This window comes from Chenopodium album, chromosome 9 (assembly GCF_948465745.1).
Source record: "Chenopodium album chromosome 9, dcCheAlbu1.1, whole genome shotgun sequence".
Lineage (NCBI taxonomy): Eukaryota > Viridiplantae > Streptophyta > Magnoliopsida > Caryophyllales > Amaranthaceae > Chenopodium > Chenopodium album.
Window position 1 is genome coordinate 71,984,135 of NC_137842.1, and position 273,333 is coordinate 72,257,467.

Consider the following 273,333-nt stretch of genomic DNA (forward strand, 5'->3'; position numbering starts at 1 on the left):
ATATTGTTAGGTCTTAATGGTTCCAAACAACTTTTATGCCCTTGGGAGACATCCCTCATCCAATTTAATTTAAAAATTTTCTCGAAATTTCCCAAAAAAACGTGGATAGGACAGGGTGCTTATCATGAAACCTATAAGACCCCAATAGGCCACTTGAGTAGTTAGAATCATCCACTTGCCTCTTAATGGTCAATTTATTCGGTTATAGATGCATGTTTTTCCATTGGGTTTAGGCCACCCATGGTCTTTTATGAAACAACCAAAATCAATAAAGGTTTGATAAACCGGTGAAAGATTCTTGACACATTAATTGATCTATGACTTACCCAGTCACCAATTAGAATCAGTTTTTATAGCTCTTTACAACAAAAATCCGAAATAGTCAAATCATTGAACCAAACCTTATGTTTAAGGTTTTAGAGACATATTTTTAGGTCTTTTATGATTCCAAACCAACTTTGATGACCTCAGGAGACATCCCTCTCATCCACCTTATTATGGAAAATTTTCCAAAATTTATCTAAAATCGTGGATTATAGCCTTTAATTTTTTTAAAAAATTTAAACTTCATAAAGATGAAGGACAAAGTGCTTAATATGGACCCTATGAAACCCTCACATGCCACTTGGGTAATAAATCATCTAGTTTGCCTCTTAATGGTCAATTTAATCGGTTACAAACATAGGTACGTTTGGTCATTGGGTTTAGGCCACCGCCTGGGTTTAATGAAATAACTAGCATCAATAAAGGTTTGATAAAGAAATAAAATGATCTTGACACCTTAATGGAACCTTGGAATGCCCAGTCACCACTTGGAACCATTTATTTTAGCTCTTGACTATCAATACAACAAAAATCTTATATTGTCACGACATTTTATCAAACCCTTTTTTGAGATTTTAGAGACATATTGTTTGGTCTTTCATGGTTCCACACAAATTTTTATGACCTCGGAAAACATCTCTCACGTCCACTTCAATTTTGGAAAAATTTCTCGAAATTTATCCAAAATCGTGGATTATAGCTTTTGATTTGCAAAAAAAATTTAACTTTTCTAAAATCGGAAAAGACAAAGGATGAGATATCTTCCATGGACCTTATGAGACCCCGGGAAGCCACTTGAGTAGTTAGAATCATCTACTTTGCCTTTTAAAGGTCAATTTAGTCCGTTATGTGCACTCGCATTAAGTCTTGGCCATCCTTGATCTCGTTGAGATCAAATGGTGGGCTTGTATGGCTTTAAACAATCTATTTTGATTTCGAGGTATATCTCCCACCCTTACTGTTTTTGGCACCGGATCTCGAAGATAATCCAATTTGGTGTGTTATAAACTTCCATTTAGCATCCAAAGATGGACTGGTTAGGCGTCAAGGTATTTTCCAAACTTCTCGAGAACTCCAAGAGCCGTATTTGGTGGTCGGAACTACCTAATTTATGCTTTGGCTCATGACTTTGTTTTTTGCTACTCTCATAATTATGTCTTAAGTTGCCTATGCTTTGATTTGTCTTTCCGAAAATGTCTCTCAAACATGTGAAGACAATACCCTCTATGGCCATATACAGATGAAGTGTTTGTATGCCTTCTCCTTGGTTCTCTTTTGCCTTAACTTGCTGCCCTTGCCTTCTGCCTTAGCTAGGCAAATTGTTTTATGGCAATTTATCTTGGGTGCTTATTGTGCATCCATTTAAGAAAGTTCATCTGTTTTTGTGAACAATATATCTCTTATAAAGTGCTGAGTTGAATTTTTTAACAATCTAAATTTCTAAATAATAATCACAAAACCCTTTTCAACTCAATGATGACCAATTACTTTTCCTAAAATCAATGCTGAGTTAGATTTGAAGGACCTTTTGGTAGAGTTTTGCTTGTTCAAATGTTCTAAGTGGTAAATGTATATATTAGCTTCCATATCAGTTTCAATTGGGATCTTCGCATTGTATTCATCATGCTTTATAGGTTTTGCTACTAGAGTGATCTGATCACCATAGATATATTAAAAGCTCATTCTAATCGACGATGGGATACAATAGTAGCTCATGTAACTCTTGACTAGCGCTATAACAAAATTCTAAAATAGTCACAAAATTAAACCAAAACTCGTTTTCTAGACTTCAAAGACATTGGTCGGTTTGTTATGGTTCCAAATCAACTACTATGATCCCTGTAGACGACTGCTACATTCACTTTAATTTTTTTTAAAAAATCCCAAAATCAAGCCAAAATCGTGGATTATAGCCTTTAATTTAAGAAATTTTTTATATTTTTCTGGACTCGAGAACGATATAGGTTGAGGTGTTTTCCATGGATTCCATGAAACTCCGGGAGGCCACTTCATCTACTTTGGGTTTTAACGATCAATTTAGCCTATTAGCTGTCACAGGAATGATCCGACATTGAGTTTAGGCCCTTGTGAGACCAATTAGTGGGTGTATATGGTTCTAAGCAAGCTTATATGATCCTAGGAAACATCCTTATAGCCTTCAATTTTTAGCATCTAAAGAACATTTTTGCACCCAACTAGATTAGGCATCAAGGGGTTTGGTATGCTTCTAAGGGACCTTGGCGGTGGGTTGAATCCTTTGCAGACTACTTAAATACGCGACGGGATATTGTAAGTGGCTTGCTACCACGATCCACTGATTTTAAGCCCTATATTGCTTTGATTTGTCCCTCCCTCCACCTTATTCCATAAAAACACCTGTATTTTGCTAAACAAGGTTAGCGATGCATATTTGTTAAACAATGCTAAATATGGGATATAGACAAGGCACAACACCTTTGTGTTGGGGTGTTGGGTGGTGCAAAAGAGAGTGTGGGCATGGGCACAAGGCATGTGCAATTAAGGTGAAAGAAAACAAACAACTATATTTGGCATTTGAGGGTATGTCATCTTTGCTTGCCTTAAGACATTATGATTAAGGATGGAAAAGGCATGAATAAGATGGTTTCAAGCACTAAGTAGGATTGTCAAGGCCTTTTGGGAACCCCTCGGAATTACCAATTTTATGATCTACAGAAGCCAAATTTAAAGGTTGATACACAAAAATCAACAATTTAGGCTTTGGACCATAGTGTCAAAAAGTCAAGGAATAATATAGTATGCACCCTGGGGTCATATAATGTTGTTTAGACCTATATACGATCATTAGTCGGATGCATAACAGCCTCGTAATAGCCTATACACGATACAAGAGGGTGTACGAAAACATCCATATTGGCAGTTAAGGAAAAGTGGATGGTTCCACCCACCCAAATGGAATCCGTGGTTTGAGTTAATGAAATAAGCTTAAGTTTTAAACGGGTAAATTGACATTTTAAAGGCAAATTGGATGGTTCTACCCTCCCAAATGTACTCTCGGGGTGTATTGGGGTCCATGGTAAGCATCTCGACATTTTTTTTTTGTGTCCAAAAAAGTCTAAAATTGTACAAAATTGAAGGTTATAATACACGATTTTGGTCCAATTTTGAATTTTTTTCCAAAAATGAACTGGATGTGTGGAGTGACTCTTGGGGTCATAAAAATTGGTTTGGAACCATACGACACCTATAAAGATGTCTATAAAGTCCCAAAAATGAGTTTTGTTTGATTCAGTTATGTTGCATTATTATTGGTAGTAAAAGACATGATTCCAACAATAACCAATATGGAGTCTTTTCATATTCTTTTGTATTGTTGGTTAGTCATGCTTTGGCTCATGATTTTTAGTTTCCACCTCTCACAAATATGTCGAAAGTTGCCTGCCTTGTTCATGCCTTGCCATGTCTTGGCTCATGCTCATGTCTTGTCTTTCTGAAAATGTCTCTCAGACAAGTCAAGAAAATACTCTCTATGGCCATGTATAGGTAGTTTTTAAGGATGAGGTGTTTTTATGCCTTGTCCTTGGCTTATGCCTTTGTGCCACAACCTGCTGGGCTGCAGCCCATACCATGTGCCTTGGCCTGCTGACTAGGCCTCGTGACTTTGCTAGGTAACAGCACCTTTTCCTAGGCCTTGTGTCTTGGCTGGGTAGTAGTCCCCGTGCCTTGACGTCTATGCCTTGCCATTGTGTTTGTTTTTTTTTGGGTGCAACGCCTATGCTTAGGGCCTTCGCAGTCAGCACCCAATGTAATTGATTTGCCATTTAGTTTTAGTCATATAGATTTGTAAGTAGTTTGTGATGGCTGCACCATCTTTTTTGTTGTGTGAATAGGCATGTGTTGTTTGTTGTTACAAACTTTTATTTTCGAAACTACATTCCTTTACTAGTTCCACCACAATCAATGCAGATCTTATATCTTGTTGAGCTGAATAAAATGCCTATTCATTGGAGAAGGGGGACAATATCCTTTACTCTAGATTTCAACGAATTTCTGTCCAGTACTCTTGTCTGCCAATTTGGCATTCAGAATTACCAAATTTATGATCTACTGAAGCCAAATTTAAAGGTTGATACAAAAAAATTGGGTAATTTAGGCTTTGGAACCAGGTGTCAAAAGGTTACGGAATAATATAGGATGCATCCTGGGGTCATATAATGTTGTCGAGACCCATATACAATCATTAGTCGGATACATAACGGCATCGTGAGAGTCTATACACAATACAAGAGGGTGTACGAAAATAGCCATATTGACAGTTTAAAGGCAAAGTGGATGGTTCCATCCACACAAAGGGACTCCCAGAGTGCATTGGGGTCTATGGGAAATGTCTCGGTAAATTTTTTCCCGGGGTCCAAAATTGAAGGCTATAATCTACGCTTTTGGACCAATTTTGAAGGTTTTGGGACCCGTTGTCGAAAAATCTCAAGATATTAGGGGATACATGTCGGGGTCATATAATGTCGTTTGGAACCATATATGATCATTTTATGTTGTCAAAAATGTCCGTGGTGGCTTTGAGTTAATGAAATAAGCGTAAGTTTTAAACGGGTAAATTGACATTTTAAAGGCAAATTGGATGGTTCTACCCACCCAAATGTACTCTCGGGGTGTATTGGGGTCCATGGTAAGCATCTCGGCACTTTTTTTTTCTGTGTCCAAAAAAGTTCAAAATTGTACAAAACTGAAGGTTATAATAAACGATTTTCGGCCAAATTGGAAATTTTTTCCAAAAATAAACTGGATGCGTGGGGTGAGCCTTTGGGTCATAAAAGTTGGTTTGGAACCACTAGACACTTATAAAGATGTCTATAAATTCCTAAAAATTAGTTTTGTTTGATTCTGTTACGTTGCTTTATTATTGGTAGTAAAAGACATGATTCCAACAATAACCAATATGGAGTCTTTCATCTTCTTTTGTATTATTGGTTATTTATGCTTTGTGATGCGAGAGCATCAACACTACTTTTGATCCATATTCAACTAGTGTTGACTTGACAAGATCGGAAAATATATGGGCTCGACTTAAATTTTTTTTGATGATTTTCGTTGTATGTGGGATGTTACTTAGGTTGTATTTAATTTAGTTATTATGTTGTAATTAATCCTAGCCTTTCATATTGTATGGTTTAGATTAAATGAGGTTTAAGGTTTTATTTCATGTAATAGTGCCTCGTTATATAAAGAGTTCTTTTATGATGTAAAAGATAAACTTGTTTTGATTATTGGAAAATATGAGAGTTTTTCTCTTCATTGAGCTCTTTGTGATCTGTCCTTTGTGGTAAAACCTCAAGCTTTATCAAACTTTGTGATTAATTAGATTGAAACCATTGTTTCATTAGACTTTGTGACTAGTGAATCAAGTTATTTTGCCAGATAATCTTACTTGGTGTTTGATTATTTTAGCTTGTTTTCTTAGATCTTGATCCAAGATCATATCTTTATTTTTCTTGCACTCAAAAACCCACAATAATTCCACAAAAATAGATCTTTGCTCTTCTGTTTCATACCACTTTGGCTCATGATTTTTTAGTTTCCACCTCTCACAATTATGTCTAAAGTTGCTTGCGTTGTTCTTGCCTTGCCATGCCTTGGCTCATGCTCATGTCTTGTCTTTCTAAGTCTCTCAGACAAGTCAAGACAATACCCTCTATGGCCATGTATAGGTAGTTTTTAAGGATGAGGTGTTTTTATGCCTTTTCCTTGGCTTATGGCTTGTGCCACAACCTGCTGGGCTGCTGCCCATACCTTGTGCCTTAGCCTGCTGACTATGCCTCGTGTCTTTGCTAAGTAACAGCACCTTTTCCTAGGCCTTGTGCCTTGTCTGGGTAGTAGTCCCTATGCCTTGACGTCTATGCCTTGGCATTGTGTCTTTTTTGGGCAGCAACGCCTATGCTTAGGGCCTTGGCCTGGGCGTAGGCAGTCAGCACCCAATGTAATTGATTTGCCATTTAGTTTTAGTCATATAGATTTGTAAGTAGTTTGTGATGGCTGCACCATCTTTTTTGCGGTACGTGCTACATAATTGAATATATTGTGGGAATAGGCATGTGTTGTTTGTTGTTACGAACTTTTATTTTTGGAACTACATTCCTTTGCTAGTTCCACCACAATCAATGTAGATCTTATATCTTGTTCAGCTGAATAAAATGCCTATTCATTGGGGAATGGAGACAATATCCTTTACTCTAGATTTCGACTACAGAAATCAACCGACTGTGAGGAGACCAAGGTTGAGAAGGTAGATTACAGGAAACTTTGGGTCAGTTTTCTTTCTTCATGCTATCTGCACGTGTCTGTGTCCTTTCACTGTCTAGTTATGTGTTGCTGCAATGTAGCCCTTTGACGTAGCATATGATGAGCAACATCCTAAGGGTCGAGGGATTTTCAATAAAGCTTCATCAACACTTAGCCCTCGAGGTATTGCATTCTTCAGTATCAGAAAATATCAGGTTTTTTGCAATTTAATGTTCAAAAGTTGAAAGGTCTCATTGTGGTTTATATTATCTGTCACTTAACTTAGATTGCTCTGCTTATTCATTCAGCTATTACAAGCATTTCTGTCTGAAAGAGAAGTAAGGGGTGGTGTGGTCTCATTGGTAATGACTATTCGTCTGAAAGAGAAGGCGAAGAAAAAAGTTAGACAAGAAGAACCAAGGATAAGATGGTGGACCCTAAGGGATGCAAAAGCTAAGGTTTTTACAGAAAAGGTAATTGAAGAAGCGGATTGGGATGGAGAGGTGGATCCGGACATGACCTGGTTACGAATGAAGAACTGTTTCCTAAGAGTGGCCAAAGAGGTCTTAGGGGAAGTAAGGGGAAGAACTTCGGTACAGAGAGATACTTCGTGGTGGAATGAAGAGGTGAAAGCAGTAATTAAGCAAAAAAGGGAATGCTATCAAGCCTTAGGAAAATGTAGGAGTGATGAAACCTTTGCAGCGTATAAGGAGGCTAAGAGTAAGGCAAAGGCAGCTGTTCGCCAAGCAAAAGAAAAGGCATATCAGGAGGTTTATGAAAAGCTTGATTCCAAGGAGGGAGAAAGGATCATTTATAAGATGGCAAAGAGAAGACAAGAGGCAAGGAAGGATATTGGCATGGTGAAGTGTGTCAAAGATAAGAACCAAATGGTCCTAGTGCAAGAGGAGGGCATCAAGGACAGGTGGAAGGGGTACTTCGATGAATTATTTAATGGAAGTAATGGAGTTGTGATAGGAGATACATCTATGAGTGATGAAGAAATCAACATGGAGTATGTGCGAAGGATTAGGAGAGTAGAGGTGGAGATTGCACTGAGGAAGATGAAACCTAAGAAGGCGGTTGGCCCTGATGGGGTACCGATAGAGGTGTGGAGGTGTTTGGGTAAGATTGGTATTGATTGGTTAACAAACCTTTTCAACAAGATATGGACGGCTACAAGGATCCCACAAGATTGGAGGAAGAGCACCTTGGTCCCGGTTTATAAAAACAAAGGAGACGCTCAAGATTGTTCTAACTATCGAGGAATTAAGCTTATGAGCCATACTATGAAGTTGTGGGAAAGGGTGATCGAACAAAGGTTGAGGGCATGCACAAGCATTTCAGATAACCAATTTGGTTTTATGCCTGGGAGATCTACTATGGAGGCAATCCATTTGATAAGACAAATGATGGAGTTTTATAGGGTAAAGAAGAAAGATCTTCATATGGTCTTTATTGATTTAGAGAAGGCATATGACAAGGTGCCAAGAGAGATACTTTGGTGGGCAATGTTGAAGAAAGGTATCTCACGAAGGTATGTAGACCTAGTTAAGGATATGTATCGGGATGTGTCAACAAATGTGAGGACATGCGGAGGGTTGACAAAAGATTTCCCTATTACAATCGGATTGCATCAAGGGTCTGCATTAAGCCCTTTTCTTTTTGCAACGGTTCTAGATGAATTAACTAGACCAATTCAAGATGAGGTTCCATGGTGTATGCTGTTCGCAGATGATATCGTTTTGGTGGATGAGACTAAGGATGGGGTTAATGTCAAGTTGGAGCAATGGAGGCAAAGGTTGGAATCTAGAGGGTTTAAGCTAAGTCGGAGTAAGACTGAATATTTGGTATGTCGTTTTGGCACTCAGAGGGGGACAAGCAATGAAGTGGTGAGTTTGGATGGAAAGGATCTGACCATGAGTGAATGTTTTAAGTACCTAGGGTCGATCATCCAGAAGAATGGTGACATTGATCAAGACGTGACCCACAGGATTAAGTCAGGGTGGCTTAAATGGAGAGCGGCCACGGGAGTGTTATGCGACCGCAGCATTCCCTTAAAGTTGAAGGGAAAATTCTACAGGACTGCCATAAGACCAGTGTTGCTCTATGGTACAGAATGTTGGGCTTCTAAGAAAGAGCATATTAAAAAGATGGAGGTTACGGAAATGCGCATGTTAAGGTGGATGTGTGGAAACACTTTAAGAGATAGAATCAGAAATGAGGTTATTCGCAAGAAAGTAGGTGTGGCGGGCATTGTAGATAAATTAAGGGAAAATCGTCTGCGTTGGTTTGGACATGTAAGACGGAGACCCGAGGGTGCACCGGTGCGAAGAGTGGAAGAGTGGGACCATGGAGGGATTAAACGAGGAAGAGGGAGACCAAAGATGACTTGGTTGGAAGGAGTGAGGAAGGATATGAAGTGCATGGATTTACGTGAGGATGAAGTTTTGGATCGTAAGGGATGGAGGAGAAAGATTTATGTTGATGACTACACGGAATAATCAAATTTGGTTCATGTTAGCCGACCCCACTTTTGGGATTAAGGCTTTGATTGATTGATTGATTGATTACAAGCATTTCTGTCCAGTCTGTTGATTTGGCATTCAGTATCACTGATTAGTCTAAGCCCTGCTAACTTTAACCCAAGGATTCAGCCATGTGGAAAGCAACATCGTCCAAGAACTCTTAGCAGCAGAAGCAAGAGAAGGCCATCAAATTCATCATTGTGAATGTGCTTTCTCTGGTGCTAAATCCATGGGAATTCATCGTATGACACCCAACAGAGATCGATGGTTTATCAACATAATTTAGTGCCTAACAGAGAGTTGGGCTCATAGTTACTTAATACGCGGGTATTATATCTCTGTAAACTATATGATTCAGGCCAAGAATGACTGTTTTTGTGTTATAATTCATCTTTTTAAATAATCAGTACATGGGGGATCAGAGTATTAGGTGGGCTTTTTAACTGTTAGAGTTGACTATGTGTGGTTGTTGCATAGCTTATGACTGTTCTGAGTTAGGAGTAAATTTATTGCCTGTTTAAGTTGAAAAAATTATAGAAAAGGTGAGGTTGTGAAAAACTCCAATTGATTCTCATTTCTGAATTCTGACTCAATTTTAGTTACTGTTATCCTTATATGAGTTTGGTTGACGTTTAGAGACGAGTTTTATTAGGAGTTTTATTAGGATAAGTGACTTTTAATATGATACGAATTGAGGAAAAAATAACTTATGTTACACTTGACATATCTTTATGGTGTGTATATGCACTAATTGATGCACCATACTACACCTCATGACTTAGCATATAACTAAATTAGGTGCTTCAATCATTGGATAAAACTCTTGAAAATTTTGCAGAGTTCTTTATTTCATATTTTTAAAGTCATATATACAGTTGATAGGAAGGTTAGAAGGAAGCAAGAAATATAGTGACAAAAAAAGTGGGTAGTTTAGAATTGAGTTGATGACAAAAGAGTGTTTTCCCATTATCATGTATGTGTTGGTTGATCTTTTTCATGTTTGAAGCCTTTTCTTCTCTCTTTCCTTTTGTGGCCCATGCTTATTTTTGCCCTTTTCACTTTCCATTTGTCTTTTTTATCTGGATTTTTCATAAAATATTAATAATTTTAACGACAAATGTTATCCACGCTATCTTTTATTGTCAAATTATTTAACAATGTAATCTATTTTGAGTTTGTTGTCCAAATTATCATTATTTAATAGTCTACACTTGTTTGACAATGAATGAATCAAACGCTCTCATAGTTGATTTTCATAACATGTTAGTATTACATCGAGAAAAAAAAAAAAGTGTTTGTGGTCCGAACTCACATTTTCATTGATGTGTGCGATTAGAATTATTAGATAATAAATTAATCAAATCACTCTCATAGTTAATTTTTATAACATGATAGTAATACATCGTACTTTATAGATTCACCTTTTTGGAACATATACGATGTATAAGAAGATTGACTAATTGATAAAAACTAATTCATCGTAATCAAGAAATCAAGGGTTCAAGCCTTAACGCCGTAATTCTAAACTTTCCCAAGTCCCCTCATTGCAAACAAGATTACATACATAAAATTGTTACAAATTGATTATAAAAGCAAGCACACATCATGACATCAAGAAGAAGTTTGAAAAGAGTTGTACAAAGAGACAAGTAAAGAATGCCATTTCTAACACGACTCTTATCACACTAAATGATCTCATAATCTATCATAGTACACTACTACTATCTGTAGGACAAATCACCAAATGTGGTCAATTATAATTTTATAACGACATTGACAACGATACAGCTTCAATTACATCATTACACCCTCTATCAAATTCCTATTGTTCAAACTCCATTAGAAAAAACTTGAATTTATAAAAATTTGGTACTTTTGATTAGGATAATTAATTGAAGTGACCTTTGGTGTTTATGTAGTGTTCTAGTACCCTTGCTTGCTTCACTAATCACAGTTACTTGTAAGACTTCCATTAAATCAAACTTCTTTCAATCATAAAAACCTAACATTTCACTATCCCATATAATTATAGCTCAAGTGATTAGAGCTTTCTTCCCGATAGAGGATCTTAAAATTGATTCTCATCATTAGCTTTTGGGGTTCTCTAAACAACAAATATAAGCGTAAAGCAGATAAACCTGCATCATGGTTATATTATAGAACTGAAATCTAAATTTCAATGAATCAATTTTTACATCTAGTTAACCCGTATAAATAAACTCATATCGTTGTAGTGTTACAATCCGATAAGTAATTATTATTTCTCTGTTCCTACAATGAGATAACTCCAAAAGTTAGAGAATAGTTGTAATTTCTAAAGCCAAAATCCACTCCAAAAGTTCACAACTTTCCTTTGTTTTTGGATTTCATGTTACACCAAATGGTTGTAACATAACATACTGCTCCACTAAACAAGCAAAATGGAGTAACAGTAGGATGAATGAGTCAACACCAAACCCATCTTCTACTTCATTCATTGGTAACACGCCTTCTTCTAAGCCTCTAACATGGCCCCACTTTCCATTACCAAGTTTACTTATATTTGTTATTTTCTTTGAGGGAAAATATCTTGTACGATGTCATTATTTTGTTACCTCATTGGTTTTGTCTACACTTCTTCGGTTGTAGAGTCAATTGGAAAAACAAATTAATTGGATGTTCATGATTTAATCTTAAATTAACATGATTTTTCTTTCATTGAATTTGATTTTATGTGAATTACTGTAAGAAATTTATTTAAGGTTTTTTTTTTACTTTTTTGTATGAAAGAAATAATTTAAATTCAAATTTGTTTAACTATAAAAAAAAAAGTTTTACTAAGCTCATATTAGTTTAATTCAAGTCTGATAAGTTTTGTTAACTAACAAGGGGTTTAAATAAGCAAAGATCGGGTGAGAAAAAAATACAAACTTTAAAAATAATAATAATAATAAATAGCTGAAAAAATTATTACAAACGGAGTTGAAATTTTAATGTCAAAAGTATATATAAGTTGATAATCCGTAGTAAAATATTAAGAAATGAACCCTCTCATGTAAAATCACTATCAATAGTATTGTAGAGAGCTAAATAAATTTTCGTTAACAAATAACTAAATTCATCACCAACTAATAATAGTACTAAACTAAACTACTAATGTACTTCTGATTGGTCAAAAACAAAATTTCAACTAATTAGGTAAGTGCTAATAATTGGAGTAAATTATTACTGACTATTATCCGTGACTAGTATTTACATTTTCAATTAAGGACCTATTTTTGATGAATGATAATTAGTAATTCAAATAATAAATTAAGGCATATATAGTAAATAAAATGTGATCTTAAGACAAAAACCACAATTATTTTGTCCTTGAACATTCCATCACAATAGCAATCACCATATGAAAAGTAGAAAAGTCTCTTTCTTATATATTGAAATCTCTACGGTTCTAGACTAACAAGGTCATATGAGTATATGACTCATATCTATTTTGACAATTACATGTAACCAACCTGTCTATAAAACAATTATTTCTTTACCACACTCCTTCACTTAATTATATAAATCACTCCTTGTTGATTTTATATCATATTACTTCATCACCATTCCAACAATATATATTTGAACAATAGATAAAACTTGTGTTTGAGTGATAGCCTTTGGATTCTTTGCTTTGATCTTTATAATAATTAACAAGGTTTGTCTGTTTGTCTCGAAAAAAAAGAAGAAAAAAAAGGGTTTGTCTAACTTGTTTGGCTATGTCAATGAGAAGACAAAAAGAGCTTAATCAAACTAGTGTAAATCAAGATATGGTGTCGAGATGTCTATTTGGAATTGAAACTATCTTAACAAATTTTGAAATATGCATGTCTTTAAACCAAAACCAATGTATGGACTCTAGAGACCTATTAATAGATGATCCAAGGTCAAGTAATGAGTGTTTATGGTCTCAAATGACCTTTATCGGCCCCTCACATTTCTTGACTTTTTAACCAGAGAGTCTGAAACTTTTTTAAATTAAACCAAAATCGTACTTTGTATATTAACCTTTATATTTTGTTAAAACATCAACTTTTTCAAACTCGCAAAGGATCACAAACAAGGTGGTTCCCTTGAAGTCCACAAGGCCCCGAGAGGCTACTTAGGTGGTAGAACCAAGTAACCATCAATTTAGTAAGTCTCTAGCACAATTTTGGCCGTTAATTAAAAGTCAGCTAGGTGCATTTATCTAACTGATTAGTGAATACAAGGTTTGATCAACCTTTTATGAGCTAAGGATTCTATTAGGAAAGATAATATTTGTGAATACTGTGTAGAGATATCTTAGGATATTTGGTGTTTATCTTGACAATATTTTGGCTTGCCCTCCAAGTTCCCTTCTCTATATTATTGTACATGGCTGTTCATATTGAATAGAATTACAGAGAATATTATTCATTATAATTTATCATGATATCAAGAGCCTAAGTGAGATCCGATTTTTTTCCTTTGATCATTGTTTTTCATAAACTTCGATCATTACTGTAATTTCGTGAGGGTGGACAAAATCATTTTTTTTTCCTTTGTGCCTGAGTTTGAGGGATGACAGGAGGAGATGGAAGAAAATCGAAGGTCGACTTGACCTTTCATCTTGGTTCCTAAAATCAATTTAATTCCCTACCATTCCATGAGTATTCGACGTTGGTTCTTAAAATCAATTTGGACTAATTCCCTTAAATTCTATGAGGTCTCGAGAGACCACTTAGGTGGTTGGAAGACTTGAAACCAATTATTGCTTATAAATTTTAATTACGAGTTCTAACTTAGGTGGTAACAACTAGAGCTGACAATTAGGGTAAACGGGTTGGGATTGGGTTGGGTAACAGTGGGTCGGGTATATATGGGTCAGGTCAATTCGGATTAATAACAAGTCGGGTTGAATTCGAGTCAGGTCAATAACTAGTCGGATTGAATTTGGGTCAGGTCAATAACAAGTCGGGTTGATTTTGGTCAGGTTTGTAACGCGTTGGGTTCAAATTCGGGTCGGGTTAGGAACGGGTCGGGCTGAAATCAGGTCAGGTTAGTAACAAGTCGGGTTAGATTCGAGTTTTGACGAGTTAAAACGGGTTAGGATCAATTTCAGTTCAAGTGGGTTTCGGTGCAAGTTAATCAAATTGGCCGTTGTAAACCGGTAAATCGGTGTAATGCAAGTTGTAAACCGGTAAATTGGTCGTTTAACAGCAAATTGGATGCTTCCACACACCCAATTGGACTCCCATAGGGTATAAAGGACCATGGTAAACATTTTGGCAATTTTTATTTCCAGGAAAAATAAGTCAAAAATTCCAAAATTGAAGACTTGAGAATATTCACGCTTTTGGCAATATTCACGCTTTTGGAAAAAATTTGGAGGTTTCAGGGCCCGATGTCGAAAAGTCTTGAGATTTTAGGGAATACATCTCGGGGTCATATAATGACGTTTGGAACTATATATGATCATTATATGTTGTCATAAATGTTCGTGGTAGGCTTGATTTAATGAAATCGGTGCAAGTTATATAAACCGATGAATAGCCGTTTAAAGGCAAATTGGATGGTTGCACCCACCCAATTGGACTCCTGGAATGTATTAGGGACCATGGTAAACATTTCGGCAATTTTTATTTCCGAGCGAAAAAAAAGTCAAAAATTTCCAAAATTGAAGGCTAATATCTACGTTTTTTGAAAAATTTTGGAGGTTTCGGGACCAGTGTAGAAAAGTCTTGATATTTTAGGGGATACATCTCGAGGTCATATAATGCCGTTTGGAACCATATATGATCATTAGATGTTGTCATAAATGTTCGTATTATGCTTGAGTTAATGAAATCCTTGCAAGCTGTAAACCAGTAAATTGGTCGTTTAAAGACAAATTGGATGATTCCACCAACCCAATTGGATTCCCGGAGGATATTAGGGACCATGGTAAATATTTCGGCAAATTTTATATCTGGGCGAAAAAAAATAAAAAAATTCCAAAATTGAAGACTAATATCCATGCTTTTTGAGAAATTTTGGAGGATTCAGGGCCCGGTGTCGAAAAGTCTTGAAATTTTAGGGGTTACATCTCGGGGTTATATAGTTCCGTTTGAAACCAAATCTGATCATTATTTGTAGTCATAAATGTTAGTGGTAGGCTTGGGTTAATGAAATCAGTGCAAGATGTAAACCGGTAAATTGGTCGTTTAAAGGCAAATTGGATGGTTCCACCCACCCAATGGGACTCCCGTACGGTATTAGAAATCATAGTAAACATTTCGTCAATTTTTATTTTCGGGCTAAAAAAAGTCAAAAATTACAAAATTGAAGGCTAATATCCACACTTTTGGGGAAATTTTAGAGGATTCAGGGCCCAGTGTCAAAAAGTCTTGAAATTTTAGGGGATACATCTCGGGGTCATAAAATACCATTTTAAGCCATTTATGATCATTATATGTTGTCATAAATGTTCGTGGTAAACTTGATTTAATGAAACCGGTGCAAGTTGTAAACTGGTAAATTGGACATTTAAAGGCAAATTGGATAGTTCAACCCACCCAATTGGACTCCCGGAGGGTATAAGGGACCATGGTAAAAATTTTGGCATTTTTTTTTCCGGGATAAAAAAAGTAAAAAAATTCCAAAATTGAACGTTTTTTTGAGAAATTTTGGAGGTTTAGAGACACGGTGTCGAAAAGCCTTAAGATTGTAGGGTATACATCTCGGGTTCATATAATGACGTTTGGAACCATAAATGATCTTTATATGTTGTCATAAATGTACGTGGTAGGCTTGATTTAATGAAATCGATGCAAGTTATAAACCGATAAATAGGTCGTTTAAAGGCAAATTGGATGGTTGCACCCACCCAATTGGATTCCCGAAGGGTAATAGGGATCATGGTAAACATTTCGCCAATTATTATTTCCAGTAAAAAAAAAAGTCGAAAAATTCCAAAATTGAAGGCTATTATCCACGCTTTTTGAGAAATTTTGGAGGTTTCGGGTAACGGTATCGAAAAGTTTTGAGATTTTAGGGAATACATCTCGAGTTCATATAATGATGTTCGGAACCATATATGATCATTATATGTTGTCATAAATGTTCGTGGTAGGCTGGAGTTAATGAAATCGGTGCAAGTTATAAATCGATAAATTGTCCGTTTAAATTAAAATTGGATGGTTCAAGCCAACCAATTGGACTTCTAGAGGGTATTAGTGACCATGGTAAACATTTCGCCAATTTTTATTTTCGGGCGAAAAAAAGTCGAAAAATTCAAAATATGAAGGCTAATATCCACGCTTTTTGAGAAATTTTGGAGATTTCGAGGCTCGGTGTCAAAAAGTCTCGAAAATTCAAGGGACGCATTTCGGGGTCATATAATGCCGTTTGAAATCATATATAATCATTATATGTTTTCATAAATGTTCGTGGTAGGCTTGAGTTAGTGAAATTAGTGCAAGTTGTATACCGATAAATTGGCCGTTTAAAGGCAAACTGGATGGTTCCACCCATCCAATTGGACTCCCTGAGGGTATTAGGGACCATGGTAAACATTTCGGGAATTTTATTTTCGAGCGAAAAAAAAGTCTAAAAAATTCCCAAATTGAAGGCTAATATCCACGTTTTTTAGAAATTTTGTAGGTTTCGAGGCCCGATGTCGAAAAGAATTTAAATTTAGGGGATACATATCGGGGTCATATAATGTCGTTTGGAACTATTTATGATCCTTATATGTTGTCATAAATATTCGTGGTAGGCTTGATTTAATGTAATTGGTATTAGTTGTAAACCGGTATGTAAATTGGTCGTTTAAAAGAAAATTGGATAGTTCAACCCACCCAATTGGACTCCCGGACGGTATTAGGAACCATGCTAAAAATTTCGGCAATTTTTATTTCCGAGCGAAAAAATGTCGAAAAATTCCAAAATTGAAGGCTATTATCCACGCTTTTTGAGAAATTTTGGAGGTTTCGGGTCACGGTGTCGAAAAGTTTTGAGATTTTAGGGAATACATCTCGGGTTCATATAATGATGTTCGGAACCATATATGATCATTATATGTTGTCATAAATGTTCGTGGTAGGCTTGAGTTAATGAAATCGGTGCAAGTTGTAAATCGATAAATTGGCCGTTTAAATTTAAATTGGATGGTTCCACCCAACCAATTGGACTTCCAGAGGGTATTAGTGACCATGGTAAACATTTCGGCAATTTTTATTTTCGGGCGAAATAAAGTCGAAAAATTCCAAAATTGAAGGCTTATATCCACGCTTTTTGAGAAATTTTGGAGATTTCGAGGCTCGGTGTCGAAAAGTCTCGAAATTTCAAGGGATGCATTTCGGGGTCATATAATGCCGTTTGAAATCATATATAATCATTATATGCTTTCATAAATAATGTTCGTGGTAGGCTTGAGTTAGTGAAATTAGTGCAAGTTGTATACCGATAAATTGGTCGTTTAAAGGCAAACTGAATGGTTCCACCCATTCAATTAGACTCCCTGAGGGTATTAGGGTCCATGGTAAACATTTCGGGAATTTTATTTTCGAGCAAAAAAAAGTCTACAAAATTCCCAAATTGAAGGCTAATATCCACGTTTTTGAGAAATTTTGAAGGTTTCGAGGCCTGATTTCGATAAGAATTTAAATTTAGGGGATACATATCGGGGTCATATAATGCCGTTTGGAATTATTTATGATCATTATATGTTGTCATAAATATTCGTGGTAGGCTTGATTTAACGTAATTGGTGTTAGTTGTAAACCGGTATGTAAATTGGTCGTTTAAAAGAAAATTGGATAGTTCAACCCACCCAATTGGACTCCCGGACGGTATTAGGAACCATGGTAAAAATTTCGGCAATTTTTATTTCCGAGCAAAAAAAAGTCGAAAAATTCCAAAATTGAAGGCTATTATCCACGCTTTTTGAGAAATTTTGGAGGTTTCGGATCACGGTGTCGAAAAGTTTTGAGATTTTAGGGAATATATCTCGGGTTCATATAATGATGTTCGGAACCATATATGATCATTATATGTTGTCATAAATGTTCGTGGTAGGCTTGAGTTAATGAAATCGGTGCAAGTTGTAAATTGATAAATTGGCCGTTTAAATTTAAATTGGATGGTTCCACCCAACCAATTGGACTTCCAGAGGGTATTAGTGACCATGGTAAACATTTCGGCAATTTTTATTTTCGGGAGAAATAAAGTCCAAAAATTCCAAAATTGAAGGCTATTATCCACGCTTTTTCAGAAATTTTGGAGATTTCGAGGCTCGGTGTCGAAAAGTCTCGAAATTTCAAGGGATGCATTTCGGGGTCATATAATGCCGTTTGAAATCATATATAATCATTATATGTTTTCATAAATAATGTTCGTGGTAGGCTTGAGTTAGTGAAATTAGTGCAAGTTGTATACCGATAAATTGGCCGTTTAAAGGCAAACTGGATGGTTCCACCCATCCAATTGGACTCCCTGAGGGTATTAGGGACCATGGTAAACATTTCGGGAATTTTATTTTCGAGCGAAAAAAAGTCTAAAAAATTCCCAAATTGAAGGCTAATATCCACGTTTTTTAGAAATTTTGTAGGTTTCGAGGCCCGATGTCGAAAAGAATTTAAATTTAGGGGATACATATCGGGGTCATATAATGTCGTTTGGAACCATTTATGATCCTTATATGTTGTCATAAATATTCGTGGTAGGCTTGATTTAATGTAATGGGTATTAGTTGTAAACTGGTATGTAATTTGGTCATTTAAAAGAAAATTGGATAGTTCAACCCACCCAATTGGACTCCCGGACGGTATTAGGAACCATGCTAAAAATTTCGGCAATTTTTTTTTCCGAGCGAAAAAATGTCGAAAAATTCCAAAATTGAAGGCTATTATCCACGCTTTTTGAGAAATTTTGGAGGTTTCGGGTCACGGTGTCGAAAAGTTTTGAGATTTTAGGGAATACATCTCGGGTTCATATAATGATGTTCGGAACCATATATGATCATTATATGTTGTCATAAATGTTCGTGGTAGGCTTGAGTTAATGAAATCGGTGCAAGTTGTAAATCGATAAATTGGCCGTTTAAATTTAAATTGGATGGTTCCACCCAACCAATTGGACTTCCAGAGGGTATTTGTGACCATGGTAAACATTTCGCCAATTTTTATTTTCGGACGAAAAAAAGTCGAAAAATTCCAAAATTGAAGGCTAATATCCACCCATTTTGAGAAATTTTGGAGATTTCGAGGCTCGATGTCGAAAAGTCTCAAAATTTCAAGGGATGCATTTCGGGGTCATATAATGTCATCTGAAATCATATATAATCATTATATGTTTTTATAAATGTTCGTGGTAGGCTTGAGTTAGTGAAATTAGTGCAAGTTGTATACCGATAAATTGGTCGTTTAAAGGCAAACTGGATGGTTCCACCCATCCGATTGGACTCCCTGAGGGTATTAGGGACCATGGTAAACATTTCGGGAATTTTATTTTCGAGCAATAAAAAGTCTAAAAAATTCCCAAATTGAAGGCTAATATCCACGTTTTTGAGAAATTTTGAAGGTTTCGAGGCCCGATGTCGAAAATAATTTAAATTTAGGGGATACATATCGGGGTTCATATAATGATGTTCGGAACCATATATGATCATTATATGTTGTCATAAATGTTCGTGGTAGGCTTGAGTTAATGAAATCGATGCAAGTTGTAAATCGATAAATTGGTCGTTTAAATTCAAATTGGATGGTTCCACCCAACCAATTGGACTTCCAGAGGTTATTAGTGACCATGGTAAACATTTTGGCAATTTTTATTTCCGGGGGAAAAAAAGTCGAAAAATTCCAAAATTGAAGGCTATTATCCACACTTTTTGAGAAATTTGGAGATTTAGAAGCCCGGTATCGGAGAGTCTCGAAAATTTAAGGGATGCATTTCGTGGTCATATAATGCCGTTTGAAATCATATATAATCATTATATGTTTCCATAAATGTTCGTGGTAGGCTCGAGTTAATGAAATAAGTGCAAGTTGTATACCGATAAATTGGTCGTTTAAAGGCAAGTTGGATGGTTTCATCCACTCAATTGGACTCCCGGAGGATATTAGGGACCATGCTAAACAATACGGCAATATTTATTTTCGGATGAAAAAAAAAGTCAAAATATTCCAAAATTATAGGCTAGTATCCACACTTTTTGAGAAATTTTTGAGGTTTCGGGGACCAGTGTCGAAATCTTTAAATTCTAGGGGATATATGTTCATATAATGCCGTTTGGAACAATATATGATCATTATTTGTTTTCATAAATGTTCGTGGTAGGTTTGAGTTAATTAAATCGGTGCAAGTTGTAAACAGCTAATTGGTCGTTTTAATGCAAATCAGATAGTTCCACCCACCCAATTGGTCTCTTGGAGGGTATTAGTTACCATGGTAAACATTTCGTCAATTTTTATTTTCGGGTGAAAAAAAGTTAAAAAAAAATTCTAAAATTGAAGTCTAATATCCATGCTTTTTGAGAAATTTTGGAGATTTCGAAACCCAATGTCGAAAAGTCTTGAAATTCTAATGGATACATCTCTGGGTCATACAATGCCGTTTGGAGCCATTTATGATCATTATATGCTGCCATAAAAGTTTGAGGTAGACTTGATTTAATGAAACCGGCGCAAGTTGTAAAGCGGTAAATTGGTTGTTTAAAGGCAAATTGGATGGTTTCACCCACCCAATTGGACTACTGGAGGGCATTAAGGACCGTGGTAAACATTTCGACAATTTTCATTTTGAGGAGAAAAAAATTCAAAAAATTCCAAAATTGAAGGTTAATGTCCATGATTTTGAGAAATTTTGGAGGTTTCGAGGCCCGGTGTCGAAAAGTTTTGAGATTTTGGGGAATAAATATGGGGTCATATAATGCCGATTGGAACCATATATGATCATTATATGTTGTCATTGATTTTCGTGGTAGACTTGAGTTAATGAAATCGGTGCAAGTGTTAAACCGATAAAAATTGGCCGTTTAAAGGCAAATTGGATGGTTCCACTCACCCAATTGGACTCCCGGAGGGTATTAGGGACCCTGGTAAACATTTCGGCAATTTTTATTTCCGGGTGAAAAAAAGTCAAAAAAATTCCAAAATTAAAGACTAATATCCACGCTTTTTGAGAAAATTTGTATATTTCTGGTGGAGCTGTCAATTCGGGTAAACGAGTGGGTTTGGGTCGATAAGAGTGGGTCGGGTCAACTCGGATCGGGTCAATTCGGGTTAATTCTATAACCTATGCGGGTCGGGTTTGGGTTGGGTAATGCTTTAGTCGGGTCATACTTCTTATCGGGTTTGGGTCGGGTTAATAACAGGTCTGGTTACATTCGGGTCGGGCTAAAAATAGGTTGAGTTTTCACGGGTTAAAACGGGCTAGGTTAATTCTCAGGTTCGAGTCAGGTTCGGTTCAAATCAGTAATTTGCGGGTTATAATCATGTCGGGTCATTCTCGGGTTTGAGTCGGGTTTGGTTCTAGTCAATAATTTGTAGGTAATAATCAGGTCGGGTCAGTTTCGGATTCAAGCCGGGTTCTGTTCAAGTCAATGATTTTTGGGTTATAATCAGGTTGGGTCATTTCCAAGTGAGGTCACATTCGAATTCAACTAACTATAAATAGATAATTATCATTTTTATCAAGCTAGTTATTTCCTTTGACTATGATATATATGGCAATATACTAGGGAACTATAGTTTATAAGTTAGGAAGATAATTATTTCCTTTGACCATACAATAAATATATACTATATTTAACTGTTAAATTTGAGGATGATGCTCCTTTCTTTTGCTGGCATGGACCGACTTGGTCTCCCTAGACAAAATGCTTTGATCAACAATAATAGGTGGTTTAAGTTGCATTTAAGGTGATTTGAAATCGGGTCAGGAACAATCTGGGTTGAATTTAGGTCGGGTCAATAACAAGTCGTGTTGATTACGAGTAGGGTTAGTAACAGATCGGGTTGAATTTTTAGGTCGGGTTAGTAATAGTTCCGGTAAAATTCGGGTCGGGTCAATAACAAGTCAGGTTGATTTCAGGTCGGGTTTGTAATAGGTTTGGTTAAATTCGGTTCGGGTTAGGAACTGGTCGGGTTGAATTCAGGTCTGGTTAGTAACAAGTCGGGTTAAATTCGGGTTTTGACAGGTTAAAACGGGTTTGAGTCAATTCGGTTCAAGTCGGGTTCGGTCCAGGTCAATAATTTACGGGTTACATTCGGGTCGGGTCATCTGCAGGCCAGTTCATGTTCGGGTTTACATACTCGGGTCAAATCGGGTCTAGGGTTGGTTTCAGGTCGGGTTTGTGTCACCATTTTTTCGGGTTCAGATGTGTCGGTTAATAATCGTGTTTGAGTCGGTATTTCGGATCGGGTCAACTTTTGACAGCTCTAGTAAAAACATCCCTCCCACAAGGCTATGGATCTTTATGTGGCCAAATAATAGGTATAAACTTCTATAGTTCTATGTCTCCAAATAACCATTTATGCCCCCAAGATATTTCTCACCAGTTTTCGACACTAGGTTCCAAGATCTCCAAAATTGATCATATCCAAGTTTACAACAGGATCCAAAATCTCTTAAATTGGATGAACTGAACTGATTGGAGTTGAACTAAACTGAACTGGTCCATTTTTGTGTAATACACTCATGACTCATACACAATTTATGCTTTTAATTTAACCTTCGAACATACATTTTCAAACAAGTCAAAAAGAGAAATGTAACAAGATATTGCATAATGTTTATTAATTTCTTATATAATTATAGTATAAATTCTTTGTCAAAAGTTTATAAGATCCATTTTGTAACGAATTTATGAATATCTTGATTTATTTTGGAACAGAAACAAACATCATAATGTTAAAAGCTCGTCCCTTTAATTTGAACATTCAATTTCCTTCAGAAAAGATACCACAAGTCTCACAATCACTAAATAAATACTCAAAAATTACAGTCAATAAACACAACACAGCAGTAAAATAACATTTGGTCATATATTCCATAAAATGCCTAAAATGAATAAAGAGTAATAAAAAGAAGTAATCAACAATAATCTAATATATATATATAAGGGAGTTTTTTCCCGAGTTTTTAGAGAGCCACATAGGATCCAATTTTCTTAGTGCGCCATGTAAGATTATAAATCTGTAGTAGCCAATTAAATAGGAGATTATTAATTTCTTTTAGAATTAAATAATTCAAATGTTATGTAAGCAAAATTGGCGAATGAGATTTTTAAGTTTAAATTAATTAAATATTATATATTATTTTTTAATATTAGGAATTTTATCTAAATATATAACAAATTTAAGGCTCATAAATACAAAAAAAAAAAAAAAAAAAAAAAAAATCAAACAAGCGTGCATCAGGCTTCATCTAGTTACTGCTAATATAGAGTATCAAATGTCACATTATTACTTGAACAAAAATAAAATAAAAAAACACCAAAAAAAAAAATAAAAAAAAAAATAATAATACATGATAATCTATTGGAGTAATATCTCCCATATTTTTTTTTCCATCATAATAATAATAATTATTTTCTTGAAAAATAAAAAATGAAACTAAAAATCACACATTAGAATTAGACACAACTTTCTGAATTCCCTTATTACCCTCAGCAGGAACATTGGTTAAACCCGGTGGACCAGCAGTTACCGGTCTCATTTCACCACTCCCATTTACCGGAACTCCCTGAAACGGCGTCGTTACGACTCCCGCACTTCCCGGCGGCGCAGCATAGTACACCTGTCTCCCACTTCCGTTATCGTACGCCACTTGCGTATACCCCTGATTTTCCGCACCCATACCTGCAACCGGTCTAGCCGGTAACCCCATCCCTTCTGAATACCCTCCTCCCATCTTCCCTGACCCCATGTTGTACACCTGCTGCTCCCGGTAAACCTGATCAGATGGCACTCTTTGCATCTGGTAGTACCCTTGACTGGGTTGTCCGGTTACCGGTCGCATCATCGGCGCGTGGTATACATTTCCTGGTGGTGGCGCGTGAACCATGTATACCGGCTGTTGTTGCTGTTGCTGGTGTTGTTGTGGATGTTGCTGTTGCTGTTGCTGAGGATGAAACTGCTGGTGTTGTTGGTGTTGTTGCTGCTGTTGTTGGTGATGGAATTGTTGTTGGTGGTGCTGAGGTGGCATAGGTTGTTGCTGTTGCGGTGGTTGTTGTTCGACGTTGACCTGTTGAGGAGGCGGCGGAGGTTGCCAGTAACCCGCCGGAATTTGAACAGACGCCGGAATATTCGCCGGAGCAGTTGTCGCATAGTTTGCTTCCTCGCTTTTCTGCCGATTCATCTCCTGAACCGAGATCTGCATCCTGTTCATCTCCTGAATCCTAGCTTCAATTTGTGGATCCGGTTCATGCCGTTGTTGAACCGGTACCGGAATCTGAACCGGAGCTTGAACCGGCGCCGGAATTTGCGCCGGACCTTTATCTAAACCGAATAAGAAATCCATATTACTGTTGACGGCCGCCGCAGGAGGCGGCGATGGACCGGAATTCAAAGCCTCGACGAACCGGTCGGATTCCCGGTCGATCTTCCCAGGATCCGACGAAGTAGATCCAAACGAACCAGATTTATGAATCGGAAAGAGAAAAATCCTTAATCGAGCCGGTTTAGTTGAACCGCGATAAAGTCGATCGTATTCATGCATCATATTCTCCAAATCATCGTCGTTTGTGACGGAAATCAAAGCGTCGAGTTCTTCACCAGGAAGCTGGTATTTGAAGATGAAACCACCGGAAACGGCGTCGTTGACGGCGGAATCCGATGCGAGAGTTGACGAAAGCTTAGAATACAACGACGCGAATTTAATCGATCGATCGACGGCGAGAATTTTGGTTTCACCGCCGACATAAGCGAGGAGATTATCGTGCGAACGAGGTTGAATTCTGCCGCCATAGCTAACCATGAATTTGACCTTGTGGTTGAGTGAAGATTGCGGCGGTTGCTGCTGCTGTTGCTGCTCCTCCCATGACGGCGGAGGATTCTCGAAGTCGATTTCACGGGAACGAGGAGAAGAATCGCCGGAATCTGGGTAAGAATACGAAGGAAAATTCTCCATTTTTAGGGGTTTGAAGGAGGAGAGAGAAGAATTTGGGGGTGGTTTTTGAGGAGAGAGAAAATAGGGGGAAAAGGGGGTTAAGGGAAAGGAAGCATGGTTGTGAATTGATTGGAAAAGTGGAGAGAGAAAGAGAGAGAGAGTGAAGAAAGTGAAGAAAGAGAGAGAGAGGGTTTGTTTTAATATATGTTGTGCGGCGAGGGGGAGTACAGTTGGATTTCCCTTTTTCTTTAGGTTTATTGTGGGTTTACTCACTCGTATTCTGCAAGGACTGCTTGCTCAGTTGGTCTAGTGGCTGGCTAGAGTTCCATTTTTCGAGGTTTGTTCTATTCAACTTATTTTGATTTCAAGTTACTCGCTTATAAAACGGACTACTGTTAATAAGAAATGGAGTATGAGGGATTAACGTATTTGATACGAGTAATTGTTGAATAGAGTGATTTTGAATGATTTTAGATGAAATGATTCAAATACTCGCTGAGGTTGAAAATGGGAAAGAATCTATTCTATTTACGTTTTTTATTTTCATAATACAGTATATTTTAGATACGAATTAAGTATGTAAAAGGTGATTCAGAATGACTTTAGATGAAATGATTAGAATATTGGAGGTCGCAAGTGAAAAAGATATATTGTATTTACGCTTTTCCCATAATAAAATTAGATGTGAAGTAAGTGATAATAAGATAAAATCAAGGGTCTTATGATAGTTGATAAAGATTATCCAAGTTCGTTGAAATGTAAATTATAATGAGTTGTGAAAAGGGTTGATAAGTTCAGAAAATTTTAGACATGATAACATTATTTTAAATAAGAAAATCAGGTGAATTAGACACACTATTAGGTTTAAATACATATAAGAGGCTCCATGCCAATGAATTCCGGCTAAAAAATGAGTAAAAATTTCTTACCCTTAGTCTTTGAAAATTCAATATGAATGTAATATCCATCTTCGCTTTTTATTTAGGATTTCCATTATCAATTTTATTTGTTTTAAATTTTAATTAATTACTTTTATGAGAAAAAAATGACATAAAAAATTGAGTTCTACATAGTAGGGATTACAATTTACTTAAATAACAACTCCTTTCCATCCTAAAATAAACATATACAAGTATCTAACATTATTCCTTAATAAACTTGTGTATATAGAGTGAAGGTAAAGGGTAAGACTTGGCTAGCCTCGTATAATCAAAATGATCATCCTTTGGAATATTAAAACGTAAAATTGCTCCCATTAATCTGAACTTTGCCTCATCCGCCGAAATTAATCTCAACTTCAGTTTATTATCTATCACTCCCAACTTTGGGAGGTATTAATTTTCGTTGCACCCAAATGACTTGCAACCGGTAAAGCAGGTAAACCTTTGTGATTTTTTATTTGCACACGTGTCAATATGTAATTGGTTGAGAAAAATAAAGAAAATTAAAATTAAAAAAAAAATAAAGTAAAGAAAATTAAAAAAAAAAGAAATTAGAACAACCCAGCAGCACCCACCACCACACGAACACCACCGCCGCACATCAAACCACCACCACCGTTGGCCAAAAATGGCCGATATTGGCCACAAATGGCCGAAAATGGCCGATGTTGGGGCTGAATAAGCGTCGCCGATTTCGTGGCTGGGTTCGCCAATTTCGAGGGTGGGGAGGGGTTATCGGTGGCTGGGGATAGGTTATCGGGGGCTGGGGATGGGTTTTCGGGGCTGGGGAGGGGTTATCGGGGCTGAGGAGGGGTGTTATTGGGGCTGGGGAGGGGTTATCGGGGGTGGGGGAAGGGAAGGGGTGGCTGGGCGGCGGTTTCCGGTAGCGGGGGAGGGGTTTTCGGGGAAGGGGTGGTTTTTCCGGCGGGGTAGGGGGTGGGGGTGTGGTGTTTTCCAGGATAGGGTGGGGGGCTGGGTATTTTTCCTTTTTTTTTTTAATTTTTGTTTTAATTTTTTTTTTGTTTTTTTTTTGGACCTATCACGTGTTGACACGTGTCTAGGTAACCTGCTACATCGGGTTAGATGACCTGTTGGGTGCAACAAAAATTAATACCCCTAAAGTTAGGAGTGATAGATAATAAACTGAAATTGGGATTATTTTCGGCGGACGAGACAAAGTTCAGATTAATGGGAGCAATTTTTCCATATTAAAATGTGATAGTAATTTCCCAAATACTTTGCATATTTCATAAGAGGGATTATACTAATACGAGTGATTGATTATTCGTAATTATTTAGTGCTAAAATATTTATTTAGTTAGTGTTGCACGGTGTTAACATCAAGTGATACAGATTAACTAAGACAGTTGTAATAAATTATTTTACTCAATAATTTTGACTTTTGTATGTATGATGGGGATGAGTTTGACTTTGAAACAAAAATACACTTTTATCTCTTAAGGCCTCTTCTTTTCGGTTTAATTTCATTTAAGTTCAATTTCTAATTTTCTTCTCTCATAATCTGTTCAGTTTAGCTCAGTAAATCAAAACAGACCCTTATACTTCCAACTAAAGTTTCTTAATACCTGTTAAAACTCCCCAAAATGGTCGTTCTTTTAGGGACCGAGGGAGTATAAGGAGTATACTTTTGGAATTTTAATCGGTATCTTGTTTAAAGATAACTTGAATTATGCATTTTTAGATGATAGTCCAAATTTTTATTTCAAAAAAAAAAAGAAGATGATAGTCCAAATTTAATAATTTGTGTACCTCGTACGAAGTATAAAAAGGATTCAGTATAACCTTTGGTTGCAAATTTTCCCTTTTTTCTGTCCTTGCACTATCAAATTTATCAATTTTTCAGTCTCAGCAATGATGGAATTTAATGTCTCATTTATTACACCAAATTACCAATAGACAAATACTCCGTATGGCATTTTTAGCTTATTTTTTGAAGAAATTTGATCAATCGAGTATGACACTCAATTATGACCGATGAGTGTGTGATAAATTGATTATGGAGGATAGATGTTCATGGTGATATGGTATACTTGACAACGAATTTATTCGATCTCTTTCTATTTTAAGATGATAGGTTTGATACTCCGTACCATTCATGTCACTAGAAAGCTCATATTCATCTCCGTATATAACATGGATACAAATGGTTTATTTTTATTTGAAAAAAAACCAAATAATTTAGGGATTTAAACTTTGTTACACAAAAAACCTTATGACTATAAAAGCACCACTTAATTCAAAGTGTATAAAACAATTGATATTGTGTTTAATATCAAAGAATGTATGTACTATGTAACAAGATACGAAGTATAATAACACAAAATAAAACATAAAAGTCGTACTAATTTATATTATTGAAATATCTGCTCATAACTTTATAGATCTTGGAAAATAAGGGGAAGATAAAATAATTAGAATGTAGGGTCAAGAAATTAGGCAGTGATAGTTGAGGTTGAAAGAGGATAAGAGAGCGATTGTATTGAATATTGACTAGAAATTGAAAATAAAGACTTAGACTTTAAAGAGAGAAAAAGGAAAAATGAGTAGGGTGTAATTAATTTTATTAAATTATGTAAACATGAATAATTAAGTTGGTGGACATAGTGGGCTAGCCTCTAATTTTAAGAACCAAGCAATATACTAAGTATCTCATCTAGTAATAAAATAAAATAAAATAAAATAAAAATGTTGCTAATAATCCATACTTAAGTTGTATCATCTATCATCTATTATCTATCCATCAATCCATGTGCCCTCACTTTTAAATGGGACGTTGTGACATCAAAACTATACTTGTATATTATACTATCAAAGGAAAATGATGTCCTACCCACATTTGGTTGGTTATTATGCTTCAAATTATTGACCCCAATACCCCATGTCTCTATGTATGGATGTTTCTTAGTGGGTGTGCTATCTCACTTCCACATTACTCTCTTTAAATAAGATATGGATCGAATGTCAAAAAGTCTTCTGCAATGTATCCGTGATCATAATAAATTATTTGTTATCTATGACTCTCCCTTTACTAGGGAAAAAAAAAGTTTGAAAATTGTTAATATGATTACGAAAGGGGAAAATCCGATATTTACTTAAACGCTCAATTAAAGATGATTAAAACAAAAGCCTATTCCCAAAAGCCTTCTCGTGGCTCCTCTCAATACAAAGGCTTGACTCTAATTGGCTTGAAATAACCCGATTTTGACATTTTCAATCAAGCTAATTTTCTCTTTGGTTCAAACCCCGACTTAGATTTAGGGGGAAAAAAGCCCTACAAAACCCGACTTGATAAAAATCTTGGCTCAATTTTGACTCGACCCGGCCGCCCCACCCCTTTGAACAACTCTCTTTATTTACAACATACTTAGAATAGTGGAAAAAACAGCAAATTTAAGGAAAATAAGGGGTTTATGGTTTCCGCGTAGAGTTGGTTGTCTGCCTTGCTTAAAAAATAATGCTTTGTTTGGAATAAAGAGAAAGGCCAACGTAAAAGTAGGGAACACAATATATCAAAGAAGTATGAACAAATTCATTCTTCCACAAGGTGTAGCCTACGGTCTTAGAATATAATCCAATCAAATGATGCCTTTTAAGATCAATTTGACAATAAAATCTTTAGGAAATTATGCCTTTCAAGTTTAATTAATTATTACAAGTATAATTGTGCTTGTGCTTTATCTATGTTCATATGCATACCTTTCTCTAGAAGGTTAAGGAAGAGTTCAAGTTTGATTATTGTACGGATTTAATAGTGTGAATTAAATCATCGGAGAATATATGCTCTTAGAATTTTCTAAATGATCAAGGGAAAAAAAGAAATTAAAATCACTAATAAAAAAAGGTAAATGGTATCTTCAATGATTATGAATATTGTAAAACATTTAAACTTTAAACATACTCGAGCATAACTCCAATTCCATTGCTTCAAGCTTGACGCGGGTGATGTTCTTTGATGCCTTTACATCTTTCCTTAATGCTCTTATAGTGACTCTTAATTTTACTTAGTACGAAGTAGGATGTTTTATAAGTCATCAGACTTAAAATCTATGCGTGTTTAAGAGCCTTATATATTATATATGACCATAACGCGTATTTTTTCCAGGTCATACAGTCTTAAACTATTACTATCTGATTAGGCTGAACCTTTCTTTAATGTGTCTGTAATATTGTTAACTTGAAGTATGATTTTGAGTTATATACTGTAATTAGTAATTAAATGTGTCAGATAATCTACACTAGCCAGCTTTAAATTTAGGTTTTCCAGTGTGCATCACCATTTCCAATGTCCAGCCCACAGATTATATTATACGGAGTATTCATAGAAGAGTCAAAGCACCTGAATACACTCATCTACCTTTAATTTTGTGTTTATTTACTTAAAAAAAAAAATTAAAAATATATATATATATATATATATATATATATAATAATAATAATAATAATAATAATAATAATAATAATAATAATAATAATAATAATAATAATAATAATAATAATAATAATAATAATAATGTGCTCATTTGCTGTAACTTCTTAAACTTTTAACAACTTTTTTTTTTGGGATAAATTTAACAGCAAATTTTTTTAATATCTTATACTCCGTATATACAAAAAATAAACAAATAAATAAAATATAAAATTTCATGTTATAAAGTTATTGGGAAGAGCCCTAAAGTGTAGTCCACATAGAATTATATATACTTGTATATATAATTCTTTTTTTACAACAAAGAAAGTTGGCATCATTTGGAATTATCAGTAAGACAACTAAGATTCCTAGTACTCCAATTGATGTTTAAGTTGAAATTATTACTTTAATCAAGCTTATTACTACGTTACTTTATTAGTTTAACAAAAACACTTCATTTGGTTATTTATAATTTAGTAACTTACTTTGGAATTGGAGGAAAAAGGTATATAGGTTTGACCAACCACCGTTGCAATTTTATAAGTTACAACCCTTCAAATAAGGTGCTTTGCTAACAAGGAAACGACCACAATAATTAATTTAGAGAACAATCACGATAATTACTACTACTTCGTCTATGTCATTAAAATACAAATTTTACTCATTTCATTATTTAAATAACTAACATAGTTTAAGTAGGTACACTCGTTATTCACAAATTTCAACACTAATGGATATCAATACTCGTACAGTCGTACTAGTTTATCAACATAATTACCTTTAAAAAAAGCAAAACTTGTACATTAAGGTCCTGGTCTCATACGTTTATTTTCAGTTCAATTCAGCTCCTAATTTCTTTCTCTTATAAAATATTCATTTCAGTTCAGTTTCAGCTGAGTTCAATCAATGAGAACAGGCCCTAAACTTAAGTCAGCGTCTCATCTACTCATATGTTACTGCACTTCATATAATTGACCAAAAAAAAAAAAAATACTAGTATATCAATTTGAATTCATGTCACCAAAAATCCAAAATATTGTGGCTAACAGAAGGGATGTCTTTCACATGGTATTTTAATTTTTTATAACCAACTACCGTTGCATAATGTGATTATGTGTATAAATTCCAACCATTTATCTTAATCAAGATTTTATAATTTGGTAGAAAAAATATGATATGCGTGGGATTAGATCTACAAGTCAAATATGTCAAATACTAGAAATTTGGAGTATTTATATTAACATGATTTTTACTAAGGGTTCCGATATGATTGATCTATAAGTGTACTAGACCTACTAGTATAATCTACTAGTAATTAAAATTTTTGAAGCAAATCAGGTACGAAGTACATATAGAGGTGCACTTTAATCACCGGGACCTCTCTTTATAAGAAGGTACTCCGTAACAAGATTTGTTTGAAATTATCGGACTTTATTTTTAATTTTAAATTGAGTATGTCTAATATTTGTTTAACCCGAACACAATCAATCTTAACTTTTTTTTTTTTTTTTTTTTTGACGGGAATCTTAACTTATTTCCCCTAAAAGAGGTAAAATTATAGAACGGAATAAAATTGAAGATTCTTAAACTTAGTTTAAGACTATAAAAAGGTGAGTAAAATAAATAATACTAACCAGGTGGCATGGTACTTTATATAGCTTAAAGTTAACAATTGTGTAAATAACCATCATTATAGTGGACTTAATTGATAATTGTATGTGCAAATGCTAATGATGCTTGCATGTTTGAGTAAAAAACAATCCTTCAAAAGTGCAAAATTTACCTTCTTTTTTCTTAAAAAAAGAAAAAGAAAAAAGAAATTTATCAAGTGGATTAGTAAAAATTAACACTTCGTACTATAATTAATTATACCAAAACCATATGCTTAAAATATAATTATATCTTGGATAATGTGCATTAATAACACTAGGTGGGAGCAAGTGTGACTAGGACCCAGCTAGCAAATATAAAAATAAAATAAAAAGGGAGGCCAACTGCATACAGTTAAATTAGTTCTGGGTCCTCCGTTACAATCACACAATTCCCGCCGATATTCTCTCTCCTCTTATTTTTGCATCACCCTGTTTCTAGCATCATGTGTTCTTCCTTTTTTAAAATTTATTGTACAACTTCCTAAATAATTATTACTATATTAGTACTATGCTTATTGTTACAATTAAAATCTTCAATCATATGCTTTTGAGCCTGTTGTTACAGTTAAATCTGTGTGCTCGGGTGATCGGATTGAATAACTTTGAGTTTGATATAAGTTAGATTCGGGTGTTTCGTGCCAAATCATTTTTCATATGATCAATGCCTTGTATTTTTGGATACACGCAGAATTTTGATTGAGATTTTGGATCAGGTAGAATTTTGACACCTCTAGTATCGAGTAAAATATCAGCAATGATTAGTTGTATGCAAAAGATAAAAAAAAAAAAAAAAAGCCTAGCATACTGCATGTCTACGCCTCCATTATCACACTAGACGCTATAGTCTGTTGCAAAATGATCAAGGCTATAAAATATACCAAAAAATTGCTACTTGTAGAAATCATAGATTTTAGCTAGGTTGCTGTTAGGAAATTATATTGTCTGTTCAAGTTGTTCGACCAATTTGTCAAGAGGAGATGTCAAAAATCTAGAATGAAATTTCAGACCTTATAATATACTCCCTCAATCATTGACTATTTGCAACACTTATTTCTTCATTCGTTTCCAAATACTTACAACACTTCCTCGGTTCCTATTTTAATATGAAACCGCTATTATCTAATGTTTTTCTCTCCCTAATTTTACGAGCCAAGAGTGAAAGTAGTTCCGCTCTTTATCTCAGGAATCTAGTCTTAAACATCATCTCGAATTATGTTTGACACTTTCTTCCACCCGTGTAACAGCATCCATAAGGACATCAATTCCCCAGTCTTTCACATCCTCCTACACAAGCAAAAAAATCCAATGAAAATAAGATAGTGGCCCATTCCCTCGTACATACCAGATCATAAGGACCTCAAATGTTCTCTATACTCTTCGTGGACTCCACATTTGAGGTCCATTAGGACTGCCAGTGACCGAACAGGCGGACACCATCATGGATCGGAGGTGAGTGGGTTGTTTCTTATGGAGTATCAGCTAAGGGCTACTTATCAGGCACCAACTCTTTCATATAAAAAAAGTTTCAGATACCATCACACCATTGTAACACCCCTAACACCCAAAACAGCCACCCACTTCATTAATGCCTAAGTACCGATTCCTAAATCTCCCGCCTTGCTTTGGCCCTCCCCACCTCAGATCAGGACAACACCCCCTCTCCCTAAACCACAATATAAGCCAATCCACCACTATCAGTCCTCTACCCCGAGAGAGTCTTAAACTTACTAGAGTTTGGTCGTAGGTGGTTAAATTCGACTATCAAGAAAGAAAATATGTCTTTAACCAACGAAGGTTGAAAATCCCCAAGAATTTTGTTCGTGAAGAGGTTGAATTTTGACTTTCAAAATTTGTGGGTAGAACTAGACTATCAATATCCAAGCTGGTTTTTTGTGCAATGTAGATGGTATTGTTATGGGTTCAAAAGTTGTTTCTTTATTTTTGGGGAGTAATAGGGCTCTAGGATCCCAATCTACACCATTCCATTATCACCAACAACTGAGACATGTGTCAAAAATATTAACAGGTCCAACCAGGCAGGCTACCTGAAAATATCCTCAACTGTGAGAGGAAAACAATTGGTAAATTCGCACAACATTCTCCCTTAAGACCTTAACCTCCTTTATCAAAATTTATAGCAGTAAGAGGAAATTATAAAAGACAAGCAGTAAAAGCATAGCATGAAATACCTTTTTAACTGCACCTCCTGTCCTTATTCGTGCATTAGGTCGAGCAAGCTTTGACTCAAAAGGTGTCCTAGGCCTCACTTCTCGAATTTCCTCCCACTCTTCACGGGTGAGCATCCTAACCGTCCCTTGTTCAGGAGGAGCATTCCTTATCTTGCGCTCAATCAATTCTTGAGATCTTGATTCATCATACTGACAGCCAACAGAAACATTTCCAATTCTCAAATCTTTTGAACACACTGACGTTAATAAAAAGGCAAAGAGGAAATAACATAAAAGCTGGAAAGTACAACACTCACATTGGAAATATGGCACAAAGTATGTTTAAGTACTATTGCAAAAGCTAGTGGCCACCAGCTAACAATTGAGGATAACTTAGTGATGGGGAAAGGATGAAGGGGAGGAGAAAGGAGGAACTCCATTTTCCCTCCAAATCCCTCCAATTTTGACAAGATAGTGTTTATCGAAGAAAGAGGAATAACGGATCCCTCCCTTTTCTTCCCCAAACCCCTTAACCAAACAACAGAATCTATTTTCCTCCCTACTTCTCAAATTTCATCCTCTCCCCATTTACTCTTATTCAAACAAAGAGCAAGGAAATTGTTATGGTTCAAACTTTACGTAATTCAAGTAAAAGATGAGCTAAAACGCATTTGGAAGCATATCAAGCAATACCAATGAAAGAGCAGAGAATTTCAGGTTAAGATTGCATGGGCTCACATGGCACAAACTAATTTATCTATTTGTGTTATGGCTTGTAGCTGTATATGAGGACATCCTATTATTTTTTAAAAAAGTTCCAGAGCAAAGATTTAGGAAACATGGAGTTTAAGGAAGAATTTGACCTACTTGAATGTGAGGTATGGCCTGTATGCAGAGGCTATTTTAGAATCTAGCATCTCAGTGGCAGCAATTTTAGACATTTGTATAATTGCCGGTTACAACAATTAACGAAAAGGAGAAAGATACCATTGACTGGCTTATGTCTATGAGCAGAATAATAATACAGATCACTATTACATAAATAGCATGAATTTTTGGATACAATCCCTCTAAAATTGATTTGTTTGTAGGCTATTTGGAGTTTGAGAGTACTGAGGATTGATGAGTCAGAGAGTCAGTTACTAATGCTTCGAAATTAGATTGTGCAGAAAAAATAATTTAAAAAGCATTCCCAATCTTCTCATGACATCATAAAACGAAGGCCATTGGTGCATTACTATTAGAAGGAAAATAGTTAAGCTTGCCAAGAGGAAAACAAAGAATTACCATCATTAGGAGTTTGGCAAAAAGTGCAACCCCAACAGCAGTAAGCATCATTGGCATGGTAGCTGTGTCGAGAAACGACCTGGACTCTGGAACTTCCACGAAAACCTCAGTTTTCTTCAAATTTCTTATCTTCCTCTTTTTCTCTAAATCAGCAACCTTTCTCTTAAGGCTTTCACTCACTGTTTCATGGGAAATTGTATGCAAGCTTCGGCTTCTCCGTAATAAGAAGAGAATTCCGCGGACATTATGCATAGTAGCCTACAAGTATAATCAGGCCTGCTAACCACAAACAAAACACACGCACACAAAGAGTCACCCACTGTAAGTTACAAAACAACCAAATCAGCATACTGCTAATTTACATCTGAATCAGCCAGTTTATAACAGGAAATATATAACATGATAATTCCTAAGATGGATTGATCAATTCATACTATATTTTCAAAAAAACACTGGAATCTTTAAGTTCTAACTAAACCCAAGACACAATTTTGAATTCTTTAAGGTAAAATCGAAGAAAGAAATCGAATGCTACAAAACAACAACGAAAATACAACAAAACTCGGGCTGTATTGGCCAAATATATACTTCTTACTCATGTAATACAGTCCTTAGAGAGCGAATTCGACTTTTAATACTCCATATTTCTAACCTAAAACAATTCTGATAATAAAACAAGAATAATCTGGAATACAAAATAAATCATCACAACAATCTCCTGATTTTGCATCAAATAACCTCAAATGCTCAATCAACAACCATGAATATTATTAATCAAATACACAAAGGAAAGCAAAATGCAGTTTAATTTAGTCTACTTCTAACAATTGCAATTGAATTAATCAATCTTCTAATATAAGCAAGCAAATTGAAATAATGAGAATTTTTTGATGAGTTAAATTAATCAATACCTAAAGTTTCTGCAGTGCAGCAGCTTCTGTTTTCTTCTTCTTCTTCAATTCATCGTTGTTCTTGTTAGAAACAGGAAAATTGAAATTAGGGCTTGAAAAATTAGGGGAAATTGAAGACTAATTGAGCAAGTAAAAATTACAAAATGGAAAGATTGTAAATTTCATGAGAAATTGGGAAATGTTGATAATGATCACAAATTCTAACCAGTGTTTTACTAATATTTATTTTATTTGAGATAAAGGGAATGAATTTTCTAATTTTTGAATCAAAATTGGTTGATTTATTAATTGTTTACTCCATTAAGGGGGTGTTTGGCAAGTGGGAATTGAGGATGGGATTGAGAATTTAAATCCCAATTGAAAAATTAAGTCTTGTTTGTTTGGTGGGAATGAGAATAAAAAAGGGTTTGAGAATGAGATTATTTAGGGGTGAACTCCCACCATTTTATTACCCAGGGAGGGTAGGTAATAAATGGATGGGAATGAAAAGTTGAAAAAATGACATTTTTGCCACTAATGAAATGAATGAAATAATTATCTTAGTAAGGGTATTTTGGTAAAATTGTTATTTATTCCCTATATATTCCCACCCACCATCCAAATAAGTTATTGGCATATTTTCATGTATTCCCATCAATTAATCCCCAATCCCATTCCCACCTTTTAATCCCCAAACTCCCATTCCCACAATCCAAACACCCCGTAAGTATTCAAGTCTTCTTCATTCTAAAGTTAATTATTGCACTATTCGTATATGCTACTTAAATGTTACAATCAATTACCAATGCTATCTTAATGACGGTTTATGTTTAAGTTTCTAGTATCAGTACATATTTCTAATAAGAAAAGACATGATATGATATAAGCCTACAAAATTTATTGCATAAGAAATACGGAGTACCTAATAAAAAAAAAAAAAAGACGACATTTCTTATCTTAAAGAGCATCAAATCATATTAAGTTCCAAACTTTAAGCAATTAGTATGATAGGGTGAGCCATTGAGAGAGAAGGTGCGATAACAATTAATTAAAATATTAGGTAAAATGACATCTAGTAGTAGACATGTAGCCAAAATCCAGCACTACTAAGGGTCTGTTCTCATTGACTGAACTGAACTGAACTTAACTTAACTTATTAGAGTTGAATTAAACTAAACTGAATATTTTATGAGAGAAGGAAATTAGGAGCTGAACTGAATTGAGCTGAAAATAAACATATGAGAACATGCCCTAAGTTCATTTTTGCTAGAACATTACAAAATACATTGAATTCACTTGATTTTTATTTAAATTTGAACTTATAAAAACTCATTAGACTAAGGGTCTGTTCACATTTACTGAACTGAACTGATTGAAGTTGAACTGAACTGAATTGAACTCAACTAAAATGAATATTTTATGAGAAAGAGAAATTAGGAACTAAACTGAATTGAACTGATTGGAGCTGAACTGAATTGAACTGAACTGAACTGAAATTAAGTATATGTGAACAGACCCTAAACTAAATTTTCATGAACATAACTTATTAGTTTCCCAAATTTTAGTTTTACTCAACATGATACCACTGTACGAGTATTTATTCAGTATGACATCTCGCTGAATGGAACATTAGTTTGGGGCGATTGTAGTTCTTTTTTCTAATTCCGAATGCAAATTTTGATTCTTTCAGTCATAATGACTCTCAAAACTTTAACTGAACATTTTTTTTTGTACGAAACAAAGCAAAATATACCAGTTGAGATAATTTTCTTGCACACAACCACGACATTTTTAAGCGTGTTTTTTTTCGACCTCAAACTTGAACCTTAAGGTCGCTAACGGCTAACATCCTCTTAAAACTTTAACCAATCAATTTTAATGACACCCAAATCGAAGAATACATAATATATTTGATAAAATGCTATAATAGAAATTGAATTTATTAAACTAAAAAAAAAAGTATAGTGGTATCATATGAAATAAAGCTAAAAATTGGATATCAAATGATAAAGTCCAAATTACAATAGCACTAAATACTACGTATTTTTTTTTCCTTCATTAAATACGTGAAAATAAAGTACTCCCTCCGTTTCTTCTAATAAAGCGACGGAGTTGTTAGGTGCCTAACGTGTTGTCCAAAAACCCCACAAAAATAAAATGAACCCCTCAAAATAAATGCAACTAGAAATAAATTAAGATTAGATGGAAAAAAAGATTGGACTATTTCGTCCAAAGATTGTCAAGTCCTACAAAAATGGGATGGACTCATGAAATGGGCAATTGCATAATTAAATATGAATTGATTACTTCACACTCTTAAATAAGAGGCAGATGGCAATTTCATAACTGCCCACCAATAAGATTACCAAAATGCATTTAAATTTGCGGAAAGCAACTCTATAAACTTGCATATATAACCTACAAATTCTGTTGAGCTGACACTTTCAGCGTCATCATAAACTTAATCTTTGATTCCTAAGATTTAATTGATTGAGGAATTAATTGAGGTAAATTTACAATTTTTTTTTTTGCTATTTTTTTTTTAAAAAATAAAAAATTGATCTTTGTTGGGTGAAAATTCTTATGTTTTGAGATAATTTGATTTGGGTTGAATTTTGAGGTACCCTTTTGAAAATTAGATGATTTGATGAAGTGGGTTTGTTTGTTGATTATTGATTTTAGGAAAAATGGTGAAGAAGAAAGTGATGACGCCTACAGATGAAGTTGATTTGACTGAAGTCAAGTATCAGTATGAGCAAATTGAAGGTTTAATTTTCTTCATTATTTATTTAGTTTTGAATTTGATTGGGAAATTGAAGTGGGTTATTTGTCTGTTAATTGTTGTTATTAGGGGTAATTGTAGTTTATTAGTAAAGTAATTGAATTTCTATAATCTGATGCTATCAAAGTGGTTTTATGAATAGTGATGAGGTTTTATGATATTTTGATGGAGGGTTTTAGGGAGTTCAATGAGAATTTACTGTATAAAGTCTTCTTGAATTCAAATGAGCAAGTTGGGGAAAGTAGTTTATGAACTGATATAATGTGCCTCTAAAAGTTATCTTTGGATCATAGATGAATCGATATCATAAAGTTGCAGTAATATTTCTTCGGAGTAGAATGTCATGAGCCATGTTGTGGCTGAGGCCATATATTCTTATATGCTCATGGGGGTGATCACGCGGCATCTCCCTATAAAATGTTTATTTGTTTTTCCTCGACTAGTGGGAAGAATTGTGATTATGGATAATTAAAATCTTTGATCAGCATAAAATTTTTGTTTTATGATACTAATTGAGAGGTTCTACATCTTTAAGTGACTGATATATGCGTCTAGAATTTTTGTAATCAATATTTATAACAATAGACAACTTAAATAACAGTTTGTGACAGCTAATGCAATAGCGTAATGGCCGATACTGGATCTTGTGGTGTGAGTTTAAGATACATGTCCAACATATTTTCATATATTGATAAAGTGGAAGCTCTTCAGTTGTTGCATTTAGTTTATTTTATTTTATTTATTTTATTTATTTATTTTTATGAAATGTTGCATTAAGATGATGGAATGATCTTTAATAGAATCCATTATCTAATGGCCACATAAACTGTAAGGCATGCATCCTCATGTTTTCTTGGCTGGCTAATAGCACCGAAGGATTCAAGGAAGAGTTTGTAGAGATTTAAGTTTAAAGAAGAATTTGAGCTTGGCAAATATGGTCACATTTCCTGTTGTAGATAATCCTAGACCTTGGAAATGCCCTATCTCATTCAAGATAGAACCAATTACAATATAATTTTGATGGTCCTTGATGTAGCATTTTTTATAAGCCTTCCTAGCCGGACAATGACAGTCTGATACTTTGATGAAACCTGACTTTTGATAACCTAGATGCTTACATGTTATATATTTTGGCTTACAGCTCCACATATCACGGGGTCAGCCTTTGGATTATTTGTTAACATTCTTGAAGCTCCGGTCATAGGTCCTCTTATTGTTTCTTACCTGAGAAAGAAGAATAATGCGGTTGAGGTATTTTCTTATTCCCGTAGATATAAGCATGTATAACTTGCTTTTTAATGCTGCTTTTGAAGCTAAGTGCGGTAACAGCATACATTTGATGACTAATAGCTGCTGAAGAATACTGTCATACCAGAAATTCCCATGCATAGACCTGAGTTCCCTCCCCAAGGTTGTAACTTCTGCTCCAAGATTTAATTTTATATATAAGGATACTGAACCATAGAATGCAGCCTTTTAACTAGTGAAATAGGGGTGCACATGTACCTATTTGAGTAAGTGAATGGTCTCAATATAACAAGTTTGAATTATGCCTTTCAGAACCAGAGCAAAATGTTTCTGTTATTGAAGAAACTGGTTGCCCTGAGGACCGTGTGGCAGAAGCCTTAAAGTGTCTCCCAGAATATGATCCTGCTAGCTGTTGGGATGGTAATTTAGCAACATCATTTCGTTATTGGAAAATCCGTGATTTTGCCTATGCTTATCGTGCCAAGCTTGTTACCCCATCCAAGGTTTGATACCTTATTAGTAATTATCTTTCCTTTTGCCTTCCACTGTTTTGTAATTTCATGACGTAAGATTAAATATGAGCTCAGGTTGCTGAGAAACTAATCTCAACCTTGGAAGAGTTTGATAATACAAATCCTACTTCCCCATTACTCATATCTTGTGATGTAGAGGACATAAGGAAGCAAGCAGCTGCATCTTCTCAAAGATTTGAAGAGGGTAAATTTGTCCTTGCATTATGTGTTTTTTTGACAAATTAGAATTTAACAATAATTATTGAGGTGAACTGAGGTGTTGACATATATTTTGCAGGAAATCCTATCTCAGTTCTAGATGGAATTTTCATGGCAATCAAGGATGATATAGATTGTTATCCATATCCGTCCAAGGGTATAGTCATAATGAGAATTAATTTACTTATGTTATATATCTTCAAGCATGAAACTAGCCTCAGATTTTTTTGGTACAGGTGCTACAACATGGTTTCATGAAGTTCGCCCTGTTAAGAAGGATGCAGTTTCTGTCTCTAAGTTGCGCAGTTGTGGTGCAATTTTGATTGGAAAGGCAAATATGCATGAATTCGGTCTTGGGACAACTGGAAACAATGCTAATTACGGGTGAGTTTTAATTTTCATACAAGTAATAAGTAAAATATTTGCACCACCAGATATGTCTACATTAGTTCAATCATTAGGACCTGCTACTAATTGATCAACTCAATTTATATCTGTTCAGCATCTTAACACTTTCAACAAAAAGATAGACTACCTTAGTTGCTGGAGGTGGAAGTTGCTTGGTCAAATGCATATCAGACTATAATGTTTTTCTGCTTCAATTCTTTATACCGAAAGTTCTTCTGTTTTCAGAATCGAAGTATCTACATCTCTATGCTTGCCAATCTAATATATTCTTTCTATTTGATACTAAGATGTGGTTTGTTCTTTTCAGAACAACAAGAAATCCACATGCACATGATAGGTACACTGGCGGATCTTCATCAGGCCCAGCTGCACTTGTAGCTTCGGGTCTATGTTCAGCTTCTATTGGGACAGATGGTGGAGGTTGCTATAAACATAATAATCTATCTCACTGAAATCTTCAGCAAGCAGCTCTCTTTTAGTAGGAAGATGTTACCTAGGAAACTGATTAGAACTTTGTGACCTCCAGGTTCAGTTCGCATCCCTTCATCCCTGTGTGGGGTCGTGGGCTTGAAAACAACGTATGGAAGAACTGACATGAGAGGGTAATCACTGCATCATTGAGTTCTACTCCCTCCATTTCCATGTACTTGTTTCCACTTTCCGAGTCAAACTTTGAATATGAATACGGCCTGTACGGGTATATTGATAAAAAATACAAATTATTAAGAAAGTACATTTAATCTATAGCAATATGTTTCTATTATTTTTATAACTCTGGATAAAGAGTATGGAGTAATTAATAGTCAAATTTGACTTCAAAAGTATGATAAGCATTTAAAAGGGAGTAGTTTTTAAGAATTGGATATATCTATCAATGATTTCCTCTATAAAATCTAATCTTCATTCTTGTTTCTAGGTCATTGTGTGGTTCAGGGACTGTGGAAGTAATTGGCCCGATTGCATCATCAGTTGAGGATGTGATGCTTGTGTAAGAAATTAATATAATCATATCATCCATGATTTTTCAATTTTTTTCCTGCATAATATGTTAGCATCTTATCGACTGAATTGGGTATTTATATGCCGCTGTTGTTTGTTTGACTATCTTTTAGGTATGTTTATTCTGTTGTAGGCTACTTCATACATATTTGAGTACTTTATTCCATAGTAAATGATTTTTTCTGCATCATTTTAGTAGGCTTGGTGGGTAAGATTTTACTAGTAGCATCCTAAGCTACAATATAAATTTTGGGTGTACAAGTAACTTAATTGAAGTTTGAACTTCAATTAAAGTGTTGTCAGTACTTTGTTGCATTTTTAACTATAATGTTTGATTGTTTGGGATGACCAAGATATAAGGTTGTTGCCAAAGCGAGATCTTTTAAGTGTTCTTTTTATAGGCTGCTCATGTCTTATACAAGTATGAAGTATGCAATTTGAATCCATGCTAGTTGAGATTGATATTTTTTTTTTTATATTTATGTATTTATAGTTTTATACTGTTCCCTTGAGATCACCATTATGTACACTTTTTTTTCCTAAAGTAATAATGTGACAGAGAGGCAAGCCCAGTGTCAAACTTCTATGGCCAAATCTTTTTTTGCCAATTGGATTTCAATTTTATGTCTTTTTAAGCTCCATTATACACATTCGTTAGGATGGCTTATCAAGGCAGCCTTTTATAAGTGGCATACTTTCTTCAAACTAAAATAAACTTAAATTATATGGAACAGCTTGCTAATTTCCCCCTTTTTTGATACTTGACCCATAACTTCTAGAATAATCTCACTGACTCACTTCATCAATTGTGTTTCTAAAGGTATGCAGCGATACTGGGTTCCTCTCCTGCAGATAGAATTGTCCTAAAACCTGTAAGTTAAATTGCTACCTATATTCTCCCTCCCTTTCTGATTTCTTCTGAATTATTGAGAGCTACTTGTATTTGTTATTGCCACACGTCAACTGATAGCTCTCTGGACTGTGTTCCAGTCTCCACCATGCTTACCCAATCTGTCATCTGAAGCCCAGCTCAGCACTGTAGGGTCATTGCGACTTGGAAAGTACACGGAGGTAATCTAGTTATTCCTTTCACGTTGGTATCTTTATATATTAGATATGATACATTTTGAGTTTGATTTTGTAGCTCTTGTGTTGCAGTGGTTCAATGATGTGTACTCTACTGAAATCTCTCAGAAGTGCGAGGATGTTCTGAATTGGCTTTCAGAAACTTATAATTGCCAAGTAAAGGGTTTCTTCCTCAAGTACCTATATACTGTTTGTAATATTTTGATATCCCGCCCTCTCCCAGTCCCCAAAGTATGTTTCCATTGTTAGCGTTGAGTATTCTGAGACTTTCTGTTTGTATACGTAAGACAGAGGAAATTACTATTCCTGAGCTGCATGAGATGCGCACTGCACATGTAGTTTCAATTGGATCAGAAGCTTTGTGCTCACTAAATCCATATTGCGAAGAAGGGTATGTTCTTCTTTTTAAGCTTTTTCCTGCCAAGTAGATTCTGTTCAAGAATCGCTAACTAATTTTGAAGTAAGAAATTTTTGAAGGCCATTTTCTAATAGAAGCACAATGATTTATCTCCTTAGGAATAATTCAAAGTTGACATATGATACCCGCACAAATCTGGCACTTTTCCGTTCCTTTTCAGCCACAGACTACATTGCAGCCCAACGGATTAGGTGAGGGAGCTTTACATGCTGAAAAAATCTTGCTTTTGTGTGTAATGAAAACTAACTTGCCTGGCATTATTTTGCGGTCTTCATTAGATAATTGGTATTTGAGATTAAGCTCAGTAGTTTCAGATGCGCAACTACTCCTATTGTGTGCTATGTCTAAAAAATATATGATATGTCTTCCGGTACTGGTTAGCTTGGTACAACATGAGTTTTCATCATAGCTTTATCTAACTTCCTTTTTAGTCTCATGTTCTCTCCTTTTTTAGGGGCAGGGGGGCCTCTCATGTTATTTCCCTTGTGGTTGCTAATGGATATCTTCCTGACATAATATAAAACTTGGAAATTGAGCTGTATATTCCTTCTATGGTTTGTTTTTATGCCGGTTACTGGCTTATGCAGGCGAAGGATGATGAACTACCACATGGAGGTCTTCAAGAAGGTGGACATCATAGTGACACCAACCACTGGGTATGCTTAAATTTTTTGACATATAACAATTGCACTGGCTAAAATGGGACCAATTTTACTCTTCAGCTTTTTTCTTTTCCAATGTTGGGAGAACTCATGTGAGGTTTTCCTCTTTCCAAGATATAATTTGCAGTTTTCCATAAGCTACTCTCGATGCCAACCAAAGCAGCTCTTAGCTATACATATTTTTTGCATGTTTAATAACTTTGTGGTTCTCACAGGTTTACACTAGTTATATTGTCTGCAATCATAGATGTATTGTCTTTTAAGTTTCTATAGCTTCAAATGCTGATAAACTTGCCTTTTGATGAACAGCATGACAGCTCCACTTATACCCACCAGCGCACTTAAATCTGGAGAGACAAACTTGCAGGTTTCAGGTGAGTTAGATTTCATCATATATTTATAGTTTTATGCTAGATTTCGAGGTTCGCTGACTGGGTACATAGAAAGCGGTAAAGGTCAGATACTAAGGATAAGGGTTGTGAGGCTTAACGATTTAGAATATTGCTGTTGAGGTGGCACCTGTTTCCTGGGGCAGGGTATATGTCTGGCATCTAGAAGAGTGGCACTTGCCTAAAAAACCCTACCTTCTCACAACTGCCCAAGATACTTATTCTTCTGTTCTGTATAGCCTTATGGATGCCTCAATTTGACTAATGACTTCCATGGCCTTAACCAAAAGGAAGGTTTTGGTTTGAGTACTGCTGGACTACATTTCTAAAAATCAACTTGAAATGGCTACTTCAATCCGTCTTCTTGTTTACGTTGATTTGGAGTCAATAGCTCAAGATACATATATACATGGCCAAAAACAGATTTTGTTTTTATAGATACTAGGCAGGGATAGTCATCGTCATATGCAATTACGTGGCTAAACGCAAGAGGAAGAAATTGTGTTTGTTTTATTTTAGTCATCCATAGATATTAGACGGAGATGGTGCAAGATTTTCATTGTACTTGGCAAATGTAGTGATACATATTCTTCCTGTACTTCCACTAATAGGTTATTTGATGCGTTTTATTGTGGCTGCAAATCTTCTTGGTTTCCCTGCCATTACTATCCCGGTGAGCCATTTATTTTGGTTCATTTTTCAATCATTTGTTCTAGTTATTGAAGGATAACTCTCTTCACCAACTTAAAATGATTCATCAATCATATGTTCCTTCAGATTGGTTATGATGAGCAGGGGCTACCGATTGGCTTACAGCTTATAGGCCGACCATGGAATGAAGCCACACTTTTGCGTTTGGCATCTGTTATCGAGGTAAATGACTTCCATGAATGAATAATGACAATTTCATTATTGTTATCATGCTATTCCTTTGATCACTAGCTTTTCTTTCAATCGTTTCTCTTATGGTTAGGTATCATATGGGATGACCAAGAAAAGACCAGCTTCGTACTATGATATCTTGAAGGGTGCATAGATGACAGCATCCTATTCTGGAGTTAAAGACTTCCTATTCATGTTGCTTCCTACACATAAGCATGTTCTAATTGACATTATTCTTCTTATCCATTGTTTAGAAGATTTCATGTACACTAAAATGCTAATCTATTTTGAAACCTATAACTTCTTATTCATGTGCTTTATATAAAGTATGTCTCATAAAAAGTTCAAGTTTATTTTGTAAACTAAAATTATGTAAAACGTTTGGTTTGTGATATTGCATGAATATATAGTTATAGATTTCAAAATCGATTAGCATAATGACTTGAAATTTAAGAACTAAATATTTGAAGTCTAAACATTTTTGATAAATTTGTACATTCTGAATTTACACCATGCCAATATAGTTCAAATTTGCAAATATATCAACATAGCACTATCAAGAGAAAGATAAATTCAATCTTCATAGAATTAATCTGCAGAATGCCTAAAACTCGCAACATCAGTTGAATATCCTTAAAACACGTTAATTTAATAGAGGTGTCTCAAAGAACATTTCGTCATCATCAAACAGGCCCTTAAACTTCTCGGTATGAATTCCATGGTTCAGTGTTAGCAACCTTGAGTCTGCTACCACTCACAAAATTATATCGCTCAAATATCATCATAATCCCAACTTGTTGGATGAGAAGAATTCATGAACATCCATCCAATAAATCTGAATAAAAAAAAAAGTTGAAATAGTAAGTTAGAAATGAAAACTATCTCAATCGAAATCAGCAAAGATTGAGATAGTTCTTACTCAGCAATGATTGTTCTCCTTTTCATCAGCAACATCACTAGGAAGATCGGGTCCGTCTGGTATCTTGCCAGGATAATTGGTGATTGGTGCATTAGAGTTAGACCCTATCATACTGAAAACCAAGCTATGTGGTTAGCTAAAGAACTAACCCTGAAATTGAAGAGTTGGAAATACCTAATAGTATTTCAAAGAACTCACTTCCTATCAGCGAGGACAATTGAACGAAGCTCACAGTTTTTAAATCTGCAATACATAAATAATGTAATTCAGGTCTATTATCAACAACACCTATATAATAAGAGATCAGTTAGAAAGTGGCGAGAACAGACAAAGCTATTTGGTGCTATGCATAGATGGGTAGATGTTTGAATGGACAATATCGAAAATGGATTCTCTCCCTTGTCCTTTCACGGTTATCATGTAACAAATTTAACTGATAACTTAGCTCATAAAGAAACTAAGATCAATTTCGAGCTAAATTGCACACCCCATAAGAATACAACTTGTGATGACAGTTGACAGCAAAAAGTTGGCCCAAGTGAGATTGTCACTGTCTATTATTGAAGCAAATCAGTATAGCCGATAATTGAAACATATTAGTGGTGCAATATAAGGGGTAGATGGAACACACCGTTTACTTATTTCATCCTTCATCAGAGGGTGACAGTCATTTCCAAATTGACTCAGAGTGTGCATTAAAAAACCACTGTGAGTTACAACAGCTATTTCCTTCTCTTTCCTTGTCAATAACCTGTGTATGGCAATTGGGAAAAAAAAATTGTGCATTTGTTATGCAAAGAGCATAATATCTGAAAATAGAATAAGTAACAATGATCTGAGATAAATAAAATCTGTTTGGTTTCAATCGATGCTAATCTGTCAAGATCTATGGCATGAAAAAGATGATAAGCATATATTGTCAAGGGCATAACAATATGCTAATGCTCATATGTATTCCTCAACTTATTATCGTGTTAGCTCATATAGTATGTATTCCTCGAGACCCAAACTAGCTCACATGTAAGCTCAAGTAACTCTTAAGTGCAGCAAACAGAATGCGAAGGAATCCAGAAGCCCAAACTATTCACATTATCTAGATGACAAATAAAATTCAAAATTGAATTCGAAAAAGACTGTACTGTAACTCTGTGAGGGTCATATATTTTCACAGATTTTGCTTTTTTTTTTTTTTTTTTTTTTTTTACCTTCATTGGATGATATAGACATCCAACCCATGACTGGATCCCTAGATGATAAATTTAGGATGCATGTTATTATCAAAGCAACATAATAAAACATATTACTACATGCACAAACCAATTCATGAAATTCATTCCCCTAGCTGCAACTTCTGCTTTGGTTTCCCGAACATCAGCCTTCCATAATGTATCTTCATTGGTTTCTATCTGCAAGTATAGAAACATATCTAAGATTCTTTAGAGTCTGCTCTCCATCATATATATTTGATTCTAAAGAGTGCTTGCCTGTGAAAAGTCAATAGCAGGGAAAAGACACTGATAATCATGAATATGTCTCCTCCTGTCACAAGGATGAACTCCCTGAAATTAGAATAATGAAATAGAGATGATCAGTGAATGCTCCTGTTTCTTGAGAGCAAGGAACATCTCTAAATAAAAGGCAACCATAGTAACCAAGCATATAAGGTTACAGAGTACAGTCAGTGTGGGTTGTGATATAAACAATGCAGAGAACATGAAATTTTTTAGAGTGTGAATAGTTTCAAAAGCGCAAATGGTGCATTATTTAGGGAGCAAAATAAGTAATATCTAAAGAAGATACCAGATGCTCACGACAAAGCTCAACAGCCATAATAGGTGGGCAATTTAGGCTTGAAATGGCAGAACGATCACTGTTTCCAGCATTTGCCACCATCATTGGCAGCACATCCATCCCATCAGTATAGCCCTCACCACCAAAAACACCAACTGTTGTTTGCAAAGTCCTGCATACAATAACAATCAGATTCTCACACAATCCATATGCATGATATGACTGTATACTGGCCCTTCTGTTTTTTTTTTTTTTTTTTTTTTTGGCTAACTTCTAAAATGTTATTAGAAAAATAGCCTTCATTCCTAGCAGACTTAAGGCTAAAATCAGGTCATTACGATAACAGAGCACAAGAGGTACAGGAATTATATAAGACAACTTAAGCTAAGACATACATAGACGAAATGCTTGTGTGACTCAGGCAACAAGATTGCAAGAACGGGCATTCATAAGATCATGACTATCCCTAAATTTTGGAACTACTTTACCCCCATCTTCTTCTTGTGCCTAATATTTAGGTTGTCCCCACAAGTAGAAATAAGGTAGCCAATTCAGACTAGATAAAGTGCCAGTTGAATAAAATTGAACTTTATTTACCTTGGGAGAATAGGCAGGAAAAGGAAAAGAATGCCACAAGTAAAATCTAAGTAAACCTTATGCATAGTTTGGTTAAAATGAGGGGGGGGAAGGGAGTATGCACTGTATATGATAGTAATTAAGCACATGGCATCTTAAACCAAAAAAGACACAAAAATATTACCTTAGCAAAGGAGAAGTTATGACTAATTCAACTTTATTGTAGAGGCCACAATCACGAACATGCCGGCGTAAATTATCAACCTGCATGAATAACAGAAGTTTCATTGGTGTTTAGAAACAATATAAAATATAAATTCTCAAAACTAACAATATTTTCTGTGTAACAAGTATACTCATTAATATAGGAGGCATACATGATACTGTTGTTACCTGCAGCCAACCTAATGGAGTCAAGGGGGCATCAAAATATTCAGGTTTCATATATGCCTTGTAATTCTTCTCGCCTTCTATATTGTGAAGTCCTTGTGCATGCCTCACCTAATTCATGGTGTACAAAACCACAAACAAAAAGCAAGAGAACATTCTTGACTTCACAAAGGCGAAAAAAATAGCATCCTTAAACCCATGATGGCATGATGAAGATTCGCATGTGTAAGAAAAATATAGGCACCAACCAGATGAATAACTTTGCAATGATGCAGTGGAAATAAACTTGGACTGCTCACATTGTCCATGGCTGGAGAAAAGGTAGATCATTGTTAAGTGAACAAACAAGAGTTAAATCCCATAATAATCAATCAAAAGAGAAATGGGAAGAATAAAATAATAACATCAAGAGAAAAGGAAATAATATCAACTGGCAGAACTGACAATTCTTATAGTTATACAAGTTGAACAAATTATTAAACAAAAGCCAGAATGTTACCACAAAGTAGAAGGCCTCAATCTCGTACTTTTACGATGTGTTTGAATTGAAGGAAATGGAGGGAAAGGAAATAGAGAGACGAGATATCTTTCATTGGATAACAAATGAGGAAGGAAGGGAATTGGAGGGGAGAGAAATTGAGAGATTAAATTGTAGGAAATTGATCCCTCCAACAATGGAGAGATTTGGAAGGAAAACTCACCATTCTTCCATCCCTTCCTTTTCCCTCCCCTCTTCTTCTCCCCCCCCCCCCCCCTCTTTTCCTTTCCCTTTCTTTATCCAAACAGACTGTTAGTGATCATTCATTACAGAGGAAGAGAGCTCAAGCTCACAGAACACGTGATCAATTTTGTTCTAAAATTCAGCCAAATTAAAGAGAGCAACCTGCTTTCGACTGGCATTTTTCTAATATATATCCAACAAAGTATTGATTGAATGAATATGCCAAGATAGCCAGTGGCCTAATATTTTGTTATATGTCCTACAGTCCTACACACACTACCAGCAAATCTAGCACCAACTTAGGGGGGAATGAAAGTGCCTTGTGGATTGGCTTCCCTACGTATTGTTGTTACATTAATTGAAATTTGAAAAAATATGCTCCTAGGTATGGACAGATGGTGCATCTAATAAGAGCTGTCTTTCTTTTGTTTGTTATAGTAGGCTAATCCAATCCATACAGACTATTGTCAAAAAAATTTACTTCGTATTTTACATCTTTTCGGTTTGAAAGAAAGGCACAAAGGTCAGATAAGAATTGAACCCTCAATCTCTTAATCGGGGGCACAATGGCCCCAACTGTTCGAGCATCTCTTGATTCTTAAATTTCAACAATTTGCTTGAAAAGAGTCCATACAAACTTTAAGTTGTCAAGTTAAGTCATGGAGCACTTTAGGAGTTAGTCTTGTGCATTAATTCACTTCCATTGTTTTCAAATCTTGCACATTTATCACACCAAAAATGAGAAAGCGACATCTTTACTATTACAATCATTTCTTCAAATCATACCTATTTCCAGCTCAAAAATACAAATAATTTGTAAAATAAACCTAATCAGCTTAATGCACATTGAATTAATCATCAAAATCCCAAAACAATCCATTAAAGAAGCCAAGAAATCAAACAACACCCAGTAATCAAATACCAAAAATACTAAAAACCCAACAGCAGAAACCATTTTTAATCACGAATCAGGGCAATTTACATATCTAAAACGAATGACCCAGAAACAAAGATTGGATTTTTATCAAACTTAAGGTTAAAAAGAAGAAAAAATAGCTCACCAAAAATAAAAAATCAAAAAAAGATAGGATTATTATCATGAAAACAAAGTTAGGAAGAAAAAGAAAAGCTCACCAGAAGATAAAGAGAAACAACGAATTGATGGAAGAGAGGAGAGAGAAAATCGTGGACGAAGAATAGCCGCCAAAGAAATGGAAGAAGAATGTGATGGTGTTGTTGTATGAAAGAAAGGTGGTGGAAGAGTGATGGCAACGGTGGTCATGTCAATAATAATAATAAGTGGATTCTTTAATATAATTCCAAATACATTGGAATTTTGGATATTTGGATGGGTGGCCAATGAATTTTTGCTTTGTCTTTGGGTGATTGATGATTGGAGTTTATTTGGGAAGAAAATTGAATTATTTGATTTGTGGCAATTAGCTAGTTGGAAATTATAGTTTTTTGTTTTTGATTAAGAAATGGACAAGAAAATGTCTTTTTTAAGTAAATGATTTATAAGGTGTTATTTTAGATATTTTCTAGATAGGTGTCACTATAAACAACAAATATCAATAATGGTGTAACGTGATAGCTCTAGGAGGTTAGATTTATTATCATTGTCTCGTAAGTATTTTCAATTGAAACTATTACATAAACACATCCTATCATAGATTTAATGTTTTCGCTTATGCATCCGGTTAAAGGATGTATATGGTCTCAGACAAGCTTTTCATGGCCTTGGGATGCCCCCCTTAACATTACTTGAGTTCCAACACCAAGTCTTGAATATACTACTATTGGAGTTGAAAAAAGCTTTGAAACCATGGATCTCTAAGACCTTGAGATGTAACTTGGGTAGTTTGAAGCCATCTACCTTGCCTTTTAACTATCAACTATCAGATACAAAAAATGTATTCTCATATTCTGTCATTGACTCAAAACCTTCCTGATCCTTTATATAGCCAATCAGTGGACTGTATATGATTTTATGAATCTAGAATACCCCCACCGCCAGTCCGCCACTGCTAATTGAGTTTTCAACATCGAGTTCTTCTACAAAAATGACTAAATTTCGTGTTATAAAATCTTTAATTTTTTCTTTTAAAAGCATTTCCGGACCTAACAAGGCTAGATTATCAAGCTAATGACCCGAGAGGCCGAGAGACCTATTTGGTGGTCAGAACAATGTAATCATAAGCCGAACCACCTCAATTTAGATCCTTAATGAATCACACTAGTTCTCACTAGGAAATCGCTTTCCAAACTCGTCACCTTTCCTTTTCCTCCGCCATAACAGTGGCTGATCTCCTCCACTTTCCGCCATTAATGAACGAACTTCAATGAAAATGCATCTAAAAAACTCCACAACTCTCTTCACATCTCTAATCTTCTCAACTCTCATCCTTCTTTACCTTTACTCTTCTCTCCTCTCTTTCTCCTCTCCCAAACAACTCCCAATTCCCCATTCTAAATCCGAATCCGAACAAAAAACCCACTTTTCTTCTCTAAATCAATGCAATTTCTTCAAGGGGAGATGGGTATCCGACCCGAATCGAAAACCCATGTATGATGAAACTTGCCCATTTCACAGAAACGCCTGGAATTGCTTGAGAAATAGGAGAGAGAAAATGGGTATGATTAATTCTTGGAAATGGGTGCCTGATAATTGCAGTTTGAATCAGATTGATCCATTAGGGTTTCTGGGTATGATGAGAAATAAGAATATTGGGTTTATTGGGGATTCTTTGAATGAGAATTTCTTGGTTGCTTTTTTGTGTATTTTGAGGGTTGCTGATAATGGTGCTAAGAAGTGGAAAAAGAAGGGTGCTTGGAGAGGTGCTTATTTCCCTATGTTTAATGTCACTGTTGCTTATCATCGTGCTGTTTTGCTTGCTAAATACCAGTAAGACACCACTTATTCATTTGAAATTATTATTACATTAATTTTTAATATGGATTTTAGAAGTTACATTCTTTACAATATGTTTGTTATTGTATATGACAATTTTGTGATGCAAGAGTGATGCTTTGATAAAATTTTATGATGTGTTGATGTCTTGTTAGAGTAGGAAGGTAACTATGAATTGTGACAATGTCTGGAGAGCAAGTATCATGAACTCTATATGAAAGTATGAAACCTCATTTTTATCAGAATGGTGGAACTGGCCGATATCATATTTAGGTCCGTTGTGATTTAGCAATTTGTTAGATGGATTTGACCGTGGTTGGTTCAAAGTTAATCTCTTGAGATGTGGAACAAAATTTACTTAGTGATAGTATTTGGAAGGTGATTAAATGATATGTCCTAGGATGGAAGCATAGTGTATGTCATACTGTCTTAGGCACGAGCTTGCAAAGATGATTTTTTAATGGGATGTGAAGCTTCATTGTAATTCAGGTGATTGGGAAGTATTATTAATTGATTGAAGAAACTGTATGATATAGCATTAGAAAAAAATATTAATGTTAGGGCTGATATTCTTAAAAAACTCTTAGATGTTCTAGAGTGGTTATAAAGAATTGACGGGGAAAAAGAATGCATGGCTTTTGTGGGCGGAAGTAGCCAGTAGATGGAATAATGTGATAGCCAAGATTTTCACATATGTATTAATTTTCATTCTATATTATAACAAGGCTTGCACTTATGTATTAATTGTGTGTACTAAACTACTAAAGTCTAGGATTCAATTGTAGCCTGCAGGAATTGGTTTATGGGATTGCTGATATAAGGTGAATATAAGGACTTATATACGACCTTGAGAGATAGGAGGATTCCTCTCTCATCAATTGTAGCTTTCAGCTAACTATAGGTTGCATAGGAAGCAGCTGGTGAAGTTTGTCAGCGATAAGCCTCTTAGTTCCTCTTAGTTCACAAGCTGTTTCAGTAGAGAGCTGCTCTATTAGACGTAGTCAAATTCACCCATCAATTATTGATATGAATGGGGAGCAACTCAAAGCTCAAACTACTCTCTAGGAAGTCTTGTATGTTATTGGTCTTTTGTAATGTTTTCCTTGCCTTTGGTGTTTGTTATTGCTCTACAAGCATTGCTAATTCAGCTCTTAAAGTTATCTATATATGATCTATGTGACATTGTGTTGGTAAAAGTTCTCTATTGATAGAAATAGGGCTGATATCTCATGATGTGGAGGATGTGGTAATTTGTACAGTAGTAGATATTTTTTATGCTTATTGTTATACCTGCTGATTATAAATCAAAACATCCTCCATACATATAACTGGTATAAGATTTTGGATATATTATGCACTCTGACAGTTTATTGAACAAGAAAGTGAATGAGACTTAGGTTGTTGAGTTGAAATTCAAACATGAAGGAAATGGTTCGGAGAACATCACAATCTTGAGACAGTTTGACTTGGATTATTCTAAGAGAAATTCCTAACACGGTTATGAATTACTTAAGATGTTGGACACTACTTGGACTTGAATTTCTCTGTTTCTTTTGATTGTCGCTTTTCTTATCTGAGCTTATTCAAATTTCTGCCTAATTTAACAGTTAAAGACACCATTTATTGGTTGTGTGGTTATTTGATGGTTTCTTATACTGACATTATTTGCAAAACGTAACCTGATTGTGTACATGTGGCTGAGTATAGGTGGCAGCCAAAAGAGTCTGACCAGGATGGAATAAAAGGCATATATAGAGTGGACATTGATGTTCCTGCTGATGAATGGGTTCAGATCACCAAATTTTATGATGTCCTCATCTTTAACACTGGCCATTGGTAATCTTATGTTTTCTTGCCCATTTACATTTCGTTTAGTTATATACCAAATGAATACGCACACTGATTTGGTGCTATCAAAGTTATTGTACATGCAGATAGTAGCTATTCTCAATACATACCTGTTTGGGAGATCAGTTTAGATCCTTGTTTTCCTATTGTAGCATCATAGAAATTGATGTGAGGCTGTTTTATAATTCAGCTTTGTTACATTAATTATTTGGTTTCCTTTTTGTTTCTTCATTTTTGTTAAGTCGCTTCTTAACATGGTTTATATTCAAACTATTTTTGTGCTGATTAGGTGGGGCCCTCATAAATTCCCAAAAGAGACGCCTCTTGTGTTCTATCAAAATGGAAAGCCTATTCTTCCCTCCCTTGATTTTCAGGATGGGCTTAAAGTTGTCTTGAAAAGTATGATATCGTACATAGAAAAGGAAGTTCCTAACACTAAGCTCAAACTTTGGCGGATGCAATCACCAAGGCACTTTTTTGGTGGAGAGTGGAATCAGAATGGCAGTTGCTTGTTTGATGAACCCCTTGAAGAACCTCAGGTTTGGACTTTAGGCTTTCTTTTTCCAGTTGTTCCTGTTGATTCATTTCCCTTCACCTTGAATTCAAAAGAACTAATTCCCATGTAGCTTGATTTGTGGTTTGATCCTGTCAACAATGGAGTCAACAAAGAAGCAAGGGAGCTTAATCAAGTGATTGATGAGGCATTACAAGGAAGCAACATCCAAAAGCTCGACTTGAGTCATCTGAGTGAGTACCGAGCAGATGCTCATCCAGCAATATGGCTTGGAAAGAAGGATGCTGTTGCAGTTTGGGGCCAAGATTGCATGCATTGGTGCCTTCCTGGTCTTCCAGATACTTGGGTTGATATATTATCAGAATTGATTCGCTACAATTTTGGGGACTGAGTAGTCAATTTGACTAGAATTTGAACCATATTTGCAAGATAAGATATCAGAAATCCCATTTTCTTCATTTTCTTATGATCTGAAAGGGGATTTGCTGTTCAAGACTAGTTAGACAACTTCCCATGAATTGTGTTGAACTCCGATGCTTACAATCTCAGGCAAGTTGGGTCACTGAACAGGTTTTGATTACGTTGTGGACCAGTTTCATCTGATTGTGAAAACTCAACAGTCGATTTCATCTGCTGAAGTTTAATATGTTGGGCTAAAAGGCTTCGTTATTCATTTCAGATTTCACATATTCACACAACTGTTCTACAGAAGATTAGGTTAAGTTTGCTGGACGACCTTGGCTATGCTGTTGCAAGAGACCTTATAGCTGTAAAACCTGTAAGGCTGTAATAGAACATAGGTCCTAGATGATTTATAGGCCTAATTCATTCATTTATACATATGTTAGTAATATTACCCTGAAAATGTAGAGGATTTCTTTTTCAGTTTGTTCCAATTTGTTTAAAGCTAAATTTCTGTAGGCAACAACAATACAATATTGTAATGAATTGGTGAGACTTCAGAAACTTCTAATGTTATCACAGATTCACAGTGATAAATTTTAATTTCTTTTCTTTTTCCTGAAGATTGGCAACAGCATCTTGGTCTATATTAAACACCTTCCTTTCCAATTTTCCGTTGATGTTTTGGTTTATGTCGATGATATAATAAAAACCTATGGCTATTAAGTTCAATTAGCAACAGTAAAACGAGTTTAAACAAATTAATAAGCTCTCATTGAAAATTTCCAACTGAGGGTTATAAGTAGAGTAAAATAACAAAGTCTAAAGTCGTCCCGAGTTAGATTTTATTAACTGAAACATGAGAATCAGCTTAATGACTTAATCCAATCCAAACTTTTTTTTTTTTTTTTTTTTAACCTAAAATTCAGCTTGAAACTAACTTAATTGACTCAGTAAAAAAAATTGTTGTCAATATGTCATTATCATATTTTGCCAATAGTAACACCACCATTTAAGCAAGTCACTCATTTATCATAATCCAAACTTCAGAAAAAACTCGAAACCTTCGAAAAAAAATCAGTAAAAATCATGTCTTTCTCCATTAGAACACCTTCCTTTCTTCTTCTCCCCAATTTCAGAAATCCTCTAAAACCCTCAACAAATCCTCTTTCTCTCTCCTTCTACCCTCAATCTCAAAATTTCCTCTGTTTCAGCAAAGGAGACAACAACCCAAATAAACTCAACAAAATCAGTGATTCAGACTTAGCTTCAGACTTTGCTGCAGAAGTCAATAAGCTAAATACCCAGTCAAAGGAGAGAGAAAATGCTATGAAGATAAGCAAACAGCTGCTTTTCTCTGACCTCTGCAACTACCTTGATATGAACCCAGATGATGTCATGAACAAATGGAGGAATTTGAGCCCAGATGATAAACTGGGTTTGGTTAAAGGGTTTGTTTCTGATTGGGGTTTGAATTTTCATCCATTATCACCTAAATCTGTTAAAGATTTGGTTGAAGAATTTGTGATGAATGATTCAAAGGAGAATGAAAGTTCAGATTTTTGTCAGAAAGATGAGTTTAAATCGAGTAATTCTGATGTATTTTTTCCTACTTTGAAGAAATTAATCATGGGGTTTTCCCCTTATAATTAGTGTTATTGGAGGAATTGTTTGATTTTTGGTTCTTTGAATTTTTGGGGATTATTTCTCTATTTGTTTAGTTTGATTATCCTCGACTTTATTGAATATGTTGATTAAGAACAATGCTTCCCTTCAATTGGAGCTGTTTTTGCAGATTTCTCTTGAATTTTAGATTTTTCTGTTTCATACAAATATTGTTACTGTACTATTTATAACATTCCATTAAATATGCTAATGTCAATCCATTAGGTCGAACTCAATTAATGGGATTATGTCCATTAAATACTTGGTGTGTTTTTAACACTGAAATCTCAACAACTTACTTCAACAAGTGCATTGATGAAAAAATTAAAGTTGTTTAACACCTTTAAGGGGGCGTTTGGTTCTTAAATTGATATGGGGTTGGAATCGGAATAAAACCATAGTGGTATAGGTCTGAAACTCGATTCTTTATACCATTTGTTTGGTATGATTATGGAATGCAATTTTATTTCTATTGTTTGATACTAAAAGTATGGGAATTAGTCAAACCTACCTCCCCCCAAATTTCTAAACCCCATACCTTGAGGGTTTGAGGTATGAGTTTAAAACTCTTAAAATCATAAAACAAACATAAAGTATGAGATTAAACCATTTTAAACCCATACCTTATACCTTAATTAAGTGAACCAAACATCCCCTCACAGTTCTGAATATATCAGACCCTTCTCATAAACTTAGAATTATACTTCGTACTTGTGTGGCCTGAAAAGGCTTTCACTGTGCATCAACTGAGTCCAACCATAGGGATATCACTTCCTTCACTATTTACACAAAAATATAAACATTGACAAAAATATACTGTACTCAGGAATATAACTTCAAAACATACCAACTGGGATGTGGATTGTTACTAGCTTTATATAATGAGAATTACTATTTGATAAATACAAATACTCTAATCCTGAGATAACTATTCTCTGAATCTCTACACACAAGATAACTTTAACTAAAAGGGACTATACAATCATCAAGGGAGATGCAGTTGCTTGCATTGTGCAACTGCTATATTATCACGGGGGCAACACGGGCATTTAAAGGTCCTGCTGTTATTCTGGGAGATACTCATGACTGATTGCCGACACAGGACATGTCCACAAGGCAGCAACATGGGGGGATTTTCTAGAGTTCCTTGATCCCTAGTCACTGGGCATATGAAGGTTGAATGGAATTGAAAACCCTTTCCAAGATCCACAGGAAATGAAAGCTCCTCCATCCCTTGCCAATCCTGTTTCACAGCCATCAGATTCACAAGCTTCAAGAGAATAGGCAATGCTTCAGACCCTGCTTCTACAGCCACCGCCAATGGTGGACGACAAGATCGGCCTAACAGCACGCAGAACTGCTGCAATAGTTCATCAGCCAACTCTTTCCAATTAGTCATAGCCAACTTTTCCCAATAAGGACATTTATCAAGCTTTCCTATCCATAAAAGACAGGCCATGAGTTTTTTAACCTCATCCATATGCAAAGTAGCCAAAGGAGCAAGGTTGCTTCTGGCATAATTCAGGGCATCAGTTTGGCTCCCCTGCTTCAGTAATTCCACATATCGCACCTGATGAAGTTTCAGCTCAAGACTTGAACCATTTTCTCTAAGCTTTTCATGGTTGGCAGAGACCCAGTTAAAGGCAGGTTGTAAATTCTCAATGTGAAGAGCCTCCAGAATCTGGGACATTTCAAAAAACTGAGATCGTAGCACATTAACTTCTGGGACAACTGCCTCTTTACTTAAACAATCTCCAATATCAAACAGGCCTTTGAAAAAGAGATGATCTATGATAATCTGATTAATTGTCTGAACATCAAAGTCAATCTTTCTGTTCCCCTTAGATATATCAGGATTCAGTACTTTCTCAAGGAGCTTCTGAGACTTGTTGAGATGTAAGTTAAGCTCTTTCTGTGAGTTTTCCAGCTCCTTTTCTGAGCCATAATCAGAAAGCTTGGACTTCAGATCCCTCAAAATGGATTTATGATCCTCTGGAACGGTAAGGTTTTGATCTAATTGCACTCTTGATAAAGCATGCTTAAGTTCATGGTCGATAGTATCAACCACTTCATGACACTTAGAAGATGATAATTTTCGCTTCTTTACCACGTGCTCAAAAGATCCTTTGATTTTATTCAGCTCCATAATGTACAAGCAAATGCACTAGCGCCTGCAACCAAAATAAAGTTCTGGGGAGTTGTAGCAATTACATATCACAAAGGTGTTGTTAAATCACTTTGCTTGCCAGGCAACCAGAGTGTTTGAAGAGAACTAAAGAAGGGATTAATTGTACATGTTAGTCTTTCAGCAATGCACATAGTCAGAAGCAAGCAAGTCCGGCTATCGTTACACATAATTAAATGAAACTAAATTGCATATATAAAGGAACTATCTACTGCACACACAGCCAATTAGTTCAGAGTTCAGAACTGAAATAAAGCATTCATGGGGATACATTACACTTAGATGCTCAATTTCTGCACATTTCCCTTTGTTCTTGAAGAGATTCGAAGATCACATACGACTTCGAGAACCTGAAGCACAATACTACAGGTGATGTGATGATCAGGAAATGGGATATCCAACAATCTATTAGTGTTTTCCACTAAATTTACTAAACAAATGCCAACAAAAAAACCCACCCAATTTAAGCTGGCAAGACGAATTATACGATCATCCAAATGAAGTAAAGCATCCTTTTTTATTACAATTTCTATGATGCAGTCAGAGCTTAAAAATCATCAGCAACATTAAAACTAGCATGATAATGATTAGAGATTTTCCATTAAAACGATACAAAATTAGGACTGGTTGTAAATAGGGGGATCGACTCAAAATACAAGAAATTAGGGTTTAAACAATGACTAAAAAGGGTTAATTTACCTGGAAATCATCCGTAAATAATAAGAATTTCCATGTTAAAATCGCATTTTATTACAATTGAACGACATAATTTGATCACCAAAAAATATCAACAACGAAAAGAATTAACAAACATGGTACAATTCTTCAACGTTACAAACAAAATAATTAACGAGACTCAAACAAAAAATGATAACAAAGAATAATCTGGAAAACCTATCATCAAATTCCCAGAATTTCCATGTTCAATATCACAGCAATTACAAAAAAAAATGAAAATGGAGAAATTACAAAGGATAACTAACACCATGGAATTGTGAAAATTAATCGAAGCAAAAGAATTGCAGAAATTAATCGAAAAAGCGAAAGAATTGAGGGAAAATTTACCCTAGAAGTGAATGAATTTCCGCCAATTTGGTGTTCAGTCTCTCTCCTCAGTCAGGAGCAAAGAGCGAATTGTTCGAAACGGAGTTGTTGTTAAACTTGTAAAATGGTTTTTATATTTTTATAAGTGGGTTTGGGTCAAGTATTCTCGACCCATTTACATAATTGCGTCGATACGAACCCGACACGAATTTAAACGGGTTAGGTGTATTTTTTTTCCTTTTATTTTATATTTTTTGTTTATGTGATAGATATTATTTCTAGCTATGTTAGTAATAAGTGTGATCTTCATTTAATGAGTTTCGGTGGTTAAACTTCACCTTTGACCTTTGTAATGTAGGTTTAATTAGTGATGTTTCGTTAAATAATCAAAATTAATTGAAGAGAACAAGGTCCGATGAAAATAAGAGAAGTAAATGATTCTTGACAGAAATCACATAATAATACATCAGGAGCAAATTCTCAGAACTGTTATACTGATACATACTGTCCTTTAAAAAATGAGAAAGATCCCAACATAATAATCAGCTCATTTTCATGCAAAACCAAGAACATTATTGGATTTTGGATACAAAGCGAAAACTATGTTAGTTCAACAGCATCGGCCTTCCACAGCAAAAGGCGTAGGATCAAGTTTCAAGGAATTTCCCAATACCATATCTGCAATCAGTTCAGCTGTACCAAGAGCCTGAACATAACATAAAAGTCAGTTTATCTACCAAAATTTACATAATCTGATGTATTTTTCAGTTTCTATAAGTCTTTTTTAAGAAAAACAGTAATTTACCATGCTGATTCCTCCACCTTCATGTCCGGTTGCAAGGTAGACATTCGGCATGGAAGGAATAGGCCCAATGACCGGCTTTCCATCAGGCACTTCATTCATATGTCATAGCAAAAATATGTTTTAGGCACTTGTTATATACGACGTATGAAACAGAAATTACTGATATTATATCAACTGTAACTCGTTCCATTCCTGTTTAATAGGCCACACGCTTCTATTGAGTAATTAGTTTCCTCTCATAATAACAAGGATATATAGTTATATTAAGCTAGCTAGGAACTCGTATATGTGGCCTATTATCTAGGTACAGAGTGAGTACGACTTTTTGTTCTTTACAGTTAGGAACTTACTGTAAGGGCGAAACCCTGTCCTAACTTTCATTTCTTGGTTTAAACTTTCAAGGGAGAAGCTTCTCAAAGCAGGGAAAAACTCTTGGCTGCGCTTCCATATCTGCTCAACAATGTGCATGTCCAGGTCTCCTTTAAATCCAACAAACTGTCTGCTACTCCCTAAAACATAAATATTAGCATAGGATATCAGATGACAGTAAGAAATCGAACATGTCTATTAACGATTACTTTTCATTGGTATGTACTTGCAACATTTCAGTAGCTAGTGTACACAATTCATAGAGGAAGTATTTATCATGGAGTACATATTGAGTAATTTTATACCGACAAGAAGATTTCCCTTTGCATCAATTATTGCTGCCATTGAAATATCAGTTGATTTGCTGCTATTTTCAGTTGATGATTTTTGATAATTAACATAGCTAGCTTCAATAGTTGCATGATTGAGTCTAAGGATAGACTTGAAATTCTCAAAAACAAGTAGATAACCCTGCAAAAACCAACAAGCAAAAAGGCGCTCATCACAAGGCTAAGCATTTCACTCGGTTAATAAGCTTGTAGTGATGTATTTACCTTCCTAGGCTGTACTGGAACGTTAATCGTGACATCAAGATCTCTAGTTAATTTGTGCATTAATGATCCAGTCCAAGAACCAGCTGCAACAACAACAGCTTCCTTGGCACGCAAAACGTTACTGTTTCTAGTCTTAACAGCATCAATCTTTCCATCCTTGCTAGATCTGCATAAAGATGATCAGTCTGACAGTATCATTCCATCTTTATAATGTAATTTGGAGAGGAAAAACTCTCACCTTATCAAACATACAGCTGGATCATTGTAAAACTCGGCATATCTATTATGTGGTATGAAGTGTCTGTTGTCCTAATGAAATCATACCAAATTAGTTGAAAGCTAGATTGAATTGCGAAGAAACATAAGTGTGTATTTTAAAAAAAGATGAACCTTTTCAATCAGAGCAACGGCGCTATGCACATCTATTTGGGCATCATCTGGCAGAAAGGCAGCACAACCTTCAGGACCAACAGCAAGTTCTGGTTCATTCAGCTGTAGGTTACTGCTACACCAGTATTCTGCTCTCAGTCCTGCATTAGATAGCTGCTGCACCCTTTTCTTCAGTTGTTCCGCTTCTTCTTTGGTTCTACCAACTAACACACTGCCTGATTAAAACAGAACAGCATAAAATCACTATATCTCCCTCAACTGATCATCTCAGACATGTTATGTTACTAATCACACCATTACACCAACTCTTTAACATTAGATCCATTTTTCCAATCATCTGAACTCGCTATCAGCTCAGCCTTGCAGTGTACATCATAACCATATGAGATAACATTATTCCAAATAGAACTAGTACAAATTCTGTACATGATGCTGAATCAATGCACTATAATTTTACCGCGAGTGAACTAATTTTCAGTAAATCAGAAATCTTTAACAATGACCTGTTTTCTTCCATCCAACTGACTGCAGAGGACTAATGCCTTGATCTTGTAAGTTGTCGACAAACATCTGCCACAATTGTTGGCTTCTTACAGCCAGATCCCACAGAGGAGTTCCCGGTGTTTTATGTATCATACATAAGTAGCCCTGCCCTACAATTAGTCAATATTAAGATTTTTGAATGAAGTATTGTCACATGAATATATACTTCAAGATTATAAAACTATCTAATAAGAAAAAACAGTAATCAAAGTTCGGTCTACAAGACCGTGCAAAGAGTACTAGTTAACACGTACCAGCACCGGTTGCACCAGAAGAGAGAGGAGTAGAAGCATCAACAATGGCAACAGACAGGTGAGAATGAAGTAGAAAGTGCCTGGCAATGCTCAAGCCTATTATCCCAGCTCCTACTATAACCACATCGTATGTATGGTTACACTCTGAAGCCGAAGCACCAATTTCTGGAGTATCATTGTTGGCTGCAGTTTCAGCCATTGATGTTAGAATGAAGCTGCTAAATTCCACAGGAATCATTCACAAATACATACTTTGCTAAATGTAAAATTGTTTATTACTAGTAGCATTACTTTAATATCGAAAAGAGGACTCTTGGATGCCATAACAGATGCTTTGGATGTAATAATAGTATTTATAACAATTAATTAAACAAAGATAATTGACCCTGAAAAAAAAAATCCAACTTATGCCTAGATCTTTTCACCAGAAATAATAAGATATGATACATAAAGTACATGAAGAACAATCTATAGTTGTTAGTTCTAACTTCTAACACAAGTTCATGTATTATGTACCTTAAGAGATGAAACTAATTGTTCCTTGAGAAAAAATAATAGCACAACACAATTACATCATAATATTTCAGAAGCAAATTCTCAGAAATCTTAGCATAATACTCGAAACATTAGGCTTGATTGTTATGTAGCAGATTAGTACATGAAGCTATATGAACCAAAACTGTTACATTTGGTAGAAACTTACTATAAGGACTGCCTTAAACCTATCTTTAACTTCCATTTCTTGAGTGACACTTTCAAGGGAAAATTTTCGCAATGCACGAAAATTCTTTAGTGCTCTCTTATACTAGCAAGTATAATCAACCTGCATTCCTCTAATCCTCTGTGATGCATGAGAGTACAGTAGGTTTTTTTCCCTTAATATTTCCTCTTTCTTTTAAATGCAACACTTTTTATTACACGCTTTAATCACTAATATCTTTTGTTTTGAATATGCAAATTTTATAAAAATTTGTTATTAATAAAGTGTGTCATAGACAGATCTAGTAAAATTCTGAGTAGCACGTGCCCCGTGCCCCACCTTTTTTTTTCAAAAGAATGTTACTAAACAAGTATAATTGACCATTAGTTGTCCCACCAATTTTCTAATTCTATGTCCGCCTCATAAGTTATTAATTAATTTCGTGTTTTTTTTTTCTTTTGTAAGGAAGTTTCGTTTATTAGTTTCGTGTTTTACCTATTGCGGATATACTGTTATATTTAACTCAACATCAAAATCTACAGTTAATTTGTGCATAAATGATCTAGTCCAACAAAAGGAAATGAACAAACTACTAGCTAAGTTCTGCTTCTTCAAGCAACAAGTTATTACTAAACAAGTATTCTGCCCCTAATTTGGCAGCAGATGATTGCGGCACCTAAAAAAACCCTGCTCGTCTAAAAATGTCTGGCCAAAATCAAACAAAATCGGAAAAAAATATAACTTGAAAATACAATCATAGTGATCTAAAAACAACCCAAAACCGATTTGTACCGTACCCAAATTTATCGATCATGTAAGGAATTAACTGATTGATTTCAATGTTATAGTGCAAGGATAAAACATTAAAATTGTTACCCTTAATTGAATAATGTCTGCTTGATTTTAATTGAAGTACTTGAATAAGAACAAGACAAACAATTACCAGTACATTGTACAAACATATTATTAAATGAAATGGAAGTTGTGAACTTTGTAATTAATGAGCTGTCTTTTTCCAACCCAATGCTTGAAAAGGATTAATGCCTTGATCGTGTAAACTTGTAAGTTGTCAACAAATTTTTGCCACAATTGTTAGGATGTTAGCTTCTAATTATCAAATTTCACAAAACCTTCCAAGTGTTCTATAGATCATCCATATAAAATCTGCTTACAATAACAACACAACGTAATTTTTTAAGGACGGGGTTAGTTACATGAATCAAGAATCTATCTCTTGTGGTCTTTTATGATGACCCCTCTTCTTCCATTTTTGCAAATTAAACCCTTTTTTTTTTCAAATCGTTTTAATTCCTTCAATCTAAGTCATGCATTATCGATGAGCTTGCCCTAGTTTCTCTTAGTAATAAAATTTAAAATTGTTTATCACATGGCATTTTCGTAAATAAATCAATAACTTAATCACATTAATTAAAAAAAAATGTTGATTTATTTATGAAAATGTCATATGATAAACAATTTTTGTTTATTACTAAGAGAAACTTGTATTTTCTGATAAGTGGCCTCCCTCGACTTAATGAAATTAAATTTCCCTTATCTTCTACCTTCTTATTAATTATTAATTTTTTTTTTTTGGTGAAATTATTAATTATTAATTAAAATCATGTTATTCATGCTCTTCAATTCTTTTTAAATGTCATGTTGGATTCGCTTACACGTACTATTATATTAATAGGTGTAATCGTGGAGACACTTTTTTTAAGACCAAAACACTTGAAAATTTAATTTTATTTGACATTTGAACACTTGCACATGTCTAACACGGTACTCACTCACATTACTCCGTTGTAGAAAAAATTGGTATGTGATTAGCACAATTGTTAAAGGCAAAACAACAAATGAATTGAATATGAATATGTATATACAAACAAAGAAGAAATTATTAGGGTTTAATTACTTGTTAAACTTTCTAATCTTTGAATATGGCTAATTTAAGCATTGAATTGAATATGATGGTGGTTGAGTTGTAGGAATAATAGAAAATACACACTAGAAAGGGAATGCAGAAAGAGAAAGGGAAAGAGACTGAAATTGAAATGCAATTAAAACAATCCAAGGCCAAATCAAGCAGCTATCAACCCAAAGAAATTGTTCTTTTAATTTCACTCTCACTATCTTAAGCCCTACAATCATACATCATAAAGGTTTTCTAGGCAAATATCGAATGGTCTTTAAACAACTAATAATTATTTTTTTGTTGCGAATGAGTTATAAAGGCAATATAAACTATAAATGAGGATGGAGAGATTTGATCTAATAACCATATTTTAATCGGCCTATATTTTAATAGATAAGTCAATACATCGTTAATGGCCTACATTTTAAATGTTGATTTGTAATTTAATTATTTTATATTATAATATTTTGATAAATCTAAAAGAATTGCTATTTTTTAATTTGGTATGTGATTTATTTATTATTATTTTTTGTTTTGAATAGTGTTATGTGATTGTTCAATTAATTTTTTTTTTTTTCATATCCCTCTTTTTAGAGATTTTTTGTGTTGCAAGATTAATATCAAGATGAAGGTCGGATTTCAATATCATAAATTAAATTAGTTGTATGTAGCTAATGTAGGGTTATATTGTCGCAATTTGAGATATCGAGTCGTTGATTATCAAACCGTTGATGGTTGGAGCATAATTACATCAATTATTTATATAGGAAAATAATATTAGATTTGATAAATATTTTGATGCTTTAAATTGTCTTTTTCCATGATTAATTTATTATTGTAGATGTTGTATGCCTTTTGTAATTGACCACAATAGTCACATTTATCCTTAAAAAAGCATTGCAAGCCATGGTTCCAACATAAAAGCAATATTACTTTTTAAAATAATAATGCATATATATAAAGATTAATATCAAGATGAAGGTCGGATTCCAATATCATAAATTAAATTAGTTGTATGTAGCTAATGTAGGGTTATATTGTCGTGAGAGATATCAAGTCGTTGATTATCAAATCGTTGATGGTTGGAACGAGCATAATTACATCAATTATTTATATATATATATATATATATATATATATATATATATATATATATATATATATATATATATATATATATAAATAAAAAAATAAAAAATAAAAAAAAAACACTTCTATTAGATTTGATGAATATTTATTTTGATGCTTTAAGTTGTCTTTTCCATGATTAATTTACTATTGTAGATGTTATATGCCTTTTTTAAATTAAACACCATATTCACATTTCTCGTTAAAAAGCAAAGAAATTCGATGGTTCCAACATAATAACAATTAACAACATTACTTTTTTAAAAAATAATGCATGTATAAACTATAATTGGCATGCATATATAGGTTACCTAGCTTAGCTTATGGTAAGCCAGGCCACATTAAATTTAAGTCTTTTGACATTATTTTAGTGATTACTAGATTAACCCCGTGCGAAGCACGATTTTAAAATAAAAATTGAATTATAGACTTTTAACAACACGTACTAAAAGAAAATAACTTTTTCATTTTTCCTAACTAATTTCTAATTAAATATGAATATGCAATTCCCGAAAGTGCATAATTTTCATTTTTAATTAAGAAATTTCAATTAAATTATATTATTAACAATTGTTAATAACTAAATAGCATAATATGGGTAGATTACTCAAAATTTAAAATTTTATATTTCAAATTAAGCTATGTTAAATAGGGTAGCTTAAAAAGGAAAAAAATATGACATCATCCTTCCATTTTGGAGGGAAAAATTAAATAAAAAAGTGACACGTAAGCAATGATGACATCAGCGGTTGTTATTTTAGTATATATAATATAATATAGATAGATTGGTTAGTGGTATAAGTTTGATTATTGACCCAATTCAAATTGAGTTAGAAAAGTAGACTTTTAAATCTTTACAATGATATATTACTTGTCTTAATCCAAGTTTGGAATCAATAATTATAATAAAAACAAAAAAAGCAAAATAATTAGAAAATTCTAGGGGAGAATGCCTAGGATTTTCGAATCTCCTATGAAATTTCAAAAATTATAGGCATTTCTCCCCCTTGATTGAATTTTGAAAAGATTAGGCGTTTGGCCTCCACCCAAATTTTTTTCTTAAAAAAACACGACTTAAACTCCGGTGATGAGTTCGATGACCTTACCCTCGGTCGGTAGTGGTCGATGGTAGTTTGTTGGGAGGTTTAGAATGTTAGATTGAGTTAGAGGGGAAGTAAAACATGGAATACACGTGAGGATATGTTTATCCATTTATATTTAAATATGGATGTTAGCTGGTAAATGAGGGCATCGTTTAACAATCGTACCCGTTTTTTTGTATGCAATTTATATATTATTATGTTTTTTGTTTTGAATAGTGTGATTTAATTATTTTATTGCTCAATAAATAATTTATTTTTTTGTATCCCTCTTTTAGAGATTTTTATTTTGTGTTGGATGATTGAAGATTAATATCAAGATGAAGATCGGATTCCAATATCATAAATTATATTAGTTGTATGTAGCTAATGTAGGGTTATATTGTCGCAATGAGAGATGTCAAGTCGTGATTATCAAATCGTTGATGGTTGGAGCAAATTAAATTACATCAATTATTTATATAGGAAAATACTACTGTATTAGATTTTTATGAATATTTTGATGCTTTAAATTGTCTTTTTCCATGATTAATTTATAATTGTATATATTGTATGTCTTTTGTAATTGACCACAATGGTCACATTTCTCATTAAAAAGCAAAGCAAGCCATGGTTCAATTCCAACATAATAACAATAACATTACTTTTTAAATAATAATGCATATACGTGTACATAAATTATAATTATTATAGCATGCATATGGTATAATAGATTAATAGGTTACCTTATATTGGTAAACCACGTCAAATATAAGTCTTTTGGCATTTTAGTGATTATTGGTCAGTGGTATAAATTTGAATACAATCTTTAAATACTTTGACCAATTAAACCAGTTTTTATTATCGACTACATAACTCTATTGTGTGTCGGTATATAGTAAAGGATCAAGGGCTACAGAATATGGGAACGTGAGGAAATGTACATGGCCAGCCTAACATAGGTATGGGCTAAGGCGCAATTTGGGCACTTGAATAATTTTTCATATTTTTATAAAATAAAAAAATTCTAGCTATACTATATGGTTGGATGTGCATATATACTTAATTTATGTCATCGAAAATTTGGGTGATCTATTTACATCAAACTTGATTATAAGATGTGACGTATTGCTTCCAACTAAGCCGATTTTAATGCTACTACTACTCTTACTACTTGTTTTTTTTGACTCAATCAACTTCTATTTTTCCTAGCACTGTCAAAACGGTTTGACAGTTCGGTTTCGGTTCGGTTTGAAATCGGTTCGGTAGTTAATCGGGTCGGTTTGGAATCGGTTTAATTGTCTCGCGGGTCGGTTTTGGTTCGGTTTAAATAGTTATCGGTTCGATTCGGTTTCGGTTTATTCTTAAGCGGTTTTAATTCGGTTCGGGTTGTAAACAGTCCGGGTAGTAAACGGTTCGGTGCAGGCGGGTTGCGGTTTGTTAACGGTGCGGTGTAAACGGTTTTTATCCCGGTTCAAACAGTTTCGGGTTGGAAACGGTTTCGGGTTAGAAACAGTTCGGTTCTTTTTTGGTTCGGTTTATAACTGGTTCGGATCTTTTTCGGTTCGGTTTTTTACTGGTTCGGTTCTTTTTCGGTTCAATTTATAATTGGTTCGGTTCTTCGATGGTTTAACCACTTTAACGTTATTCATATCGGTTCCATTTCAAGTTTACTAAATTACGGTTCGGGTCGGTTTTCGGTTTCAAAAAATAAATTGTTTATCGAGTTGTTTGGATTCGGGCAGTTAAATGGCTTTGGTTTGAAATTTGATAGTACTTGCTAACCTTTTGCGTTCACAAGTTTTAAATAAAGTCGGCAAGTCGCGAATCATTTCATATTTAGGCAACATATTATAAACAAATTCTCATTTATTTTATAAATACATATTATGTTCTGTTTCAAGTTTAGTCATACTGATTTTACTAGTTTATTACGAAGTAGATTATAAGAGTTAGTGTATTAATGTATTATTGTTATACAATTAGGTTATTATATGCTTCTTATTTAATCATTTATATACTATGCATACAATCATAATCATGACTTGATGAGTTATTGACTTCTTGTGAAATGGAAATTTACAATTTGGTAATTCAATACTTGATTAGTCAACAAGACTGATAATTATGACTCGTTTATCATTATATATTTTCATGAAATTATGAAGATATTACAAAGTGATTTGATTTGTATAATGAAAGAAGACACTAATGACTAATTAACAAGGTCATATTGATCAGTTCAATCGATCATATGTACTACACATTATTAACACGTGGTATCTAACCATCTCAATATCTCATAGATAAATATTCGTATCATCGTTATTCGTATGTATTAGTACAAACTACAAAGTTATACGAAGTAGCTCATTAGTGATCTTTTTAAATTAATCTATTTATACATTTTATTAATATAACGTTTTTATAATTTTTACGTGTATGAAAATAAAGATATACTAGTAGATATTTTAATACGTGTCTTGGACACTGATCCCGATCAAATGGGGCAAAAAAATACTAAAGAATTGAAGGAATAATATTTTTGTAGATGAATGTACAACACACAAACACACACGGATCACCACTCTCAACCGTAGATTAAAAAATCAATGGTTAGATTCTTTCTCCCACAACACACATGGATCACCATTCTCAACCATAAATTAAAAAAATCAATGGTTAGATTCTTTCTCCCACAACACACATGGATCACCAATCTGAACCATAGATTAAAAAAATCAATGGTTAGATTCTTTCTCCCACAACACACATGGATCACCAATCTGAACCATAGATTAAAAAAATCAATGGTTAGATTTACATGAAACCACTCTCACCCTTTTGAAACCCTTTCACTCTCACTCTCACTTTACCACTCTCACCTTACCACTCATCCTCAGTCCTCACGGCGCCTCTTCTTCTCACGGCTAAGCGCCTCTCCGTCATCCTCACGGCGCCTCTCCTTCTCATCCTCACGGCGCCTCTCATTCACGGAGTCATTGGTGTTTGCTGCCCTAATTGCTCCAAATTCAGGTATGAATTGGCGTTGTTTTTTTTAATTTGTTACTGTATATAGTTTAAATTGTTTTTTCTTGTATAATTATAACTCAATTATATATCTGAATACAAAAATTGAATCTTGTTTTGTCTGGATTATTGTTAACAATTTGATATAACTATTAATTATGCAAATTAGTGTTAGTGTGATTTTATTTGCTGCTATTTGTTTAATTGTTGAATTTGTTGTCGTTGGCATAGAATTCTGAAGAATATATTGATAATTTGATATATAATGAGCACTAGGACATTAATTACTTTGTAAAATAAGAAAATAAGGTAGAATACAGTGATTATTTACTTTGATAATTTGATCATCATTGTCCATGGGTGGGTCAGTGTATTGGACTAGTAAGTTAACACTTTAATATGGTATTGTCTGAAGTCTCTGCATCAAAAAAAGGTTTTATCAAGAAATTGTTATTTCATTTTCAGCATATAAATTTCCTATAAATTTTGAGAAATGATACTACTTATTCATCTTGCTTTCTTGTATTCTCTCTGTGTTTTGGTGGATCTGGGATAGTGGTAGCGTAGCTGCATAGGAGGACTTTCTGAGACCTAAGAGTATGTGTAGTTTTAATGAAATTGAGTTTCTGTTTTCTGAGTAATGGAGATGACGTAAACATAGATTGTGTTCCATTTATCTTGCATTATGTTTTACTTGTTCCAAATTGAATTGGATTATATTAGGCTTAGAACAGAGCATAAAAAAGAGTGCAGTTTAAAACTAATACAGATAAAGTTGGAATTTGATTCATTTTGTGTCAAATAAATAAAGCTATGATAACCATGTGGATTGACAATTCATTCTAAGCATCTTAGCATATTGATTATCATTATAGCGAGTAATCTTATTGTGGTAATCATCTGGATGAGCACACTATAGAGGATATATTCTATAGCGAGTAATCTTGCATTATGTCAATTGTTGTACATTTTTTCTGTGAATGCAGCTTGTTTTGCCCCCTATTTTGCTTATTGAATGTAAAGGATATATTCTACTGCTCACCTCATTCTAATTCGAGAAAAATCAAGTTTATATCAAGTTTGATACACAAAATATGTAAATCATGGGGTAGTATGGTCATTTTAGCTACTAAATAAGGGATAACTTAGTCATTTTACCTAAACTTATTAGTCTTTTTATTACTTTTTATTTCTTAAAAAATGGTGGCTGATTTACAGTTGTTATAAAAATAGGGTGGAAGTAACTATTCTAATTATTTACGTCGATAACAAAAAAAAAAAAATAATAAAAATTGTATGCTCCCCCTCGCAAGATAGGGTTTCCTCTTCGAAAGAAAGTTGATCTATAGGATATATTCTATAGCGAGTAATCTTATTGTGGTTTTGTTTCTATTTTTTTAGTAATGGAGCAAGAGTTTGGAAATTATGATGAGCACACTATAGATTCTCAAGACACTGTTCAGAATCAAGATTCTTCTCAACAACAAGTCACTAACACTAGTGGTAGTAAGCGTCAACGAACATCAGATGTGTGGAGGCATTACACCTTTTTTGATAAGTTGGTTGGTGTTGCTCTGATAAGATATGCCCGATGCAATGTTTGCGGTAATGAATATAAAGCACCAGGTACGGCTGGTACCTCCACTTGTAAAGTTCATACTACCTCATGCATGAAAAAACATCCACATCATCCTGGACATAAAGAAAGTGGTTAAGAATGTTGAGGCGTTGGTTACCACACAAAATTGGTTACGTGGTTATGATTGTGATATTGAAGAAGACGTCCTTGAAATTGGTAAAGAAGTGATAGATGAAAGTTTTGCATCTAATTCGGAAGGTATTGACGTTCTTTAATCTTTTTTTTTTTTTTTTTTTTTTTAAATAGCTTATTTTCCTCCTGCCTGCCTCCTGAATTCTGCTCACATATAGCTTTTCTTTTTCCTCAAGCCTAGGCGATGCTTTGGGGTGAATTCTGCCATGTCTGCTGCTATTCTGTTATGCTACTGCTGTTCTGCTTGTCTGCTGTTCTGCTGTTCTGCTTGTCTGCTGTTCTGCTGTTCTGCTGCTGCTGTTCTGCTTGTCTGCTGTTCTGCCATGTCTGCTGCTGGCTCTGCTGCTGTGTCTCTACTGTTCTGCTGATGCTGTTCTGCTGTTCTGCTTGTCTCTGCTGTTCTGCTGTTGCTGCTGTCTCTGCTGTGTCTACTGACTGTTCTGCTGTTCTGCTGCTGCTGTTCTGCTGACTTGCTGCTTGTCTCTGCTGTTCTGCTGTTGCTGTTGGTCAATGCACTTTGTGATTGTATTATTTGCTTGGGGTAAATTTGAGTACATTGTTACTGTGTTTCATGTAGATGAAAACTTGATGAATTTAGAAGTTGGAAGTATAAAACCTTGGTATTTTGAAGGTAGCTCTCCTCTTACATTTGAAGTTCATTCAAAACAATTGAGAAAAATATAGCAAGCCTTTGAATTGACTCTAAGGGATCCTAACCTTTATGATTTTTCAAACTATTCAGGATATGCAATTAACTGTGATATTCAATGGCCTATGGAGTTGGAATCTTCCTATTGATTTAATGAAAAGCTTTTTTTCCATTGAATCCATGTCTAACAGTTTGAGACACTTGAATTTGTCCTGTCCAAGTTCCAAAATTTCCATCTTTGACTGTTCTAGAGAATCCGGTAGTCTGTAGATTTAATGATAAGTTTGGAATATTGTGTGTGGCTCTTTAGAAAAATTGATAAATTTGGAATATATGCTAAATATATTCTAAGATTTCTAATATTCAATCCATTTAATTATATAAAAAAGTTTGTACTATTCAAAATAAAAAAAAAATAAATAAGTTTGTAAACGGTTCGATTTATAAGCGGTTTGGTTCATAGACGGTTCGGTTTATAACCAGTTCGGTTTACAATCAGTTCGGTTTTTAAATGGTTCGGTGCAAACGGGTAGCAGTTTGCTAACGGTTCGGTGTAAACGGTTTTTATGCCAGTTTAAACGGTTTCGGGTTGGAACTGGTTTCGGTTTAGATACGGTTCGGTTCTCTTTCGGTTCGGTTTATATTCGGTTCGGTTTGTTAACGGGTTCGGTTCTTAAACAGTTTACCATTACTCGGGTCGATTCGGTTTCGGGTTTACTAAAATACGGTTCGGGTCGGTTTTCGGTTCCAAAAAATTCGGTTTTTAATCGGTTCGGTTCTCATTTGGGTCGGTCGGTTTCGGACAGTTAAACGGTTTCGGTTTGAAATTTGACAGCACTAATTTTTCCACTTAAAGTTACATATCAAAATTATCGGCATCATAAGATAATCATGTACCATTTTCAAATTTAATTCAATTGGTCCGGCGACGTTTTATTTGGTAGAGACGTGATATCGTACATGTGTACTAGCTACACGCAATATAAACTAGTTCAACTTAAATTAACGAGATTAGAGTAGATATCATCTAACTTAATATAATTATAACGAATGATTAAATTTAGTACACGTTTGTTTATATCGAACAAATAACGTGAAATAGAAAGAAAGCTAGCTAAAACAAGTCTATTTAGCTAATTCAATTTATTGTAAACGTATATGGCGATTTAATTAATCAAGGAAAAAGACAATTTATTGTACACACATGCTTAAATTTAATAATGACATTTAGTATATGGCGACTTGATAATACCCACTCCTTTTCTTCTTTTTTTTTTTTTTTTTTTTTTTTTGAAATATTATGCACAAATTTAGAGAAGTGGCCTCATTCTATCACTTTGAATAATTGTATGAAAGAATTAACCTTTTTTTTTTTTTTTTTTTTTTCATATTTAGATAACATATGTAATTGTTAACATTTCATAGAAAGTTCCACTTACCTAGAAATTTAAATATACAACATCTTTATCTTATAAATTTTTTATATTTTGACCGACTGATCAACTTCTCATAATTTCATTTTTGTAAGTGTCAACTTCCCATATATATCCACGTCTAATTTAACAAACGGACATTAAATAATTCGATTATACGAGTACCAAAGTTGGGGATTGCCGATTGTAGAGATCATGGTGTGGTACGACATTAATAGTACATAATAACATAAATGCATCCATGAATATATTAATCGTGGACCGTTTGCAGCCTCAACTATAACACTTATACTCTAGCTAACTTGGCTACTTGCCCTAGCCCCTTAAATATAAAACCTTATAAATTCAACTATTCAATTCATAATCAACAATAACAAAAAAACAGGGTCACTTTCTTATATTTTCTCTCGAAAAATTATTCTACTAGTAGAGTGATTGAGTTTATGTTTGAAAAAAAAAAAAAAAACATGGAGTTCATACAAAACAATCGAATGATGAAAGTTGAAGCAATTTTGAGATTATTTGCTTTGTCAACACTTTTAATGGCTGCCATAATTATGATTACAGACGTCCAAACCAAGGTATACTTTGGTGTGTTAAAAATGAAAGTCAGCTACAAATTGACGGTTATTTTAAAGTAAGTTTTTATTGTTTAACCCTTTTTTCAATTGTCCTCTTCAATATCGTACCATCATAAGTTATTATTATAAGATGTCTATACATGCTTTTCGAGATAGGACTTACTGTCAGAGTTGAGAAAAGTTTTGAAACGAAGTAAATATTACCTCTTGTCCAAATTACCCGCAACTTTAAAAGTATATATTGTTGTGACCGTACATTGTTTGAATGATGGAATTTTTTGATATGTTAGAGTATCATTGTACACTTATTTCATTGGCGCCGGGTACAATTTACTTCAACTAGTTCGATGCTTGGCCTTCACTGATAATACTGCCGGAGATAAACTAAGCTTGTCCAACCATGTCCTAAAATGGTCTTATTTCTTGCTTGATCAGGTATGTTGCACTAATTTTTATTATACAAATTCCTGTGATTCATCTTTTTTACTTTGTTAAAGAAGATTACTTAGCTTTTAGTTTGTTATATACTTCGTTCTTATGAATAATATGATCAATTGATCATATATTATACGGAGTAATATTTAATGTATCTTATATGCAGTTTTTTTTTTTTTTAATAGGAAAAAGTATCATGTGTTTTGTTATCGGCTAGCTTGTACGTAGATTTTATTTGCATAACTAGTATCTTCATTATCTTTTCAGGCATTTTCAGCTTTCAAGTAATCATTTGTTTATAGCAAATTATAAGTATATTTTTTCAGCTTTAGCCACCAATTATATCTAATTTTCCAACTTTCGCTTGATTATAAAATGACCAAACAAAAATAATACTCTATAATTCAAATAAATAATCATGGGTTACAAGAAAATATATATATACATATATTTTTTTTTTCTAATGGAAAACTACTTTTAGTATTCATCAAGATTGTTTGAAAAATGTTCCAATAAAGCCATTAGCTATAGATTATGTAGGATATATGAATATATCCTTTGAAGGTTTTTTTTTGTTTTTTTTTTTTTTTTAATTATTATTATTATTATTATTATTATTATTATTATTATTATTATTATTTTAATGTATTTCACTCATATTTCATGGCTGGTATAACCTTAAAAGGCCAAGGCCGAAAATTCTTGCTCAATTGGAGTTAATTTCTTTTCTAGTGACTACGATTAGTGACGACTGAGACACCCTTCACAACGACTATTGACGACTGAGACACCCTTCATAACGACTAGTGACCGAGACACCCTTCACACATCCAAAAAAAAAAAAAAAGAAAAAAAAGAGTTATCTCCTAAAATAAAATAAAATTGTGGGGCACACACTTACCTAAAAATAGACATAAGCTTGTAAAGATGTAAGTAAATTAAATAAGGGTTAAGATTATGGTTTGAGCCCTTTAATTTTGTCAATCACCCTTTGAGTATACACAATGATGAATTCAATGTATTACATCCAAATAATATAAAGTGCTCCAACTCATATAATATAATTACATTTAACATAACATAGCTAATAAAAATGTAACAACCATATTATTATACTATTCTCATTAAAAGTTTGAAGCATTTTAACTAACCTAAGCTAGTTTCAACTAATTAAATCCGAAAAATATTGTGTAGAACGGATTCATGTGATGCTTATATTTTAACTAATCACATTCGATACTAACTAAATTTTCTTTCTTATCGTTGTGAAGGTGGTAGCGTACGTTGTTTTTGCTATAATGTGTGCCTCGACACAAATAGCATTCCTCGCGCTATTTGGCTCCCATGATCTTCAATGGATGAAACTATGTAGCAAATATGTAAGATTTTGCGTTCAAATTGGTGGATCCATTGCTTGTGGTGGTGTTGCATCGATCTTACTAGCTGCTATTTCGGGCATTTCAACCTTCAATTTGTTTAGATGGTATTCTCCAAACTTCTTGTGCTTAAAGCCTAAGAAGATTGGTATAGTAGCGCCGCCTTCTACTCGCTAATAAGCTAGCTACATACATGAATTATGTTGTTGGTATAAAGACATAATTCGATGTACAATAATTTATGTATACCTACAATATATAAATACATATGTATACGATGTATTGGTTTAGATATATGAGTACTATTAGTTTATAGACGTGATGTGACAATTTTCTCCACAAAAGAAGTGTACATAGAGTTAATATTGTACTACGTTACTACCTTGATACCTTGTGTTCGGACCGGAAGGAATGGGGTGGTTGGTTACTACAGTATTAATTACTAAGGATGTACATGATTTTATTCTTAGCTTGTTTATCGTGTTGTTAAAACTTAAAAGCTCGATAATCTTATTCTCCTTTTGACTTTCTTGTAAATATTCTTGTAAATATTCCTCATTTATATCATTATTATATGCCTATCTAGCTAGTACTCACTCTTTACTAATAATTTTAAATTAATCAATTTTTTAAAATGTGAATAAAAAAATATGAGACAATTTTAATGTGTATAATAGGAAGCGTGTCTGATTTCTTGCAGTATTTAAGCAATGCCAACTAACATCAATATTAAAAAAGATGCTTTGATCCAACCACTAATTTATGTCTATAGTTAGTTGTTTGATTTCTAACTGGTTACAACTTTCATCACTAATGTATCACAAAAACAACTCATGAACGATATAATCGGTTGTAAATTTTATTTGCTTAGATCATTTGGTTTTAAATGAACAAAATTTGTAATAGTTAGAAACATAAATTTTAATTTTGCATATTATTAATTGAATGGGTAAAAAATAATGTTTGTTTGGAAAGTGAAAAACTTTACCTTGGTTGAATTTATGGAATTAATGTTGTTGTTGGGTCATATAGAAGCTTTATTTGGTTGTTTATAGTTCGTAGTTTAAAAAGTAACACAAGAAGAAGAGCTTAATTTTTTTTGGGGGGAAAGAAGAGCTTAATTATATAAATAGAAAGTAAACAAGTGTATTAAAAAAGGATTATATTATATTTAGGGATGACAATGGGGCGGATCGGATGCGGATGATGGTACCTCCATACCCAATTACCCATATCCGCCTAAAAATCTTATACCCATCTCCACCCCACCACCCATGGCGGGTACAATATCCACATCCATACCCGCCCCACTGGGTACAAGATATGATTCATCCCCGCCCCATCACCCACTTGGATATTCATACTGACCTCATACCCGTCGCAGAATCGTCCCAAACGACCCTTTGCCATGATGCTTTATTGTATCATATTAATGACGATTATATCAAATTAGGTTAAGAAAATTAGAACTTTCACTATTCAAGCTTATTGGGTCTTAGGGGGTATCAAGTTTCATAAATTCTCAACTCTTCTAAAAGAAATATGGTGCGGGTATAAGGTGGGTACGAGGCGGAGTGAATATGGAGCGGGTCTACTTTAAAATCCATACCCGCCCCATCACCCATGACGGGTACACATTTTATACCCATCCCCGCCCCATCAACCGCCTAACCTCCCTCCATCCCCGCCCCACTTGGGTGGGGATGGGGCGGGTCTCCCATTTAACCCGACCCACTGCCATCCCTAATTATATCTAGACTTATATAGTCATAGTATTATATACAAGTAAATTGCTTTGAACAATTAGTTTGTAAAAGGATATTGATATAGGTACACGAGAGTCAGGGATGTTTTTTTCAAGGTAAGATGAAGAACTTTATTGAATTGACACCTCTCACAGCTTGAGAGTAGAGGGGGGAGGTAAGAAAATAGCCTTATTCCTAAGCATTTTGTAGTTAGTGGGGCTCGAAACTTGTGACCTCAAAGTTACAAGGTGAGTTTTCCACTAAATTTTGCTTGGGGCCTATTCTCATTGACTGAACCCAGCTGAATTGAATTGAACTGAAATGAATATTTTATAAGAGAAGGAAATTAGGACCTGAACTGAACTGAACTAAACTGAACTGAATTTCAACGTATGAGAACATGCCCTTGGTATATCCAATGCTTTATGCTTAAGTGCAATCTCAAGGGATACATACATTCCATATTTTGAATTGGATTAGATTTCTCGAAGGGTCCAACAACATTGTGTTGTACGGAGTAGAGGATAGCAAAATGGCCTCAAATGTATTTAGCATGGATGTTGGTACAAATTCAATGTAATGATGTGAGGTTATAGCCCAACCCAAAGATCTTGGAAACCACAGTATTATAGTACAAATATGGTAAAGTATAAATTTTTTATATTTATTTATCCCATAAAATAATTATCTTAGTTTGGAAAAGTCTAAGAAAATGGGGTTGAATATTATCAGAACAACCTCACATTTCTCTTCTTCATCCATTACAACCGCTACCACTAAAATACTGAATCCCAAATTTCCATCTAAAAATTATTCTTCTTACCTAAATTACCCCACTAATTATTCTATACCCATTTGTTTAAATACATCAAAGTTTAGATCTTTGGCATCAAAACCTAAAAATCACGCCATTTTTTCAACTGGATTTTCTGGGAATTTGCACCAAAAAAGCTTGAGATTTTTAACAATGGCGGCAGCTCCTGGTTCAGTTCAAAAACCAGAGGAGGAATGGCGTGCTATTCTCTCTCCTGAGCAGTTTCGTATTCTCAGGCAGAAAGGAACTGAGTATGCTATTATCCGTCTTATTTTTCGTTGTTATTCTATTTTTATATTCTTTTTTAATTTGTGATTATTTTGTTATTAATTGTTCATAATTAATGTATTAGCATGTAGGTGATGAATTATACCAAGAAATATGGGTATTGAATTATTAAGAATTTGAATATTGTCACTTTTAGGCAAAGATCATGCTGACTTTTATGAGAATTGGTTGAAATGGTTGAAGAAGTCATAATTAATCGTAATTAATGATGACTTATGAGTGAAATTACGACGGAATTTGTGTTGTTGGTGCCTTTTGTAATTTTATTCACTTTGTAGGTTATGGATTAAATGACTTGAACCTGATTGAGTGATTGCAAATATTGAATAAACCAAATGGATCTTTCTCGAAGTTTAGAGTAATGAATTTGATCTTGTTCAAATTAGAGTAGTGAATTTGATTAAGCTGGAAAACCCTTCAGTCAGTTCAGTGTGAGGGGTGAAAGAAGCATTGGTAGTAGTGGATTGTAAGTTGTAACAACTCTTTGAGCTTGGTGTGATTAGGCGGTCCTGACCTTGGCAATGTGCTCCTCCTATACACTTAACCAATGTGACTATGTGAGCGTGCCAGGGTGGTAACTAGTTCATGCCGTGCCTATGAAGCTTGTCTTTAGTTCAAATTGCAAAGCTTATCTTTGTGCTTCTAGGCCCTGCACTGCTAACTGCCCATGCATTCGAGTCCAAGTTCTATTGCTAGAATGCTAAGATGCCGATCACTCATAAGTCATAAGTATACCAATGTGACAGAGTAGTTGCAAGAGATGATCCTTCCATACGCCTATTTGCCACAGATGTGTATATGCCCTTTTTACCCCTTGGGTATAAGTTACAAGACAGCATCTACAGTACGTAGCCTAAAAATTAAGAACGTGTTCACACCATCACCTGTGAGTACCCATACTCGCTGTATCTGTGAGTACCCATCACCTGTGACTCTGTGAGTACCCATACTCTTTTTACTATTTGGGATGATTTGTCACATTTTTGGTGTGTGAAACAAATCCAACCAAAGAGTCCATCCTGGAATTAATAGACATACAATGGCGCAATGTTATTGTTGATACTAGATATGGCCCTCAAATAAGTTTCTGTCTTTCAATAATTTTCCATTTAATGCCCTTCCAGAAAAACTCAAATTAATGAAAATGGGTTTCAATCCTCAAATCAGCCATGTTCGAGTCCAATATGTATCTTTGTGGAACTTTGCAAGTTTATGCCCTGAATTGGTATGTTGATATAAAATATGGATGTGAAAGAGAATCTATGTCAGTGTGGTTAGTTGTAGAAATATGAAATGCTCTATTCTGCTGTCTGCTTCAGAATTGTCATGGTCCTTTGTAGACTGTTGTATTTACTCTCTCCCCATCTTGTTTTGGTCATATTTTCTTGAAATTCATGCTAGTCCAAGATTTCTATGTATATTTTATATTAAAAGAAGCTACAAGCTTCTGTTAGAAATTCTAAGCAGATGTTCTGGGTATAATTGAGCTAATCGGACAGAATACTAAAACTGATTATAGCGTTTGAGGTCATCCTTGGGAATACGTTTCAAAAGCAAATCAGAACATACCTGTCAGTCAGGTCTACCTTTAACACACTTAGTCATGATGCACCACCTGACATAACAAAATTAACTCCAAAGTCCAAGTATGTCCTGCTAAAGTTAAGTTCCCCAAGGTTTTTTTGTTCCCAGTTCAGGCAGCATAGTTGGATTGTTCTAATAGAAGAGGTTGAGTTATCTCCTGTACAATCTTGAACTGAAGATATAATTAAACAACAATTTTAACTTATCTTCCAGACTTCTAGCTCTTATGCTGACCAATTCTGTTGCATAATTTTTTTTTTTAAAAAAAAAACTCTTACATACCATGTTATTTGTTTAGCATCTTTATTATGTTCATGGTCGTCTTTGCTGCAGACTCCCAGGAACAGGAGAATACAACAAATTTAATGAGGAAGGAATCTACAAGTGTGCAGGATGTGAAACTCCTCTATACAGATCAACAACCAAATTCGACTCTGGTTGTGGTTGGCCAGCTTTCTATGAGGGACTTCCTGGAGCCATAAATCGTACTGTAAGTATCTTCACCATGGATTAGTTGTTTGCAACCACAACATGAGAATTGCAAATCTTTCCAACTTGTATTTAAAAGCCATGAGTTGAAATATTTGTCATGATTTACAGCCTGATCCCGATGGTAGGAGGGTTGAGATTACTTGTGCAGCATGTGGTGGACATCTTGGTCATGTCTTTAAAGGTGAAAGATTCCCGACTCCCACAGATGAGCGCCACTGTGTCAATAGCGTCTCTTTGAAGTTTGCTCCAGCAAATTCTGATTCTTCTGTGTGAGAGATTGTTAGTACTGCTGATTATATAAGCTCTGATATCTGGTGTTTAGGAAATGTAGTTTCTGGAGTCCTTAAATAAAGTCTTGAACAATTATACTCTTTCCTTGTTCTGCTATGATTTCATCATGTTTCTTTGTGTTGAGAAAGCTGGCTGACACTGTATATTGTGATTTCTCAACTTCACCTGACTGGTTAATGTCCTTAATTTGAGTATTAAGAGAGCGTTCTTAAATGGGAATGGCAACGAATTTATATGATGTATTAAAATTCTCATGCCATTATCTTTGATATTGTGGATCCATTCCCCATTACCTCATTTCTTCATAAATTTTCATTACCATATATAGGTGGGTGAGTCGTGAGTGGTTATGTAAATCTATGAAGAAAACCCCATGTTTGGGATGGAGTTTCATTACCATGATGATGAATGTAGATTTTCATTACAAATTTAGTGATTACACATGAATTCATTATTATTCCCGAAATTTTATAATTGCTTACCAAATTTCTTGGTAAATTTTCATTACCATGTAACTTTGTAAGAGGAGGTGAGTCATGAGTGGTAATGTAAATCTATGAAGAAAAACCATGTACGAGGTTGTAAATTTTATCCACTTTTACTAACTGTAAAGGATAATGGTATCATCAATATCAATATCCCTTGATTTACTCCTTGATTTATATAATTAGTTGATTGTCAAAGATTTCCCTTAATATTAGCTAATGTACCTAGTCATATAATGTATCTAGTCATAGTTTTGTAATGTTCAATACTCTAATCTTGTACTATATATACTCTTGTATATTCATCAATATAATTTAAGCTTTCCAACATTCTCATTCTTATAACTCTATCATGGTATCATGAGCTTTTGATCCATCATTTCTTGCTTCCGCTACAACCATGGCTACACTATCAAAACCCTTTGCCGATGCCGACAAATGATAGTGACCATACTCGTGCTCCCTTCCCTCCCGGAAAGCTTCAAACCCAAATCAAACTTAAGCTCAACTCTTTTAGCACCCCGTATTTCACATACCAAGAGATGCTAACTATTTTTTTTTCTCCAAACATCTTACGGAGAAACAATCTTGTTTTTTGGCACCCCGTAGTTAATCTACCAAGTGTTGCCAACCATTAAATTTTCTTTCTCCAAAACCATAATGGAGAAACATATAATTCCCTTCTAAAACAACACCATGAAATTTTTTCTATCTCACCTTCAATGGTGGTGAACTGGTGAAGGAACCTCTATATCCTTTTCATTTTACCAAAAAAAAATTTCCCAATACTCAACCCTCTCCAAACCATCTCGGAGAATTACAATGCAACCTTTTTCACATACACTCCAATTCCTACATTGAACAAGTGTTTGTGATATTATATTCAAGATCGGCCTCTTGTTCCGGACGTCCGTCTTGCGGGGGCGTGTAAAGGATAATGGTATCATCAATATCAATATCCCTTGATTTACTCCTTGATTTATATAATTAGTTGATTGTCAAAGATTTCCCTTAATATTAGCTAATGTACCTAGTCATATAATGTATCTAGTCATAGTTTTGTAATGTTCAATACTCTAATCTTGTACTATATATACTCTTGTATATTCATCAATATAATTTAAGCTTTCCAACATTCTCATTCTTATAACTCGATGATACCATTATCCTTTACACTAACCAATCATGAACTTTCATACAATATATCATCTTCTTTTGTTGTTTACAAGAAACTTGTGCAAAAATCATCTATCTTTTTAACTTTCATAAATATTTCTATTCAATCTTTGGTAATTTTGCAATATTATATTCAATTGAGTAACAATTGGGTTTAAATTTATGACGTTCTGCCATCTTATTTTAGAAACTTAAATTTATGTTCTAATAAAATCCTTATAGGTAAAAGAGAAAAACTTTTAAGTTTATCAACACCAATATGTTAGGAACTATATTCACAACAAATTATTACTAAAACAACTAATTTTGCCGAACAAACCATAACCGTAACGTAAATAGTCTCACATGTAATTGGTCAATTCTTAGCACAAGGAGAAGAATTTTAAACTTTCTTTGATGAAGAATTATCAGAATCTAAAAGGATAACAAGTTGTGAACAGAGCCACGTAGGCAAATAATTCAAGGAAAACAAAATCCAATCTTTGGTTGAAAATGAAAATGTACGCTTCTCCACATAATTTCTGGGCAATTCTGGCCACCGTGGATTCTCCATACACACTTTCTCTCTCCTCCTTACACCCCCACAAAAATATTCACAAATTACAGTTGCTTATTACTTCTAATCTCTTACTAATTTACTGCTAACTATTAAGAATATGAGTTAATCATATTGCATTTATGGTTAATGCTCATTATTTTTGTTAATTATGGCGGATTCTATGGTCTTTTCTCATTGCTTCAAGGTATTATTTGTTTCACTCTTATTCACAAGTTTTTGTCTTTATTTATTTTGGGTTGAATTGGGTTTGAGAATTGAGTTCAGTATATGATAATATGGGTTCTAATGATGATATTTCCTCCGTTTCTAAATAGTCGCAATATTTATTTTATACCCGTATGTAAATTTTGATCGTTAATATCTTTAATTATGCTATTACATATTGTAATTTGGTCTATATGTGACATATAACGGTATGTTTACTACTTGTACTAAGCTAAGACCTCATTTGCTATAGTTATTTGTGGATTTTACTTCAATTATTCTGGGAAAATTAGAACATTGCATGTTGAATTTGGTTTAATGAAGCAAGTTACTGTATCTTTTTATGGAACTTCTGCTTGTACTTAGCCAATTTTGGATAGTGGAACCCTCTTTGGACTACCTAAAGGGATGAAATTTACTTGAAGAGCCTGAATTTTGGGTTGGAATTAAAGATTTTGAATTTGTTAAAATGTAGATATTAGAGGAAAGATTATTGTTGCTATAGGATATTAGAGAATGGAGACTAAGATATGTGGTTTGACACTTATTGTCTTGGCTTTGGACACCCAATTAACCGAGGTATACCTTTGAACTAGAGGCTCGATGACCTGATAATTCGTTAATGGGGCGGATGTTATACATGTAGAAAGAGTTGTCCCCATTGATATGAAACATCCTGTTAGTGAACACAAGAGGTTAAACTTTCTGCCTGTCTTGGTTATACAATCATGTATTGTTGGAAATTTGATGGTCTATAATAGATGTGTAACAGAATAATAATAATGTACTGCACTTGCAAGATGATTCCGTGTTTGAATATAAACCAGTATTTCTGACTACTGTATTTTCTGGTATTCTTGCAGGGTTCTGAATTCACATACAAGAAGATTTTCAATAAAACCCCCTCTACTGAAAATTCAAGTTTTCGTAGATATTCTTTTCAGTTATTATCTTCCAGGGATCGTCTATTCCATCGGCCCTCATACAGCAGCTATCCAAGGTTACAAGAAAGTTGTACTACAAGCAGTGGATGGAAGAAATTGTCCACATCAGTTCCAACAAATTTTAGTCATAGAAAATTATTCTTTCCAGGCTCCAGAACTGGTGGCAGCAAAAGATTTCAGTTGCATGCTGTGGTTGATGTAGCCAGTGCTGTTGATGTCATTAATGACTTAGGGTTGGATACCTTGACATTCTTGGTGGTTACTGTCGTGATTGTCCCAGTATTCAGAACTATAAGGGCTAGCCCTGTAAGGCATTTTATTCCGTAACTTCGATGTTTGATGTGTCTATTATTGTTTCATACAAAATCTATGTGGCATGCTACCAAAAGAGTCATACTTTGTTTATAAGCTCTTCAGACATTGAAAATACCAGCATATAGATGTTTTCCCTAGTCATACAGAATATGTTTTTACTTTTGAAGCAAAATGTTTCAGGAGATAGATTCTAGGTCCACGCAGCTGAACCAAGGCTTTGGCATTGTTGTTGTCAAATTGACTAATAGTCCAATTTCATCTTCAAAGTCTCTCTGAATGCTGAGAGTTAATCCACCAAGGCTTAGCTTTATCTCATTTTTTTTGTTGGCAATCCTATTTCAGTAAACACTAAAGATGCCAATTTAACTTAACCTCACTGTTTGTTTTTTATAATTTTTTTTCCAATCAGGTCTAATGGAGATCTGCAACTTTGTGCCATGTTTTTATTTAGAGATTGCATTTATCACGTGTATCTGAAACATCTATATGTGGCTTTTGGTCGGCATGACTTGTAAATATGTAGAAAATCTGTAATAGATGTTTCTTTTACTTGCTTCTAAAATGCTCGAGTCTTGCTTTCTAAATGCAGATACTTGGATTCTTTTTTGCTGGCGTTATTCTAAATCAATTTGGCCTCATCAGAAATCTTACTGATGTTAAAGTTCTCTCAGAATGGGGTATCCTTTTCCTGGTAAGGTTTTTTCTGCTTATAGCCCTTGTGGTAGTTAGATGTTGCTTCAAATCTCTTCTTTAGCCTCAAAAAAAGCATGCGATTGGTATACTGCTTTCCCTAGATTACAATATTATGTGTTATTTCAAAATTTCATATGGCTCTGATATGTTTTATCATCATTTTCTTATGTCAGCTTTTTGAGATGGGTTTAGAGCTTTCACTTGCGCGGTTGAAGGCTCTGGCTATATTCGCTTTTGGTATTGGATTGCCTCAGGTACACTTTGTGTCAAGCTAGTGCCATTTTGATAAAGATCTGTTATTTTGCTCCTTTAATGGCCTTTATTAGTTGTCATTGGTTTATTTTATTGTGTGTTTGTGCATCCATTAGTCAATAGAGGGCCATTTTGTTTTTAAATAAGGGGTCGTATAGATTCCTCTTATTTGTGTGTATGATCTACGAGGCATGCCAATGTTATGTTTTTATTCTAACACCTTGTTTTGCTCTCTGCATCTCTTTTAGGTTCTGTTGTCCACACTTGCTTTCACGGCATTTGAGCTTCCTCCAAATGAGGCAATCGGGACGAGACTTTTGATGTTTTTGTTTCATTCACGGCCCGATTTGGTACATAATTTTAAGCTTTCCATTAGTTTACTTTGTATACCTTTTATTCATGTTGCTGAAGTTATTTGTGTTCTTTGAGTCAATTACAGGTTAACATCAGGAGTATTGATGAGGCCATAGTCATTGGTGCTGCCCTATCATTGTCATCGTCTGCCTTTGTTTTACAGGTTGGCAACTAAACTCTACTACTATCTTGGGTGAAGCTGGATCATTCCTTAGTTATTATTCCTTTGTCCATGCAATAAACATGATTTTATGTAGTTAAAGTTAGTTTTACAATGTAGGTAATAGTTTATACTTTATAGACTGTATAGTGTATACTGTTAGTCTCTTCTAGTTAAGTATTACAATATCATTCTTATATTATTATAAGTCACTGCCTTTTTATCCTCCTTTTCTTTCTATTACAACTATGGAGTCTGAACTTTTCAAAGTTCACTTGCTTACATAGTCTCTGCTACTAATCCTTTGTGTTATGGAACTCAAATCTGCATCCATTCACCTCCAATAGATTGATGTTTATTTGCTCCTATTCATTTACCAAGTACAGATTTCTATGAAGTCCTGACTTACATCATATACTTGTTTGCTAGCTTCTTGCTGAGAAGGGTGAGCTTCCAACAAGATTTGGCTCGGCTACTTTGGGCATTCTGCTGCTACAGGTTAATACTAATATGACCATGTTACTGATCCTCTTATAGATTGAGTTTAATATAATTACTTGTTATGAGATTTTTAATAGCAACAGCCTGTAATCTTCAATTTCTTGTGGATAATGAGTGGTATTTCATGAAAGCAGAATTTAAGTAACCCTGTTTCATGAATTTGTGACCTTACGCAGGATATAGCAGTCGTCCCTCTCTTGGTGATACTCCCAGTGTTAGAAGGCCAGGTATATTATACTCTTAATTATTCCACCGAATCCCCCCCCCCCCCAACACACACACACAAACAGAAATTATCATTAAAAATTGCGAGGCCATTGGGGGAGCCTCTTTATTCATGTATCTGAGAAGAAAGCATATGCTGTCCAATGTGTTTGATGGGTATCTGGCAGAGCAGTCTTGTGTGTATTTAAAACCTATAACATTCTTTTGGTTGGAAGAGCAATGGGGTGAGATGGGATGGGTGAGTGTGGCACTGTTTCTATAGTCTCTTCCTGTAGTTGAAGTTATGGAGGGAAGCCTTTCATGCTGGTGTTTGTTCATCTTTTTGTGTTCTTTTCTGTTCTTCTGTCCCCTTTCTCATGCTTTGGATGAGCTCTAACTTTACAACAAGTATTATATGAGTCTGTTCTTTACATTAAGTTTATTACTGCCAAACTGAGATCATATGTAACACATTGTTGTTGCTCTGAAGAATTTAGAGCAAAGCATATGGCCAATGCTTGTCAATGAAAGTCTGAAAGCTTTACTTGGGCTTGGGTTGCTCTCTCTTGGAGGGAAATTGATCCTGAGGCGAATCTTTGAGGTAGATTTGAAATAGTTTATCTACGCACCTTAAGTACTTTGTTATGTACTTCAATTTAAAAGTTGACATATTATTAGGTCGTTGCAGAAACAAGGAGCTCAGAGGCTTTCATTGCTCTTTGCTTACTTACAGTTGCTGGGACCTCACTTGTTACGCAAAAGCTTGGCTTCAGTGACACGGTTCTGATGCATTTTTGTTTATCATGGGAATTGTTGATACATCGATTATATTATTGTTTGACTCACAATTATTTATTTATCTTTGTTGCTTGCTTTTGAAACTCATCAGCTCGGAGCTTTTTTGGCTGGTGCCATACTGGCAGAAACAAATTTCAGGACACAAATTGAAGCTGATATAAGGCCATTTCGGGGTTTACTTCTAGGGTTGTTCTTTGTCACCACAGGAACTTCTATTGATATGCAGGTACTCATAAAGTCTTAGTGGTCTTGAATAGTACGGAGTAGGTCTTACAAAAAGTTCTAGTGGTCTTGAATAGTATGTTGATTTTATGTCACCATCTTGCTCTGCAGCTTCTTTCCCGAGAATGGCCAAATGTTCTCGCGCTCTTGGGTGGCCTGATTGCTATTAAGACTACGATAATAACATTCCTAGGTCCCCGGGTTGGACTAACCTTACGAGAAAGCGTAAGAATAGGATTCCTTTTGTCCCAAGGAGGTGAATTTGCATTTGTGGTTTTCTCTCTTGCAAATAGGCAAGTTATGCATATACTGCAACTTACTGTAATGGCTTTTCCAGCTTTACATTTATATTTTACTTTTTTTTTATATATTTTATTTTATTTTCTGATGAGACTTCATGTAATCAGGCTGGGAGTTTTACCTCTTGAGCTCAACAAACTTCTCATAATTGTTGTTGTGCTGTCAATGTCATTGACGCCTTTTCTAAATGAACTTGGACGGCAAGCTGCTGATTTTGTTGCTGAAAAATTTGAAGCGGACATTGTAAGTATTTGTTAGTTTGATATAAGTTGGTATTACCGAGAGAGTCAGAAGAGAGAATGGATCAAACTTAAAACAGTCTTGCTTTTAAAACTGCCTCTCGCCACAATAGAGCATCATTATTTTTAATAGGAAATTTTGTGAAAAACTACCTATTATAATCCAGAATTTGCGAGAAACTACCTATTAAAAAAAATGTTGTAATTGACTACCTAATTTTTTTAAAATGTTGTAATTTACTACCTTTATGCCGGATTATGAATGAGTTTGACCAAAATTCTCCGGCGTTGACTTGGTCACGTGACACTTGGTGAAAGAAAAGGGTCATTAAGTGTCACGTGATGATCACGAGACCAAGTCAACATCGGAGAACTTTGGTCAAACTCCTTCATAATCCGGCGTAAGGTAGTAAATTACAACATTTTTCGAAAATTAGGTAGTCAATTACAACATTTTTTCTAATAGGTAGTTTCTCGCAAATTCTGAACTATAATAGGTAGTTTTTCACAAAATTTCCTTTTTAATATTTTTTAAACAAGTTTGTAAGGGAAATCTTGTGAGCATTCTTGAATTTTATGGACAGATAGCTGCAGAGGGCTTGAACTATGACGTTAGTGAACCAGTGGTTATTCTTGGATTTGGACAAATGGGTCAGGTAAAGTTCCACCATATCATATAGAAGTTTGCAAGTTATAGCAATGCAATTAGCATTCTGATTGCTATGTGACTGCAACTTCAGGTCCTTGCAAACTTTTTGTCAGCACCATTGGCATCGGGTGCAGATGGTGAAGCTGCGGGTTGGCCATATGTTGCTTTTGATCTTAATCCTAATGTTGTCGAGGTTGGTTCTGATTTTTATAAAAATTATGCAATAATAAGGGGAAGAATGATGACCGATGAGTTCCTCGGTTCCTCCCCACCAGGGATCATTTGTAAGATGGATTTTCTTTTCTTTTTAACAGTCAGCAAAGAAGCTCGGGTTTCCAGTCTTATATGGCGATGGATCTAGACCGACAGTTTTGCAGTCCGCCGGCATATCTTCTCCTAAAGCTGTTTTAGTCATGTACCCGGATAAGAACAAGGCAATCAATGCAGTTGAAAGCATTCGACTCACATTTCCATCGGTAATTACTCAGTCATTGTCCTGGCATAATAATAATATATCACTTATTCACTTGTAAGATATCTTCTACATCCAAATGATGTGAAAATGGCTGTTTTTCCCCGACATAACGCTATCAATGTGATATTTAGTGGACTCTTCCGATAGGTTCATCTTTCTTGTTAAATGCGATAGATGGAGACAGTTATTTATCCTTGACCTGACAAAGTTTGTACAGAACAGGTCCCAATTTATGCTAGAGCCCAAGATCTTCAGCATCTGTTGGATTTGAAAAAATCAGGAGCAACTGAGGCAATTATTGAGAATGCAGAGGTAAACATCTGTGTAATGTGGTTATCAATTTTTCTAATTTGTTTTGCTCCGCTAGAGGGTAACATCGGACTTGTTAATTGTCTTTCTGTGAACAGACAAGTTTACAGCTCGGCTCCAAGCTTCTTAAAGGATTCGGTGTAATGTCTGATGATGTAGATTTCCTGAGTCAGCTTGTCCGAAATTCCATGGAGATTAATGCTCAAGACACAGTGAACAAAACTAAAGATCAAGAATGCAATGTAATGCAGCCTGTGCAGGTAATTTATAAACTGAGCTTTAAATTAGTTCTGCACAAATCTGTCCATTACAACAATTTTCTTCCATTATTTTTTCTGTTGAAATCAATCCTCAAGCAATTCTCTTTTTCTTGTCTCAAAAGGTTCGAGTTACAGATTTGATCACTCCAAAATCAACGGGAGCTGCTGATACTGATGATAGCTTCTCGGATTCAGTTCAGCTGAGTGAAGATGATGTTGAGGATGTTGAGAATGGTGGCGTCTCTTATTTGAAAATGGGCAGTGAGAACAATTCTGCCAGTAAAGCTGAAGGCATTGACGAGAGTGATACTCTTTCCCTCAAGTCCCCAAATGACAGGATATGAAAAATCAGAAATTTTTTGTACATGATGTTGTATTGTTTTGTGATTAATGTGCTTCGGTTATTATTCTTATACACTTGTAGAGTTTCATCACCAGAATGTATTTTTCATGATGATTTTATTCTTGTGATCAATGTAGGACAAAATACAATCATAATATTATTTTGATGTAAATAGCGAAAATCTTTTGAAATTTGTGTTTTGTTTGCCTAAAAACTTTGCTTAGGAAAGTTAAAAAGGCGGATGAGGGTAAACTGACAAAGGCCCTTCATGTTATAGCCAAGTATAATGAAAAATGCATGGCTTAACAAAATTAACATTGGATGAAAATCGATTGCTACACCAATTTAAAGCCATGGGTGCTTCCTACCATCTACAAGGCATAACCGAATAAAAAGTGAAAGACGAACCAGCAAACCATACAAATTTACATATACTCCGTAGATAGGTGCAACCAAAACGACAAATTTACTATTGTGTCTTCGTGTGTGGGCGTATTAGTCTGCACATATGGTTTATCTCATTTCCATCTACTTTCACTCCATTTGTTCCCCCAAAAAACTTGCCTACTAATCCAACCTACTCCCTAATGCATGAATGAACATCAAGAGAATATCTACTATAGAAAAGAGCCAATTCTTGAGAGTTGATTAGTAGTTACTCCTACTTCTTTATCCAGAGCTGATACACATACAATTATTGTATGTGGTCCCTACATACAATACCATTAGAATTTTGACACATCATCAAAAGGGGAGAAAACTAGGAGTTAAATATAAATTGAATTCAAATAAAACTTGGACCCATAATTTTAGCCAATAAAAACATGACAAATTAAGGTTGTATGTAGGGACCACATACAACAATTGTATGTGTAGCCTTTACCTCTTTATCCTAATAAATGTAGTACCTAAAATTGAGTATAAAAGGAATACTTTATATTCAGTTAAAAGCATTCTACCACTATCAAAAGTGGGATGAAATTTTTACCAAGAAATGTTGACCTTTTTCCTTAGATTCTACACTATAGTATTGCAGTTGTCAATTGTCATTGCAAAAAATGATACCAATATAATGTTGATAATGTATTCCTTGCCTTTTTCTTCCACTAGAATCCTAAATCATGCATTTATGCAACCACTTTACGGTGCATGCTAATGTCTTTTCAAATTTCAATATAGTTGCTCTTTTTACCCTAAGAATTTAGCCTTTTTAATACTGTAATTAATATGACTGGGAAAGTAGCAAAATTTTAGATCACTAATAGTATAATAAAAAGTTCTAGTAGTCTATGACTAGTAAATTTGGATTAAGAAGAATAAAAGAACAATTTTCCTTAAATAACGGGAAAAAAAGCTTAAATTTTTTAAATATGGTAGTTTTACAGACAAATTCCCTTTAAATTAGCTTATTTTTTAAACAAGTTGTCTCAACATGCACGTATTATTTACATTCGTTTGTTATAACACCTACTTCGAATTCGACAAAATAACCTTGTGAAAAGCGTAACATTGATTATTAAATTGGTCATGAATCACAACTTTTTTTTTTTGACGGGACGAATCACGATTTTATTTAAAGTTTCATTTATACATCTAAGTGGTCCAAAATAAAAAATTAAATGTAATTTTTACAATTGTACATAAATTGAGATAATTGGATGGAGGATTATAAACATGACAAAGAGTATATGATAGCTATAATAAATTTAACTTTCTTTTGTGATTTATACGTTATATTTTGTTAGTTAATATGAGTTTTTGCAAATATAGCGAATAATATTTAAAATCATGTATTAATAAACGCGTTTACTTGTGTGTCATTAGAGAGAAACAAGATAGGGGTGAAACTTAAGAGTGACTAAAGTTAGACGTGATGACGTGAATACAAAAACAGCAATCATAAACCCAAAAGACGAGGTTAGAGTATGATTCAGAAAACTGTAAAGAATCCAAAATTCATTTCACAACTCCCGCAATATCCTACGTTATCATTTCAACTTTTTTTTATTTTTTATTTTTTTAACACACCTCCAATTTTATTTACTATAGTTTTTCCAATAGATAATTGTGTTTTTTTTCAAAAGAAGGTTGTAAAATAATCAACTTTTCTGTTAAAAAAATAAAGTAAAATTATCACAAACAGCGATATCAGAGATGGGTGATTAAATTCTTTGATCTATTATAGGTAAAGAGATAAAATTTCCAATTTTTTTTCTACGTTTTTCGCATTAATTGCTCAAAAAAATAAGAGGGGTCGTTTTTTTAATTGCTTTTTCTGATTATTTCAACCTACCATTCACATCAGATTGCGTGATTCAGAAATTCAGTACCACTGAAGTCAATTCAATTAACCAGAAAAATTCAATTAAATTTTTTACCTTCTTTTGTTTTTATTTTTATTATTTTTTTTATTTAATTTTGGTGGGTGGGCTTATTAGATGGGAGAAGAAGAACAGACAAAACCAACAGAAGAAGATTCAAAGAATTCTTCAGTTGTTGTTGCTGTTACTGGTGTAGAACAACCAAAAACTCAAGAAGAAAAGATGGTAGTTTCAGATGTCAGAAATTCTGCTCTTCAGCCTTCTTGGTTTACACCTAAAAGGTATCTCCTTTATTTTGGGTGTTTGACTTTATAATTGTTTATGATTTTGGGGATGTAAAATTTTGCAATTTTCTTCAATCTTTTGGGTGTTTGATTTAAATTATGAGGAAGATTTATGATTTAGGTAATTGGCTTTTTTTTTTTTTTTTTTATCGTTTTGTTTGAGGTGTTAATTTTATGGGTTTGTGGTATTATGTCAGGTTTTTGTTAGTTGATCATAATGTTGATTTTAGAGAGGTTTTGGGTGAAACTTTGGTGTTAGTAGAAAATAAGCTTTGAGAAATTAGGGTAGGATTGGTGTAGAGTAGAAGGTCCGATCACCGCGAACTGCAAATCAAAATTAGGTTATAGTGTTTGAGGTGGTTGCATATTTCTCTAGAATTGGAATTATGCTATCTTCTTTGGTCTTTGATGATTGGGTATGCTGCAAATTTCGATGTGTGAGCTCATTGTGTGTTTTATGCAGGTTACTGGCATTATTTTGTGTGATTAACTTGATAAATTACTTGGATCGAGGAACAATTGCTAGCAATGGTGTGAATGGCGAACGCAAGACTTGTTCTGGTGGTAAATGCTCTGGTGGCAGTGGAATTCAGTAAGCTCTATACAATGACTGCATCTAGGTTTTAGTATTGCTTTGGAGTTGAGATATTAGGACTCATTGTTGTTATGATTCAACAATGTTGGAATATATAAAATGGTTAGGCAGTGTTAGTAGTTCTCTTTCTAATTTAGCTAACTGGTGGATCAGTCATTGGTAAACAACTATACAAGTCAACATTGACATTTATTTGTGACATTTCTTTTCGCATTTTTTGCTGAAACGTCCTTGTGATTCTTTGCCCCTGTGAGAAACGAAGTCGGGGACTATGGTGCTTAGTATTGGAACCAGATGATTTTGTAGATGGTATTTGGTACTAGTAGTCTTCTGAATGTAGTATTTGGAAGTCTGTTAGAGCCTTATTTTGCTGCCTGAATAGGTGCATAAACAATTAGCTTGCTTGTACTCCACATTGGTTCTTGATAGTGTAATTGACTGATGGGAAAAGAGTATACATATGAACTTGGGACAGGGTACATTCATGTTTAGCTGAGCTGCCTGCACTTGTACACACATGAATCCTGGAGTACAGAACAGTGTCTATTTTGGCATTTTTCTAATCAAGTATTATTTCAGTCCTACTGTCTGATGATTGTCTCTCACATGTTAGATTAGGAATGACATAAATGGACTACATTTGTCTTCTTGCTGGTATTAAATTCTTCGTTGTGCCCTTTTGGGGCATATCCTGTTTGTGAATGGATTTTTGTTAGCCATCAATACTGACCTTGTTTTTTTATGTGTCCTGATGATTTGATCTTGTTGTCTTGCCTAATGTGTCTAGGGGAGAATTCAACTTAAGCAATTTTGAAGATGGTGTGCTATCATCAGCTTTCATGGTTGGACTCTTGTTAGCTTCCCCTATTTTTGCTACATTAGCAAAGAGGTGGGTAGTTAATTAGTTTTGCATTCTGCTTATACTCCTTATCAGAATTGTGCTTTTTTTTTTTTCCTTTCTTGCAAAGACTCTTCTGGAATCTATACTGATTGAAGAAGCTGGATCACTTACCTCTACATTAGCAAAGAAATAATAATGCCTTGAATACACTTTTATAATTTGAGCTGGAAGATGTGACTTCACTGAACAAAAGAAAATCTGACCCCAAAACACATACAGCGAGCACACGCATGCATGCACAAGCACATACACACATAATAAATCCCAATTGCTCATAGTATGTCAAAAATGTTGCATTTTTTGTCTTATTACCTTCTCACCATGCCTTGACCTTTAGGGCCCGAGGCTGAACCAAATCCCAACTAACCTTGCCCGAATGCCACCCAACCTATTGGTTTCCACCCCAAAGTTGCTTTTTCTGCAATCCATTGGACAGAAATCTGCAAGTTAGCTTCTTCGTCAGTAAGGATAGCTGTACAAGGATAAATTTATGTACTGTTGATGTTCATAAAGCTGTATGATGAGACAGATGATATTGTATATGGTTCCTTTTTTTTTTTCCCTCTTGTCTTTGCAGTGTGAATCCATTTAGATTAATTGGAGTTGGATTGTTGGTCTGGACTATTGCTATTGTTGGCTGTGCGTGCTCATGGGATTTCTGGTCCATTTCCATTGCCCGGATGTAAGTCTAATCAGATTCTGTTTTTTGTTCAGCATATCTTTTTTATCTAACTCATAGGACTTTTTCTTTCTTAGGCTTGTTGGTGTAGGCGAGGCGTCATTTATCAGCCTTGCAGCCCCCTTCATCGATGATAATGCTCCTGATACTCAGGTACTTGTTTTCCCTCTTTCTCCCCTTAACTTAAATTATAGCATCTCGTATTTTGTATTCTGAAAATGCATGCATTAGCATGAATGAAGTGTAAGGCTAGTCTTTTATCTTCCATTATCACTCTCATGCTGCAAACTTTTATGTTCAGACTTCATAGAACATAAAATGGGCTGTTGTTTTTTTTACCTTTTTTTTGTTTTACCTCTAAGGAACTTCTTAAATGTTGTGAGTTCATAGCTGTCAATTCCAATGTTCTTCTACCCACTTGCCCAGGCATATAAAAGGGCTATCGTTTCTGTCCTTACCATGCAACATGATCAATCAGACTGCATATTTGATTACTTTGTATTTTGTTATGTCAGAGAACAGCATGGCTTGGATTTTTTTACATGTGTATACCAGTTGGATATGCAGTTGGCTATATTTTTGGCGGCCTGGTACGTTTGCTGAAATTAATTATCATAGATAATTATGCTTAGAGCTAACTTTTAAAAATCAAGAAAGTGGGGTTTGATTGATTAAAACTGATTTTTTTTTTCCCAAACAAAATAGACTAAGGTGAAATGGTACTTTTATTTGGGGCAGATAGAGTAATAACTTTAAATCATAATTTATTAATACTCGTATTATTTTTTAGCTTGAAAAGTGCAATTAGAAAGTGGAACTCATGCAACAAAATAATATATCAAATATAAATTTTTCTAACATAATCAAATCAATTACTTTAATTATGTGTGTAAACTACAGTTTATCAACAAATAACTTTTAAGATCATATTCAATATTTGACTGCAATCACCTTAGCATATTATTAGTAGTCAGTTAAAGATATAATTTACTTGCAATCAATTCAATCTAATCATGAGTCTATTTGTGAAAGCATGTATCAGTTTGTATCAGTTTCACTTTCGCCAGATGAATTAATATATCATTATCTGTGCTGCTTGTGCTTAATATAAGATAATTTATTGGGCTGATTGCTTTTACACCGTACTGTCTTGTTTCAATATTTTAGGTTGGAAGCCATCTTGCGTGGCGTTGGGCTTTTTGGCTTGAGGCAATTTTGATGGTTCCATTTGTTATATTAGGATTTGTTATGAAACCACTGCAGTTGAAAGGTTTGTTATTTATCCGTGCACTAGTTTTTAAGCTTATGCTGCTGCTTGTTTTCACTTATTTTCTTCCTTTTCTCCTTTGATTATCAGGATTTGCACCTGCTGGATCCAAAAAGGCGTCCTCTGTCGAGACAGTTGCTCCTGATGCACTAGGTTTGCAAAAATTAACGCCCCTTCAAATACTTTTATTTGTTACTTGTTATACCATATTTTCGAGCATTTATATATGTTAAAAATAAGTGAAGGTCAAAAGATTCCCCCCCCCCCCCCCCCCCCCCCGCCTCAGTCTATGTAGTGAGTTGGTGTGCATTGTCTTGCAGATTCAGAGATTTTAGTTACTGGTGACAGTGAGGAGAAAATTGATGATTTGGGTGAAGCTTCCAAGTAAGTTTAAACCTTCCTCTGGTTAGAATTATAGTTTGGCACTTGACTTGAGTATGTCTTACTCAGTAGAATTGAAATGCCATTATTAAATTGATAAGATAAAAGCAACCATAATACAGGAGGGTTATGAGAGTAACGACTCTTGATGCTAGATGCAGAAGAGATGCTAATATCTTCCTGGTTTCAGATGGACTGCATGAAAAGATGAATGGTTATGATTTACTCTAAAATTAGAGTCAAAAGCTGCAACGTTTTCATAAATAGATGTTGAATACTATTTGTAATGGAAGTATAGACTCTAAAATATCTGATGTTGAATACTACGTAGTACGTACTTTATACAAGAGTAATATAGTCAATTATTCATAACTTTTATTTGTAATGCAAGTCCTGGTTTATAATCACAATCTTACACACCCCATCTTTTAAAATGATATGGAGTATTTTTCTAATGATTCAAACTCATATAATTATCTCGCATTTTAATCCAATTTGTTATTTTTTTAATTATTATTTTCTTCAATTTTGAACATACAGATCAGGGAATGTATTTACAAGATTTTTAAGTGACATGAAGGTGCTTCTTTCTGAGAAGGTTTATGTTGTCAATGTTCTAGGTACTTCTATATCCTTCTGTAGTGATAATTGTATCATAACCCCATGTATTTTTTTATTTTATTTTTTGTTGATGGCATAATTCCATATTGTTTGCTGATCTTAGACCTGGTATTGCTTATGAAGAGTGATTTTTTCTCTCTCAGTACTCCGCTACGCCCTCTGTTTCAAAACAATGTACTGTATATTTTGATATGTGGTCAATCATTGTCAATGTTGGGCATTAATTGTATGTCATTATTGCAAAAATAACGTAACACAATACTCATAAAAGTTATAAAATCACTATGAAATCATTATATAACTCATCCTATCATATACCTACAAATTAGTGGGAAACATTAGAACAGGTTGACCACTGAAATCAAATGTTGTCTATTCTTGTAAAAGGTCCTTTTTATCCTAGTTATAAGGGATATGAATAAGGATTACATATAATATGGTGTTTAGCATGAAACTTATGACAATCATATGTCATCCAATGATAACAACTATTTAGTAATTTTACTTTGGGAGATATATTCATTGCCTGAACATAACCCTAGGGCTACTTTTGACATGTTCCTTTAGACATCAAATTGTCCCAGATGCTTAAACGTCTGTATTGTTTTCTCCAGGTTATATATCTTACAACTTTGTTTTGGGTGCGTACTCATACTGGGGACCAAAGGCTGGTTACAATATTTACAACATGGTAAGTTCTCACTTAGTTCATGATACCAAACTAAGTCCCTGAGCTATTAGCTCTGGAATCTGTTGTATACAATGAGATGTAACTTGTAGCAATGTGCTTGTTATAATAATGCATTTAGTCTAACTAACTCAACGATGTTGGTGACTTTGATAGGCTAATGCGGATATGGTCTTTGGTGGGATCACAGTTGGTTGTGGATTGGCTGGAACTATAGGTGGAGGTCTCGTTCTTGATTACATTAACTCCACACTTTCCAATGCTTTTAAGGTAGAAGAATTACTTGATGGGGTTTTTTTTTCTTCACAGCATAAATGCTAGCTCATTGTCAAGATCCTTTTTCATCATTTAATTATAAATTTTCTTTGGAAAACTTGCAGCTTCTCTCTGCTTCAACTTTTCTTGGAGCTGTGTTCTGCTTTAGTGCTTTCTGTTTCAAGAAAGAGATATATTTCCTCATTTTCTTTGCAATTGGTGAACTACTTGTCTTTGCAACTCAGGTACATTAAGAAATCATATTTATTCAGTGATATCCTGGTGGTTTATTTGCTATCATGGCATTCATATTATAGTAACTTGACAGAAAGAGAACAAATACATAACAGAATTATGAATTAATTATATTTGTGTAATATATTACCTTTCTTCCGCCTGCAGGCCCCTGTAAATTATGTATGCCTTCACTCTGTTAAGCCCAGTCTACGTCCACTTTCTATGGCCATGTCCACGGTTTCAATTCATGTGTTTGGAGATGTACCATCCTCACCTCTTGTTGGTGTTCTCCAGGTACGTTTGCACTTCATTCTTTCCCTTGTGCTCTATATGCTCCTTATTTTCCATCTGAAGGCTTCATATTATACTTTTATGTATTTATAGTCATGGCAGGTCAACTACTTGGTTCATATCTTTTATAAGAATTGTAGTATTCTAGGATGAAAGAGCATACATATTAGTATATTACAGATAATTTATACCATTTTCATGCCTCCACTGAATTGTTTCATACATGCTGCAGGATCATATTCATAATTGGAGGAAGACAGCTCTAAGTTTGACTTCTATTTTGTTTCTAGCAGCTGCAATATGGTTTATAGGTAAGAATATTGTCTGCATTCTTTTTCTTAACGACAATTTATTTCGGAGCTCAACCTTCTCTCCTGCCAGGGCTGCCACTCGTCACTCGTCCCTAAAGAGAAGGGAAAGACGATATTGTCTTTACGACCTTTAATTTCGGAGCTTAACCTTCCCTTTACTGCACAAAATGTGGAAAATCTTGGATCTTTTTTCCTAGTCTTACAACACTTTTGAATTGCTTCAATGAGGATCATGCATCTCCCTGCAGCTTTACTTGACAGCAAGTGTTATGTCTCTAGTAGGTTACCTGGAATTAAAACTCTCAAATCAGTCTGTGGGGTCGGTTTTAGGATGGAAATATTTTCAATTAGGTGTAGGAGGTTTTAAAGTGGCTTTTCGATAAAATCAATTTTCAGTTCAAACCCTATATTTTAATGCAGGTTTTGGGTTGGGTAAATTTTTCCTAGCCATCTACCCTAGAATTTTTATCTTTTAAAGAATGCACTGTAGACATCATAACGAATTGTAAGTTTGTAACCTGTAAGATGGTAAACCTTAGCTCTTATTCGCTTAGCTAGTTAAACTCTGCTATATTTAATGGTTGTATAAAACTAGTACACCACTTCATGCTATAAAAAACTTGCTTAGCTACACAAGTATGTGTTGCTTACTGTGAAATTTACGAATTTATGTTATTGTTGCAGGGATCTTTTTCCGCTGTCCAGACAAATTTAATGAAGAGAGTGAACTTAATATCAGTGAACTTAACAACACAAACAAAGCACCACTGCTAGATGAGGAGGCAAATACTGCATAGTTTGTTTGTTGCAGCCTATCTTGCTCGGGCTTTAAAATTTGTCTCAGTAACAAAGGTTCAAACTCTTGGCACTTCATTTGACACTTGGACGCATATACCTGTGTCCTACATCAGTACGCAAGTTCGAGTAACATCAGTTCCTGCTATGATTCTCATAGAAAGTGGCGTACACACGTTTCTGCAATTGTATATATTCTCTTTTGTGATTAATTGTTAGGAATATCTTTTTGTCTGCTTGTATCTCTCACGTCTAAGATTTTTGTAGGCGTTCGATTCGTTCATTTTCAGCAGTAGAGGATCCTTGTGTTAGCTTTTCTTGAACAGCTAGTTGCCTGTATAGATTGATCATACAGTAGGATTTAAGAATTACTATGGTTCAGGATACTAAAGTTACCCAGAATCGTGCTTATCCGAGATATCAAGCAATTGGAAATCTTTTTGGCTTTTATATACTGAATTTTCTATGTGACAGGAATCTATTGACTTTCTTCTGTGGTTTTGTTCTTTCTTTTTTTTAGAAGTAAAGAATGAAAATGTTACCCAAAATGATCAATTAGGTTTTGTGATTTGTGAGTTACCCAAAATGCAATTGGAAATTCCAAAATCTTTTATATCAATCCTTAAAAAGATGGCTCAATAATATTGTGGTAAAATTGGTATAAACCACCTTTTTTGTCCGATTTTTTTGAAAAAACCACCTTTTAAGTTTTTTTTTTAACTAAACCACCTTTTAAGTACCTAAATTTTTTATTGCACCACCCCTATTTCAAATCTAACATATTGTATCTCAACCATCCACTTCCAAATCATCAACCATAGCAAATCTTTCCCTTCCATCTCAACCATCCATTTCAATTACCTCAATTTAGGTTTTGAGGATAAACAAATACTACAATTTAATTTTTGTAGCAAAATTAAGTTTGGTTTTTTAGAGCTTTACTCAATTTAGTCATGCATATATATAAAGGGGAGGGTCAAATGTTTTTGGAGGTGAAAAAAATACATGATTTTGGAGCGAAAGTCACAAGTTGTGGGCCCCTTTGACGTTTTAGTTAATTTTTTCGTCATAATTTGAAATAGGGGTGGTGCAATTAAAAGTTTAGATACTTAAAAGGTGGTTTAATTAAAAAAAAAAAAACATAAAAGGTGGTTTTTTCAAAAAAGTTGAACATAAAAGGTGGTTTTTACCAATTTTACCTAATATTGTTGATTGTTAAAGTTAAAAATAAGTAAATAAATAAAAATTCACCATATGAATTTTTTTAGTCTTTCCGTTAATTTAACATGTCATGTAATCATGTTTGGTTGAAGCTCAAGGGTTGTTTGAGGAGCTTAAACCTTAAATGTGGGTCGAAAGACTCAAAACTGACCATTCTACAGGGTCTCAACTGATTTCCCCTTCCTTTAAAATGGCTAAACAAAATTGTTGTCAATTACTTGTCTCAGAATATACTGACATGAAAACATGTCGATGCACTTGACCGACATAAAATATTAATAAAGGTTATACAAAAAAAACTATAGTTTGACGTGTCAGTTATTCTGAAACAGATAAAATATTTAGTATCCAAGTGAGGCCGGGAATAGGAATCGGCAATTGGTAGGATAATTTTATCACCAATTCGGCCTCCCAACAAACCCAGAAAAACCAATAAATTAATACACGGAACAAAACTAAATCAATTGAATTCTCTGAATTGAACTAGGTTACCCAAAATGAATAGTTACATAAATCATGCATATAACCATGCATTCTTTTCAGTATAAGTACTGCATCTTTCTAATAATCCAGAAATTAGACATTTTTATATAGATATGACCTGCACAATTGCAAAAAGTTAAGGCAAAGCTAAACATGCTCATTTTATTGCATGCCATTTACATCTAATAAGGCATTGAGAAGAATCATATACTATCCTAACTCCTCGTGGACCTTACTGCACACGGTCCACCAAAACTTACACCGGATAAGTTAGAAGGTTTAGCATTCTTATGATCAAATTATATCCAGTAGTTGCTGAATTTCCATCGACAGTCTGAAATCAGCACGGGTTAGAATTACCAGAGCCGATAAAAAAGTGTCTGCTGGTCTCATTTCTGACTTCCAATGGCAATTACTACGTAGGAGGAAAGAATCTGTTGAGATTGAACGGCAATGTGTAGAATTCTTCGTTCCTGTTATCTCCCCTAAAACTTCTAAACTTCACCCACCACGGCATTCCTCTATCTTTCTTCGATCTTTCTACTTCTAGTGTGTTGTCCAGGAACACTGATATGATCAAGCTCACTGTCGGTGATGATATGAAAATGGTTGTCACAAATGCATTGAACTGCCAAAAAAACAGACTCCAACTTCAGAAAATGAAAGGAATTTACTAAACAAAATGTTATTGTGAAACTATAGTTCTAACTTTTGAAAGAGTATTTAAAATTACATAGGGTGATGTAAAGTACAGACTTTTTTAAGCAATGCTGTATAAGTGAACTCACCCATCCTGCATTAGTTCGAACAAGACCATGATCTAATCGATAATCATCGAAAAATTGAGGTATAGATATCCCGAGAAAAAGAGAGAGCCCGATAATAATAAGATTCCTCATAGAGTTCATATTTGTAAATTGTAGAAACGATAATCCAACTGAAGCTGCATACGAAAAGAGTTCACTTAGTTTAGTAGATTCATATAATATGAGGGCATGAAAAATTTACAGATGAAGTTGAGGAACATACCCACAAGGCCAAAGAGAACACAGTATAACGCAGAAAATATAGGGAATGGTATGGATGCGAAAACAGCTCCAAATTTTCCTGCCACAAATAAAAGTCATTATATTATGTAAAGTGGAGCAGGGTTGGCGATAGTATGTAAAACTAATAGTTACAGGTTATTACTAGCAATTAACAAAATATAGCAACCAACCTAAAGTAGAGAAAAATATCATAAAGCCAGCTGAGATTTGAACAACTCTCCGACTTCCTACTCGTGTGAGACCTAGCAATCCGACATTTTCCCTGAAATGATGCAGAATAGGTTCCTTTAGCACAAGGGAGAGTAAAACAAGTCAAGGTGACTAGACCATCAAGGTACATTGATACTACTTACACAGAGACAGAAGAGCCAGTGCCAGTTCCAAAGAGACCATCCAGCAAAACTCCGATCCCCTATAAGAAGATAAAAGAACAAATATTGTCATGTAAGAGAGACCACAAACAGGTGTACACGCGGGAGTTCTGACTCCCTGACCTAGCACCTAGTATTATTTCACATATTTCAAGTAATCCACATAACTGGCATTCACCTTGCTTTACGCAATTTGGCTACAACAAACAGCAAGTTTATATCTTATAAAGCCACAAGCATGATCCTCAAAGACAAAATAAAAAGTTCACAATGATATATCAAAGTAGTAACTCACCTGCCATCCTATGCCCCGACTCAAAACATAAGCTGGAGGAGGGGTAGCAATTGCAAGTCTAGATGCTGCCTTATAAGCAGCAGTTGACTGCAAAAAATACAAATACCAAACAAGAAAAAAAAAAAAGAATTGTATCACTGATTAGCCTAAAATCAAGGTACATACATGAAAAACAAATTAAACTGTTCTCTTCAAGAATTTTTAGTTCTTAAGACACATTTTCAAAGAATAGACGCAAATTTAGCTAATTATGGCAAGGAAAAAATGGGTAAGAGGGTCCAATGATACAAGGTCGGTTACCTCAATCATCGAAACTAAAACAGATGCCATCATAGCTATGGAATGGCCAGCTGCAAAAGTAGGAGGGCCCCATTGCAAAGGATATGGGAATTTGAACCTGCATGAAGTTTAATCGTACAGAGTGATAACATTTAGTTCAGCCAAAAAATTCCACCTCCTCAAGATGCACATAACTGCTTGAGCTTTGTTAGGGATAATTACCATGGGGCAGTTGATATAAGATTTGCCCTATCTGTACGACAACTGTTCTGCGTATGTCCTGGCTTATGTCTGTAAGCCCCAGCCGCTGTCAGAATAACAGCATAAAGCCATACAATCGAGACACAAATAATGACAGGAAATCTCTCGAATATTGGGACATCTTTAAATGGTCTGATATGCTTCAGATACTACAATGAACAAAACCAGAATACCAATTATTAAGATTTCTTAGAGAAAACCAGTACAAGTTCATTTAACAGGTTACTCACTTGAGACAATCCAATCACGAGCAACAGCATTGGTAGCCCAATTTCTACACAGTTCCCTAGCTGAAATGAAAAAGGAGCTTGAAATAGTTAGCTGTAATATCCAGTGAAAGAAAAGAAAATGTATGCTATTCAGACAATCCTACATAGGTATGGATGCTTGACACTTAAATTTGGACCAAATATAAGAAAGATTTGACATAAGCTAATATGATATTTGGTATCATGAGTCGTGTTGGACATATGAGTGCCTGAGTTTGAATAACATACTACATATAAAGTAAGAGAATAATTTTTAGAGAAGTTCAGTGCATCAGATTTCAGGTCCATTCACATGAAAAAAAAAAAAAAAAAAAAAAAAAAAAAAAAAAGGGTCAAAAATAATTTATTAGGGTCTAGATTAACCATAAGCTATGTGCAAATCATCTCCTCAGTCCATTGGTACCTACCGCAGGAAATCCTCGGTGAAACAACCCTAAGCCGACCAATCCAACAACTGGTGCCATGCCAAGAGGACTGAAGAATCTGTAAAAACATGTAAATGTACATATCAGCACAAAAATGCTAACTAATAAGAGAAGTACACCGCTTAGACACTAAGAGAAGAACCAATACATACCTTGAAAAGAGTCCCCAAAGTTGGCTGTAACCTAGAATAATCTGTATACTAGAGGAAACAATAAGAGCTCCTTGAATAGCCCTCATAGTTTGAATAAATCTCTGTAAAAAGGGTAAAATGTGACAATTTGACAGAACCTTTAACAACTAAAATGCTCAACATCATGCAATGGACATTAAATTACAGATAATCACTGTTAGGAAGAATACTTGTTGAGAAAGAGAGGGGGGGGGGGGGGGGGGTTGACGGAAAATTAGAATTTTTTTTTTTTGCGTAATCACTAGGCTTAAGTTTTACTGATCAATTTGCACTCCACTTCAATCATACTTCCAATCTTATTAACTATTGAAAATCAATGCAAATAACAAATGCATAAGTGCACCGATTCTATTCCACTTAGAAACCTTGCAAAACCAAAGGAAGGACAAAGCTAGGAAGCGCTATGGCCAAACAAAGTGAAGGATGAACTTACATCATGATTATCCGGAATGCGCTGCAGTGATGAGTCATTTATTATGTATGCTACAGGAGCAAGGTAAGCAAAGGATCCTCCAACTACAGCAGGTAGCCTGGTCCCAAACAATGCTTGTAAGAGGGTGTTAATCCCTGCCACAAATAGGAGAGTTTGTATGACCCGTGCCTTGTCACCCTGGTCATGTTAACAAGGTATCACAATGTGCAGAAGGCATAGTAGACTTATAATTACCGCAATCAAATAGCTCAAGAGACAAATAGAAATTCAGCATGGTCTAAGCTCTTGAAAAGACATTAATCTTGATATTCTCAAATAATATAAAATCCTACATACTTCGTATTATTATCTCTAGGAGATTGTAAACAATCTTTAAGGTGGTTTCCTATAGTTGTGTTATCTTTCTCCTTTGTCTTGAACATGAAAGCATGGTTTTCATTTCTCTTAACCCCATTGAAGATACTCCCTTCATGTTACAACACAAGAAAAAATGGAAAAGAACCGATAAGAGTAGCTTTTTAGTAGACCAGTGCATTAATTTTACAGAAAACATTTTGGGGTCATAAGGCCACATGAGAACATCACTAATCTTACAGCTTTTAATTGTTATTTTACCCAAAGATGTAACTTGTAAATCAATATTGGAGAAAACTAGGGATTTTTGGTAAAAAGGGCTTACATCTGATCCACCCATTGCAGGGACTATCAATGTAGGAATCATCACACTTGTACCAAGCATCAAAATGTAGTTCTGGAATGCTAGAAGTATGGTTTCGACTGCAAGATTGCTTCCAGTTATAATCAGATAGAGGAAGCTAAAAGATCTACCAACCATACATGTAATATGAACAAAACAAAAGATGAAGATATATAATTTATTTATGTATATAGATTTATATAATTGTTAAACTACCATCCTTGAAGTGTTTATTTCTACAGGGTGTAGTGGTCAATTTACTTATCAACCGAAAAAGAAGCTGTTTTACTATAATTGTTCCCAATCATGACCATAACCACATCATTTAGCTCTCACACTCTATTTCATATGAAGAAGTTCTTGTTTTGAGGACTCGGCTTTTAATCAAATTAACACCCTGATAGAATTTCCTTGACAATAAAATTTACAATTTCTTTCCATATTAGTGATGCTTCTTATTTTTAGAATCGCCTAAATGTCATAATTGAACTTGATCTTAAACTTCACTTATCAACCAAATTAATGAGCAACATTGTTTAATGTTTAATCCATTTTCATCCCTTTCTCATGACAAAACAAACTCCTTAATCTCAGTGGACGAAACTAATTCACTGAATCACACAACAATCATTCAAAGTTTCAAACTTCAATGCGATTTCTCTCATAATCTAAACAACCTACCATAGTAATTTAAAGAGCAATACAATTATACAATATAATGTATAACGGAAGCACATTGCCAATAATAAATCATATATCCTCACAGTCTCACACTATATGACTATAATAGAAAATCAACATTATTAACCTAATATGATAAGTAAGTCATAGATTGTTTATAATTCGATCAGAAAACTATATAAAATTACCTAAAGACCGCAAAATTAGGAAAATTCTTTTTTTACTAACAAACAAATTAACATAAAACAAATAGAGAATAATTGTTGCAAAAATTCAAACTACTTTGTACTTGATAATTTACAAATGTGGTTCTTAGAAAAGTGACACACCCTAATATTAATAGAAACAAACAGATAACTGAGAGCAAGACTATGACATTTTGACTAAAAACACCTATTAATACCAAAATTAACTTGAACTTTCAAAAACCTAATAAATACAATTAAATTTCATTCCATTTCCACAATATTTGGACCACCTGAAACAAACACTTTAACTTTCATAATAAATGTGGCAGATATTAAGATAAACAAATAATTAACTATAAAAAAAACAAAAATATAACCAAATTCAAATTACAATAAAACTCAAAAAATAAACAAATAAATTGAAAAAAATGAAAATTAAAATGAACCCTTTTCATTTTTTTTGAAAAACCCATGAAAAAAAATCAAAAAAGAATGAACCTTTTAGAAGATTTTCAATGGTGGTGGGACATTAATAATGAGCAAATAAGGATTATGTACAAAATTAATAAAGTAATTAAGTAATAATTACAAAATTTAATGACTAAAATTGAATTAAAAGTGAGTAATACAGTACCCCAAGGAGGATTAGAGTCTATGCAATATTCAAGGTCTTGAAGTTGTTCCATGGGAGGATGACTAATGTCCGCCATTGTTAAAGAGCTTCAAAAACAGCAGAACAGAGTTCCCCTGTTTTTTAGAGAGAGAAACAGCAAAAATGAAGAGAGAGAAAGTGGAGAAGTGTGAAAGAGAAGAGAGAATATAAATTTTTTTGATGAAGAAGAATTAAAGTGGAAAATTGTATTTAACAGATAGAAAGGTGGCTATACTATAGAAGAAGAAAGAATGAGAAAATAATAAAATTTTATTAAAATAAAATAAATAAAAGAAAGAAAATAAAAAATTAGAAAGTTAGAGAGAGAAAGAGAAAGAAAAGTGGAGAAAATTTATTCTTTGGATTTTGGGTTTGGTTGCTCTTTCTGCGCGAATTTCCAGTGATAAACTCAAAAAATTTAACTTCTTTTTTTCAATTTTTTGTCATGGAATTGGAATATTAAGTTTTGAACTTTGGGAACTATTTTGTGATTTTACAAAAATAGCCTCTATAGTATATATTTAACTCGATAGCGATTTGGTAATAGGTAGGAGTAGAGCTGTCAGTTTCTGACCCGAACCGTTAAACCCGACTGTTTCGAACCGATCCGAAAAGGAACTGAACTGTTTAAAACCCGTTTTTTGGAAACCGAAAACTGACCCGACCCAATTTTCTCCAAACCGAAACTGAACTAAACCGAATTTGTGCAAACCGTTACTAACCCGACCCGTTATCAAGCCAAACCGTTACAACCCGAAACTGAAAGCAACCCAAACCGATTACGTTTAAACCCGATAGTAACCCGACCCGTTTTAAACCGAAAACCATTAAAACCCGATAAAAATCCGATAAACCTAAATCGTTCCAACCCGTAACCCGTTGTGACCGAACCGGTTATAATCCGTAACCCGTTGTGACCGAACCGTTTACGACCCGTAGCCCGTTATGACCAAACCGTTTAAAACCCATAACCCGTTATGACTGAGTCATTTACAACCTGTTACCCAATATGTTTATGATCTAATCTGCTTCAACCCACTACTCGATAAACCCAACTTATTTATGACTTGACTTGATTATAACATGACTCGTTCCTACCCATTATCTGACTAATTCGACTCGATAATCATCCGACTCAATTTTAACCCGATATGATTTTGATTAGAAACCCGTTTCAAATTAGGTAAACTCGTTTTCAAACCAACCAAGTTCAATCTAAACCGATTATAACCGAAACAATAATGGTTGGACCCGATTTCACCCGATCTATTTTGAACCGAAACCCATTTTCGAACCGACCCAGTTAAACCCAAACTGATTATGACCTGAACCAATTACAACCCGTCCTGATTAAGACCCGAACTGTTTTTAACCGAAACCCACATTAAATGGGCTAAACCCGTTTTCAAACCGACCCAGTTCAACCCAAATTGATTATGACCCGAACCGACTAGAACCCGATCCGATAAGAACCCGATCCGAATAGAAACTGCAATTAAAAAAACCAAACCGAACTGACCCGATAGTTTTCAAAACCGACCCAAACCGACCCGCTTATTATTTCAATCCGTTATAAACCGACCCGTTATAACCCGAAACTGATAAATCCAACCCAAACCCGAACTGTTTAACCGAATTGACACCCCTAGGTAGGAGTGTTCGGTTATACCATGTACATGATATAAACTTCAATTATTGTTTCAATTAGTGTAATAGTGTTAGGGAAAAAAAAAATGAAAAATTAGCATGCTGCATTGGTTATACAACAAAAATTAGTGGAGGTCATGTGATGATACAAGTATAATGAGGCTCAAATGCTCAATGTACAATCCTTGATGTTGGTGAACAATTACAATTGACTAATGTAAAAATATTGTACTATTAGGAGCTTAAAAGCATGTAAAGGACTAAAAAGGTTATATCAAGTGTTTGTAAATATTAAAACATTTTTAAAATTATGAATTTTGAAGATGTCGGCTAACTTAGTTAGTTTAATATATTGATGTGCTATCTAAAACTAAAGATTGAAATTCATTGTTGTACTTCTCTCTCAATACCAACAAAAATTCATGTTATTTCATACAGTCATACATACGTAGTATATATTTATAATAAGTTGTTAAATTTGACTTGTTTAAATACAATATTGTACTAAATATAAAATACATATAAAGTTAAGCTTTCTTAATTTGAAAATATCTCGAAATAACATTCTAATTTCATCCATTTAGGTAACCATTGATGGAAATAATCTTGATGGATTTGTAATATGCTCACTAATTAATTTTTAAAATGTTTTGAATTAGTTAAGAAAATTAAAATTTTTGAATTTAAAATATAACGTAACTTAAAACTTGAAAAGGACATTCTCTTAACAGCAATATTATGAGCTTAACTCGGGTCAAAATTAACTAGAATTAGATAGACTATAAGTAGATTTTTAGTACAATAATACGAAGTACTTACATAAATTTGTCAGCATTTGGAAAAAGATTTATGATAATAAGCTCAAAAACAAAACTCATCATTTGTAGTATTAAGAAGTGGGGTCCAGAAAAGGTCAGGAAGTCAGGAGTATTATTCAAAAACGGTCAATAACATCATCAGAATTCACAGGCTTATGATGTGGAGTCAATATGATCTCATTTTTTTTATGTACGGTTGACTGTTTTTTTTATTTTTTTTTTGTAATTATCATTCATCAAATCTATGTTGTCGATCAACGCCTCTTGAATAATCATGATTTTGGGGAAATTCATCCTTTCTTGGTCATTCCATTTCAAGGTTTTACTAGTCGTCTAGAGCTACTGTACTTGTTGGGTCTTCTAGCTAGAATCTAAGGGCCTGTTACAATGATACACTGAAGTGAAGTAAGCTGAACTGAACTGTTTATAAGTGAAGAAAATTAAGAACTGAACTAAACTAAATTAAAGTTAAATTAAGCTGAAGAGAGCAAGTTCCTACTATGTTGTTTTAGGTGGTATATCACTATATCGTGTATGCTCTCCCTCATCTAGTGTTAATATTATGATCGGGTATTACATGATTATTTAGGGAAAACGATGGAAGAAAAGTTAAAAATTTATTGTGAGATGAACTTATATTGTTGTTGCATGATTTAAAGACGAGGAATTCTAGGACTCTAACAAGGGGTATAATCGTCCATTTACCTTTACCATACTTGAAAAAAATAATTTCATAACGCATGTTGATATTTCATTATACTTTTGATAGTATCACCATGATACCAACCACCTTATTCAATGATACCAACGAACATATAATTGTTTTGTTGGTATCCATATAATTTGTTGTTGGTATCATATGAAATACCAACGTGTGCTGTTAGAGTCATAAATGACTCTAATGGTTAGAGTCTAAGATTTCCTCTTTAAAGACGTTGAGACAATTTAAGAAAACAAGTGTGAACAACAATGTTCAACAAAGAAAATACCTTAAGTAACATCAGGGGTGTTTCAAAAAGAAAAAAAAAAATCGTACAAGAGTACAAGTAATAATTTTTACACCATAAAATTTTAGGTATTTGCCTTAAAGCCTCGTTTGAAAAAATGCATTTTTTTGTTGTTACCATAATCTTCTTTGGAGTAAGAGGGTAACAAAACTAAATACTCCATATCAGTTAATTATATTATATCTTTATAAGCAAATATCACCAAATTGTTATACACTTATACTGTAGCAATTTAGCACGATTTCGGTGTAGCCGGCTAACAGCCTAATACACATCAAAACACTAATCAAGTAACCCTCTGACTGAGTATCCTTTGATCGACTGAGTAACTAAATGACCAAGTAACCCCAACTGATGGGAAAAATGTGTTTTAATTGTTTGGGTGAGGGAAATAAATAAAGTACTTTGTACTTGGTATCACTCAATAACTAAACTAAAGGACAAGGCAACGAGTCTTTTAAAATTTGCACGATATTAATAGGCAAGAACCTAGTGAATTTAGTCTTTTAAAATAAACAGTAATTATTAATTAATCACACCTATGTACTGTAATGCCTTTTGGTTTAAGGTATATTTATGCGAACATAAACAATAAACAATTGCCAAAAATAAAATGAATAAAGAATTTAAAACATTAATTCTTGACAGTCGTAACGATGCTACTGACAGTATTTTTGTTCCTCACTGCTGTCTTCGAGGAATAATCGGTTAAGCCTATTTGATCTCCCTTTTTATTATTCTTATAAAAGAAGCCCATCGTTCTCGGCCCAGTTTTTATACCTACGAAAAGATGAATGGCCCATGGTTGCAAACTCGACCAAGTAGCCCAAGCCCAAACCATTTTTTTTTTTTTTTTGGTGGGAGGGGGTTGGGTATGAATCGTATGATTGATGGATAGATTCATAACTAATCAATTAATCATATATGATATTGAGGTGGATTCGAACACTCGTCATTTTTACTCCGTTCACCATTGTTGTATGGAGACGTAAAACGTAGTGGAATACTTGATACTAGGCAAAGTAGGGGTATCATCATGAAAATATACTCTGACCCTTGAATAATTTTGTGCCTTTCCTCTTCTTTATTATTCGAAAGGATACTTTTACTCAAGGCATCTCGATCAAAGGGGCTAATCTAGTTTTTACTCAGTAAAAAAAATAAAAATAAAAAACTAATTAGGTGTATTTTAAAAATATATATATACTCTCAACTTCCCATGTTCTAAGTGACTAAGTCCCTAAGTAATTACACTACACCTCCCTGCACATGATTTTATGCAAGTGAAAAAAGTGAGTGAGTGAGTGAATATATGACTCCTATAAGAGATCAATTTTGTTTGTAATAAGAATAAGGCAAGTAAATTAGAACATCACATAATATGAATTATTCATTTGTAAAATGAAGTTGGAAATTTACTTTAAAGTACATGTTTAAGAGAAAGTTCATAAGTCAATAATACTAGCAATGTGATGCATACTATATAGTAAGATATGATTAGTTTTTATACTTGCTCACATTATTTATGGTTGATTTATGAACGGATCTTAAAATGTAAAATAAAACCCTAACGTTAATTGTTTTTTAACACTCTTTTTATTGTAATGTACTTGTAAAAAGAATCAGAGAAGGTACACTTCCAAGTGATAACCAGAGAAATAAAAAAAAAAAATACATGTATTCACATAAAAACAGGTTTGTAGTAACTATTTTAGATTAAGATCAACTCACAAGATGTAATATTTTGTACAATAATGTCATTAATTTTGTTAAACATCTATTTTCAAATGTTGGATTTTCACACTCCTTTACAGTATATAATGCTAAAAATATTTAGCCAAAAATAAACGCAAACAAAATATAAGTTGAACCGAACAAAATTTACATTGACTTGCTTTTCATATATCACCCCCATTCAACCATATAATCATCTATTAATAACCGGAGTTGGTAGGACACTCACCTTGTGTCTTTGAGGACACAAATTCAACACCTACTAACTACAAAATGTTTGGGAGTAAGGGGATTCCCTACCTCTCTCCTCTACTCTCAAGGGCCGACTTATGGAGTTGGCTAAACCTGTAAAAGGCGCTAATTCAGCGAGGTCTTTCTTCACACCTTAAAAAAATAAAATTTTGTAAAAAACCACCTTTTATAAGCAATTTTTTACAAGAAACCACCTTATAATTTTATTTTTTTTTGCAATGAGGCACCTTAATCAAATTTTTTTTGCAAAAAAAATCAATACCTTTATGTCGGAAAATGAGGTTTGACCCTCATTTTCCGGCGTTGACTACCCCAATCTACCCACGAAACCACCTCTTTCTCCCCAGCCCAAGCACCTCCCTCCTAAGCCCCACACACTAAACCACCCTTTTATGGCGTTGACCACCATAAACACACCCCCTTTTACGGCGTTGACCACCCTAAACACACCCCTTTAACGACGTTGACCACCCTAAACCCTCCTCTAATAGCCCTAGCCACCCTTCTCCCCTCCACTGTCAGTTTCGTAGGTGGAAATGACGTAGTCAACGCCGGAAAATAGGGTTTGACTCTATTTTTCGACAAAAGGTATGGTTTTGCAAAAAAAAAAAATTGATTAAGGTGTGTCTTTGAAAAAAAATTGCTTATAAAAGATGTTTTTTTAAAAAAAAAAAAAAATTTCCAAAATTCAATCATCTTATTAATCTATGATCCATCACTTCACTAAACGGACAGGTACAGTATCACCAACTCCATCAGTTGGCTGCGCCATTTCTTTAATCCACCGACAATCCCCAATTTCGAATCTTCCAACTAATTTTAACCGAACCCCAATTCTAAACCCCACAAAATTCCCAAATCCCTAATTTCCATTTTCCCGATGAAATCATCCCTAATTTCAATGTGATTCTAAAGTCAAAATGGTTTCATCTTCATCAGAAATCGAAGTTGTTTCAGATTCAATCTCATCAAATCACATCAATCAACAACAACAACAACAACAACAACAACAGCAAGTGATCGTTATCACTGATGTTTTTACTGCTTCAGTTCATGGCGATTTGATTAAACTTCGTAAATTCGTCGAAGAAGATGGCGCTTCTCTTTCTCTTCCCGACGCTAATGGTTACTACGCTTTGCAATGGGCTGCTCTTAACAATTTCCCCAATATTGTTCAATATATTATTGAGGTATTTTTATTAAAGATTAAACCTGAAATTTTAAATTTGCCGCTCTTTTTTATGATGTTTGTATTAGAAATTTGCTTAATTATATTTAATTTTCATTCATTATACCTTTAACAGTACTATATTGTGAATATTTGTGATTTTTCTGTATTTTATACTACATGATATTATCTTGATTTGAATCAGGGTTATATAATGAGGTTGTTGAAATTGGGGATTATAAGTGTGAAATGAGATTGTTTTATTGAATGTGTTTGCAAATTAGGTGCTATATGTTGAACTTACTTCTGTTTTTTTGATGTGATTAAAGCATGGTGGAGATGTGAATGCCACCGACCTCAGTCAACAGACAGCATTGCATTGGGCTGCTGTTAGAGGCTCTATTGTGGTCGCAGACCTGTTGTTGCAGAATGGGGCACGCGTTGAGGCTTCGGATGCTAATGGGTATAGGGTAATTGCTTTGCTGAATTGTTTTACATGTTAGTACATCATTTGTTTGCGAGTAACATTTATATGAATATCGGTTTGTGTCAATCTTTTGGGTATAGGCTGAACTGCTTCCAGAACTAGGCAGTTCTTCGTTACAAAACATTTAAATTTGCAAGGCTAGGTGCTTGCAGTTAGGGTTTTATGCATGTCATAGTATGCTTTGCCGAATGTTGTTTGACTATTTCCATTTTCCGGCTTTAAGAGATTTCCTTGGTGTTTCCTTAGCGAAGCAGTGTCTATAAATTAGGACTCCTATTCCTATAAATATGAATAATATTTTCCCTTGTTTAAATTGAAATTCATACCTTTTGTGGTTAAGCCTTAATTTTGAAGCTTTTGACAATTCTACATTTCACAGGCAGTTCATGTTGCTGCTCAATACGGACAAACAGCCTTCTTGAATCACATTATTGCAAAATATAATGCTGATTTTGATGCACCAGATAACGATGGAAGGAGCCCACTGCATTGGTGAGTTTGAGCCTTGAGACATATATGTGGGAGTTTACTTGGCATGATTGATACAATATATCAATGTATGGTGGCTTTCCATATTATTTCTTCTTTCTTTACTCTATAAAGCATCATCAGCAGTGTATATTATGATCGAATCCTCTGCAAACCTGCAATTATTTGGCATATTAGGTGTGGTTTGGCTAAGGGCTGATGGCGTCACTGGTCTTTGTTCAGAATATGAACATAATCCTAGCTCTTGTATCGTCCTCCTGTGATTATTGTTCAACTTCCTGTATAGTTAGACAACAAAGCTACAACCTTGTGATTCTTGCTGAATTGGAGTTGGCAATAGTAAGATGTGCTTTTGCATAGGCACAGACGACCCAAGAAAAAGGGGTGGGAGAGAGAGTGTGGGGGAGTTTTATTAGACCTAGATACACCTTAAGTTTTCTTTCTTGATTTTATCATATAGGAAGATCTGCGCATCAGTTGCCCCCCCTGGTTTTTTTTGGGTTAGATTAATTAATGCATGGTTCATTAGCTTGAAGGCTTCCTAAGGTGTCCTTTTGCAAAATTCTATTTCGCTTAGGCTGTTGTCTGCTGAGCCAAGTGGGATCTGTGGCTTATATCTATTGCCAAGCTTTAGTTTAACTCCCGGCAAGCCTAATTATATCCTTAATCTTATTTTGCCACATTAAGGAAGCTTAAGTCGGCATTTGATTTGAGCTCGCTTGCTCTAGATTTTTCTTTGTTGCTATGATCTAATATTTGTTTATGATTGTAAAAAAATTATTGTCGCCTTTGATGAATAAAAATAAGTGTTTTAACAGTCTTTTAACCAGGGCTGATAACTTCCTTTGACCAGGGCTGCTTACAAGGGATTTGCAGATACAATCAGATTACTTCTGTTCAGAGATGCCAACCAAGGGAGGCAAGATAAAGAAGGTATGTCAATCATAACCTTTTCAGTTGTTATTTCATTTCTTGGTTTAAGGTCGCTCACTGATGCTACACATTAGACTAATCTTACTATCTGGACTTCTGGAGTATTAGCAATATCGGATTCCTAGTGGTATGTTTGTGCATTATGTGATTTAATTACTAACCTACTTCTAGAAAAAGAAACATGTGCCAGGTAACATATATCATATAGGTTAATACATATGTGAATTTGTAACTACGCATACACCAACACACGTATATCACCGTAAAAGTACTTTATAACTCCAACAAAGCACATTCACAGGGATAGTGGTAGACTGGTAGTTACACACGGATAGTGGTACAATAATACATTCACACGTATGTGATAGTGGTAGTTCGTATGTAGCATTGTTGTAGACGCAGTGGTACAATTTATATAAAAAAGTGTGTAGTTTGAGAGACATTTTATTTCCAAAAGTGCTTCATCCTCTCCATTTCTTTCCTGCTCCCCAACATGTTAATAAGCTTTTATGTTTATGGTGATATTGATCTTATTCGCATCTTTGCCTGCTTTTATGCATTATCGTGGACTTAGATTGTCTAATTTGATGACTTTCTTTGTGTTGTTAGGTTGCACTCCTTTGCATTGGGCTGTTTTAAGGGGACATGTTGAGGCATGCAGCATACTCGTGCATGCTGGCACAAAAGAAGAATTGTTGGTGAAAGATAAAGCTGGATTTACCCCTATCGAGCTAGCATATGATAAAGGTCATCGGCATGTCGCCCTTTTGCTTGTACGTGATAACAGCGATATAAATGAGACTGTGGCCCCTTTTTTTTAAGAGCTTAATCAGTTTTCATGATTGTTTTTCTCTGCTCTCTTTCTTTTTATCCTCTTAGTTTTCTAGAAAATAATTTATGTTCTAAATTTCTAGTTCATGTGGACATAGCATTTATCAAAATTCAAACCATACTGAGAGGGCTAAGAATGTCGTGTTGTTTATTTTCCCATCTCCTGACAACAAAATCTAACAAATGAAGACTCCCATCATAGCATCTCCTCCCCTCCCCCCCCCCCCCCCCTTTTTTTTTTTTCTTGTGTATATCTTGTGTTTGGGGGAAAGGGAATGGTGAATACAATTGCGTCATGCTTTGAGAAACTCTCCACTTGGGAAAAGATGACTTCAGTTTTGTAGAATATAAAGATTACTGTTTTGTTGATTTGGTGACATTTTGTTGTTCGTTTCAGTCTAAACTTCAGCGGGCTCATAATAAGAGTCTAAAAAGCACATTTTTTACTGGGAAGATTGTTGGAGCTGGCTATGCTCCGTTCTTGTTTTGCACCATCTTCTGTTGCATGATCCTTTTCATTAATTCTGTTCTCTTAGGTGAGTGAGATCCATTTTTCCCTCTTGCATCGGTTGAGTTTAAGATGATCTATTGCTTATCATAACTGATTTATCATAACTCAATCTAGCTCCAAGTCTTGCAAAGGTTACTGCTGCTGTTGCACTCTGGGGATGGACTGCTGTAACTCTATGTATTATTGCATTGCTAATGTTTTATCGTTGTAGCAGGTATCTTCTTGATCCATAGTTTTATTCTACTAGTATTTTATCATTGATATTAGGAAATGGAGTGAACATAGTTAAAATGAGAATCATTGTCATACATATGGAACCCCACTCTCCTCTCTGGGCTTTTTGCTGTACATACAAGGATAGATTTGATATGTAGTTACAAATACAATATCTGTTTTAAAAGTCAGATATAGTACATATTCATGTTGGCTTTCTTGTTATGCTCAATTTGTTAATTGTATATCTGATATATTGCAGTAAAGATCCAGGATACGTCAAAAGATCTGATAATTCTGGTGATCTTAGTAAAGCACAGGTACAATAGTTGTTTGTCGTGCAATTATTATACGAAGTATAATCATTTTTCTTCAAAATTTATACTTCGTAGATATTTTGATTCAAAAGACTCCCTTTAACTTTTTAAACTACACTTTATGTTTTATCCCCCGTACACCACAATATTTACACCATCCACTCACTCTGAGAGGGTTGAACAAAGCAGTCATAGGGTATGAGGATTAAATTCCTTGAAAAAAATCTGAAATAGTTGTTTGAATATGAACATGGAGGGAGCATGAAGACTGAATTTATTTTTCCTTTTTTCTGGGAATTTTCAGGATCCTTTATTGAATCTTGATATGATAGACTCCTCTGTTTGGACCGGAAATTGGTCTCAGCTTTGTCCAACATGCAAGGTAAATTTCATTGGAGTTTGCTTCTTTAGGTTTTGATTTGTTTGCTAACTTGTAAAGTTGCTATTGATATGTTTAGCATCTCATTTAATTTAACAGATTATTAGACCACCCCGTTCAAAGCACTGCCCTACATGTAAACACTGTATTGAACAATTTGATCATCATTGCCCTTGGATTTCCAATTGCGTGGGGAAGGTAAGTGCAGTCGTACAGATGCTGGCTTCTCTTATTTTAATTTGATCATTTGTGAGTCAATTTACCTGACCGTCTTTGTTTAGGTCTCCATTATCACTTGCTCTTATAAAAAAAAAAAAAAATTGCCAATTGTGGGTATGACAACATTAATGTTATGTTTATTATCTTTTAATGATTGGGTTCAAAAATCATTGAACAATTACTGTTAGGCTAATTTTAATACCTGGATGTTGCAGAATAGTGCAAATTTTCCATTTTTAACTTATGTAGTGGACCAATCTATCCTCTCTAAATTAAGCTTAGTAGATCTGAGATGGAAAAGTTGTCGTGGGATGTCATGCCATAGGTGTTATTTTTGATGCCTTAATGGTGGGTGGATTGGTGGAATATATCTATTCAAGATTTGGAATAAGTCAGAAGATAACTTAAGCTTAATGTCATGATTCATAATTGATTAAATGAGTGAACACATGGGCAAGAAAGAAAGGGTAACAACTTAGTTCATGCTGGAGAATCCTGATATTAGCTGAAAGGTGTTCCTCACTACTGTCATTTCGCCTCTGAGAGTATATCTTATTGTTGTTTATGATAGAAGTTTTATCATACTTCAATGTGCTGGCTTATTTTAACACCACTATCAGACTTAAAATAATATGGTTTACTTGCGGGTTGGCTCAGTGTAATTCCTGCTTGCTACGGCATAAAAAATTATGTGTGCAAATTCACTGCAAATTTGCAATAAGCGAATAGATAGTTGTTGATAAAGTGCTAATTTTTCTTTTTTTATACTATAAATTGGTGTTATTGGAATACATGGCTTAGTCTGATTGTGGGGAACTTGGATAGAAAATTAATAGTATTGTTTCAAAAGGGAGGATGATGCTTACATGCTTTAGTCATCATTTCAAGTACTTTTTTTTTTAAGGTTTTGGCTATCAGTGCTTAAAAATATATAACAAGTGCATATGTATGATAGAAATAGGATTCTTTTTCTTGCTTAATCTTCCGCATTTTGATTCTCTATGGTCTGCCTGTGTTGCAGAGGAACAAATGGGATTTCTTTGTTTTTCTGTGTCTTGGAACAGCAACATCGTCTATTAGCGGAGTGATAGCTATTTTAAGTATGTGAGTTTCAGTTACAATGAGCTTTGAACTTCTGCTGTACTACATTGTGATGCTACATCATTCTTGGATCACAGATGTATATTTATGTTACAGGAATTTGGACTGCTGTACCCGCAATTCCAACTAGTGAAACATGGACGCACTATGTGATAACTCATTATTACGGAGTTACGGTCTTCTTGGTGATAAATTTCTTAATATTCGTCTCTGCAACAACTCTGGCCGTTGCACAAACAAGCCAGGTATGGTGATGCATAAGTCTTACTTCTTGAAGCAGTCATAGCTGCTTAAACAATTTGTAATGTTTGTTAAGAAAAAAAAAAAAAATCTGTCGATTGCAAAAATGTTGATCCAATTAGTAATCTTTCCTCAATATATCACAAACATTTTTCCTTCTTAATGCAGATAGCTCGGAATATCACTACAAACGAATTGGCAAATGCCTCCCGCTACTCATATCTTCGCGGTCCGGATGGCAAATTTCGTAATCCTTACAACCACGGATGCAAAAAGAACTGTGGTGATTTTCTTATCCAGGGCTACACAGACGATAATGAGGTCCCGTGGCTTCCCTTACATGCAGTTGCCCGGTAAAACAATTCACTGTATCATATAAAGAGCTCTTGCTGGTTCACCAAGCACTCACCATTCATGCGTGCACAACATACTTCTATACACTTGCAAGATGTCGCCGCATATTCAAATCCTGTAAACTTTCTCATGATTCATTCAATTGCCTTTTTTTTAACAATTGATCCAGTGTACAGTTGATATTTATTTTCCTGTCATAAAAGGGAAGAGAATATGAGATGCCATGAAATTCGATTCTGCTACCTTTTTTTTTTCCCTTTTAGTTTTGTGGGGGAGAAGATTGTAACCTGTAAACTGTAAAGCAAGCTAAAAGAAAGTGATTTTTGACGTTTTTGCAATGATGCTGGTTGACTATGTTTACATAAATCGAGCTTTAATTCATTTGATGTTACTTTTTTTTTTTTCTTTTCTCAATTGTCAGACCAAGAGGATATATTCTTGATGTAAAAGTTTACAGCATGCTTTACCAACAGGAAAGTGTACATATATTCCAGCTCAAATAGAGGTAGATTCAGACCTCTTATTATCGTTCCATAATGACAAGAAACTTTTCGACAACCTTAACAACATAAAGATTAAAGAAAGGTTTAGCCCAGTAGATGGAGTCTATACGCGCTTTTTAAAACCTTACCTTAGTAGAAAATGTTTTCATTCATTCACAGTATACCAGTGATAATATCATGCAAAGTTCAAACCTTAATCACCAAGTTTAAGGTTTGTGTCTTCGGCTTCAAGGACAATAATCACGAAAGCAGATTGTCCTTTGAAAAAAAGGGACAAAAGCGAGTTTGAATCTTGAACTCCTTACAGCCTTTCATGGTGGGCAGGGTCCAAGCTTTATATTATGTATGATAATGGATCTATTATGGTCCCAAAGACCTGTGAGACTCTTTTGGCATCTAGGTGAAATTCAAATCATATACCAGGTGATAATTTCGGACAATTCGAACTTGGGTTGGGTAATTCTGTATTTCTAATCGAATACAAGTTTGTTTTTCCAGGTTTATCATGAAACTTTCAAATTATGGTAATTGACTAATTATTGTCAAAATTTAGTGGAAGATCAAAACTGTTGCGTATAGAAGCTAAAGTAAAGTAAAAGTTTATTGCTCCTGTAAAGGTCATAAATAACCTCTTGGAATTGTTGGGGTTTTACTACACCAAAAAAAATTCATACATTTTTCTGAGTCCAAACATGAACTTTTACATGAAACAATTTCTCCAAAGATTTACACAATGCCTTCATTATTTGATGGCAATAAAATGAAATTTCACAAGAAAACACATCTACTGCATGCAAAGTGCAAACAATCTCAAGTTTGTTGTATACCACTGGGCCAAGTTTGATTCTTTATAGGCTTCAGGATGTTCTCTATTTCTGCAAAAGTTTTCTCATCCTTTCCTTCAGCTTCGAGTTCTAAAGCGGCAGCAACATTTTCCTCTACCTGAAATGTCAACCACGAAAACAAGATTACAGTCCACCGGCATTTTCATGTAATGTTAACAATCCAAGAGAATGTCATTCAGTGAGAGATTTTTCAAATCTGACTAAAAACTTGTAGTGTATGTATATTTCAGGACGGCTAACAGAATGTAATATGAAATTCTAAGGGTATAGTGTTCTTGCAACAGACTCCATACTCAAGTCTCAAGCTAATCAAGTCTCAAAGCTAATCAGAAAGCTACAACTGGTGTTATACAGCATTTTTCCCTGAGACTACCTTGAAACATCAATCTCATAGTTGATTGTTGATAAATTAACTTGTGCTGTATATTGATATACTTCACAAGGTGACTATACAAGAGAACCGTTTTCTAAATAACTTCGCAATCTATAGTCTTGATTCGAGCAGTTCGGGAACAATGAGAAACATTAAGCTTCTCTACTTGAATATAAATAGGGTGATAAGGCAAATAGGAACACTGACCTGCCTAACAGAGTTCATGCCAACAAGGGTAGTAGAAATGTCTTTGTTTGACAAGCTGTACTGCAAAGCCAACTTTGAGATATTCTTTCCATTCTCCTTACAATATTCAGCAGCAGCTTTACATGCAGCCTGCAAACAAGAAATCACAAAGATAATATGAATAACGGAAATTTTTGAATGACAACGGTAAGTCCATTAAATATTGGACGGGCATAATATCTTGGTCCGATTACTGAATATTGATGAAATAGATATAAACCTTAATCTCTGTTGAAGCTGGATGCCACTCTGGAGGACCATTTTCGGTATGAAGCCCCATTGACAGTGGAGAAGCATTGATCACACCAACACCTTTGCTCTTCAAGTACGGTAGCAAATCTTCCAAGGTCGAGTCATTTACACAATAGTGGCAATATGACAGAACAACATCAATTGTCCCAGGTGGAACTCGGTCAAGAACATACGTATATACTTCCAATGGAAGTGCAGTTATACCAATGAACCTAGTCTTCCCAGACTCTTTAATTTTCTGAAGGGCAGGAATCGTCTCATTGACAATCTGCATAACAAAAAACAAATGACCACAAAGTGAATGTAGATAGCACTCGTAAACCAGGTAGACGGATGAAAGTGATAGATATAGCTATGATAATATTTGTCGCAGATTAGGATAGATATTATCATAACTATAATATCTATCAGAAAGAGTGACCCTGAATTCGAACCTGATCAAGAGAACCGAATTCAATATCATGACATTGTAATATATCAACATAATCAAGTTGCAACCTCTCTAGGCTTTCATCAATGCTCCTAGTAACCCTTTCAGCACTAAAATCAAAGCCTTCGGCATAACGGCCGCACTTAGTTGCAACAATGTAAGTATCTCTAGGTGCACCAAGTGCTTTCAAACACTTACCAAGCACCTTCTCCGACAATGTGGCACCATAGTACCTAAACATAATCAAATGAGCTCAATTGACAAGTCTCACAAAAAAGGATTCATCTTTACAACATATGATATCGACTTCGAAAAAATGAGGCTGGCAGCGCAATGCAGCACAGCATTGTCACTTAGGTTCCATCCTAAAACCAATTGGACGTGACATAAAGTGGGCAATAATCAGTCCACGTCTCCAATATAGATTAAATCAATGTTCACTAGATTTGTCAATGAATTATTGCATAGAATAGACACCTAAACTATCAATTGGATTACATAAAATCAAATACTGATTAATTCTGTCAAAACCATTTTAACCCCAGAACAAAATTTCAATTTTTTAAGACAAATATAAAGGATTATGAAAAAAATTGATGCCCCACATAAATATCACCAATTAAAATCCCAACAATTCCAAATAAATTAATAGGAAGATGAACTTACGGAGAAGTGTCAAAGAAATTGATACCCAAGTTAAAAGCTTGAGTAACAGTAGCAATGGATTCTTCCTCAGAAACATCACCAAAGACTTTGCCAAGAGGAGAAGCGCCGAAACCCACACAACTGAGATTGAGTCCAGTTTTCCCCAATTCTCGACGCTCTAATTTTTGGTGGGTATTCATTGCTATAATATGGATTTTTGGAAGGGATGTTTTTTTCGGATGATGAAAGATAGGTGAAATGGAAATTGTAAGCATGCCAAAAGTGAAACTCTCAGGTCGCCGGACTAGTTTTTACACGCGCGTTGCGTTTGGTATGACTCATGAGCAGTTGAGGTCCTATTTTTTTGAGCTCCTAAACAAGTAGAGTATTTCAGCGGATCAGCTTAAAAGAACGGGATCTTATCTAACACACGAACATATTCTTAATTATAGGTATTAATCATGTTATACATTTGGGTGTGTAATTAATAGTTATAGAATATAGTTACACCTAAATGTCAAATTAGCAATTCATTTCAAACAAATACATTAGGTAACTGAAAAATAGAATCCAAAGACCAAACGTCAAATTAGCAATGCAAATCATTCTTTTGTAGTATAATTGGTATATATTTTTTCTTTGCAAATTTATGTGTTGGTAAATGATATAGTAATGTATAAAACCACAACAATATAAGCGCCGTTAAAGTTGTGCATCTGTTTATAACTAAAGCACGTTAAAAGTTAAAACTAGCTAGACCCAAACACTGAAACTGTCATTTTTGGTGGACGGAAGATCAAATTGGAATTATTCCGATTGGATTTTGGACCGGATTGGACCGATTTATTCAATGTGCAGTGACATTTTTTGGTACAAACAAAAATGTCCATTATAGTTGAAGAGAAATAGTGGTTGTAGATAGTCCAGTACATATTGGGCCAAGTAGCTGCTTCAATTGCAAAGAGGTTTCATGGGATGGCCAAGCTCAGTAGGCCAACCCAACACACTTCGAACTTTGCTTTCCAAACTCTTTTTTCTTTCAATTTGAGACTAGACTTAAGCAGTGGGTTGCAAACATAAGTTACAACAATGAAGCTGATGTATCGAAGACAACTTAGACAAGGTGTCGATATTATGGTCATGAAATGTTAAAAACCATACTAGATTATTGGGTCGTTTCGGATAGTTTGAGGGTTTTGTAAGATTTTTGTAAAACTTGGATTATCCTTAGAATTGAGATAAAAATGTAATACGACTTATGTAAAGCAAAAAAACATGCATAGCACTATTAAGCGTTAATATAATTAAAGATTGTTTCCTTGGTTATGAGAGGTACATGTATGTGATAATGTAGAAGCTAATTTTGTATGTTAAGTTTAATTAAAGGTTACACTAAGCACAATTTCATGTATGAGAGACCAAGTCACTAACTTACCAAAGACGTAGACGAGTTTTGATTTTTATTCTTGAATACCACTCTCTAAATTTTACCAAGGTATTTGTTATCCACATTTTAATGTAGTTTTGTGCTACCCATAATTCATAAATTTGTAAATCAAAAACATTTATACCAATTAATTATGGAATAAATTTGCAAATCACACTAAATTAGAAAATAAATATCAAATCAGATCATACGATCTTAGGGAAGAAAATTAAGTCATATCAATCAATGAGTTAAACTAAAAAACATAGCCCTACTAAATTTGTCTATACAAAGTTCTGATCTACCTTTTTTTGTTGAGTAAGGCAAGATGTCTAACTATTAACTTTGAGAGTTTAAGGAGGAAGAGAACGAAGAGAGGAGAGAAAAGGCATCCATCGAACTATTTAAGTCAAACTGCATGTTGTAACAATAAAAAAAAAAAAAAAAACAAAAAACAAAAAAAAACAAAACGGAAGAAGTACTATTTATGCTACCAATTAACACTACTAGTACATTAGCTAAGGAAATTGAGTAACAAACTACTTCATAAACCAATGTGTAATCTCCAACAGAAATAAACACAGTTAAAAATATTACAAGCGTTTATAACAACCATTAGCATGCATGTTTGTTTTTTTACTCGTATAATTTTTTTTCGTGTTCTCTTTTAATTTGTTTTAAATAATTGTATAGTTTACAAATATAATTTGCATCGTCATGCTATCGAGTCTATGTTCTAAGCACTTTGGTAGACCTATCTATATTAGGGTTTTGATTCTTAAAATTAAACTTTCATATCATGATAATGACAACGTATATTATTTGTCACATTTATTATTTATTTTATTCCATCTAATCCTATTACAAGCAAGTTGCAAATATATATACATTTTTCATTAATTTTTTATATTTTTAATACTCTATGCAAATGAATTTATGGGGACCAATAATGTCCCTCAATAAAATAATGTTTGGATATTCTAATTAAAATGTGCCTATATATAATTAGTACGTGGTTGTGTAAATTGATTGATGAACAGGTGATAACGTGAGGGAAATACCCACTTTGGGATGTATGTCGTCATCTTATAGCGTGAGTTTGACTATTTGAGAGAACACTATCTCACAAAATCAGATGTAAATTAATTTTTAATAAACAACAAATTAAAAATCAATAAGAAGTAATACAATACATTTATAGAGGCAAGTTATCACCAAAAAGTGTTGATTATTTTTTGAGAGGAAAGGGATAAGTACCTTTTAATTTTTTGGCCATAATTTCCAAAAAAGACATGCATCAAATCAACAAATTTTATTCCATTCATTCCATATTATTTCTATTAGAGAGTGTACATATTTTTTAGTTAACATACATAAATAAACTTGCTTAATTTCAAATAAGTTTAGATGATTATTTCATATAAATTCTAATAGTTTAATTTTCTCTGATCTATTATACCTAATGTTGCATTACTTTAAATCTTTTCTTCTTCTTCTCCTAAAAATTAATGATAAAAAAAATAATACAGACGCTAAATACTGATTGAATAATAATTGATAAACGTGAAATACCAACCAAATATACTTGCTAGCTACTGAGTAAATTAGAATCATTGTTTGATTGTTGTTTAATTGTATGTAGAGTTCATTATTGCATGTAAAAGTTTTTGGTTGAGTTGGTCATTTAACATGTTATCAAAGTCAGCGTGACACAAAGATGCTAGGTTCGAATCTCATCCATCCCGACCCTTCTTTCAAAGTGGAATATTAAACGTTGGGTATGGTAGGGTCCATACTACATCCATACTTCAAGTTCGAGGCTCAACCACAAAAGAAAAAAAAAAAAAAAAAAAAAAAAAGTCAAGCAAATAGAAAGGAATGGCAACTCCTAATGTAAAGGAAATGGAACCAATGATACGGTTTGCATGAAGAAACTTCAACATCCGAATTCACACACGAGAGTCCAGATATTTCAATTCTGTTTGACCATTTCTCCACCAAATATGACTGACTTTTTTTTATCAACCTTATTATTATATAATACTCGTAGGATTATACTATATGATACAAGTATTTTCTAGCATTATTTTGTGTATATGCCGGCCAATTTATGGTAGATTTCGGCTAGCTGGATTTTAAATTCTAATTACTTCGTAGCTTCTAGAAAATTATATTAACAATTCACTTTCTTACTTTCAGACTATTTTTCTTCTGTTTTACTTTTTTTTGAATTAGATCATGTTCTCATAATCTCATGTACGTAAATTAAAGTACGGGTTATATTCAATAAAAAGGTGAACTTTATTTTCTTCCTCTTCCAAAAATTTAGGATTGGAACAAAAAAGGTGGTAAATAAAGGTTTTCCTACTTTGATTTGACAATTTGATAAACAGTTGAAAATTATTAAAAAGAGAGATTATAATTAAATTATTTCTTTTTTATTAAAATGTTTCTTCTAGTCAAAGAATGCATAATTTGTTGTCACTACCATACCTTATCATATTTTGATTCTAAGTATCAAAACAATTGCAAATTTATAGATTTGGGAAGATCATGAAAATTAAATCATTTTGTGTACTTGGGTTTATTTAATTTAAGGAAAAAAATTGTCTTAACAAAAAAAATTCACATTTGTTAGTTGTTGAAAAGTACATGTGATCTAAATTGAACTAATTAACTAACCTTTGTGCATGCTTCATATATTTACACACCGGTGTGATGTTATTCTAATTTAAGAGATACATATATATAAACTAATTATTATTCCAGTCTCATTTTACATGTTCGGATCCATTTGTAGTCAAATGAGACAAATAAACCGAGAGTGGGACCTACAAAAAGGTTATAGACAATTGTATCGTTTGTTGTCTATTATTGATTGACTTTTTTTATATATTTTTTTATAATGTGAAAGAGTACCTATTAACCAATCTATACTATTGTAAAATATTAATGGTATATATTAGTGCAACATAAGAAAGCTTAACCTAATAAGAACACAATTGAAGAGAAAGACAAATATATGGCGCGTGTCAACAAAGAGTAACTAGCCGCGTACGTAATGACTTACGACTTGTCAAACCCAATTAAAATAAATTACTTTAATTAGCAACTAATTCAACGTCTATCTGGAGTAATCATTATCTTACATTTATTTATATCACACACATTAATCATATGAACCCTCTCAATATACTATATTTTACTCCCTCCGTTCCACAATGATGTTCCTGTTTTGAATCTTTGACTTTTTTAAGAAAGAAGAATTTTCTAAATTTCTCTTAATCTATAAGAGCAAATATAGTCATGTGGGATCTAGTTTGATTCGTCTTGACGAGTAGATTATTAATATCTAACTTTTATAATTTTTGCTAGTGTGAGATTAAAGATATTTGCGGTCAAAGATGGGTAAAATTTTGCATCGATTTGCGAAACAGGAACATCATTATGAAACGGAGGGAGTACTTAGTATGGCCATCTAATAAAATTCAATTAATTAGATATAATCTCCATGATTCATGGTGTACCCGTCACTAATAATTGCGCAAATTATAACCCATGTTCACATTATTTCGATAACCCATTATATATAACAAGGTAGTGTATGCATTAATTTCTAATAAGCAAGATTATTATTAAGCATTATTAGCAGAATTTGGAGCTTATTCATCACTTAATTAAGATTGGAAATACAATTTGTGTCAAGAAACTTGAATATTATATATGGAGGCTCCCATGATTACAACAGGCTTCACTGATATGGTAATTACTAATTGGTTATAACTATAGCTATACAAGAAGTTAATTTAATTTATTCGTTTAGTTTTTTTTTTTTTTTTTAAAAAAAATTACGTCTCTATTATCTAGTTTAACCGTTGTATATCTAGATATTTTATAAGATGTAACTAGTTTGCATGTGTGCGTTTCTCAATCTTTAATTATGTTGCCTTGATTTTTTTTTTTTTTTTTTTTTTTTTTTTTTTTTTTTCAGGAATTGGATGATTTTAGCTTTATTGATCATTTGCTACAAGTCAACTCATCATCAATTGAGGAATTATTTGGACCACCATTGTTATCTTCTTGTGAAGATACATTTCAACAAGATACAAATTACAACCAAGTTATGAGATCTCCACAAATCGATCATCATATCAAACAACACAAAACAACTTGTTTCGGGTAAAAACAATGGGACCTTGCCGAAGGTCCAATGAGGTGGCGAAGACTGGGCTCAATCCAAGTGATGATGGACCGAGAGTTTCCTGCACAACAAACACACGTAAACTAGCCTCGGGGGTGTTACCGAGGGAGGCCCCTCCGATGCTAAAGTTAGTACAGTGTGTAGAGAGAGAAAGTTATGCAAGAGAATTAATTGCTTGAGGCTTTGTTGTGTCCCTGAAAAATGATACATTGATGGCTTTTATACCTTGGCATATATGAGAGATGTGGGCCTGGACCCAATTGACTTGCCTTTGAGAATTGGTCTTGACTTTAGCATGGGCTGGAGAGTTGAACCTTGACCTTGGGCTTTGGATTGGATCATTTAATGACTAGGCCCAATTGGACTAAATTGGACCCAAACAGAGATGAAAAGCTGACTCAACTGAGGGCTGAAGCTTCAGGGGTTCAGCAAGAGCTGAACAAGCAGAAGGGTACCTCTTCCGAGCTCGCTGAAGAGCTAAATCAATCCAAGAAAAGCTTGGAGGAGGTACAAAAGAAGCTGGCAGACGCTGAAACCCTGCTCAAGACCCGTATTTATACTCAAGAGGAGTACAACATGGGATTTAAGAACGGGTTCAGAGTATGTCGAAGACTTTGTCTCCATGCTGAGCCGAATCTGGACTGGTCCAAGTGTGCTGAATGGAGCCAGGATCCAAAAGATCCCCATATGCAGTTCCCTACTCAAGCCGAAGCTGAGATTCTTGCAGCTGAAGAAGCTGAGGAAGAAGAAGAGAGGAGGGAACTCGAAGCTCAGCAGGGTGCACAGCCTGCTTCATCTGCTGCCGGAGCCGAAGCCAGCATTGCTGATCAGTCTGATCCTCGGGCTGAAGCATAGGAACTCGGGCAGTCGTCTTCAGAATCTTGCGGTTCATCGTGCGCTCAACTTTAGACTTGCCGCTTCTGAAAAGTATTTTTGCCTTGTTTTTTTGCTTCAGCTTGCCTTGATGTACAAACTGCTTTATTTGTTTTTGTACTGTACTTCGGCAGCTGTATTTTTCCGCTTGTGGACGGCTGCCGATATTGCTTTCTTTGAATATTTGCACTTTGTAGCCCTTTTTATTTTATAATGAGCCTTATTAATCTGATGCATTTTCTTCAACTGCTTTGCCTCAGCTTGTATGCTTTACTGTTTCTGAGTTTTGAGGAATCTTCGTAAAGTTTGCTAAGTACTTCGTCTGAAGAATTATGCTGAAGATGAATTTGCATCGGCAGTGCTCCTTGCCCCCCCAGTAATCTGAAGATCCAAGTCTTTGGATTGCTGGGTTGGATTTGAGATCTTCAGCCAAAGCTGAACAAAAATGGATATCTAAGACACAGGGCCAACCGAAGGCAATGTCTCAGACAATGGCCCTCTGGGATACAAGGCTCAGTTAAGGCAGTATCCCAGATTTGTCCATAGAGTCTTTGAGGAACAAGTCTTACTGAAGTTGATCCTCAGCTGAAAGACCAGAATTCCTCAATAAGACAAATTTATCAGCAGTCTGGAACCCAATTACCCGAAGGTGAAAGTTCCAAGCTGGACTGAAATAAAAAACTTTAATGGTTGACGTTATGCTTGACTTTCTGTCTATCTATAAAAATGGATACCTGAAACACAAGGCCAACTGAAGGCAATGTCTCAGATAATGGCTTTCTGGGATACGGGGCTCAGTTAAGGCAATATCCCAGATTTGTCCATGGACTCAATGTCTTTGGAGAACAAGTCTTACTGAAGTTGAACTTCAGCTGAAAGACCAGGGTTCTTTAAAAAGACGAGCTTGTCAGCAATCTGAAACCCAGTTACCCGAAGGCGAAGGTCTCAGACAAGGCTGAATAAAAGCCCTTAAAGAGTAGATAGCCCAATGGAAGCATAAAATGTTGAAAATTATTGTTGAAATGGTGGCTCTGAGGCCTTCCATTAATAATTCAAAATGTACTTACAAAGATTTTTTGCCCCGAAGGGTTTACACATGGTATTTTTTAAGTACATCGGCGTTCCAATGATTTCTCAGCTCAGTTCCGTCCAACTGCCGAAGTCGGTATGTCCCTGGCTGAAGCTCATCATAAATTTCGTAAGGTCCCTCCCATGCAGCTGAGAGTTTCCCATGAATTCGGCTTTTTTGAACTGCAGCAGCATTCCGAAGAACAAGGTCTCCAATCCTGAGAGGCCTTGCGTGGACCCTTCGGTTGTAGAATTTGCTGATTCTCTGCTTATAAGCAGCCATTCTGTCTCGGGCTGAGTCTCTCACTTCGTCAAGGAAATCAAGGGATTCCTTCATGAGTTGCTCGTTCTCAGCCGAGAAGTGGTGCACTCTTAAACTTTCAGAACCGATTTCCACTGGAAGAACGGCTTCGGCACCATACACCAACTCAAAAGGTGAATAGCCCGTTGCCTCTTTTTCTGTTGTCCGAAGTGACCAGAGAGTTCCTGGAAGCTCCTCTATCCACTTAGACTTTTGATCTTCAACCCTTTTCTTCAAGGCGCTGAGGATTTGTTTATTTGCAGCTTCGGCTTGGCCATTACTTTGTGGATGACACACTGCTGAATATGCCAGTTTGATGCCGAACTGATCTGTGTACCGCCTCAGCGGAAGATTATCAAATTGCCTTCCATGATCAAAGACAAAAACCCTTGGAATACCAAAGCGAGTAATAATATTCTGCCAGATGAATTTCCTGACAGTTTGCTCTGTGATATTCGAGGCTGCTTCAGCCTCAATCCATTTGCTGAAATAGTCGATACCGACTATTAACCATCTTTTTTGGTATGGTGCATCTGGAAATGGCCCCAGAATGTCCAATCCCCATTGGGCGAATGGAAGCGGATTTAGGATCGGCTGAAGGTTTCTAGCTGGCTGATGGATGACTGGTGCGAATTTTTGACATTTCTCGCACTTCCTGACCAGCTCCTTGGCGTCAGAGACCATGGTGGGCCAGTAATATCCGGCCCTCAATGCCTTATGGGCTAGGGTCCTTCCCCCAATATGGTTCCCACAGATGCCAAGGTGAATCTCCCGAAGGATGTAATCTGCATCTGTTGGTCCCACGCATTTCAGCAATGGGGCTGAGAAAGATTTTTTCAAAAGCTCTCCTCTGAAGACGACGAACCTTGAGCTGGTTCTCTTCAGCTTGGAAGCCAGAATTTTGTCTTCGGGAATTTCTCCCCGAAGCTTGAAAGCTAGGATGGGGTCCATCCAGCTGAGCTCTGGGTCGGCGCAGCACACTTCGGGTGCTTCGTCGACACTTCTTTCTCGGCGCACCTCCACATATACAGATCTGTTCAGCTCGGTGAGAGTTGAACTGGCAAGTTTGGAGAGTGCATCGGCTTGAGCGTTCTGACCCCTTGGGATCAGCTGCACTTCAAAGGTTCTCAGCTTTGCAATAACTGATTTGATTTTGGCAAGATAATTTATCATGGAGGGCTCTTTGGCCTCATAACTGCCACCAATCTGATATGCAACTAGCTGAGAGTCTGTTTTCAGACAGACATGCTCGGCTTCCAAAGAGATGCACAATTCTAGGCCTGCAATTGCCGCCTCGTATTCAGCTTCGTTGTTCGAAGCCTTGAAAGAAAATTTTAGTGCATACTCGAAGGATTTGCCTTCTGGAGAGGTTATCACTACCCCTGCCCCCGAACCATTTACGGTGGAGGATCCATCCGTAAACGCGGTCCAGATTTTCTTTTTATCGTCCAACGTCTCCTGGTACGAGCATTCGGCCAGGAAGTCCGCTAGAGCCTGAGCCTTGATGGCTGCTCTTGGCTGGTAGCTGATGCTGAATTCAGTGAGCTCAAAGGCCCACTTGGCCAGCCTACCTGATTTTTCAACTCTGCCGAGAACTTTTTCCAGCGGCTGATCAGTGAGAACCACTATCTGATGGCAATCAAAATAGGGTCTCAACTTCCGAGCGGCTACCACTACTGCAAAGGCAATTTTTTCGAGTAGAGGGTAACGAGTCTCGGCATCCGTCAGAGTGTGACTGACGAAATAGATCGGCTGCTGAACTTTATTTTCTTCCCTCAGCAGCACTGCACTGATGGTGGCCGGGCTAACAGCCACGTACAGATATAAAGTTTCCCCCTCCACTGGACTAGCCAGAGTTGGGAGCTGAGCCAGGTGTTCCCGAAGCTGCTTGAGGGCCTCTTTTTGCTCTTCTTCCCAAATGAGCTCCTTTGTTTTTGGAAGTTTCAGGGCTTTGAAGAAGGGTAACCCTTTGTCCGAAGCTCTTGAAATGAACCTCGAGAGGGCTGCCATTCTTCCGGTGAGCCGCTGAACGTCCCTTTTTGTTTTCGGTTCAGGAAGATCTAGAGCCGCTTTGACTTTGGAGGGATTGGCATCAATCCCCCTCTTGCTGACCATGAATCCAAGGAATTTCCCTGACTTCACCCCGAAGACACACTTCTTCGGATTCAGCTTCATTTGATGTTTTCTTAAGGTGGCGAAGGTTTCAGCCAGGTCCTTGACATGGTCCTCAGATTTCTTGCTTTTGACAATTGAATCGTCAACGTAGACTTCCATGTTTCGGCCTTTTTGATCGGCAAAAACCTGATCCACCAGCCTTTGATATGTTGCCCCCGCATTTTTCAATCCGAAGGGCATCATTTTGTAATTGTACACCCCGGCGTTCGTGACGAATGCCGTCTTTGCTCGGTCGTCGGGGTGCATGAAGATCTGATGATACCCCGAAAATGCGTCCATGAAACTAAGCAAGGCGTGTCCGCTCGTCGAGTCGACTAACTGATCGATTCTCGGCAAGGGATAGAAATCCTTCGGACAAGCCTTATTTAGGTCCGTGAAGTCAACGCACATTCTCCAGGTACCATTGGACTTCTGAACCATCACCACATTGGCCAGCCATTCTGGATACTGACAAGGTTCGATGAAACCTGCGTCCAGCAATTTTGTGACCTCGGCTGCGATGTCTCGGTTCTTATTTGCGGAGTAATTCCGCTTCTTTTGCTTAACTGGTCGACACGTTGGGTCGACGTTAAGCCTATGGGAGATGAGGTCTGGACTTATCCCGGGCATATCGGCTGCCGAGAAAGCAAACACATCTCTGTTGTCCCGAAGGAGTTGAATAAGTTCACAACGGATGTTCGGATCAAGGTCCATCCCGATTGTTACACATTTCTCAGCATCTCCTTCGGTCAGTTCGACCGTTTCAGTCTGATGATCCGTGTCCATTGCTGATGGACTGGATTCTTCACAATCAGGCCTGCTGTCTATGTCGGCAGGCGTCCCGGACTTTCTTTGCTTCGGCTGGCTCCCTGAGTTTTTCGGCTCAGATGAAGAGCTTGCCGTCTCTTTTTCTGACCCTTTTTCTTTGGGTACAGAACCTTGCGCTGAAGCACTTAGGCCTTTCGGCTTCTTCGTGTTCGGCTCTTTTTCTTTTTCTTTCTTCTCCTCATCCTCATCATCGTCCTCTGGGCGACTGGTGGATGGCTTGAGGTAGTTGCATCTTCGGGCTTCCTTTTGGCTGCCCTGGATCCTTTCGGGGAAGCCGGCGTCTGAAACGTATATCATCAGCTGATGATAAGTTGAGACAACCCCTTGGATCTCGTGAATTATGGGTCTCCCCAAAATCACGTTGTACACTGAAGGAGCATCAATGACCAAAAATTCGGTCATGACATTCCTAGCTGCTTCGTCGCAGCCGATGGTGACAGGAAGTAAGACTTTCCCATCAGGGTAAGTTGAAGCCCCATTGAATCCGGATACCGGGTAGGATACCGGCGTGAGGTGCTTGGGCTTCAACTTGATTTGATTGTAGGCCTTCCGGAACAAAATATTTGCCCCGCTACCACCGTCAATTAAGACTTTGCTGACGTCGTGGTTGGCCACCGTGGCAATTATCACCAACGGGTCCTCGTGAGGGTACGTCACCCCCCGACAGTCAGCGGCTGTGAACGTCATGTTCGGCACCGGTGACTGGGGTGGCTGTATATCAGCATGATTCACCTGATGGGTTAGCGCCCTGAGGTGACGTTTGTGCTCCCTCCGAGAGCATATTCCTCCCGAGATAACATGGATTGGAGGGAATTTTCCTTCCGCAGTTTTGCTGTTCTTTCGGGGGAAGTCAATTTCTTGCCGAGAGTCTTTCTCGAGCTTCTCGGCCTCTTTTTTCTCGCGGTGATCCGCGATATATTTTTTCAAGTACCCTTTCCGGACCATATCCTCGATTTGGTCCTTCAGCTGGATACATTCTTCAGTGTTGTGTCCCGGTGATTCATGGAACTCACACCACTGATTTTTATTCTTGCGCTGATACCACTCTGGGAGCGGTCTCGGCTTTCTGTAACTCTGCTCCTCCTTCGTCACGCTGTAAATCTTAGCGCGCGGAAGAGAGAGCGGAGTGTAAGATTCGTATCTGCCCTGGAAAGGAGCAGATTTTTCCTTTTTCGACTCGTTGGCCGAAGATTGTTCCGAGGCTTTCGCCTTTCCCTTTGCCTTTTGGCTTTGGCCTTCAGACGAGGGTGCTTGTTTTTGTTTCCCTCCCCCGGATTGGGGTTGGGTTTTTGCTTTGTTCCACTCCTCAGCTCGGATGAACTTATCCGAGGCACTCAATGCCTCCTCCAAGGTCTGAGGTGAATTCATGACCATGAAGTCTGAGAATGGCCCAGTTTTGAGACCGTGCTGAAGGGCAAAGACTGCCAGCCCTTGGTCCAGCTGAGGAATGCTGGATGATTCATTGCTGAAGCGGGTCAGGTAGTCTCGGAGGCTCTCGGCCTCACCTTGCTGCAGGCCCATGAGCTCTGCAGTAGTCTTTTCCCGGCGGTTTGCCGTGGAAAACTTGCTCTTGAACTTGGAGGACAGGTCGTCCCACCCAGTAATTGAGCTCTCTTTTACTCCCTTGGAGATCCACACTTGCGCGACCCCCTTGAGAGTGGTTGGGAAATACTTGCACCAAGTTGCTTCGGACCTGGGGCAAAGATGCATATGAGCCTCGTACGAGGCAACATGGTCTTTCGGATCCGAAGTTCCATCATAGGTAATGTGCGACGGGATTTTGACCGTCGGCACATGGGATTCCAATATCCATTGCTCGAATGGAGAACTGGAAGGCAGCATTACGGCTTTGCCCTTGTTCCCAGCCGAGGGGAACGCGCTCCGCCCTCTCAGAGAGGTAGAAGTGGTTTTCGTCCCGGGCTGGGAGGTCTGGGCCTCGGCTGTAGGGTAGGAGAGGCGACTGTGCACACTCCGCTCCCTATCGCCGAGCCGGTCGTGAACGCTTCGGCGAGCAGTTTCTGGCCGAGAGGCAGAACTGCTGCTTTTATGGGTTCGGCTCGTGGTGAGCTGGAAGGAGGAATCCCTGAAGAAATGAGAGTTCCTGTTTTTCTCCCTCTCGGTTCTCCAAGTATCCTCTTCCCATTCGCCAAGCTCCTTAAAAGAGGAGAGTTTCCCCCCTTCCTGGCCGAGGCATCTCCGCCGGTTTCTGGTTTGCGGAGGTGTTCGGCCGCGTGGAGGTGGCACATTTTGGGCCTTCATGGCTTCCATGAGGACCGCTAGGGCTCTCACTACCTCTTCCGAGTTGGGTCCCGTCAAGGGTGTCCTCGGCTGAGAGCGAGAGTTGGTGCGAATGCTCCGGGATTGGCTCCGGGCATGAGATTGAGTCCTTTGACTGGACCAATCGTCCTCATTTAACCGAGGCGGGCTCGGCGGATGACTGGACTGGATGATAGGAGATTCGGATCTCTCCCTTGGCTCCTCGTGAGAATCGGGTCCCGCGGAGGGGCTCCTATCCCGAGGAGGAGTTTGACTAGGAGTGGGGCGTTCCAAAGGACCCCCTCCTAGTGACTTTCGGCGCTTTCTCGGAGGAGAAGCCCCGTCGCTTTTGTTCTTGCGATTCTTAGCCATTGGAACTAAGGTTAAGGTAGAACGATTGGAATTGGCTTAAAGATTTTTTTAGAAGTCTTCCCCACAGACGGCGCCAAATTGTTTCGGGTAAAAACAATGGGACCTTGCCGAAGGTCCAATGAGGTGGCGAAGACTGGGCTCAATCCAAGTGATGATGGACCGAGAGTTTCCTGCACAACAAACACACGTAAACTAGCCTCGGGGGTGTTACCGAGGGAGGCCCCTCCGATGCTAAAGTTAGTACAGTGTGTAGAGAGAGAAAGTTATGCAAGAGAATTAATTGCTTGAGGCTTTGTTGTGTCCCTGAAAAATGATACATTGATGGCTTTTATACCTTGGCATATATGAGAGATGTGGGCCTGGACCCAATTGACTTGCCTTTGAGAATTGGTCTTGACTTTAGCATGGGCTGGAGAGTTGAACCTTGACCTTGGGCTTTGGATTGGATCATTTAATGACTAGGCCCAATTGGACTAAATTGGACCCAAACACAACTAATTGGAGCTCATATAAGATTGATGAACATGCATTGATCACTACTTCACACGATGATGATGATTATTCTAATTTGAATATGTTATCATTTTCATCAAATTCTCCAATGTATTCACAAAATTGCATTCCTAAAGCTACTCAAGTTGCTAAGAAAGGTAGCGCGGCCTTGGCTACTAGCTTGTCATCACAACAATCTAATAAGGATCACATTCTAGCTGAGAGGAAACGCCGTGAGAAGCTTAATCAGAGATTCATCGCTTTGACAGCCACCATTCCTGGACTAAAGAAGGTATATGTACATAAAAAATTCCTAGCTACATACCTCTTTTTATCATTTAATTTAGTCATTCGTACCAAAATATAAGGAGGTTGTTATCTACGCAATCTCCATGTATATGGAAAGTACAAATTTTATGCATAAATGAGTGTTTAATAACACGTACATACAGTCTTATGAAATACTAATAAACTTCATGTAAATTGCATTAGTTTGGAAAGTGAATAGGTGATGATACTTTCTAGCTTATTAATTAGTTACATTCTTAATTAAATTGCATTAGTTTGGAAAGTGATGATACTTTGTAGCTTATTAACTAGTTACACATATTCCCGTCAAAAAAAAAAAAAAAAAAAAAAAAAAACCTAGGGCTTGTTTGGCATCAATTTTGGTTTTCAGTTTCCTGTTTTTTTGAAAACCAAAAACAGAAAACAAGAAAAATATGTTTCCACTTTTCTGTTGTCAGTTTTCAAAATTATCATAATTTTAATAAGTTTATATAATTTTTGATTCATTATGGGACACATATCTTATACTTTTAGAATACAAAAAACCAAAAAACAGAAAACCACATCAATGCCAAACGAACCCCTAGTTACACATATTAGGTGTTCAACTATGTAGTATGTACTACGTAATTATATGAAAAAACCCTAGTTAATTATAGTTATGTAAATACATGTCCTTTTTAACTAATTACATGTCCTTTATTTATAACTAATTAATTAAATAAATGTATAGATGGACAAGGCTTCAGTACTTGGAGATGCCATCAAATACGTGAAACAATTGGAAGAGCAAGTGAAGACACTCCAAGAGGTAACCAAGACTAAAACAATTGAATCTGCGGTGTTAGTGAAAAGATCTAGGGTTTTCGAAGAAGAAGAAGAAGAAGATGATCAATTTTCGACGAATAATACAATCTCTAGGGGATCCTTTGATGGTCCATTATACCCAGAAATCGAAGCTAAATTCTCCAACAAAGATGTTCTTATAAGGATACATTGTGAGAAGAAAATTGGAATCGTTGAAAAGCTCATTTCTTATATTGAGAACCTTCATTTGGTTGTTATCAATAGTAGTACCTTGGTTTTTGGATGTGCTTCTATTGATGCTACGATTATTGCTCAGGTAATTAATTATATATCGCGTTCTCCTTAATTACAATAAGAAATTTTTGAATTTTTTTACTGCCCTTTATGCATGAAATTATTATTACTACTCCGTATTATTAATAGGAAAATGCTATATATAGCCGTTAGGGCTACATATAAGCATTAAATTTACACTTGAAAATCGTAAAAAGTTAAGAAATCATCAAAATATAAACACTAATTACACTGATTTATGCGTATTTTTGTCATGAATTCCTAATTTTATACAATTTCCAAGAGTGTATTTAATGCTTATATATAGCCCTTAGGACTACATATAGCATTACCCTTATTAATATTATTATTATAATATTAACAATTACTATTATTATTACTATAACTATTAATACTACATTTTTTTTTTTATTTTTTTTTTTTTTTTTGACGGGATATACTACGTATTATTACTATTACTATTATTATTGAGATTTCAAACTTTGTCACTTGTTACGGAGTATATATATTTGACCTTTCGATATTTTAATGAAGTTTTATAAATTAAGCAAAAATAGGATCGATCAAATTAAAATCAATGGTGATAGTGATAATTTTAATCCAATAATTTTCAGTGTTTCACTAATGAATTTTTATGTTCAGATGGATGCTGAATTCAGTATGACAACCAACAATCTAGTCAGACATTTACATGCTGCTCTCAAACGAACGTTTGATGTGACCGAATGAATCACAATTTATACAACAAGAGAGGACTCATCGGATGATAACCGTATAAATTAAATAGTCATGTTCATGTAATGCATTTATAACAAGCTAATAACTACAGTAATTAACTTCGTTCTTATCTATGAACTCCTATCATTTCACACTCTTTCTATCCTGACCTTCTCTTTAATTTTTTGTTGTTAAGTTTACTTGTTTACTAAGCTTTCCATTTGAGGGGATGAAAACAATGATTTAGCAAATGCTAATGCTAAATAATCATCATTATTATTAATTTTGTTTTTTTGGAAGAAATGTTTATAGTTTTAATTTGTTTACTCTAACAAGTAATTTGAAATGGTCGGGTAGCAGATCAAACTAACAATAGTTTATCACAAAGATTTACCCTCTAAATATTGAATTAAACAAACATCAAATTTAATAAATAAATCGAGAGAAGTCACTCTATTTAGTCTCACAAGAAAGAAACTTAACCGTCTCATATAAGAATGGAAAAAATACACTTAAATAATTCCAACTTTGCCTAATTTACTTTAAATAATCCCAGCTTTCGATTATTCTGCAATAATCCCAACTTTTACCTGCGTTTTCTTTCTTCAATCTCAATTACCGATAACATTAAGAAAGGGTTAGTTTTATTTTTTATTAATAAATAGAACTGCCACGTGTTGCATCGTGTTTATTTGTTCTAAATAAGAAAAAAATAATATTAAACAAAAAATCAAAGCCCAAGCCAATACACATCCATGACCACAATTGGGTAGAAAATCGGTGGCGGGGTTGGGAGGGGGTGGTTCGGGGTTAGGCTGGGGAGAAAGGTGGACGGTGTATGGTTTAAATTTGTAATCTTTTTTCCTTTTTTAGAAAAAAAAAAATTGGACCAATCACGTGTTGACACGTGTTAGGCCACCTAGTATATTAGATTGTTGATCGGTTTGAGATTGTTAGAAGAAAGCGCACATCAAATTTGCGATTATTTCAGAATAATCGAAAAGTGAGATTATTTAAAGTAAATTGGGTAAAGTTTAGAATATTAAAATGAATTTTTCCTATATCAATCTACTTACCTAAAAGATAGAAATCCTAAGTTGTTTGAAGATACACAGTCAAGACTTTCTTTGTCAAACAGAGTAGGAATGCTGCGCCAATGTAGGACAAAGAGTGAAATAGACTAGCAAATAAGAATCAAATCTAGTTAAATATTGTTAGAGATCAAACCAACCTACAAGATAGGAACCTTTTAAGAACTTCATCCTATTTTCAATTATGACGTATCACGTATTTTTGTCCCACATGAATAAGAAGTTTCTTTCTAATTTAAGACACAAAAAAACATGCCAAACTTTGGTGGAAAATACCTCAAATAAACATCATTAATAATAAACTTATTTTCTAAAATTATTATGTCCTTATAAAAATCAAACCTGCTTATTAATAGTCGGTTATACACATATACCTTATATTATGAAACTAAAAATAAACACAACATGTTTTTCTTTAACTTTTTTTCACCCGGAAATAAAAATTGCCGAAATGTTTACCATGGTCACTAATATTCTTCGGGAGTCCAATTGACCGGGTAGAACCATCCAATTTGCCTTTAAATGACCAATTTACCGGTTTACAATTTGTACCGATTTCATTAACTCAAGTTTACCACGAACATTTATGACAACATATAATGATCATATATCCAAATGACATTATGTGACCACGAGATTTATCCGCTAAAATCTCAATACTTTTCGACACCGGGCCGCGAAACATTCAAAATTTCTCAAAAAGCATGGATATTAGCCTTTAATTTTGGAATTTTTTGACTTTTTTTCGCCCGAATATAAAAATTGCCGAAATGTTTACCATGGTCCAAAGTACCCTCCGAGAGTCCAATTGGGTGGGTGGAAAGATCCAATTGGGTGGATTTCAATTTTGAAAATTTTGACTTTTTTTTTTCGGCCCAGAAATAAAAATTGTCGAAATATTTACCATGATCCCAAATACCGTCCGGGAGTCCCATTGGGTGGGTGAAACCATCCAATTTGTCTTTAAATGACCAATTTACCGGTTTACAACTTACACCGATTTCATTAACTCAAGCCCACTACGAACATTTATGACAACAAATAATGATCATATATGGTCCCAAACAGCATTATATGACCCCGAGATGTGTCCCGTAAAATTTCAAGACTTTTCGACACCAGGCCCTAAAACCTCCAAAATTTCTCAAAAAGCGTGGATATTAGTCTTTAATTTTGGAATTTTTTGACTTTTTTTCACCCGTAAATAAAAATTGCCGAAATTTTTACCATGGTCTCTAATACCCTGTGGGAGTCCAATTAAGTTGGTGGAACCATCCAATTGCCCTTTAAACGACCAATTTAATTACCGGTTTACAGCTTGCATGGATTTTATTAACTCGCCTACTACGAACATTTATGACAACATATAATGATCATAAATGGTTCCAAACGGCATTATATGACCCCGAGATATATCTCCTAAAATATTAATAATTTTCTACACCTGACCTCAAAACCTCCAAAATTTCTCAAAAAGCGTGGATATATTAAGCCTTCAATTTTGAAGTTTTTTGATTTTTTTTTTCGTTCGGAAATAAAAATTGCCGAAATGTTTACCATGGTCCCAAATATCCTCAGAGAGTCCAATTCGGTGGGTGAAACCATCCAATTTGCCTTTAAACGACCAATTTACCGGTTTACAACTTGCACCGATTTCATTAATTTAAGCCTACCACGAACATTTATGACAATAAATAATGATCATACATGGTTCCAATCGACATTATATGACCCCGAGATGTATCCCATATAATTTCAAGATTTTTCGACACCGGGACCCGAAACCTCCGAAATTTCTCAAAAAGTGTGAATATTAGCCTTCAATTTTGGAATTTTTTGACTTTTTTTTTCGCCCGGAAAGAAAATTTGCCAAAATGTTTACCATGGTCCTTAATACCCTCCAGGAGTCCAATTGGGTGTGTGAAACCATTCAATTTGCTTATAAATGACCAATTTACCGGTTTACAACTTGCACCGATTTACCGGTTTACAACGACCAATATAATTAACTTGTACCGAACCCGAGTTGAACCGAAATTGACCCAAACCCGTTTTAACCCGTCAAAACTTGAATTTAACCCAACTTGTTACTAAATTGACCTGAATTCAACCCAACCCGTTTCTAACCTTACCCGAATTTAACCAACCTGTTACGAACCCGACCCGAAATCAACCCGACTTGTTATTGACCTGATCCAAATTCAACCCGACTTGTTATTGACCCGACCCGAATTTTACCATACCTATTACTTACCCAACCCAAAAATTCAACCCGATATGTTACTAACCCGACTCGAAATTAACACGACTTGTTATTGACCCGACCTAAATTCAACCCAAATTGGTCCTGACCCCATTTCAAATCACCTTAAATGCAATTTAGACCACTTTTTTTTTTTGAAACAACAATTTAGACCACCTTATTATTGTTGATGAATGCATTTTGTCTTGGGAGACCAAGTCGGCCAAGGCTAGCAAAAGAAAGGAGCATCATCCTTAAATTTAAGAGTTAAATATAGTATATATTTGTTGTATGGCCAAAGAAGATAATTATCTTCCTAAATTATAGACTATAGTTCCCTTGTATATTGCCATATATATATTATAGTCAAAGGAAATAATTAGCTTGATAAAAATGATAATTATCTATTTATAGTTTGTTGAACCCGAATATGACCTGACTTGGAAATGACCTGACCTGATTGTAACCTGCAAATTATTGACTTGAACATAACCTGACTTGAATCTGAGAATGACCTGACTTGGAAATAGTCCAATATGATTATAACCCTCAAATTATTGACTTGATCCGAACCCGACTTGAACCCGAGAATGACCCAACTTGAAAATGACCTGACCTGATTATAATACGCAAATTATTGACTTAACTTGAACCGAACCCGACTCAAACCCGAGAATGACCCGACCTGATTCTAACCGCAAATTATTGACTTGAACCGAATCCGACTCGAACTCGAGAATTACCCTAATCCGTTTTAACCCGTGGAAACCCGAATTAAACTAGACCTATTGTTCACCCTACCCGAATGTAACCCAACATGTTATAAAATTAACCCGACCTAATCCGACCCAAACCTGATAAGAAGTATGACCCGACGTGACCCGATTCAAGCATGACCCAACCCAAACCAAACCTGACCCGCATAGGTTATGTAATTAATTTAAATTGACCAACCTGAGTTGACCCGACCCACTCTTACCCGACCCGTTTACCCGAATTGACAGCTCTACTTGTAAGAACTCTAAATAATACGAAATTTTCTATGGACAAGGACTCAAATTTGTAACTTTATTATATATTCTACAGTACCATATAATTTTATATACGTAGTACATAACATTTAAAGATGACCTATTTTCACTAACTTACAAATTTTCTTGATTCACGTTGTTAGTCTTGTTACAGCTTAATTAAGACTACATAAGGATATAGAAGAAGCTCAATGAAGAATGAAGTGCTAAGATAAAATTACGCGGAAAAAAAGTATTTAAATAAATTATAGAATGTAATTTAGGGACGGAGATACTTATATTCCCTTTTTGTAGCATTTATTCCTCACATAATAGAGGAAAACGGAAATGTAATTTAGGTACAAAGACGATTATTATCACCCATTTATTTAATACAGTGTCTAGCTCCAGTAACTAATGGTTCTACTACATACTTTGACATAAAATTGGGCCACTTGCTTGCCGACTTTTCATGGCAATTGGCAGACATAATATACACAAAAGACATTACATACATAATGTAAGTTATCCACATAAATGAAAATGATAGTATAACATAATTTAGCATTATAATATTAGTTTAATATTTGTAAATTGTATTTATTAGATTTAAATAATTAATTAGTAGTAATGTACCCTAATTGAGGAGGATCGATGTTAAGGGACCCAACTAGATATTGGTGACCGGGTAAACTAACACTTGTATATATTTAAGTATTTAACCATATAATTTATGTTTGAAGAACAAAACAACAAAAAATTAAGTATCTGTTTAATATTGAAGACATATCTGCGAAAAGACAATGAAATATTCTGAAGCCCTTCACAAGAATACTTATTATTGCTTGTAATCAATGAATTTAATTTATGTGATATGTACTTGCTTGATTAACTGTTAACGGACCATCTCAACCAAAAGTTTAAACTGATGGTTGAGGCCCAGGAATATGCTTAATATTCTATCATTAACTTCTCAATTAATCACGTGGTAAGATGGAAGAAATTTGGATATATAAATATATAAACATGATCGAAATTTACAACTTTATATGATGGCTATTAGTCTTGTTACACGATGACTTAAATAAATTGAGATAATCTTATACTTGTATATATTCATATGCAAGGCTACGATATATACGGATAATAATACGACGGGTGCGTATAGGAAAAAAATTATACGCCCCACCATTTTAATTTTTTTTTTTTTAAATTAACTTTTGTTGATTTAATACATCTATGGTAAGGGGATTAGAACACTAGGTTTGAGGATGATTTACTTAGGATAATATTTATTTTAGAGAAGGAACACATGCAAATTAAGGTTTACGTGGCATAGTCTAGCTTGTAAAATTACCTTTATATACTCCGTATAATATATGGCTTAGTATTGATCAATTTAGAGAAGTTATTAATTAGGTGACTAGCTACATGTTCTGATCCATACCGATATACTTCCATTAATTTAGGGCAAGTTCAATTCTATGCTAGCTCATCTCATGTAATTATATATGTACTAATATGCATTCATAGCAATAATTATTGGACTTTTTTTTGTTTTATTTTGGAAAAGGGATAGATAATATTGACCTCGTTGGTATGTTTCTACAATTATTTATTTATTATTATTTTTTTAATGTAATCTTAGCTTCTTGCATTGTTGCATGTACGACAACTCGTGTAATGAATTTTCATTTCTTTGACTTAATAACAATTGTAACGTTTGCAATTAGTCAACCGGATGTTTACCTACTTGGTTGATACGCTTGATAGGGTCTCTAGAAACATAACATTGCATAATGGATTAATGGTAGTTCTTCACTCCTTTGTAAGTAATTTAATCCTTTATTTCTTTATGAACAATGGGAAAAGAATTAAACGGTACGTACATAATTTGTAATAGATACTTCAACATTTATGTCTCTATTATTAGTAATATGAAGTGTCTTATCATTTTATCAAATTGAAATAATCACAAGTTTGATCTTAGAATTAAAGTTTGTTTCAAAATGTACAACTAGCTTATCATCATTATGGATGAAATATCTTTTAGGACATGTATTTTCTTTAAATATAAATTAAAATAATTTAAGATTATTCATACGAAATAAAACTGATTTGTTTTCAGAATATAATCTACCTTTCTTATCAATCAATCCGGCCTAATAATATTCACAATTATTTTTTTTAATTAAACAACTATATTCAAAATGAAACTAAAATATGCATGTGTTTTCATCAAGTTTACATTGACAAAACAAGCTGAAATTCCAAGTACTAGCGTTCCTAGACATTTCTTGCATGGAGAACTTCTTGTCTTCTTCCTCAAACAGGCAACAACTCCCACTTTTTTTTCTTCTTCTTCTTTTTTTTTTTAAAGTTATAATTGAATTAAAAAAAAAAAAAAGTTGGTGGAATAAAAATTGAATATATATAAGTTGATGTGAGAATTCAAACTATTTCAAAGTCAGCTAAGCAGTGAGCTTCGTTCTTTCTGACCATAAAATCCGACCAAAAAGGTTAAAATGGAGTGACTTTGTGCAACAATGAACGTATCTGCCGGCCAATTATTGGGATACTTTCTCTCAATACTCGTTTTTATGGTTTGTTATACTTTTAGACTATTCTTATTTTTAGGTTCCATTCTCATGCATGAACTCTTATTAAGGTAGTTTTAGCAAGTGAAAAGGTGTTTTTTTTTTCAAAAAAAAAAAAAAAAACAAAAAAATTAAGAAAAAGGTTATTAAATTAGTGCATGCAAATATTTCTATGCCATTTTAAGAAATTAACGACATGACATAATTTAACAATATTCTTAGAAAATAACTATGTATATTCCTTCATTTATCAAGTAAAATAAAGGTAATATAATTTATTTATTTTTCACAAGATTAGAATTTAAACACATACTTCGTATGATGTTAAAAAAAAAAAAAGTGACATTTGAGGCAACGCCCAAACCACTCACACACTTACTATACAAATAGTCGAACATAATTGCTAAATTAAAGCAAGAAGTACACAAACTAGCAACCCGGGGCATCGACTGGGGTACACACTAGTTACATATTATAAGTTGTATTACGATTATATATCTTTAGTACTTGTATTTGCCATCGTAAAATATATAGTACATATAGCTGATAATAATAATGATAAATTGATGATGACATACAAAGTATATAGTAAAATAAACTAGTATATAGGTTTTCTAGAGCTATAATATTTATTATTAGGAATCTAAATGCACTAATGTCTTCATGTTGTATGTCACATAACAATGAGGTCCTTAGCTTAGTAGTTAAGATTATTGAAATATTGAGCATTTGTGTACAATAAGTCATAGATTCAAATCCCCCATCCTATTTGCGATTTAACTTATAGTCTTAAAATGCCATTGTGGATGATGTCACATCTGAGTTGCACAAAAACGAGTACAGATAATACAATATGACCTGAGCACGCAAATCGGCAATACATTAAATTAGCTAATAGTAATGGGATACAATTACGACAAAACATAAATTGAAGATTTCTTTTCCAATTCAATAAACTGTGATAAAATTTACTTTTATAATGCATAACAAATACCCTATCCTTATAATATACAGATACAATATTTCATGTCTCATACAGATACGACGAGCCATATAAATGATGTCATAACGACACCCACACCCTATCATATGGGTCTCTATACCAGATGTCCAGATAAACACAAAGCCATAAATCATTATAATATACTTGAGAGATGAAGCATGATGTACTCGTGTTATATAGCAATTTAGAATTCACACACAGTCCACTCCGTTGTTATGAAGTACGGAGTAAGTAGATATAATGCGCGTTTCAACTATGTATGACCAGCCGCGTAATGACTGTATTAAAGTTACTAATTACAAACATAATTAGTAATTAGTTAATTACCACATCTCATTATTACAAACACTATCAAAAATATCAACCAACCTTCAATATAAAATACAAGTTCTTGTATAATTATATGTATTTCAACATCTAGCTGGTATAGAATATAATATATTTTTCAACTTTATATACACACATTAATCATATGAACCCATTTAAATATATTATTCCTCGTTTAGCTAATTAGAGTGTTAATAACTTTATTAATTTGGATCTGATCCGTCAAAGTGGGACCTACACATGTATATTTAATTTAATAAAATATTTGTAACATTATTATATCAATATAAACCTCCATAATTTATGAATAAACTCTTACCAATTCAATAGCATAAAACCCAGTTCACATTTCAACTAAAGAGTCCATAAAAATCCCAACAATATTTGCAATCATATCACAATTTTAGCAGCTAACTTCTTTGTCTAGTTCTTCCTCTTTCTCTCTCTTCATTTCTTGGCCATCTTTTTAGTTAAAGTATTAAGCTCAAATAATATGGAGGTCTCAATGTTTTCTGGCTATCCTGATCTGGTAATTACAAATCCATTTTTCTTCGTTTAAATTTTTTCTCAAGTACATTATTTTTCCTAGTATATTATTCATTCGTCTTTTAAAATTTTTTTTAACGGATTTTAAGATAAAAAATGTTAGATTCATCACTGATGACTTTACTATGGGTGGTGCGCGAGTTACCACCCTTCCACTTCATAATTTATATTCATACATATGTTATATAGACAATATACATCTCTAGGAGTTATTATATGATTATTAATTTTGTTATATACAATTTTTGCAGGGAATGATGAACAATGATCTTAACTATTTTCACAATCAACTACAAGTCAACTTACTCGACGAGCTATTAGGATCATCTCTACCACCTTCCTACGGCAACAATAATAGTTTTGATCAAACCGAGACGAGTCAAGGCCTTATTAGTAGCAAGAGATCACCACAAACTGATCTGAATCAAACAACATTCGTCGAAAATCCTATTAAAAAGATGAAGACAAACAATTGGGATACTTATGATCATCAAATGAACCATGTATTGAATTCACAAGATCAACATGACTCGAATTCAACCATGTTATCTTTTTCGAATTCTTCAAACCCTTCTATTAGCCAAACTTCTAGCCTTATTACACCCAAAGAAGAAGCCGTCTCAAATAATAATAATAATGTTAACTTCCCTTTTCATCATGAAATGGTTGTTAATCAAGCTTCTAAACTCGACAAACAAAGTTGCATTTTCGAGTCTCGGCCTCATCAAGTTGTTGATAGGAAAAATAATATCAAGGTTGGAAGCATGCCGTCTCAAGCTATGGATCATATTATAGCTGAGAGGAAACGTCGAGAGAAACTTAGCCAAAGATTCATTGCTTTGTCAGCTGTTATTCCTGGCCTTAAAAAGGTATGTGCGTGATTTTGTCATAAATTCCTGACTTAATACTGTAATCGCGAAACCTTTCTTATAACACCTTTGATTGACCTTCCTACAGATGGATAAGGCTTCAGTACTCGGAGATGCAATCAAGTATGTGAAACAAATGCAAGAGAAAGTGAAGAAACTCGAGGAGGAGGCGAAAAAGAAATCAGTAGAATCAGCAGTTTTTGTGAAAAGATCTTATGTTTCTGCAGAAGATAATACTACTAATGATCAAATATCAGCAAAATCAGCAGTTACTGATGCTGCAGGTTCCTGCTGTGAAGCTTCATTACCCGAAATCGAAGTCCGATTCTCAGACAAAGATGTTCTCATTACAGTTCACTGTGAACAAAAGAAAGGAATATTTGAAAAACTCATTTCTCAGATTGAGAAACTCCATTTAGCTGTTACCTGCAGCAGTTCATTAGCTTTCGGAGGCTCGGCTCTTGCTGTAACAATCACTGCTCAGGTAATTAATATAATTCCTTCTTCTTTAACTAAAATTGTTAGCCTTTTAATTATATTTAGCTCTAACTTTTGATCAAAAATTTCTGATACATAAATATTTTGAGTACATGTGTATTTGACATGAAATGTTCTGTTCCTGTAATTTTTGTGCAGATGGAATCTGAATACAGTTTGACAGCAAAAGATCTTGTCAGACATTTACACTCTACTCTCAAATAGTGTTTCATATGAATGAACAATTTAGCTATGTAAAAGTTCGCGCACTCCATACGTCGTGTCATTAGATAGTCCACCAGGCCATCATTTCTCTGATCTACCCTTAACATCAACCGTCTGTTTGCTCCAAGGTTCATTCAATTTGCAGGAGGGTTTTTTTCCAAGACAAATTTTTTGCATGATTTTTTTGGTAAAATCATGTTACAAGTTAATTACCCAATTGTTTTTAGAAATGACCTTGAGCTTTATTTTTAGCCTTTTTAAGGGGGTTTAGACATAATTTTATGTTTTTTTAACCCTTAGTTTTTTTAGGGTATTATTATTGTTATGTAATTGTTGTTTTAGAGGTGTTTAAGTTAATTTCCTACCCTCTTTTCTTTTCTTTTTATTATTAATATTGTAAAATTTGGGAGACATAATATTATAATGTAAAATATAAATATATATAGACACGTTTTGGAATTGTTATTAGTACTAATCAATCTTACTCAAAGTGATGAAATAAATAATTAATTAATATTATATTAGTAGTTATCAATGTGTATGTATGCTTTATTATCGTAAGTTGCGGCCTTCATGTCCACATTATATTTATTGTTATTATAAGTATATACACCAAAGTTTATATGCTTAAATTAAGAAGAAGAATAATAAACATAAATCATGGTGACATAATCTCTAAATTGGTATCGTAGACGTCCAAATTGCTATATCTCTCCAATATATTTAAATAGATTTAATTCTGAAATTTCATAACTAATAATATAGATTTTTATTTTTTTTATTAACTTATATTATAGATGAGCTTAAGATTACGATGACTTGTAGATTTGATTGGCTCTTCCCATATGTATAATATTATTCCGTCAAAAAAGCTAGTAAATTATAAATATATTGAGCAGCTACCAATTCTAGTATAAGATGGATGTGTTGGGTAAGTCGTACGACTAACTAAAAGTTACTACCATATCATGATTGAGTACATACCACTCTTTAATGAATCAAAGTCATCCCGACCTATATATGTCAATAAAAATCATCGCATATGAAATTAAAAGTAAACGTTCTCTACAACTTGTATAAACGTCACCCCATTATATGTATTAATAACGTATAATACATCAAAAATATATCCAAAAGGTGTTAGTTTGTTACAAATTAAAGGACTCCAAAGATATAAAATTCGAATACTAATAATCGTGCCATTGGAAATTCTTAGTAGTATGTATGAATGTATCCATGATGTAGCATAATATTGAGTACTAATTAATCAAATTACATTATTTTGACAAGGTGATATATGAAGCTTTAAAGGGTTTCCCTATTAGAATAAGATATTGGAGTGTCATAGGATAAAAATGAACTTATTTTCAACAAACTATAGTATAGGTATGCCACAATGGCTAACATTACATTGAGCCAATACCATCATATGATCATTCAATGTGTAACATTTTGACTTTTAACATCTTATTCATCATGGTCTAAGGAGTACACACCCTTGTGTAGCAATATCCATTTTAATTAGATCAAGGATACATTGAAATTATATTTTTGGATTTATACATTCTTACACGGTACATGCGTGAAATTTCACAATATATATGTAACTCAACATTTAAAATATTGTACTGTACTCTTAGAGCCTAGCGAAGGACATTTTATGTAATTCGAAAGACTATCAAGATCGATGTAATAGGACTATAGGAGGAAACTTTTAGTCGTCTTCTTGAGCATGTGAAGGGTCACCTACCTTAGGGTCAAGAGGATAAGGGAAGATCCTTAAGAATGAGATCGAGTTGAATTCGAGCCTCACGTATATACGTAATTCAAAGAGGTAGCCATTAGCTAATTGCTCTAACTTCCCTTGTTGATTATTTTAGTTGAGTTACTATTTATAAATACAAATAGGGTTTAGTATTATGATGCATACATGATTGTTAGAAGATGCTGTGATTCTTTGAAGATTTCATCAGATTCATGAGATTTATTTGATCTATAAAATGACAATTACACGTACAAAATAAGAATCTAATCACTAAATTATTATCAAAATTAATTAGACAACTAGATAATAATTGGATACAACATGAACTACAATAATTAAAATAAAATTTCTTACAGATAATACAGCCATGCACAATTAATTATTAAGTGGCCTTAAATTAATGGTTTCTAGGTTGATGTTTAGTTGTCAGCCAGTTGTTAAGAAGAATAAGTGACCTTAAAATTGTAGGGTACATTTTAAGAAAATTTAAACAATTTAGGTTTGAAATTCTGTGATATTAAGAACAAATCTTCTGAAGATTCCAATTGTCTTTGACCAAATTATTTGTCTTTGTCTTTCAATTTTCTTGTCTTCCAAATTTGTTGGGGATATATTTTTCAAAAGTGATCATCATTTTGTAATTTGTACTGTATGAAATTTTAATTCTCAGCAGATTTTTATACTTTGACGGTGGATTGACTTTCTTAGACAAAAACACGTTAGTAAGTGTTACCTAAGCCTAAAGGTGTTAATTTGTCAAAAAAAAAATGTACCAAAAGTGATATTGTGGACTATCTAAGTCTTGGTACCGACCTTTATAGCTATACATTGACTATTTTTTTCCATTTAAAAAAAATAGGCGAAAATTACTAGTTTTTTTCTATTTATTTATTTATTTATTATTATTTTTTTTTTTTTTTTGGTGAACTCTGTATAAGATATTAATTGATGATATGAAGTTGAAAGACGGAGATATAGTTGATGATTATAGATTCACTAATAAGATGTATGATTTTCTATTTTGCTACTCCGGTCCTTTAGCTGCTCTATTTTCTTCTTGAAATATTGACCATGTATAAGAATATAAGAACAAATTTAACTAAGTATAAATATTCTACTATAATTGTAATGAATTTGTTGACAAAAAGACAAAGTTAATGACAACAGAAGAAGTGAAGAACCCATTTGTCAAATCTTTTATGATAAATAAACAAAACTCATTCAGGTAAAAATTTAAACTCATAAATACCAGTCATCTAATAAAATCGTTGGATACTTGGATATAGTCTCTACTTTTTCAAAGCCCATAGCCGGAAAGGCCAATTTTGTGCTCTAAAAAAATAGGCCCACTCAAGTCCATTAAGTGGAAAGGCCAAGTCCCTTATTTTTTCCTAGTTATGTTGATACTAGTTGAAATCGTTTTAAATTTTTAATATATGAAGTATTATACTCTATCACGTCACTCACATGAGTCACGAGACTTTGTTGGACTTGAAGTGTGGAATTAGCTTGGGCCTCCTCATACCCACTACTAAATAAATTCCACTTTGAAACGAGGGGTATATAAAATTCAAATTCGTGACCTTTGTGTCACGTTGGCACCGAACTATATAAAAAGATCAGCTCGATTAAAAGCTTAAACTAATGGTTGGACGCTAGGTATATGTTATATACTCTACTTATCACTTTAATTATTGAATAATTAGGGGCTTTCACGTTAGGATCTTTTAGCAATCAAGTAGTTCAATCCATAGATATTATCATGGGACGATTAGGTTTCTATGAAAAAGAAGGAACGAATTCAGGGAACAAAGCAATTCTTTACGTTTTGATCTTAAATCATTAAATGTAGCACAATCAATATATACTATCGTGTGGGAAGACATGATATATTATAGGCTTCTATAAAAACAAAGGAACAATTAGTAATGTTTCATATTTTTAGCGAACTTTTGTTTTTGGCCAAAACTCTGTCCTATACTCCTACTCCTATTAACTATCATATTTGACTTCAAAATTGTGAATTACTAGTAGTAGTAAGTTGAATCTAATGGGCTTTGATAATTTTGTTAAAATGTTTAACATATTTATTTATAAAGATGATTGTTTAGCATAACAAGTATGCTAATTTGTGAAAGAATTTGATGGAGATTGTTACATTTTGTCTTGCACTTGAAATTTGTAATAAGTAGGTCATATATATGCTTCCAAGTGTTAAATGCAATTTGTTATACACGTTAGGAGTTGATCATATATTTCCATATTGGACATATCATTGTTATATATTTACACGAATAAGATATACCTCAATGATATTAAAAAAAATCGTGTTTGACAAATTAAAAACATGTTAATATTACACAATAATGCTATCAATTCTGTACAACTCTCTACACAATGTTACAAGTTTTTAACAATTTAAACTTACTAAGGGAATGCATGTATTCCATGAACTAATTAAGAAAGTGACGTTTAAAGAGGCAAATTTTACTTGGGGGAAAAAAAGGGGGGGGGGGATAAGAATTCATTTTCCATAGTTTGGTATGGTCATTAATAATTAGTGGAAGAAGAAATCAAGAGTAAAGGTGAATGTTATGGTTTACGCCCTGTATTTTTTTGACTTTCTGGACAGGTTAAAGCAGAGCAGAGTATAGCAGCTCTAAAGAATTAGGGCCCCTAAATTACTCTAGGAGACCTGAGTAATTTTTTCTTACAAGTAAGGAGAAATTAGCTAATTAGGGACCCCACTTGCTTGGGTGAAAATCAAACCCCACTCACAGGAGTGGAAAAAGTGCCTCCAACCACTAGGCCAACTTTAATTCTCAATTAGTGCAAGTTGTTTGACTCAGTATGTCTTCTATAGACTTTAGATATACTTCCCTCAACATATATAAGAAAAAGTTGAAGATATGGCTAACACTTTAATTATTTGATTATTACTAAGAATTGAATACGACAACTCTTATACAACAAGCAAATTGAAGTACGTTAAAAAGTACTCCGTATTCAATATATACATATGATTTTCTTTTAGTCTTTTATTACTACATAAGTTATAAACATGGTACAATGACAATAGTACGTACACAATACTATCTTTGCCTATAATAGCAAATTCATTTTTCACCTGATAGTCTTATTCTAACAATATATTTTTATGTATATAAACATAATTTGCATCTATAATCAAACATAAGAAGTAGGGTTTTTTTTTTTTTTTTTTTTTTTTCTTTTTTGGTTTTAGTAAGTAACTTATTAATACCTTGGGATTGGAACAACTTGAAGAGGCTTAACCTTCTGCAATGTAATTCCAAACTTTTCATCCATGTCTAAATCATTAAGAGTCATACCATCTTCAAGTTTCCAATTGTAGTTGTGAAGAAGAGTAGCCAACATCAAGTTCAACATTCTATATGCCAAATTAAGTCCAGGGCATATCCTTCTACCAGCTCCAAAGGGTAAAAGTTCAAAATCTTGTCCTTTTAAATCGATCTCACAATCTAAGAACCTCTCCGGTGAAAATACTTCAGGGTTTTCCCACACCTTTGGATCACGACCAATAGCCCATAGATTAACAAGAACTTGTGCATTTTTTGGAACTACGTAGCCACATAACTCTACATCACTGTTTGCTTTACGTGGGAGGAGAAACACTGTAGGAGGGTGCAAACGTAACGTTTCTTTTATGATGGCTTGCAGGTAAGGCAATTTTGAGATATCAGATTCTTGAATGCTTGAACCATCTCTTCCAAGAGCATGTTCAATTTCGTTTTGACATTTGACCATAATTTCTGGATTTTTAATTAGCTCTGTCATTACCCATTCTAAAGTGCTTGCAGTAGTGTCTGTTCCAGCGTTAAAAATATCCTGCAATATGGTGATTCCAAATATTAAATTACATATTTCATGCTAGGCTAGTGAAAAGAATTCCTACTTCATAAGGTCAGTTAAACAACTTTACATCTTATTGATACAACTAATACTAAATTAAAGCGTATCTTTTTACGTAAAACTAAACATTTATTCAATGTCTATCCCATAACAATTGTATTGCTATTAATCTATTATATATTAGAATTGTTACCCTTGCTAATTTGCTATAATGTTTTGTCGTACACATAATTATATTTATGGCGGCTAGTACGTGGACCATAATACCATATGCATAATGCATATTTCAAATTATATCTTAAGCACTTGATGGTAATAAATTAAAAAGAAGATATTTTTGAAAGATTTATTCTTCATTCCTAATTCTTTTCCTGAAACCCTCAAAGATTTATATGATAAAATAAAAAAATAAAAAAACACAATAAGATGGGAATTGAATTAAAAAAAAAACACACACACACACAGTTAGAAAGACAAGTCTTATATGAAGAAATCAAAGCTAAGTAAGAATACTCACAACAAGGAGATGATTAATTTCATCCATACTCAACTCATTCTTGTCGTAGAGGTTGAGAAGTGTGTCTAGAACATCATTTGTATGTTTTGCACTTGAATTATCACTTGAACGAATGTTTTGCCTTTCGCAAATAATGTTTTGAAAAACAACAATGAGTTCATCAAAGTAAGAAGCCAAACGACGTCTTATGCCAAATGGATCAATGTAGCCAAGAATGGGGAAATAATCTGCATAATTAGGTCTTCCTATTTCCTCCATTATGTTCCACATGAGTTGCTTAAACTCTTCGGAGGTACTAGACTCGTGGCTAGCTAGTTCGATTGAGAAAAATGTGTTTGATAATAAGTTTAGGGAAGTAGTGAATGCTGCCCTTCCTATGTTAACCGGTTGCAATTTTTTAGAGCAATCTTGCACGTATGCAAGAAGTTGTGATACCTTGGCTTGCCTTAGGGCTTGGCTAGCATCAAGGCGTTGTGTTGAGAGTAATTGGACAGCAGAGATCTTCCTAAGATTCCGCCATTGTGGAGATATAGGCAACCATGACATGGAGAGTTTGTCATGGTTGCCAGCTCGAACAGAATCAGGAATGGTTCGATTTGCAAATGACTGGTCATTTTTTAGAAACATCTCTTCTGCCACATAAGAGGATGATACAACAACTGTTGTGACATTGCCTAGCTTTAGACTAATCAATGGGCCAAAAATTTTTGCTAGGTTGGCAAAGGATCGATGAGGCTTTTCTCCAAGATCGAAAATGTTGCCAAAAATTGGCTTTGGTTTTGGCCCTGGTGGGAGCCTGTTAGAAAAATAACGGATAAAAAAGGATTTGACATGATATAAAAATACAAATAAAATAGAAATAACAACCATAACAAGTGTTGTACTATCCATGGTTGTTACTACTTGAATGGTATCAAAATGCTTAATATAAAAATAGAAAGAATAGGTTATTAAGCTAAAAAGCTTAGGGAAAAGAAAAAAAATTCAAGTAATCAAAGTAAAAAAATTTAGGGTCATTTGAGTTTTAAGAACAGATGATTTTTTTCATGCACAAGTTCAGTGGTCGATGGAAGATGCATGACCATACCACACACACTATGTATTTATACACCTCTACAAGTTGTTTTAACAAACTTTTGTATTGTGAATTTGTGGTTGGTAGAATTTTGCAATCTTAATTTTTATATTTTAGCTCTACTATTAGATTGCATAATTATAGAAGCTACATATCTTTTTCAATTCACAAGTACTTTTCTTAGCCACGTATATTTTTAAGGTTAGAACAAAAAATATTTACAAAATCAAATTGAGAGACTGACTAAGCTAGATCCAAATACAATTAAAGATTGTATCCAAGCGAGTGTCGTTTCCTTCTAGAGTTCTAGCTCTCTTTGTTGTTTCTTGAATTTTTAGATGACTCTTTAATTTCAATGTCATTTTACAAAATTCAAACCCGAAACTCTAAGAATAGCTTTTTCCTAAATGATTAAATAACTAAAAGACATGAGATAAAGTCACAACTATGGATTATTACTAGTACCTTATATTGTCCAACAAAATAATCCTTCCTTTTCACCATAAGTGTTACTACTGTTCCATTTATATACATTAAAAATATCATTTATCGATGTTATGTGCATAAGATTTAACATAATCATATAAGTATGCTAAACTTTGTGAATACTCGGCTTAATTCTCATTGATTATGGAACATCAATATATAGAGTACAAGCAAACCTACAATTACCTTATCTTTGGTAATCTAGAAACTAGGAAACAATCACAAAGATAAACATAATTACCATAAACAAACTCTATCAATTATACTCTAATATCTCTGAAAACACATCCACAATACCCCTCTCAAGTTGGATCACGGGAGTCAAAAGTGCCTAACTTGGATAAACAATGATCAAACTGCGACTTGCCAAGAGCCTTCGTGAAGATATCAGCTGATAGAAAAGAAGTAAAAACATACGATGGAGAAATAAAACCTTCATTAATAGCATCACGAACGATGTGATAATCAATCTCAATGTGATTTGTCCGTTCATATATAAAAAAACGGGGTACTTTGCAATATGCAAAACATGCTGGCTATTACAAAACAACGGAATTGCCTTGGGATGATTAATACCCAAGCTCAACAACAAAGGTTTGAGCCATTTTAACTCACAAGTAGCACTAGACATAGACCTGTATTCTGCTTCTGTAGAAGATGTCGACACGGTATGTTATTTCTTAGTCTTCCAAGAGATAGGAGAATGACCAAGAAACACGAGCCAACCTGTCAAAGAACAGTGTGTCAAGGGGCACACCGCCCAATTAGAGTCACACTAACCTTGCAGACGCAACTCACTGTCTGCACTTAACAAAATTCCTTGACCTGGAGTACCTTTCAAGTACCGCACCACTCGCAGAGCTGCCTCCCAATGTTTAGTACGGGGGGCTTGCATAAACTGTGACAGAATGTGAATTGAATAGGCCAAGTCGGGTCGAGTAACGCCAAGATAAACCAACCGTCCCACAAGCCTCCGATAAGCCTCGGGATCTGATAAAAATTCGCCTGTGGCAAGAGCCAGTTTATGATTTTGTTCAATGGGTAAGCCGCTAAGCTTTGCCCCTAACAAAACGGACTCGGAAATAATGTCCAGAGTATACTTTATTTGGCACAGAAACAATCCTCTTGATACCCAAAAAATATTTCAAAGGACCAAGGTCCTTCGTCTTGAAACAGTCACTGAGATAAGCCTTGAAACCAACAAGTGCAGCGGAATTGTTCACCAAAGATAATAAGATAATCAACATACACTAAGACATTAATCTGAATTTTGTCTTTAGTATATGTAAACAAAGAATAATCAGAGTAAGATTGTAAGAAGTCGTACTTTTTCAGAGCTGAAGTCAATTTTGCAAACCAACATCGTGGAGCTTGCTTCGCCATAAAATGAGCTAGAAAAGTTTGATTATTTCGTGTACATGAGCGAGAAAAGTTTGCTACTCCGTAATTTCGTCAAAGAACCTTTTTTTTTTTTTCTAGTATGCCTCACTCGGTTCACCAGAATTTAGCTGTGATTACATTCACATTCGATCCGAGTCGCACACCTGCCTTACGGTGGGTGAGTCTGTTAATATTTTGAATGCATTTTGTAGCAACAAAGAGTTATTATAAGGAGCAATGTACATCAAATTTGCAACAAAAAGGTAAAAAACTAACTCAATCAATCTGATTCAAATCAACTTGAAAGAACTCTATTTAAATTTTGACTTCACCAAACTCGACCCAAACGCCCAAATTGTCACCTCTACATGTTATGAATTTGCCCTATATTCCCCCCCTAATTTCGTGGTTACGTGGCATGCGGTGATACGAATTGTATCGTGTTTGGCGCCACATAGAGTACACACGGTTAAAAGAAATCTCGTTAACAATAAACTAACATCACAAATTACCAAAAAAAAAAAAAAAAAAAAACAGCAAAGCACAGCCAATCACCAAGCTTCGTCGTATCACAATCTCTCATTCCATTGGTCAATATTTTCCACGTCATCATCCTAGAACATTCTACGCTGAAAAAAATCTAGAATTTTATCCCCTTGTAATATTATTATTTATTTAACGATCAATTCCCTAAAACAATACAAAAACAAACATAATTTTCTTTTGTTAATATATATAGTATAAAATTACAATACGAATTCTTGATTTTCTGCAACTTTAATGGCGTTCAAATTCTTGTTTATAGCTTCAGCTCTAATTGTATTAATGGCGGTTTTACCTACTTCTTCCGCTCTCGTTTCATCTCCCAATGTTAATCCTCCGTATCCTAAAGCTATTTCTGTAAGTTTCGCTCTAATTACTTATTTTTAGGGTTTGATTTTATATTTTGATTGGAGTTTCAATCCTATTGTTAATTGATTGTTGTCCATTAAAATGCTGAATCAAGGTTTGTTTCTGTTTGATTTATTAATTTGATTGATTGATAAATGCTAAATGGATTCTTGGTTTTAATAAACCCTGATTTGATCGTGAAATTCGATTGTTGAGAACCTTACAATTTGTGATAGTAGTTATTATGAATGAGAGATGTTATTAATTTATGTGATTTCAGCTTAATTTGATTTTGGAATTAATAGATTTAAGAAATTGGAAGTTTTGTAATTGGCAGATGAATTTGGATGTTTGTGAGTGTGGGTAATGTACAGTTCTTGATTGGCAGATAAATTAATTGATTGTAGATTGAATTTATCGTTTTTAGGATTTGAAAGAGGCTGTAGTGAAGGGATTAGGGTTTCAAGCAGATGATTTCAGGATATCAGGATTTGATCTGAGGGATACATTAGTGGGGCATTCGGTGGCATATGAATTTGATGTCGAAATTGACAATAAGGTGCTTCCAGTGAAGCTTTTGGAGGATGTGAATCGATGGGAATTCGTCGATTTGCCTATTTTCCGGGTTGAGAAGCCTGTTAGACCCGGGGAGGAAAATGGATTGATTGAGAAGAAGAAGACGGAGGAAAATACGAGTCCGGTTCTGGCACCCTTTCAGCTTGCAGGTCCTATGGAGCTGTGGATTCAGGATGCCAAACACATGAGGCTTTCATTGCCTGTAAGTTGTTTTTCGCTGTTCTTTGGATTACTTGTGAATTGTGATTTATGATTGATAATCTATGCATTAAGCATTAATAGGGGCAAATCCATGTACATTGTACAAAGTATACATAGTATAGGCAGAAAGCATCATGAAAGACATTTAAATGGCTGCTGATTGTATAATTGAGTTGTGGCTGATCTAGCTTGGTGTCTAGAAGAACAGATGCATGGGTTTTGAATTGCAATGTAACGTGTTTAGCTCGTCTTTATATTTTTGGTGTCACTGCTGTGTTTTTGCATCTAAAGTGATCTAGCTTGGTGTCTAGAAGAACAGATGCATGGGTTTTGAATTGCAACGTAACATGTTTAGCTCGTCTTTAAATTTGGTGTCACTTTTGTGTTTTTGCATCTAAAGTTGTGAACTTGGAAGAGTAAAGGACTAATTCAACCTATTCAAGTTAATTTTTTTTGCTGAGAACTGCTTGTTATATACTTATAGGAGGCTCATTTGACAGTATGACACTATGACTGATAACTTTTAAGGGTTGAAAAAGGTGATACTTAGTAACTTAAAGAATGTACACCAAAGAACAGTTTTTGGTGATTTTCAGTTGTAATACGCATAATTCAAATTATACATGGCCCAATTTTTATGAACGTGCTATGACTGTATCTCTTTCAATCTGTTTGGATATCAATGATGACGACTTCTCTGTTTTTTCACAGCATGATGTGGATGCTGGTGTATTGCGGAAAGTAATTCTTGCAGATGGTGCTGTGGTAACAGTCAAGGGTGCAAAATCAGTAAGCTTGCGCCAGCCTCTTGATCTACCACTACCCCTGAACCAAACTCAAAATGGTTTTGCCTCTGGTCTCTTAAGTCTAGCACAGCATCTTCACCGTGTTTCTGGTGCCAAAGATGCTCCCCTGCTCTCTCTTCGTGTTGTGGGCCCTACCTCCATCACATCCTCTTCTCCTTCCTCACCTTCATCTTCCAACCGCTTGAAGCTGAAACGCCTTGCGCCTGGCCTAGTTGAATTGTCTCAACCTTCAAAGATCAAGCCCATTGAAATGGCCACTGCCATTGACCTCCCTAGTGAAGTTCCTACTCTTATAACACCTGACCAGTTTACCACATTGTGGCCCATGACCTCTTTGAATGGTTCACATTCGAATTTGCTTGGTCTCGAAAAACTGCTATCTTCTGTGTTGGGTCCCAAAGCCAACAAAGAAGGTTCTTTCAGGCTATTGAAGGCCGATGTTTCTGCTCAGACATACTTGAAGATTGGGTTTAGGGTTGAGAAACAGCTCCAAGAAGGAGATGGGATTAAGCTGGAGGGCTTCCCTGAGTGGAGGACCAAGCCTGAAAAGGTGAAGCTGCATTTCGAAGCCCTTGCTAAGGTTGATGGGGATAAAATCATTCCCGAAAAAGTTACTCAAGTTCACCCTGTTCTTTTGGAGGATACAGTAGCTCCTAGTGCGTTGCAGGGCAATGTAACAATGTCCAAAATCCCAGTATTGTATCAACCATCAAACCCTTTTACCATCTAATGTATACAACTCCTCTCAAGTATAAATATACGTCAATTAGCTGTAGATATGAGATTTTGCGTTCTCCTGTTGGGTCCATCGATGTTGTGTAGTTCAACTTGTAAAATTTTGATATACAAAGTACTGCCGCACTGGAAATTATATTGCTTTTTTTTTCCCAGAGTTTAGTGTTATTGATAATTGCTTGATTTGCTTCTTTGGTGAGGACGTTTCCTTTCGATTAGTACTGTCATTAGAGATGTGGTTGTGTTTACTACAATAATGATTGTTTCTTACGAGCACATTATTCAAAAATGGTTACTTATATACATATTATATTAAAAAAATCATCACCATTGGCTGCAATGATGCGGCCTCCAAAGCTTAGTATATTGTATACTAATACTATTCTCCAAGACCTCCGGTATCTTGGTATGCTTATTAGTGTTATCTTTGGTCAATTGATGTCATAATTTTGAGGTCACAATTTTGAGCCTTAGTATCTACATAAATATGGCTCTTGGCCATGTCGGGTCGTGCCTCGTACAAGGCCCAAGTGCTTTGAAGTTAGTTAGGCCCGGCCCATGGCTCGGCCCACGAGTTTTGTGTCGCTCGTGCTGGACCGAAGTTTTCAAAAGGATGGCCCGTGCACGACCTAGACCCTCGTTCCATTGTGTCGAGTTTGCATATCTAAGCAAAACTGCATTGATTTTAGCAGCTTTGTCGTGTCGTGCCTTATCATGCTTCTCCCAAATAAAGACGGTCTACAGCCCACACGCACAATGTCGTGTCGTGCTTTTTTGTGATGATGTGTCGGGCTTTGAGCGACCCGGCCCGGCCAGTGCTATCTTTATATCTACCTATGCTTGATAGTAGGGGTGAGCAACCAATTCCGGGTACCCGGAATTGGAACCGGAACCGGTTAGGAATCGGGGGTCCGGAACCGAAATTGGACCCGGTGGTTCCAATTCCAGGTAATAAATTAAGGACCTGGTTATAACTAAGGGCATGTTCTCTTCCGTTGAAATTCAGTTCAGTTCAGTTCAGGCTCAGTTCAGTTCAGTTCAGCTCAGTTCAATTCAGTTCAGTTCAGTTCAATTCAGCTCTTAATTTACGTCTAATGATATTGTTAATGATATAAAACCAAATTTCATTCTTTTAAGCTCTTATTACAACGACGACGACGACGACGACAACAACAACAACAACAACAACAACAACAACAACAACAACAACAACAACAACAACAACAACAACAACAACAACAATAATAATAATAATAATATTAACAATAATAATAATAATAATAATAATCAATAAGTAATAAATAATAATAATAATAATCATCAATAAATAATAATAATAATAATAATAATAATAACAATAATAATTGAAATAATAATACTAATAATAATAATCAATAAATAATAATAATAATAATCATCAATAAATAATAATAATAATCATCAATAAATAATAATAATAATAATAATAATAATCAATAAATAATAATAATAATAATAATAATAATCAAAATTAATAATCAAAAATAATAATAATAATAATAATAATAATAATAATAATATTAATAATAATAATATGTACATTTGTATATACACATATATATAGTAATAAATAATCAATAAATAATCAAAGATCACTAATCCGTAGTTAGAAATCACTAGTTAATAAGTTCAGTTCAGTTCAGTTCAGCTCAGTTCAGTTCAGCTCAGTTCAGTTCAGCTCAGTTCAGTTCAGTTCAGTTCAGTTCAGTCAATCGGAACAGGCCCTAATTCCAATTCCAATTCCAATTCTCAACTTTTTGGAACTAGAACCGGTTGGGTACCCGGTTACCTAATATATGCTAAACTAAATAAATTTTAAATAATTAAAATATGTTGAATGTATCTAATTTGTAAATTAAAAAAGTATTATTAATACCTAACATAAATACAAATAGCTTAATGCATATATAAATATAAGTATTAAACGCTAAAAATGAACCTAACTAAAATAAGAATTATAATTTGTTTTATATTTTAACAATTACATACATAAGTGGGTACCCGGTGATTCCAATACCAATTCCTAAATTTTAGGACCCGGTTGAACCAATTCCAATTCCGGATCCGAATTTTAGGACTCGGTTCCAACCAATTCCAAGTCCGGGTCCTAAACATTTGACTGGGTACCCGGTTTGCTCACCCCTACTTGATAGAGTGACTAATAGCTAACGTGACTTTTTTTTTTTTTTTTTTTGAAACAATAGCTAACGTGACTTAAACTCAACCCAAATTAATTCATCGTAAAAGACACACTTATTTTGTAACTAACATTTAATGGTAAAAACAAAGAGATTGATAAGTTACTTCGTATTTCATATCTAAATAATCTTTACATCCACTTCATAATTCATAACACATACGTTGTATATGCAAAGTATATATATTTTTGTATGTCGTATCTGATCATATAAACCAAAGCTGTAAATGTCACTCCATTAGTAATTTAATGTGTTGTCAATGTTAGAAGAGAGATATCGTATGAATTTCATTTTAATTGGCAAGCTTCTCTAGCTATGGTCTACCAAGACAGCAAGACTTAAGTCGTAACTGGGTGTTTGTGTGATCTACTGTCCCATTCATGGGTCATGGTCAGTTCCACTTCTATTGTCTGGGAAAAAAAATTAGGAAAATAAAGAAGTGAGGTACAAAAAAGAAATGAATTAATGAATTCTTTTCTTTTTTTTCAATTAAGTAGTACTGTGCTACACATTAGTTGACAAATAATTATTAATTGACTTTAATTAATATAATATTTTATAAAATGAATGAAAGTGAGGGTAGTTAGGGTATTAATAAATTATACTTGTAAAAGATATATAGTAGGAGTAAAAAATTGTAGGGAAGCACCTTTAATTTAATAGTCAAAGTAAAGAGGCTTAATAGTTAAAGTAAAGAGGCTAATAAGTTAATTTCGTATTAGACTTAAGCACCAATATGATGCATGATTGGTTTGAAGATATTACGCTGTATTTTACTTAATAAAACCTTAGCTAACCTTATTTTTCTATTATAACTTTTGCCTTTCATTCAATTTTTATCTCGTGATAGAGCTCTTTCTATTCCATGTATATACAATTAGATCCACTAAATAAACACAATGTAATAATTGCGCTGTGCTTGACAGAGTGACATGTATGTGTGAGGTGTCTAGATTTAATCTACTTACATTAGCTTACGTGCAAGACATATATTCAATTATAAAGTAATTCATCGTAAAAGACACAATTCGTAAGTACGCACTCTATGGTCAAAGTAAAGAAGCTAATAAGTTAATTTAATTTTATATCAGATTTAATAAGGACCAATATGATGCATGCTTGGTTTGAAGATATTACTCTTAATTTGACTTTCTAAAACCTTAGCTGACCTTATTTTTCTATTATAACCTTGCCCTTCATTCAATCTTTATCTCGTTATAGATCTATTCCATGTACATACAATTAGATCCACTAAATATATGCAATTTAATATATAATTGTGTTGTGCTTGACAGAGTGACGGCAACCATGTGAGAGGCGTTTAAATTTAATCTACTTATTACATTAGCTTACGTGACATACACTTAACCAAATATTAGTTTATCGTAAAAGACACACTTAATTTGTAAGTTAGCACTACTCTTAATTAATAATCAAAGTAAAGAAGCTAATAAGTTAATTTCATATCAGACTTAAGGACCAATATGATGCATGATTGGTTTGAAGATATTACTCTGTATTTTACTTAGTAAAACCTTAGCTAACCTTATTTTTCTATTATAACTTTTTGTCTTCCATTCAATTTTTATCTCGTGATAGAGCTCTTTCTATTCTATGTATATACAATTAGATCCACTAAATAAACGCAATGTAATAATTGCGCTGTGCTTGACAGAGTGACATGTATGTGTGAGGTGTCTAAATTTAATCTACTTACATTAGCTTACGTGCATGACATATATTCAATTCAATTATAAAGTAATTCATTGTAAAAGACACAATTTGTAAGTAAGCACTCTATGGTAAAGTAAAGAAGCTAATAAGTTAATTTAATTTTATATCGGATTTTATAAGGACCAATATGATGCATGCTTGGTTTGAAGATATTACTCTATATTTTACTTTCTAAAACCGCAGGTAACCTTATTTTTCTATTATAACCTTTGCCTTCCATTCAATCTTTATCTCGTTATAGATCTATTCCATGTACATACAATTAGATCCACTAAATATATGCAATTTAGTATATAATTGCGTTGTGATTGAATGCAAGCATGTGAGAGGCGTTTAAATTTAATCTACTTACATTAGCTTACGTGACATACACTTAACCAAATATTAATTCATCGTAGAAGACACACTTAATTTGTAAGTTAGCACTACTCTTAATTAATAATCAAAGTAAAGAAGCTAATAAGTTAATTTCATATCAGATTTAAGGACCAATATGATGCATGATTGGTTAGTTGATGAAGATATTATTACTCTGTATTTTACTTTCTAAAACCTTATCTAACCTCATCGTTCTATTACAATCCTTGCCTTCCATTCAATCTTTATTTCGTTTAGAACTCTTCTATCCCATGTATATAAATATTAAATTAGATTCAATAAATAGTCGCAATTCAATAATTACATTAAGCTTGACATTGACAAAGTGACATGTATGTGAGAGGTTTCTAAATTTAATCTTATTGCATTGGCTTACGTGACATATACTCAATTATCAAAATTAATGTAAAATACGCACTTCATTTGAAAGTAAGCAATCTTAATGGTCAAAGTATAGACGCTAATGAGCTAATTTCATATTATTGAGCTTACAGACCAATATGATGCATGATTGGTATGAAGATATTATTACTTGTATTTCCTTTCTAAAACCTTTGCTAACCTTACCTTTCTATTATAAGCCTTGCCTTACATATATCTAGTTGAAGAAATCTTCTATCCCATGTATACATTCGATTAGATTCACTAGATAAAACCAATTCACTATTTACACTGTGCTTGGAGTGCTTGACAGAGTGACATGTATATAGGAGTTAGAGGTGTCTGAATTTAATCTACTTGCATTGGCATACGTGACATATACTCAATCAAGTTTCAATTTATCGTAAAAGACACTTTAATGATCAAAATAAGTAAAGAGGCTAATAATATATAAGTTAATTTCATATTGGCTTTAAGGACCAATAATATGATGTATGATTGGTTTAAAGATATTAACCTTATCTTTTTATTATAACCCTTGTCTTCCATTCAATCTTTATCTCATTTAGAACTCTTCTATCCCATGTATGTATATATTGACTTAGATCCAATAATAAATAGTTGCAATTCAATATTTACGTTGTGCTTGACAAAGTGACATGTATGTGAGATGTTTCTAAATTTAATCTAATTGCATAGGCTTATATGTCAGTTACTCAATCATCAAAAATTAATTCATTGTAAAAGACACCCTTGATTTGTAAATAAGGAATTTTAATGGTCAAAGTAAAGAGGCTTAATATAAGTTAATTTTCCTTTTGTATAGCCTTTTGTATTTATTTCCTTTTTAAAACCTTAGCTAACCCTATCTTTCTAATTTAACCCTTGCCTTCCTTCTAATCTGTATTACACTATAAAAATCTTTTATCGATCTCATGTTTATATATAATTAATTAGATCCACTAAATGGACATAATTAATTCAATAAATAAGTTGTGCTTGACAGAGTATGTGTGTGAGTAGTGTTTGAATTGAATCTACATGCATTAGCTAACATGACATATAATAAAAAAAAAATCAATTCATTGTAAAAGTCGCACTTAATTTGTAAGTAAGCACTCTTATTAATGATGAAAGTAAAGAGGCTGATTAATTAGTTTCATTAAAGAGGTAAAGCTAAAAAGTTAAACGATGTATCATCAATTCATCATTATCAAACTTCCTCCATTTATGAAATTGCAATTTAATTGGTAAGCTTCCTATGGCCTACGAAGATTTACTAGAAAGATCAACTAACGGTTGATAAAATCAGGACAATTGTGACCTTAACTCTGTGTTCGTGATCCCCCCCCCAAAAAAAAAAAAAAAAAAAAAAAAAAAAAAAAAAAACTAGAAAAAACTACTGTCCCATTCATGAACTCATTATGGGTCACTGTCTAGGTCCACTTTGATGTCTGAAATGATTCCAGCAAAATACAGTAGATAAGTCTTTCTAATTTTTTATTGGTTGCATGTTTATTTATTTATTATGTACTTATGTTACTTGTAATTTAGCACACTACAAGCCTCCTGTATTGGAATTTTATTATGAGCTCTAAACTCAAATACGCTCTATTATTCTATTATGGGCTAACAATAGGCTCCTGCCAGATCATACCAACTTTTTCAAAAAGTCTGCGAATTCGGCCCAAACCCAACTCTAAACTCAAATGTGAACTAGCTTAGAATGTGTAGAAATAAACTAATACTCCATACTTCGCAACCACACACATATATGAGTAAATCTTTTTATAATCCTTCAATAACCACCCAATTGCAAGTTATATAAGAAAAATTTAAGTTGACTATTTTTCTCATCAAAATAAAAATAAATGAAAATGACTTTATAACATGTAATGGAATAAGTTCCATCTCATTATATATTGGTATACGTTTCCAAATTATAAAGTCTTCCGTCCATTTTATTTTCTTTCTTCATAGACGATTAAGGAGTAAGGTATGAAGGGTGAATACAGCAGCATATCCTCTCTTACGCAACCACTTGCGGAGGAGTTAGAGGCGGCGACCGAGGCGGCGAATGACAACGATGTTAAGTCATCTCTTCAAGAATCCAACACCTCTTTCTTCAAGACTCTCTTCAACTGTGCTAATACTATCTTAGGTAAGTTCACTTCATTCCGATCACCTTTTCATTTTCTTTCACTTTGAGTATATGAATATTATTGCTCCGTAATTTACTTGATGTTAATGGAGTAATTAATCAAAATAATTTTCTATTCATTTTAAGCAAAATATTAAATGATGTTAATAAAATGATTAATCAAACTTTGCATTATATAATTAAATAATTCCTCTGTTTTTGTTTTTTTATTATTGACACACTTCAACTTTATACTATTCAATATTCACAAACTACACTTCAACTAGTTGTTTTTTTTTTTTTTTTTTTTTTTTTTTTTTTTTTTTTTTCTTGAATAAACCCTTTATACTCTTTTGTAACATTATAGATAGTATAATAAAATTTTCCCACATTCTCCTTATCATAACTCTTCCTTATAATCTTTCTAATGAGATATATTATATATAGTATAATATATTTTAGGAAGATATTTATCTCCTAATATTCTTTTACTTTATTTTATTGGGATAATTTCCTTATACTCTTTTGTATTGTGCATTTATTTATATTTATTATACACAGAGTGATGATCCAAATAATAAATCAACATGAACACCAACTATTAAACCAATAGGAGAAAATTTTGCATCTCAAGAAAAAGCTTTTATTGTTACTCCCAACTTGATCAAATTAAAATTGCACTAAATGTCTAGCCTTCTTGATTATTCCATGCACATTATACTGCACGTATCAACTTACAAGTTACAACCAGCACATCAATTGAAACGTCCAATTTGACACCGTCCATACCATTTACAGAGTACTCCGTATATCATTTGATGTTGCAAATTTGCAATAATATATGGAAGGTGCTCCTTAAATGGAAAGCATCTTATAAAGTATATTAGTGTAGTTGACTTTTTGGAAGCCCTATTATTATCTTGTCACTAAGAGTCTGTTCACATTTACTGAATCGAGCTGAATTAAACTGAGCTGATTGAAGCTGAACTGAATAGAGCTTAAATAAATATTTTATGAGAGAAGGAAATTAGGAGCTGAACTGAACAAATTCGATTATGTGCTTTCAGGAAATGGAGTATTGATAGTCCCTTATGCATTAGCTTCCGGAGGTTGGTTAAGCTTAATCTTGCTTTTTGCAATATCCGTGGCATCAACTTATACAAGCTTGCTAGTAAAGCGATGCATGGAATCAAATCCAAGGATTAAAACATACACTCACATAGGAGAGTATGCTTTTGGTAGAATTGGTAAAATTATTGTTTCCATTATTCTATATGCTGATCTTTACATGGTCAGTACAAGTTTCTTGATCTTAGAAGGAGATAATCTACACAATTTGTTCCCAAAATTATCTTTAGAAGCACTTGGAATCGCGATTGATGGGAAATCAAGCTTCATAATCTTAGTTGCTCTTGTTCTTCTTCCTATAATTTTGTTGGACAGCCTAAGCATTTTGGCCTACATCTCTGCAACCGGAGTTTTCGCTTCTGTACTGATACTTGCATCTGTTGTATGGGTTGGAGCTGTTGATGGGATTGGATTTCACCACGCAAACGATCCAGGCACCGGCCTTATTAATTGGAAAGGAATACCAACCGCGATAAGCTTATACATGTTATGTTACAGCTCTCATCCTGTTTTTCCTGCCCTGTATACTTCAATGCAGAGAAAACAGGATTTCTCTAAAGTTTTACTCCTGTGCTTTACATTCTCTAGTATCATATATTTTTCGATGGCAATCTCTGGGTACTTAATGTTCGGGTTAAGTGTTGAGTCACAAATAACTTTGAACCTTCCAACGAACAAAGTGAGCTCACAAATCGCAATCTACACAACTTTGATCACTCCTCTGGCTAAATATGCACTGATACTGAAGCCTGTTGTAATATCAACAGAAGGTTGGTTTTCAAGTGATTATCAAAAGAACAAGTGTTTTAAGGTTACAATTAGAATAGCCTTACTCGCTTCACAAGTTGTCATATCATTGGCTCTTCCGTTCTTTGGGTACCTCATGTCACTTACCGGAGCATTGCTTTGTGCCACGGCTTCGCTTACAATGCCGTGCTTGTGTTACTTGAAGATTTCATCAAGCACCAATTATGGCTCTAGTTGCGGGCGATTTTACGTTGAACGGTTCTTCATTTGGTGCATTGTATGGTTAAGTATTGTGATACTGATATCCGGTACTTACACCTCTTTGGTTGATATATTGGCAGAATTCACACATTGAGTAATTTAGTCTATATACCATTTTTGTGGCGAATTGTTTTGTTATAATGTTTAAATTAGTTCTTTATTCGAACAACGAACGCTAGGATATTTACAAGGAAAAAATTATATTCATATATTAAGAGTACTATAAGTTTATATTTACTCCGTATTATAGATTTTATATATATTTAATATTTTATTTATTTAAAGTTGTTATTATTATATTCTACTCCTCATTATTTAGGTTGTATTATTATTACGAAGTATTTCTTTTTAATCAATTTTTATCATGTTTTAAGGAATTTTTTCTTTTTAAAAAGGTTTTTAGCAGGAATTTTTTTAATGTAGACGTGACACGTATACTTCTAAGATATCCCTGGTGATTCTTTAGTATATAATATGATTGATTGACATAATAAATTCATATATTAATGCACTTTCATGTTTTGCAATGCATTGAACATACTGGTACATACTATCATTGATTCATTAGGGCTCTCTTGTTACATACCTATTGGACGTAATACAGATAACTCTCTAGCTTAAAAATAAAAACAATAATAAAAGAAGACATCAAAATAAAAATAAATAATGATAAAGTCTCTATGCGATTGGTTTCCCCAAAGCTTGATCACTTTGGCGGAAATTGACCTCCTCTAATGATATTCACAGCTTGGTTTCAAGAAAAAATAAATAAAGTCTCTATGCGACGAATGAGCCTTCCATAACGGTAACCGCTTCACCGGCAATAAGCACACTTTGTGCGTCTGTATCCACATTTAGCCTTAAAATTCCTCCTCTTGGAGAGGCCTGTCACCCACACAACAAAACAAACATTAAATACTATGTATGTCAATGTTGTTGATTTAATTACACGTATACTATATCAATGTAACTATTGAATTTCGATGGATAAATAATTTAGTTGTTACGTAGCTAGTTCAATTTAAATACCATGTATGCCTTGAGGTGAGATTTTCCAAGTTTTTTGCTCCAATATGGCGCCACTGCACAATGTATACTCCCGCATACTTGATCCTGCTCAACGTTATGCCCACATTTTTTAATTAGCTAAAATCTTAGTTTATAATTAGCTAAAATTTTAGTTTATATATAGGAGGTCTAGTATAAGGAATATGAACGTAATATAATGCAAATTAATAAGGGAGTAAATAATTTTAGTAAATTAATAATATGAAGGGGAAAAATAATCATGTATACCTCATCAATTCCGAAATTGGGACTAAATAAACGTGTAAAAAAATCGAATTCGGATTCAGGTGGAGCTAATCCTGTAATAGCAACACCTCTTCCAGGCCACTTTTTTATTTCATCCATTTTTGGTTTATAATCTGTTACATCCTTGCTAGACATCAACTCAACCTGTATAAATAATAATATAACACAGGAGAGAAAAATTAAATACTAATACTTTAGATTTTAGACTTTGGTAGCTCTATATAGCAAATTGTTCAAATTAAGAGCCAATAATAATGTTCATTATGTAAACAAAAAAACAAAGTTTACTAAAATAAACCCTTAAATTAGAGTTTACTACCCTAAAATAAACACTTGATTAACTCTAAATTATGTATAAGAATTGAAGTATTATGCAATGACTAATATGACTAACGTGCAAATTTGCTGTTTAAGTTTGAATTGAAAGTGATTTGGAACTTACAATGAGATCGTTCTCTCGAGACATTTTCATTATATTCAATGTGGAAGGACCTTTGAGCGATGGAGGCACCAACTTCATCTCATTTGATTCAAGTTGCACGGTTGGATATAGAGGAAAACGTAATTGAATTAAGAACTTCTTGTGTCCATTTTGAAAAATTTCATCATTTTTCGAAATTTCATGACTCCCACTTCTATTATTCTCTATAATCCTCTTAGCCAAGAAAACTCCTGAGAGGGTGTCAAATTCAATCTCATTTCCCTGGACTACCCCCGTCGAAAATATTGCATGCGTGCATGCTATAGTTCCATGGCCGCAAATTTTTACCTAGTAATCATAACAATAAAGCAAAATTGTTTCATACAAAGTATTACAAATAATGGATTAATATCGAATTATGTAGAATGTACAATATGATACCTCTGAAGCGGGGGCAAACCATCTAAGGTTATATCTAGGAGTCTTTGATGCCTTCAAAGTTGTCACCTTTGTTACAAAACAAGTTAACAGGTTGAACTCTTGAGCCATTGCTTGCAAACATTCTTGATCTTTCTCTTCATCTAACAATAATACCACTGCAGGATTTCCCTTCAAAGGCGAGCTCGTAAATGCATCCACCTATATATAAGGAACAAGGACTGTTAATACTTAGCTAGTATATATGAAAAGGGAATAAAAAAAATTATGATATTTCAAAAAAAAAAAAAAAAAAAAAAAATGTACCACAAAGTATTTCAAGGATGCTTTTACTCCAACCATTCTTCTTATTGATTGAATAATATATTCCCTGCAACATAATTAATATAGGTAAGAAAAGAAATATATACAAAATCAAATTATGATATTTCCATATTACAAGTATATACCTTCACGTACTCCTAAATTAAAAATAACTCCAAATTTGTTATTAAAAAAAAAAAGAAAAAGGGGGGATATTAGAGAAGGATTACCTTTCAAAATATCAAGGGTAAAAAATATAATAATTAATTAGAAGCTAATTTAAGAGGGAAATAAAAGTAGAGAATCAAAAGTGATGTGGAAATTTTTAACAAACCTTTTGAACTTATATATAGAGTAAGAGTATGATGATGGTATAATATTCTACTATTTCTTTTATGAAGCTGCTAAGAAGCTTCAAAAAAATTAACATTAAGTATAATTACACTCTTAAATCTTAATTATTCTACACTTTATTTTTTTTATTTTTTTATTTTTCTATTTTTCTATTTTTTTTTTTTACAATAGCAACTACTCCGTATTTCTTTCATGAAGCTGCTAAGAAGCTTCAAAAAATTAACATTAACTATAATTACAGTCTTAAACTTACTGTAATTATTCCACTTAAACTTAGCTTAGCTTAGCTTATTATGAAGTATACATTTGCAAGGAAGTGTTATTTATCGTTCTAGAAGGCCGACAAAGTACGTGGAATTCCATGTGATTGTATTGATTCTCAAATCTTTGACAATATTACGTACATTCTAGAAAATATTGTCAACATTTGCTTACTATCATACTACATTGACTATTTGACTCATAATATGGAATATTCTCAAGTACTAACTTCTTTTGCAAGTAATAAATTCCATGCACCCTAGAATTTTGTGGACTAAATTCACTAAACACATTGGTCATGTATACAAAGGAAACTACAATAATAAACCAATTGTCGGTACGTTTTCAAATAAATGTCTTATTTGTTTTTTTTTTTTTAACACAAAAGTAAAATAGTAGGCTTGGTTGATTATATGAGAATATATAGTACATATAAATATTAAGATGGTGATGTTTGATTAATTAAAAGGGGATTACAAAAATGATAAGGTATGGATAAATTAAATAATAAAAACAATATATTTTGTATATAGATAATTAGGTAAAATGAGATATTTATTTAGGGATGGCGAGAATACTATTTGATTGTATCAACACACTACATGCTGCCAAAAACAATGAATTGAATAAGAAAGTATAGCAAATTTTTTAATGTGGAATAGCTTAATCAGATCATACTAAATTGTACAAACTAATAACAATTTCACCTCAAAATGAGGTTAATTACTTTAATTTTAAGGGAATAATTTGTGTAACAAATTAGTCTAATGTTATTTGAATGTACATACTCGTGTTTCTCGATAGTGGCATTATTTTTTAATTAGTCAATTCTGTTTTGCTTAGTTTCCTAAAGTAAAGGTTAACTTTAGCAAGTTGTATATATCTTACTCCGTGGTAGTTTATTTGTTAAAAATCCTTGGTTAGCTTTGTATAGGGTTGTTTAAGTATCTCATTAATAAAAAAAAATATAATACTCATATTTTCGTAAAATGAGACGTTTATTTTGAGGACGGAGAGAATACTTTCTAACAATATTGTTACACTTCTTATTATTGCCAAACTAACAATATTAGTATACTCTGGTTCACTAAAGTATGGTATAATGTGGACTAATTTTGATTTGATATTCTAATTTGATTATAATCGTATTTTCATGCACTAGTAATAAGGTTTAAATATTTTTATTTTTTTTTACTTTTTTACTATTTCCTTAAAAAAGCCGTATAAAACAAGTTCTTAATAGTTAGGAAGTAATTAATACTTTCCTCAAAAAAAAAAAAAAAAAAAAGTAATTAATACTACGAGCAGCATAATAATAGTGGTCTGCGGCCAAACAAAAGTAGTCAATTTTTTTTTTTTAGACACACTACAAAAGTAGTCAAATTTTGTGGAGAAGCTTCTATAAGGGCGCGTGGATGTACAACAGTGCAGTTGTACATTATGAGCTGTGTGAGTCAATATTGACTTTACAATTTTTTTTTTCCATTAATTCTTATGCAGTACTCCATCCGTTTTTAAATATTTGCTTCACTTTTTTTTTTTTTTTTTTTTTTTCCGGCCGTTTTTAAATACTTGCTCCATTTTCTTTTTTTGGAAATCTTTTACAATATTTAATTCATTTCTCACCCCAACATAATACTCTATCTCCTTTTATTCTTCAACTACTTTTGCTTTTTACAATTTTTTATTTTCTCAACTACCCCACTACCTCCATATTTTATTACTTTATCCAATTTCTCCTAAAACTCCGTATATGGAGAAATGGAACAAGTATTTAAAAACGGAGGGAGTATTAAATTGATAAAATATTATACAAACTTCAATCCACCATTAGTGCATTAGCGTCCATCCCCTAATCTAATAGGTAATTTATTTATTTTCATTCCCAAATTGTTCAAAAACAGCTTTGTTTATCGTCACAAATAATATTAATAGATCTATGAAGATCAATTAAACTATCACATTCAAATGTGTTATAGGAACTTCTTCTAAAAATATGTGTTATGGGACCTATTCAAGTAAAGGTTTAAATAGATTGTTAAGAGTAGTCCTAAGAGCTGAACTGATGAACAGAACAGAGCTGATTAGAGCTGAACTAAACCTAAACTGAAATGAAATTAAGCCGAAAAGAACAGATCCTAAATTGAGTTTATATTATACCATGCTCCAATTTAGGGGTGTTCATAAATCGGTCCGGACCGAAAAAATGGACCGGACCACCCCGGACCAAACCCGGACCCGACCAGACCGAATTAATCGGTCCGGTCTTCGGGTCTTGAAATTCATTTTTCCGGTCATCGGTCCAGTCCGGTCCAAAACCCTATAAAAACCGGTTTTGGACCGGACCGATTTTTTTATAAAAAATATGTTTGAAACCTTAAATAACGTTTAAAATTATCCTTAATAAGTTTAGAATACTTTAACTTTATAAGTTTTTTTGCACTAAACATACAAAAAAAGACGCAAAAATGACGTTACAATATCGTTTTTCCAATTTTTTTTTTTTTGTTTTCCTTGACTTTATTAAAAATTAATATTCTTTTTATAAAAATTCTTAAATCGGTCCAAAACGGTCCGGTTCGGGTTTTGGACCGATTCTTTCGGTCCGGTCCGGGTTCGGTCCTAACTTAATTGGTCCGGTCTTCGGTTCTTAAAATTCTAATTTTCGATCTTCGGTCTTATCCGGGTTGGTCCGGTCCGGTCTTGGACCGATGAACAGCCCTAGCTCCAATACATAATTCTCTTTATAATTTATGTCCATCCTTAAATTTTCTATAAGTAGATATTTGAACCCATTATCTTAATTATTATACATTCATATTAGCTCTGAATTCCAATTAAACAAAAGTTCGGTCAATTTAGTGGGCGTCAACTTTGAAGCTTGACTTAAGATGAAGAGTTCAAGTATCAATTTAACACTTTTACTTGTTTATTTTTCATATTATATTAAGGTCCACAATATATCTTTTTCGATCACCATCAGAATATTTCCCAGATTTTGTGCTTACACATTCATTTTAAAATCATGGAAATAATAATACTACACTCTATCAGTTTTTAATTAACCTCAAAAGTATCCCTAAAAAAAAACAACTACTTCAGAAGATATTGCTTTAATTATCATACATAAAAAAAAACTACTCAAAACTTACGCAATTATATTCGGTCATTAGTTAGTTTAACAAATCTCAATTCCTTCTCCCTCACTTTAAACCTCCTTAGAATATGGCAATGGAGGGTGAACACAGTGGGAGTACTTCTCCGCCTACGCCGGCACTCGAGGTGTTAGAGGCTAACAACGAGCTGTCTCTTGTAGAGGGTAACACCTCTTTCTTCAAGACTTTCTTCAATGGTGCCAACGCCATCCTCGGTTAGTTCTTTTGCCATTTTTTTTCACTCATCATATAACATCGTGCGTGTGCACTAATTAATACTTTCCCCGTCTCATAATATAATGTCCGTTTTTATTATCTTAGCTTCTTTGTGTCTATATATTTCATACGAAGCAATGTAATGCATAACATACACATGATGTGATATTTTCTATATGCATCGATAGGCTTCCTAAATCTCTTGTTCGATGTTATTTCTCCGTTTTTTTTTAATTTTTACCTTATTATTAGTAATTTTACAATCAAATATATATAATATATATATAAAATGTATCATAAATCCTCTAATATATGAGAGGAAAAAAAAATGTCACCTGTGATTCGATTTGTTAATTTTGATCAATGTGTATTCTTAAGATATAAAATTTTTAAAATTGAAATGTAGAACAAATTCAATTCCTGATGTATATAGTAACAACAAATACAAATTTATCTGTCAGATAAACGAATTTTGTTTAATCTGGTGGCATTTCTGTAAATATATTGAAAAAACGTAATTATTTATTCAGTACTTTTGGTGAGTTGTTCAATTACTGTTTGCAATTTGCATTTACTGTTTGGTGAGGAAATCACACATGTACCCTCAACTAGTACATGAAAAGACGCATGTACCCCTTTACTGGTACTTGAAAAGACTATTATACCCCAGATAAATATGTTTATCTGGGGAATTAACTGGGCACAGCTCATATTAGTATATATTGATGAAATTCTTACTTAATCGAGTTAATCAAATTTCTTTCTAATTTATTTTTTTGTTTTGTTTTTACGATCAGGAAATGGTGTTTTGTTAGTCCCCTATGCATTAGCCTCGGGAGGTTGGTTGAGTTTAATCCTGCTTTTCACCATATTCATTTTCGTTACCTACACGGGCCTTCTAATAAAGAGGTGCATGGAGGCCGATCAAAGCATCAAACATTATTCGGACATAGGGGAGCATGCTTTTGGTAAAATTGGTAAAGTTGTGGTATCAATAGTCCTATATGCAGACCTCTATATGGCCACCACAGGTTTCCTAATCTTAGAAGGAGACAATCTACATAGTTTGTTCCCTAGGGTGGCAATTCATGCACTTGGTATATCAATCGATGGGAAATCAAGTTTCATTATAATCATCGCGATAATTCTTCTCCCTACGGTGTTGTTGGACAACTTAAGTATTTTTGCGTATATCTCTGCTACTGGTTGTGTAGCTAGTCTTTTGGTACTTGGATCGATTATATGGGTTGGAGCATTAGAAGGGGTTGGATTTCACCAAGCTCAAACTACAACGCTTCTCAATTGGAAGGGAATACCAACGGCTATTAGCTTATACATGTTGTGTTACACTTCACATCCTATTTTTCCTACTTTATACACTTCCATGCAAAAGAAGCATCATTTCTTTAAGGCCTTGTTGCTTTCCTTTGCCTTCTCCTCCTTCATATATGTTTCGATGGCAATCTTAGGATACTTGATGTTTGGATCAAGAGTCGAGTCACAAATAACATTGAACCTTCCAACACACAAAATAGGCTCGAAAATTGCTATTTACATCACTGTGATCACTCCTCTTGTAAAATACGCATTACTATTGAAACCGGTGGTTATTACTACTGAAAGTTGGTTTCCAAGCAAATACATGAAGAATGTGTTGTTCAAGATTGTGATTCGAGCAGTCTTGGTTGCTACGCAAGTTATTGTAGCCTTGGCTCTTCCATTCTTCGGTTACCTTATGGCTCTTGCTGGAGCAGTACTAGGTGCTACGGGTTCCCTTACAATTCCATGCTTATGTTACTTAAAGATTTCAAGTAATGCCAAGATTAATAGAAGATTAGTGGAGAGTATTTATATTTGGGTGATTGTATGTTCTAGTATACTGATTCTAGTATCGGGTACATATACCTCCTTAGTAAATATAGTACATGAAATCATGCATAAATAGGTAATTACTTTGTCTAGTTTATGTTGTAAACAATTTCAATTTATGATAAGCAAAAAAAATTGAAGTCCGATGACAAACATTTGAATTTTAAGCTTAGCTTACTTCATGCATGTATGTGGTTATTGTGATGTTTGCTGAATGAGAAACAAAGCGAGCATTTTTATATTAAATCAAATTACTAAGGGCTTGTTTGACATTGTTTTTTGTTTCCAGTTTTCTGTTTTTTTGAAAACTACAAACCAAAAACAGGAAACAAGAAAAAGGTGTTTCCACTTTTTGGTTGTCAGTTTTCAAAATTATCATAATTTTAATAAATTTGACTAATTTTTTATTCATTACATGATATATATCATATGATTTAAAAAAACAAAAAACCAAAAAACAGAAAACTACAATGATGCCAAACGAACCCTAAATACTGGTTAAACCGTTAAAGTTCACAATTTTAATTCTTTCAAAAAAAAAAAAAAAAATCAATTTCAAAATTAAAGAGGGTGTAGAATGTAGATAGAGTCTTCCTACATAAAATTTGGTTTGGAACAATAATAATCAAACAGTAAGTTTTTAAAGTCTTATAAGACATTCTTAAAAAAAAAACTACAAACCAGAAATCCCAAGGTCTCTATTAAGATTGAAATCTTTCAAACGAGTTATCAGTTTATTACAGTACCTTTGTTAATGTTCTTATAATGGCGTGTGACACCCATCATTATTATATTGTTGATGTTAATACTTGGTCACAGAGGGTAGCTTCTTAACACATCTTAGGGGCACTTTCATCGTAGTGTTACATCCATTATTATTGATTTATTTTAAAACATGTAGAAATAGGCTTTATTTAATTACGACATCTATGAGTCTCGTTAAAGTGTCGGTCATCGTTCCGTTACACCCCTCATTGTTGATGTTGTTTCCGATAACAGTTGAGTTTAAACATTTTTTTTTAATTCATGTTAATTACTTAGTTAGGGTGAAGTGGTATCCAAAAGGACAAACGCTAACACAAATTAAAGGTCATACACTCATGCCAATCTAGGGGTTGTTTGGCAATCGGCGGTTGGCTGTTGGCTGATTTGTTTGGCTTGTTTGACTAGCTGGAAGTATTAGCTGTATGGGTTGGCTTTTTAAGTTATTGTGTTAAGCTGGCTGTTTTCAAAAGTGTTTGGTAAAATTATTAATGATTGTTATCTATTTATTAGTGATAAAGTGGGCCAACAAGCCAAAAGCCAATAAAAAAAGCTACTCTTATTAGCTTTTGGCTTTTGGCGGAAAATCTAGCTTAAAAGCCAACAAAAAAGTCAACTACCAAACATATTTTTTTGACTGTTTGACCAAACTTAAAAGCCAAAAGCCAAAAGATAGGCAAAAAGTCAATTGCCAAACAACCCCTAAAGTCACCAAATTGGAGAAAAATGATTTATTTTGTGTATAAACCCCAAAAGTACAGGGACAAAAAAACAAAAAGAAGGAAGATTTACAATCCGAGCAAGACGAATTATTGTTACACTCCATTGCTTAAGGTAATTTCTGTTTTCTAGCCAATGTCTGTAATTTGATTGAATATTTACCATGGCATATCACTTGATTGTGAAATTCTAGTATTAGATGATGATAATAACGATGATGTTAGGAACAAAGTTCAGTCTTTTCTTGAAAAGTTTGCCTCCCACTTCAATTCATCCTCTTGTTTCTTTTTCTCCTTTACCCATCTTTTCTATCTCCTCCCAACATCGATTTTGTTCATCAGGTCTTCTTTCTGTCTTCAATTTCAGTTTTTGATTGTTAATTTCGATCTGGGTACTTGTAATTTGCTCCTAATTGAATTGGGTATTCGTAAAATTTCATGATTTAATTTTTTTTTAATTTTATTTTTAATGTTTATATGGGTGTAGAACGAAGAAAGCTAAGACTGCAAGTGAGAAATTGTGTTCCTAGCATTGAGCAACAGTTAATTATGGCGTTGGAGAGCAAGGAAGAAGATTCATGTGAAGTGAATAGGAATCTGTATCCTCCAATTGAGCCTTATAGTTCTGGGTTCTTGAAGGTTTCAGATATTCACACCCTTTATTGGGAGCAATCTGGGAATCCAAATGGGCATGTGAGTTTATTATTATTGATGCTAATTAGTTGCTAATCTGCTCATTTTGGTGTTTAATTATGCAATTTAAGGGTAAAGGTTGCTGCTTTATGTTTCTTCTTAATGTGCATTTTACTGTAAGTGGACATAGTGGTGTTGTTAGCTCCTTTTGCAGTGTTTGTGGGAAGTACATGTTAGTATTCGTGATCGATCAATCTCACGCACACGAACAAAAAATTGCTAGTGTTTGTGTCACACCAATTGCAACCTCCAATGTCCAATCCATTGTTTGGGAATACTAAGTTTACTTGATGCTATTCGAACCTTGATTCAACTTAGGGTTAGACAGTCATCAGTGAACATATTTTCATTTAAGAAAAATTTCTGAAGAAATGAGTTAAATTATCTTAAGAGGTTGGTGGGGATATTCTTCCGATAGGTTGAGCTAAAAATAGCTAACTTTGGACTCTTTACATGCCACACTACTATATGAATTTTTTTTGTAAGAAATGAGTAGGATGAGAGCTAATTTATGAAAATTGAGAATTGTAATCTATTTCTTATATCAGATGTATTAAAAGAAGATGAACAATGGACATGAGATCATATAAAATTTGGTTTAATTAATGTGACTACATCTAGTGACTGAATGACAAATCTCGATGTGCAAGAGAGCGATGCTATAGACTTTACGTTAATGGGTATAGTGGATGGTCAGATGGGTGGAAACTCTAGGAAGTTAAGAGAGGCGAGCGATTTGGCTATAATGACGGTGTGAAGGTAAAGTGAATTGTTTGAACCGCCTAAATTGCCTCTTGAGGTGTCGTGGGGTCTATGGGATGAACCCTAACCACTTTTTTTCCCAAGTCCGAAAAAGTCCAAAATTGTAAAAAAAAATGAAGAGTAAAATACACGAAATAAGACCAATTTTGGAGGTTTTGGGACCGGTGTCGAAAAATCTTTGAATCGTAAGGGATGCAACTCTGGGTCATATAATATTATTTGAAGCGTTATATAACCACTATTCGGTCATATAAATGTCTATGGTGGCCTTGAGTTAGTTATGGGAGGCAAGCGCGTAAATGGCTAAAATGACGGTTTGAAGGTAAATTGAATGATTTCAACTACCTAAATGGCCTCCCGAGGAGTCGTGGGGTCCAGAGGAAGATCCCCAACCACTTTTTTCCCGGATCCGAAAAATCCAAAATTGTCAAAAGAAAATGAAGACTACAGTACATGAAATCGAACCAAGTTTGGAGATTTTGGGACTCGTGTCGAAAATTCTCTAAATTGTTGGGAATGCAATTCGGGGTCATATAATATTATTAGAAACCATATATGACCACTAGTCGCCGTAGTCAGTCATATAAAGATTTGTGATGGCCTTAAGTTAATTAAGAGAGACGAGCGAGTAAATGGCTAGAATGGTTATTTGAAGGTAAATTAAATGATTTCAACCACCTAAATAACCTCCGGGTGTTGTGGGGTCCATGGAAAGAACTCCAACCACTTTTTTTCCCTTTGTCCAAAAAAGTCCAATTTGTAAAAAAAATAAAAATGAAGACTATAATACACAAAATTGAACTAATTCTGAAGGTTTTGGGATCGGTGTCAAAAAATCTCTAAATTGTAGGGGATGTAACTCGAGTTATTATATTATTTGGAACCATTTATGACTAGTAGTCGGTCATATAAAGGTTTGTGGGAGCCTTGACTTAATTATGGGATACGAGCGTGTAAATGGCTAAAATGGCAATTCGAAGGTAAAGTGAATGGTTCCAACTACCTATATGGCCTCCAAGGTGTCATGGGGTCCATGGGAAAAACCTTAACCACTTTTTCCCCCCGGTGCTATAAAAGTCCAAAATTGTAAAAAAAAATGAACATTAGTATACGAAATCGGACCAATTTATCCTTAAAACTTTCAATTTACCGGTTCACAACTTGCACCGATTTCGTGAACTCAAACGTACCACGGACATCTACGACAACATTTAATGGTCATATATGGTTCCAAACGACATTATATGACCATGAGATGTATCCCCTAGGGCCTCAAGGATTTTCACCACCGGGATTCGTGACCTCTGAAATTCCTTAAAAGCGTGGATAATTTAATTTTGGAATTTTTTGACCTTTTTTCGCAAAAATTGCTGAGATGTATCCTCTGGTAGTCCAATTAGGTGGGTGGAACCATCCAATTTGCCTTAAAACGGTCAATTTACAAGTTTAGAACTTGCATCGATTTCGTGAATTCAAGCCTACCACGGACATTTATGACAACATATAATGGTCATATATGGTTTCAAACGGCATTATATGAGCCTCAGATGTATCCCCTAGGGTCTCAAGACTTTTTACCACCGGGTCCCGTAACCTCCGAAATTCTTCAAAAAGCGTGGATAAGAGCCTTCAATTTTTGAATTTTTTTAACCGTTTCGCCTGGAAATAAAAACTGCCGAGATGTATATTACGGTCCCAAATACCATCCGGAAGTCCAATTAGGTGGGTGGAACCATTCAATTTGCCTTAGTACAATCAATTTACTATTTCACAACTTGCACCGATTTCGTGAACTCAAACGTACCACGGACATTTACGACAACATTTAATAGTCATATATGGTTCCAAACGACATTATATGACCATGAGATGTACCCCCTAGGGCCTCGAGACTTTTCGCCACGGGGCTTCGTGTCCTCCGAAATTCCTCAAAAGTGTGGATAATAGACTTCGATTTTGGAATTTTTTGACCTTTTTTGTCTCGGAAGTAAAATTGCCAAGAAGTTAACCATGGTTCCTAATACCCTACGGTAGTACAATTAGGTGGATAGAACCATCCAAATTGACTTAAAGCTGTCAATTTACCCGTTCACAACTTGCATCGATTTCGTGAGCTCAAGCCTACCACGGATATTTAGGACAACAAATAATGGTCATATATAGTTTCAAACAGCATAATATGACCCGGACATATATTCCCTAGGGCCTCAAGACCTTTCGCCACCGAGCCCGTAACCTCGAAATTCCTAAAAAAACGTGGATAATAGCCTTCAATTTTGGAATTTTTTTGACCTTTTTTCGCCCGAATATAAAAATTGCCGAAAAGTTTACCATGCTCCCTAATACCCTCCGGGAGTCCAATTAGGTGGGTGGAACCATCCAATTTGCCTTAAAACGGTTAATTTACCCGTTCACTACTAGCACCGATTTCGTGAACTCAAGCCTACCACGGACATCTACGACAACATATAATGGTCATATATGGTTCCAAACGGCATTATATAACCCAGAGATTTATTCCCTAGGGTCTCAAGAATTTTCGCCACCGGGCGTCGTGACCTCCGAAATTCCTTAAAAGCGTGGATACTAGCCTTCAATTATGGAATTTTTTGACCTTTTTTCGCCCGGAAATAAAAATTGCTGAGATGTTTAGCAGGGTAACGTAGTCAAAATAGGTGGGTGGAACCATCCAATTTGCCTTAAAACAGTCAATTTACAAGTTTAGAACTAGCATTGATTTCGTGAATTCAAGCCTACCACGGACATTTATGACAACATATAATGGTCATATATGGTTCCAAACGGCATTATATGAGCCTTAGATGTATCCACTAGGGTCTCAAGACTTTTTATCACCGGGTCCCGAAACCTCCGAAATTCCTCAAAAAGCGTGGATAATAGCCTTCAATTTTTGAATTTTTTTAACCTTTTTCGCCTGGAAATAAAAATTGCCGAGATGTATATTACGGTCCCAAATACCATCCGGAAGTCCAATTAGGTGGGTGGAACCATTTAATTTGCCTTAAAACAATCAATTTACTATTTCACAACTTGCACCGATTTCATGAAGTCAAACATACCACGGACATTTACGACAACATTTAATGGTCATATATGGTTCCAAACGACATTATATGACCATGAGATGTACCCCTAGGGCCTCGAGACTTTTCGCTGCAAGGCTTCGTGTCCTCCGAAATTCCTGAAGAGTGTGGATAATAGACTTCGATTTTGGAATTTTTTGACCTTTTTTCTCTCGAAAGTAAAATTGCCAAGAAGTTAACCATGGTTCCTAATACCCTACGATAGTACAATTAGGTGGATAGAACCATCCAAATTGCCTTAAAGCTGTCAATTTACCCGTTCACAACTTGCATCGATTTTGTGAACTCAAGCCTACCACGGATATTTAGGACAACAAATAATGGTCATATATAAATCCAAGCAGCATAATATGACCCGGAGATATATTCCCTAGGGCCACAAGACCTTTCGCCACCGGGCCCGTAACCTCGAAATTCCTAAAAAAACGTGGATAATAGCCTTCAATTTTGGAATTTTTTTGACCTTTTTTTCGCCCGGAAATAAAAATTGCCGAAAAGTTTACCATTCTCCCTAATATCCTATGGGAGTCCAATTAGTTGGGTGGAACCATCCAATTTGCCTTAAAACGGTCAATTTACCCGTTCACTACTTGCACTGATTTCGTGAACTCAAGCCTACCACGGACCTCTACGACAACATATCATGGTATTATATGATTCCAAACGACATTATATGACCCCGAGATTTATTCCCTAGGGTCTCAAGAATTTTCGCCACCGGGCGTCGTGACCTCTGAAATTCCTTAAAAGCGTGGATAATAGCCTTCAATTTTGGAATTTTTTGACCTTGTTTCGCCCGGAAATAAAAATTGCTGAGATGTTTAGCATGCTCCCAAATACTCTATGGTAGTCCAATTAGGTGGGTGGAACCATCCGATTTGCCTTAAAACGGTCAATTTACAAGTTTAGAACTTGCATCGATTTCTTGAATTTAAGCCTATCACGGACATTTAAGACAACATTTAATGGTCATATATGGTTCCAAACGGCAATATATGAGCCTCAGATGTATCCCCTAGGGTCTCAAGACTTTTTACCATCGGGTCCCGTAACCTTTGAAATTCCTCAAAAAGCGTGGATAATAGCCTTCAATTTTTGAATTTTTTAACCTTTTTTGCCTGGAAATAAAAATTGGCGAGATGTATTTTACGGTCCTAAGTACCATCGGGAAGTCCAATTAGGTGGGTGGAACCTTTCAATTTGCCTTAAAACAATCAATTTACTATTTCACAACTTGCACCGATTTCGTGAACTCAAACGTACCACTGACATTTACGACAACATTTAATGGTCATATATGGTTCCAAACGACATTATATGACCATGAGATGTATTCTCTAGGGCCTCGAGACTTTTCGCCACGGGGCTTCGTGTCCTCCGAAATTCCTCAAAAGTGTGGATAATAGATATCGATTTTGGAATTTTTTGACCTTTTTTCTCTTGAAAATAAAATTGCCAAGAAGTTAACCATGGTTCCTAATACCCTACGGTAGTACAATTAGATGGATGAAACCATCAAATTTGCCTTAAAGCTGTCAATTTACCCGTTCACAACTTGCATCGATTGCGTGAACTCAAGTCTACCACGGATATTTAGGACAATAAATAATGGTCATATATAGTTCCAAACAACATAATATGACCCGGAGATATATTCCCTAGGGCCTCAAGACCTTTCGCTACCGCGCCCGTAAGCTCGAAATTCCTAAAAAAACGTGGATAATAGCCTTTAATTTTGGAATTTTTTGACCTTTTTTCGCCCGGAAATAAAAATTGCCGAAATATTTACCATGCTCCCTAATACCCTCCGGGAGTCCAATTAGGTGGGTGGAACCATCCAATTTGCCTTAAAACGGTCAATTTACCCGTTAACTACTTGCACCGATTTCGTGAACTCAAGCCTACCACAGACATCTACAACAACATATAATCGTCATATATAGTTCCAAACGACATTATATGACCCTGAGATTTATTCCCAGGGTCTCAAGAATTTTCGCCACTAGGCGTCGTGACCTCCGAAATTCCTTAAAAGCGTTGATAAATTGTCTTCAATTTTGGAATTTTTTGACATTGTTTCGCTCGGAAATAAAAATTGCTGAGATGTTTAGCATGCTCCCAAATACCCTCTGGTAGTCCAATTAGGTGGGTGGAACCATCCGATTTGCCTTAAAACGGTCAATTTACAAGTTTAGAACTTGCATCGATTTCGTGAATTCAAGCCTACCACGGACATTTATGACAACTATAATGGTCATATATGGTTCCAAACGACATTATATGAGCCTCATATGTATCCCCTAGCGTCTCAAGACTTTTTACCACCGGTTCCCGTAACCTCCGAAATTCTTCAAAAGGCGTGGATAATAGCCTTCAATTTTTGAATTTTTTTAACCTTTTTCGCCTGGAAATAAAAACTGCCGAGATGTATATTACGGTCCCAAGTACTATCCGGAAGTCTAATTAGGTGGGTGGAACCTTTCAATTTGCCTTAAAACTATTAATTTACTATTTCACAACTTGCACCGAATTCGTGAACTCAAACGCACCACGGACATTTACGACAACATTTAATGGTCATATAGGTTCCAATCGACATTATATGATCATGAGATGTACCCCCTATGGCCTCGAGACTTTTCGCCACGGTGCTTCGTGTCCTCCGAAATTCTTCAAAAATGTGGAGAGTAGACTTCGATTTTGGAATTTTTTGACCTTTTTTCTCTCGGAAATAAAATTGCAAAGACGTTAACCATGGTTCCTAATACCCTACGGTAGTACAATTAGGTGGATAGAACCATCCAATTTGCCTTAAAACTGTCAATTTACCTGCTCATTACTTGCACCGATTTCGGGAACTCAAGCCTACCACGGACATCTACGACAACATATAATGGTCATTTATGGTTCCAAACGGCATTATATGACCCTGAGATTTATTCCCTAGGTTCTCAAGAATTTTCGCCACCGGGCGTCGTGACCTCCGAAATTTCATAAAAGCATGGATAATATCCTTTAATTTTGAAATTTTATGACCTTTTTTCGCCTGGAAATAAAAATTGCTGAGTTGTTTAGCATGCTCCCAAATACCCTCTGGTAGTCCAATTAGGTGGGTGGAACCATCCGATTTGCCTTAAAACGAACAATTTTCAAGTTTTGAACTTGCATCGATTTTGTGAATTCAAGCCTACCACGGACATTTATGACAACATATAATGGTCATATATGGTTCCAAACGACATTATACGAGCCTCAAATGTATCCCCTAGGGTCTCAAGACTTTTTACCACCGGGTCCCATAACCTCCGAAATTTTTCAAAAAGCGTGGATAATAGCCTTCAATTTTTGAATTTTTTTAACCTCTTTCGCCTGGAAATAAAAATTGCCGAGATGTATATTACGGTCCCAAATACCATCCGGAAGTTCAATTAGGTGGGTGGAACCATTCAATTTGCCTTAAAACAATCAATTTCCTATTTCACAACTTGCACCAATTTCGTGAACTCAAACGTACCACGGACATTTACGACAACATATAATGGTCATTTATGGTTCCAAACGACATTATATGATCATGAGATGTACCCCCTAGGGTCTCAAGACTTTTTACCACCGGGTTCCGTAACTTCTGAAATTCCTCAAAAAGTGTGGATAATAAACTTCGATTTTGGAATTTTTTGACCTTTTTTCTCTCGGAAATAAAATTGCCAAGACGTTAACCATGGTTCCTAATACCCTACGGTAGTAGAATTAGGTAGATAGAACCATCCAATTTGCCTTAAAGCTATCAATTTACCCGTTCACAACTTGCATCGATTTCGTGAACTCAAGCCTACCACGTATATTTAGGACAACAAATAATGGTCATATATAGTTCCAAACAGCATAATATGACCCGGAGATATATTCCCTATGGCCTCAAGACCTTTCGCCACCGGGCCTGTAACCTCGAAATTCCTAAAAAACGGTGATAAAAGCCTTCAATTTTGGAATTTTTTGACGTTTTTTTGCGCGGAAATAAAAATTGCCGAAAACTTTACCATGCTCCCTAATACCCTGCGAGAGTCCAATTAGGTGGGTGGAACCATCCAATTTGCCTTGAAACGGTCAATTTACCCGTTCACTACTTGCACCGATTTCGTGAACTCAAGCCTACCCCGGACATCTACGTCAACATATAATGGTCATATATGGTTTCAAACGGCATTATATGACCCAGAGATTTATTCTCTATGGTCTCAAGAATTTTCGCCATTGGGCGTCGTGACCTCTGAAATTCCTTAAAAGCGTGGATAATAGCCTTCAATTTTGGAATTTTTTGACCTTGTTTCGCCCGGAAATAAAAATTGCTGAGATGTTTAGCATGCTCCCAAATACCCTATGGTAGTCCAATTAGGTGGGTGGAACCATCCGATTTGCCTTAAAACGGTCAATTTACAAGTTTAGAACTTGCATCGATTTCTTGAATTTAAGCCTACCACGGACATTTATGACAACATATAATGGTCATATATGGTTCCAAACGGCATTATATGAGCCTCATATGTATCCCCTAGGGTCTCTAGACTTTTTACCACCGGGTCCTGTAACCTCCGAAATTCCTCAAAAAGCGTGGATAATAGCCTTCAATTTTTGAATTTTTTTAACCTTTTTCGCCTAGAAATAAAAAATGGCAAGATGTATATTACGGTCCCAAGTACCATCGGGAACTCCAATTAGCTGAGTGGAACCTTTCAATTTGCCTTAAAACAATAAATTTACTATTTCACAACTTGCACCGAGTTCGTGAACTCAAACGTACCACGGACATTTACGACAACATTTTATAGTCATATATGGTTCCAAACGACATTATATGACCATGAGATGTATCCCCTAGGGCCTCGAGACTTTTTCGCCACAGGGCTTCGTGTCCTCCGAAATTTCTCAAAAGTGTGGATAATAGACTTCGATTTTGGAATTTTTAGACCTATTTTCTCTCGGAAATAAAATTGCCAAGAAGTTAACCATGGTTCCTAATTTCCTACAGGAGTACAATTAGGTGGATAGAACCATCCAATTTGCCTTAAAGCTATCAATTTACCCGTTCACAACTTGCACCGATTTCGTGAACTCAAGCCTACCACGGATATTTAGGACAACAAATAATGGTCATATATAGTTCCAAATAGCATAATATGACCCGAAGATATATTCCCTAGGCCCTCAAGACTTTTCGCCACTAGGCCCGTAACCTCGAAATTCCTAAAAAAACGTGGATAATAGCCTTCAATTTTGGAATATTTTGACCTTTTTTCCCCCGGAAATAAAAATTGCCGAAAAGTTTACCATGCTCCCTAATATCCTCCAGGAGTCCAATCAGGTGGGTGGAACCATCCAATTTGCTTTAAAATGGTCAATTTACCCGTTCACTACTTGCACCGATTTCGTGAACTCAAGTCTACCACGGACATCTACGACAACATATAATGGTCATATATGGTTCCAAACGACCATTATATGACCATGAGATGTATCCCCTAGGGCCTCAAGGATTTTCGCCACCGGGATTCGTGACCTCTGAAATTCCTTAAAAGCGTGGATAATAGCCTTTAATTTTGGAATTTTTTGACCTTTTATCGCCCGGAAATAAAAATTGCTGAGATGTTTAGCATGCAACCAAATACCCTCTGATAGTCCAATTAGGTGGGTGAAACCATCCAATTTGCCTTAAAACGGTCAATTTACAAGTTTATAACTTGCATCGATTTCGTGAATTCAAGCCCACCACGGACATTTATGACAACATATAATGGTCATATATGGTTCCAAACGTCATTATATGAGCCTTAGATGTATCCGTTAGGGTCTCAAGACTTTTTGACACCGGGTCCCGTAACCTCCGAAATTCCTCAAAAAGCGTGGATAATAGCCTTCAATTTTTGAATTTTTTTAACCGTTTTCGCCTGGAAATAAAAACTGTCAAGATGTATATTACAGTCCTATGTACCAACCGGAAGTCCAAATAGGTGGGTGGAACCATTTAATTTGCCTTAAAACAATCAATTTACTATTTCACAACTTGCACCGATTTTGTGAACTCAAACGTACCACGGACATTTACGACAACATATAATGGTCATATATGGTTCCAAACGACATTATATGATCATGAGATGTACCCCCTAGGGTCTCAAGACTTTTTACCACCGGGTCCCGTAACTTCTGAAATTCCTCAAAAAGTGTGGATAATAGACTTCGATTTTGGAATTTTTTGACCTTTTTTCTCTCCGAAATAAAATTGCCAAGACGTTAACCATGGTTCCTAATACCCTACGGTAGTACAATTAGGTGGATAGAACCATCCAATTTGCTTTAAAGCTATCAATTTACCCGTTCACAACTTTCATCGATTTCGTGAACTCAAGCCTACCACGGATATTTAGGACAACAAATAATGGTCATATATAGTTCCAAACAGCATAATATGACACGGAGATATATTCCCTAGGGCCTCAAGACCTTTCGCCACCGGGCCCGTAACCTCGAAATTCCTAAATAACGTGGATAAAAGCCTTCAATTTTGGAATTTTTTGACCTTTTTTCGCCCAGAAAAAAAAAATGCCGAAAACTTTACCATGCTCCCTAATATCCTCCGGGAGTCAATTAGGTGGGTGGAACCATCCAATTTGCCTTAAAACGGTCAATTTAACCGTTCATTACTTGCACCGATTTCGTGAACTCAAGCCTACCACGGACATCTACGAAAACATATAATGGTCATATATGGTTCCAAACGGCATTTTATGACCCTGAGATTTATTCCCTAGGGTCTCAAGAATTTTCGCCACCGGGCGTCGTGACCTCTGAAATTTCTTAAAAGCGTGGATAATAGTCTTTAATTTTTGAATTTTTTGACCTTTTTTCGCCTGGAAATAAAACGGCTGAGATGTTTAGCATGCTCCCAAAAACCCTCTAGTAGTCCAATTTGGTGGGTGGAACCATCCGATTTTCCTTAAAACGGTCAATTTACATGTTTAGAACTTGCATCGATTTCGTGAATTCAAGCCTACCATGGACATTTATGACAACATATAATGGTCATATATGGTTCCAAACGTCATTATATGAGCCTCAGATGTATCCCCTAGGGTCTCAAGACTTTTTACCACCGGGTCCCGTAACCTCCGAAATTCCTCTAAAAGCGTGTATAATAGCCTCCAATTTTTGAATTTTTTTAATCTTTTTCGCCTGGAAATAAAAACTGCCGAGATGTATATTACGGTCCCAAGTACCATCCGGAAGTCCATTTAGGTGGGTGGAACCATTTAATTTGCCGTAAAACAATCAATTTACTATTTCACAACTTGCACAGATTTCGTGAACTCAAACGTACCACGGACATTTACGACAACATTTAATGGTCATATATGGTTCCAAACGACATTATATGACCATGAGATGTACCCCTTAGGGCCTCGAGCTTTTCGCCACGAGACTTCGTGTCCTCTGAAATTCCTCAAATGTGTGGATAATAACCTTTAATTTTTGAATTTTTTTAACCTTTTTCGACTGGAAATAAAAACTGCCGAGATGTATATTACGGTCCCAAGTACCATCCGAAAGTCCAATTAGGTGGGTGGAACCATTTAATTTGCCTTAAAACAATCAATTTACTATTTCACAACTTGCACCGATTTCCTGAACTTAAACGTACCACGGACATTTACGACAACATTTAATGGTCATATATGGTTCTAAACGACATTATATGACCATGAGATGTATCCCCTAGGGCCTCGAGACTTTTTCGCCACGGGGCTTCGTGTCCTCCGAAATTTCTCAAAAGTGTGGATAATAGACTTCGATTTTGGAATTTTTAGACCTATTTTCTCTCGGAAATAAAATTGCCAAGAAGTTAACCATGGTTCCTAATATCCCACGGGAGTACAATTAGGTGGATAGAACCATCCAATTTGCCTTAAAGCTATCAATTTACCCGTTCACAACTTGCACCGATTTCGTGAACTCAAGCCTACCACGGATATTTAGGACAACAAATAATGGTCATATATAGTTCCAAATAGCATAATATGACCCGAAGATATATTCCCTAGGCCCTCAAGACTTTTCGCCACAAGGCCCGTAACCTCGAAATTCCTAAAAAAACGTGGATAATAGCCTTCAATTTTGGAATATTTTGAACTTTTTTCTCCCGGAAATAAAAATTGCCGAAAAGTTTACCATGCTCCCTAATACCCTCCGGAAGTCCAATCAGGTGGGTGGAACCATCCAATTTGCTTTAAAATGGTCAATTTACCCGTTCACTACTTGCACCGATTTCGTGAACTCAAGTCTACCACGGACATCTCCGACAACATATAATGGTCATATATGGTTCCAAACGACCATTATATGACCATGAGATGTATCCCCTAGGGCCTCGAGGATTTTCGCCACCGGGATTCGTGACCTCTGAAATTCCTTAAAAGCGTGGATAATAGCCTTTAATTTTGGAATTTTTTGACCTTTTTTCGCCCGGAAATAAAAATTGCTGAGATGTTTAGCATGCTCCCAAATACCCTCTGATAGTCCAATTAGGTGGGTGAAACCATCCAATTTGCCTTAAAACGGTCAATTTACAAGTTTAGAACTTGCATCGATTTCGTGAATTCAAGCCTACCACGGACATTTATGACAACATATAATGGTCATATATGGTTCCAAACGTCATTATATGAGCCTCAGATGTATCCCTTAGGGTCTCAAGACTTTTTAACACCGGGTCCCGTAACCTCCGAAATTCCTCAAAAAGCGTGGATAATAGCCTTCAATTTTTGAATTTATTTAACTTTTTTCGCCTGGAAATAAAAACTGTCGAGATGTATATTACGGTCCCAAGTACTATCCGGAAGTCTAATTAGGTGGGTGGAACCTTTCAATTTGCCTTAAAACTATTAATTTACTATTTCACAACTTGCACCGAATTCGTGAACTCAAACGCACCACGGACATTTACGACAATATTTAATGGTCATATATGGTTCCAAACGACATTATATGATCATGAGATGTACCCCCTAGGGCCTCGAGACTTTGAGCCACGGTGCTTCGTGTCCTCTGAAATTGTTCAAAAGTGTGGATAGCAGACTTCGATTTTGTAATTTTTTGACCTTTTTTCTCTCGGAAATAAAATTGCCAAGACGTTAACCATGGTTCCTAATACCCTACGGTAGTACAATTAGGTGGATAGAACCATCCAATTTGCCTTAAAGCTGTCAATTTACCTGTTCACAACTTGTACCGATTTCGTGCACTCAAGCCTACCACAGATATTTAGGACAATAAATAATGGTTATATATAGTTCCAAACAGCATAATATGACCGGGAGATATATTCCCTAGGGGCTCAAGACTTTTCGCCACCAGACCGTAACCTCGAAATTCTTAAAAAAACGTGGATAATAGCCTTCAATTTTGGAATTTTTGTCCTTTTTTCACCTTGAAATAAAAATTGGCGAAAAGTTTACCATGCTCCGTAATACCCTCCAGGAGTCCAATTAGGTGTGTAGAGCCATCCAATTTTCCTTAAAACGGTCAATTTACCCGTTCACTACTTGCACCGATTTCGTGAACTCAAGCCTACCACGGACATCTACGAAAACATATAATAGTCATATATGGTTCCAAACGGCATTATATGACCCTGAGATTTATTCTCTAGGGTCTCAAGAATTTTCGCCACCGGGCGTCGTGACCTCCGAAATTCCTTAATACCCTCCGGTATTTTGGAAATTTTTTTACCTTTTTTCGCCTGGAAATAAAAATTGTTGTGATGCGTAGCATGCTCCCTAATACCCTCCGGTAGTCCAATTAGCTGGGTGGAACCATCTGATTTGCATTAAAACCGTCAATTTACAAGTTTAGAACTTGCATCGATTTCGTGAATTCAAGCCTACCACGGACATTTATGACAACATATAATGGTCATATATGGTTCCAAACGGCATTATATGAGCCTCAGATGTATCCCCTAGGGTCTCAAGACTTTTTACCACCTGGTCCCGTAATCTCCGAAATTCCTCAAAAAGCGTGGATAATAGCCTTCAATTTTTGAATTTTTTTAACCTTTTTCGCCTGGAAATAAAAACTGCATAGATGTATATTACGGTCCCATGTACCATCCGGAAGTCCAATTAGGTGGGTGGAACCATTTAATTTGCCTTAAAACAATCAATTTACTATTTCACAACTTGCACCGATTTCTAAACTCAAACGTACCACGGACATTTACGACAACATTTAATGGTCATATATGGTTCCAAACGACATTATATGATCATGAGATGTATCCCCTAGGGCCTCGAGACTTTTCGCCACGGGGCTTCGTGTCCTCCGAAATTCCTCAAAAGTGTGGATAATAGACTTCGATTTTGGAATTTTTAGACCTTTTTTTCTCTCGGAAATAAAATTGCCAAGAAGTTAACCATGGTTCCTAATACCTTACAGGAGTACAATTAGGTGGATAGAACCATCCAATTTGCCTTAAATCTGTCAATTTACCCGTTCACAACTTGCACTGATTTCGTGAATTCAAGCCTACCACGGACATTTATGACAACATATAATGGTCATATATGGTTCCAAACGGCATTATATGAGCCTCAGATGTATCCCCTAGGGTCTCAAGACTTTGCACCACCGGGTCCCATAACCTCCGAAATTCCTCAAAAAGCTTGGATAATAGCCTTCAATTTTTGAATTTTTTAACCTTTTTCGCCTGGAAATAAAAATTGCTGAGATGTATATTACGGTCCCAAATACCCTCCAGAGGTCCAATTAGGTGGGTGGAACCATTCAATTTGCCTTAAAACGATCAAATTACTAGTTCACAACTTGCACTGATTTCGTGAACTCAAACGTACCACGGACATTTATGACAACATTTAATGGTCATATATGGTTTCAAAAGACATTATATGACCATGAGATGTATCCCCTAGGGCCTTGAGACTTTTTGCCATCGGGCTTCGTGTTCTCCGAAATTTCTATAAAGTGTGGATAATAGCCTTTAATTTTGGAATTTTTTTACCTTTTTCCGCCCTGAAATAAAAATTGCCGAAATGTTTAGCATGCTCCCAAATACCTTATGGTAGTCCAATTAGGTGGGTGGAACCATCCAATTTGCCTTAAAACGGTCAATTTACAAGTTTAGAACTTGTATCGATTTCGTGAACTCAAGCCTAGCACGGACATTTATGACAACATATAATGGTCATATATTGTTCCAAACAGCATTATATGAGCCTCAGAAGTATCCCCTAGGGTCTCAAGACTTTTTACCACTAGGTCTCGTAATCTGAAATTCCTCAAAAAGCGTGGATAACAGCCTTCAATTTTTGAATTCTTTAACCTTTTTCGCCTGGAAATAAAATTTGCCGAGATGTATGTTACAGTCCCAAGTACCACCCAGAAGTCCAATTAGGTGAGTGGAACCATTCAATTTGCCTTAAAACAATCAATTTACCGGTTCACAACTTGCACCGATTTCGTGAACTCAAACGTACCACGGACATTTACGACAACATTTAATGGTCATGTATGGTTTTTAAACGACATTATATGACCTTGAGCTGTATCCCCTAGGGCCTTAAGACTTTTCGCCACCGGGCTTCGTGCCCTCCGAAATTCCTCAAAAGTGTGGATAATAGCCTTTAATTTTAGAATTTTTTTTACCTTTTTTCGCCCATAAATAAAAATTGCTGAGATGTTTAGCATGGTCCCAAATACCCTCTGGTAGTCCAATTAGGTGGGTGGAACCATTCGATTTGCCTTAAAACGGTCAATTTACAAGTTTAGAACTTGCATCGATTTCGTGAACTCAAGCCTACCACGGACATTTATGACAACATATAATGGTCATATATGGTTCCAAAAGGCATTATATGAGCCTCAGATGTATCCCCTAGGGTCTCAAGACTTTTCACCACCGGGTCCCGTAACCTCCGAAATTTCTCAAAAAGCTTGGATAATAGCCTTCAATTTTTGAATTTTTTAACCTTATTTGCCTGGAAATAAAAATTGCTGAGATGTATATTACGGTACCAAATACCTTCCGGAGATCCAATTAGGTGGGTGGAACCATTCAATTTGCCTTAAAACGATCAATTTACTAGTTCACAACTTGCAATGATTTCGTGAACTCAAACGTACCACGGACCTTTTTGACAACATTTAATGGTCTTATATGGTTTCAAAAGACATTATATGACCATGAGATGTATCCCCTAGGGCCTTTGAGACTTTTTGCCACCGGGATTCGTGTCCTCTGAAATTTCTCAAAAGTGTGGATAATAGATTTCGATTTTGGAATTTTTTGACCTTTTATCTATGAATTGTAGGGGATGCAACTCGGGCTCATATAATATTATTTGGATTCATATATGACCACAGGTCGGTCTTATAATGGTTTGCGGTGGCCTTAAGTTAATTATGATTTATGAGAGGCAAGCGCGTAAATGAAAATGGCAGTTTGAAGGTAAAGTGAATTGTTTCCAACCACCTAATTGGCTTCCCGAGGTGTCGTGGGGTCTATGGGAAGAACCCCAACCATTTTTTTCCGGGTTTGAAAAAATTCTAAAATTGTCAAAAAAAAATGAAGACTATATAGTACATGAAATTGGACTAATTTTTTTGGTTTTGGGACCGGTGTTGAAAATCTCGAGTTGTAGGGGATGCAACTCAGCGTCATAAAATATTATTTGGAACCATATATGACCATTGGTGGGTCATATACGGTTTGTGGTGGCCTTTTTGTTAATTATGGGAGGTGAGCGTGTAAATGGCTAAACTGGGAGTTTGAAGGTAAAGTGAATGGTTCCTACCACTTAACAGGCCTCCAAAGGTATCGTGGGGTCCATGGTGAGAACTTTAACCACTTTTTTCCCTGGCTGCAAAAGTCCGAAATTGTAAAAAAAAGAAGACTATAGTACACGAAATCATACCAATTTTGGATGTTTTGAGACCGGTGTTGAAAAATTTCTAAATTATATAATATTACTTGGAACCATATATGACCACTAGTAGGTCAGATAAAGTCCCGTGGTGGACTTGCATTAATGAAGGGGGCGTAAGTTGTAACCGGGTAAATTGACATTTTAAAGGGAAAATGGACGGTTTCTACCACCCAATTGGACTCTTGAGGTGTCTTAGGGTCTATGGGATGTTCCTTGACATGTTTCCGTTCTGGTACCAAAAAGTCGGAAATTATTCTAAAAAAGGTTATAAATCCACGCTTTTGGCCAAAACTTGGAATTTTTTTCAAAATTGAAGTGGATGCATGGGTGTCGTCCGAGGTTATATAAGTTGTTTTGGAATCATCAAAGGCCCATCAATAGGTCTACAAAGTCCTAAGAATGAGTTAAATTCGGTTATGTGGCTTTTTGGGAATTTGGTTACATTGGTAGTAAATAGCTGTAAGAGATGGTTATTTAAATAACCAACTTGGCATCCCATGGTCGTATTAAGGTCTACGTAACCCTTTATGTATATATGTTGAGGGTTCAGCTTCAATACTGTGCAATCCCAGAGTCTATCTTGTCAATATATATATTCTCTAGTTAATAAGAATATGATGGCTAAGGATACATGTTTATACAGTAAGCACAACAAATTCTTTAAAGTAGAAGAGCTTTTTGGATCTGTGTTACATTAGTTGATGAAATCCAGTTCATGCTTAACTTTAGTTCTTGCATTCATCATATTTTGAACCTCTTCTTGCAGCCAGTTGTCTTTCTTCATGGTGGTCCAGGTGGTGGAACTTCTCCAAGTAATAGAAAGTTTTTTGATCCTGAGTTTTACAGAATTATCCTCTTTGATCAGGTTAGCAGCTAAATTTGATTTGAGATACTTGTTATATTATACCTTTAGCAGTATTCTGGTAAGTATGGCCATTTTAATATATTTGCAGAGAGGTGCTGGAAAGAGCACACCTCATGCTTGTTTGGAGGAAAATACAACATGGGATCTCATAGCAGACATAGAAAAGCTTCGAGAGCACTTGGAAGTTCCTGAATGGCAGGTTGGTTTACTTATTTGGTTGAAATTCGCTATTTCTTGGTCTAACTATGTATGGTTGTATTTTTCCCTTGTGCAGGTCTTTGGTGGCTCATGGGGATCTACTCTGGCTCTTGCATACAGTCAGGCTCATCCCGACAAGGTTTCCTTGACACCCAATTTCCAGTTGTAGTGAGTCCAACTCTTTAATGAGCTTAAAATTTACCCATTATTATTGAGACAATTCATCTGATCTTATTTCAGGTCACTGGCCTGGTCCTTAGAGGGATCTTTCTCTTACGCAAAAAAGAGATTGATTGGTTCTATGAAGGGGGTGCTGCTACTATATTTCCTGATGGTATATTCCTTCGATTTTCATTAACTATCTGTAGATTACACATGTTCTTATTTGAGGCTTATCTTGACCCTTGACCTTACTGGTTTTTGCTGATTTATTGGTCCATAATACTTGCTGATGTTACTGCAATTCCTGTTTCATACTTCTTACGTCATTTGTCGTTTTGTTGGACCCTTTGGAATGGGTTGGAGTGAAGTTAAAATCCATTCCATCCATTGTATTGTTTGGTTAGCCTTTTTAACTTTTGTACCTCATACCAAGACCCCACCCCGTTGGAATCCCATACCCATCCCATCCCTCCCCTAAGATTCACAATCAATTCCATTAATGAAATGTAGAATCTTTCCAACAAACAAAACAACTTCAAACTAGTATGGGATTTAGAAACCATACCCCCCCCCCCCCCTGGTATGAGATTGCATCCCAACCCATTCCAGTTTCATAAACCAAACAGCCCCTAGAGAGTGCAATAATACCAATATTAATGGGTACCCATTTACTTCAAGGACAAAAAGATGGACTAACTATTAGAGTGATCTGGGCTCTCCAAAATTCAGAATATGATTACGTGATTGAAGAGTAAATTGTTTGTATACCTGCCTATGCAAAAATAGCATTTGTGGACATTGGGATAGCATCAAGCCCTTTACATTGGAACATTTTCTGGACCCTTCAAAGTTTAGAGTAGATAATGATGGGGTATATTACATGATGCCCCTATGCTTAAGCTAATTCTGTTTGATAATACTTTTGTCCAATATCATAACGCTCTTATACTCTTGCATAGATGCTGACACTGTGAATGTAACTGACACCTAGTTTAATGCAAATCTCAAATTCTTGAGCAGCTTATCACAAATCGATCTGTCTCATACAAGAACATTTTGAGAGTTTAATTATACAATTGGTCCCTCTTAATGGTCTCTTCTCTCTTGTTAAAATTTTCTGTGAAGCCTTGACAGATATAGTGCTTCAGCATATTTTAGTATCCAGAGCATTTTAAGAAAAGCAGTACACTTATGACATATCTTATTTGACTCTACAAAGGAAAATCAGTATTTTTGTTTATTACAATTTTAAACTCTTTATTTATTTATTTTTTATATAATAAATCCTGCTAAAAAGGAATATAGCATGAGTGTATACCCTATTTTGGTTCTCATTCTTATGGTTTAACTTTCTCCTAGATAGATTTTTCATTAGGGTATTACTTGTGGTCCTTGGAAAAATAGCCCAACACAGTTAAATGAATTGTTGCCTACTGTTGATCCCCAACAAATGTATGTAAAATATAGTATTTCATGTCCTTGAGGACTGCTGAGTGCTGACATTGTTTCATATTCCTCTTTGATGCTGTCAAAGAGGGAGTAGAATATGTCAGTTTTTTTCTAGATACTTTGGTGTATCATTATTATTGGAAATATGGAAATTGTCTTGTCATCTTTTATTGCAGGTATTTAATGGGTTTCAAACTAATTTTCCGTTTGCAATGTGATTTATTATGGAGCCAGAAATTTGTGATTTTTAACATACTTCTTGTTTTATGCATAGTTTCATATTCCAGGATCATTGTTTCTGCTGATGGCCTTTTTTTTTTTTTTTTTTATTTACATATATCTTGCATCATGTGTTAATGTCATTTTCTTGGGTACTTCAAATTGTTCAATGTTAGTTCACTTCTTCCATATGCAGCTTGGGAACAATTCAGAGATCTTATTCCTGAAAGTGAAAGGGGATGTTTTGTCGATGCTTACCACAAGAGGTTAAATTCAGATGATAAGGAAACACAGGTCAGGTTCGCTTGTGTTGATATGTGGTCCTATTTGTAGTGACTTGCTATGGGCCTTTTTGTTTTGTTTATTTAATTTAATTTTATAACTAAATGCATTTTAAAGATAAGTTGTATTAACTTGGGCAAAAAATTGAGGGTGGAAAGTTCTTCTTGAACACATCTCCATGATGGAAGTCTAAGGGACTCAATAATTTGTCTTACTTTTATTGGGATTAATGTTTTTGGGTCTTCCCAAAGTTTTTGTACACAGTAAAACATGGCAGGTAAACAATTTATTCTCTCCTGTAGCTTGTGGATATCTTTTACCTAAAACAATCTCTATCTTTGGTTTATGAAGCTGGCTGCTGCAAAAGCATGGACCACATGGGAGATGATGACAGCCCATCTTATTCCTAATGAAGATAACATCAAGCGAGGGGATGATGATGAATTTTCACTGGTAAGTTTGTGATGGTCGTACCTAAAAGCTCTGTGTATTAGCTTTTTTTTTGTCGGCATATAAACTTATTCTAGCTTTCCTTTTTGTACATTTGGGGTTGAGGAAGGCGTCTGCTACTGATGTCTGTATTCCTCAAGGAAAATTTGTGAATATATATATCCTTTGGGCTTTGGAAAGTGACTGTTTTGTATTGTGTGGTATAGCTACTTTAATTGGTTTTCTTTTTCAGGCATTTGCTCGTGTGGAAAATCATTATTTTAAGAATAAAGGTTTCTTTCCTTCTGATTCATTCCTGCTTGATAACATTGACAAAATAAGGCACATTAAGTGTACTATTGTGCAGGTAAACGTTCTCCCATCTCTAGGCTTTGTTCTATTTGACTGATTTTGTTTTAAACTTATATTATCTGAACTTATATTAACTTATACAAGTATTATTTGAATTTATTTTTGCTGTAGCAAAACTTATTTGTGAGCATGTCAGCACTATTTTTTGTTCATTTCAGCAAAACTTATTTGGTCTGAATTTATTTGAACTAATTTTGTCTGAAATAAGTCAAAATAAATTGAACAAATATTTGTACCGATAAATAAATATAACCTTCTGAATAGAACCGTGTTTCACATAGATTAATGGATTAAAGAAGAAGATAGAAAAATGGAAGACCTTCAGTAATAAAATGATCATGAAATTGATACTGTGCAATTGCTGTTTTTACAGGGTAGATATGACGTCGTTTGTCCAATGATGTCAGCTTGGGATCTCCACAAAGCTTGGCCAGAAGCTGACTTCAAGGTAATGCACATGTGTTCGTTTTCATAATGTTCTGCAGTCATGTGTGCCAGTCATTATTCTGCCGCTGTAGTCTAAGGAATTATATGGTAGCCAGTGAAATCTTTTAAGTCTGCCTGCCCACAGTCAAGAAGGTTCCAGCATTCCTCTGTGTTAGTCTTCCATATATCAAACTAGGACTGTTGATTTTAGCTCCCTGTAAAAGATTCATGATTCATCTCTGTTCTATAAAATAAACAAATCAGTTTTTTTTTAAAGTTGTTGAATTTGTATGCTTCCGGACACTCAATAATTTTGCTACGTTTTAAGATTTTATTATTTAGGTGGAAGTAAGGGTCAGTATGATCCTCTGTATACCATATGCCGGTAGTAGTTGTTTTGGGCTCTTCCTTGGGTATGACTCAGATTCATGATACTGTCTGTAGTCAGTTAAGAGTTTGCATATTCTAAGTCCATATTTTGCTTGCATTTCATTGCAGTCAGAGACCTGGTAAGATATAATAAAATGCATATATACAAACTCTCATATTCCTTGCTTGTTTGTAAACTAATATGTAATTTTGAAAGACAAACATCTATTTTTGTGTCATCAATATACCTTTTTATGAGATCTTGAGGTGACTGATTCCTGTTACTTTGAATGACAATCTGAATGGTATAATCTGAATTGTGGCAGGTGGTCCTTAATGCGGGTCACTCAGCCAATGAACCGGGAATATCTGCCGAACTTGTTGCTGCAAATGAGAGGCTTAAAAGGCATTTTCAAGGCAAATAGTGTAATCATGATTCATGACTATGCAAGTATTAAACTTACTAGAGTTATAGGATTTTTGCGCAACGCTTTCAATGATATGTGGATAACGTGCATGTTTTGATGTTGTGCAAGATATATATATCATTCACATCTCAATAGTTGAGACATGTGGTAATTTTATTAATCGTATAACTTGTTCTGAGGACTTTGTTCATATGAAAATTACAACTCCTGCTTCATCCTTCCACTTTTCTTTGATTTAACACAATCAAACCAAAAAAAACTTGATCAACCACATGAGAAGAACAAATGGGATAATGGTTACAACACTTACTTTCCATTAAAACCAAGAAGACACACTCTTTTATGTAAAATTGTGAAGTACAAGCACACACTTTGTTCTTTAATACAATTAGGATATTCAATGAATTAATTGAACCAAATCAGCAAAAAGAAAAAGGAATTGTTCACTCTAGAAACTTGACAAAAACAATTCACTCTAAATGTGTCAATTGTTCAAATCCTCATTTGTTTCTTGTGCAGCTTTTTGGTTTATGCAAACTCTGAAAATTTGGCTCTCTTGGGATAGTTACTGGCCTTTTCCCCTTTGTTGCTGATTTCTGAGCTTCAGAAGCTTTATTTGTTGGATCAACAGCCTCCTTTCCCTGTTTTCTTGATTCCTTTGGTCTCGATATAGTTTTAGATTTTTCAATTGCACTGCGTCCCTGAGATTTCACATGAGAACCGATTTCCCTGCAGAAAAATTACGTTCATATTCTTACTCTCGTGCTGCATTATAAAACACTTGACTGGGAAATGTTAAAGAATTGTGAGTTCTGCTCTCACCTCTGAGGTCCAATATCATGTTTCTGCAGGGTAGGATATTTGGCAACTCCAGAGCTCTTCTCCAACTTTGGCTTTAGTCCCTTTAATGTCATGTATCTGCTCTTGATTGGTTTCTGAATGGCCAATTTACATGAAAACTCTTATCAGAAATAATGTCTGCGAGAATAACCTTTTGAAAAAACACCAAGATCTGGGCTATTCAATAGCAATGAAGGGTGGTAAGACTTACAAGTTTGCCCTCATCTTTCTTGCCTCCTTTCTCTTTGTTGTCAGATACTCCCTGATGATGGGAAGAAGTGTTAGCGCCAATCCATACAGTCTAATGAGAAAATTCGATGTGCGTTAACAGGAGTGGAAACATTTACCTGTGAGTTTTCACTTGTAGTTGATGAAATTTCATGGGAATTAACTTTTCTCTCTAGGGTTGCCTCTTTCAGAATTCCTCTTTCCTGTAACAGGCAAGCAATAATGAATAATCAAAGTGGTCAACAGGAAAATTTTAAATAAATGAAATTTTGTGAATTGTTTAGTTCTCACATCAGTTCTTAGCCTAAAAGGCTTAGGGTTTGTTGGCTTGAGTTTTTTGTTCTTTAATCCCTGTGTACCACCAGTTCCTGCAGGACAGTTTTCTTTCGAATTTTTGTCCAGTTTTTGAGAGTTTTGCTTTGTTTTGACCACCTATAAGCATGAGCAACAATTTATGTTAGAGATCAACACACATATACCCCATTATACAATGGAAAAGTTAATGGGTTTGGAAATGTGATGATCACCTTGAGTTTTACAGGTGCATCGTGTTTGCTGAGATTGTTGCTGTTCAAGTTCCTGGAATTTTCGTCACGAAAATGGTTGAAGATTTAAGTGTTAAAGACCTTTTTTTCTCTATAAGTGGATTGACAAATGACTAAACCATGATGGTAGCACAAACCTGATATCAGCAGAAGTCAAAGCATTCTCTTTGTCATCGTTGTCCTCGAGTTTACTGACTACTCCTGGATTCTGATTTTCAAGATCATCTGTAATTGTATTGTCCTTCTCTTGGCTTTGTTCATCTGCTTTCGGAGCTTGAATTGCCTCAGTGTTCGCTTCTGCTGAATCTTTGTCATCTGAAACTGGACCTGCTGAATCTTTGTCATCTGAAACTGTACCTGACTGCATATCAGTCTTCTGAGTGTTCAAAGATACTGCCCCTGAACTTTCACCTGTCATAGGCCTATCCGAGGTTAATGTCCTTTCTTCTTGGGAGCTGCTATGATCTTCAGCCTTCGGCTTTACTGTTGCTGATCCCAAGTCCAAAGAGCCACACCTCGACTTGTCATCAATTTCCATATCACTAGATTCATTTCCACCCTTTTCAACTTCTAGTTGAGCAGCGCCAGCATGCTTCCTCTTATTCGCCTTGGCCTTGCTCTGGACACCTATTGGGAGTTTGGAATCAACCTCCCGTGTCTTCGCCTTGGAAGAACCCAGTACCTTTATCGAACGATCCAAGGGCAACTTTTTCTTTTCACTCGTACAATCCTTGGACGGTTTACGAGTAACATTACCCTTCTTTTGGCTATTAATTTCAAGCCTCTTCACCCCTGCACACAACTTACTTATAGGGGTATCCAGCTCCTCCGACACCTTCTTCTTTAGAACTTTCTTAGGTGAGTTGAACACCAAAGCCTTAGAAACAACCTTACTCTTTGGTAACGAAATGCTGGTTTTCATCGGGTTTCGTACACTTCGGAAGGCACTAGGCTTAGGAGAACTCCCCTTTTTCATCCTAGGAGAAGTCATATACTTAGCAGAAACATTCTTCACCCTAGCTTTAGGAGCTGAAGCAGGCTTTACATTTGCAACGACCGCCTTCGTCTTTCCTTTCTCTTCATTAAAAAGCCTTTTAGAGATTGAACAAGAAACTAATCCTAATCTTTGCAGCCTGGATTTCGAAGACTTTGGAGGCGCCGAAAATGGGCATTTCTTAGTTTCACTAAACAAAACACAGGAAAAAAGCTTCTTAATATAGAATTTCATTTTGCTATGTTGATAATAAGAATGAAACCTAATCAAGATCATTCAATTTCGCAAAAATGTTGCTTCATATGTAGGATACCTTGGAGGTTTTCGGCTTAAGGCTCGTCGAAATCGTACATTAGGACTCCTTGCAGCCATTACCTACAATGACCCAATGATGGTAACTAAGCTAACATCACAACATTCATCAAAAAAACATTACTATCTCAAGCATCAAGATTTCAACATAGAAATCTAACCCGAAGCACGAAATTCTTGTAAATGGCTTCAGAATCCATCTCCTGCATATGCTGTTGGTCACACCCTGGAACACAAATACATAATACAGGCTCATAAAATTTTTGAAGACCTCAATTTACATTCATATTTAATCATAGCACATTGCATAAAACAATAATGTATACTCTAATCGAATAAATCACAAAAATCAGCTCATAATCATAAATTCATTTTAACTCTACTATTTGAGAAACATATTTTAATTTCTGAAAAATACAGGAATTGAGGAGAAGGAGAAAGACAAACCAACTCGAGAGCAGAACCAAAAGCAATCATCAGGGGAGAAATGATTCGGAAGTGTGAAATCGACGAACTTCGGAGCTTCGATTTCTTCATAAAACTGTTCTACCTCAGCTTCTCTTTCCATGGATGATGTCAGCTGAAATTTTTCTCCCATTTTTTTGTTTATTAGCTTATCAATTAATCTCAACAACAAACTCTTAAGAAATAATTAGTTTTTGAGCGAAGCGCGATGATCGGATAAGTATAAGAGGGATTAAGGAGAGAGAATAGTGTAAGATTAGAAAGAAGAATGTAATGTTTTGAACAAACAACCTGAACAAAAGAACAACAGATCTCACTGCTGGAAAACTAGCCGTTGGAGCAGCTTATCATTTACTCAAACCTTTTTCCTTTTTTTTTTTGGGTCATAAAAGGGGTATTTTCGGTAATTTACAAAATTTAAAAGACTTAACGTTAATGGTTTTGGGCTGTAGAGTAGAATGGACTTCTTCAATATGATATTGGACCCCGTTTTTTAATTGGGTTTTATTGGGCCTGATAAATTGTTGCATAAAGACCTTTTTTTCTGGCTTAATTGTACAGGTGTAAAATTATGTTGAACGAGTAAAAGATAAGCATAATTTATTTATTCACTTCGTATAATTATTCTTGGTCTTATATTGGATTTTTTTCTTAAAAAAAATTACATATCTAAAATTCTAAATTAATTAACCTAAAATTATATTTATACACGATTTAAAAATATGATTTCATACATGCCACACCACTTCAAAAGTTTAATGTATATTTTGTTATATAAACTATTGATATTTTCTTTTTAAAACAAGATAAACTATTGATATTAACATAAATTTGGTTTGAGGTTTCCATTTAAGTGTAACTTTTAAGAAAGTCAATCCAAAAGAATGGTCTTTCTTGTTTTTTAACCGACTTATCATAATTCTTGGGAAAAGATTTACCTAAAAACTACTGATAAATCTTGGAGAACTATAAAACTGAACAACCCTAACAATACCTATAAATTAAAAGCTCCTACAATCTTTATTTATTCATAAACATAACAATTTCTAGAGCAATTTTTATATCTTTGATCAAAGAGAGTTAAAGAAATATGTGTGAGCTAGTATTATCTATTGATAATATTATTAACAATAATAACGGCGAACCATGCCAACATGGTGCATTCATCAACAACACATGCGCATTTTGCAAACGACTCAAGGAAGATTGCAACGATCCCATCACTATACCGTTTCGTTACATCGCTCCCAATTTCTCCCTAACCATAAATGCAATTCGACACCTAAGAGGTTGTAATTTCGGAACCTTACTAGACCGAAAGAAGCTAAATTTAGTACTCGACTTAGATCACACGTTGATACATTCGATAAAGACCAAATCGAAAGAGTTCACCCTAGAGGATAAGGAAAAGATCAAAACGTGTTACAAAGATGTACACGAGATTTGTGATGGGAAAAGATTGGTTAAGTTAAGGCCGGGTGTTCGTGAATTCCTTGAAGAAGCTAGCACTATGTTCGAGTTATCAATCTACACTATGGCAAAAGAATTCTACGCGAAAGAGGTGGCTAAAATGCTTAGATCGAACGTGTGTCAAAAAAGGGTTAAGTTTGAAAATGTGATTTCTAAGGAGGATTGTACTAAGCATAGACGACGGAAGAGGCTTGATGTTGTGTTGTCATCCGAACGGGTGGTTTTGATTGTGGATGATTTAGAAGAGGTTTGGCGTGAAGAAAATCACAAAAATTTAATAAATATTAAGCCATATAAGTTCTTCAAGAAAAAAAAGTCCTTGGGTTGAAGATTTGTTAGAAGATGACCAAGAACTTACTAGGGTTTTGGGTGTTCTAAAGACGGTTTATAATGTTTTTTATGAAAAGGAAGGAAGAAATTATGATGGTAAAGATGTGAGGGAAGTGCTTGAAAGTATCAAGATTCAGTCTTTAGTTGAAGAATTATTTGACGAGCGGTGGTTTGGAACAATTAATAAAGATTATTTTGAATGAGAAAAAATTATATGTGGTTATATCTAGGTTTTGTAAATGTATTTCATTGTATTTTTCTTAATGTAATTTTAGATATATGGTGTATAAGAAAATAGTCATTGAATTCACAAGTCACAATAATACTCTCGAAGATAAAGATCTTTAAAACTAACTATGACTAGTTCAACATAGATTAGTATTAATCTCTTGTTCTTAACCTTTTAGTTTTAGACTTTTTGTTTTAATTAGACTTTTAGTCATTCATAAGTAGAGCTATCAAAAGTTGACCTGATACGAAATACCGACTTAAACCCGATTATTAGCCGACCTATCTGAACCCGAAGAAAAGGTGACCCAAACCCGACATAAAACCAGCACTAGACCCGAGTATGTGAGACCCGAACCCGAAAATGAACTGACCTGGAAATGACCCGACCCGAATATAACCCGTAAATTATTGACCTGAATCGAACCCGAATTTAACCCAACCTGTTACAAACCCGACCCGAAATACCCCCGACTTGTTATTGAGCCGACCCAAATTCAAGCTTACCACGAACATTTATGACAAAATATAATGATTATATATGGTTCCATACGCCATTATATGACTCCGAGATGTATCCCCTAAAATCGCTAGCCTTTTCGACACCGGGCCCCTAAACCTCCAAAATTTCTCAAAAAGTGTGGATATTAGCCTTCAATTTTGGATTTTTTTTTTACCTTTTTTTAGCCCGGAAATAAAAATTGCCAAAATGTTTATCATGGTCCCTAATACACTCTGGGAGTCCAATTGAGTGGGTGGAACCATCCAATTTGTCTTTAAACAGCCAATTTACCGATTTACAACTTGCACCGATTTCTTTAATTCAAGCCTACCACGAACATTTATGAAAACATATAATGATCATATATGGTTCCAAACGGCATTATATGAGCCCGAGATGTATGTCCTAAAATATCAAGCCTTTTCAACACCTCCAAAATTTCTTAAAAAGCGTGGATATTAGCCTTAAATTTTGGAATTTTTTGACTTTTTTTCGCCTGTAAATAAAAAAAGCCAAAATGTTTACCAAGGTCCCTAATACCCTCCGAGAGGTCATTTGGGTGGGTGGAACCATCCAATTTTCCTTTAAACGGCAAATTTACCGATTTAAAACTTGCACCGATTTTGTTAACTCAAGCCTACCACGAACATTTCAGACAACATATAATAATCATATATGGTTCCATACGACATTATATGACCCCCCAGACGTATCCCTAAATTCTCAAGACTTTGCGACATCGGCCCCGAAACTTCCAAAATTTTTCAAAAAGCGTGGACATAGCCTTCAGTTTTGGAAATTTTTGACTTTTTTTCGCCAGAAAATAAAAATTACCGAAATGTTTACCATGGTCCCTAATACCTTCCATAAGTCCAATTGGGTGGGTGGAACCATCCAATTTACCGGTTTACAACTTGCACCGATTTCATTAAATGATTTTTATTATGAGGATTATTATTATGTTGCTTGATATTTATTATTGTTATTGCTTGATCACGCCTTTTATGCATGTTTAAAGGGAATTTGTACTTGGAATCACGCTTAATAAGATAATTAATAATTTGGTTTAGGCTAATATGATTTTAATTCAAGTGATCGCCAATAACAGTTTTATTTGTGCATTAATATTCAACCAACATAGATAAACAGGTTTAGGGTTAACCTAATAATTGCATATTAGTCCAAAAGCGCACATGAATACGAGTAGAATAAAGTAGAGGCCTATTTTATAGGGCGAGTCCCTTCTTTTGTAGATTGGATTCGTACCCTCATTCCCGAACCTTATTTGAAACATTTATAACAATATATAATGATCATATATGGTTCCAAACGGCATTATATGATCCCGAGATGTATCTCCTAAAATCTCAGCCTTGAAACCTCCAAAAGTTCTCAAAAAGCGTGGATATTAGCCTTCAATTTTGGAATTTTTTGACTTTTTTTCGCCTGCAAAAAAAATCTGCCGAAATGTTTACCATGATCCCTAATACCCTCCGCGAGTCCAACTGGGTGGGTGGAAGCATCCAATTTGCCTTTAAACTTCCAATTTACCGGTTTATAACTTGCACCGATTTCATTAACTCAAGTCCACCACGAACATTTATGACAACATATAATGATCATATATGGTTCCAAACGACATTATATGACCCCGAGATGTATCTCCTAAACTCTCAAGTCTTTTCGACACCTGGCCCCGAAACCTCCAAAATTTCTCAAAATGTGTGGATATTAGTCTTCAATTTTGGAGTTTTTTTTTTTACTTTTTTCGCCCATAAATAAAAATTGCCGAAATTTTTACCATGGTCTCTAATACCCTCCGAGAATCCATTTGGGTGGGTGGAACCATCCAATTTGCCTTTAAACGGTCAATTTACCGATTTACAACTTGCATCGATTTCATTAACTCAAGCCTACCACGAACATTTATGACAACATATAATGATCATTTATTATTCCAAACGGCATTACATGACCCCGAGATGTATCCCCTAAAATTTCATTTTTTTTTTGACACTCGGCCCCGAAACCTTCGAAATTTCTAAAAAAAGCATGGATAGCCTTCAATTTTGGAATTTTTTGACTTTTTTTCACTCGAAAATAAAAATTGCCGAAATGTTTACCATGGTCCCTAATACCCCCCGGGAGTCCAAATGGGTGAGTGGAACCATCCAATTTGCTTTTAAACGACCAATTTACCGTTTTACAACTTGCACCGATTTCATTAATTCAAGCCTACCACGAACATTTATGCACAACAAAAAATGATCATATATGGTTCCAAACGACATTATATGACACCGAGACGTATTCCCTTGAATTTCAAGACTTTTAGACACCGGGCCCCAAAAAATCCGAATTTCTCAAAAAAGTGGATATTCGCCTTCAATTTTTGTATTTTTTTACTATTGTTCTCCGGGAAATAAAAATTGCCGAAATGTTTACCATGGTTCATAATACCCTCCCAGAGTCCAATTGGATAGGTGGAATAATCCAATTTTCCTTTAAACGACCAATTTACCGATTTACAACTTGCACCGATTTCATTCATTTAAGGCTACCACGAACATTTATGACAACATATAATGATCATATATGGTTTCAAACGGCATCATATGACCCCGAGATGTATCTCCTAAACTATTAAGGCTTTTTAACAACGGGCCCCGAAACTTCCAAAATTTCTCAAAAAGCGTGAATATTAGCCTTCAATTTAGGAAATTTTTTACTTTTTTCATCCGGAAATAAAAATTGACGAAATATTTACCATGGTTCCTAATACCCTCTGGGAATCCTATTGGGTTTGGGGAACCATCCAATTTGCCTTTAAACGACAAATTTACCGATTTAAAACTCGCACTGATTTCATTAACTCAAGCCTACCACGAACATTTCTGACAACATATAATAATCATATATGGTTCCATACGACATTATATGACCCCCCAGATGTATTCCCTAAATTCTCAAGACTTTGCGACATCGGGCCCCGAAACCTCCAAAAATTTTCAAAAAGCGTGGACATTAACCTTAGTTTTGGAAAATTTTGACTTTTTTCGCCTGAAAATAAAAATTGCCGAAATGTTTACCATGTTCCTGAATATTCTCCATTAGTCCAATTGGGTGGGTTGAACCATCCAATTCGCCTTTAAAAGGCCAATTTATCAGTTTACAACTTGCACCGATTTCATTAACTTAAGCCTACCACAAACATTTATGACAACATATGATGATCATATTTGGTTCCAAATGGCATTACATGACCCCGCGATGTATCTCTTAAAATCACAAGTCTTTTCGACACTTGGCCCCGAAACCTCAAAAATTTCTCAAAAAGCTTGGATATTAGCCTTCAATTTTGGAATTTTTTGAATTTTTTCGCCTGTGAATAAAAATTGCCGAAATGTTTACCATGGTCCCTAATACCCTCCGAGAGTCCAATTGAGGGGGTGAACCATCCTTTTAACTTTAAACGGTCAATTTACCGGTTTACAACTTGCACCGATTTTTATTAATTCAAGCCTATCACAAACATTTATGACAACATATAATGTTCATATATGGTTCCAAACGGCATTATATGACCCTGAGATTTATTTTCTAAAATCTCAAGCCTTTTCGACACCTGGATTTGAAACCTCCTAAGTTTCTCAAAAGCTGTGGATATTAGCCTTCAATTTTGGAATTTTTTGACTTTATTTCGTCCGTAAATAAAAATTACTGAAATGTTTACAATGGTCCTTGATACCCTCTGAGAGTCCATTTTGGTGGGTGGAACCATCCAGTTTGCCTTTAAACGGCCAATTTAACAGTTTACATCTTGCACCGATTTTATTAAATCAAGCCTACCATGAACGTTTATGACAACATATAATTAGGGATGGCAACGGGTCGGACTCGGAGCGGATTATGCTAAATCCGACTTTGACCTGACAGGAAGTCGGAGGTTAAATCCGACATCCAACTCCGACATCCGACTCTGACTCCGACTTCAATATCCGACCTCCGACTCCGACTCCGATCCGACCCGACTCCGAGTTTTTTTTTCATTATTCAATATACTTTGAGATGTTGGGCTATTTGGGATTTTACAACCCACACCCAATGCCACCATGACCCACTATCTATTTGAGTCGGAGTCGGATAATCCGTTAAAGTCGGACATTTGTCGGAGTCGGATTTTTTTCTCGGATTTTTTGTAGGATCCGACTCCGACCCTCCTTCGACTCGGAGTCGGATTATTTTAACGGAGTCGAACTCGGATTACTTTTTTCTCGGACTCGGAGAGGATATTTTACCTCGGATCGGGGCGGAGTAGGGTCGGATCCGGACTAGATTGCCATCCCTACATATAATGATCATATGGTTCCAAATGGCACTATATAACCTCGAGATGTATCCCGTAAAATCTTATTTCTTTTCGACACCGGGCCAAAACCTTCGAAATTTCTATAAAAACATGGTTATTAGCCTTCAATTTTGGAATTTTTTAAATTTTTTCCGCACGGGAAAAAATATTTCCGAATTTTTTACCCCGGGAGTCCAATTGGGTGGGTGGAACCACCAATTTGTCTCTAAACGACCAATATACCGGTTTACAACTTGCACCGATTTCATTGATTGACTAGAGCCTACTACGAATATTTATGACAACAAATAATGATCATAAATGGTTCCAAAGGACATTATATGAACCCGAGATATATTCTCTAAAATCTCAAGTACTTTCGACACCGGGTCTCGAAACCTCCAAAATTTCTCAAAAAAGTGGATATTAGCCTGCAATTTTGGAATTTTTTGACCTGTTTTTGCCCGGAAATAAAAATTGTAAAATGTTTACCATGGTCCCTAATACTCTCTGGGAGTCCAATTGGTTGGGTGGAACCTTCCATTTTGCCTTGAAACGGCCTATTTATTGATTTACAACTTGCATCGATTTTATTTACTCAAGTCTACCACGAACATTTATGACAACATATAATGATCATATATGGTTCCAAACGGCATTATATGAACCCGATATATATTCTCTAAAATCTCAAGCCTTTTCGATACCGGGCCCTAAAACCTCCAAATTTTCTCAAAAAGCATGGATATTAACCTTCAATTTTGGATTTTTTTGACTTTTTTCGCTTGAAAATAAAAATTTCCGAAATGTTTACCATGGTCCCTAACATCCTTTGGGAGTCCAATTGGGTGGGTGGAACCGTGGAACCATCCAATTTGCCTTTAAACGGTCAATTTACCGATTTACAACTTGCACCAATTTCATTAATTCAAGCCTACTACGAACATTTATGACAACACATAATGATCATATATGGTTCAAAACGACATTATATGACCCTGAGATGTATGTCCTAAAATTTCAATCATTTTCGACGCCTGACCCCGAAACCTCCAAAATTTCTCAAAAAGCGTGGATAATAGACTTCAATTTTGGATTTTTTTGACTTTTTTTTTGCCCGTAAATAAAATTTGCTGAAATATTTACCATGGTCCCTAATACCCTATAAGAGTCCAATTGTGTGGGTAGAACCATCCAATTTGCCTTTAAAAGGCCTATTTACCGGTTAACAACTCGCACCGATTTTATTAACTCAAGCTTACAACGAACATTTATGACAACATATAATGATCATATAATATTCCAAACGACATTTATGTGACCCCGAGATGTATCCCCTAATTTTGAAGGCTTTTTGACATCGGGCCCCGAAACCTCCAAAATTACTCAAAAAGCGTGGATATTAGCCTTTAATTTTGGAATTTTTTGACTTATTTTTGCCCGAAAATAAAAAAAAATGTCTGAAATGTTTACTATGGTCCCTAATACCTTCCATGCGTCCAATTGGGTGGGTGGAACTATCCAATTTGTCTTTAAACGGCCAATATATCGGTTTACAATTTGCACTAATTTAATTGATTCAAGCCTACCACGAACATTTATGACAACTTATATTGTTCATATATGGTTCCAAACGGTATTATATAACCCCGAGATGTATTTCCTAGAATTTCAATACTTTTCGACATCGGGCCTCAAAACCTCTTAAATTTCTCAAAAAGCGTGGATATTAGCCTTCAATTTTGGAATTTTTTGACTTTTTTTCGCCCGCAAATAAAATTTGCCGAAATGTTTACCATGGACCCTAGTACCTTCTGAGATTCCAATTGGGTGTGTGGAACCATTCAATTTGCATATAAACGGCTAATTTACCGGTTTACAACTTGCACCGATTTCATTAACTCAAGCCTACCATGAACATTTATGACAACAAATAATGATCATATATGGTTCCAAACAACATTATATGACCCTGATATGTATCTCCTAAAATATTAATACTTTTCTACTCCGGGCCTCGAAAGCTCCAATATTTCTCAAAAAGTGTGGATATTAGCCTTTAATTTTGGAATTTTTTGATTTATTTTTTCCCGGAAATAAAAATTGCCGAAATGTTTACCATGGTTCCTAATCTCCTTCGGGAGTCCAATTGGGTGGGTGAAACCATCCAATTTGCCTTTAAACGACCAATCTACCGGTTTACAACTTGCGTCGATTTCATGAATTCAAGCCTACCACGTATGACAACAAATAATGATCATATATGGTTTCAAACGACATTATATGACCCCGAGATGTATCACATAGAATTTCAAGACTTTTCGACACCGGGCCCCGAAATATCCAAAATTTCTCAAAAGCGTGGATATTAGCCTTCAATTTTGGAATTTTTTTTACTTTTTTTTCGCCCGAAAATAAAAATTGCCGAAATTTTTACCGTGGTCCCTAATACCCTCCGAGAGTCCAATTGGGTGTGTGGAACCATTCAATTTGCTTATAAACGACCAATTTACCGGTTTACAACTTTCACCGATTTACCGGTTCACAATGGGCAATTTAATTAACTTGCACTAAACCCGACTTGAACCGAAATTGACCCAAACCCGTTTTAACCTGTCAAAACCCGAATTTAACTCGACTTGTTACTAACCTGACCCTGAATTCAACCTAACCCGAATTTAATCCAACCTGTTACAAACTCGATCCGAAATCAACCCTTCTTGTTATTGACCTGACCCAAATTCAACCCGACTTGTTATTGACCCAACCCGAATATTTCTACCAGATCTATTACTAACCCGGCCCAAAAATTCAACCCGATCTGTTATTAACCCGACTCGAAATCAACACGACTTGTTATTGACCCGACCTAAATTCAACCTAAATTGTTCCTGACCCGATTTCAAATCATCTTAAATGAAATTTAGAGCACATTATTATTGTTGATCAAAGCATTTTGTCTTGGGAGACTAAGGCCAGCAAAAGAAAAGAGCATCATCCTCAAATTTAAGAGTTAAATATAATATATATTTGTTATATGGTCAAAGGAGATAATTATCTTCCTAAATTATAGACTATAGTTCCCTAGTATATTGCCATATATATTATAGTCAAAGGAAATAATTAGCTTGATAAAAATGATAATTATCTATATTATAGTTAGTTGAACCCGAATATGACCTGATTTGGAAATGACCCGACCTGATTGTAACCTGCAAATTATTGGCTTGAACATAACCCGACTTGAATCCGATAATGACCCGACTTGGAAATGACCCAACCTGATTATAACCCGCAAATTATTGACTTGAACCGAACCCGACTTGAACCCGAGAACGACCCGACTTGATTATAATCCGCAAATTATTGAATTGAACCAAACCTGACTCAAACCCGAAAATGACCCTACCTGATTCCAACCCACAAATTATTGACTTGAACCGAGTCCGACTCGAATCCGAGAATTATCCTAACCCGTTTTAACCCATGAAAACCCAATTAAACCCGACCTATTGTTCACCCGACCCGAATGTAACCCGACCTGTTATTAACCCGACCTAAACCCGATAAGAAGTATGACCCGACTCAAGCATTACCCAACCCAAACCTGACCCGCATAGGTTATGGAATTCATCTGAATTGACCTAACCCGAGTTGACTCGACCCACTCTTACCCGACCCAAGCACGACCGGTTTACACGAATTGATAGTTCTACTAAAAGCATAGTTAGTGTATGAGTATCTTTTATCTTGTTAATATCGTCTAGATACTTAGCTATTACGCTTAAGGCTCTCTAAATCTCGATGGAAATCATTAAGCTTCCTAATTCTACATGGTATCAAGACGTAGTGTAACATAAAGATCATGAGTTCGAATCTCATCCGCCCCTCCTTTCAAAGTGGAATATTAAACGCAAGTACTACGTCTATAGTATATATAGTGTTTGCAATACTACAAAAAAAAAATTCCTTTCAAAAATATTGTTACTACCTATGTTATGTTTCTACTTTCGTAAAAAAAAAAATAAAAAATAAAATAAATTAATAACCTTATGTTTCTACTTTAATTTGTCGCCAATTCCTAGTCTAACCATGATACTTTCTACATTTGGTTGATCAATCACTCAAAATTTAATTAAATTAATTTAATTTCCTACACTTTTGATAAATAAATTCTAAAGCAAGAATATAATAGAGAGGTAATTATGACAGAATAGGCTTAGCTAGATACTTTTACATTTTTTGAGACCTACTTTTTTTTATTATTAAATTGTCCAAATGGGCTTATAATATAATAATGAAAGAAATGCAGTTTATATAAGTTAATAGTTTTAGTTATTGTTTTATAGGACAACTTATTGTTATATAAACAAATCCGATGTCGTCCAGCGGTTAGGATATCTGGCTTTCACCCAGGAGACCCGGGTTCGATTCCCGGCATCGGAACTTTTTTGCTTATCCCTTGACAAGTGCTTAAAAGTCTGTACTTTACACAAAATAACATTTGTTTTTGTGGGAACAATTATAAGGTTTAGTGGCTAATTATGTAATTTCCCCTCATATAATTAACTTTTGATAATATATTTAGTCTCTATTTTTATGTGAGTTTGAGAATTTATTTTTATTTTTAATCAAATGATTGTAATCAAATGATTTTATTTTTATTTTTATTTTTATTTTATTTTTATTTTTATTTTATTTTTTGTTTGTTTTGATGCAAAATGAAGTTATAATACTAATTACACTTATTTGCCTGTAATTTTGTTATGAGTTTTTACAAAAATATTAAATGCTTATAAGTAACCTAAAGACTACATATATCATTACCGGCTTTTAAAATCATTTGGATTATTGTAACTAAAGATGTTTATACCTACTCGTCAAAATAAAAAATTGATGTTTATACCTTAATCAATTATTAAAATATAAGCTTTTAGTAAAGAGTATATTGGGGTTTTGTACGAAATAACAATTCAGATTGTCTTTTGTTTAGAGATGATTATTATTCATGTTATTGAAGAAGTATATTACGTTGTATGTTACATGTCTGATGGTTATGTTACAACAATAATTTTCTTAATCAAAAAATTAATGTGCAGTAATCATCCCAACTAATAACAAATCAAAGTGTTTAGTTGACTTGATCTTGAAGCTGCTAATTAGTAATTAAAACCAAATTAACACTAATAAACAATAGTTTAATTACGAGATTCGGTGGTTAGCCATCTAATTAATTAATAATGCTTGAGTTACAAGTTGCATGACATTGAGCACAACGTCTGCAGCTCATAAGCTGAGAAATACAGATATGATAACTAGGCCATGTGATGCTCCAGTTATGGCACACACGCATAATGTTTACTGTTTAACTTTATATTATATTATATTTATACTCCCTAATCTAGTTATAATTAAATTAGGAGAAAGGAAATGTATAATATGATATTGATTAATATTATACTTTTATTATTATGAAAGATGTAAATATAAATAATTGTGTAGTACATCCTGTGCAACACATGCTTTACAACTTTTAGCAGTGGACTGAATTTATGGTCAATAAGAATTAAGAAGAAAATTGTGTAAGGTCTTAGCTTTATCAAGCTAAGGAACTTTGCTTGGACTAGGGATGGTAATGGGGCCGCGGACCAGCACTTAGGAGTCCCATCCGTGATCCGTAGGCTAAATTCCGTGATAAAGTAGGAGTTTAGGGAATTTGCAAAGACTAACATGACACGACTTAATTAGGTACAATAGACACTTGTGACATGTTTTAAAACACAAAAGACGACTACTAGGTTGTGTTGTGCCTTAGCGCTGGTACCTTAGATAGGCAGCACGACACCATGGGAGCCCATTGCCAGCAAACCATTATCTAATTAGAAATGTTGTAAACGTATCAATGTGATAACAAATTAATTAAAAAAAATCTTCGTTATCTGTTGATATAGAAAGAAATAGACGTTTATGGAAAAGATCATATCTATAGTGCACTTATTAGGAAAAGTTCTATCTTTACCAAAATATGTTAATTATCATGGTAATTAATTAAAAAAAAAAGGTAAAAATTATATAATATTTTTTCTTTTGTTGTTTGCTGAATATAAATAATCTGACACTGGTTAATGTTCATATAAGAAGTTAAGAAAATCAATATTAATTAAATCAACGGTCTTGTAATTGTTCGAACCATGTCACATGCATCAAAATATATTTTTGGAAGAATACATTAAGAAGATTCCAAGAATAAGGTTGGCGCTTATATATGAAAATTATTTAATTAAATTAGATTAAGACGTTATATCAGTTTAGTTAAGGTTTAAAAAATAACAGAGTAATTAACAATATAGATTCTTCTTGGAATAAATCATGAAAATTTTGTATTATCTGATCGAATATGTACAAAAACATTATACAACTAGTACGAAATCAAACAGTTTACAGATAGTATGAAGCTTCGAATAATCAAGACCGAAAAATGAAAGAGAAAATCGAAATTAGGATAATTCTCTGTATAATTATAAAGATGTGAATGTATATCATTAATCCTGAAACATCCAAGGGAAAAAAAGAATCTAAAAAAATGTGTAACAAATGGAATTATTACAACTAATTTGACTGTAAGATCGAAAAATGTCAAATTTGCGAGCATTGATCAAATCTCATGAACTATAAACTTGGTTACAAATGATGCAATAAGTTGAGATAATTTTCCCAATAGCACCATCATTTTCGATCTTCAAATTTCGAGTCATTTTATTCCAAAGATGAACACCATAAGACTCCCTAATAATCTTGTTGTACGTGTTTGTAACCCATTCTGAATCACTTTTACCAGTGGAGTTTCGAAACAACTTGTAAATCTTGTACCAATCAACAGGATAAAATGCCATAGGAGACATCATATTGAACTGATACCGCGAATCATCTACTGTGCTTTTTATAACTCGTGTAGCCATGTATGGTCCATTATGGCCCCATAAACTCCCGTCAAAAGTCGAGTTGAACTCTTCCAAGAACCTTAGCAACAAAGGATGTTCCTTATCAAAGATCAATACCGCGTTGTTTACTGAAACCCACACCTTCTTTTTCTCATCTAATTCTTGTACTCCAATAGTATTCCTTAAGCCTGAAACATCCTTTAGTATTATCATATCGGTGTCAAGATACACCCCTCCATACTTGTACAAGATTACGAGCCTTAAAAGATTTGACAAATTTTGAGCAATAGGGATCTTCCCTGGGTCCATCTTGCCATCCTTGAGCCTTTGGAGCCAATCATTAGCCGGTGTTCCACTAAACAGAAGGTTAAAATCCGGGGCTATTGGCAGGATTAAGTGCCCGCGTTCTATCAATGGTTGAATCATTTCTCTACCTGGTTTCGAGGCCATTATCCTGGAGACTATGAAGACACAACCTCCAGGGTGTGCCTTAACAACACTCTCTAAGGAAAACATTTCGCGCTTGCCAAAAAACTTGGCTGACGATATCCATGTCATAAAGATATTCACCCTGCATCTTTTTTCACTGATGTAATGCTGTAACTTTTCCTCAAACATTCGCGTCTTTGGTGTTGACTCGAGTACTTTAGAACCTGGAAGCCTTAACTTGATCCACTGCATCCTTTCTTCGGATGAATTACTGTGAGGAGGATTTGAAAGATGATCATATTGGTCAATTGACGCGACAATTGATTCGTCGTCCTCATCTTCTTCTGCCTCTTCCTGTTTTTTCTCTGTCTGAATGACGGCTTCAGGTGGAGATGTAGACTGCGTTTGATCATTTTTTTCGATTTTTGCTTCCTCGACGACGGATGCTTCTGGTGACACTGATGAATTGACTGTAGCATCATTCAAAGGTGAATCAACAACTGGAGTTTCTGATATCTTTTCGATTTTTTTCTCTTCCTGCACTACCTCTGCTGTCAAATTCTGAGACGGAATTTCGACTATAGGAGATGGTGAAATCTGTTCATCTTTCTTATCCTGCACTACTTCTGGTGTCGGATTTGGAAAGGACGGAATCTCAACAATAGTTGGTGGTTGAACCTGATCATCCTTCTCTTCCTGCCCAAATGTCGAATTTGGAGCCGGATTTTCGACAACAGAATCCGGTGGAAATTGGGAATCCGACAGCAACGGCGCAGTTGCTGGATTTGATTCTGGGTTGACAACAATCTCCTCCTTCAGTAAACTAACAGAAGGGGTTGTGAAATCGTTGACCGACAACGGAGTTGTTGCTTCTTTCGTCGTTGGAGTAAGGTTAACAATCCTAAGGTATTCAAAATGATTAATATATTGTTGAGGGTACTTTAGATAAAGCAGAGACAAAAAGGAGATTGTGAAGAAAGCAGTAATCATGTAAATTGATACAAATGATGAAGGTATGAAGGAGAAACATTTTCGATTCGAATTCGACATTTTTATGTTCAGAGAACAGGAAGATGAAGAAGAAAAAAAAAACAGGGGAAATTTCTAAGGTTCAGTCAAGAAATCTGCATTATGTTTCTTGCAAGAAGATTATGAGCATTAATTTTTTGTTTTGTAATGCTAATTGATTTTTATAAGTAATATTGCTAATTGGTTGTGACAGAGTGTAGAGGAATATGGAAGAACAAATAAATTGATTGAATGAAAAGAATAATATTAATTTTGTAAAAATGTCCTTTGAAGATTATCCAAGCATGATATACATTTGACTTGTGAGATTTAAGCAAAGTTGTAAGCTTTTAATTAATTTTTCTACCTTATATTAAAAATTTGATTATAATAATTGGGATATAATATATGTTACATGAAAAGAGGTGGAGTGAATGTTTCTATCAAATTCGTTGACTTGATTTTTTATAGAAGTTGTGGGTTAATTTTATATTATTATTACAAATGATTTCGACATCTCACAAAATTAATTAAAATTAATTTATAATAGATTAATTAATTTCATGGGTAATTTATTTAATTGGATATATTATTATGAGTTGGTAAGATCAAGAAAGTTGTGCATAGGATGTCATTGTACTTATAAATTTATAATTGTATAACAGCAGTGAAGACTATTAGTTTGTCATCATTCTCGAACAAAAGTGATTGAAAGTGTTACGGCGGCGATTAAGAATAATAGTTGTTAAAATGTAAGTTGTATAAAAAGTTTGGATGATAAAGAACATAATGATAGTAGTGAAATATGCTAAATTGCTAGTTTTTAGGTTGGATGGTGTTTATATAAGGTAGCAAAAGTTGTTTCTGTGATAGTGTTTTGAGATTCGGATTATGTTTCTTTATATAATAATCTATTTGGTACAATTTTCAACAATTAGTTTAGCTGATATTTGAACACGATTATGACATACAATGTGATGTAACTACTCTTTCACATTGAACAGGTCATCATTAACGGTTTGTAATCAAGTTGATTAGTGATAACATGTAAGAACAATTAAAATTTTCTAGTACCAAGTAGATGTAATCTAAATAAGTAAATATACCACAATGAATTTTATGGAGAAAGATTATTTTATAGGAGATAATCCTTATAGCCTTTTTATTATCATTGTATCACGGATTCACGGTAAAATAGCTAGTTTTAAAATTGAAATATATGGATGGTAAAAAAAAATAAAAATAATAAATAAATAAATAAAGTCAATCAAAAGGTCAATAACTCAACATGATTGTACTTATTAACTATTGTTATGAAGGATTTTCCATTTTTAGGGGATTTGTTATTAATTGTGTAGATAGAAATAATGAATTTTGATTATAATTTCCATCTCTGAACGATTTTTCCCTTTTTCTATTATCTTGATTGAATATTTATTGCAATTTTAGAAGGAATGATAAGATTTACTTAAGCAAAATGTGATCAAAATTGATATGGAGTTTTATTTTATTAATAATAATTGACATATTATTATGCAAACAATTTTAGTAGAAAATGAGATTTGATCGATTTGTTGTGAATTGTGATGTGATCAGTTTGATTTGGAGTCATGATTTTACAAATTTCTTTCCATTAATGATACTATGAAACAATTGGCATAGCTTTTGTGGCACTTCGTAAGCTATATAGTACAATTCTATAGAACTGGATTGCATTTGGTGGACTAAGGATCTGTTCACATTTACTGAACTGAGCTGAACTAAATTGAACTGAGTATTTTATGAGAGAAAGGAGCTGAACTGAACTGAACTGATTGGAGCTGAACTAAATGAAGTAAAGTGAACTGAACTGAAATTAAGATGAAGTGGACAGGCCTTAAGACTTGTGAAACTAATCAAAATTGATTTTTGTGAATTACAACAATTTTTATTACTAAAACATATTGTTATAACCAAAATAAGGTTCGGCTTAAGTGAGATCGCATATAAGACAAAGATTCGCTTAATATCTCGCAAAATTACATTATAAATATTGTCGAATTCTTATTTGAACTTAGGTTTAAAAATGATACCAAAAAAAAAAAAAAAAAAAAAGTAGTAATAGTGATGTCATAAACTATACGAGCATCTTCTATTATTTATTCAGTCAATTTTAATAGACGTAGTAGTAGATTAATAGTGGCTTATTTGCGTGAGTAATGTTCCTTGTGGATATTCTAATTCATAAAATATTTTTAATAATTGTCCTTGCATTAATGATGTTCTTGCTTGCACTTGTTCAAGGCTTACAATACTTGTTCTACAATTCACAAAGCGTTAGTAAAGCTGAAATTATTCGTTTTAAACTAGAATGTCAAGGATAATATCCTTGATTAACAATCAAAGGCAATTTAAGTACAATTTTAATTAATTTATGTTCACGAATTACGAAGCAAATATTGCAGACGAATCACAAACACAGCACCTTTAAAGGAATTAGTTGCAGTTCCTACTGGTAGAATAAACTACGCTAAATTTTATTATATTTTAAATTTTTTTGGTGAAAATCATTTGATTTTATAGTAGTATAATGTTTAGTGTCTATATTTTGTTTTCTAATAGCCATTTTGTCTAACATTTTCTTTTTATTTTCAAAAATTAGTAGTTCACAGGAAATTCCAATAATTTAATTATTTTTATATTGAAAGTCTTACTCCTAAATTAACATGTGAGGGCACATGAAAGACAAGCTGGTATTATTCTACGTATCTATAGAACAAATTGAATACATAAAAGTTCCAAATTATGCATGTCACATTGTCACCTAAATAATTACATATATATCCAAGAAAAATAAATATAGTAATTTTATATATATATATATAATATCCATACCAATTCACTTTTCATTAGATTTAGTTAATTAACAATATTCATGCCGATTCAAGTCTACATTACACCGGAATTTACATATCTCTTGACGACACGATAACAAATATTATGTACAAACCGACTTGTTAATTACACATCAAAGACATAATTTGTTTTATACATAAGCACCCGCCTTCTTAAATTATCATCACCATGTATATTTACATTCTTTATACCATACATGATAGCATGATGTATAACAGAATTTACAAGCCAAAAGGTTCATAAAGTGATCCACTAAATAATTCTCAATCATCTTATTCTATACAAAGTACATAATTTCTGGTATAAATCATATTCAAGATTTCAAACTAGTGTAAATTATGAGTAGAATTTGCTTGATTTCCTCTTTCTCATCTTTTCCGTTGCTACCTTGCTCAGTTGCTCCTACATGCTCCTACCGCAAGATACTCACTGCCTCTTATATATATGCACTCCAATTTTCTTTCTTTTTTCCTTACTTTGTTAGACATTTTCCAATATTTTCTTTATTAGGCATGTTCTTAATTAAATATTTACTAACTTTAATGTGATAATTGATAAAACAAAGCACTTGATAGTCACGTTACAACGACTACCAAAGGTACGTATTAGTTTAGTAAACCAATTTCTCACCACGTGTGGATACCTTTTGTTCCTCCTTAAGTAATATAGATTCTACGCATATAAATTTCTAGTATGACTAATTGCACTAATAATATTTCTTATAATTATGTATAAATAAGTTTGTTGAGTAGTTAGCGATAGGAACCCGTTCGAGGTCGCGACTATAATTTTAAATGTGGATGTGACCAAAGTTAGACCTAAGATGACTTGTTATATTCTTGAAAGATGAATTTATGCAAAGGTTTAAACCGCTGCATCGAATTGATAGTGACTTTTTATATTGTTCAATGTATAATGTCACAGAAGAATCTTATGTAAAGTAAAGGTATCAGTTCGAGTATTCGAGTTGAGTTCGATTAAGTCAAATCAGGTCAGGTCTATTTCAAATTCGAGTCATGTTAAACCATGCAAGTTAAACTTTAAATCGGATATTTTTCTAATCGGATTAGATTTGTTCTCCTCTATTCAGATAAGATCATTTTAATTACTGTATTTGAACGTAAAAGATCACAACAATCTTGAATCTTGCATAAAATGGGAAAAAGGGTAATCACGTACTACTTATGTAATATCCCTTTATTTTCGGTATAAGAATTATGAAAAGCAATAAATTAGATAAAATCTGGTTTCTATATCCCTCGAGCCTTTAACCCCATATGCAATTATTCTCTTTCTTGCGTCTTACCATTCCAATTAAACCAGCTTTGTGTTAAAGGCTTGAAAGCAACCTTTATTACCTAATACAATTATTGACCTAGTCATCTGTATAAGAAGACTTTATATTAAAAATATATAAATACAAAATACTTTGTACGAGTATATAATAATACCATGTGATATGATAGTATTTGAATACGCCAAAATAAGCTGATAATGTTTCATTATCAGAAATCATTTACCTATTCCAAACCTGTTCAACAAGTAACCTCACATAATTTTAATTCACACAAGAATTCAAGGGTATTAGTGACCCCAGTGATGTTGAGATTGCACAAAAAGGGAAGTCGAGAAATTAGTCAAGCATTAATTCTATTATTTGTCCTAAAAACAGCTTACACGCGCTAATAGATTTTCGTAATTTAATGGATTCACCTCAAACGAAGCGAGACCATCAGCAACTGTTAGCTAACTTAGCTTACATTTACAACACATTCACAAAACAAAGTACCTATATTGATGATGGCATGTATCATACATTCCAGCCTCAGACCACCTAAGACCTAACCTAGCTTCGGATTGACAAATTGTTTTGTCGGAAATTTAATCCTCCTCTTTTGGACTGATAATGGTTATATCATCTATAATTAAGATATTCACTTGTATAGCCAAGTGTCATGAATCATCAATAGGATGGTCTGTCTCGTCATAAATCTCCTCCTGCAAATACACCATTTTAACCAATTTCCGACAGTTTCATCCAGTAAGTCAAGCTAGTTTAAGACAAATTTAGGGAGAAGACAAACATTATACAGTATTCAATTACCTGTAATAGCTCTTCAATGACATCTTCCAAAGTGATAATCCCGATCGCTTCTTCTTCATCAGGCTTTGGCAAAGGCTGCTCAACCTCTAAGATGTCTGAATATATATCCCTATTCCATTTCTTGGCCCTCACTCCCTTGTTCGATTTGTTACTGTTTGGGAAGCTCTTCCACTTGTAGAAGTTTCTTTTCTGTTTCAGACTCTTTGCCTTCTCTAGAGTACCCTGTTGCTCATCATCATCGTCAATGACCACCTTTACCTCTTTCACTGAATCTACATAAAGGATAAAGGACAAAAACGGAGTAATAATTATTACATGTTCATCTCCTCCAGACGTTTTGTTAAGCTTTTAGAAGCACCAAGGAAGTTCGGAGGCAATTGACAAAAAAACTGTCTGGCTAGATAAAGGGTTTTAAGGTTGAATCCAGTCTTTTGGGATAAGGAAATTGAATCATGCAATGATCGGTGGATTTTTTTTTTTTTTTTCCAAACAGGAATTCAGTATCCCTCAATAATGTTTTTAAGGACGTATCTAGTCTTTAATGATTAAAAGAAACTCATTAGTAATGAAGCAGGTCACAGACCAGGAATTACCTCCCACAGAATTACCATTGACTAGCGGCACCTCTGGTTTGTTCACATGCCGAATGACTACTGCCATGTGGCTGTGGCCTTTCTGAAACTCATTCAGTATGTCATATAGAGGCAATGTTTCAAGTACCCTACATAAGAGACACAAATATGAAAATCTACATGATAAAATGCAAAGTGCACATATTAAATTATTCGACATGTATATTTGGGAATCTACCAGGAATTCAATATCATATAATCCCTATACCTTTCTATTTAACATGATAAGAGAAAGTTGTTACGAGACATTTGGATTACTCCATATAGAATAAGTAGTGAACCATGCAATAGAATACGGGTAAAAAAGAGAATTTCCATTGCCATACAAGAAAGAGAGCAAAAATAGTGAGTTAAATAAAGAATAGGAGGGAATAATTTTAATTGCTTTGAACTTTTGAGTAACAAACATCATTTGAATGCAAGTCCCTACACATACCTTGGAATTTTGCGAATTGTTACACTCTTTAAAGGTATTTCATCTTCTGGATCAATAGTTAACAGATTTTTCACCTGAAATTGTTAAGCAATCATTGTTAGAAGACATACTGCAGTATATATTGACAAAATTAAATCACAAGGATTGCCCAAACAAAAATAACAGACTAAGGACAGCAGACCACCTTATTATCCACCATTGCTCAATCACACACTTTCTTTGAAGCAAGATATTTTGGATCAAATGTGATAACTAAATATGCCTGGGTTTGTTACACACTTACACTTGGCTAGAGAGATATATTGGTAAGTGTGAAGAGAAAGCAAGTTCACATTTCTACCCATTTAGTGCATTTGATGGAAAAGAAAGTTCATATTTCATCTTTTTCAGCTACATTCTTACAAAGGAGTGTATAGCTGAAGATGCAATATAATTGGGAGGATTTGCAGATATTCATGTTCAGGAGGTTTTGTCCTCTGCTTCCATACTACAATCTCCAAAATTCATTCTCTTATATAAGGTGAAATCTATATTATTATGGTGAGAACTTTCCCTCTGTTTCCCTATTCTACACTGTTATCTCATCTATGCAATATTCATTTGTAATAAAATTAGTAATATACTGTCAAATATGGCTCATCTCGATTCTCAAAAGCAACAGGAAAAAAAGCTGTAGGAATTACTGTGAAATCAAATTCAATGCAGTGTTATGGGATGAAGCAGCAAAGTTGAATGAAGAAAACAACACTGAATGTACCAGAACAAGTCCGATAATATTTGTTTGCTGCTCATAAAATACTGGAATTCGGCTATGGCCATTATCCAGAATTGCGTTCATTGTGACCCTGCAAAGGAGATACTATAAGCTTAAATATAGCAATTTTATTTTCCTGAGCAGGGCTGATGAAAAAAATACACATATACTTCGTATATGTTTATTTATTACTATAAATTGTGATAACATATTGCACCTATCCAATGTGGCATTGATGTCAACAGCAAATATCTCAGATATAGGAGTCATTGCGTCACCAGCTGTCTTCTCAGACATTTCAAGCGCTCCAGCAATAATAGTAGTTTCATCATGCGTTAATTCACCACCTTTTCCAGCCTGTTTTCAACAAATAAAGAATGGATATATGGTTACATGATGGATCGATATATCAAGGCAATAGTCGCCATAACATTAGAGCTGCAATAGAACAAAATAGGCCTTGCTATGATGGCTAACACTGCATACAAAACATCCCATATTGTTTAAAATAAAAACCAACACCTGTTGTCACATCCTGTAGGAATAATTGGAGTTATAAGACACTCCACGGTGTTTACATGAAGGTTATCTGGTCAAAATGCCTGATCTGAAAGTGGAAGACCTCGCTCAAGCTAGGTTTAAGCTCTTTGACCATTGTAACCTAATTAAACCTCCTCCCAAAAGTGCTCACTTCAGTTGGTATTTTCAGGAAGGTGTTAGAATGCTTCCTTGCACAAACAGTTTTCTATTGATTGTAATGAGCATTTAGGAGTTCATCAACTTGTTCATCTAAGAAATTTTCTTACCTTCTTCAATTAGCGGCCACAGGTGTTGTTAACCTCTGAAGTTGAAAAGAAGTGTAGCTAGAGAAAGGTTGGGTTCTATAATCATAAGATGTCTCGTTAAAGGTAGATATCCATATTTCAAATTTTCAATCAACATATTTCCACAGAATCAATCATGTTTAAAGACTGGGATAGCAGTAGCTTGGGCCTCTACAAGTCTTCAACTATAAGAAGGAAATACTGGTGGAGGCTCAAATTCACTAATCAAAAAAACAGGTCCATTCTCTCACTGACACTGATAGAATTAACAAAGCACAACTTGATATACCTTGAAGGACAACTTAATTCCCCAGTCCAAGCCAATTGGAGGTCCAAGGTACTTCCATCCACGCTTTTTAAGGGAATTTTTGAGGTTATGGGGCCCGATGGCGAAAAGTGTTGAGACTCTAGGGAATACATCTTAAGGTCATATAATGTCGTTTCAAACCATATATGACCATTATATGATGTCTTAAATGTCCATGGTAGGATTGAGTTCACAAAATCGGTGCAAGTTGCGAATTGGTAAATCGACTGTTTTAAGTCAAATTGGATAGTTCCACCCCCCTAATTGGACTCCCGGATGGTATTAGGGACCATGGTAAACATCTCGTCAATTTTTATTTTAGAACAAAAAAAGGTCAAAAAATTCCAAAATTGAAGGGTATTATCAACGCTTTTTGAGGGATTTTTGAGATTCAAGACCCGGCGGCGAAAAGTGTTGAGACTCTAGGGAATACATCTTAGGATCATACAATGTCGTTTGGAACCATATATGACAATAAAATGATGTCATAAATGTCCATGGTAGGCTTGAGTTCACAAAATCAGTGCAAGTTACGAATTGGTAAATTGACTGTTTTAAGTCAAATTGGATGGTTCCACCCACCTAATTGGACTCCCGGATGGTATTAGGGACCATGGTAAACATCTCGGCAATTTTTATTTCAGGGCAAAAAAAGGTCCAAAAATTCCAAAATTGAAGGCTATTATCCACGCTATTGAGGGATTTTGGAGATTACGGGGCCCGGTGGCGAAAAGTGTTGAGACTCTAGGGAATACATCTTAGGGTCATATAATGTCGTTTGAAACCATATATGACCATTATATGATGTCTTGAATGTCCATGGTAGGCTTGAATTTATAAAATCGGTGCAAGTTGCGAATTGGTAAATTGACTGTTTTATTTTTTGATAACCGATAGAGCATTTTATTGAATTAAAGGAGGTCCAATTCCACCAAAGTTGTAATACTTTGGGGAAAAGAGTCTAAACAAACATACTCCACATGATCACTCGTATCCCATCTAGCAATCGAGTAAGCTACGGTATTACATGAGCGTTTAACATGTGAAAACTTACAATTATCAAAATATGCTCCACCCACCTAATTGGACTCCCGGATGGTATTAGGGACCATGGTAAACATCTCGGCAATTTTTATTTCAAGACAAAAAAAGGACAAAAAATTCCAAAATTGAAGGCTATTATCAACGCTTTTTGAGGGACTTTTGAGGTTATAGGGCCCGGTGGCGAAAAGTGTTGAGACTCTATGTAATACATCTTAGGGTCATATAATGTCGTTTGAAACCATATATGACCATTATATGATGTCTTGAATGTCCATGATAGGCTTGAATTCACAAAATCGGTGCAAGTTGCGAATTAATAAATTGACCATTTTAAGGCAAATTGGATGGTTCCACCTACTCAATTGGACTCCCTCAGGGTATCAGAGACCATGGTAAACAACTCGATAATTTTTATTTTTAGGCAAAAAAAGGTCAAATAATTCCAAAATTGAAGGCTATTATCCAAGCTTTTTGAGGGATTTTTGACGTAACGGGGCCCGGTGGCGAAAAGTGTTGAGACTCTAGGGAATACATTTTAGGGTCATATAATGTCGTTTGGAACCATATATGACAATTAAATGATGTCATTAATTTCCATGGTAGGCTAGAGTTCACAAAATCGGTGCAAGTTGCGAATTGGTAAATTGATTGTTTTAAGTCAAATTGGATGGTTCCACTCACCTAATTGGACTCCCGGAAGGTATAAGGGACCATGGTAACCATCTCGGCAATTTTTATTTCAGGGCAAAAAAAAGGTCAAAAAATTCCAAAATTGAAAGATATTATCCACGCTTTTTGAGGGATTTTAAGGTTACAAGGCCCGGTGGCGAAAAGTGTTAAGACTCTAGGGAAATCATCTTAGGGTCATATAATGTCGTTTGGAACCATATATGACAATTAAATGATGTCATAAATGTCCATGGTAGCCTTGAGTTCACAAAATCGGTGCAAGTTACGAATTGGTAAATTGACTGTTTTAAGTCAAATTGGATGATTCCACCCACCTAATTGGACTCCCGGATGGTATTAGGGACCATGGTAAACATCTCGGCAATTTTTATTTCAGGACAAAAAAAGGTCAAAAAATTCCAAAATTGAAGGCTATTATCCACGCTTTTAAATGGATTTTTGAGGTTATGGGGCCCGGTGGCGAAAAGTGTTGAGACTCTATGGAATACACCTTAGGTTCATATAATGTCGTTTGAAACCATATATGACCATCATATGATGTCTTGAATGTCCATGGTAGGCTTGAATTAACAAAATCGGTGCAAGTTGCGAATTGGTAAATGGACTGTTTTAAGGCAAATTGGATGGTTCCACCCACCTAATTGGACTCCCGGATGATATTAGGGACCATGGTAAACATCTCGCCAATTTAAATTTCAGGGAAAAAAAAGGTCAAAAAATTCCAAAACTGAAGGGTATTATCCACGCTTTTTGAGGAATTTTTAAGGTTACGGGGCCCGATGGCGAAAAATGTTGAAATTCTAGGAAATACATCTTAGGGTCATATAATGTCGTTTGGAACCATACATGACAATTAAATTATGTCATCAATGTCCATGGTAGGCTTGAGTTCACAAAATCGGTGCAAGTTGCGAATTGGTAAATTGAATGTTTTAAGTAAAATTGGATGGGTCCACCCACCTAATTGGACTCCCGGTCGGTATTAAGGACCATGGTAAACATCTCGGCAATTTTTATTTCAGGATAAAAAAAGATCAAAAAATTCCAAAATTGAAGGGTATTATCCACGCTTTTTGAGGGATTTTTGAGGTTATGGAGCCCGGTGGCGAAAAGTGTTAAGAGACTCTAAGAGTTAGATATTAAGGTTATATAATGTCGTTTGAAACCATATATGACCATTATATGAAGTCTTGAATGTCCATGGTAGGCTTGAATTTACAAAATCAGTGCAAGTTGCGAATTGGTAAATTGTCTGTTTTAAGTCAAATTGGATGGTTCAACCCACCTAATTGGACTCCCGGATGGTATTAGGACCATGGTAAACATCTCGGCAATTTTTATTTCAGGATAAAAAAAGGCCAAAAAATTCCAAAATTGAAGGTTATCCACTCTTTTTGAGGGATTTTTGAGGTTATGGAGCCCGGTGGCGAAAAGTATTGAGACTCTATGGAATACATCTTAGGGTCATATAATGTCGTTTGAAACCATATATGACCATTATATGATGTCTTGAGTGTCCATGGTAGACTCGAATTTACAAAATCGGTGGAAGTTGCGAATTGGTAAATTGACTGTTTTAAGTCAAATTGGATGGTTCCACCCAACTAATTGGACTCCCGGATGGTATTAGAGACCATGGCAAAAATCTCGGCAATTTTTATGTCAGGACATAAAAAGGTCAAAAATTTCCAAAATTGAAGGCTATTATCCACTCTTTTTGAGGGATTTTTGAGGTTATGGGGCCCGGTGGCGAAAAATGTTGAGACTCTAGGGAATACATCTTAAAGTCATATAATGTCGTTTGAAACCATATATGATCATTATATTATGTCTTAAATGTCCATGGTAGGCTTGAGTTCACAAAATCGATGCAAGTTGCGAATTGGTAAATCAACTGTTTTAAGTCAAATTGGATGGTTCCACCCACCTAATTGGACTTCCGAATGGTATTAGGGATCATGGTAAACATCTCGGCAATTTTTATTTCAGGGCAAAAAAAGGTTAAAAAAATTCCAAAATTGAAGGCTATTATCCACGCTTTTTGAGAGATTTTTGAGATTACGGGGCCCGGTGGCGAAAAGTGTTGAGACTCTAGGGAATACATCTTAAATGTCGTTTGAAACCATATATGACCATTATATGATGTCTTGAATGTCCATGGTAGGCTTGAATTTATAAAATCGGTGCAAGTTGTTAATTGGTAAATTGACTGTTTTAAGTCAAATTGGATGGCTCAACCCATCTAATTGGACTCCCGGATGGTATTAGGGAACATGGTAAACATCTCGGCAACTTTTATTTCAGGACAAAAAAAGGACAAAAAATTCCAAAATCGAAGGCTATTATCAACGCTTTTTGAGGGATTTTTGAGATTATGGGGCCCGGTGGCGAAAAGTGTTGAGACTCTATGGAATACATCTTAGGGTCATATAATGTCGTTTGGAACCATATATGACCATTATATGGTCTTGAATGTCCATGGTAGGCTTGAATTAACAAAATCGGTGCAAGTTGCGAATTGGTAAATTGATTGTTTTAAGGCAAATTGGATGGTTCCACCTACCTAATTGGACTCCCGGATGGTATTAGGGACCATGGTAAACATCTCGGCAATTTTTATTTCAGAGCAAAAAAAGGTCCAAAAATTCCAAAATTGAAGGCTATTATCCACGCTTTTTGAGAGATTTTTGAGGTTATGGGCCCGGTGGCGAAAAGTGTTGAGACTCTAGGAGTTACATATTAAGGTCATATAATGTCGTTTGAAACTATATATGACTATTATATGATGTCTTAAATGTCAATGGTAGGCTTGAGTTCACAAAATCAGTGCAAGTTGCGAATTGGTAAATTGAATGTTTTAAGTCAAATTGGATAATTCTACCCACCTAATTGGACTCCCGGATGGTATTAGGGACCATGGTAAACATCTCGGCAATTTTTATTTCAGAGCAAAAAAAGGTCAAAAAATTCCAAAATTGAAGGCTATTATCCACGCTTTTTAAGGGATTTTTGAGGTTATGGGGCCCGGTGGCGAAAAGTGTTGAGACTCTAGGAGTTACATATTAAGGTCATATAATGTCGTTTGAAACCATATATGACTATTATATGATGTCTTAAATGTCAATGGTAGGCTTGAGTTCACAAAATCAGTGCAAGTTGCGAATTGGTAAATTGAATGTTTTAAGTCAAATTGGATGATTCCACCCACCTAATTGGACTCCCGGATGGTATAAGGGACCATGGTAAACATCTCGGCAATTTTTATTTCAGGGCAAAAAAAAGGTCAAAAAATTCCAAAATTGAAGGTTGTTATCCACGCTTTTTGAGGGATTTTTGAAGTTACGGGGCCCGTTGGTGAAATTTGTTGAGACTCTAGGGAATACATCTTAGGGTCATATAATGTCGTTTGGAACCATATATGACAATTAAATGATGTCATAAATGTCCATGGTAGGCTTGAGTTCACAAAATCGGTGCAAGTTGCGAATTGGTAAATTGACTGTTTTAAGTCAAATTGGATGGTTCCACCCACCTAATTGGACTCCCGGATGGTATAAGGGACTATGGTAAACATCTCGGCAATTTTTATTTCAGGGCAAAAAAAAGGTCAAAAAATTCCAAAATTAAAGTTGTGTTGTTATCCACGCTTTTTGAGGGATTTTTGAAGTTACGGGGCTCGTTGGTGAAAATTGTTGAGAATCAAGGGAATACATCTTAGGGTCATATAATGTCGTATACATCTTAGGGTCATATAATGTCGTTTGGAACCATATATGACAATTAAATGATGTCATAAATGTCCATGGTAGGCTTTAGTTCACAAAATCGGTGCAAGTTGCGAATTGGTAAATTGACGGTTTTAAGTCAAATTGGATGGTTCCACCCACCTAATTGGACTCCCGGATGGTATTAGGGACCATAATAAAAATCTCGACAATTTTTATTTCAAGGCAAAAACAGGTAAAAAAATTCCAAAATTGAAGTTATCCACGCTTTTTTAGGGATTTATGAGGTTACGGAGCCCGGTGGCGAAAAGTTTTGAGACTCTAGGGAATACATCTTAGGGTAATATAATGTCGTTTGGAACCATATATGACAATTAAATGATATCATAAATGTCCATGGTAGGCTTGAGTTCACAAAATCGATGCAAGTTGCGAATTGGTAAATTGACTGTTTTAAGTCAAATTGGATGGTTCCACCCACCTAATTAGACTCCCGGATGGTATTAGGGACCATGGTAAACATGTCTGCAATTTTTATTTCAGGGTAAAAAAAGGTCAAAAAATTCCAAAATTGAAGGATATTATCCACGCTTCTTAATGGATTTTTGAGGTTATGGGGCCCGGTGGCGAAAAGTGTTGAGACTATAGGGAATACATTGTAAGGTCATATAATGTCGTTTGAAACCATATATGACCATTATATGATGACTTAAATGTCCATGGTAGGCTTGAGTTCACAAAATCAGTGCAAGTTGCAAATTGGTAAATTGACTATTTTAAGTCAAATTGGATGGTTCCACCCACCTAATTGGACTCCCATATGGTATTAGGGACCATGGTAAACATCTCCGCAATTTTTATTTTAGGGCAAAAAAAAGGCAAAAAATTCCAAAATTGAAGGCTATTATCCCCGCTTCTTGAGGGATTTCTGAGGTTACGGGGCCCGGTGGCGAAAAGTGTTGAAACTCTAGGGAATACAACTTAAGGTCATATAATGTCGTTTGAAACCATATGTGACCATTATATGATGTCTTAAATGTCCATGGTAGGCTTGAGTTCACAAGATCGGTGCAAGTTGCGAATTGGTAAATTGACTGTTTTAAGTCAAATTGGATGGTTCTACCTACCTAATTGGATTCTCGGATGGTATTAGGGACCATGGTAAACATCTCGGCAATTTTTATTTCAGGGCAAAAAAAGGTCAAAAAATTCCAAAATTGAAGGGTATTATCCACGCTTCTTGAGGGAATTTTGAGGTTATGGGGCCGGTGGCGAAAAGTGTTGAGAGTCTAGGGAATACATCTTACGGTCATATAATGTCGTTTGAAACCATATATGACCATTATATGATGTCTTAAATGTCCATGGTAGGCTTGAGTTCACAAAATCGGTGCAAGTTGCGAATTGGTAAATTGACTGTTTTAAGTCAAATTGGATGTTTCCACCCACCTAATTGGACTCCCGGATGGTATTAGGGACCATAGTAAACATCTCGACAATTTTTATTTCAGGGCTAAAAAAAGGTCAAAAAATTCCAAAATTGAAGGCTAAGCCCCTTTGGATTTAACAGGGTACGTTGCTTGTCACATGGAAGGGAAAATTCTGAGAGAGATCCACAAGAAAAATGAAAAGTCAATAGTGCTAGACTGCTAGTAGCGCAAGTCTTTTCGAACATGGTGAAGAATCAGCCAATGACCTCCTAGTTCCTTTCCCTAGATGCTCTATTTGGCATGATTTGTTGTCCTAAAAGGTTTGCTGGGTTCAGGATCGACCAAATACATGTTATAACTTGGAACGGATGGAAAAAGGGATAGTTAAAGTGTGGAAGCTGATCCCTTAACAAAAATTGTGTTTTTTGAAGTTATAGGATTGAAATGATTTTGTGACATCAGATTTTGAAGGACTAGAAATGATGACTTTGTGACATCAGATTTTTTGCATCGTTTCTCCATTCTTGATACTGTGGATAAGATCATTAACTTAGGGGCATTAGCAATTCTTTTTTTTTTTACTTGAATCAAACTCTTACTTTACAGGGAATCAGGGATGACTCTTTTCTCAACCCCTCCTCTCTAAGGAAAACACCCTACTTTAGTGTTTTTAGACACTTTTAGCCTCTTCTCATTGGATTTCACGATCCTGGTTTATCTGAGAGAAAAAAGGGTATGGGTTCCTACAATAATAAATTTAAAAGAAATATCATAAGAAAAGATTATTTTATAATCAAACACAGACCTCATTTCCATGGAAATCGACAAGTGTCTTCAATTCAGCTCTTCGGAAAAGAGCCACATGTCCATGACCTAGAAGATAGTCTAGCAGCTGCAGACGAGAATATTAACAAGCAATCAACATAATGACATAAATGGCCATGAAATGATAGGAAACTTCAAAAGCGTCTCCAGAGTAATCAAGTAAAACAGAAAAAACATAAGAGGAAACATAAACCTTGCTTATCGGATAGGCAACAGGAAAGCAAATCCAAACAAGAACACGAACAAAAGGCGCTACTGTTGCACCAATCGCTAAACCATGACGAGAACAAACTGACTGTGGTATAATCTGCATTTGCAATGGAACACCGTTTATATTAAAAATTTACGAAAACGTTAACATGATAGGAAATATACTTGTTGTACAAAAAACGTCAATTACACAGTACTACTCAGACAAAAATACCCTTGATCAGGAAACAGCTCTACTTCCAATCAGGTAGTAGTGGTACATGTAATCCCTAATGACTAAAAAGCTTTCTTTTCGGACAAGGTTTGATCATCTAAGCAGAATGGGTGGAATGCTACAGCCTCACATAAACGGCAGTACAAAATCCACTCACACTGACAATATCTCTTTAAGAGTTATGCTGTTATAGTGTTATAGTACTCTCTCCAATCCGAAGCATAGGTCATCTAAGGTGAGTTTTCATTATCTAATATATAAATCATTATGCAATACCTATACAACATTGATGTCATTCTTTATACTGTCAATAAAACATCATAGGCCCTTTTAGTTAAAAATTTATATTGATTACCAAGTGACAAACTGCCAATGTCAATGCAGTTTTAGATAGAGTTAGTTGGAATCTTTACGTAAATGTGGATATTACTAGCAACTTATATTCTGGATGGCATAGCAAAGTCTCAAAAACTAACCTCGCCAAACAGAAGTATCAAAGTAACTGAAATGAGGATGGCACCCCAGGCTGTAACCAAACTATCTAGAAAAATTGGAAGTGCCTGCAAAAGTAGGGTTTGGATTTTTTTAGCTTGTATTTTCTACAAAGTTAGTGCGTTAGACATACAATATGAGCATGAAAATACCTCCATAGAAGCAGCATTGCAGATAAGCAGGGTACAGAGTAGTAGATGCTGATTTTTAACAACAGGCAATATCTTCTCTATCATGAGAAGAGGGGGAAGTTTTCATTAGGAGCAATATACAATAATTTTGAAGCTTTACAATGATAGCACCAAAAAAAAAATGTAAATATAAAATTAAAAAGCTTCAATATTTCTGAAAACTAATATCAACATACTATTACCAAAAAAAAAAGTGATTTATAAACCACGTCTCAACATTTGGGTAACCTACAAACTGAGACATAAACCAACCTATTCTTCAAATATTCTTTAGCAACATACTACCTCCGTTTCCAAATGCTCTTAAGACTCTTAAGTCTTAACCCTTTTTGTGTTGGTCCATATCCTCAAGACCTCAACACTCTATGCTAAACACGTACACCAGCACCAAAGCCCTTAAATAAGAAGATAAGATATATCCAATCAACTACAAATTACAAGTGAATCCTAGATAACTGAAACAGTTCAGTAGAAAGTAAACTTCCAACAATTCCTTTTCTTGCATTTTACATGCTCTATATCTTCTCGAAGTAACTCTTTCCACGAAATTTAATTAGAATTAGGATGCTATTGCACAATGAAAAGACTGGAACCTAGGATATTTCTAGTTCAATCTAGCCATCTTGAAGCTGGCTGACTACCACAAGTTCAGCTATTGTTATCAAGGCACTAAATTTGCAAGAATTCTAGTCATTTTTTCTAATATGAACGCTTCTCCTCACGAAGAACAATAACCTACATCACAAACACATTAGACATCACTCCCTTCCTCAATACATAAACACATATAACAGTCCGATCTCGAAAAGAACACTGCCTTTGCAACCCAAACCAACCAAAATCAAAATCAAAGCCATTTGCAAGTAATCAATTTCGAACAACTGTAGCTTTTCTAGTAATTTAGACCAGTTTATGTTACTCTAACTAATAATAACATGAATTGAACATTATTTAACATACAAAATTCTCCAAAATTTCTATAAATTAAACCAAAAATAATCAACATACAAAATCAAACATACCAAACATAATTTTCAAAAGCACGCGAAATCAAAATGACAGCATTGGCATAATTATGCAACTAAAATCAAAATTAATCAAAAAATTAGTAATAACAGAGTAGAATTGGAAATTATACCAGCATGTTTACGATCCTTAGGAGTACCAGACTTAGCAAGAACTTCGAGATCAACAAGACTCATTGACATGAGCCCTAAAGTAAGACCAGACATTAATCCAGCAAAAATCACCAGAAAAACGATGATTCCTATATTCACGAAGAAATGCGTCTCGCAACATGTATACTCAACAGTCATTTTCTCTCTCCTTCGAAATTTTAGTAATTTAGAGATTAAACTCAGAAATTAAGAACCTCCATTGTTGCAGAATTTGAAGAAACCCTAGCTCTGAAAGAGGTAGTAATAATGGTAGAAGTTGCAGTAGCAGTAGCTTATACGGAAGCGGTTTGGAGAGAGAAAATGAGAGTTTTCGTTTCTGAAATTGCGACGTGTGATGCACAAGTGTGGATGACAAACCTGATTACGGGTGCGGTGTGGGCTCTTTAGTCTAAAGTGTTCCACTCTTTACGGATCAATTACTTCTACTCTTTTCGTTTCTAAAAGTTCTTTTTATTTTTTTTTCTTCTAAAGACGAATCAAGTACTTTATTTGAGTACATGGAGTAACATAGTAAATGATTTTTTTTTTTTTTTTTTTTTTTGGTGTATATGGTGTGATAGAGTCGAATCGAAGTTGGTCTTAAGTTTTAGATATACTCGCACTTTGTATAAAAAAAATAAAAATAAAAATAAAAAGATTTTTTTTTATGATTTTATTCATGATTTAGGCATGATTTTGGGTTTGAAATCTTATTCCTCCTCAATTTCAGGATATACTACCACTATAAGTGTAACAGATTTGAACCACATGAAAATAATATCTACGGAGTATTGTTTATTTTAAGTGGTCTATTGCTAAAAGTGAAAACCTCACTCACATTAATATTACTATTTCTCTTCCTTTTAACTTCATTATCATTTTATAATATTTTTCTCTTTCACACATAATTTCTAGACGGAGGGAGATTTTCAATACACTATTATTATTTGTCGGTTTATCATTGCACTCTCATTAAAAAAATCTTATGTATAACTGTACAAGATGGTTTACAATTGGTTTGATAGATTAATTATAGCAAGATCATTATTGGTATTTAGCACCCACTTGTGGCATAAACATTCGGTTTATTCTGGAATTATTCTTAGGCAAACTCCAGCATCACATGTTCTCAAACTAATTTACTAAGAGTCTAAGATTGTTAATCTTAATTATACAAGTTTCTATATTTAAATTTCACAAATTAAATATATAATAAATAAACTTTCTACCCACAAATTGTGACTATTTGAGATATCATGGTTGTAAAAATTTGACTTATACCTTACATTACCTAAGTTTCAAATTCTTGATGTAAGAATGAGACTCTAAAGGAGAAGCCCTAACCAAACTGAGCTCTCCTAAAGCCTTAAATGACCTCTCAATTAAGTAATAGCCAAATAATCAAAACACAAATTTCCAATGTCCCACCAAAAACAATACCTATACACTTCTTTGTTTTTTTGGGATCACTTCTTGCTTTTTTACGTGAAAATTACACCCTTTTAAAAAAAATAGAATAAAGTCATCAAATTTTATTATATTCTCATATCTTATCATCATAAAAGCATAGATAGTTGATGATAAATAATGTGATAATTGACTAAATTTGATAGAGACAAATTATATAGATGAAAGAAAATATAAATAACACAACTATTCAAGATTTAGAAGAAAATGTAATGTCATGAAAAAAGTTGAGATAATATGACAACTAATATTAAACGGATTGAAAAAAGTTGCGATAATATGACAACTAATATTAAACGGATAGGATAATATTAAAACTCTTTGCTTACTCTATATTATCTAAAGTTATCAAAGTGAGTGTGAACTATTTATATAATCAACAAAAAGCATATAAGACCCTCTTACGCAAGCACTACACCGATGCTGCTTTGATATAGGCTGTGTTTTAATTGTGCTTGCATGTTCTCTCAATGCTATAAGCTGGGATGTCATGCATTATCACTCGAGATTTGGAACACTTGGATAATAAGATGCCCCTTTACTTAGTCGGCAAAGCACAAATAAGATACGTAGTGTGAAAGATCTAAAATCTAAACTACACCATGCCCTTAACCAATCAAGTTTGGATAAAGATAATATTGTGTCGAGCCTACACGCCTTGGCAAGGCACAACCCTTGGTCTAGCCGTTTGTGTGGCACACAGCCCAGGGTCTAGCCACTTGTGTGGCTAAACTAAATTTAACTTGTGTTAGCATACAGTTGCACCAAATTATGTTGTGTCTTGTTGTGTTATTCTAAATAAAAAGTGTGGATGAGATGTGTCGTAACATGTGTCATACTTTATTTGTGATGGGTTGTGCCACGGGCCAACACATTGACGTTTTAGGTGTGGGAGTGTGGGACAAGGGACCTCAGTGACTCACATTAGACAATTTGGCAGTTAAAGTATGAAAGAAAAACTTTCAAGAGATGCATTCTGGCATTGAGAAAAATGAGTGACAACATTCCCAAATTTACCTAAGCTAAATTTTGATTACAAGGGTTTGGTAATTTCTTCACCACCATGTAATATATTTATACTCTGAGCTATGCAGTAATGAAAAAGGTTAAGTATCACTCTCACACCAACCTTGTGCCCTTGTATAAGTACATGATCTTTGCGAACTCAAGGATATGCTTTCAAGTGGAAAATTTGACAAGATGGCATGTATGAACACTTTACTGCAGCCTGTTCAAACCCGAGAATTACCCTAACCCGTGAAAACCCAAATTAAACCCGACCTATTGTTCACCCGATCCGAATGTAACACGACCCAAACCCGATAAGAACGAAGGATGACCCGACTCAAGCATGACCCAACCAAAACCCGACCCGCATAGGTTATGGAATTAATCCGAATTGACCCGGCCCGAGTTGACCCCACCCACTCTTATCGACCCAAGCCCGACCCGATTATCCGAATCGACAGCTCTACCCAAAACCTCCAAAATTTCTCAAAAAACGTGGATATTAGCCTTCAATTTTGGATTTTTTTGACTTTTTTTCACCCGAAAATAAAAATTGCCGAAATGTTTACCATGGTCCCTAGTATCTTCTGGGATTCCAATTGGGTTGGTGGAACCATCCAATTTGCCTTTAAACGGCCAATTTACCGATTTACAACTTGGACCGATTTCATTAATTCAAGCCTACCACGAACATTTATGACAAAATATAATGATAATATATGGTTCCAAACGGCATTATATGACTCCGAGATGTATCCCCTAAAATCTCAATGCTTTTCGACACCAGGCCCCGAAACATTCGAAATTTCTCAAAAAGCGTGGAAATTAGCCTTCAATTTTGGAATTTTTTGACTTTTTTTTCCCCTGGATAAAAAAATTGCCGAAATGTTTACCATGGTTCCTAATACCCGGCCCTCTCGGAGTCCAATTGGATGGGTGGAACCATCCAATTTGCCTTTAAAAGGCCAATTTACCGATTTACAACGTGCATCGATTTCATTCATTCAAGCCTACCATGAACATTTATGACAACATATAATGATCATATATGGTTCCAAACGGCATTATATGACTCCGAGATGTATCCATTAAAATCTCAATCCTTTTCGACACCGGGCCCCAAAACCTCCAAAAATTCTCAAAAAGCGTGGATATTAGCCTTTAATTTTGGAATTTTTTGACTTTTTTTCGCTCGAAAATAAAATTTGCTGAAATGTTTACCATGGTCCCTAATACCCTCTGGGAGTCCAATTAGGTGGGTGGAACCATCCAATTTGCCTATAAACGGTCAATTACCGATTTACAACTTGCACCGATTTCATTAATTCAAGCCTACCACGAACATTTATGACAACATATAATGATCATATATGGTTCCAAACGGCATTATATATTTATATGACCACGAGATTTATGTTCTAAAATCTCAAGCCTTTTCGACACCGGGTTCGAAAACCTCCAAAATTTCTTAAAAAGCGTGGATATTAGTCTTTGATTTTGGAATTTTTTGACTTTTGTTTCGCCCTTAAATAAAAGTTGCTGAAATGTTTACCATGGTCCTTAATACCCTCCGAGAGTCTAATTGGGTAGGTGGAACCATCCAATTTTCCTTTAAACAGCCAATTTACTGGTTTACAACTTGCACCGATTTCATTAACTCAAGGCTACCACGAACATTTATGACATCATATAAAGATCATTTATGGTTCCAAACAGCATTATATTACCCCGAGATGTATCCCCTAAAATCTCATTTCTTTTGACACCGGGCCCCGAAACCTTCAAATTTCTAAAAAAGCATGGATATTAGCCTTTAATTTTGAATTTTTTTTTTCGCCCGGAAACAAAAATTGTCGAAATGTTTACCATGGTCCCTAATATCCTCTTGGAGTCCAATTGGGTGGATGGAACCATCTAATTTTCCTTTAAGAGACCAATTTACCAATTCACAACTTGCACCAATTTTATTAACTCAAGCCTACCACGAACATTTATAACAACAAGCAATGATCATATACGGTTCCAAACGGCTTTATATGATCTCGAGAAATATCCCCTAGAATTTCAAGAATTTTCGACATCGAGCCCCGAAACCTCTAAAAGTTCTAAAAAAGTGTGGATAATAACCTTTAATTTTTGAATTTTAGACTTTTTTTTCGCTCAAAAATAAAAATTGCCAAAATGTTTACCATGGTCCCTAATACCCTCCAAGAGTCCAATTGGGTTCGTGGAACCATCCAATTTGCCTTTAAACAGCCAATTTAATTACCGGTTTACAACTTGCACGGATTTCATTAACTCAAGCCTACTACGAACATACTTCCTCCGTTCTATTAATATTGCAACAATGGACTTTTTGCACTATTCATCACTCTTGTTTGGCCATATAATATGAGTTATACGTTAAGCAAAATATAGTCAAGTGGGATCTTATTGGATTCGTCTCATAAAATACTTTTACAATATCAACTTTTTATAATTTTTACTCTTACACAATTATAGATATTTAGCATATAAAAGGTGTTTCGGGATGCGTAATTTCCTCCTTGTTGCAATATTAACAGAATGGAGGAAGTATATGACAACATATAATGATCATATATGTTTCCAAACGGAATTATATGACCCCGGGATCTATCTCCTAAAATATTAATACTTTTCTACACCGAGCCCCGAAACCTCCAAAATTTCTCAAAAAGCGTGGATATTAGCCTTCAATTTTGAAGTTTTTTTTTATTTTTTTCGCCCGAAAATTAAAAAATGCAGAAATGTTTACCATGGTCCGTAAAACTCTCCGGGAGTTCTATTGGGTGGATGGAACCATCCAATTTGCATTTAAACGACCAACTTACCGGTTTACAACTTGTACCGATTTCATTAATTCAAGCCTATCACGAACATTTATGACAACAAATAATGATCATATATGGTTTTAAACGGCATTATATGAACCCGGGATGTATCCAATAGAATTTCAAGAATTTTCGACACCTGGTCTTGAAACCATCAAAATTTCTCAAAAAGCATGGATATTAGCCTTCAATTTTGGAATTTTTTTGACTTTTTTTCGCCCGAAAATAAAAATTGCCAAAATATTTACCATGGTCCCTAATACCCGCCGGGAGTCTAATTGGGTGTGTGGAACCATTCAATTTGCTTATAAACGGCAAATTTACTGGTTTACAACTTGCACCAATTTACCGATTTACAACAGCAAATTTAATCAACTTGCACCGAACCCGACTTGAACCGAAATTGACCCAAACCTGTTTTAATCCGTCAAAACCTAAATTTATCCCGACTTTTTACTAACCTGATCTGAATTCAACCTGACCCGTTCCTAACCCGACCCGAATTTAACCCAACCTGTTACAAACCCGACCCGAAATCAACTCGACTTGTTATTGTCCTGTCCCAAATTCAACTCGACTTGTTATTGATCCCGACTTGAATTTTACCATACCTATTACTTACCCAACTCAAAAATTCATCCCGATCTGTTACCAACCCGACTCCAAATTAACACGACTTGTTATTGACTCGACCTAAATTCAACCCAAATTGTTCTTGACCCGATTTCAAATCACCTTAAATGCAATTTAGACCACCTTATTATTGCTGATCAAAGAATTTTGTCTTGGGAGACCAAGTCGGTCCAGACTAACAAAAGAAAGGAGCATCATCCTCAAATTTAAGAGTTAAATATAGCATATATTTGTTGTATGGTCAAAAGAGATAATTATCTTCCAAAATTATAGACTATATTTCCCTAATATATTGCCATATATATTATAGTCAAAGGAAATAATTAGCTTGATAAAAATGATAATTATCTATTTATAGTTAGTTGAACCCTAATATGACTGATTTGGAAATGACCCAACCTGATTATAACTTGCAAGTTATTGACTTGAACATAACCAGACTTGAATCCGAGAATGAACCGACTTGAAATGACCCAACCTGATTATAACCCCCAAATTATTTACTTGAACCGAACCCGACTTGAACCCGAGAATGACTCGACTTGAAAATGGCTCGACCTGATTATAATTCGCAAATTATTGACTTAAACCGAACCCGACTCAAACCCGAGAATGACCCGACCTGATTCTAACCCGCAAATTATTTACTTGAACCGAACCCGACTCGAACCCGAGAATTACCCTAACCCGTTTTAGCCCGTGAAAACCCGAATTAAATCCGACCTATTGTTTACCCGACCCGAATGTAATCCGACCTGTTATAAACCCGACCCAAACCCGATAAGAAGTATGACCCGACTCAAGCATGATCCAACCCAAACCCGACCCGCATAGGTTATGGAATTAATCTGAATTGACCCAACCCGAGTTGACTCGACCCACTCTTATCCGACCCAAACCCGACCCGTTTACCCGAATTGACAACTCTAGCGCTAGCCACCCTCCTTTTGCCCATTGTGCATGCGTGTGTGTTGTATATATATAAAAAAAATTCCTTTTTGATTTTTAATTAAATCCACCTTTAATCTAATTATTGTTTATAGGTTTTGTGATGATTTTTATGATGTTTGATTTTAAGTATGATGTATATAAATTTTCAGATTTGGTTTTGAATTAAAAAGCCCCAAATCACAAACCCTAGATTTCTAAGTTTATGGATATTAATGGAAATTGTTTATGGGTGATTTAAATTATTGAAATAGGTGTTTTAAAACACAATTACAACAATTATAAATGCTTTAATAAAGCTGGAATTTTTGTATATAAGCTACAATTAAGTTTCTTAAAGGGTTTTTGATTACCCATTAATTGGGAATAAAAGTAAGGGTTTTAAATTAAATTTCAGCGCCTATAACATGTGTTATACTTTATTTGTGCTGGGCTGTGCCACAGGTCAACATGTTGATGTTTTGGGTGTGGGAGTGTGGGACAAGGGACCTCAGTGACTCACATTAGACAATTTGGCAGTTTAAGTATGAAAGAAAAACTTTCAAGAGATGCATTCTGGCATTGAGAAAAATGAGTGACAACATTCCCAGATTTACCTAAGCTAAATTTTGATTACAAGGGTTCGGTAATTTCTTCACCACCATGTAATATATTTATACTCTGAGCTATGCAGTAATGAAAAGGGTTAAGTATCACTCTCACACCAAGCCTTGTGCCCTTGTATAAGTACATGATCTTTGCGAACTCAAGGATATGCTTTCAAGTGGAAAATTTGACAAGATGGCCTGTATGAACGCTTTACTGCAGCCTGTTCAAACTTCTTCGTTGCAGCTTCATTTTCCTCTAGACTTGTTTGAACAAAATATCTAATCCACCAATTAGCACTCCTCAATTTGGCCTTGACAAACAAAAGATCAGGACATTATTCTTGCTGTTGAAGGCAAATCATAAAAATTACTAATGTAACAGTAGAATTACGTATAATGACTAATCATTGGTGAATAAGAATTCCAAGATAAATGAACGATGTGGCCAATCACAGTAACAAGTTGAAGAGATTTTCTGAAAATGTTTACACAGATGTACATCACGGCAATTAATGAGCAATGGCTTACCAATTACCAAACCCTGTGGCACATGGAATGGGCATTTTAAAAATGAACATGCCCCATAAATAAATTATTACTCCATCTATCCCTAGATATTTAGCCACATAGGCCACTTCTACCAAGTAAAAATGTGAACTTCCCCATATTCCTCTCTTTAAACTATATGGATCCTTCCTCAGGTGTGCTTTAACGCTACTGAAGCACAAGATTCAATTGGAAACTATTTGGACAAGCTGAAAAGACTTTGGCCTGTGGTTCCTTCTACTCTCCTTTGCCTCTCCCTTAACCTTTTTTGGCCATTGGCCCCCTGCCTGTTCCCTTTGATGCCACCCCAAAATCGTATAAACAAAACATAAAGATGAGGAAATGAAATAAAACGGAGTATTCTGTGGCTCTGTGCAACCTCTAACTCTTCGGATTTTATACTTCGTATAAAATGATCCCCTTCTATGTGGCACAGAACTTTGAAGTTTGCACAAATTAATACACAATGCAACTAAGATGCCTTATAATGGGGTCATAAGGTATAGTGATTCCCATATAGCACTCAAAGATGAATCTGTGCAGAAACATTCAATGCAAATGATGCAGTGAGGCACAAAACTTTAATCACTTCCTCTTTTGGCTATGTTCCTTCACAAATTTAATTTTAAATCTAACTTTTCAAATCTAATTTTAGCCCAAGTGAAGGGACAAGGGCTTGCAGACATGAGCAAAAGGTTAAAAGAAAATAAAGGTCCAATTTTCTCAGTAAGAAGCAGACTAGAAGCCACCATAGTTTGACAAGCTCTAAGCATTGAGTTAGAAACAATAAATCTTTATTCTTCAGTCTCCACTTCATTAGTACCCCACTGCAATTACTCAAGATAATTTACAAATTGGATATATTTGATCTATTCAGAATATGGACAAACTGGTATCCTGAAAGCCAGTCATGAGATGGATCACACTTTAACTATAAAAAAAAGGAAAAATTTACCCAATTGAAAAAAAGTATAAGGAATTAAGGATAAAAAACGCGTCACTTACAGGGCGACCAAATTTGGATAGCTCAGCAACCTTGGCTCTCTGTTGTCGTCCAGGATAACCTATTATACAGGAAGACAAATCAGCAAATCTTCACAGATGAGGAAACATAATTAATATAAATGGGATATTTTTAACCACAAAAGATTTATCTGATTTCTCACTTGATAGGTTACCTATAATCTTTTATCTATAATTGACATTTGACAATAAGTCAATAACTGAAACGTACATTACTTGTTTTGATGACTGCAATGCCCATACTTAATCATGTGTTCACACTATGGTTTGCTACCTCTCCAATGTTCTTACCAAGTGTGCAAATCAAACTACAAAGTTAAGAAAAAGATGGTAGGAGTATCCATTATCATTTACCTCCACATTGTTCGAAATGCTTTATGTCAATTATCCCTTAAGCATCATGAGTCTCTTAGCCTTTCATCATATATACAAGTTAAAAAATCAAACTTCAAGTTCATGCGTTTTCTCTTAAACTTAGCTATTGGGGTCTACGAATAATAACTTAATTGCATACCTATGTCTTATGCCCTATTACCTATGTCCTCCCTGCCATGCATATGTCTTATTGCATAAGTGCTCACTGAACTATATAATATACTGATCAGATAGATGATTCTGTAGCTTTTAGACTTTTTCGCTCTAGAAAGGACATGCCAACTGCCAGTGACCATACTAAAAAGATAAGGATCCTGTAACACTACTCCTCATGGGAAATATAAGCTCAAAAATCATACTTCGTAACTTAAAGGTAAGCCAACTCATATTTCATCACACTTCAAGAGACAAAAGAGCAAACATAACCTTCATCATATATCAATTATCTAGTCATGCACTTGGTCTGGTATTGGACAAATGACGGCAGATTCAAAAGGTTAAATTGGGTTTTTAAGCAGAAAATAAATAAACTTGCTATGGTTTAGAATTTTAGATCATTACCAGTGAAAATAACAAGACCCTCAGAAGCAACCCTTGCCAATTCAGGAAGTGTTCTGTTAAGGTATCTAGGAGACAAATAATCCAGTGCATCTGATACCATAACAAGTGAAAATGATTTTGCACGGTATGGAAGAGGAAATTTGATATCAGCAACCCGTACAATAGCTTTACGCACAAGCTTCTGGCACTGATTATCAGCATCATCAATGTCATATGGTTCCACTCCCCATGCTTCAGTGCCGCCTTCTTTTAATAGCTTAGACACTACAGAACAAGTATCAGGGCCTACATGTAATACTTTATGCATGCTGTCTCCGTATGCTTTCTTTAGAATAGGTAACACCTGTTGCAGCTCTAACGTGCATGACACACCACCTACAGAAATGTAACAAGGTCATATACTTGAATAATTTACAGACCATCAGCTTGCTACTGTTCTATTCTCCTGGCTAACAAACAAATTTTTTTTGGCAAAACAAAGAATTTGTTGCATACAAGAAAGTTAAACATACAATTTAGGTTATCATGAAGTTACTTTCAGAGATTAGCTCAAGAAAAATATACATGTTGTTACCCCGCCTCCCACCTCACCCCACTCCAGTACCCCACCCCACTCCAAAAAAAAAGAAAAAGAAAAGCATTGATAATAGAGTCCGTGCTACGTATTTCATTGGCCATTGGTGCTTGATAATTGGATACCTTAATACCTAGCTTGTGTACACAAATTACAACTATGTTTAAAAATACATCTTAGCAACTGAAAAATAAAAAATCGTACCCATCATACAGCCATTCTCATTAAGAAGTGTGCACACAAACAAAGGCAATACCACAAGTTAAATTTCTATCACTAAACCTACATAAAAGAAACCAAAAGGAGTGAGTTATAAAGCTACCTTCAAATCTACTCACAACATCAACCCCTCTTGTCCAACCTGCAAAGCATGAAAGGAAAAAATTCACACATTGATTTAAGGTGTAAATGAAATAATTAAAAATTATTCACAAGAGCATGAACTAATAAGTAATACAATACATTACAAACCTGAATTGCTGTATAAGTAGGCATAGAAAAGGATTGTACCCTGAAATTGATAAGAAAGTATAAGAAATTTTCTTTTTGCATAAGAAAAAGTTTACTGAAAACAACATTCTGATAAAAATGTACTTTTTTACAAGAAATATTGACATGAAGCATAAAAGGAAGTAAAGAAATAAAAAATGTTGTTTTTTTTTTTTTTATTTATTTTTTTTTATTTACAAACTAGTTATTAGTCAGGTCATTTCAACCTTAACTATCAACAAAAAAGTAACTAAAAATCAAAATAACAACATACAAAAAGGCCTAATATTGGAACACATACGGTGTCAGATGTTAGTACAAGAAAGTGTAAAACCTGCTTTCAAATGGCCATGCATAAAGAAAAGAGAAGTACCAAAAGCACAAGCCCTATAGTCAAAAGAGGTGATGAGCGTGACTTTAATTGCAATGACCCTCCCAAAGAAATGTTCCCACTATCAACTAAACGCCGAGTAGGATTTACAGGTCTACGTGACATTGCAAAAAAAAAACTGGCAAAGATTATGGTATGAAAACTTGCAGTCCCCTAGCCCCTGCAAGATAGCAGAACAAACAATTAGATTAATTTGCAGGATATAATCAGGGCATGTCAACAAAAAGTAAAAAATTTGTTGAATAAAGGGGATATCATGTTATTATATTGGCTAACTAGATGTGGCATCTCAGGTAGATATCGCATCTCATACCATTGCCCAAGGCTTGTTTTGAGGCTTCCATCTGAGACAAGATACAGAGCCATAGTCTCTACCCTTAGAATTTAATTGAAAATGCTAATCCTGTATACTAACATGGTATCATGAATTACCTCCCTTCATATTTACTGCCACTATACTATTTCAATTACACTATCAATTATTAAGGTACCAATTATTTCCGGATAGAGGATCATATGTTTTGTTGTGCTTTAAATACACAACAAAACACGAACAAAACATGGAGGCCTCTTCCCAAGTTGTCTACTGTTCTACAAAGCGGTCTATGGCCATAAGCAATATCAAAAACATGGTGCTCTAAGCTTCCCTAAAGACATATAGTATCAAACTATATGATTAGAAATACATTCCCTGCCAAAGATAGAGGAGATACATAGTGCATACACTCTCTAAGAGTCTAAAATGTACATTATAATTTTCTATCGAACAACTAGAGTTCCCAAAAAAGATGATTTATGAACATTTCACCAAATTCAAAAGCTTTAGTTATATTTCTCGTAAAGAAAGCAGCTACTTAATTCTAATACCCACTTAACAGCAAACACCGTAGTCTTTTCACCATAAATTAACACTTCTCACCTTTTCTTGCCACTTCTATAACACATTTCAAACTCGTTCGCCAATGACTACCTTTCCTTATTTTATTTATTATAATTTTTTTTTTTTAATTTTAGAATGTTTATGATTCACATGATCACTTCACATTTCACAGCAATTAAAACCAGCCCAAGCTGAGACAATTCCAGCAAGAAACTAACAGTTACATCGCAAACTACTCCCTCGTCCCTCCATCCCACTTTAATACGCCACATTTACGGTACAAGTTACGTGTAATTCGCTCAAAATCACATAACCATCCTTGGTAATCAATAAAACAGAGAAAAAGCAGGCATTTTTCAGTATTGCACAAAATTTCAACAGCAATCTAGGGTTTCAGGCGTAATCAAACCCCTCAAAATCAGAAACCAATATTCAAATTAATTCAGTTACAGGAATTCCACAAAATGTATACAATGCCATAAAAATACAAAATCATAGATAAAATTATTAACAAAAAGAAAAAGCAATCAAATTAATAGATAAAGAATAAACACAGGAAGAATGCGAACAATATATAATTCAAAAAATTGAAAAGATAACATAAAATAAAGCAACAAGCAACAATTATCAAAAGCAAAGAATAAGGAAATGAGGAAATTAAATGAAATAAATTGGTATAATAAGAAATAAACCTGGAAATGAATGATTAAAATTAGGAAATTTTGGACATAAATGACGAGGATTCGTAATTAGATCTGAGGCTTTCTCTGTCTCTCGAGCTCAAAATGAGAGTGAGATACTTAAACAATGGAACTGTGCAACGCCTTTGGCCCTTAGCCAAGGTTTTCAACTTATTATTCGATTTTTGTTGCTTTATTTTCTTTTTTTCAATGGCTAAATTATAACAACCATGAATCCTTTTTTTTTTAAATGAAATTAATCAAATTATATTACTCCTTCAGTCTTTTATTAAAGCTTAGATAAATTTATGCATTATATGGGTATATGATACAGAGTACAAAATTAAACACGTTAAAATAATATATGGGGCAATCTTTATGGGACGAAAGGTCAAGAGAGTACCAACTATATTAATAAATGAATTGCATGACTAGTCCTTCATATAATAGGAATAATTCAAACTTTGTTCAATGGTGTCAAACACAAGGGTACAAAGTATTTATTTATCATGATAAATTATTGTTTAACGAATTTTATAACGTTATTTATTAAACTAAGATTGAGAATCATTAGACAATGGGTATGTAGATATCTCAATTGTGCGTATGTTTAAACAACCTGAGAGCCCTACCCGTCCCTGTACTGGCTCACAAAATCACTACATACATGAACCACGAGTGCCACACACTGCCAGTCTACCACACGCCAACATGCTAAGAAATTTGCTTAAACAATTTCTTCAATTTCACTATTAATGAAAGTAATGATTTAATTAAAATAAAGATTTTTTTTTTTAAACAAAAGGAAAAGGTACACCCATACCAAAGCATCTTTATAATAAGAAGTTAACGAATCCACAATCTGAGCAGATAAAATTGAGCTACAAGTTCATATTTAATGACAATGAGAAATTGTATCTCCCACAAAATAGACAACATTTATCAGTAGAAATAATACAAAGTTCTTATTCATCAATTAACTTCGGTCCAAAGACAATGCTTCATCGACCAGCCTAAACAGCAAAGAATTGCAATATGGAAGGAAGAACAAAAGACCCATAATAACCCAAGTTTATAGCCTAAATAACAAAGAATCATGCTGTATTTTATTTGAAAAACAATTATTGCAAGCTCCTTTCGCGCAGTTGTGCTAATGAGAAGTTCTAGATGTTATCTCCAGCAAGAAAATGGATAGTTCGCAATTATTCAGCAGTAGCTTCTTTCAAATACGCGATCAGGTCTGCACGATCTTGTGGTTTCTTCAAACCAGGGAAAACCATCTTTGTTCCAGGAATGTACTGCACGGCACCCACAATATGTGCAAGTTAATTCTAAGAAATAGCTTCAATACTATCTCCAACATTCATCAAATTATTCAAATAATAGAGAGCAGTTATATTGGCCTTAATAACATCACAGAATGTAGATCTCCTAAATATGTAGCTGCCTCTGCCCCTATTATAAGCTAACATAGTACGGAGTATAAAGTTACAGGGATCAAGAGATCTAAAACCTATTCAAAGTGTGTTTACTTGTAATTGGGATGGACAAAATGGTAAATAGGAAATAATGTTAGCATTCTGCTGCAGTGGAAGAAGTACATCAACAATTCAGGAGCAAGAATAAAATATTTTGCTCAATTATATTGACTTTGAAACGAACTTGAAGAAAGCTAAAACACTACACAACTTGTACAGCATAAACACAAGAGTGAAGAAGTGGAGGTAATTCCATTTACTTATAATGCAGAGAAATTTCACAGACAAATAGATGTAACGGAAGACATCAGCCTATGACTCAATACTCAAACTCTCATAGTTCAATCAACTACCCATGTCAAAATATTCTACACGACTACACGCATGACATGTCATTTTGGGCTAAAAACATGCAAGTACTTTTATACGACAACCAATTTTTGACACTATGACTTGGTAAACACTTGTGGCACGCGAATTATGATAAAACATAGGCTTCAAGAATCAATTTGATGAAAAGAGTACAATTAAGTCATCAACATACCTTCTTTGGGTTCAGCAGGTAGTCGTACAATGTATCTTCTCCCCACAAAACAGCCTTATTCTTGTTAGCAGAAGAGTAAGAATATCCTGCAGCTGAGCCTGACTGCCTACCGAAAAGACCATTCAGATTCGGACCTGTAATGTCATAAAACTGAATCAGAATAGCTACACGACATTACCAAGAACATAACAAGGTCACTAATCACAGAAAAGTACTTAGTAAAAGATACATGACCAATACACATCTTACATGATCATCATTTACCACAACATTGACAGAAACTTGAAGACCATAATACAAAAAAACAAAAATTATATAATGTGTAACTAAATATCACATATTCACATGTAAGTGCCCTGATGTTTGTAGAAGAAATTATAGGCAAAACTCGTAATGCAACAAATTTAAAGATAAAAGCACAAATTAGACTCTCCAATGAAACAACTTACAAATACAAGTTCACTCAAGCATAAGCATGCTTGAATATGATAGAGCAACAAATCATTGCCCAAGTCCATAGTAAAAATCGTCTAACTGAAGCTAAAAACCTAAGAAAATTAAAAATACAAAACCCCTTCGAAAACAATACACATATAACTTAAGCCACATATACCCTTGGATAATAACAAAGTTATAATCTAGAGCTCCTTATTCAGCATTGAATCACAATCTCTAATAGGTGCACATAGTAGCGCACTAGGACGCGCTTACACCTTACATAACTAGCAATAAAGCTGCCTTGGAATCACAATCTCTAATAGGTGCACACAATAGCTCTTACATATCTAGCAACAACGCAAGTGTTCGAATCACTATCTCTAATAGGTGCACATAGTAGCGCGAGCTTACACGTACAGAAGTAGCAACAAAGCTAGCCTTCAAATCACATTCTCTAATAGGTGCACATAATAGCTCTTACATAACTAGCAGCAACGAAAGTGTTCGAATCACAATCTCTAATATGATGCACAAAGACTTGATCACATATAACAAGTAGCAACAACGCAAGTGTTCGAATCACAATCTCGAATAGCTGAACGTTTACATAACATAAGTAGTAACAACTAACAAGGCGTTCAATTGTTCAAATCACAATCTCTAATAGGTGCACAAAAACACACAATAACGCAAGCATATGAATCACAATCTCTAATTAGCATATAGCAAGGCCAAACTCGATGTACCAACTCATTAACTAGAGCAATTCTAACCCAAAATCTGAAATTATTAATTGATCATCAATCTTGATTAACATTTAACACAAATTCCATAACTTGATTAAGCAACACCAACATATACTGATATCTAATATGTTCATACCTTGCTTATGACCAGCGCCTTTTTCGACGGTGTGGCACTGAGCACATTTAGTCCTGAAAATCTTGGCTCCTGAATCTTTGTTTCCTGCTGGTGCTTCGCTAAAACTTGCCATTTTTAGTAACAAAGATTGTTTAACTTGCTACAATTAGCCTGTCAGAGGAAGAAAATGGAAAATAAAGTGGGAAATTTAGAAAATTGAAGAAACTTCTGGAAAGTAGAAGGATTTTTATCACGAAACCTGTCTTCAGTCTTCTGGTAGCCTAGTTTTTAATGGACGAAATCAACCCACGTGTCTACTTAATACGTCCATCTTTTTTGATTAGTAGGACTACATTAGAACAAGTGTTCTGCTTAAATACATTTTTTTTTTGTTAACTTGAGCTAGTTAAAATGGCATTGCACGCTATGACACAACATGGAAAAGGCATGATATGAACATGAGATGGACATGGCATGCCACATTGGTGTACCATAAAACTAGAGATATGAACATTAGTGTAGCATTGAAAAAGCACTTGAAAGCCGACTCGACAAAGTACGCCGGAGGCACAAGGACTGTGCCTGTATGCTGCATCCATGTAAAAGCATAAACACATCACATTTAGCTAGTAGAGTAGTAAGCTTGATCATGGGGAAGGCAGAGCCAAGACAAGTTAAGGCGCACAACCAACTTCAAAATTCTGGTAGATTTTTTACAACTACAGGGATGACACTATGGTTTGACAGACCCGGAAAAAAAATCAGTTGTTAAATTAAAAAATTAATTGGTCAGCATAAACACATTCAAGACAAATGAATTGAAGCTCCTTGTTTCACTTCTGGAGAAGTATTAACGAAGCGAGAACCTACACTAGACTATAAACTGTAGGATACTATCAGAACAAGAACAGGAGAACAAAAGAAGATACTTAACAAGAATGCATCTGTAAGAAAGAAATGAATCGTTGAAAGTTTCACAAAATCTTAACGATTACAATTCAAACCATTTGTAAACCTTAACACGCTTCTGTGACAAAAGAGATGGAACATTTTCCAATTTCTTCCCTTCTACAGAAGCAAATCAAGTCTGTGAGTCATCTGTAAACAATTGTTAATAAACCAGGCTGTAGCAGCATGGTATAATATGAATCTAGGGTGACATTTCCCCATCATGGTAAAACTTATTTGCAAAAACGAATTCTAAGTTGGTCTCGCTAAGGAAAAAAACTCATTTTTTGATCAAAATCCTCCTTTGATCTCTCCTAGACAAAAGGAATCAAGTATGTGTGGTGCGATCAGATCACTGGGTAGATTCCTTCAGGTATGCAATAAGGTCAGCACGATCTTGTGGCTTCTTCAAACCAGGGAACACCATCTTTGTGCCAGGGATGTACTGTATGATTAAAAATGGTGTAAGTAGATTGTGACAGAGACAAGTTACCACACAACATACGATGACAACTAGTTTTTTACAACATTTAATTATACAAACACAGCCTCAGAATAAAACGGAATTCCTCAGGTCGAAAGAATCATATCATGCAAACTAAGAGAGTTAAAATTGCACAAAGTTCAAATTTATTACATCAATGAAACAAGATCCAACTCATAAGGCTTCTTTTACATAATATTCGGCTTTCATAACTCTTTCAGGGAGAAAGATTCCAAAGATAATATAAGCTTCTAGGCCAAATCTTTCTCAAAAAGGACAAGCATTTTTTGATGAAAGATAAGGCAAGTTATCCATTTATCATGGTATCTCACATATTTTTCAATTAGAACAAGTTGGTTTGTTTTCAGAACACACAGAGCATTTCAGTTCCAAAATTCTAAATCTCAGTTTTACGTTTTCAACTGAAGACAGGGAGCAAATAAAAAAAAAATGCTAAAAAAAAAATTTAAAAAAAAAACAGACAGCTTAGTAGAAACCATATGACATAAAACATAGACAGGTAAACACATGACAGGAGAACATATCAAGGGCTTTCGAGTATTTTTGACAACTGAACCAGATTCCTTAGAAAACAAGAAAAATTAAAAGATTCCATATGTAACAATTTTATAGATAGATAACAAACCTTCTTGGGGTTGAGCAAATAGTCATATAGTGTGTCTTCACTCCAAACGACAGCCTTGTTCTTGTTAGCAGCAGAGTAAGAGTACCCAGCAGCTGTACCAGACTGCCTACCAAAAAGACCATTTAGATTTGGACCTGATTCAACACAAAACAGAATCAGAAAAGCTTGATATAATTCATCAAGGTCACAAAACCAAATAATCTCAGATGCTATTCAAAAAATACAGTTAACGACAGCAAATACAAGATAATTATTGGGTCAAGCAGCAAAAACTTGTTAATAGACTGTATAAGCAAAATCATGTCATCACATCAAAGGGCAACAGGCACACAGAGATATCTACAGACTACTAATACAATTAAAATTGATCGACTAACTCTCTAGAAATTCAAGCAACTGGATACAAACCATTCCAATCGCATCAACAAGATATTATCAAATATCAAGCAGTTGGTTAAAATTGAGATACAGCCTAGACATGTTTGGTATCAGGACAGTTGTTTCCTAAGCTTATGCAAAGCAAGCATCAACATGGTACATAGCATCAAACGTATCTAAAGTCCGGTCCTAAATAGCTCATTTTGGAACAAAAAGGCTAAGTAACAAAGAATGCAAGTCATTTATTACTTGATCGGTATTCATTAAATGAGCCCAATATAACATTACCCTATTTCCCTTGAGGAAAAATAGAGCTCAAACCTTGAAAATGTAAATTAGTCATTCATAGGTAAGCTAGAAAGGTATCTCCACGAGAAAATCTAAGACATATTTGCACAACCGTAACAACGAAAACGATGAGACTGAAAAATAAGCTACATTGGATAGAAATTAATATGCACATCTAATCCTACAATTAATACACAATGGAATCCCAAATTGAAAATCAAATTACTCCAAAATGAAGTCATTCGAATACAATTATAATTATAAATTTATAATTACGTAAACAAATAATTGAATTATGATGTTGTTTCTTGGTCCATCAACATTTCTAAACAAGAATTCAACTGTCTTAATCTAATCATTTTGCAAAAGAAAAGTAAACCTTATGCCATCTTAGTCAACATAAAGCAACTGCTAAACTTTCCACAAATGTCCTCCCCTACTTTACAATTTAATTCCACGAATCTCTCATTCAAACATCTTAGGAGCATAATTTACAATCACACCAAAGCAATTCACAGACTTAATCTATGCTTAAAATCAATCAATCAAACATAATCTTGAATTATCAATAACTCTCAACGATCTACCTCGAAAATTCATAGAAAGTTAAACCTAAATCAATTTCAGTAAAGATGAATTAATCACAGAACCTCGAAACTAGCAATTCAAAATCAAAACAGATCTAACTCACAATTCATAGATCCAAACAACAACACTCACCAAAATCCAAAATCCACATAATAATCCTAAAAACAACAAAATATGAACTAATCAAATTCCGATAAAAATTGAATAAAAAAAAAAAATCAGAAAAAGACCTTGTTTGTGACCAGCGCCTTGATCAACGGTGTGACATTGAGCGCACTTAGTCTTGAAGATCTTAGCTCCGGTATCCTTGTTACCAGCAGGTGCTTCGCTAAAAGTCGCCATTAATTTTCTCTCTCTAAAGTTTCTCTCTCTTCTGGTATTTTCTTTTGGTTCAAGAAAGAAGAAGGCAAATGCGAAAAATTACTAGGGTAGGAGAAACCTTTGAAGGAAGGAAAGGGTTTGGGCCGAAGAAAGAAGGTCGGTGGGCCGCCCTTTTTGAAAGGTTAGCGTTTGCGTTTCTCACGCCTTTTACGAATGTGAAATTGCCCTCTTGCCCCTCTATTAGCCACAAAATGCATACAAAGTTGAACTTTTGATGTTAGACTTTTTTATTATTATGATCAGGAATTTTGACCATGGACTGGTCACAACTCTCATGAAGGTATGTCCATATGTTTTTTTGTAAACTAGTTTTGTTTCGGTGTAATTTATCGATTTTAAGTAAGATCGAAAGGTGGGGTGGTAAGAGACTAAGGGTTTGTTCACATTTACTGAATTGAATGAATTGATTTGAACTAAAATGAACTGAATATTTTATGAGAGAGGGAAATTAGAAATTGAACTGAACTGAACTGATTAGAGCTGAATTGAACTGAACTGAAATTAAGTAAATGTAAACATGCCCTAAGAGTAGTGTTAGACTGTTAGTGGGCTACCTTATAATTGATCATAAAGAGAAAAGTAGTTTTCTATCATTAATATTATAAAAGACTAGTGAAATACCAAAAGAGAAAGTGGTGATAGAGTCATTTAGATTACCAACGAGTATAAATAATAGATTATATAAATCAATCATGAACCTCAATAATCAATTTAAGCTTTAGCTGAGTTGGTTCTTTTAACAAGAGAAGTTTGGGCAAAGCATTGTGTGTGTTACATGGGGCAATAAAAGCTTAAACAATTATTGGAAAAGAGAGGACGCCATAATAACGATTTTGTATTCTTAAAATAGACATAAGGCGACTATATCAAGATTGCACATCCTTCTTTTTTTTTTAATACAGTATAGATTAATGAGAATTTATAGTCAAAGTTGTTTAAGATTGATCCATAAAATACAATGGAATAAGAAGTATTTTTTTAGGAGTATCAAAATTTTAAGAAACTTTGTTTACAATTCCGGCATTAGCAATCACGTTGTCGTGTATTGGCTAATATATTGAATGCAACTATAAATATATCATTGTTTTCAATTAAATTAAAAATAATGTTAAAAAACACATTATTTTTTTAGGTGTGATCCTCGAGCACATATATTAACAATACTAATGGCGATATCATGTCAACATGACATGATGCAATGTCTATACTAATGGCGATACTATTAATATTGTTTAAATATATAATGATAGTCATTATAAGGATAAATACCATAGAATCGTCGTTTTGTTATTAATTATTAGTGCTTTTTAAAAGATAGAAAAAAATTTAAGTAAGATGAACAATGAAGAATGAAGGGATCAAATTACGAAGTGAATAAATTAAGACACCCAAGTAGGATAAAAATTATAAAAGCAAGCTTGCTTGGTTTAATTAAGTACTCTATTTATTTACTCTATTAATTATTTATTTACTCTATTAATTATTTTTCATGCTCAATCAAGCTAAGACCAAGGCAATTGGCTTTAGAACAAATCAAAGAGGTTAATTTCGCTTTGCTTCTTAAAAATATGTAAAAAAAAAAATAATAAATAAATTAAAAAAAAAAATTCTGATTTTAGGCTAATTACAAAAACGTGTAGTATAAGATAGTTAAAGGGGTCGTTAAACTGAATAATAATAATGCAAAAGTCAATTAATATCCTTAGAAAAAATTGAGTTGAGCTTTAAGAAAAACTTTATAGGTATAATGGAGATATTACGTAGTATATTATTTAAGTACTTTAGTATACATACATGTGAACATTGTATCCTTATACCCTATTTAGAGTCTTAAACTCTTCATATAAAACACATACATTGACTAACCTTCAACCCTCACGGCCTCACAATTAATTTGGTGCAAATTTCCACCCTAATGCATCCTCACTTAACGAGATTCGAACCCTCCTAATCTGAAGAAAAAAAAAAAACAGCCTTGCAATTCAAGTATTCACTATTCAGTATTCCTTTCACACAACCTCATTATATATAGTACTTGGCATGACACTAACACATGAAGCATGAAACATGATACATCATATCACAGTGCTTTCAATGATAGCCCGGATGCAAACAAGAGCAGCAATTACAACCACCCATAGGCCATACCTTAGCAATCAAAATTCAATCATTTGGTGTAAATTGAATGGCACCATACAAATGTTCGTTGATAGGATTAGCTCGAGTCATTAATTTGAAAGTTTTATAATCTAATCATGCATTATATATTAATACTATAATAATTAATATATAATGCACGATTAATTAAATTATTATGCACGTGATGAAACTCCCAACACTCCACGCATTCTAATCTTTGCTCCATGAGTAGTATAAATAAGAAACACATCTTGAAGAAGAACCTCAACCTTCCAAGCTACTAATGTGCTCTATTTTATCCTCAAAGCTTGGTTGGCAAAACAAATTAAAGTTCAAGCAAAAACCACAATTTTAGTCATGCCGAGTTTCGAAAACCAGGTATATATTAAGTACATTCTCTTGCTCATCATTTTATACTAGTATTATATTTCCAGTTAACTAATTTCTTTTATATTATTATGCATGTATTCAATGTTTCTTGTCATTTTAAGATAATCTCTGTTAAATTTTGAGTGAATATGAAATGGATCTAGACGATTTGAATAAGAAGTAAGAGAGTTTGGTCCACAAATAAGGCTTATGAGATTTCATACTAAAATCAATTGGCAATAGTATGAGGTACTTTTTCACCTTATAAAGTGGAAACATCTCTCCTCTTTCTCCAATGTGAAACACTCATCACAAGTGGGCTACAATGGGTTTCAACAATCTCTCACAATAAAACTTATAGTTACATACGAAAGTATTACAGTAATAGCTAATAACATGTACTTCAAAGTAAAGGTGTTAAACCTAAAGGTGGGGATCCCGTTACCCTTCCCCTTACTAGTTACTACTCTATTCAAAGTCTCTAACCTACTAACTTAGATCTTGTTAACTTGGGAGACGTAGTTCTTACCTTAAAAATGTAATTCTTTCGTTCTTTTTAACTTAACCCGTTTTGACTTTTACACTATTCATATATATGATCCTCTCCTTTAACCGACTTTATTGATGAATTGTATGTAACGAAAAACATATTCATTTGGGATCTTGTTAGAGTCATTTCAATAAGTACAATTATAATATATCATTTTTATGATTCTTACTTATGGAGTGTTTAATTAAAGTTATAAATGGTTAAAGTTCTGCATATTATTGACGAGGTGATATATTCAACATATCAAGTAAAAAGAACAGAGGAAGTACTGAAGTAGTAATTTGTATTTTTTTTAAAATAATAATAAACGGATAACTTAGGGCCTGTTCTGATTTACTGAATTGAGCTGAACTGAGATGAGCTGACCTGAATTGAACTGAATTGAAAATAAGTTGATGAGAAGAGGCCCTTATACTTGTACTATTTAGTACCCATGCATGTTGGTGAATCTACTAGTGGGATTATTTGGATGAGAACATGCATTCATATTAGGACGTGCAACTCAAATTTTAAGGATGAGCACATGCATATTCAATTCATTTTGACAATATAAAGTGTGGATGGAGAGTAAGTGCATAATGAAATCTTCTCTTACACAGCCATTATTGGAGTTGGAGGACAACGATAAGGAATCTTCACTTGAAGAATCCAACACTTCTTTCTTAAAGACTGTTTTTAATGGCATCAACGTTATATTAGGTTCATTCTTTCTCTTTTCTTTTTCTATTAAATTATACATTTTCTGTACGTATTTCATGGTTTTATGACTTTGTGTTAAATTACAAAATGAACGAATATATGCACTACACTGTATCGGATCAATCCTTAAATCATCATATTTAATTTGTGATTTCTAAAAACCCTTATGTCCAATGGAAGGAATCCATAAATGTTCATCATCTAATTAATCATGTTCACAAAACATATAGGATAACATTAAATTCAATTATTCTCAAAATGTAACACTTTATTAAGCTTTTAAGGTGTTTTTTTTCCATGCCCTTTTATGTAATCAAAATAAAGTTATCAACTTAATTACATTATATGATGAACAGGCAATGGAATTTTGATAGTCCCTTATGCACTGGCTCACGTTAGGTTGGTTAAGCTTAATTTTGTTTATTGCCATAGCCGGGGTAGCTACCTACACGAGCTTGCTACTTAAACGGTGCATGGAGGTAGACCCAAGGATCAAAACTTATTCGCACATAGGCGAGTATGCTTTTGGTAATGTAGGCAAAGTAATTGTATCATTCGTTCTTTATGCTGAGCTATATATGGCTACTACAAGTTACTTAATCTCGGAAGGAGATAATCTACACAAGTTATTCCCGGAATTTTCAATTGGAATATTTGGAATCCCAATTGAAGGCAAATCATGCTTCATAATAATCATCGCTCTAATTCTTCTCCCAACTGTTTTGTTGGATAGTCTAAGCATTTTGGCTTACATTTCTGCTGCCGGTGTTTTAGCTAGTCTTTTAATCCTTGTATCTGTTTTATGGGTTGGAGTTTTCGAAGGAATTGGATTTCACCAAGCAAAACATCATGTTCCCCTCTTCAATTGGAAAGGAATTCCAACGGCGATCAGCTTATACATGTTATGTTTCAGTGGTCAGACAGTTATTCCTACTGTTTATATCTCTATGCAGAAAAAACATCATTTTTCCACAGCTTTATTCTTGAGCTTCACATTCTCGGCCTTTACCTATGTTTCGATGGCTGTGTTAGGGTGCTTGATGTTTGGGTCAAGTGTCGAGTCACAAATAACTTTGAACCTTCCAACGAGAAAACTAAGCTCTAAAGTTGCAATTTACACTACATTGATCACTCCTTTAGTGTAGTATGCACTAATATTAAAGCCTGTTGTACTTTCAACAGAGGGTTGGTTTCCTAGCAAATACCATACTAGTAGGTGGTTCAACTATATTGTTAGATTGATTTTGGTTGCTACGCAAGTAGTTATAGCTTTGGCTCTTCCTTTTTTCGGATACTTGATGTCGCTTATGGGAGCGTTGCTTTGCACCGCGGCTGCAATTACAATTCCATGCTTGTGCTACTTGAAGATTTCAAGCACCATTTCTAAATCGAGACCAGCTGAGCACTTCTTCTTGTGGTGCATTATATGCATAAGTTTAGTGTTATTAATATCCGGCACATACACTTCAATATTAGATATATTGGTTGAAATCACACATTAACGTTGTATGCAATTGTGTGTCACACATGTATTTTTTTTTACTGTTTTTTTTTTCCCCTTTTTGTTTTGGCATTAGCAAAATAAAATTAAAAAAAAAAGTATTGGTACTCCTTGCTTGTTAGATGCTTAAATATATACTATATACTTCTTTTAAGTGTACTTGAGTGCATATACTAATCCGTATGACAATGAAACTGAATGAGCTCCAATTCATCGTCACACGTTCAATCTAGTAGTCTATATATATAATAATAATCCATATGACAATAAATTTATCGTCATTATAATTATTTAACAATCTGTATCATATCGCACATGGTTTAATCTAGTAGTCTATATAGGTGAGTAATGTGTCGAGGCAATCAGTTAGATAAACACCTAGTTCATCATCACACGTTAAATCTCATTTTTCATGCTCAATCAAGCTCAGACCAAGGCAAATAATGTTGAAAATGACTTTACAACAAACCAAAGAGATTAAATTCGCTTTGTTGCCGAAGATATGGTAAAAAAAACTTTAACATCTATGAGGCCAATTTAGGACCATGATACAACAGATGAATGACTGGCAGTTGAACAAACTATTGTTTTCATTTGTACTCCGTAAATAATGAGAGATTGAGTAAACATGTTTGTGTGTGGGTATAGTAAAACAATGAAATAAAAGAGAATGAGTGAAAATTAGCAAATGGGGTGCACTAACTACATATTATGTAGTTAAAGGGGTTCACTTAATTGATATAATGCAAAAGTGAGTTAATTTCCTGATAAAAAAAATTGAGCCGAGCTTTATGAAACATTGGAGGAATTTAAATTATTTACTTTACTACACATATATGTGAACATTGTATATATCCTTATAGAATCTTAAAACTCTTCATAAAAATCAACTCATATGAGCAGCGAATTTTTTTTTCCGTTGCTAAATTTAGAGATTGATTTTTTTTTTCCCCGTTGCTAGTACCAGTGACAGATAAAAATATTCCATTGCTAAAACTAGCGACAGAAATAAAAATCCGTTGCTAAAACCAGCGATGGAAATAAAAATCCGTTGCTAAGTTCAGCAACGGAAAACAAATACAACGTTGCTAGTCTCATTTAGAGACAACAGTTTTGCCAATGGAGTAATTCTGTTTCAAAATCTGTTGCTACCTATCTTTAGCAATAGAAAAGTACAATCTAACAACGGATTTGATCTGTTGCTAAACGGTTGTGCCATGTAGATAAAGACAAGGCTGTAAGAGATGTAGCTAGACAGGTTGATGGCGTGGTTGTAACTGGATAGAGGTTCCCCATACTATTACATAAAGTTAGAATTCTCCCCGTTCGAAGATCCTTTACAGGAAAACCATTAGGATCAAACTCTACAGACACAAAATTTATCATCGGTAAATTTACGAACATAAATTAAATTTTTGATGATTTGGGGAGCTAAATAAACATCACGAAGGGCGAGGGATTTATTAGCAATGCTAGAATGACCATAACCCGTTATTGGAATGCGTTGACCTTATCCTACTTGAATATAATTATGAGTGCTCAAATTAAAAAGGGGCAAGAGATTACCAGCATAATTAGTCATGTGGTAAGTAGCACTGGAGTCCGTATAACACGATGAATCATAATTCTGAAAGCCCATTGTAGTAAAAGCGTTCCCGAGATCTATGGGAGTCATCATTGCCGAGTTGTAATCTGGGCCCGAATTGTAGTATGACTATGGTTGTGCTTGCTGGTATTGGTAAGTAGATGGGCTCGCTTGGCCCAGGAATACATGCGGCAAGAGGCTGGCCTAATGCCTGGTGGAGCAGGATATGAGGGGCGTTGACTAGCCCACTGATGTTGGGGATATGGACATGGTTGTTAGGCTTGAGGTTGTTGTGGCGGTGCTGCCTAGAGTGACCCCATTGTGGTACTCCTTGTGGGTGAGCAAACCGGGTACCCAGTCAAAATTTTAGGACCCGGACTTGGAATTAGTTGGAATTGGGTCCTAAAATTCGGATCCGGAATTGAAATTGGTTCAAACGGGTCCTAAATTTTAGGAATTGGTATTGGAATCATCGTGTACCGGTTCCGATTCCGGGTACCCACTTATGTATGTAATTGTTAAAATATAATACAAATTATAATTCTTATTTTAGTTAGGTTCATTTTTAGCGTTTAATACTTATATTTATATATGCATTAAGCTATTTGTATTTATGTTAGGTATGAATAATATTTTTTTAATTTACAAATTAGATACATTCAGCATATTTTAATTATTTAAAATTTATTTAGTTTAGCATATATTAGATAACTAGGTACCAACCGGTTCCGGTTCCAAATATTTGAGAATTTAAATTGGTTATAACCGGTCCCTAATTTATTACCAGGAATTGGAACCACCGGGTCCAATTTCGGTTCCGGACCCGCCAGTTCCTAATCAGTTCAGGTTTCAATTCCAGGTACCCGGAATTTTTGCTCACCCCTACTCCTTGTTGTTGGAGTTGTTGTCCTCTACCATGCCCTTTGCTTCGCCCACGGCCACGCCCTCGGCCACAACCAACATAGCCACCACCACGACCGGCTGACTGGGTCTGCTAATGTTGAGTGGAAGGTGCGGTAGCAGGTTGAGCAAGGCTGTTGGTTTGTGCCACAAAAGATGAAGGTGTGACACTAGTGTCGTTGGCACGACAAGATTCCTCAAGTAAGAGCCGAGATGGGGCCGTTTCAAACGAAGGTAAGGGCTCTGTTTGTTGAATCATAGCAACCACGGTATCGAAGTCGGTGTTTGCAAGGCCTGAAACCAAATGAATAACCAACTTTTGTTTCGATACGGGTTGATCAACATTGGCAAGTTGATCCTTTAAGTTTTTTTGTTGACGACAATACGAAGATATTTGTGTAAAATTATAGAGATGCAGAGCATTAAATTGATATTCAAGATAAACGGCTCTTAAAATATGGCCTTGAGTTTGTTCAAAATCTGCTGAGCCGTATCCCCTTTGCATAGAATTGTTTCAAGCAAATCCATAGAAATTGTACCATAGATCTAGTTCTTGACAACGGAATGAAGACGTTTCCACATAGTATCTGATAAGTCCGACAACTTAGGCGTTCTAGGGTCAATATGATCAAGCACATTAAAGGCGTGCAAATGACATTCAAAGTAATTCTACCCAATTTGAATATCGTACGTTTTTTCGATCAAGAATAAGAGGAATAACATTCTTGATATTATTAACACCCAGTAAGTAGTAACCTAGAGCAGGGGTGAAAGTCGGAAGAAGAAGGATCACCATCTTTACCCATGATGGCAGCAAAAAATTAGGTACACCAAATTAATTGTAAAAAGTGAATAAAGAACAGAGAACTAATTGGTAAACCAATTAATTTTAGAGAGTGGACAGAAAGTGGGTGGGCCGAATTAATTTGGTGCCATGGAAAGAAGAAATTGGTAAAATCAACGGGAAAAAAAAAAATCCACTGGGTGAAAAACTTAAAAGAGAAAATAAAATTGCGAAGCTAGATCGAAAAAACTAAAGTTGTGATACCAAGTTACATTATGTAAAACTTCTCAAATTCGAGTGTATTCCATTGATACGTGTATAAAATGTTACAAATATGAGGGCTAATCATGTTAAGAAATCTCAAAACATATTTACAAATATTAGAATTACTAGAATATCTATCACTATTACAATAGTACGTACCCCAAACGATGCTCGGGTTCCTTTCGTAATATATATCCTTATGTTTTAAAAATTCTTACATTATTGACTACTTATAAATTGATTACAAAGTACTTCCTCCGTTTTCTTATACTTGCAACAGTTTGACTTTTACATTATTCATGTACTCCACTTTGACTAGCTTTGACGATTTATAGCTAAGAAAAAATATAGTCATGTAGGATCTTGTCAGATTCGTCTCGGTTTATATTATTTTAATATCTAACATTTATAATTTTTACATATTTGATAATTAAAGATATAAACGATTGAAATAATGTATCGATAAGCGTGAAAAGAGAAGTGTTGCAAGTAAATAAAAACAGAGGAAGTATTAATTATTTTCTCAAAGGCATTATCGTGTAAATTAAATCCATCCACGCATGAAACATTTGCTGCTATAAATGTTCATAATCGGGTGAGTACTTTAATTTTATAGTTTCATTGTTATTTAATTACTCGTATTTGAGTACACCTAGACTTTATTCAAAACCCTTAGTTTGAAAGTAAGTCTTCGACTCCTAAACTTTTAGGATTTGATATACGATTGCCTATTTAACGTGGCAAAATTAATGTTAATGACTAACCAAGTTAACGGAAAGGGCACGCATGTTGAGACATTTTCATAAAAGTGAAGGTTATACGGTGAATTTGAAAGTTCTTGATGGTATATGATGAATTAATGTTAACCTCAGTGGTATATTGACCCCGAACAAACACCTACACAAAACACCAATTACGAGAAGAAAACAAAATAAAATAAAACTAACTAAAGCTACGAATTCAGAACTAAAAATAAGAAAAAGTCGTAAAAAACTAAACGAAAACCGAAAAGAGTTATTAAAACGGAAAACCAAATGAAACTAAGAAAATTATATCAAAATAAAAAATAAAAATATAGAAAATGAACCTAAATCTTATTCTTTTGAGCGCCATAAATAACGCTCATCATATTTGATAAAAAAAATCCTTTAAATTGTAAGACTTTACTACACGTATATGTGTACATTGTATATATCCTTGTGTCCTATATAGAATCTAAAAATTCTTCATAAAAATACATACAAGAGCAAAATTAATTTTCAATATTCAATTGGTGCAAAGCCTTAAAGCAAAATTACTGAACGAGATTCGAACCTCAAAAATTAGAAGTAAGAAATAAATAAATAAATAAATAAAAGTCTTACCATACATGTGAGACATCGGGCCTCTAATATATTTTGTTTGGTACTTGTCTACTTGATGCTACGTACTCCATCCTTTCACACAACTTCATATTACTGCAGTACACTAATACGAAGTACATGATACTGTTGCCTGTTTTGATTTACTAAATTGAATTGAACTGAACTTATTGCAGCTGAATTAAACTGAATATTTTATGAGGGAATGAAATTAAGAACTGAATTGAACCAACTTATTTGAGCTGAACTGAACTGAAAATAAGCTGAAGAGAACAGACCCTAAGTCACACA

General features: G+C 34.7%; 28 protein-coding genes, 1 non-coding gene and 2 pseudogenes across 39 annotated transcripts; 16 read left to right on the forward strand and 15 right to left on the reverse strand.

Annotated features, from left to right (window-relative positions):
- Positions 1–23,587: 23,587 nt before the first annotated feature.
- On the reverse strand, positions 23,588–25,387 carry LOC145559189 (uncharacterized). The gene has a single exon (XM_081620622.1). It carries the CDS (start codon positions 25,212–25,214, stop codon positions 23,706–23,708), a length of 1,509 nt encoding a protein of 502 aa, XP_081476748.1. The 5' UTR covers positions 25,215–25,387; the 3' UTR covers positions 23,588–23,705.
- Positions 25,388–33,128: 7,741 nt separating this feature from the next.
- Positions 33,129–36,828, reverse strand: LOC145560488 (uncharacterized). Of its 2 annotated transcripts, none has more exons than XM_081621742.1 (4): positions 36,582–36,828; positions 35,671–35,946; positions 34,405–34,593; positions 33,129–33,499 (listed from the first exon to the last, which is right to left on the reverse strand). In XM_081621742.1, exons 2-4 carry the CDS (start codon positions 35,920–35,922, stop codon positions 33,416–33,418), a joined length of 525 nt encoding a protein of 174 aa, XP_081477868.1. In that variant the 5' UTR covers positions 35,923–35,946; positions 36,582–36,828; the 3' UTR covers positions 33,129–33,415. The 2 variants fall into 2 exon arrangements, with proteins under 2 accessions (XP_081477868.1, XP_081477869.1); XM_081621743.1 differs by having other exon boundaries at positions 35,671–35,949.
- A 1,892-nt stretch (positions 36,829–38,720) lies between these two features.
- On the forward strand, positions 38,721–46,474 carry LOC145559190 (fatty acid amide hydrolase-like). The gene is made up of 21 exons (XM_081620623.1): positions 38,721–39,067; positions 39,243–39,326; positions 40,484–40,593; positions 40,693–40,753; positions 40,903–41,093; positions 41,178–41,307; positions 41,401–41,478; positions 41,558–41,705; positions 42,037–42,149; positions 42,256–42,331; positions 42,646–42,717; positions 43,549–43,600; positions 43,719–43,799; positions 43,887–43,970; positions 44,102–44,205; positions 44,331–44,423; positions 44,820–44,888; positions 45,204–45,268; positions 45,895–45,956; positions 46,061–46,156; positions 46,257–46,474. The coding sequence occupies exons 2-21, from the start codon at positions 39,248–39,250 to the stop codon at positions 46,317–46,319; spliced, it is 1,827 nt and encodes a 608-aa protein (XP_081476749.1). The 5' UTR covers positions 38,721–39,067; positions 39,243–39,247; the 3' UTR covers positions 46,320–46,474.
- Positions 46,475–46,727: 253 nt separating this feature from the next.
- LOC145559191 (phosphoglycerate mutase-like protein 1) lies at positions 46,728–51,959 on the reverse strand. Of its 2 annotated transcripts, none has more exons than XM_081620624.1 (11): positions 51,697–51,959; positions 50,090–50,151; positions 49,845–49,952; positions 49,636–49,715; positions 48,885–49,047; positions 48,569–48,643; positions 48,402–48,490; positions 47,716–47,835; positions 47,283–47,327; positions 47,085–47,196; positions 46,728–47,000 (listed from the first exon to the last, which is right to left on the reverse strand). In XM_081620624.1, the coding sequence occupies exons 1-10, from the start codon at positions 51,842–51,844 to the stop codon at positions 47,085–47,087; spliced, it is 1,002 nt and encodes a 333-aa protein (XP_081476750.1). In that variant the 5' UTR covers positions 51,845–51,959; the 3' UTR covers positions 46,728–47,000. The 2 variants fall into 2 exon arrangements, with proteins under 2 accessions (XP_081476750.1, XP_081476751.1); XM_081620625.1 differs by lacking the exon at positions 51,697–51,959 and adding an exon at positions 51,624–51,678.
- Positions 51,960–52,696: 737 nt separating this feature from the next.
- Positions 52,697–56,856, forward strand: LOC145559193 (protein trichome birefringence-like 12). 2 transcript variants are annotated; one of them, XR_014092678.1, is made up of 5 exons: positions 52,697–53,467; positions 55,181–55,309; positions 55,611–55,860; positions 55,948–56,405; positions 56,515–56,856. XR_014092678.1 is itself a non-coding variant. In XM_081620626.1 (4 exons), the coding sequence occupies exons 1-4, from the start codon at positions 52,905–52,907 to the stop codon at positions 56,224–56,226; spliced, it is 1,221 nt and encodes a 406-aa protein (XP_081476752.1). In that variant the 5' UTR covers positions 52,697–52,904; the 3' UTR covers positions 56,227–56,854. The 2 variants fall into 2 exon arrangements, 1 of the variants encoding a protein (XP_081476752.1); XM_081620626.1 differs by having other exon boundaries at positions 55,948–56,854.
- A 1,886-nt stretch (positions 56,857–58,742) lies between these two features.
- Positions 58,743–61,245, reverse strand: LOC145559195 (protein RMD5 homolog pseudogene; annotated as a pseudogene). The gene is made up of 2 exons (XR_014092679.1): positions 61,153–61,245; positions 58,743–60,073 (listed from the first exon to the last, which is right to left on the reverse strand). The product of XR_014092679.1 is annotated as a protein RMD5 homolog pseudogene (transcript).
- Positions 61,246–61,547: 302 nt separating this feature from the next.
- On the reverse strand, positions 61,548–64,987 carry LOC145559194 (uncharacterized). Of its 2 annotated transcripts, XM_081620628.1 has the most exons (10): positions 64,750–64,987; positions 64,047–64,229; positions 63,753–63,897; positions 63,250–63,464; positions 63,098–63,168; positions 62,860–63,025; positions 62,611–62,776; positions 62,287–62,445; positions 61,937–62,025; positions 61,548–61,837 (listed from the first exon to the last, which is right to left on the reverse strand). In XM_081620628.1, the coding sequence occupies exons 2-10, from the start codon at positions 64,083–64,085 to the stop codon at positions 61,742–61,744; spliced, it is 1,146 nt and encodes a 381-aa protein (XP_081476754.1). In that variant the 5' UTR covers positions 64,086–64,229; positions 64,750–64,987; the 3' UTR covers positions 61,548–61,741. The 2 variants fall into 2 exon arrangements, with proteins under 2 accessions (XP_081476754.1, XP_081476753.1); XM_081620627.1 differs by lacking the exon at positions 64,750–64,987 and having other exon boundaries at positions 63,753–63,902; positions 64,047–64,245.
- Positions 64,988–76,131: 11,144 nt separating this feature from the next.
- LOC145560489 (CASP-like protein XL3) lies at positions 76,132–78,680 on the forward strand. The gene is made up of 3 exons (XM_081621744.1): positions 76,132–76,388; positions 76,623–76,767; positions 78,039–78,680. The coding sequence occupies exons 1-3, from the start codon at positions 76,195–76,197 to the stop codon at positions 78,318–78,320; spliced, it is 621 nt and encodes a 206-aa protein (XP_081477870.1). The 5' UTR covers positions 76,132–76,194; the 3' UTR covers positions 78,321–78,680.
- A 1,875-nt stretch (positions 78,681–80,555) lies between these two features.
- Positions 80,556–83,626, forward strand: LOC145559196 (peptide methionine sulfoxide reductase B5-like). The gene is made up of 3 exons (XM_081620630.1): positions 80,556–80,953; positions 82,908–83,064; positions 83,175–83,626. The coding sequence occupies exons 1-3, from the start codon at positions 80,601–80,603 to the stop codon at positions 83,337–83,339; spliced, it is 675 nt and encodes a 224-aa protein (XP_081476756.1). The 5' UTR covers positions 80,556–80,600; the 3' UTR covers positions 83,340–83,626.
- A 1,895-nt stretch (positions 83,627–85,521) lies between these two features.
- On the forward strand, positions 85,522–92,990 carry LOC145559197 (K(+) efflux antiporter 3, chloroplastic-like). Of its 2 annotated transcripts, XM_081620631.1 has the most exons (19): positions 85,523–85,761; positions 86,645–87,031; positions 87,630–87,731; positions 87,907–87,987; positions 88,234–88,335; positions 88,425–88,502; positions 88,929–88,997; positions 89,177–89,227; positions 89,695–89,805; positions 89,883–89,984; positions 90,094–90,228; positions 90,336–90,517; positions 90,632–90,767; positions 91,348–91,419; positions 91,504–91,605; positions 91,727–91,888; positions 92,110–92,199; positions 92,295–92,456; positions 92,579–92,990. In XM_081620631.1, the coding sequence occupies exons 1-19, from the start codon at positions 85,726–85,728 to the stop codon at positions 92,798–92,800; spliced, it is 2,382 nt and encodes a 793-aa protein (XP_081476757.1). In that variant the 5' UTR covers positions 85,523–85,725; the 3' UTR covers positions 92,801–92,990. The 2 variants fall into 2 exon arrangements, with proteins under 2 accessions (XP_081476758.1, XP_081476757.1); XM_081620632.1 differs by lacking the exon at positions 92,579–92,990 and having other exon boundaries at positions 85,522–85,761; positions 92,105–92,199; positions 92,295–92,433.
- A 1,718-nt stretch (positions 92,991–94,708) lies between these two features.
- Positions 94,709–102,884, forward strand: LOC145559198 (putative sphingolipid transporter spinster homolog 2). The gene is made up of 17 exons (XM_081620633.1): positions 94,709–94,984; positions 95,238–95,401; positions 95,868–95,996; positions 96,787–96,888; positions 97,478–97,582; positions 97,657–97,732; positions 98,095–98,169; positions 98,747–98,849; positions 98,937–98,999; positions 99,167–99,230; positions 99,768–99,847; positions 100,463–100,539; positions 100,693–100,806; positions 100,917–101,036; positions 101,194–101,322; positions 101,552–101,630; positions 102,315–102,884. The coding sequence occupies exons 2-17, from the start codon at positions 95,238–95,240 to the stop codon at positions 102,425–102,427; spliced, it is 1,593 nt and encodes a 530-aa protein (XP_081476759.1). The 5' UTR covers positions 94,709–94,984; the 3' UTR covers positions 102,428–102,884.
- Positions 102,885–104,116: 1,232 nt separating this feature from the next.
- Positions 104,117–110,320, reverse strand: LOC145560490 (nucleobase-ascorbate transporter 1). Its single transcript, XM_081621745.1, has 14 exons — positions 109,903–110,320; positions 108,382–108,479; positions 107,703–107,879; positions 107,231–107,331; positions 107,061–107,136; positions 106,615–106,674; positions 106,346–106,533; positions 106,145–106,241; positions 105,845–105,931; positions 105,532–105,590; positions 105,349–105,440; positions 105,159–105,236; positions 104,918–105,072; positions 104,117–104,757 (listed from the first exon to the last, which is right to left on the reverse strand). The coding sequence occupies exons 1-14, from the start codon at positions 109,976–109,978 to the stop codon at positions 104,545–104,547; spliced, it is 1,557 nt and encodes a 518-aa protein (XP_081477871.1). The 5' UTR covers positions 109,979–110,320; the 3' UTR covers positions 104,117–104,544.
- Positions 110,321–116,093: 5,773 nt separating this feature from the next.
- On the forward strand, positions 116,094–122,958 carry LOC145560492 (putative protein S-acyltransferase 23). Of its 3 annotated transcripts, none has more exons than XR_014093157.1 (13): positions 116,094–116,568; positions 116,876–117,016; positions 117,413–117,525; positions 118,376–118,455; positions 119,065–119,228; positions 119,684–119,822; positions 119,912–120,011; positions 120,273–120,330; positions 120,632–120,709; positions 120,806–120,904; positions 121,947–122,029; positions 122,104–122,271; positions 122,435–122,571. XR_014093157.1 is itself a non-coding variant. In XM_081621747.1 (13 exons), exons 1-13 carry the CDS (start codon positions 116,299–116,301, stop codon positions 122,621–122,623), a joined length of 1,659 nt encoding a protein of 552 aa, XP_081477873.1. In that variant the 5' UTR covers positions 116,104–116,298; the 3' UTR covers positions 122,624–122,958. The 3 variants fall into 3 exon arrangements, 1 of the variants encoding a protein (XP_081477873.1); XR_014093158.1 differs by having other exon boundaries at positions 116,095–116,568; positions 122,123–122,271; XM_081621747.1 differs by having other exon boundaries at positions 116,104–116,568; positions 121,947–122,025; positions 122,123–122,271; positions 122,435–122,958.
- A 748-nt stretch (positions 122,959–123,706) lies between these two features.
- On the reverse strand, positions 123,707–126,220 carry LOC145560493 (L-galactose dehydrogenase-like). Its single transcript, XM_081621748.1, has 5 exons — positions 125,936–126,220; positions 125,274–125,502; positions 124,808–125,107; positions 124,549–124,677; positions 123,707–124,065 (listed from the first exon to the last, which is right to left on the reverse strand). The coding sequence occupies exons 1-5, from the start codon at positions 126,187–126,189 to the stop codon at positions 123,934–123,936; spliced, it is 1,044 nt and encodes a 347-aa protein (XP_081477874.1). The 5' UTR covers positions 126,190–126,220; the 3' UTR covers positions 123,707–123,933.
- A 13,774-nt stretch (positions 126,221–139,994) lies between these two features.
- On the forward strand, positions 139,995–142,003 carry LOC145558134 (transcription factor bHLH25-like). The gene is made up of 3 exons (XM_081619268.1): positions 139,995–140,177; positions 140,907–141,296; positions 141,917–142,003. The coding sequence occupies exons 1-3, from the start codon at positions 139,995–139,997 to the stop codon at positions 142,001–142,003; spliced, it is 660 nt and encodes a 219-aa protein (XP_081475394.1).
- An 8,668-nt stretch (positions 142,004–150,671) lies between these two features.
- Positions 150,672–152,734, forward strand: LOC145560494 (transcription factor bHLH19-like). Its single transcript, XM_081621749.1, has 4 exons — positions 150,672–150,790; positions 151,059–151,676; positions 151,765–152,160; positions 152,313–152,734. The coding sequence occupies exons 1-4, from the start codon at positions 150,755–150,757 to the stop codon at positions 152,376–152,378; spliced, it is 1,116 nt and encodes a 371-aa protein (XP_081477875.1). The 5' UTR covers positions 150,672–150,754; the 3' UTR covers positions 152,379–152,734.
- Positions 152,735–157,380: 4,646 nt separating this feature from the next.
- On the reverse strand, positions 157,381–159,631 carry LOC145560495 (cytochrome P450 76AD1-like). The gene is made up of 2 exons (XM_081621751.1): positions 158,552–159,631; positions 157,381–158,010 (listed from the first exon to the last, which is right to left on the reverse strand). Exons 1-2 carry the CDS (start codon positions 159,440–159,442, stop codon positions 157,399–157,401), a joined length of 1,503 nt encoding a protein of 500 aa, XP_081477877.1. The 5' UTR covers positions 159,443–159,631; the 3' UTR covers positions 157,381–157,398.
- Positions 159,632–162,138: 2,507 nt separating this feature from the next.
- On the forward strand, positions 162,139–164,856 carry LOC145560496 (protein TUNICAMYCIN INDUCED 1-like). Its single transcript, XM_081621752.1, has 3 exons — positions 162,139–162,392; positions 162,811–163,161; positions 163,872–164,856. The coding sequence occupies exons 1-3, from the start codon at positions 162,273–162,275 to the stop codon at positions 164,694–164,696; spliced, it is 1,296 nt and encodes a 431-aa protein (XP_081477878.1). The 5' UTR covers positions 162,139–162,272; the 3' UTR covers positions 164,697–164,856.
- A 6,530-nt stretch (positions 164,857–171,386) lies between these two features.
- LOC145560497 (amino acid transporter AVT1I-like) lies at positions 171,387–173,801 on the forward strand. The gene is made up of 2 exons (XM_081621753.1): positions 171,387–171,592; positions 172,639–173,801. The coding sequence occupies exons 1-2, from the start codon at positions 171,430–171,432 to the stop codon at positions 173,799–173,801; spliced, it is 1,326 nt and encodes a 441-aa protein (XP_081477879.1). The 5' UTR covers positions 171,387–171,429.
- A 388-nt stretch (positions 173,802–174,189) lies between these two features.
- Positions 174,190–176,510, reverse strand: LOC145560498 (uncharacterized). Its single transcript, XM_081621754.1, has 7 exons — positions 176,414–176,510; positions 176,187–176,250; positions 175,884–176,081; positions 175,464–175,790; positions 175,004–175,165; positions 174,737–174,820; positions 174,190–174,592 (listed from the first exon to the last, which is right to left on the reverse strand). Exons 2-7 carry the CDS (start codon positions 176,220–176,222, stop codon positions 174,485–174,487), a joined length of 915 nt encoding a protein of 304 aa, XP_081477880.1. The 5' UTR covers positions 176,223–176,250; positions 176,414–176,510; the 3' UTR covers positions 174,190–174,484.
- Positions 176,511–179,778: 3,268 nt separating this feature from the next.
- Positions 179,779–182,182, forward strand: LOC145560499 (amino acid transporter AVT1I-like). Its single transcript, XM_081621755.1, has 2 exons — positions 179,779–180,168; positions 180,967–182,182. The coding sequence occupies exons 1-2, from the start codon at positions 180,024–180,026 to the stop codon at positions 182,112–182,114; spliced, it is 1,293 nt and encodes a 430-aa protein (XP_081477881.1). The 5' UTR covers positions 179,779–180,023; the 3' UTR covers positions 182,115–182,182.
- Positions 182,183–183,506: 1,324 nt separating this feature from the next.
- Positions 183,507–206,432, forward strand: LOC145560500 (proline iminopeptidase-like). 2 transcript variants are annotated; one of them, XM_081621757.1, is made up of 11 exons: positions 183,507–183,634; positions 184,007–184,212; positions 201,840–201,938; positions 202,027–202,137; positions 202,213–202,275; positions 202,377–202,470; positions 204,163–204,260; positions 204,600–204,701; positions 204,931–205,044; positions 205,423–205,497; positions 206,171–206,432. In XM_081621757.1, the coding sequence occupies exons 2-11, from the start codon at positions 184,069–184,071 to the stop codon at positions 206,267–206,269; spliced, it is 999 nt and encodes a 332-aa protein (XP_081477883.1). In that variant the 5' UTR covers positions 183,507–183,634; positions 184,007–184,068; the 3' UTR covers positions 206,270–206,432. The 2 variants fall into 2 exon arrangements, with proteins under 2 accessions (XP_081477883.1, XP_081477882.1); XM_081621756.1 differs by lacking the exon at positions 183,507–183,634 and adding an exon at positions 183,671–183,861.
- Positions 206,433–206,577: 145 nt separating this feature from the next.
- On the reverse strand, positions 206,578–209,818 carry LOC145560502 (uncharacterized). The gene is made up of 10 exons (XM_081621758.1): positions 209,639–209,818; positions 209,353–209,417; positions 209,193–209,254; positions 208,023–209,069; positions 207,868–207,919; positions 207,632–207,772; positions 207,460–207,543; positions 207,324–207,374; positions 207,095–207,207; positions 206,578–207,001 (listed from the first exon to the last, which is right to left on the reverse strand). The coding sequence occupies exons 1-10, from the start codon at positions 209,787–209,789 to the stop codon at positions 206,773–206,775; spliced, it is 1,995 nt and encodes a 664-aa protein (XP_081477884.1). The 5' UTR covers positions 209,790–209,818; the 3' UTR covers positions 206,578–206,772.
- Positions 209,819–210,746: 928 nt separating this feature from the next.
- Positions 210,747–211,804, forward strand: LOC145558135 (RNA polymerase II C-terminal domain phosphatase-like 4). The gene is made up of 3 exons (XM_081619269.1): positions 210,747–211,373; positions 211,534–211,622; positions 211,732–211,804. The coding sequence occupies exons 1-3, from the start codon at positions 210,747–210,749 to the stop codon at positions 211,802–211,804; spliced, it is 789 nt and encodes a 262-aa protein (XP_081475395.1).
- A 9,104-nt stretch (positions 211,805–220,908) lies between these two features.
- TRNAE-UUC (transfer RNA glutamic acid (anticodon UUC)) lies at positions 220,909–220,980 on the forward strand. The gene has a single exon. It is a non-coding gene; the product is annotated as a tRNA-Glu (tRNA).
- Positions 220,981–222,891: 1,911 nt separating this feature from the next.
- LOC145560503 (uncharacterized) lies at positions 222,892–224,928 on the reverse strand. Its single transcript, XM_081621759.1, has one exon. The coding sequence runs from the start codon at positions 224,892–224,894 to the stop codon at positions 223,197–223,199; it is 1,698 nt and encodes a 565-aa protein (XP_081477885.1). The 5' UTR covers positions 224,895–224,928; the 3' UTR covers positions 222,892–223,196.
- Positions 224,929–229,432: 4,504 nt separating this feature from the next.
- On the reverse strand, positions 229,433–243,290 carry LOC145559199 (DUF21 domain-containing protein At2g14520-like). Of its 2 annotated transcripts, none has more exons than XM_081620634.1 (11): positions 242,824–243,290; positions 241,647–241,723; positions 241,479–241,562; positions 240,772–240,885; positions 240,559–240,645; positions 231,951–232,090; positions 231,737–231,824; positions 230,980–231,053; positions 230,505–230,632; positions 229,912–230,183; positions 229,433–229,805 (listed from the first exon to the last, which is right to left on the reverse strand). In XM_081620634.1, exons 1-11 carry the CDS (start codon positions 242,999–243,001, stop codon positions 229,761–229,763), a joined length of 1,287 nt encoding a protein of 428 aa, XP_081476760.1. In that variant the 5' UTR covers positions 243,002–243,290; the 3' UTR covers positions 229,433–229,760. The 2 variants fall into 2 exon arrangements, with proteins under 2 accessions (XP_081476760.1, XP_081476761.1); XM_081620635.1 differs by having other exon boundaries at positions 241,647–241,718; positions 242,824–242,955.
- A 6,987-nt stretch (positions 243,291–250,277) lies between these two features.
- LOC145559200 (putative pectin methylesterase CGR2) lies at positions 250,278–256,025 on the reverse strand. The gene is made up of 7 exons (XM_081620636.1): positions 255,869–256,025; positions 254,279–254,456; positions 253,888–253,927; positions 253,739–253,777; positions 252,843–253,217; positions 251,889–251,947; positions 250,278–250,648 (listed from the first exon to the last, which is right to left on the reverse strand). Exons 2-7 carry the CDS (start codon positions 254,399–254,401, stop codon positions 250,496–250,498), a joined length of 789 nt encoding a protein of 262 aa, XP_081476762.1. The 5' UTR covers positions 254,402–254,456; positions 255,869–256,025; the 3' UTR covers positions 250,278–250,495.
- A 707-nt stretch (positions 256,026–256,732) lies between these two features.
- LOC145559202 (cytochrome c-like) lies at positions 256,733–259,408 on the reverse strand. The gene is made up of 3 exons (XM_081620637.1): positions 259,199–259,408; positions 257,879–258,012; positions 256,733–257,154 (listed from the first exon to the last, which is right to left on the reverse strand). Exons 1-3 carry the CDS (start codon positions 259,308–259,310, stop codon positions 257,059–257,061), a joined length of 342 nt encoding a protein of 113 aa, XP_081476763.1. The 5' UTR covers positions 259,311–259,408; the 3' UTR covers positions 256,733–257,058.
- A 714-nt stretch (positions 259,409–260,122) lies between these two features.
- LOC145559203 (cytochrome c) lies at positions 260,123–262,944 on the reverse strand. The gene is made up of 3 exons (XM_081620638.1): positions 262,740–262,944; positions 261,256–261,389; positions 260,123–260,570 (listed from the first exon to the last, which is right to left on the reverse strand). Exons 1-3 carry the CDS (start codon positions 262,849–262,851, stop codon positions 260,478–260,480), a joined length of 339 nt encoding a protein of 112 aa, XP_081476764.1. The 5' UTR covers positions 262,852–262,944; the 3' UTR covers positions 260,123–260,477.
- Positions 262,945–266,508: 3,564 nt separating this feature from the next.
- Positions 266,509–268,149, forward strand: LOC145560504 (amino acid transporter AVT1I-like; annotated as a pseudogene).
- The last annotated feature ends 5,184 nt before the right edge of the window (positions 268,150–273,333 follow it).

Bases quoted from the DNA above. Each gene is read 5' to 3' on its own strand.
- LOC145560498 (XM_081621754.1), bottom strand. From the start codon at position 176,222: ATGGTTGGAGTAAAAGCATCCTTGAAATACTTTGTG. The intron at 174,821-175,003 runs GTATACATGATT...AACGTTGAGCAG, and splicing joins CCAATTTCGGAATTGATGAG to GATCAAGTATGCGGGAGTAT. The intron at 174,593-174,736 runs GTATTTAAATTG...TGTGGGTGACAG, and splicing joins CTCACCTCAAGGCATACATG to GCCTCTCCAAGAGGAGGAAT.
- LOC145560497 (XM_081621753.1), top strand. From the start codon at position 171,430: ATGAAGGGTGAATACAGCAGCATATCCTCTCTTACGCAACCACTTGCG. The intron at 171,593-172,638 runs GTAAGTTCACTT...ATGTGCTTTCAG, and splicing joins CTGTGCTAATACTATCTTAG to GAAATGGAGTATTGATAGTC.
- LOC145559189 (XM_081620622.1), bottom strand. From the start codon at position 25,214: ATGGAGAATTTTCCTTCGTATTCTTACCCAGATTCCGGCGATTCTTCT.
- LOC145560502 (XM_081621758.1), bottom strand. From the start codon at position 209,789: ATGGGAGAAAAATTTCAGCTGACATCATCCATGGAAAGAGAAGCTGAG. The intron at 207,773-207,867 runs GTGATCATCACA...TCATGCTTATAG, and splicing joins ATGCACCTGTAAAACTCAAG to GTGGTCAAAACAAAGCAAAA. The intron at 207,208-207,323 runs GTAAGTCTTACC...TTGGCCATTCAG, and splicing joins AGAAAGATGAGGGCAAACTT to AAACCAATCAAGAGCAGATA.
- LOC145560488 (XM_081621742.1), bottom strand. From the start codon at position 35,922: ATGCATAATGTCCGCGGAATTCTCTTCTTATTACGGAGAAGCCGAAGC. The intron at 34,594-35,670 runs GTAATTCTTTGT...GTTGGCTGTCAG, and splicing joins TTGCCAAACTCCTAATGATG to TATGATGAATCAAGATCTCA. The intron at 33,500-34,404 runs GTATTTCATGCT...TTGCTTGTGTAG, and splicing joins CAGGAGGTGCAGTTAAAAAG to GAGGATGTGAAAGACTGGGG.
- LOC145560503 (XM_081621759.1), bottom strand. From the start codon at position 224,894: ATGATTACTGCTTTCTTCACAATCTCCTTTTTGTCTCTGCTTTATCTA.
- LOC145559200 (XM_081620636.1), bottom strand. From the start codon at position 254,401: ATGTCACGTAGACCTGTAAATCCTACTCGGCGTTTAGTTGATAGTGGG. The intron at 253,778-253,887 runs GTTTGTAATGTA...CATGCTTTGCAG, and splicing joins CTACTTATACAGCAATTCAG to GTTGGACAAGAGGGGTTGAT. The intron at 250,649-251,888 runs GTAAGTGACGCG...TTGTTTGTCAAG, and splicing joins TATCCAAATTTGGTCGCCCT to GCCAAATTGAGGAGTGCTAA.
- LOC145560490 (XM_081621745.1), bottom strand. From the start codon at position 109,978: ATGGCGGACATTAGTCATCCTCCCATGGAACAACTTCAAGACCTTGAA. The intron at 105,932-106,144 runs GTAACCGACCTT...TATTTTTTGCAG, and splicing joins TTTTAGTTTCGATGATTGAG to TCAACTGCTGCTTATAAGGC. The intron at 105,237-105,348 runs GTTGGTTGCTAT...TATTTGTGGCAG, and splicing joins GATATTTTTCTCTACTTTAG to GAAAATTTGGAGCTGTTTTC.
- LOC145559202 (XM_081620637.1), bottom strand. From the start codon at position 259,310: ATGGCAAGTTTTAGCGAAGCACCAGCAGGAAACAAAGATTCAGGAGCC. The intron at 258,013-259,198 runs GTATGAACATAT...ATGACATTACAG, and splicing joins AGGCGCTGGTCATAAGCAAG to GTCCGAATCTGAATGGTCTT. The intron at 257,155-257,878 runs GTATGTTGATGA...GGTGCCGTGCAG, and splicing joins ACCTGCTGAACCCAAAGAAG to TACATTCCTGGAACAAAGAT.
- LOC145560494 (XM_081621749.1), top strand. From the start codon at position 150,755: ATGGAGGTCTCAATGTTTTCTGGCTATCCTGATCTG. The intron at 151,677-151,764 runs GTATGTGCGTGA...ACCTTCCTACAG, and splicing joins TTATTCCTGGCCTTAAAAAG to ATGGATAAGGCTTCAGTACT. The intron at 152,161-152,312 runs GTAATTAATATA...ATTTTTGTGCAG, and splicing joins CTGTAACAATCACTGCTCAG to ATGGAATCTGAATACAGTTT.
- LOC145559196 (XM_081620630.1), top strand. From the start codon at position 80,601: ATGGGGTTGAATATTATCAGAACAACCTCACATTTCTCTTCTTCATCC. The intron at 80,954-82,907 runs GTATGCTATTAT...TCTTTGCTGCAG, and splicing joins CTCAGGCAGAAAGGAACTGA to ACTCCCAGGAACAGGAGAAT. The intron at 83,065-83,174 runs GTAAGTATCTTC...CATGATTTACAG, and splicing joins CTGGAGCCATAAATCGTACT to CCTGATCCCGATGGTAGGAG.
- LOC145560500 (XM_081621756.1), top strand. From the start codon at position 183,720: ATGATGATAATAACGATGATGTTAGGAACAAAGTTCAGTCTTTTCTTG. The intron at 202,138-202,212 runs GTTGGTTTACTT...TCCCTTGTGCAG, and splicing joins TGGAAGTTCCTGAATGGCAG to GTCTTTGGTGGCTCATGGGG. The intron at 205,045-205,422 runs GTAAACGTTCTC...CTGTTTTTACAG, and splicing joins TTAAGTGTACTATTGTGCAG to GGTAGATATGACGTCGTTTG.
- LOC145559199 (XM_081620634.1), bottom strand. From the start codon at position 243,001: ATGACTGTTGAGTATACATGTTGCGAGACGCATTTCTTCGTGAATATA. The intron at 240,646-240,771 runs GTTTATGTTTCC...TCTCGTCTGCAG, and splicing joins TTGCCTATCCGATAAGCAAG to CTGCTAGACTATCTTCTAGG. The intron at 231,054-231,736 runs GTACATTCAGTG...TAACAATTTCAG, and splicing joins ATATTATCGGACTTGTTCTG to GTGAAAAATCTGTTAACTAT.
- LOC145559197 (XM_081620631.1), top strand. From the start codon at position 85,726: ATGGCGGATTCTATGGTCTTTTCTCATTGCTTCAAG. The intron at 89,985-90,093 runs GTTCTGATGCAT...GAAACTCATCAG, and splicing joins AGCTTGGCTTCAGTGACACG to CTCGGAGCTTTTTTGGCTGG. The intron at 91,889-92,109 runs GTAATTACTCAG...TGTACAGAACAG, and splicing joins TTCGACTCACATTTCCATCG to GTCCCAATTTATGCTAGAGC.
- LOC145559194 (XM_081620627.1), bottom strand. From the start codon at position 64,245: ATGGCTGAAACTGCAGCCAACAATGATACTCCAGAAATTGGTGCTTCG. The intron at 63,026-63,097 runs GTGAGAGTTTTT...ATCTTTATGCAG, and splicing joins CCAGCTGTATGTTTGATAAG to ATCTAGCAAGGATGGAAAGA. The intron at 61,838-61,936 runs GTAAATTACTGT...TGTTATGTTCAG, and splicing joins AAGGTGGAGGAATCAGCATG to GCTCTTGGTACAGCTGAACT.
- LOC145559198 (XM_081620633.1), top strand. From the start codon at position 95,238: ATGGGAGAAGAAGAACAGACAAAACCAACAGAAGAAGATTCAAAGAAT. The intron at 95,997-96,786 runs GTAAGCTCTATA...TAATGTGTCTAG, and splicing joins TCTGGTGGCAGTGGAATTCA to GGGAGAATTCAACTTAAGCA. The intron at 101,037-101,193 runs GTACATTAAGAA...TTCCGCCTGCAG, and splicing joins TACTTGTCTTTGCAACTCAG to GCCCCTGTAAATTATGTATG.
- LOC145560493 (XM_081621748.1), bottom strand. From the start codon at position 126,189: ATGCTTACAATTTCCATTTCACCTATCTTTCATCATCCGAAAAAAACA. The intron at 124,678-124,807 runs GTTTATATCTAT...TCTTGTTTGCAG, and splicing joins CAGCTTCAACAGAGATTAAG to GCTGCATGTAAAGCTGCTGC. The intron at 124,066-124,548 runs GTCAGTGTTCCT...TTGACATTTCAG, and splicing joins GCATGAACTCTGTTAGGCAG to GTAGAGGAAAATGTTGCTGC.
- LOC145559191 (XM_081620624.1), bottom strand. From the start codon at position 51,844: ATGACCACCGTTGCCATCACTCTTCCACCACCTTTCTTTCATACAACA. The intron at 48,644-48,884 runs GTATCTTCTTTA...TTCTAATTTCAG, and splicing joins AGCTTTGTCGTGAGCATCTG to GGAGTTCATCCTTGTGACAG. The intron at 47,836-48,401 runs GTTTGTGCATGT...TGCCATACACAG, and splicing joins GGAATGAATTTCATGAATTG to GTTATTGACAAGGAAAGAGA.
- LOC145560492 (XM_081621747.1), top strand. From the start codon at position 116,299: ATGGTTTCATCTTCATCAGAAATCGAAGTTGTTTCAGATTCAATCTCA. The intron at 117,017-117,412 runs GTAATTGCTTTG...TACATTTCACAG, and splicing joins CGGATGCTAATGGGTATAGG to GCAGTTCATGTTGCTGCTCA. The intron at 122,026-122,122 runs GTATGTGAGTTT...TTTATGTTACAG, and splicing joins CGGAGTGATAGCTATTTTAA to GAATTTGGACTGCTGTACCC.
- LOC145559190 (XM_081620623.1), top strand. From the start codon at position 39,248: ATGGTGAAGAAGAAAGTGATGACGCCTACAGATGAAGTTGATTTGACT. The intron at 42,150-42,255 runs GTTGCTATAAAC...TGTGACCTCCAG, and splicing joins TATTGGGACAGATGGTGGAG to GTTCAGTTCGCATCCCTTCA. The intron at 43,800-43,886 runs GTAATCTAGTTA...CTTGTGTTGCAG, and splicing joins GACTTGGAAAGTACACGGAG to TGGTTCAATGATGTGTACTC.
- LOC145559203 (XM_081620638.1), bottom strand. From the start codon at position 262,851: ATGGCGACTTTTAGCGAAGCACCTGCTGGTAACAAGGATACCGGAGCT. The intron at 261,390-262,739 runs GTCTTTTTCTGA...GTGTTGAATCAG, and splicing joins AGGCGCTGGTCACAAACAAG to GTCCAAATCTAAATGGTCTT. The intron at 260,571-261,255 runs GTTTGTTATCTA...TTAATCATACAG, and splicing joins ATTTGCTCAACCCCAAGAAG to TACATCCCTGGCACAAAGAT.
- LOC145560495 (XM_081621751.1), bottom strand. From the start codon at position 159,442: ATGGATAGTACAACACTTGTTATGGTTGTTATTTCTATTTTATTTGTA. The intron at 158,011-158,551 runs GTGAGTATTCTT...ACCATATTGCAG, and splicing joins AAATTAATCATCTCCTTGTT to GATATTTTTAACGCTGGAAC.
- LOC145560496 (XM_081621752.1), top strand. From the start codon at position 162,273: ATGGCGTTCAAATTCTTGTTTATAGCTTCAGCTCTAATTGTATTAATG. The intron at 162,393-162,810 runs GTAAGTTTCGCT...TATCGTTTTTAG, and splicing joins CGTATCCTAAAGCTATTTCT to GATTTGAAAGAGGCTGTAGT. The intron at 163,162-163,871 runs GTAAGTTGTTTT...GTTTTTTCACAG, and splicing joins ACATGAGGCTTTCATTGCCT to CATGATGTGGATGCTGGTGT.
- LOC145558135 (XM_081619269.1), top strand. From the start codon at position 210,747: ATGTGTGAGCTAGTATTATCTATTGATAATATTATTAACAATAATAAC. The intron at 211,374-211,533 runs GTTTGGCGTGAA...TTTTATGAAAAG, and splicing joins TTGTGGATGATTTAGAAGAG to GAAGGAAGAAATTATGATGG. The intron at 211,623-211,731 runs GTGGTTTGGAAC...ATGTAATTTTAG, and splicing joins GAAGAATTATTTGACGAGCG to ATATATGGTGTATAAGAAAA.
- LOC145560499 (XM_081621755.1), top strand. From the start codon at position 180,024: ATGGCAATGGAGGGTGAACACAGTGGGAGTACTTCTCCGCCTACGCCG. The intron at 180,169-180,966 runs GTTAGTTCTTTT...TTTTACGATCAG, and splicing joins TGGTGCCAACGCCATCCTCG to GAAATGGTGTTTTGTTAGTC.
- LOC145560489 (XM_081621744.1), top strand. From the start codon at position 76,195: ATGTTTGAAAAAAAAAAAAAAAACATGGAGTTCATACAAAACAATCGA. The intron at 76,389-76,622 runs GTAAGTTTTTAT...TTGATATGTTAG, and splicing joins AAATTGACGGTTATTTTAAA to AGTATCATTGTACACTTATT. The intron at 76,768-78,038 runs GTATGTTGCACT...ATCGTTGTGAAG, and splicing joins CTTATTTCTTGCTTGATCAG to GTGGTAGCGTACGTTGTTTT.
- LOC145558134 (XM_081619268.1), top strand. From the start codon at position 139,995: ATGTATTCACAAAATTGCATTCCTAAAGCTACTCAAGTTGCTAAGAAA. The intron at 140,178-140,906 runs GTATATGTACAT...ATAAATGTATAG, and splicing joins CCATTCCTGGACTAAAGAAG to ATGGACAAGGCTTCAGTACT. The intron at 141,297-141,916 runs GTAATTAATTAT...TTTTATGTTCAG, and splicing joins ATGCTACGATTATTGCTCAG to ATGGATGCTGAATTCAGTAT.
- LOC145559193 (XM_081620626.1), top strand. From the start codon at position 52,905: ATGAAAATGCATCTAAAAAACTCCACAACTCTCTTCACATCTCTAATC. The intron at 55,310-55,610 runs GTAATCTTATGT...TGTGCTGATTAG, and splicing joins ATCTTTAACACTGGCCATTG to GTGGGGCCCTCATAAATTCC. The intron at 55,861-55,947 runs GTTTGGACTTTA...ATTCCCATGTAG, and splicing joins AACCCCTTGAAGAACCTCAG to CTTGATTTGTGGTTTGATCC.